This window comes from Carex rostrata, chromosome 11, assembly GCF_964058835.1.
Source record: "Carex rostrata chromosome 11, lpCarRost1.2, whole genome shotgun sequence".
NCBI classification, from domain to species: Eukaryota; Viridiplantae; Streptophyta; class Magnoliopsida; order Poales; family Cyperaceae; genus Carex; species Carex rostrata.
Window position 1 is genome coordinate 9,347,072 of NC_135928.1, and position 288,358 is coordinate 9,635,429.

At 33.1% G+C, this 288,358-nt stretch overlaps 11 protein-coding genes, 1 long non-coding RNA gene and 2 pseudogenes across 15 annotated transcripts; 12 read left to right on the plus strand and 2 right to left on the minus strand.

Annotated features, from left to right (window-relative positions):
• The first annotated feature begins 29,901 nt into the window (after positions 1–29,901).
• Positions 29,902–33,057, plus strand: LOC144561710 (wall-associated receptor kinase 3-like). Its single transcript, XM_078310776.1, has 3 exons — positions 29,902–30,858; positions 31,437–31,583; positions 31,771–33,057. The coding sequence occupies exons 1-3, from the start codon at positions 29,937–29,939 to the stop codon at positions 32,937–32,939; spliced, it is 2,238 nt and encodes a 745-aa protein (XP_078166902.1). The 5' UTR covers positions 29,902–29,936; the 3' UTR covers positions 32,940–33,057.
• Positions 33,058–49,224: 16,167 nt separating this feature from the next.
• On the plus strand, positions 49,225–50,565 carry LOC144561406 (uncharacterized). The gene has a single exon (XM_078310369.1). It carries the CDS (start codon positions 49,225–49,227, stop codon positions 50,563–50,565), a length of 1,341 nt encoding a protein of 446 aa, XP_078166495.1.
• Positions 50,566–84,953: 34,388 nt separating this feature from the next.
• On the plus strand, positions 84,954–88,892 carry LOC144561712 (wall-associated receptor kinase 2-like). The gene is made up of 3 exons (XM_078310779.1): positions 84,954–85,848; positions 87,001–87,144; positions 87,502–88,892. The coding sequence occupies exons 1-3, from the start codon at positions 84,972–84,974 to the stop codon at positions 88,668–88,670; spliced, it is 2,190 nt and encodes a 729-aa protein (XP_078166905.1). The 5' UTR covers positions 84,954–84,971; the 3' UTR covers positions 88,671–88,892.
• Positions 88,893–92,676: 3,784 nt separating this feature from the next.
• Positions 92,677–178,339, plus strand: LOC144561713 (wall-associated receptor kinase 2-like; annotated as a pseudogene). The gene is made up of 4 exons (XR_013513913.1): positions 92,677–92,693; positions 174,237–175,122; positions 176,209–176,352; positions 176,710–178,339. The product of XR_013513913.1 is annotated as a wall-associated receptor kinase 2-like (transcript).
• Positions 112,717–115,974, plus strand: LOC144561709 (wall-associated receptor kinase 5-like). The gene is made up of 3 exons (XM_078310774.1): positions 112,717–113,676; positions 114,258–114,404; positions 114,588–115,974. Exons 1-3 carry the CDS (start codon positions 112,752–112,754, stop codon positions 115,754–115,756), a joined length of 2,241 nt encoding a protein of 746 aa, XP_078166900.1. The 5' UTR covers positions 112,717–112,751; the 3' UTR covers positions 115,757–115,974.
• LOC144561711 (wall-associated receptor kinase 3-like) lies at positions 125,308–129,341 on the plus strand. Of its 2 annotated transcripts, XM_078310778.1 has the most exons (4): positions 125,940–126,071; positions 126,362–126,633; positions 127,536–127,679; positions 127,935–129,341. In XM_078310778.1, exons 2-4 carry the CDS (start codon positions 126,384–126,386, stop codon positions 129,101–129,103), a joined length of 1,563 nt encoding a protein of 520 aa, XP_078166904.1. In that variant the 5' UTR covers positions 125,940–126,071; positions 126,362–126,383; the 3' UTR covers positions 129,104–129,341. The 2 variants fall into 2 exon arrangements, with proteins under 2 accessions (XP_078166903.1, XP_078166904.1); XM_078310777.1 differs by having other exon boundaries at positions 125,308–126,633.
• LOC144561716 (putative wall-associated receptor kinase-like 16) lies at positions 155,463–159,258 on the plus strand. Its single transcript, XM_078310784.1, has 3 exons — positions 155,463–156,400; positions 157,640–157,804; positions 157,914–159,258. The coding sequence occupies exons 1-3, from the start codon at positions 155,476–155,478 to the stop codon at positions 159,077–159,079; spliced, it is 2,256 nt and encodes a 751-aa protein (XP_078166910.1). The 5' UTR covers positions 155,463–155,475; the 3' UTR covers positions 159,080–159,258.
• LOC144561408 (putative wall-associated receptor kinase-like 16 pseudogene) lies at positions 160,010–162,061 on the plus strand (annotated as a pseudogene).
• A 17,764-nt stretch (positions 178,340–196,103) lies between the features above and the next one.
• On the plus strand, positions 196,104–197,265 carry LOC144561717 (uncharacterized). Its single transcript, XR_013513914.1, has 2 exons — positions 196,104–196,864; positions 196,901–197,265. It is a non-coding gene; the product is annotated as an uncharacterized LOC144561717 (long non-coding RNA).
• Positions 197,266–206,369: 9,104 nt separating this feature from the next.
• On the plus strand, positions 206,370–207,636 carry LOC144561715 (wall-associated receptor kinase 2-like). The gene has a single exon (XM_078310783.1). The coding sequence runs from the start codon at positions 206,450–206,452 to the stop codon at positions 207,455–207,457; it is 1,008 nt and encodes a 335-aa protein (XP_078166909.1). The 5' UTR covers positions 206,370–206,449; the 3' UTR covers positions 207,458–207,636.
• A 439-nt stretch (positions 207,637–208,075) lies between these two features.
• On the plus strand, positions 208,076–210,065 carry LOC144561714 (wall-associated receptor kinase 3-like). 2 transcript variants are annotated; one of them, XM_078310780.1, is made up of 2 exons: positions 208,076–208,470; positions 208,824–210,065. In XM_078310780.1, exons 1-2 carry the CDS (start codon positions 208,227–208,229, stop codon positions 209,990–209,992), a joined length of 1,413 nt encoding a protein of 470 aa, XP_078166906.1. In that variant the 5' UTR covers positions 208,076–208,226; the 3' UTR covers positions 209,993–210,065. The 2 variants fall into 2 exon arrangements, with proteins under 2 accessions (XP_078166906.1, XP_078166907.1); XM_078310781.1 differs by having other exon boundaries at positions 208,077–208,470; positions 208,808–210,064.
• A 10,135-nt stretch (positions 210,066–220,200) lies between these two features.
• On the plus strand, positions 220,201–223,871 carry LOC144561523 (low-specificity L-threonine aldolase 1-like). Its single transcript, XM_078310490.1, has 10 exons — positions 220,201–220,341; positions 221,438–221,906; positions 222,318–222,429; positions 222,568–222,618; positions 222,707–222,778; positions 222,876–223,008; positions 223,101–223,159; positions 223,239–223,336; positions 223,614–223,680; positions 223,772–223,871. The coding sequence occupies exons 2-10, from the start codon at positions 221,461–221,463 to the stop codon at positions 223,856–223,858; spliced, it is 1,125 nt and encodes a 374-aa protein (XP_078166616.1). The 5' UTR covers positions 220,201–220,341; positions 221,438–221,460; the 3' UTR covers positions 223,859–223,871.
• Positions 223,872–239,144: 15,273 nt separating this feature from the next.
• Positions 239,145–240,992, minus strand: LOC144561526 (protein G1-like4). The gene is made up of 3 exons (XM_078310492.1): positions 240,783–240,992; positions 240,187–240,437; positions 239,145–239,687 (listed from the first exon to the last, which is right to left on the minus strand). Exons 2-3 carry the CDS (start codon positions 240,418–240,420, stop codon positions 239,391–239,393), a joined length of 531 nt encoding a protein of 176 aa, XP_078166618.1. The 5' UTR covers positions 240,421–240,437; positions 240,783–240,992; the 3' UTR covers positions 239,145–239,390.
• A 31,884-nt stretch (positions 240,993–272,876) lies between these two features.
• On the minus strand, positions 272,877–275,435 carry LOC144562136 (NAC domain-containing protein 21/22-like). The gene is made up of 3 exons (XM_078311294.1): positions 275,203–275,435; positions 273,943–274,208; positions 272,877–273,509 (listed from the first exon to the last, which is right to left on the minus strand). Exons 1-3 carry the CDS (start codon positions 275,369–275,371, stop codon positions 273,114–273,116), a joined length of 831 nt encoding a protein of 276 aa, XP_078167420.1. The 5' UTR covers positions 275,372–275,435; the 3' UTR covers positions 272,877–273,113.
• Between the last annotated feature and the right edge of the window lie 12,923 nt (positions 275,436–288,358).

Consider the following 288,358-nt stretch of genomic DNA (forward strand, 5'->3'; position numbering starts at 1 on the left):
AGAATCAGAAGACTCAAAAAGCATCCTTGGGAAAATACCAATTATGAAGAGACAGAAAATTTGCTTGGTGAATCATCCAGTCATATGGATTTGGAAAATACTGGTAATTTCAGTATAGAGAGGAATGTTGTAGAAAGCATTGAACTTGGCCGTTAGCTTGATGCAGCCCAAATGGTTTGTGTGGTTTTAACCTTTCTTTTCTCGTGTATTATGGATTTGCTTTTATTTTTCCTTTTTTTTCATGGTGCGGGAGGTTATTCAGCAGTATTAGTTAAGTAGCAATGTTCCAATTATTTTCCTAGATGAATTGTCTCATGTGTACTATAAAGGTTGAGAAGCTTCTCTACAAATACTAGCACTGTTAATAATGAATAGCCTTTGTTGCTTATGCTTCCTTTTGAGTAGTGTTATATAATTGCTTATTTAGATATCTCTTATCAGACAAAATAATTCAATTTTTAATATGCTGAAAACTAATCCATAAATACTCAAGGTGCCAGTGTACATTCATATCAGTATTTAAGTACTACAAGATTCTTCAGTTGGATTCTTCACATTGATATATACGCAACAACTATTTACTAACCAGAATGATACTAACAGAATGATGCTAACGCCTAACAGTATAGTAATTATCAAAAACGAAAAAAAAAACATTGGAGTACCAGAATGAGATCCTACGATCAGAGTGTAATGCAAAACCATGTACACTGGAAACCGACAGACTAAAAGAAGTCCCAAGTACCTGGGGTTAATCGCGCCAAGATATACGGTTTTCTGACTGAATTCGATCCCCTCAGGTTACCTGACTAAATAGAATTGAATCGGACGGTCCGAAAATAGATTGGCACGCATCTCAAAGCACAAATAATCCTGCCCCGTCTGTCATCCTGAATCCCGACCGTCTGAGAGTAAATCTGAGTCGTCTGTTTCAATTGTTTTGAGTCAGGTACCTGTGAGGATACGGATCCCTTCTGACTTTGGGTCGAGAAACATGGATGGGGAAGCGTAAAAGGGAAGGAAAGAATCAAATGGGCTGGACTTTGGGTCAGTAATTAACTTCTCGTAAATGGGCCGGGCCTGATATAAGAACACGGATATAAAATTTTGTAAGGTGAGAGATGAGTAGAGGACCTGAACTTGGCGTTGACATGGACGAAAGGCGCGAATTCACATCACACACTTCCCGCGCCAACATGAAGATTTTCATGAAACAATGATTGTTAGATATTTCATCGAATGCAGCCACAATTGGAGATTTTGTGAGCACATATGTAGACTGGCCGGAGGTAGCCACATATAATTGTAGTTAATTAGATGCGATTATGGATAGGAGATAAATAAATATAATGTAAAAACTAATTTTTAGAAAAAAAATGAAGCGGATTTCAGAATTTTGGTTGAAATTTAAATAAATTATGGCTCACACACATTTTATTTTTAGAAAAAAAAAATAGAAGTGGAGTTACTTATTTATTAAAATATTAAAATAAAGTCAAGTGGTTAAAAAAATATAAATTATCCGCTCGCAATTAAAAAATGATAAAAAATGAATACATAAAGTTGTAAAAAAATTATTTTTTTTCCCGCTTGACTTTATACTAAATGAATTTTAAAATTTTAAATGTACACGCATCACTCGTGAAGTAGATGAATTTCACTAGTTTAAATTTATCGTTTGAAGCCCAATTCGATAGATCTGATCGTCACTTTGTCCATTATAAATATGATTTTTTATTAATAGAATCATTAGTAGACATTTAAAACCACTAACTAAAAAAATAATTTATACATAGTTATATAATTTTTCCAAGTACTTCCTTCGTTTTATACATGGACAATATATAACTTAAATGTAGACTTTTCTGATAATTGCATTTACTCTGGTGACTAAATAATTATCATAAATGCGAGAGGCTACAAGTTTGAAATTAAGTGTCCATATTAAAAAAATGAGATAAACATACTTTACTTATCATTCCGTACTAAAAAAAATAAAAATGAGATAATTACATATTTTACATATCATTCCATACTAATAAATATTTTTTTTTTTTTAAAAACTAAATGGAGTAATGCCTACGATTAGATCATATTAAAATCAATTCAACATACAATATCTCACCGAAAGTTGTTCATGTGATTAATATTGACATTAGAACATGGGCATATTCAAAATGGAGCAAGGAATGGTGAAGTCACTTTCATGATTTTAGAGCTTGATCGTATGATTAAAATTTTGTTTTTTTTGCCATGTGCTAGCTCTCTATTTCATCATGTGTGATTTACAAAAAGAAAGAAATCAATATTATTGCATGTGGTCTAATGTTACTTCTTTAATTTAATTTGAACAATTTTAAAAACCATTAAAGAAAAGAAGAAAATAATAAGACTTTAGTCTAGCGATTAAAAGTAATGTTTTATGCATAGGTTGTTGTATGTTTAAAATTAAACTTCAATAAAATCTCTGTGAATATTATCATATAACTAAGGATTTAACTGTTAATCTTTTTTCATACAAAAGAAGAAGATGGAGGAGGAGGAGCTAGGTGAATAAAGGAGTCGAGAACTTGGCAAAAACCCAAGTAGGTGCATTTAGGGGTGGGTTCAGTAAAGGGGTGCTTCAGAGGGGCAGAAATTCCTTCATTAAAGGGAAGGAATGGGAACGAAGGAGAAGAGGAGAGGAATGCAGGCTGCCTATGCCATTCACTCGCTCCAGAAGAACAAAATCGGAGAGGAAAAAAAGGGAAGGCGCTACTATAGTGAGGGTAACGCGCTATACAAACTTCTCAAATTTGTACCTCCCAAATCAGAGTATAGGAATCACTGTAGCAAGTCATCAAATCCTAATTAAGTCTATAAGATGAAGAAAAACTCAATTAAATGCCTTCTATGAACCATTTTTTGAGTAGGTATTTTTTTTTTATTTACAACTGAATTGCAGACGCATAGGTCACACCAATTGAATATTTCATTCTTCCATCACCGGTCCATGTTATATGAGCTAATTATATAGAGAATGGATTCATTTACAATATTTGAAAGTTACAATATCTTACAACATGATATCTATATTAAAATGCGCTTGGAGATCATATTTTACATTATTTTTTATCTCCAAGCGCATTTTGTAGTAGCATTTAGGTATGGATCGACTGTTTAGACTTTGAAAATTGCAAAATCGAATTGTCGTAAGATGTTGTAAGTTTTAAATATTGTAAGTGGATCCCTCCTCAATTAGATATCCCCGTCCTCCTATCAGATAAAATAGACATAATAATAAAAATTTAATCATTAAATTTCGTTGGTCACATATTTTTGTTGACCGATTTAGTCTCTAAATCAGAAAATTCGAGTGGTGTACATAAATTAACGAAGAGAAGAGTTCAAATGTTTTTATTTATTATATATGTATTATGTCCCTATTTTTATAAAATATTAATAATTCAAAATTTAAAATTTAAAAGTAAATATAAAACCAGTTGGAAAAAGTTAGCAACTAAATTTCGAATTAGAATGCGTTGCACGTTTATATACACAATATTGTACTGTAGAAGAAACTGTTACTTTCATTTATTAATCTATTCTACACGATGAAGGAAAAAGCTATTATGCTTATCACAATATTTATAATCTGGAGGGATCACTATAGCTGAATTTTCAGATAGAATATATTACAGATAAATAAGTTATTAGAGCAAATAGAAGATCAATATATGGAGATAGCTCGATGAGCGCAGAAATTAAGGAAACATTCATTGGCGTTGGAGCACAATTTCAAGCTATATTATTCTTCTTTTAATTTAACTCTACTTTAATTTTCAATGTTATTTTTTCTTTAAAATAGCTCAATTGTTTTGATGGAGGACGACTCAATTGTCAAAGTCCATTGTCCAATGGGAAATTTCTCATTTCTTGTGTATTTAATCGAGGACGACTTAGTCAAAGTGTTAGAAGATTAAAATGATCATATGGCTGCAAAATGAATATATTTTCTGGTCCTAAGCAAATTAAAGAAATATTGGTTGATCAAAACTAGGGGTGGCAACGAATCAAATAGAATCCAACTTGTCCTAATTTGAGTTTGAGTTTTAATAAGATTCGAACCCGAACTATGTTTGATTTATTTCGAATCGAACTAATTTTGAATCGTATTAATTGCGAACTACACATTTTTCGAATGAAGTCAATTGAATTCCGAACTACAAATTTTTTTGAGAGCTCTAATTACACCAGTAGTTTATGCATTAATTTTCTTCTTGTGGAACAAAATTAACACAGTTTCTTTTTACCTTTTACGAATTCACACTAATGGATTATGGACTAGTTCAAGATTTTCCTACCTTTTATGCTGCTGGATTGATTAAAATTATGGCATAGCCCTAGTCAAATGAAACTTATTTCATTGTTAATTTGTTATGCTGCTGAAATATTTTTCGATTATAAGTTAACATTATATTAACAATTTTGAGCTGTTATATAAATTTGGTTCTTGCATTATGAAAATTAATGATTGAATCCATTAGCTGTTAACAATTCCGTACAATTGCTATTACTCCTTTCTCCTATAATTAATTTTTGAGTTGATTCATGAATCTACGTTAATTTTTCTGTGGTGTAGAAACTGAACAATGAGTGGAGCTATTATCAGATTCTTAGTATTGTATTATTAACACTTCTCATTTTGCTTTGAGCTTCAATGCTTGATAATGGGTATCAAAGGTGATAGGTATTGGATCTTTCAAAGAAGTAAAAATGAAAAAATGATCAGAAAGAGATCAACAGAAATCTAAAACCAGTCTAAATATGTCTAACTAATACTTTGTAACTATGAATCAGGTAATATGGATCCTTATGCCATCGTCAGATGCCGCTCTCACTAGCAAAAGAGCAGCGTAGCAATAGATGAACCTCTAGACTTAATCTTTACAAGATAAATTACCATTTAATATAGTAGATGTATAATACTTGGCATGCATCAAACAATGTACCAGACTGTACCAGAACTGAATTGCAATTCAATCGGTGTGTTCTCTCTTGTCCCTGGGAAGCGTGATATTGTTCGAAGAAACATAGATTAGATTATAATTGGTAGATTGGTGCTAATGAAGGGGTATGAATTAGGAAGAAAATAAAATAGAAATTGAGCATTAAATGGCGACTTCTGGTTGACATGGAGAGCCGAGCCGGCATTCAAGCTGGTACTTCATCCCATTCAGGTACTATCTGTTATATTTCGTCTTAATTTTATGCGTGTAAACTTAAAAGAGTTTTCTTGCTGGTTATGTATTTATGAGATATCTTGCTGGTTATGTATTTATCTGATTTCTATTTGTTCCCTTTATGTTAGTGGTTTTCACCATTATATGTTGGTTTTAAATGTCTTGCTTAAGAAACAGATGTGGGAGTAAAAGGCATGAGTGTGCAAGAGACATTCTTCAGGGGATGAAACTGCAAAAGTTAAATGGATTTGGTATGCTAAAGCTCGATGATTATAGTGGTAACCTTTGTGCTTTTCTTTTCTTAATTTCTCTTATGATCTGCACTATATGATAACTGTGTCATATACCTAGAATTACTATACCTATATATCTCTGTGCCAGTTTCAATAATTTTATGTGTACCTATAATAATTAATTGATCGCCTTCAATTTAAGTGAAGCTTGCGCTTATATTAGTACTTAGTGAGCATGATCACAACTGTTAGTCACTGTTTTTGAAATTTGACTAAATTGAGACATAATTGTAGACTTAGTGCTTAACTGAGTCATATTTGCACAATTTTTGATGTCTTACTTTTCCTTAAATTTTACCATCATTAAACCTGTTACCTTTCTTGAATTGTGCAAATACACTTGGGAAAGGAATAAATTGTGTACAGCTCTAACCTTTTATACAATACATTCATTTACAGGATTTGTTGATAAAGCCAAAGTACCTTGTAGCTTTTGCAGTTTTGTTGAAACAAAAAGTTGTTGTTAATGCTGCAGTGCAAAAGGTATTAATTAATAGAAAAAAATGCCAGTATTGAGCTTGTATCAGAACATTGCTTTACCAACTTCTTGTTTGAACAAAATACTGTGTATTTTTCATGTATATGTGGTTAATCAAATCAAGCAAAAATAGAACAGAAGACTCAGTATGCCCATTCTGAGACACATAACTCATGCTCAGGTGACTATTCTCTGGTACAACCAGAAATTTAGTGATTCTGGACATGACCAAGGCATGGTTATGATATCTTAAATTTGATGGTATTGGTACGTATCAACTAGGAACAGGAACAAAAAATAAATAAAAAAAGGGAAATAAAAAAAAATGCCACTGTACTGTTTCCTTACCAATATCATTATGCAAAGTTGCTGAAGTCTCTAACCTAAATTTTAGCTACTATTAATGACAAATTGCTCTTTGATGCAGTTCTCAGAGAACTTCACTATGTTGCTATTTCATTATGATGGCCACGCAAATGAATGGCATGAGCTTGAATGGTCAAAGAGGGCCTTTCATAGTTTCATATTGGCACAAGGAGACAAACTAAATGGTATGATTGAAGGGTACACTTCTGCAACAATTGTTTCATTGAGGCTTAATTAAGGTTTAGCTTAGTCTAAGTACATGATTAAACAGCACTCTTAGTTGATGCCTAATTGCACAACTAGAGACTGTCGAGGCCTAATTGAACAGCTTAAGGTTTATTTAAGATCGATTGCCTTAGTTTTTCTTACAAAATTTGGGAACAAAGGGTTCTGGTGCCTTTTATCTAATTTGTTTCTCTCTTTCTTGAGGTGGTATGCAAAGATATTTCTCCATCCAGATATAGTAGCTCCATATGAGTATATATATGGGATGAAGATCTAAGATTTGAGAATTTCGATGCAGAAGAGTAAGTTAAACATTTTATTTCATCAATTCTTGCAGCCTATTAAATGTCAACCAAAACTTTATGTTGCTATATATTTGTACCCATTTGCGAAAATGAGAAATCTTACAGCTAGCCTCTTGTGGAATGAGCTAGCAGTACCTTTTGATAGGAGCAAGAGCTACCCTGCAGCTCTGACGACATCAAAATATTGCATCAGCACGAAGGAGATATTGAAGGCTCAGATTGATAGGTAAATTTTTCTGATAAAAAGGAACTTCTTTGTCTACATCTATATGTTTACTCAAAAGTCATATGAAAATTCACTAAAAGATGATGCAATTTAGGCCAGAAATTGATCCACGTACAAATTGTAATCATGACTATTTAAGTATTTGTTTGCTAGATTTGTTCATTTATTTATGTGCATTTTTTCAGTTGACAATAATAGCATTCGTTGTAATGATAGTGTTCTTGCACACTAAGATGCATTGCGACGTCTCGACCGATGGAAACAAATTCCTTGGTGCACTTTTCTTCAGAGCAGTGATGATCATGTTCAATGGGTTTTCTGAGCTGGCCCTGACAGTCATAAAGATGCCGGGTTTTTTTAAGCAATGTGAGCTCCTCTCACTACAAGAAATATATCATTTTCGACGTATTGACTTGAGATGGTTTTAATTTCATATGAAGTGGTACATTTGTATTGTGCAGTGTACAAAGATGGTAGAAAGGAGGAGAAGAAGAAAAGCGGTACAAAATACATCTCTAGGTAAGTAAGTTAATTCTAATTTTTATGGCACTCTTGTATAAATTGTCTAGACTGGACTCACTGAAGAGTTATTTGTATTTGGCATCTTCATTTTCTCCAAAAATGAATTATGAAATAACATTATGTTCCCTTTACCATCTCATTTAATTTCTTTTTCTAATTTTCTTTAGGCTAGGAGCGATGGCATGAGTCTGCTAGTTCAAAAAGGCAAGATTTAATGTTTATGAACCTGTATACAATAATTCAATACTTCATTTGTAGAAGTGATCTTTGGATTTTCTGTATAAGTGAAATGTTATATATAATTATTGTTATGGATTTTCTGCGCAAATTTTTTTTTTTATATTTTTTTAGTTTTTACCGGCGTTTTCTAACGCCAGGAAATATTAAATTTGAAATTTTTTTATTTTTTTTGTGGTTTTTACTGGCGTTTTTTAAGCATCAGGAAAAGCCAAATAAGCGTCGGGAAAAGCCATATAAGCGCCGGAAAAATCAAAAAAAGTATGGCGGAACTTTGCAAATGCCGGGAAAAGCAAAACTTTGGGTGGTGCTTTGTAAGCGCTAGGAAAACCTAGGGAAGCGTCGGGAAAGACTTTTCCCGATGGTAGTATTGCCGGCACTTGTTTAAACGCCGGGATAGGTATTTGGTGGCATTTTTCAGCACATTTGGTGACATTTGTAAGTGCCGGGAAAGGATAGTTTTCTTGTAGTGATTACCACTTCTATTTGACGTTGACGTACCACTTCTATTTGATATTTATGTGAGCTTAATTAGCTTCAGTCCGGTAACTTAGCTAAATAGTGAAAAGTTGTATCCAGTGTTTTAATATTCGGTCTATTTGACTAAATATTCATATTCGGTTGGAAACCGAATAGGAAATGAGTATTCGGTCCAATATTCAGTTTCGAATATTCGGCCGAATACATTTTTCCGCATATTATTTATTCGGCTGAAAATTTTCGAATAGAGAATAAGAATCTGAATAAGAACCGAATATTTATGAATATGAACCAAATATTTCCGAATAGAGAATAAGAATCCGAATAAGAACCGAATATTTTCGAATATGAACCGAATATTTCTGAATAGAGAATAAGAATCTGAATAAGAACCAAATAAGTTATAATTTCATTTATTTAAGTTTGAACTTATGTTTTATTTATGCTTATTTGTAGTTTTGTAATTTGTACTGTGGGTTGTTAAATTATTCTAACTTGTGTTATGTTTTATTTATGTTTGTTTTGTAATGTTTATCTATGTTTATTAGAGTTAATGTCTATGATTTTTCATTTGAAAATCCGAATATATAAATCCGAATAAAAATCTGAATATTCGGCCGCATACTGTATATTCAGTATTTGATGGCTTTCCGAATACCGAATAAAAACCGAATATTAAAACACTGGTTGTATCTAAACCCCCAAGGCTCCAACATCTTTAAAAGAAAAAACTGAGATGAAAAACTTCCAATTATAGGTACTATCATGAAAAACGAAAAATTAATAAAAAAGTTAATAATACTTGTACATACTTTAAAAAGAAAGTTATCTCAAATCTTACTTATTTCATATCATGAAGATTAGTGTTATTTTGATAGCGGCAAATCTGCAATTAGATTAGTCAGTGCATACAGAAAATTTCTCTTCATATTCAATTTACTCATCTTTAGAATCTCTTAATAATTGTAGAAACTTAATAAATATTTTAATCAAATATAAGTTTATTGTATATAACTTGTGCGGGAGAAAGTCATATGTCAATAGTATCATTGTCTCTCATTTATAACGAGTGATGATATTTTATGGGCCCCTTAGTAAAGTAGAATTATAATGCATGCAATATAACTGAAGTACAGTTATATATTTATAATTTAATTAAGAAACCAATAAATGAATATAATACAAAGATGACACAATCCGACTTTGTATATTATTCATAATATCATGTGGTAAGAAATGAACACAAGTAATGTTATTTTTGACGTTACTTTAAAGGATCATGTATTATAAAAATAATACTTTACATCTATGTTATTTGGATAACTACAATGTATAGATAGAATACTGTTTATAGTTTATGATAATAAAATATTTTATGTCATTGCCAACATAATACAAATCCTCCATATAAGTCACACCAACTGAACGAGAAATAAGAAGAATATTTTATTTATAATGTATATTGTTTCATATGATATGAAATAAAATACATGTGATAAAATGTTAAATATCATGACTGCTTAGAACGAAAATAAATTTATGAGAAGTGTGCATATATATTATTTGATATAATGTGGTGCATATTATATAGTATAATATACATGACACATAAATATAATAATGTGCAGGACATTGTTATAGCATAAGTTTATTAAAATCCAAAATTAATATGAGTTGAAGTTGGTACTGTAACGTAAGTTTTTTTTCATTATTTTTTTTACGGTTTCATTTTGTACTAAATGAATTCAGAATTTTCAAAATTTTACTTCTCATATCACTCATGGAGTGGATTGGTTTCAACTATTTGAATTTATTATTTGAAATTAATCATATAGATTTTGAAGTTATCCTCAGCAGAGCTCTTTTGGTAAGCATAGTATACAGTAGCTTTGCTCATATAAGTTTTGGTAAGTATATTATACAGTAGCTTTGCTCAAACTTATATGCATCTTGATATATTTTTTATTTTTTTATTGATTAATTCACACTCTTTTCCATTAGAGAACCATAGATAAAATTTTGAATTTCATGATAATAAACTGAACATGTTAGACAAAAAAAAAAACAGTTGATAATACCTGTACATACTTTAAAAAGAAAGTTATCTTGTTTTGAAAATTTTCTTATAAGCTGCAAAATTGAACTTTCAACCTTTGGATAACAATCTTAGGACTTTTCTCTAACCAACTGTACTATCTCTCCTTTCTCAAAAAAGAAAAGAAAAAAAAAAGTAATCTCAAAGCTTACTTATTATATATCGTGAAGATTAATATACAGGGCAATGTTATTTTGATAGTTGCAATTAGATTAGTGAGGAATCCGGCTAGTATAACATCGGTGTCATATGACACTAACTTCAAAATTGATTAAATAGACTTCAAATGACTAATTCAAACCGTTCAAACCAATTTACTTTATGAGTGATGCATTTACATACAAACTTTTTATATTTTCGAGTTATTTTAGTATCAAATCAAGTGGTTTTAAAATTGAAAAATGAATATATTAAAATTAACTTAAAAACTCACACATTTGACTGCTTGACTTGATATCAAATAAATTCAAAAAGTTATAAATTTTACTTGTATACGCACAACTAATGAAGTAGATCGATTTGAATGGTTTGGATTCATCGTTTGAAGTCGATTCGATAGGTTTTGGAGTTTATATTATAGTAGCCATACACATTAGTGAGTGCGGAGAGAATTTTCTCTTCATATCCAATTTACTCAGTGTTATCAGAACCGGACCGGACCGGCCGGTTCGGCCGGAAAAAAATGGAACCGGTCACCTGTCCGGTTCGGTTCCTTTCAATTATCGCCTATGTTGTTCTATCGGTTAAAAACGGTTTAAGCGGCCGGTTCATATCAAAAATTCGCTGGAGAAAACCGGGTTAAACCACGGTTCAAATCAAAATTTGATATATCTCAATGGCTCTCTTGCAGAAGCGATAATTTTGCGTATCTTCCGATTTCGCTATTCCTGCCTTTTCTCCACACGATGAGATGGAAAGAAATGAGAACTTTGCTCTCCTTTCTCCTTTAATCTCCTTGGATATATTGTGGTATATTGCACATAGGCTCAAGGATGTTCTAATTTCTGAAGGCATAAACTTGAAACGAAATCACCAAAGAACTTGGATTAGATACTGTAAGTATTCTCATCTTATCATTTAATTCGGATTTGTAGTCCATGCACTTGAAAAGCTTGAATTTGTTGAGATGATTGTATTGAATAGATGACTGCCTTTAAGGTGTTTGATGAAATGCTTCAACCAAAATAAGATTTAGATGAGAGTAATAGAGTTGCCAATAATTATGTCTAATTGTCTAGTAATAAGCCTATACATGTTTCTCTCTCAATTGAATACTTATGAGAATATTTTTGTACTGAGTACTGAAAATAGTTACTGGCCTGAGTCGTAACATGAAAAAAGAAAATTAAAAGAGAAGAAAAGAAAAACATCATTCAGTATAGGCCTTGATGGTTTTCAAAGGCCCGGAAGGTTTATAAAACTTCTCTCTCAATGGAACAAAAGTGAAAATTCTCCAATAAATTATATGACATAATCAAACCTTCAGAAATACAAGCAGTGATTCAGTCACTGTTGTTATTGGTTCTTTAAAAGTTCCCAAATAAAAATATGTATGTTCTAGAAGTTCAGAATTAGAAGCTCAAAATGTAGTTCTTTATTAAACTACAATTAGCATTCCTTTTTTTGGGTACATAATATCCTATGTAAGAAATAGTGAAATTTTGGGACTGTTTCATAAAATTTGCATTGTTGAACCATACATATCTACTGGTAAAAGAGGTCTCTTGAACCTAGAATGCCAATTTCTTCTCCTATTGAACTCATGTGATGGCATTGAATTAAAAATATATTTTGTTGTCGATTCTGGTATTTGGACTATACTATAGGTACTTAAGGTTATATCTCTTGTTGGGTTATCAAGAATTCTGGTAAATAAGACTTATTTTTAGGTATAGATATAATATGTAAATAATAACATTAATTTGTCAGATAACACTCTACATAATTAGCAAATACGAATAAGGTATGAGACATCTTATTATATATTCAACTAGATTAACATCAACGAATGTTAAAAAAAAAGGTTTATATTTGTTTATGAGTCCAATATATTTGTACATGCGTAGAATATTTACAAGAGCATATTTTTTTCAGGTGTCTCCGAACAACCTTTACTTGCAGGCTTACAGCTGCAAAGTGCAAACAGCAAATACCAGAAAGTTTTGTAGTTAATTAAAAGTTAATTTCTGAAATATCAGAAACAACAAATGCCCTTATATGAAAAATTATAATATAGTTTGTGTTTTTTCAATAGGGTTGAAACCATAATATATTCTCATTTTCTATTGAACCAGATACATATTCTTATTGTATATAATCAGTTTGGGTTTTAAATAATAAATTATATGTAATTTAAAAAAACCAGCAATTGAACCGGTTGAACCACCGATCCAACCAGTAAACCATTGAACCGAAGCTTTAGCGGTTCGATGTCCGGTCCGGTTCTGATAACATTGAATTTACTCATCTTTAAAATCTCTTAATAATTATAGAAACTTAATAAAAGTTTTTATCAAATATTTAAAAGGAAACTATTAAATACTATTGAAAGAGAATTTGAAATTTCAAAAACACAGTTAATTCATTACTCTCTTTGTTGATAATTTACTTCATTTTTGGCGACATTAATTTCTTATTTGCTTGTGTTTACCAGAGATAATTTTAATTCATTACTCAATCACAGTAACTCTTGATAATTTTAATTTAAGATATGAAGTCCTGCAATCATGGGGGCGTGTTGAAGGGACTTGTTTGCTTGCGTTTACCCGAGAGTGATACGGAGTCTTCCGTAATCAATTATTGATAGATTTTCTTCTGAGTAAGGTCAAGGTTGATAGGATCATTCAACCAATTATTAATTGATCCTTATTTTTCCTAAAGAAAAAAGGTTGACAGGATAGCATCACAACTTGACAAATTAATTGCAGTAACAAGGATGTCTGCTTTTATTTTCATCACATACATTGTACCAAATTTTTTATAAATATCCAAAACAATAATTAAATTTAAAAAACTAACCAAAGTTGCGCACGATTTCGAAATCTACCCAAACCGCAAAAAAAATTGCGGTAATTCAGTCTAAAAATTTGCGGTTTTAGAATTCCAAAACCACGTTTTTTTTTAAAAAAAAAATTGCGGTTTCAATTTTTTTTTCATTTTTCAGATTTTTTTTATTTAAATAGAAATATTTATAATTTATTTATTTTTTGTATTGAAATATTAGAAATATTTAATATATTTCTTTGAAAATAGATGGAATACTATATAATTTGATTTATTAGAAAGGCTACTACAAATAAACCGGATCAACATTTTTCATGTCCGATTTTTTGCAGTTGTAAGAAAAATTAATATATTTATTTATGTGTTATTAGAATAAAATAAAAATGCTTGGATTCTCAGTTATTGATTCCGGTTCAAAAGTCAATTCTAAGTAAATACATAAAATATTGTCATCCTTCTAGTGCATTTAATTTCCAAAAGTTGTATTTATTTTTGAATTTTTTTTAAAGTTATGTAATGGTTGTTATTAAAAATAATTCTAAAAATATATACAATTTTTTATAAATTAAATGTACTAGAAAGATCACAATATTTTATGTATTACCTAGAAGTGACTTTTAAACCGGGATCAATAACTTAGAATCCAAGCATTATTTTTTTTTTCCAATAACTCATAAATAAATATATTAATTTTTCTTACAACCGTAAAAAATCCGGCAAGAAAAATGTTAATCCGGGTTATTTGTAACAGTATTTCTAATAAATTAAATTATATAGTATTCCATCTATTTAAAAAGAAATATATTAAATATTTCTATTATTTCAATACAAAAATAAATAAATTATAAATATTTCTAATTAAATAAAAAATATCTGAAAAATGGAAAAAAAATGAAACTGCAATTTTTTTTGCGGTTTTAAAAAAAAACCGTGGTTATGGAATTGTAAAACTGCAAAAAAAAATTACAGTTTTTTTAAAATTGTGATTTTGGAATTGTAAACCTGCAAAAAAAATGCGGCTTTAGACTGAATTACCGCAAAAAAATTTTGTGGTTTGGATAGATTTCGAAATCCTGCGCAACTTTGGTTAGTTTTTGAAATTTAATTTCTTTTTTGGATATTTATAAAAAAATTCGGGCCAAAATTAGCATGCCACTGGTTCAACACAAACCTGGTTCCAACTCTTTCATGTTCAGAATAATGGAGTCTGGCAGGTACTGTACAACCAGACCATGAGTTTTTATGCGGGTGGGTATAAGATAATTGAACTATATGTGGAGGTTTCCCGAGTCCTGGCAAGTTTGTATGTCACTACTGTCACATCCAAACACTGATCAACACATGGAGTAAATGACATGTGTATGACAATTAGTTAGAATGACCAGAAAACGAGGGCCCTGTCCTTGTTCCACATTCAAATAATGTTACTTTGGGTCGAAGGTAACATAATAGGATTCCGATGTAGCTGGATTTACTAAATAAGAGGAGAATAGGACACTAAGCCGGTCGAGATGCACAAGAAAGACAAAACAGAGCTGCTCGAGATGCACGAGATAGTTAATTTTTTTTAATTCAATTCCAACTTTCAAAAAAAATATTGAGACTTAATAATAACAGTTACTATTTGTTTGTAAATTTGCAGATTGAGAGGCAAGCAATGGATATTTATCTAGGAGATAAATTTATGTTTTCATTGTATTGGATATTTTTAGTTGTATTTTCAAGAATATTGTTTATTTCATGTTTGTTAGATATACTTTTATTGTAATCATGATAACATTAGCATGATTTTATTCTATTTATTGCTTCTTTATTTTTTTACTATTTATTAAGTTTTTGAAGATTAAAATGATCATGTGTCTATAAAATGATTATATTTTATGGTCCTATGCAAATTAAAGAAATATTGGTTGACCAAAACTACACAAGTTGTAATTTCGGATTAACTTTTCCCTCAATAAGGTGTATAAAAGATAGGTGTCATTAATTAATTTCTTATTTGCTCATTCTACGGAGATTTCTTTGATCGGTATCAAGATCCGTGGAGATCTGAGTTCCAAATCACCAAAAGACTTGATGAACTGAAGACTAATTAATAATGCTACTCTAAAAATAATACATCTAGGTCCCACGACTCCACGAGTCATTATCATCCTCTGTTAATGATTTTTCCAATTTATTTTGCACTTCGTAGCGCAATCCGTTCCTGGCCAAGTTGACGTTGACGTTGACTTACCACTTCTGTTTGACGTTGACGTACAACTTCTATTTGATATTTATGTGAGTTTAATTAGCTTCAGTCCGGTAACTTAGCTGAATAGTGAAAAGTTGTATCTAAACACCCAAGGCTCCAACATCTTTAAAAGGAAAAACTGAGATGAAAAACTTCCAGTTAGGTACTATCATGAAAAACAAAAAATAAAACAGTTAATAATACTGTAACATAAGTTTAGCACAAAGATAAATTTATGAGAACTGTGCATATATATTATTTGGTATAATGTGGTATATATTATAAAGTATAATATAGATGACACATAAATATAATAATGTGCAGAACATTGTTATAACATAAGTTTATTAAAATTCAAAACTAATATGAGTTGAAGCTGGTATTGTAACATAAGTTTTTTTCATTATTTTTTTACGGTTTCATTTTGTACTAAATGAATTGAAAATTTTCAAAATTTTACATCTCATATCACTCATGAAGAAGTAGATTGGTTTCAACTATTTAAATTTATTATTTAAAATTATTCAGATAGATCTTGAAGTTATCCTCCGTGGAGCTCTTTTGGTAAGCATAGTATACATTAGCTTTGCTCATATAAGTTTTGATAAGCATATTATACAGTAGCTCTGCTCAAACTTATATGCATCTTGATATATTTTTATTTTTTCTATTGATTAATTCACATTCTTTTTCATTAGAGAACCATAGATAAAATTTTGAATTTGATGATAATAAACTGAACATGTTAGACAAAAAAAAAACAGTTAATAATACCTGTACATACTTGATAATTTTAATTTAAGATATGAAGTCCTGCAATCATGGGGGCCTGTTGAAGGGACTTATTTGCTTGTGTTTATCCGAGAGAGATACGGAGTCTTCCGTAATCAATTATTGATTGATTTTCTTCCGAGTAGGTCAAGGATGATAGGATCATTCAACCAATTATTAATTGTTTCTTATTTTTTCTAAAGAAAAAAGGTTGACAGGATGGCATCACAACTTGACAAATGGCAGTAACAAGGATCTCTACTTTTATTTTCATCACATACATTGTATCGAATTTTTTATAAATATTCACAAAAATAATTAAATTTCAAAAACTAACCACAGTTGCGCGCATGATTTCGAAATCTACCCAAATCGCAAAAAAATTTGCAGTAGTTTAGTGTAAAATGGCAAAAAAATTTGTAATTTTAGAATTCCAAAACCAAGGTTTTAAAAAATAAAATTGGGGTTTCATTTTTTTTTTCATTTTTCTGAATTTTTTTATTTAAATAGAAATATTTATAAATTTTTTATTAAAATATTAAAAATATTTAATATATTTCTTTGAAAATAGATGGAATACTATATAATTTGATTTATTAGAAAGACTGCTACAAATAACCCGGATCAACATTTTTCATGTTGGATTTTTTGCAGTTGTAAGAAAAGTTAATATATTTCTTTATGTGTTATTAGAAAAATATAAAAATACTTGGATTCTTAGTTATTGATCTCGGTTCAAAAGTCACTTCTAAGTAAATACAAAAATATTGTCATCCTTCTAGTGCATTTAATTTCTAAAAAGTTCTACTTCGAAAATCAATTAAGTTGCAATTATAGTAACTTGGAAAATTATTTAAATTTTAACATGTTTACATTATAGTAATTTAAATTAATCATATCGATTTAAATTTTAACGGAGCCTCTTAATTAGGGTTTAGGGTTTAGCCCAAATTTTCCTCCAGCGCCAAACTTTTGGATTTAAACTTCATCATATCTCTAAAGTAACGCTAATTATATAATTAAATTTGATCAACAGATTTGAAGTAGCACGAATATTGACATGCACCATTTCAAATCGGACGGTCCAACCCTAAACTGAAAGTTTGCCATATTATAGGCCCAATCCGTAGTGAAGCCTTTTCACGCAGAAGGCGAGTCTTCCAAGATTTTCAAATAACACCATTGTATTGCACCGATAGAATTTAGTATATATGCCAACGGTTAGGATTAAGAGCCGATGGTATTAAGTATATATGCAAATTGTTAGGATACGGAGCCGATGGCAAATGATTTTTTTTTTTTTAAATTTAAAAATTGATCAGTACCCTAGATGTCGTTTCAACTTTCCGAGATTGATCGATATATCACTCAAAATTAACAAATTAATGTCTCTCTTCTCCCGCAGCAAGAACTCCAAAGGTCTCCAAATCTAGGTTTTTCATCTCGCTCACACTAGGCGGCCACCCTTCACTGACTTTGTCACCGAAGTTAAGGTGATCGCTCCCTCTCACTCTCTGTATATATATCTTTGTAGTATTTTGTTGGTTTTTGTATGTTTTCATGTGAGATTTTTACGGATTCTCCATCTCATTTACTGTTTTTGTAATGTAATTTGTAGGTTATTGAAGGTTTTTGTGATGGTTCTGTTGGTTTTTGTACATTTTAGGGATTTTTCCTCTCATTTACTATTTCCTAGGTTTTTGATGTGAGGTTACAACAGATTGTAGTGTTTTTCTAGACTAAGAAGAACTTATTTTGATATTTGAACTTTTTGGTATGCAGCAATGTCGTCACCACCTCACTCTCTAGCGCCGAGGATGGCATGAAAGGGGAAAGTGAAACACAGACTGACAAGAGATTGGCAAAAATTCGATATTACTACATACAACAAGGCTCGCAAGTCGCATGTCATAAAGGTACAATTAACTACACCAGAAGCTTTAATTTTATTCACTAATGCACTATGATGTACATTGAAGTTATTGCATTACACATTTGAGACATTGAGGATACTCAGCTTGTACCAATCACAAGCTAGAATCTATATTTAGCTTATTTAGATTTCAGTATTTTGATATGATATTGGTTGTTCGTGTTTTGTTTTGGTTGTGCTTTAGTGATGATGCTTCTCTAGGTTAGTTGATGCATAGCTAGCTTAATTATCTGACTGTTTGTGTTTTGTTTTGGCTGTGCTTAAGTGATGATGCACTTCTTTAGGTTAGTTGATGCATAGCTAGCTTATCTAGTTATTTGTGTTTTGTGTGGGAAAATAAATCTGCTACGATCCTAGGGGGATTGTAGGGCCCTGTTGTTCTAAATCCAACATTTCATTTTTTGGGTTGTACGAATCTCTATAGAAGTTATTTTTATGCACGAATCTCAAAACAAATGAAAGGTTGGATTTGGGATAGTAGGACCCTACAATCCCCTTAAGATAGTAGCAAATTTATTTCCTATGGGAAGTGATGATGTGTGCTCTGTTAGACAGGGTTTTGGGTATTTTTTCTAGGATTTAATTATTTTATAACATGAAATATATATGCAAGCAATACTTTGCCTTACTAGAAAATAACATAGAGTGCTTCACTGTTTCAAGATTGCAATAAATTCAAGCGGTAATGCAGCAACAGCTAAGACATCAAAAGCATCTAAGCCAAAAGCAGCAAGTCCACATCCCTTGGACTCGATCGAGGTAAGTCCACATCTCTTTACCGTACTTTGTTGGATTAATTCTTATTTGATTTAATGGACTTTTGATTTAATTAAATATCTTCTGCTTAATTAATCTGCATGCAAGAGGTGAGGAGATACACTATGAGCATCAACTATGGTCAGGGACTAGTTGTTGCAAATGAGCATATTTATCCTCTCACTGAGTTTCAATCATGTTACAGTGATGCCATCCTACCATGGCATGTGCTGGTGTTTGTCGGAAGCATAACTGAGACATATAGCCACTTACCTCTACCTGTACCCGTTTTAGGCAAGGTTTTCCTCCGGGATGCCGTCGGAGCAGGAATCCAATGGCCGAAGATGGATATTAGTCTTGCAGAGGTCAAATTAATAAATTATTTACTAAATATTCTCATTAACATGATCATACTTTTTATTTGTTTAACCATGTATGCAATTGGTTGTTGCAGGAAGTGTTGGTAGGTGACAATGGTCGACAGTTATCGCTTGTCAGTAAGGAGTTGTTACAACAGCTTGGAGAGTATGTTCAATAGCTCCATGCGGCATATCTTCAGACCCCATATCAAAAGGAGATAGCTGGGTGTGCGAAATCCTTCCGGACAAAACTAGGACTGATGGCTTCATAATCCAGGGATTTCATGACTTGGTGGCCATTGAACATTTCTATCATACAATTCTATTCCCTGTGAGACTTTATTTTTTTAAACATATTTATTCTCTTAACAGTTCCCTCCTTCCTCCTCTAGTCTGACAATCATTATTTCCCGGTATTGCAATACCATTATTCATTCCCTTGAGAAAAGCAACATGTTCATCGGACATATGGATGCAGGCATGATGTGCCCAACAATGATTCAACACTATAACCAAGCGTCGATGCAGTACTGCATCGAAAGCTTGTTGAGGTTAAAGGACATGACAATCATCTTTACACCGTACCACGAGAGGTAATATCATAAAGTTCACTCATGTTTATTTTCCTTGAATCACAAGTCCATATTGATTTATTACTATTACTTTAATTGTAAGGATCATTGGGTACTGCTTGTGTTACTTCGAGAATGCATATGGTGTACTGCATTGACTGCAAATTTGTAGATGGCCGGGTTTTCACAATCGAATCTCATTTTCGAGAGTAAGCAAAATTTTTATAATGTAAAATACAAAGTAATAATATGATTTACATGATAAATTCCTAGGATAAGTACCACACTGACCTTTATTAATTGTAGGGCTTATGCCAAATATCTACGGGAGACTGGACATCAATCGGAGCAGAGAAGAACTTGTGATTGGGCAATGTTTGAGGTATTATAAAATTTAATGGAGTATTTTATTTTAACTCATTTCAAGTTCAAACATAAAAGAAATATCAAGGAACTAGTACAGAGGACAGTTGAACAGTATTTGGCTGTCATTAAAGATGTTATACCCCTTCACCAGTATATGTCAATGGAAATTGTGATGTACTTTGTTTATATCATTAGCACCTTGTTGTGTGGTTTAGTTATTGCTAACTTAATATATGTACTTTTGGAGTTTAGACTCACAAAAACTTAGTTTATAAAATTGCACTAATAAAATTGAATTTTATTTTCAAACTCTATTTTCAGTCTCCACAGCAAGTATCCAACTTGGAGTGCAGATACTATGTGATAAAAAATATGAATTTCAACATCCTTCATTATGCAAAATGATTTCCATATCAGGTATGTAAATTTGTTTCTATCATGCACTGATTTTTAAGTTCTTAAATAATCATACATGCACTTTTATTAATATGTTTTCATTTAAATATGCAGTCTCCCCTACCACAGAATCCATATCCTCCCACAGAACTGGCACAGTTTCGTGACCAATGGTGCTGGTACTTGTTGGAATGGTATGTATCACTACCACCTTTTAAGGAGGGAATACCTTATGAGGAGGGAAATTAAAAACTTTAGGTAATTGTCATGTACATTGTCTAAGCTAACCATTAATGGTTGTATTTTGCTATTAACTGATTTAAGTACAATGCTGGTGGTTTTTTGGTGTAAGTACAACCAGTGGGGGTGTCATTTTTGAAAGATCCATTCTTGGCTTTAGTTTAGTCATACGGGTGGAGGGAACCGGTGTGTGATTCTGGTATGTCTTGGGGGTTGTTCTAATTTGTTGTAACATAACATATAGGTTAATTAATTAATTAATTAATATATATATAGGCTAATATGCTTTCGGTAGCATATGAGCCGAAATACACACGGTCCAAATTTAAAATTATAAAATTCAAAAAGTCGATCTGAACCGTTCATCTTGTTCTCCATATTAATATGTGCTTGGAGATCAAATTTTATATTTTTCTGAATTTTTTTACTATTTATTAAGCCACTTTGAAAATCGCTAATCCAACGGTTTTACTGTTTTGTTAAGCCACCGTTGGATCAGCAATTTTCAAAGTGGCTTAATAAATAATAAAAAATTTAGAAAAATATAAAATTTGGTCTCGAAGCACATATTAATATGGAGAACAAGATGAATGGTTCAGATCGACTTTTGAAATTTTGAAATTTCAAATTTGAACCGTGTGTATTTCGGCCCATATGCTACCGAAAGCACATTAGCCTATCTCTCTCTCTCTCTCTCTCTATAGGATTTGGCTACGGTGCTACGACTCAATATTCGAGTTTTCAAAATTCTAACGGTCGATCCGAACCGTTCATCTTGTTCTCCATATTAATATGTGTTTGGAGACCAAATTTTACATTTCTTGGAGATTTTTTTACTATTTTTTTAGATTTATTGAATATCGCTATTTTTCAGACAAATCTGGACCATAAAAAACAGCGATATTCAATAAATCTAAAAAAAATAGTAAAAAATTTCCAAAAAATGTAAAATTTGGTCTCCAAGCACATATTAATATGGAGAACAAGATGAACGGTTCGGATCGACCGTTAGAATTTTGAAAAGTCGAATATTGAGCCGTAGCACGGGAGGCCTCTTAGCTACCCATAGCACCGTAGCCAAGTCCTATATATATATATATATATATATATATAGAGAGAGAGAGAGAGAGAGAGAGTTGGGCTAAAATGAGCCATGGCTCATAGCATGTTGGTGAGCCACAGCTCATTTTAGCCATTTTGAAAGTCCAAACGACCGATTTGAACGTTAGATGTGATCTCCATATTGAAATGTACTTGGAGACCAAATTTTATATTTTTTTTGGAATTTTTTTACTATTTATTAAGAAATTTTGAAAATTGCTGATCCGATGATCCAGAAAATTTTACTGTTTTTTACTGTTCACAGCAAAACAACAATTTTCAAAAATGCTTAATTAATAGTAAAAAAATCCAAAAAAATATAAAATTTGGTCTCCAAGCACATTTCAATATGGAGATCATATCTAACATTTGGATCGGTCGTTTGGACTTTCAAAATGAAAATACGGTGTGGAGTACAAACGCTTGGTGAGCCATAGCTCACCCAAGTCAACCTCTATATATATGTAGAGGAGGGATTAAGTTACAACAAGCATTTTCTACATTTTCAAAGTCCAAATCATCGATCCAAACCGTTAGAAATGATCGCTACAATAAAATGTGCTTGGAGACCAAATTTTACATTTTTTGGAATTTTTTTACTATTTATTAAGATGGGTACAAAATTCAATGGTATGAATTTGACTAGTTTTTGTACCCACCTTAATAAATAGTAAAAAAATTCCAAAAAATGTAAAATTTGGCCTCCAAGCACATTTTATTGTAGATATCACATCTAACGGTTTGGATCGACGATTTGGACTTCGAAAATGTAAAAAATACTTGTTGTAACTCAAAAATTATTGTAACTTGATCCCTCCTCTATATACATATATATATATACGAGTTAGGCTGGGGTGCTATGGATAGCATAGAGGCCTCTATGCTACGGCTCAATATTCGAGTTTTCAAAATTCAAACGGTCGATCCGAACCGTTCATCTTATTCTCCATATTAATATCTGCTTGGAGACCAAATTTTATAATTTTCTGAATTTTTTTACTATTTATTAAGCCACTTTGAAAATCGCTAATCCAACGGTTTTACTGTTTTGTGCAGCCACCGTTGGATCAACAATTTTGTAAAATACTTAATAAATAGTAAAAAAATTCATAAAAATGTAAAATTTGGTCTCCAAGCAGATATTAATATGGAGAATAAGATGAACGGTTCGGATCGACCGTTTGGATTTTGAAAACTCGAATATTGAGCCGTAGCATAGAGGCCTCTATGCTATCCATAGCACCCCAGCCTAACTCTATATATACATATATATATATACATATATATAGGATTTGGCTAATATGCTATGGGTAGCTAAGAGGCCTCCCGTGCTACGGCTCAATATTCGACTTTTCAAAATCCTAACGGTCGATCCGAACAGTTCATTTTGTTCTCCATATTAATATGTGTTTGGAGACCAAATTTTACATTTTTTGGAAATTTTTTACTATTTTTTTAGATTTATTGAATATCGCTGTGTTTTATGGTCCAGATTTGTCTGAAAAACAGCGATTTTCAATAAATCTAAAAAAATAGTAAAAAATTTCCAAAATATGTAAAATTTGGTCTCCAAGCACATATTAATATGGAGAACAAGATGAACGGTTCGGATCGACCGTTAGAATTTTGAAAAGTCGAATATTGAGCCGTAGCATGGGAGGCCTCTTAGCTACCCATAGCACCGTAGCCAAGTCCTATATATATATATATATATATATATATATAGAGGTTGGCTAAGATCAAAGTGGTAGTTCCTGAGCTTTGGTGCTACCAATTCGTTTTTTAAATTTTCAAAGTTCAAAATGTCGATCCGAACCATTCAAGTTGTTCTCCATATTAAATTGTGCTTGGAGACCAAATTTTATATTTTTCTGAATTTTTTTACTATTTATTAAGCCACTTTGAAAATCGTTGATCCAACGGTGGCTTAACAAAACAGTAAAATCAGAAGCCACCGTTGGATCAGCTGTTTTCAAAGTGGCTTAATAAATAGTAAAAAAATTCAGAAAAATGTAAAATTTGGTCTCCAAGCACAATTTAATATGGAGAACAACTTGAACGGTTCGGATCGACGTTTTAAAATTTAAAAATTTAAAAACGAATTGGTAGCACCAAAGCTCAGGAACTACCACTTTGATCTTAGCCAACCTCTATATATATATATATATATATATATATATATAGAGTTAGGCTGGGGTGCTATGGATAGCATAGAGGCCTCTATGCTACGGCTCAATATTTGAGTTTTCAAAATCCAAACGGTCGATCCGAACCGTTCATCTTATTCTCCATATTAATATCTGCTTGGAGACCAAATTTTATATTTTTCTGAATTTTTTTACTATTTATTAAGTATTTTACAAAATTGTTGATCCAACGGTGGCTGCACAAAACAGTAAAACCGTTGGATTAGCGATTTTCAAAGTGGCTTAATAAATAGTAAAAAAATTCAGAAAATTATAAAATTTGGTCTCCAAGCAGATATTAATATGGAGAATAAGATGAACGGTTCGGATCGACCGTTTGGATTTTGAAAACTTGAATATTGAGCCGTAGCACGGGAGGCCACTATGATATCCAAAGCACCCCAGCCTAACTCTATATATATATATATATATATATAGTGACTAATGTGCATTCAAATGTATATGGGTCGAAATACATACGGTCCAAATTCGACTTTTCAAAATTCAAACGGTCGATCCGAACCGTTCAGCTTGTTCTCCATATTAATATGTGCTTGGAGACCAAATTTTAAATTTTTCTGAATTTTTTTACTATTTATTAAGTATTTTACTAAATTGTTGATCCAACGGTGGCTTAACAAAACAGTAAAATCAGCAGCCACCATTGGATCAACAATTTTGTAAAATACTTAATAAATAGTAAAAAAATTCAGAAAAATGTAAAATTTAGTCTCCAAGCACATATTAATATGGAGAACAAGATGAACGGTTCGGATCGACCGTTTGAATTTTGAAAAGTCAAATTTGGACCGTATGTATTTCGGCCCATGTACATTCGAATGCATATATATATATATAGGGTTCGGCTAATTTGCTGCTGGCAGCATTTCTGCCCAAGGTGCTGCTGCCCCTTTTTTTATTTTGTGATATCCAAACAACAAATCCAAACTGTTAGATGTTTAATCTATATTATAATTTACTTGGAGACCAAATTTTACATTTTTTCGAATTTTTTTACTATTTATTAAGCTAGTTTGAAAACCGCTGTTTACAGTAAATTTCTGCAGCATTGAAATCAGCAGTTTTCAAACCAGCTTAATAAATAGAAAAAAAAATTCAAAAAATGTAAAATTTGGTCTCCAAGTAGATTATAATATAGATTAAACATCTAACGGTTTGGATTTGTTGTTTGGACATCACAAAATAAAAAAAATGGGCGGCAGCACCTTGGACAGAAATGCTGCCGGCAGCAAATTAGCCGGACCCTATATATATATATATATATATATATTGTTGTATATAAATGGAGGCTAGCCCCTAATATAGGCGTATACAATTAAATATATAAAAAGAAATCACTAATGGTTCAAAGTAATAACAGGTGGCAAACTACGACATGCAAACGCCAAATCAAACACATCCGATGGTGTAATGAAATTTTGCTAACGGCTAATAACACCCAAAGACAATGGTGTTTCTATTTTAACGACAAATTTAACAGACGAAAAACTAATATTACCGTCGGTCCCTAATTTCTAACTGATCGCATTGGAATTTAACGCCATCGGCTCATACCGATGGCATATGGGTACACATTTTCTATTAGGGCAATAAGCATCAGTTCGGAACCAGATAGCGGAACGCAATTCCAACCGATACAAAAGTGTTTTTTTTTTTGTAGTAGTGGTTAATTTATTACTCTCTTTGTTGATAATTTACTTCATTCTTGGCGGCATTAATTTCTTATTTGCTTGTGTTTACCAGAGATAATTTTAATTCATTACTCAATTACAGTAATTCTTGATAATTTTAATTTAAGATATGAAGTTCTGCAATTATGGGGGCGTGTTGAAGGAACTTGTTTGCTTGCGTTTATCCGAGAGAGATACGGAGTCTTCCGTAATCAATTATTGATAGATTTTCTTCCGAGAAAAGTCAATGTTGATAGGATGCTGCATTGACGTTGCTATAGTAATACTGATACATATGTTTAGTTGTTTACTATTATGTCCAAGTTGACTAAGTCAGTGCATTGACGTTGACGTACCACATCTATTTGATATTTATGTGAGCTTCAGTCCGGTAACTTAGCTGAATAGTGAAAAGTTGTATCTAAATCCCCAAGGCTCCAACATCATTAAAAGGGAAAACTGAGATGAAAAACTTCCAGTTAGATACTATCATAAAAAACAAAAAATAAAACAGTTAATAATACTTGTACATACTTAAAAAGAAAGTAATCTTAAATCTTACTAATCTTCATATCATGAAGATTAGTGCTATTTTGATAGCTGCAAATCTGCAATTAGATTAGTGAGTGCATAGAGAGAATTTTCTCTTCATATCCAATTTACTCATCTTTAGAATATTTAAATGTTTTTTTATCAAATATTTAAAAGGAAACTATTAAAAAAAAAACAGTTAATTCATTACTCTCTTTGTTGATAATTTACTTCTTGGTGGCATCAATATTTGTTTATGTTTACCAGATATAATTTTAATTCATTACTCAATCAAAGTAACTCTTGTTAATTTTAATTTAAGATATGAAGTCCTGCAATTATGGGGGCGTGTTGAAGGGATTTGTTTGCTTGTGTTTACCAGAGATACGGAGTTACTCATATTTATCAAATACGATAAACAAAGATAAACGAATAAAAAATATTATTGACGCTAAGAATATATCTCATTGATTATCAATTTCGTGGGTCAATTTTTCCCTGACTCAAAAGGGATATGACAAGTTCTTACGTTGAAACATGTACAGAGCTCCAACCAACTGATGTGATATGGCAGCTAGAAACCTGTTCTTACGTACATTGTTGACCGTTATCTCAATGAAGTCTTGTGTTTTTTCATCAATGTTATATATATAATTTTAGAAAAAATAGTTATTCTTCGCCTACAGTAACTATTTTGTTTTCATCCATCCAATCTGTATCTAATTATATTATTTTAGCGTTCTCTCTTCCTTCCGTTTACACCTGTTCCTTTTTCCTTGTAAAATTTAATTTAACCAAATATTGAAACTTCAGAATTTGGACTATAGGCACCATATATGTAATATACTACTTGCATATGAAATCAAATTAATAAATTCTTATGCTTATGATTATGGTTATGATTATGATTATTATTATCGTTAGTATTACCAAAATAAATGCTTAAATATTAATTCTGAGATTTTCCGATATGTAGAATTAGAATTTAAGAAGCAAATAAAAAAATTTGATCATTTAACACAATCATCCAAATAAAAGACTATAGCATCGGTCACGTTTTTCAAGGAATAAAAATATATATATTTGTTAGCATCTACATACACTTTTGCAGGTAAATTTGGATACAAAAAATTGGTTGCGGATTAAGAACAATATATATGGGTTTCACAAGCTATTATCATAATCCAAGTCGACTAAGTCAGTGCATTGACTTTGACTTACCACTTCTTATTCCTATTTATGTGAGCTTAGCTTCGGTCCTTTAAGCAGAATAAAATTAACAAAAGTAAAACATAGCAGCGGTTTTCAAACCAGCTTAATAAATAGTAAAAAAATTCCAAAAAATGTAAAATTTGGTCTCCAAGTAGATTATAATATAGATTAAACATCTAATGATTTAGATTTGTCATTTGAACATCAAAAAATAGAAAAAACAGTGGCAGCACCTCCGGCTAAAATGCTGCCGGCAGCAAATTAGCCGGACCCTATATATATATATATATATATATTCATATAGAGTAGAACTAGGGTGTTCTTAAGTTCACCGAGTCCCTTGGTGAACTCAAGTCTAAAACCCATCGAATTAACTTCAAACTACAAATCTGACCATTTAAATCCGTCTACCTTACAAGTGATGCGTCTACATATGAAAATTTTGAACTTTCGAATTAATTTAGTGTAAAGTAAAGCGGTCAAAATTAGAAAGTTAATAAATTAATTTTAATGCATTCATTTTTTGATATTTTTTTACCGCTTGACTTTATACTAATTTAATTCGAAAGTTTAAAATTTTCACATGTCGACGCATCACTCATAAGGTAAACAGATTTTAACAGTTCGGATTCGTCGTTTGAACCTAATCCGATGGGTTTTAGACTTGAGTTCATCAAGAAACTGGGTGAACTTGTAAAGAACACCCTAGTTCTATTCTATATATAGTTAGGGTAAGTCTAAGGTGTTATGGGTTGCATAGAGGGCTACGGTGCTACGGCTCAATATTTGAGTTTTCAAAATTTAAACGGTCGATCTGAATCGTTCAACTTGTTCTCCATATTAATATGTATTTGGAGACCAAATTTTACATTTTTTGGAAATTTTTTACTACTTTTTTAGATAGGTAGAAAATCAGTTGATCTAAAAAATTCTGCACCATACAGATATTTGATTTTCTACCTATCTAAAAAAATAGTAAACAATTTCCAAAAAAATTAAAATTTGGTCTCCAAACACATATTAATATGGAGAATAAGATGAACGGTTTGAATCGACCATTTGAATTTTGAAAACTCGAATATTGAGCCGTAGCACCGTAGCCCACTATGCAACCCATAGCACCTTAGCCTTACCCATATAGTTATATATATATATATATATCCTTTTCAAGACTGATGGGCCTGAAATCCCTTGGATGTATTGCTTCAAGCTTATTGGGTAAATTCGATAAATGTCTCGATCATTCAATGGTGAATGTGACAAGTTTTATTCTTTTGTTAAAGTCAAATTAAGCCAGTTTCTGAAACTTGATATTGAGTCTTTGCTGTGAAAGATTATGCCCCTACACCAATATGTGATGAATTGCTTATTTCACAACGCCGTAGATGGCATAAAATGTCACGCAACAAGACGTCAGACATATCTAAAATATCTGTTAATTTTCTAACATTAATTCACATCGATACAAAAAATATTTCAACCCAAATGTTTATAAGAAAAAAAAAATGAGTCTATTGGTACTATGCATAGCACAAATGAGTCCATACTACATATATGAAGTGACAAAAAAAATGAGTCTATTGTCACGCAACATTAATTCACATAGATTTTTTTATTATATTGATTATAATTCTGATTTTCAAAATAATCAAAAAGCTTTTTGATAAGTGAGAAATATCTTTTTGAAATAAACTCTGATATGATAAATAATAATATTTCGAGTATTTTTATATTTCTAAAACTAATAAATAAAATTCATCTGTCTGGAAATTTTTTTTTTTTTTCTTTTAATGGATCTTCTCCTTTTCTTTCTTTGACACTTTCTTTATTGTCATTTTCATATGAAGTCATATACATATATGCTTGAAAATTTAATCTCTAGAATTAATGGATATTTATATATTAAATTTAATATGAAAAAAATATCAAAATTAAACGTTACTCTTTTTTATATTCTTTTGTTAAATCGAGCAGCTAGGATCAATTTTAATATTATTCTATTAAAAATAGTGCATTGGGACAAAAATCTTTTGCTTTATATACAGCAAAGCTGCCGCAGAGGCAGAGCATGCTTCATGCACTTGATCCTTGTTTCTAAAACCCCAAGGCTCCAACATCATCAAGAGAAAAAACTGAGATGAAACACTTCCAATTAAATACTATCATGAAAAACAAGAAATACTCACCGACCGTAAGCGTGATGGCAATGGTGATGCTCAACATCATGCTGATCATGCAGCTCCAAACAGCTGAATCAGTTCAACCCGCGATTGCCCTACCAGGATGCCAAGACGCCTGTGGTGACGTTCCAATACCTTACCCCTTTGGCATCAGTCCCAACTGCTTCCTGGGAGGATTTGAGCTATACTGCAACAGAACATATGACCCACCAACTCCAAGTTTACATGGTGTTGCAGTCCTCAACATCTCTCTCACCTTGGGACAAGCACGGGTGAACAATCCCATATCTTCCCAGTGCTACAATCCCAATTACAACAATGTAAGCTATATTGACTATCAATGGAATCTGTCTGGCACACCATTCCGATTTAATAATGACAAGAACAAGTTCACAGTCATTGGCTGTGATACACTAGCCTACATTCAATTTGGCAATGAAACTAATCTTAATTGGGGTGGGGGTGTCTCAGTCTGCTCTGGTCTAAGCAGCATAATTAATGGATCTTGTTCTGGAATTGGTTGTTGTCAAACAGCCATCCCCAAACAGACAAACTACTACTATGTCGAGTTTGCTACAACTTTTAATAACTCCGGGGTGTATAACTTTAGCCTCTGTGGTTATGCTGTCCTCATGGAGTATGATGGGTTTATGTTCAGCTCTGATTATATCACCACCAACAAGCTATACAACCAATCAATGCCTGTTGTTCTCGATTGGGCTATAGGAAATGAGACATGTGAGATCGCGAAAGGAAACAGGTCGTATGCATGTATCAGCGATAACAGTGTCTGCATGAACTCTTCCAACGGCCCAGGTTACTTCTGCAATTGCTCTACTGGTTATATAGGCAATCCTTACCTTGCAGGAGGTTGCCAAGGTCTTTCTCTCTCTCTCTTATCTCATTTATTGTGGTCCCATGTTGGTAAATTTTCCAATGCTATTCATCCCGATAGTTGTAATTGTAGGGATATTAACTTCAGTCCATCTTAATTTGATCCAGATTCGAATAGAAATTGTCCAGATTATACCCTCAAAAAAATATTCTTGTACTTTATTTTGTTTTAGTAAATGTTGGAGGTCAAACCACCCATGCAACTATTTAATTTCCAAAATAATTTCCTACCCAATTTCAAAAATGCAACCTCCACATGAAGAGCTTTGTCTTTGCCACTAAATCAAAGGCCGGTTCTCATACTCATACTTTGGAATCAGTTCTTCCGGTTTAAACTTGATACATAATTGACATAGTAAAGCTGTACTATCGAGGGCATCAATAATTGCTGACAGCCTAATGTACAAACCAACCCATGTGGAGTGTATGTTGTATTTTCAAGAGCATTTCTATCATGATTATTAAATTTTCTGAACATATGGAAATTCATCATTACAAAAAAAACTCTTTGCAAATATCTATTGTAACAATTATCTTATTTCTATTTTGTACCATATTTGTAGATATTGATGAATGTGCCAATAAGAACCAGTGTTCCAAGAAGTGCCACAATTTACCTGGCACATATAGGTGCTCGTGCCCTCCAATTATGCGTCTGAAAAAAAATACTGCAGCCGGAGATTGTGAATTATATGTGCCGTTTCTAATTGGTACTTAAAATCAACTTTTCTTTAATATTATATAGTTTTTATTCCCATCCATTCAATTTCTTATAAAAATTAATATAGATATAATAAAATTAAAATTATCTAAAATTACAACAAACATAAAATTATAGGAAGAATAATCAACAATTATATATACTTCAAACTAATACCCTGATCTACACTACTCTAGGAATTGGCGTCGGCATTTTGCTCCTAGTATTCGTTGGGTTTTGCTTTTATATGGCATTTGAAAGAAGAAAGCTTTCGAAAGTCAAAGAGAAGTACTTCCAACAACATGGTGGTTGGATTTTGTTAGAAGAGATTAAATCAAACCTGGGGTTCAGTTTTACAATTTTCTCCAAACAACAAGTAGAACAAGCAACAAACAATTTTGACAGCTCAAATATCATTGGTCAGGGAGGCCAGGGTACAGTATATAAAGGTACTATCAAAGATCAATTGGTTGCCATTAAAAAATGTCAGATCATCGATGAGAGCAAGAAGAAAGAGTTTGGCAAAGAAATGCTTATTCTCTGTCAAATAAGCCATAAAAACATTGTAAAGCTTCTTGGTTGCTGCTTAGAGGTTGAAGTTCCAATGTTAGTGTATGAATTCATCTCATGTGGGTCTTTATTTAACCATATCCATGATCAAAATCAACGATCTTCCGTTACTCTAGAAACCCGTCTAAGGATTGCCCATGAATCAGCAGAAGCACTTGCCTACTTGCACTACTCAGCATCTCCACCAATCTTCCACGGAGATGTAAAATCTTCGAATATTCTTTTAGATGAAAATTACATAGCGAAGATATCTGATTTTGGGGCTTCAATACTTGCTCCAACAGATGAATCCCAATTTGTCACACTTGTGCAAGGAACATGTGGCTACCTAGACCCAGAATACTTGCAGTCGTGCCAACTAACTGACAAGAGTGATGTGTACAGCTTTGGTGTGGTTCTTCTGGAACTTCTTACTAGTAAGCCAGTAATTGATTTTGATGCTTCAGAAGAAGAGAAATGTCTTTCATCGCGTTTCCTCTCTGCTATGAAAGAGAACACTATGCATGATCTTCTGGATGTTCAAATGAAAAGGGAAGATGATAGGGAGATCATCTGTAGGGTTGCTGAGCTGGCTAAGGACTGTCTACGTGTGAGTGGGGAAGATCGACCAACAATGAAAGAAGCAGCAGATGAGCTTGATAGAATCAGAAAACTCAGAAACCATCCTTGGGAAAATACCAATTATGAAGAGACAGAAAATTTGCTCGGTGAATCATCTATTCGTATGGAGATGGAAAATACTGGTAATTTCAGTATAGAGAGGAATGTTGTACAGAACATTGCACTTGGCCGTTAGCTTGATGAAGCCCAAATGGCTTGTGTGGTTTTTTTTACATTTCTTTTTGTGTGTTTTTTGGATTTCCTTTTATTTTTCCTTTTTTCGGTCTTTTTGTGTGGCGTGGGTGCATGGTCTGTTGAGCAGTATTTGTTAAGTAGTAGTGTTCCAATTATTTTCGAACTGAATTATCTCATGTAAGGTTGTGCTAAGATTTCTTATAAAGACTAGTACTGTAATTAATTAATGAAGAGGGTTTGTTGCTTATGCTTCCTTTTGAGTAGTGTTATAAATTTATGACAAAATTATAACATCACAGACAATTGATTCAAGCGAACACAGAGATTTTAACGTGGTATCGCCTATAGCGCACTCCACGGATCAAGACACACACACACTCTTTTTATTTCATAATTTCTTATTACAACTCACACAATTGAATGAATTATTTCATATTAGATAGCTGAACCTATATACACTCACACATGCATATAATCAGGAAAGAGATCACATGCATACAGGAAAGAAATCATATGCATATAATTAGGAAATAAATCTTCAGCTAGCTATATTTGGTAAATCCTTGTAAGGCAGCATAATATCTTGAATTATCTTCAAGAAATCCTTGGCTGGATCCACCTTCTTGATTTCGTCCTCTAGATTAAATGTGGCACCAACTACATGTGTCAACTTGTCATTCCAACATCCCCCCTCAAGTGGGCACGTAGATATCAACCATGCCTAGCTTGATAAGGGACTCATTAAACACCTTGCTTGATACAGCTTTCGTTAGCATGTCTGCCAACTGCTCACCTGATCTTACAAATGGAATTTTAATAATCTTTGAGTCTATTTTCTCTCGGATAAAGTGCCTATCTATTTCAATGTGCTTTGTTCTGTCATGCTGTACTGGGTTATGGGAAATGTCTATTGCAGCCTGGTTGTCACAAAACAATTGCATTTCACTGGTTGGTTCAAAACCGAGTTCAGTTAGAAGTCTTCGTAACCACAATAACTCACAAATACCTTTAACCATTCCCCTAAACTCTGCTTCGACACTAGACAAAGTTACCACATTTTGTTTCTTACTCCTCCAAGTAACTAGGTTTCCTCCCACGAATGTGAAGTAACCTGCCCAGTCAGTATCAGTATAGCCAGCTATGTCGAGATGTCCATGTCTCTCAAACATTATCCCTCTTCCTGGAGCGCCTTTTAGGTACCTAAGAATTCTCATTACTGCCTCCATGTGTTCTTCACTCGGAGGGTGCATGAATTGGCTAACAACACTCACTGCATATGCTATGTCAGGTCTGGTTTGAGATAAATAAATCAATTTTCCAACTAACATTTGATATCTTTCTCTGTTTGCTGGACTCTGATTCGGGTCCAACCCCAACTTGTGATTTTGGATCATGGGTGTGTCAGCTGGTTTGCATTCTAGCATCCCAACCTCAGCAAGTAAGTCAAGAATGTAATTCCTTTGAGAGAGAAAAATACCTTTGCTACTTCGAGCTACCTCAATTCCGAGGAAGTATTTCAAACCACCCAAATTTTTCATTTCAAATTCTTTAGACAATTTTGTTTCTAGTAGTTCAATCTCCTCATGATCATTACCTGTAATAATCATATCATCCACATATATAATTAGTACAGTTAGTTTACCTCGATTCCTTTTGAAGAACAAAGTGTGATCGGAGTTGCTTTGGTCGTACTCATACCCCTTCATCGCGTTACAAAACCTGCCAAACCAAGCTCTTGGAGATTGTTTCAGGCCATACAAAGATCTCTCTAATTTACACACCTTTCGCTTTGTTTCAGAACATTGGTACCCAGGTGGAAGATCCATGTAAATTTCTTCTTTTAGATCACCATGTAGAAAGGCGTTCTTCACATCAAATTGGTGTAGTGGCCAATCAAAATTCGCTGCAAGAGATAAGAGAACTCGCACAGTATTTAGTTTTGCAACAGGTGAGAAAGTTTCTTGGAAATCAATTTCATAAGTCTGGGTATACCCTTTGGCAACAAGTCGTGCTTTATATCTCTCAACTTTTCCTTCCACATTCTACTTTATAGAATAAACCCATTTACACCCCACAATCTTCTTCCCCTCGGGTAAATCCACTACCTTCCAAGTTTGGTTCTTCTCTAGTGCATCCATTTTAGTTTCCATTGCTTTTATCCATTTTGGATCTTTAATAGCTTCCTCTACCCTTTCTAGTACAACTTCGGATGAGACTTGATGTGCAAAACTTCTCAAGGGTTCAGCTAATTGATCAATTGTTGTATAATTTGCAATAGGGTAGTTTATTTCTTTGCTTGTTCCATCTTCAGGAATGTACCATTTTGGTGGTTTACCTTGATTGGTTCTTGTTGGTAATATAGTTTGTACGCTAGAAGTTGGGTTTTGTGAACTTACCTCATGCATACCCCCGGGAGACTCTGAGCCATGTGGTTGCGGTTCGGATTGTATTACTCCTCCATTACTCACATCCAATTCTATCCAGAAGTTGATCCCTGATTTTTTAGCATCTTCAGGCCCTTCTCTGATTGGACCCGATTCTAGGGTCGGGTTTATTGAGTTTGGATCGGTTGAGTTCGGATCAGCTATGGCAGTCGGGTTTGCTGAATTTGGATCAGCTGAGTTCGGGTTTTCAAAACACGGGTCAGGATTTTCTGTTGCAAAATTCGGGCTAGGGTTTTCAGTGTCAAAATTTGGTCCAACTGTTTCAAGATTTGGTGGTTTACCTTGATTCGGGCCAGGATTTTCTGTTTCAAAATTCGGGCTGGCTAGACTACTAAACAGCAGTTCGGGTTCACTCTCCATCTCCCCCTGAACAGGAACTTGGTGTTTATTAAAATAAGGTTCATTTTCAATAAAGGTTACATCCATTGTTGTGTAAAATTTCCGGGTTGACGGGTTGTAACACTTATACCCTTTCTGGTGTGACCCAAAACCCAAGAATACACATTTTTCTGCACAGGGTTCTACTTTGGAACGAAATTTTTTTTGAACATAAACATACACCACACACCCGAATATTTTTGGAGGCATGTTTAGAATGGAAGGAATGTTTACATGATCAGCTAGCCTTTGTAACGAAGTTTTGAATTCGTTGGTTTTTGTAGGGGCACGATTGATCAAATACACAGCAGTGGACACAGCATTATCCCAAAAAATTTGTGGTACATGGTTTTCAAACAGAAGTGATCTAGCGGTTTCAAGGATATGTCTATTTTTCCGTTCTGCAATTCCATTTTGTTGTGGTGTTCCTACACACGAGGTTTCATGCACTATTCCTTTTTCTTTAAAAAAATCTTGGAGATTTCGGTTAATGTATTCCCTACCATTATCACTTCTAACCACTTTTATTTCTTTCTCAAATTGTGTTTTTACCATCTTGTAAAAAATTTGGAAAACTTTGGGTACTTCATCTTTGGATTTAAGAAGGTAAAGCCATGTCATACGGGTACAATCATCAGTAAAAAGAATGAACCATCGATAACCAAATTTGGATACAACTGGAGAAGGACCCCAAACATTAGTATGAACTAAATCAAAAGGGAAAAGACTTTTATTCAAACTAGCATGATAAGTTGCACGATGGCTCTTGGCCGTAATACAATCCTTCCCGCTTAGTACCATGCCCAATAGTCCCCCTCGTCAGGATATCCTAAAAGATACAAAAATCAGGAAACATTAGGATTGCACAGTTCAATTCTTCTGTAATTTGACCAACCGATATCAGTCTAGTAGATAAAGATGGAACAAGGAGGGTATTTTTAAGAGTTAATGATGAAGAAATAGGTGCATCGCCCATTCCTTTCACCGGGTAAGATATACCATTTGCATTCAGAATTCCATTCTTCTTTGGTTCAGTAGTGTTTACAAGGTCTTTTTCTGAGAAGGTCATGTGATCGGTTGCTCCCTAGTCAATCAGCCAATTTTGTAACTTTTGGACATCACAATTATTTTCAGAAATTGAAATATTACCTTGAGCAACTTGTTTACCTGCTGTCCTAGAATTAGAACTCAAGACTAACCGGTCCGAAGGCACCGTACTTGTGGCATGTGCTGCTCCATTGATTTGACCCGAGTCATTGGCCAGACCCGAGCTGATTTGGGTCAGTTTGGTCAGCTGATCAAACCCGAGATTGCTCCCCTTCTGGTTCGGTTCTGCTGGTCCTATCATTATTATAGTTGCACGCCCCTTTCTACTATCATGTTTCCGATTTTTTTGGTTTTTCCACCAGTCAGGGTAACCAATCAGCTTAAAACAATTTTCTTTGGTATGTTTTGAACCCCCACAATGAGTACAACCATACTTTGTTTGAGTTCTTTCTTGGTTTGGTCCAGGTTTAGTAAAAGTTAAATTTACCTCAGACGGCTTATACCCACGAGACACTAAGGCCATTGGATTGTTTCCCACTTCATCTCCCTTCATCATCACTACTTGGCGCATTTCCTCCCTTCGAACCCGCGCAAAGGCTTGCTCAACAGTAGGGAATGGATTCATCTGAAGCACATCTACTCGCACGTTGTCGAGGCGATCATCAAGCCCGTCCAGAAAGATGTATACTTTATTTTCTTGGATATAAGAGTTAAACCTTTCTATGTCACTGGTGTGCTCCATTGGATTCGGGCATCGAAAGTCAATTTCTCGCCAAAGAGTTTGCAACTTGCTGTAATATTCTTCAACCGGCCTACCCTCTTGCTTGAGTCGTGCAACCCTCTTGTTTAAGTCATACACTAGAGATGCATCATTGCCGTCAAAAAATGTCGTGGCTATGGCGTCCCACACATCTTTTGCAGTCGGAAAGTGGATGAAGTTGCCTATTAGCCTCGAATCAAGTGAGTTAATTAGCCAGCCCTTCACAATTGAGTCATCGATACTCCATTTCCGGAACAGGGGATCTGCCGGCAATGGTTGACCAGGGGTCCCTGTGATGTGCCTCAATTTATCCCTTCCTTTGAGGTGCATTTCGACCACCTGGGACCACAATTCATAATTGGAACCATCTAGTTTCACGGAAATCGGTGGTGCAGATCCTTCAGTTGATGGTGTGGTGCTAGGAGATCACTACTAGAATCCGATTTTATTGCATGCATCAGAAAGTGGCTTGTTGCAAGCGCCTAGCCTTGCAACAAGCCCGAAAAGGCTTGTTGCATGCGCTTACCCTTGCAACAATAACCTTGCAACTACGTTCCTTACAACTACTAAGTATTTGCAAGGACACCCTTGCAACAACTATTTTCTGACTTGTTGCAAGCGCCTGGCCTTGCAATCACTACGCATGCTAATACTTTCACAGTTGACCCCGTTTCTAGTATTTGCAAGGCTAACACTCGTGGGTCCCACCTAACTATATGCAAGGCTAACACTCGTGGGTCCCACCTGACTATATGCAAGGCTAACACTCGTGGGTCCCACCTGACTATATGCAAGGCTAACTCATGTTGGTCCCACCTTACTATTTGCAAGGTTAACACATGTTGGTCCCACCTTACTATTTGCAAGGCAAGGGAACGTGGGTCCCACCTGACTGCATGGTAAGATGATCAGCTTATTACATGGGTAGTTATTTGCAAGGTTATGATTTACATTATTTTGCATGCACTGCAGTTCATACTATTTGCGTGGATGTACCAAAGTATATAATAGCTGGAAATGACAGCAAATCAGCATGCTCCAATTCAACAATCCTCCCCCCTATACCAATCCGGTACCAGTCCAGTGCTGTTTTACAATTCTCACTTTCCCATTCATCAATATTTACATAAAACACATTGTAAAATTAGTAAGCAACTAATAAGCATTGACCAACATAGTATCGTCATGTTACATTGTACCAAAACGTTCAAAGCAGTAAAACAACATCGCTAAATGAAAGAGATAACTTATATATAAACCCACTATGCCCACCCGTCAAGCATTAACAAAATAAACCCACCCCATTGAGTTAACAAAATATACCCAGACTATAAACAAAATTAGGTACACAAAATTAAAGTTCACAACCCCACTAGACCACCCTAGTTCATGTCGAAGGCTGATTTGCCCACCAATTGCCCATTGCTGCATCATTACCTGCAATTTCTTGTTCATTTTCAGAAGTCAGCAATGCTTGAAAAGTCATGTTAGACCCTTCCCGATTTGGTGGGGTTGAACCAACCACATCCTATGTATAACAAATTGTAATATGTTAGAACATGCATGTAAAAAACTGAAAATATTTATATAGCTTAGTTATGCTGAAAATTACTTATTATTGATAGTATAAATACTGTTACCCATTGATGTTGTTCACCTACAATTACGTCCGACCATGATGCTGGTTTTGGTACTTAAGTGTAATGATCATTTGCATGTTACATATTATCATTAACTTGATACTAAATGGTACTATTTCCAACTAATGTGGTACCCATTAGTGTGGATCATCTAATGCCTTCCATTGTACACTTAACTTAGAAGCCCATTTCGTAAGAATTCAGGAATTAAACAGAAATTGTAAAAGTACTTACCTGATTGAATTCCATTTGCAGAACTGAAGGTACTTCCAGAGATGGTTGAGAGGTTGGATCTTGAACCTAAGCATTATATTTCAAAAGTTAGCATATATTGGTTAACACAATCAATGATATTCAGCAATCTAACTATTAAAACATAAAATATTGGTCTTCAGAAAATCTGATTCAGCTGGTCAAATATGGTAGCATCGAATTTGCTCAAACTAACCTAAAATTTGCAAGAACTAACCTGTGAAGGAGGCTGTTGCATCCCTAACATTTTGAACAATTGGGAGAACAGTAACTGATTTTGTGCTCGATCTCTCATCCTCTCGGCGCGATCCTCGGTAATACGGCGATCACGTTCTTGCATGATGTTCTGTACTTCTGCTCTAGAGAAGGACTCTTGGTTCCCAGCATCTGTCAACCCAGACACAGCCGACGTGACATGGTTCTGCCTTTCTCGAGTGGTTGGTGTTTGCACCCTTTGTTCAAGCAAGCTTCCAAAGCCTAAGATGCGGCCATGGCTAGGGGGACCAAGGGCTGTCAGAAATAAGGTGCTGTCGTCCAGTTCAGCATTGGCCTCATCAGCCCTCATTTCCTTAACCTTCCTCTATTAGAATAAGTAAAGGTTGAGAAATGTATTATTTCCTAAATTGACCTGCTGCAATATTTTTAAGATGACATTATTTCATAAAGTTGACCTATAATACTAATTTATGTGAGCCGTATATTAAAGTTGAAATTAAGATGACATTATTTCATAAAGGGTACTGCAGTGACCTACTTTACTGAGTTAGGGTTACGGTTTGGTACATTTGTGTTGGAACTCATTGCCAACCACACAGCCTTTACAAAAAAAATTACACTAGTAAAATTGTACTTACATAAGCTTTCTCTTTCTTATGGTTTGTAAATTGCAAGGAGTTGACATCAAACTCGTGATGTGAGGCGGAAGTCTCCTCAGCTGCTGGATTCACTCCCCCGTGACTTTCACTGTTTTCAGTGATTTGAATTTCACTCTCCTCAGCAGCACTTAATTGGGCCACAACCGGTGATACGCCATTTTGTCTTGCACAGTGAATATGGATGTAAAGGTCCTCCATGGTTGGCTTTTTTCCCTTGAACAAAATTGTCTCCATGAAAAGCAAAAATGACATTTAAATGTTAGATTCTTTTTATTGTGGAAATAGTAGAATGGACACTATAAAACTGCAAGAGATGTATTTTGTAAAACTATACTATGAATACAAGAAAACATAAAAATGGAACTATAAAACAGAAGAGATGTATCCAGCCAAAGCATAAGACCAGTATATGGATTCTACATTTTTTTTCTTTCTCGAGGACAATAGGAATAAGTCAAGTAAGACAAGTATATGTCCTTGCAAGTTCTAATAATAAAAAATGATAAATTATTAGCTAAAACAACAACTAAAATACTAACAATAACAATACACAGAAGTGGTTTTAGTATCGGAGTTCACAGTTGCATTTGACTGCTTACCAGTACCTCACCCTACTGTTTTGGGTTCCAAGAAGTCAATCTAATTATATACAAATAAATCAAATTGGGTAAAAAAGAAGTTTTGAGGTAACCCGCCAACAACAAAATAGACCTCCCCTCTCCCTTGATGAGGATTAATTTGCTAGAAAATACAAAATTGTAACGTAATATTGGAATGTAATTTAGTATAAGGATGTCTACCAGTTTCTCAAAATGTTGGTGAGCACTAGCTGATCCAGCGTAGTGGGATATCACATTTCCGTCTTTTTTGCGGTTGTCCTGGTTTTGCTTACTGACCAGTTGCCACTCCTCCGAGAACCAGATATCGCAAAGACCTCGCCAAAATTGCGGGGTAGTACACCAATGCGGCACCAACGCCTTCCATGCGCCAATCTCCCAACCATATAACTTTATGCACTTCTTCCTTGCCTTACCCAACTCCTCACAGTACCTTTTGCCTGCTATGGCCTCGAGTACTTCACGACAACGATCAGGATCTTCGTCTTTTGCATATCTATACCTCTCCTACATCCAAGAAAATTAGGGAGTTCACATCCAATCAATTCAGGATATGCAGACAATGAATTTAGAGAGAATGAAGTGGTGTAGTAAATTGAGGATGTAAAGGTGAGACCTACCTCAAATTGAGGAAAAATGCAAGTTTTGGTCAATATTTATAATATTTATTTCAATGCTTATTCAATGACTAGTTTAGTCAAAAGTATGTATAGGTTGTTTATTACGAAACAAGGCACCAGTAATGGAAACATGCTCAACAATCCTACTTAATTAGTTGCAATTAGGAACCAAAGAATCGCAAAGGTATAAAAAAGCTGATGCAATGCACTGTTTCCTATATGAGCATCAGTTGCAATTAGGGACCCATGCACAGATCATACTTTATACACATAAATCGAGGGTTACAAAGTGTATTTCCTAATGGATAAATTACCAGAAAGTCCCTCTGCAGGGCCGACTTCGAATCTTTGTTGAATCCATGAAAGGATCTTAATGGTCCAGGCATGAGTTTAAGGGCAGTCCTAGTGATCGTCGCTGTTATCAACCTAGGGTTTTTTGCACAACTGAACTCGCGTTGCCCAACCACCCATATCTCCGGTCGTTCTTCAGGGTTGTCTTTCACCGGGCTTATAGCTGCAGGGCCTCGTCCCTTTTTCTTTGGAGGTTCTGTTGGTGTGATTTCACCCTCGGGTGCAACATTCAAAGTGTCATCAACAGGTAGTGTTTGATCTGCATTGCGTTTCCTCTTGTAGTATTTGGTAGCTTTTGCTCTTTTGACTCCAGTTTTTTTGATTGGAGGCATTTTCCTGTTGCTAACAAGGTAACAAGTGTGATGTTATTTATAGATGAAAAGAATGATGTAAAACTTAATTACAGTCTACTAGATTGGTAAATACGAAACAGAGAGGTAAATACGAGTTTTTTTCTCCTAGCTAACTTCTTCAAATTTCAATTCTAATCAGTTATAAAACCCCCGTCAGTTCTAATCAGATCTATCTAATCAGTTCTAATCAAGTCTGAATCTAGTGTTAACCAATCTATGATTTATTATTAAGGCCATATTGGAACTAATTATCAAAGTCATTGTGAGTTTTTTTCTCCTGGCTAACTTCTTCAAATTTCAATTCTAACCAGTTCTAATCAAGTCAGTTCTAATCAGATCTATGTAATCAGTTCTAATCAAGTCTAAATCAAGTGTTAACCAATCTAGTCTAAATCCTTGCGTAAGCAGATAAAAATGGTATTAAGACCATCTAATCAGTTCTAATCAAGTCTAAATTCTAAACCATAAACAATTGTTAACTGTAATCAAGTTTTTACTCTAATCAAGTCTAATCAAGTCCTGAATATGAGTCAAGTCAGAAACTTTACTCTACTCCAAGACCTTATATATTTTCTTATTTTCACAAGATGGAAATAGAGAAAATCATACATGAACACCTTAAAAATAACCTAATCCAAAACAGATTTTGCCTAAATTGCTACAAAAAAAAATATGATTTAATTTCCAGCAAGTATGACAAGAAAGGTCTTAATTTCAAGCCACTATATGCCCAATAGGTTAATTATTGTACCAATACTAAGAGTTTGAGAGATCTATAGTTTGAGAAAGGGGAAATGAGAGATCTAGAGCTTGGGATAAACCTTATGCCTTCGTGCTCACAGACCAGAGGCTAGAGAGAGAGATGAGTAACTTAGTGGTTTTTGGTGGAGTGAGAGGCTGGAGATAGAGAGGTCAATAACTAAGGTGCGGCTGTTTTGACAAAATAGGTTAAATGAGTCTCTCTGTGAAATCGATTTGGTAAAGTAGGGTATATATATGGTATTGGTAAACAATTTCCTCCGAGGTATCTCATATTTTGCTTGACCATCGTGGCCGGATTTTGAGAAATCTGTGAGAGTTGAGATTGTTGCAGATCGCATGAGGACGGTTGTGATTTTGATCGGATCTGAATTTTATCGTAGAGTACGGACTTGTCCTTGTATTTGATCGCACCGCCAAAACTAGGGCTCGGAGGAAATGGGGGGGAATGCAATTTTGGATCAGCGCCAATTTCTGGAGTTAGAAACAGAGCGGTAATGGCTTCATGCAAGTAAGTGACCCCATTTAATGACCCCTATATTAATATGTCGTGTGCTGCAATTAGTAGAAATAGCTCTTTGATAGTTCATCAAATATCAAAAAGCAGTATTGAATTATAATATATGATTATTAATTGTAATATATGATTATATAAAAAAAAATACATGCCAAATCGAAATAATTATTTTTATACAATAACATAGGATAATTTTATAGTTTATTGCATAATTAAATGAACTTCACACATTAAATTATGTTGACTTGCATGAGTGTTGCATGAATGGATTACATCCTCTATGCTTGTCTATGAAACATAAACTCTCGCAACGCGAGGTAATGAAGATGCGGTGAAATAAAATATGCGGTGGTTGATCGGAACCGTTGAAACTGAAGAGCACTATGTATATTGTCATGCGGGAAAGTTTCATCAAGTACAATTTACGCAAACTCCTCCATCCATTTGACCAAATATAGAAGCATCAAATGGCTACAAAAACTTTGCGTTGGATCGAAAGAAAAACATCTCATTTTTCACCATATTTTGTATTGCTTATGTTAATTATTATGTCTTGATCATTTCCAAATAAATTTCGGGTCATTTCATCAAAGATCGACCGTTCAATATTCACTTCAAAATGAACGGTCATAAAATAATTTACACATTACTAGGGGCAGAAAATGATGAAACTTGAAAAAATTGGTGTTATTAAGTGTGATTTGGCCATATATTATTTCAAAAATTATTAGGAATTTTTATGACATTTTTTCATACAAGTTTTTGTATAGATCAGTAAAAATGTATATCAGCAGCAGATTCCATGCCCTCCGATTGGGGATAGATGGTCTTGATCTATTAATTTCGAAATCTGCTGGGTAGAGAGTAGCAATACTCTGAAGTAATGAAATATTTCATTTCTGATCCGACCCTATATGTTGCTAAGGATGCTTCAATATTCGCGCAACGATTATATGATGCCGCTCCGATCATTCTAATGAATAATGTGTTACCTTAGGCCCAAAAATATCGGGTGGGTGCGGAAGTAAATAAACGTCTCTCCATTGTGTACAAATAATCTGTTATTATCAATGAATAACATGTACTTGTCATTACGATCCTCACCCGATCAATTAAGAACTCAATCTCAAGGGAATATAGCTTTCCATGCACAAATCTTAATAAACACAAACAGTTGGATCAGAATAACAGGTTCGAATTATTGTTTCGGAAAAACAGCGTAATTGAACTCCCTTCACACAAGGCCCCAAGATGGAGAACCCTGGACTTAGGAAATTTTTGAAATCCATTTCGAGAGAGCTCTCTCTTCTCTCTACCAAAACGAGCCGACGACGCTCACTCTTCTCTCTACCAAAACGAGCCGACGCTCACTCTTCCTTGCCACTCACGCTCTCTCTTCCTTCCCCACCCCCGCTCCGATCTGGTCCGTTAGAGACTCTACCCCACTAGCGCTCCGATCTAAGTCGCCGCCGATCTTCTCTCTACTAGGCTGATTAATCGGAAGTGGTAAGTTCTCTCTTCTCTTCCTTCTCTCTACTAGGGTTTCGTCAAACCAGAGCTGGTGATCCTAGGCTGATAAACGATTAATTCTCTTGTCTAGACACCCTACTAGAGCCTAGGGTTTCGTTGAAATTCTCTTGCTCCTAGGCTGATTAATTTGGTTAATTAGTTTCAGAACCTGTTAACTTAGGGTTTTGGTAATTTAGGGTTTTGGTAATGTAGGGTTGTTTAGGTAATTTAGGGTTTTGGTAATTTAGGGTTGTTTAGGTAATTTAGGGTTTTGGTAATTTAGGGTTTTTGATAATTTACTGGTAGAACAAAGGGTTTAATGTGCTCTTCTGATTTTTTTTTCTTTTTTAGTTGAGATACATCATGTCCGACAGTGATGATGTCTCGCATCATACGAGCGAAGAAGAAGAGGATTTAAATGCCGGGCCATCCTTAGCCCACAAAGCCATAATGAAGAAAATCAAAGCAAGGGGGTCACCAATATTATTCCGACACCCGTCACTTCAACGGTCGCCAAAAATCTCCCAGCCAAATAATACAGCAACTGAAACCACTGAGACCCCACCCGTTGTGCATAATGCAGAACCTGTTGCCCAATCCCCGCCATGTATGCCTATTCTGGAATCGGCGCAAAGGGTTCACAAGCCTGTCAGACGCCGTTGCCGCAGCAACAAGTCGAGCCCTTCGCTGCCTACACGCCGCTCATCAAGGCTGCAAGGTAATTTTAAAATCTATTTTTTAAATTAATTTGGTGCTTCGCTGAATTGATCTGGTGCTTTGATTCATGCAAATATAACTTAGACTGATGTTTATCTAATATTGAGATGTCGTGTTTAGGAACTGGACCAGATGAAACTGCCAACCAGACCCCTGACAACCAAGCTGGACCTGCCAACTCGACCCCTGACAATTCATCCCCACCATCAAGGCTGCAAGGTAATTTTAAAATCTATTTTTTAAATTAATTTGGTGCTTCACTGAATTGATCTGGTGCTTTGATTCATGCAAATATAACTTAGACTGAATTTGTATGAGAACTAACATAAGCCATGGTGCCTTATTTGAGTTTACTGAATTTGACCAAGTATAATCAGAAGGAAACAAATTGAAGGAATCGCCTTCGACTGATTTGATCTTTAGTTTGAGTTTACCATACTTGACCAATTATAGTCATGGTGCCATTATCTTTAGTTTGGAACATGTTTATCTAATATTGAGATGTCGTGTTTAGGAACTGGACCAGATGAAACTGCCAACCAGACCCCTGACAACCAAGCTGGACCTGCCAACTCGACCCCTGACAATTCATCCCCACCAATGTCTCCGCCTATGTCTCCCAGCAGCCCCCATGGGGCTGAGACAACTGCATCAGAATCACCGCCACATGAGTCAGATTCCGACTGGTCCGATTGGGTCCACAGACAAGCTGAACTACAGCTCAGCTCAACTGGTGATTCTGAAAGCCTTGTGGATTCAGAGGGGGAGGGAGTGCATCCAGCAATCAAGGATGATGATGGCAGTAAGAGAGGGATCATACGCCGCAGACTTCGTGATTGTGAACTAGCTCTGGAATTGAACCTTAGAGAACTAGATGAAGAGAACGCCGAAGGGGCTGAAGGCAAGAGGAAGAGGAAAAGGGGACAGAAATCTGATGTGAGGCGGGGTCGGGGTATGGCCAAGGCCCGTAAACCAGCAGCCCCGGAAGGCAGACCCGAGTTGATGGTGGTTGGTGATGCGGAGTTCACCTCCGTTCCTCTTTGCAAAAAGGTGGTCACCACCATTAGGATACTGACCTTAGAGAACTTGCCGGGACCATATCGGACGTACAATATGTTTCCTATAAAGGCAAGGTTGGATATTGTGAAAAAGTTCCTGCAGAGATATTCTTGGGCTGAGGGGGAAGATGTGAAACGCTGCTTGGATGTCTTTGAGAAAATTGCTTCAGCAGCATTTAGTGGCGAGATGAATGATGTGAGGAGCAAGTATGGGAAGAAATATACTGAAGACAAGGAACTGTGGATGGACTTCCCTCCTCAGTGGTGCAAGAATCCAGCTTATTGGAAGGGTTTGTGCCTTATTTGGTCGAAGGACAAATGGGATCGAATATCAGCAAAAAACAAATATAACAAAACAAAAGATGGACCGTTCATCTCTCATGTGGGTGGAAGAATGTCAATGTTTCGGCACAAACAATCAATGGTAATTCATAATTCTCCCCTTGAGGATTGAAAAAAGTAGAGAAATCTCATTTTTTTTAATTTACATAAACTAAACTCTCAATTATTTCAATTGTAGGCTTCCGAGAAGGGATCTGCCGTCTCTTTGAAGGAGGTCTTCGACCGAACCCATTTGATGAAAAAGGGCAAGGATAAGGTGTACGTAAACAAAAGGGCACAAGATTCAGCGGTAATTGATCTTATCCCCTTTTGATTGTTAATAATTTAGGGGGGGGGATTTCATATATACCCCTGAAAACCACTTGGAAATTACGTATTTCCCCCTCTGAAATTCATAATATCATATTTACCCTTCTAAACTTCAAAAACTCACATAGTTACCCATTTTGCCCCCTCTCTCTATATGTCTGTCTTTGAGTGAGGCATGGAACCTAGAAATGAAATGAATACCATAGTTAAGGTTTTAATTAAACTTAAAGAGCGACCAGTCTAATTCTTATGCCTTTATCATTTCCAAATGCAGGATGAATATGAGAACCTGAAGATGTTATACGGAGAGACCCTGACAGATGAAGAACTATGGGAGCTTGCTGTAGATGGGGAGGATACGCGTGGCCGGTTGTTTGGCTTTGGAAACCGGTCGAGGACCTCCAAAGTCAATAAAGCGTTGGCTGCAGAGGATGCAACCATGTCGGATCCTGCCAGGAGCACTGCCACCTCGGCTGAAGATGAGAGGGGAACATTCACAAAGGCACAGGTTAGGAATTTAGTGGCTGCTCAACGAAAGAAATTTGCTAGCGAAATAGCTGCCCAAGAAAAGCGATACAGAGAAGAGCTGGAAGAGTTTAAGAAGCAAGAGGAATACAACAAGAAGTGTATTGCAGCGATCGTGCAAGCAACTGGAGTGTCTATTCCACCCCCTAGTGTAAACTCTTTAACTCTACTAAATTAGGTTGACCATGAATTACAGCATATCATAATTGTTATTAAATTACTTTGTTATTTTCTCTTGTAGGAGGCTTCTCCATCCAAGGGAAATGATCGTGCACCAACGAACGGGGGTGGAAAGGACCCTCAGTAATGAAAAGTGGGATTTGGTCTACCTCCCTTTTTAGGCTAATTTGTAATATGTTTAATGAACAAAGTTAATTTGTAGCCTGTTCAACATGTTAATTTGTAGGATCTGAATCTGTTAATTTGTAGGATGTGAACAAGTTAATTTGTAGGATGTGAACTTGTGGTAATTTGTAGGCTGTTGAACATGTTAGGTTGTAGTTCTTATTTGCTGTGTTTCCTCTATTTTTTTCTCTGTATTTCATATGTATGTTCAATCAAAATGTTGCTGGGTTGTGTTTAATCAAAATGATGCGTACACTGGGTACGCCAAGAAAATTCATTTTTTATATACTGTAGAGTGCCATTATTTGCATTGGTATTCCAATGCAAATAAAGGAAGGCTCTCTGTCTTGAGGCGGATAACCCGTTTTTGTCACTCTACCCAGAAAAACAAACCCTACGATTAATTCTTCTCGTATCACTCTACCCAAAGCCCTCTCATCTCACTAATTTTGGCGGAGGATCCAACCTGCTCTATCTCGATAGCATCTCCACCCTCTCAACTCTCTGATTTGGGCGGAGGATTCCAACATCTCACTATAGATAGCATCTCCATTGATTTTGAGGTAATTTTCAAAGCTCCACCCTAGTGGAAAAAGCTCTACCCTATCATCTCGAAATTGAACTGTATATCAATTCTTGGTGATTGTAGTTGAACTCCACCCAAGTTAGTGGCCAACAAAGCTTGTTTATGAACTCTATGAACTCTACCCTAAATGTTTGTGCTTCTACATACTAAAATTGAACTATGACACCCTTAAAAAGAATTTTCATTTATGACAAGCTTTGTTCAATTTTCAAATAGAAAAATATGCATGTTAATTATGACACTAATTAACACACTACTCTTTTCCAATAATTAACTAGACAAATGGGAACGGATCGCTCATGGATGTACAACAGACTAAATTCCACCGGAAAGCTTCTACCCGAGTTCATAACGGGTGTGAAAGAATTTGTTGATGTGGCCATTTCTAACCCCTCGGTTTTGACTATCCTTAATGGCAAGCAATGTATCATCTGTCCATGTAAGAAGTGTGACAACCTCTACAACAAAGACTTGCAAACCGTGAGAATACATCTTTATAAATCAGGCTTTCGAGAAGGATATAGAAACTGGCACGCACACGGGGAGGAACATCCAAACTCATCTTTCGATGCTCCGCACCATCCACCATCTGAGACTATGAATGATAATTATCAAGTGGGTGAGGATATGGTTAGGGCAGCCGCTGGGCAAGATTTTGATTGGGAGGAGGATAAGCCAACCGGAATGGCCAAAAGGTTCTTTGACATGATAGCCGCATCGAATACGCCGCTTTGGGAAGAGAACATGACGGGTGAACTAAAATGCGAATCGCACACAATCTTATCGGCCGTGACACATGCACTCGCATTGAAGTCGGAACACCAATTGAGCCAAAAATGCTTTGATGGGATGATGGGTCTTATCAAAAGCATGCTTCCCCCTAGTGAAAAAATGCCAGAAAATTTCTATCAAGCCAAGCGATTGACCGAGCCGCTCGGCATGGAACATGAGAATATAGATGTATGCCCAAATTTTTGTATGCTTTATTACAAAGATAGGGCTGAGAAGACTAAATGTGATGAATGTGGTGAACCGAGATATAAGCCCTCGGGTCCTAATAAGAATGCAAAACCGGTTGCAAAAAAGACACTTCGTTTTCTTCCTATCACCCCAAGATTGCAAAAATTGTACATGACCCGATCAAATGCGGTCAAAATGAGATGGCACAAGGAAGGTTTTCGTGAGAAGCCCGGGATTATGCTGCATCCGTCTGATGGTGAGGCTTGGAAATATTTCGAACGGAAATATCCAGAATTTGCCAAAGAGGTGAGAAATGTTTGGATGGGGATCACGACGGATGGGTTCATGCCATTCAACTCAAGTGCGGCTCCATATTCTTGTTGGCCGGTACTAGTTTTTCCATATAATCTACCACCCGGGATGATAATGAAAGAAGACACCATGTTCCTTGCGCTTGTCATTCCCGGACCAAAGCATCCGGGTCGGGACATTGACATTCTTCTTGAACCTTTAATCGATGAATTGAACAAATTGTGGAAGGATGGAGCGAAGACATGGGATGTGTCTAGACAAGAGAATTTCAACATGCATGCAACACTTCTTTGGTCGATAAACGATTACCCCGCGTTCGAGATGCTAAGTGGGTGGGGTACTAAAGGCTGATTAGCATGTTTTCATTGCATGGGTAGAACAAAGGCATTCCGACTAAAGTATGGAGGTAAATTTACATGGTGGGGTTGTCATAGATGCTTCTTGCCTCTAGATCACCCATTTCGCCGCGATAAGAAAAATTTCAAGAAAGGTCAATGCGATTTTGATCGGCCACCAAGAAGAGTCATGGGAGAGGAGCGGCTCGCGATGGTGAATAATTTAGAGAAGATAAGATGGGGTAAAAATCATAAGCCGGACCAATTGGATGGTTATGGTGAAACCCACCATTGGACCAAGAAGAGTATTTTTTGGAGCTTGCCCTATTGGAAAGATAATTTGTTGCAACACAACATTGACATGATGCATTTGGAGAAGAATTTCGCGGAAAATTTGATTTACACGCTTTTAGGCATGGGGAAAAAAAATAAGGATAATGAAAAGGCACGAAAAGATTTGGCTCTCCTTTGCAATCGACCCACTCAGAACTTAGCCCCAGACCCGGACCATCCAGAAAAGTTGCGAAAACCAAAGGCTCCCTTCACACTCTCTCTACCACATAAGAGGAAGGTTTTAATATGGCTCAAGAATTTGGTGAAGTTCCCCGATGGCTACGCATCAAGTTGGTCAAGGTGTGTAAACCTCAAAACAAACAGCCTAACTGGGCTAAAAAGTCATGATTTCCATGTGTTCATGGAGCGACTACTTCCAGTCGCTTTTAGGGACTTTGTCCCTGATTACGTATGGGATGTTTTGTGCGAGATTTCAAGCTTCTTTAGAGAGATTTGTGCCAAGGAGCTTGATCCATCCCGTATCGACCAATTAGAAAAGGATATTGCGGTCACAATATGCAAAATGGAAAAGATATTCCCACCGTCATTTTTCGATTCCATGGAGCATCTTGTGGTCCATGTTTGTCATGAGGCTAGATTGGGTGGACCTGTAGGGGCTCGATGGATGTATGGATGTGAAAGGTGTGTGTTTTTTTATTTTTAATCTCTTTCTTATTCAATAACGAAAGACTTAGCTCACTTATTGCTTCCATATCTAACCCAATATTTTTATTACAGACGAAACAAAGAACAGAGAACGAAAGTCACAAACAAGGCACGTGTTGAGGGTTCAATTGTCGAGGCAACAATTGTTAAAGAAATTGGTTCCTTTTGCACGCGTTATTTTGCAGAGAATTCTAAAACTAACCCACAAAAGGTTGGAACAAGTAACCCGCTGCGGAGATGTCTATCGATATTTGATACCGCGGGCCGTTTCTTCACACGACCAAATCGAAGGACTCTCACCGACGAGGAACTTAAAGCTGCACACACATATGTCATCCTCAACTGTCCAGAGATAAAAGATAAATTTCTAGGGTACAATCTTATAAAATGTTTATTTTAATAATTTCAAAAGTCCCTATTCTAACCACTTTCAAAATCTAATATTTTGACATGTCGGATTGTGTAGAGAGTTTGATGCATGCATGTTAAACTCTGGACAAGCCAGATCTGCTCAACATTTGGACAAAGTTCGTGAAGATGGGTTTGCAGATTGGCTACGAAAGAAGGTACTAACTGATCATGATTGCGACCCATACATCCGAAGGGCAGGACAAATGCCACAAAAACAAGCTAACTGCTACCAAGGGTACGAAGTTAACGGCTTTCGATTTCACACAGAGCCATATGGGGTTAACAAGTCAACAAATAGTAGCGGTGTTTGCGTTAAAGGGGAGTGGGATGGAATTGACAAACCACAAGACTACTATGGACTTCTCCAAGAGGTAATTGAGCTAGACTATGATGGACTCAACAAGGTCGTTCTCTTTAGGTGTAATTGGTTTGACATAACAAACGGTGTTAGGGTGGACATCCAACATGGAATTGTTGAGGTTAAACATGCTTCTCGTCTTAAAACAAATGAACCATTTGTATTGGCACCTCAAGTAATCCAAGTTTTCTACCTCCCTTATGCATCGGATAGTAATGAAAGAAGCCAATGGTGGGTGGCAATGAAAACTAGTGCAAAGGGGAGGTTTCGTACCGAGCTCGAGGACGAGGTCGATGCAAACCTAGAATTTTTCCAAGACGAAATGCCGGATCATCCAATCGAGGTTTCAAATGGTCAAGATTTTTATTGGGATGGCATGCCACCTCAAGAAGGCGAGTTCGAGTTAGTAGTCGATACGATGTCGGAAGGTGAAGAAGAAGAAGATGACAACCCAATTGAGTTAAGTGACGAAGAGTTGGACACAGACCAAGGTGAGGATGAATTTGGTTTCTAGGCCCTCGATGCTTCCGATCAAGAGTTTTAATATTAGTGAATCAATAGTTGTATATGTCCGTTGTGCCACAAAGTTTGTAATATTTTCTTGTTTCTCAATTATTTTGGAGTGTTTGTTCTAAATGCAAAAATTGAAATCATCAAAGTATTGAACTCTTATATACTGCTATTATTCATGTTGTTGTGATTCATAGTATAAATCAGCATTAAAAAGGAGATATCAAATAAACAGAAGTGTACCTGTCTCCAGGAACTAAACAATTGCAAGGGTAAGCCCATGCTCAGTTGCAAGGCCGGTTAATAAAATATAATATCCACCATGTGTTTGAGTAGTTGCATGGCAAGGGGTTCAGTTGTTGCAAGGACCTCCAATTAATATATAATATCTGACCTCCAAAACGTAATTGCAAGGGTAGGTAAAAAACAGTTGCATGGTTGCACAACATACATTTGCATGCGATAGGTGTTGCAAGGAACTACCCTTGCAACAAGTTTGAGAAATCCAGAAACGCCATTTCTGTTGCAAGGGCCGTCCTTACCTTGCAACAAACTGGACCTACGCATGCAATAAACCTAGATTCTAGTAGTGGATGATTGTTGTTGGAGGAGGAGTTGGGTTATTTTTTCGAGGAGAAGAGCAGTATTAGAAGCCTCTCCTACTTCAGAGGTCTTGGAAGGTTTTCCAAAATTTTCAGGAGGTGTCTCTGCCATTATTCTCAATGACAAGGATGTAGTGTACTGCTAGAGGTTTTAGCAAAGGATGTAATATGCTGCTAGAGGTTTCGGCAAAGGGAGCAAAGGTAGATAACAGGTTTGGGCCTAGGATCGTTGCTCTGATACCATGACAAAATTATAACATCACAGACAATTGATTCAAGCGAACACAGAGATTTTAACGTGGTATCGCCTATAGCGCACTCCACGGATCAAGACACACACACACTCTTTTTATTTCATAATTTCTTATTACAACTCACACAATTGAATGAATTATTTCATATTAGATAGCTGAACCTATATACACTCACACATGCATATAATCAGGAAAGAGATCACATGCATACAGGAAAGAAATCATATGCATATAATTAGGAAATAAATCTTCAGCTAGCTATATTTGGTAAATCCTTGTAAGGCAGCATAATATCTTGAATTATCTTCAAGAAATCCTTGGCTGGATCCACCTTCTTGATTTCGTCCTCTAGATTAAATGTGGCACCAACTACATGTGTCAACTTGTCATTCCAACAATTTACAATTGCTACATAGATATCTATTACTTTGATCGTGGAACACAAGTTCTTTCCCTCTGTGAAATAATTTACATAGTATTTCACTTTGATATTCCTATCTAATTCATTCTTTTTTGTAAACATGCCATGTCCCTTTGATTCTTGCGTGAAAGTTAGAAGATCAATTATTTTAACTGCAGGATGATTTGTTTTCTGTTATTAAATAATCTTGCCAATCGGAGCAAGTCTAGAATTCCACCCGGAAGAAATTCCCCTTTGCTTGCCCATTTTTTTTTTTGTTTTACTTTATTTTTGAAGTCTTATCCAGTGAAGGTGTTGACAAACAATTTGAAGGTACGCAAAGGCCCTTTTGTCTGTCCAATTTGATGAATCAGGTTCAGCTCCAAAGTTGTAGATTTATATTACTTTGACCTCATCAAATTAAGAAATTCATGCAAAGATTTTGGACAACGCTATTTACTGTAGAGTCAAATCCTCTAAATTGCGCATCTTTCCAGATTAATCTACAGATACTAAGGATTTTTTTTTTGAAGGTTAATGGTTGATAGCCTACTAACGATTTGTATTAATAATAAAATATTTACAAGTTCCAGGGGGCACCCGGCTTACCCAAACTCAAAATGCTAAGGATTTTCTGCTGCTCAATATTCTGGAGGCAGTTGTGTACATAAGATGCTGAGAAAAATGGAAGTACCAGTGCTTATACAAAGTTTTGGTTTAGAGACGAGCACCTACTATTACTATGAAAATAGATGACTGCATTGTTGTACATTAAAATTATAGATGCATAGTTTATAAGGAAAAAAGACAAACATTTGCTCTGAGTGGCTACCTTAAGACCTAAAATTCTTTTAAAAACCATATGTGCTGGCCAACCGGATACATACCTTATCCAACATCTTTATCAATAGGCCAATACCATCACATCTTGTTCTTTTTCACTATTAAGGAAGCTGCTTCACTCAGTCATTAATAACAATCAAAACCTTCGCCATCACATTCTCATAATGAAAGACAGCCGCATCATTATCCAGGTATCTCATCCAGAACAAAAAAGAAAAGGTGGATATCAAATATCTCATATAATTGCAATCCATGTAAATATTCAGTTCTCAAAAAAATAAGAAGCTGCAGTGGCATCAATCTAGGTTGAACATTCTCAAACTCAGTAATAGCTGGGCAAGTGTTGCAGAAACCCAATTATATTAATAGTATTATATAGAAAGATAACTTCATAACTTGCTTTAAATCAAAGTATGGATTAGCAACATCTCCATCAAAAAGTTCTGAAACCCCAGATCGATTAATGATTTTGCAGCAAAAGCTCGGAATTGTTATTTTATTACAAGAAGAATGAAAACAGAAATAAAAATGACAAGGGCACTATTGAAGGGATACTTGGGACAAATCAGATTGCCAGCTCAGTTAGGTCATTTCTAATCGAATCAGGTCAGAAGGACAATAAACAAGCAGCAAAACACTCGTGTTTTTCATGTAGATATATAACAGCAACTGACTCGAGTCAATTTATTGATTAAGCCCAGACTAGAGTTTTGAGTCAATAGAGGTGAAAGGAAAGTTAGGCAACAGTGGAACGTTTCACACTGAATTAGAAATAACTACACATACCAGAGGATTTGGGCTAGCAGTTTTTGTTGGGCCGTTGGGTCCAGCCCAATAGGCAAAAGAAAGAAACAAAAAGAAAAAAGAAAGAAAAAGAAAGGTGGTGCTGTGTTTGTTTTCGCGTGAGACACAGAGAAAGAAAAAAGGGAAAAAAACACAGAGGAGACGGAAAGAAGAAAAGAGAGAGAAGAAGAAGAAGGAGAGAGAAAGAGGAGGTGGAGAAGAAGAAGAAAACAAAGAGCAAGCTAGTCTTTTCGATTTCACTACCTTTATCGACTTTCTCCTTGTTTGTAAGAAGGGAATTTCTCGTTTTCTCAAATTTAGGGTTTGCTCGGGTTTGAATGAAATTGGAAGTTTGAAAGGGATATTTCTTTCTAATATGTTATCTCTTGGTTTTTCTCTTTATTACTGTGTGTATACCTCAGTTTAGGGTTAAACTTGAGAAGAACAATTGTACCCGTTTCTTGTTGGTATAGTGAAATTTGCCGGTGTGCCCCGTGGTTTTTTACCCTCCAAGTTGAGAGGGTTTTTCACGTAAATCTGGTGTCTTTTGTGATTGTGCTTGATCTCATATTATCTTGATTTGACTTGTGCATTTTGGCATTTGAACTTTTCGGTACCAACTGGTACGGTGCTTATATTGCCCATCTCTCAAATTGGTTGATTATACAATAGACATTTCTCAATTGGTATTTTTTAAATTCCCAACAAGTGGTATCAGAGCCTCAGGTTTCTTTTCTTTTGAGAGTGCTTTTGTAGGTTGAGATGGAAGGCAGTAGCACCATGATCAGGTTGACAAATAACAACTGGCAGATCTGGAAATCCAAAATGGAGGATATCATTTATTGCAAGGACTTGTATGAGCCAGTTGAAGGAGATAGTGCAAAGCCGAAAGATATGGCTGATGCTGATTGGACTAAATTGAACCGAAAAGCGGTCGACACAATCAGACAGTGGCTTGATGACAGTGTGTACCACCATGTAGCGAGTGAGGAGAGTGCACATGAATTGTGGAAGAAGCTGGAGTCACTGTATGAGCAGAAAACAGCAGCTAACAAGGCATTTCTGATCCGAAAGTTAGTAAATCTGAAATTCAGAGAAGGCACAAGTGTTGCTGAGCATTTAAATGAGTTTCAGAGCTTGATTAATCAATTGTCAATGATGAAGATGACCTTAGAAGATGAGTTACAGGCCTTGTTGTTTTTGGGATCATTACCCGTAGTTGGGAGACCTTGGTTGTGACAATCAGTAATGCAGCTCCGAATGGTGTGGTTACTATGAGTATAGTTACTAGCAGCTTGTTCAATGAGGAGACAAGAAGGAAGTCAACTAATACAAATAGTGCACAGGCCCTAGTCACAGAGAACAGGGGAAGAGCTGAATACCGACAACAATTAAGAGGCCGTAGCAAGTCCAAAGGCAGATCAAAATCCAAGGGAAGACAGTGTTATCACTGTGGTAAAGAAGGTCACATGAAGAGAAATTATAGAGCTTGGAAAAGATTACAGAATGAGAGCAAAAATCAGAAGAAAGATGATGACAACAAAAATACCACAGCCACCGTAACTGTAGATGATGTAGTGATTCTCTCTTGTGAAAATGAACAATGTCTACATGTAGAAGGTCACCAAGGAGTTGAGTGGATAGTTGATACAAGTGCTTGCTATCATGCTACACGGAATAGTGAGTTCTTCACGACTTACAAGGCTGGAGACCTTGGTACAGTGAAGATCGGTAATACTAGCTACTCGAGCATTGTGGGTATTGGTGATATTTGTCTGCAGAAAGAATTGGGATATCAGTTAACACTGAAAGATGTGCGGCATATTCCTGATTTACGTCTAAATTTAATATCAGGTGATGCATTGGACAAGGATGGATTCAAGCATTACCTAGGTGGTGGAGAATGGAAGCTTAGCAAGGGATCAATGGTTGTAGCAAGAGGGAAGTCGTGGCACTCCCTATACAGAACCCATGTGAAGGTACTCAAGAATGGATTGAATGCAGTACAAGCTGAAAGCTCTCTGAATCTGTGGCATCAACGCCTTGGTCACATGAGTGAGAAAGGGCTGCGAATTCTGGTGAGGAAGTCACACATCCTCTCAACCAAAGATGAGGTTCTGGATCTATGCGATTACTGCCCTTTTGGTAAGCAACATTGAGTCTCTTTTAGTCAAACATCAGAAAGGAAACATAATGTGTTGGACTTGGTTTATTCTGATGTGTGTGGTCCTTTTGAGGTGGAGTCGTTAGGTGGCAATCGATACTTTCTAACATTTATTGATGATGCATCTAGAAAGGCGTGGGTTTATTTCCTGAGAACGAAAGACCAGGTATTTAATTACTTTCAAGAGTTCCATGTCATGGTAGAGAGAGAGACAGACAAGAAGTTGAAATGTCTTCGCTCTGACAACGGGGGAGAGTATACCTCCAAAGAGTTCAAAGCATATTGTGCAAAATATGGGATTCGACATGAGAAGACAGTACCTGGAACCCCACAGCACAATGGTGTAGCTAAGAGAATGAATCGCACCATTGTAGAAAAGGTGAGATGCATGCTGAAGATGGCAAAGTTGCCGAAACAGTTTTGGGGAGAAGCAGTTCGCACAGCTTGCTATCTCATAAAAAGGTCACCATCTGTTCCTTTGAAGTTTGAGATACCAGAAAGAGTATGGTCCAAGAAGAATGTTTCATACTCTCATCTAAGGATGTTTGGATGCAAAGCATATGCGCATATTCCAAAGGAGCACAGATCCAAGTTGGATGATAAAGCAACTCCATGTATTTTCCTTGGATATGAAAATGAGGAATTTGGGTACAGATTATGGGACCCAGAAAATAAGAGAATTGTTAGGTGTAGAGATGTTGAGTTCTACGAGGGTCAGACAGGGATAAATTTGGAAATCAACAAGAAGTCAGAGAGAGTTGATGAGTCCATAGAACTCATACCAGTTCCTTCATATGTACAGTCAATAGCAACAAATGAAGATGAACAAAAGGAAGAAGCCACTGAGGAAACCTCTGACATGAATGGTAGTAATGATGATGAGATCGTTTATGATGCTCCTGAGCAGGGGGAGCAACATCATCAAGAGGAGCCAGAAGAGCTCCAGGTAAGAAGGTCCGAAAGAGAGCACCAACCTTCTAAAAGATACCCTTCTTCAGAGTATATCTTATTGACCGAAGAAGGAGAGCCAGAAAGTTTTCAGGAGGCACAAATTCATAAAGACAAAGCTAAGTGGCAAGATGCAATGAAGGACGAGATGAAGTCATTGCAAGAAAATGGCACATATGAGCTGGTGGAGCTTCCTAAGGGCCGAAAGGCATTAAGAAACAAATGGGTGTTCAAGCTAAAGAGAGATAGAAATGGAGAACTTATGAAGTACAAAGCCCGACTGGTAGTGAAGGGTTTTGGACAGAAACAAGGCATTGACTTTGAGGAGATTTTCTCACCAGTGGTGAAGATGACCTCCATTCGTGCTGTGTTAGGTCTAGTAGCTGGCTTAGATCTTGAGCTTGAACAACTTGATGTAAAAACTGCATTCCTTCATGGTAACTTGGAAGAAGAGATCTATATGGTGCAACCAGAGGGATTTGAAGTAAAAGAGAAAGAGAACATGGTTTGCAAATTGAAGAAGAGTCTATATGGTTTGAAACAAGCTCCGAGACAGTGGTACAAGAAGTTTGACTCTTTTATGATGAGTCATGGGTACCAGAGAACCAAGGCAGATCAATGTGTTTACTTCAAAAGATTTTCTAATGAAAAATTTCTAATCCTTTTGCTTTATGTTGATGACATGTTGATTGCAGGACATGATGCTCAGATGATTGCCGTGTTGAAGAAGGAGATGTCCAAGTCATTTGACATGAAGGACATGGGCCAAGCACGTCAGATATTGGGCATGCAGATTAATCGTGACAGAAAGGCCAAGAGACTTTGGTTGTCACAGGAGAAGTACATTGAAAGGGTGCTTGAGAGATTCAACATGCAAGGAGCAAAGGAAGTAAGCTGTCCACTTCCTAGCCATTTGAAATTGAGCAAGAAGCTGTGTCCATCAACGGAGAAAGAAAAGGATGAAATGTCAAGTGTACCATACTCCTCAGTTGTAGGGAGTTTGATGTATGCGATGGTTTGCACCAGGCTAGATATAGCTCATGCAATCGGTGTGGTAAGCAGATTCCTCTCTAATCCAGGAAAACAACATTGGGAAGCAGTGAAGTGGATTCTTAGATATCTAAGAGGCACTTCCAATTTGTGTTTGAGTTTTGGAAATGGTGAACCTGTGTTAGAAGGCTACACAGATGCTGATATGGCTGGAGATCTAGATCACAGAAAATCCACTTCGGGTTATGTGTTTACTTTTGCAGGGGGAACCGTGTCATGGCAGTCCAAATTGCAGAAATGTGTGGCTTTGTGAACCACAGAAGCAGAATACATTGCAGCAACTGAAGCTGGTAAGGAGCTACTGTGGTTGGTTAGATTTCTCCTGGAGCTTGGTATGCAACAGGAAGATGCAATTGTTTTCTGTGATAGTCAGAGTGCTATAGATTTGAGCAAGAATGCTACATATCACTCCAGAACTAAGCATATTGATGTAAGATTTCATTGGTTAAGAGATGTAATAGAAAACCAGCAGATGAAGCTGAAGAAAATCCACACTGATAAGAACCCGTCAGACATGTTGACGAAGATAGTTTTGAAAGACAAGCTTGAGCTTTTTTGCCGGCTTGTCGACATGAATACCAAGTGATGACTTGAAGATCGGCGTGCCTCTCTCCGTGGGCTGGAGGGGGAGATTGTTGGGCCGTTGGGTCCAGCCCAATAGGCAAAAGAAAGAAACAAAAAGAAAAAAGAAAGAAAAAGAAAGGTGGTGCTGTGTTGTTTTCGCGTGAGACACAGAGAAAGAAAAAAGGGAAAAAAACACAGAGAGGAGACGGAAAGAAGAAAAGAGAGAGAAGAAGAAGAAGGAGAGAGAAAGAGGAGGTGGAGAAGAAGAAGAAAACGAAGAGCAAGCTAGTCTCTTCGATTTCACTACCTTTATCGACTTTCTCCTTGTTTGTAAGAAGGGAATTTCTCGTTTTCTCAAATCTAGGGTTTGCTCGGGTTTGAATGAAATTGGAAGTTTGAAAGGGATATTTCTTTCTAATATGTTATCTCTTGGTTTTTCTCTTTATTACTGTGTGTATACCTCAGTTTAGGGTTAAACTTGAGAAGAACAATTGTACCCGTTTCTTGTTGGTATAGTGAAATTTGCCGGTGTGCCCCGTGGTTTTTTACCCTCCAAGTTGAGAGGGTTTTCCACGTAAATCTGGTGTCTTTTGTGATTGTGCTTGATCTCATATTATCTTGATTTGACTTGTGCATTTTGGCATTTGAACTTTTCGGTACCAACTGGTACGGTGCTTATATTGCCCATCTCTCAAATTGGTTGATTATACAATAGACATTTCTCAATTGGTATTTTTTAAATTCCCAACAGTTTTTATTAAGGTCACTTTGTTGTTTCGTACAAATTCATTTTCAAAATATCACAGTAACTCCTAATTGGCTTTCATATAAAAGATGGAAATAGAAAAGGTAGGGAATCAAATGTTTCTTTGAATAATGCTTCCACTTTATTCATTACAGCTTCTATCAGATAGTTTTTCTTGCATATTGTAACTATTGAATAAGGTTTAGAAAATATAAAGGAGCCAAAGGAACCATAATTGATAACTTTTTTCATCTCCCAAACATGCTTTTAAGGATGAAAGCAGCTGCAAACACCATATCCAACTCTGAATTCTCTCATCTAGAAATAACCAAATTTTTCTGAAACATTGTCATGCAGGTACAACATTTAATTTTCAAAAGGATTTGAAGTTTCGAGTATCACAATATTTAAAGCATTCTGTTGACCAGAACTCATAGTCATAGACACTAGGACAAGTGTTTCCTGAAACCACCAATCAAATACTGAAATATCTAACAAGTTTTAAATCTCACCTCTCTTATCAGATGAAATAATTCAATTAACTTATCTTTCAATATCTTGAAAACTGATCCATATATACTCAGGTGCCAGTTAAGTACATTCATATCAGTGTTTAAGTACTGCAAGACCTCTCAGTTGGATTCTTAATACTGATATATCTAGAACTATTTATTAACCAGAATGATGCTAGCAGTATTATCAAAAGCAAAAAAATAAAACGGAATACCAGATTGAGATTGTGATTGTGATCGGAGTGTAATGCAACCACAAGTACACTGTAAATGAAGTGACTATATCATTTTTTGTTAAGGTTGGCTGGAAAATTTGCCACCAATAATATATTGATAAAAAATGTATATTTATCAAGGTTCTAAATAGCGATTATAGCGGCATAGCGGGGAGACAAAAAAAAAAGCTATTGCAAATAGCGTAGTGTAACGCCATGTAAATTAAAATACTAAATTAAGGTAGGATGTTAATAGTTATATATTTATTTAGCAGTAATTGAATAGTATATAATCATAATCCCAAAATATAAGACTCACAATTTATATAATTAGTCGGCAACACACAATACATATATATATATATTTGATTAATTGGTTGAATAAGAGTCATAACTCCTCAAAGTAACCGGCGCCAACCCAAATTAATATATTTATATATCAGATTAATTGGAATCATAACTCCTCAAAACAACCGGCGTCGATTCAAATTAGAAACTGTTTCTTTAAATATACATTAATTAACCGGCCGGTTTGCATCTCTGTGTTCTTTTCTCTGCCTCTTCACAGATCCTATATTTTCTTCAATTGTTTATTCATTTCCTCCGCCATCTTCACAGAGGTGATCAAATACTATATTGCTTTCCATTTGTTTTATTCCTTTTCTTTCATACATTCCATGAGATACCCAATCCGTGCAATCAACGTGTTCCAATTTTTTTAAAGTAATGTTTCTCAGATTGTGTTTTTCGTTTGGATTTTTCTGTTTGTACTCTTTTGGAATTTAATTATTTTATACTATATATATATATATATAAATTACTTTAAGTGAGACAGTTGATCAGATAGTCATTTGAAATCTGATTATTTTTATTAAATTCGTTTAGATAGTCAGATATTTAATAATTGTCAGATTTATATAGAAATTTTGGAATTCCAATTTTTATTAAATTATTTTATGCTTTTGGAATTTGATTATTTTTATTTAATTCGTTCATATAGTCAGATAGTCATTTTAATTAATTTGATTCATAAAGTTTGATTATAGATATTATTCTGATTTATATTATTGAGTGATTTTCAATTAGTTTGAATAATTCGGTCTGATTAAATGGTGTCCATGAAGTTCATATAAAATATATATGTATATTCTTTCGGTATTTGACTTTTCTCTGATTTGCACTAAGTATGATTTTCCATAAAATAAAAATTGATCAATTTGATTGTCTTGATATGATGACCTGTCTGAATAATTGTGACGATATTCAGATTTTAAAACATAACAAATTTTATTTTAAGTCAGATTAGATGGTAATAAATATATTTGACTTATATCTTGAACGACAGTCAAATGAAAATATATAAAAGTATTAATTTAGAAACCGTGTTACATGGTCTAGGTCTGAGTTCTGAAGTAAAGAGTGATGAAGAAGTGATAGCGAACTACACCACAATAGCAGGTACGGGTTTCCTGGACATTGTCAAATTGTTACTTATCGTATTGTTTGCATTTATTTATTTATGGAATTATGCATGTTGAATCGAACGATCCTTTTTGTTTTGTTTAGAATACTAGGATAAGATTATTCGATTGATCAACGGATTTTTAAGATGTGTAGTGTAGAGTATGATATTTGTGTGATTAAATGAAACAAACGTGGAAAGTAACGAATAAGTTAAAGGAAAGGGGCCAATATGCGTTGAACGCATGTTGGAATGTATACATTGGGTCTAGTGTCCGACTGGACCCCTCGTTAACGTGGCGTTAGTTGGACTTTCCGTCACGGGTCAATATCTTGCGGTGGTTCGAGTCCCCGTTGAGTGAGACAGTTGAACTAGTGGTGGTTCGAGTCCCCCTAGTGAGACGCCAATAGCTAGGGTGGTTCGAGTCCCCTTGGTGAGGCAAAGAAGATCTAGCGGTGGTTCGAGTCCCCGTCTAGTGGCATAGCCAAGATCTGGTGGGGTTTGAGTCCCCCTGGTGAGGCAGTTAAAAACATGAAAGATAACTAAAGAAGTGTATGTGTGCTTGTGTGTGTGTTTTAAATATGCATTAGTAAGATAACATGTGAGGATATAATTTTAATATCATGTTTGTGTTAATAAGTGAATTTGACAAACTCCGGGACTGGAACTGAATCCCGTACTGAGAGACTGTTCGATCTCTCACCCGTTCCACTTTTATGTGGGTTCCAGGAAATGATGAAGCCGACGAGGTGCACGAATAGAAGGGATGCGGATCAGGAAGTCAATGAGCAGACGACTCAAGTAGCTTTTCATTTTCTATTTAGTTAAACTTTAATTCTCTCTTTGAAAGTAGATACATTGGCTGACATGGCAATTATCGATTTGTTTGCCATATTTGTCTTGAACTCATGTTAAATGTATGTTATGTGCTTAATCTAATGGTGGTGTTATAAGACTTGTTTGACTTTTAAATGTTGCATGAGTATTTATTATTGATAATGTATGTGATGTGCACACGCCTTACGTGTAAACACGTGGCGGGTTGTCTCGGGGTGTGACACGTAGCTATAGCGGAAGCTATCACACGTAGCGATTTTCCCTTTTCAAACTTTATATTATATATTTATACTAATTATCAACATAATCAATATTAGAGAATTGATGTAACAACTAAATGACAACTAATCTAAGTTTATACTTTTTATCAATTACGCAAATAAGAAGGAAAAAAAATCTAAAACTAACATTATTTAATAGTTTATACTTCATGGTATTACATATTATAATAGACAAAAATCAATTAATTTTATAAGGTAAATGAAGTCAATATACACATTTAAACATTTTATAATTATAATAATAATCAAAATCAGTTTTCAATTGAAACGAACGATAATAATTTTACAAATGAATACTATAAAAAGAGTAATCAAAATGAAGAATTAGTATTTGAATATTTCTCGATATAGAATGATAGAATAAATCACAAATAAAAATAGAAGCATATAGTTTGCTTTAGTATACTTATCGTAGAAGACCATGTAGCATTAGAAATAAGAATAGAAGTACAGAAGTCCATATAAATTGCAAAAAAAAAACTATGTAGCATAGCGGTAGCTATAGCGGGTCTCATATAGCGGTAATAGCGGTCAGCTATTATAGCTATAGCGGTCGTAGCTGAGTTAGCGCAATTTTACCTCATAGCTTAGCGTTTATGGTCCGGAAAAGCTATAGCGCCGCTATAGCTAGCTATTTAGAACCCTGATATTTACATACAAACAAAGAAAAGGAAAATCTCAGCACCCCCATTTCAAGAACCTATTCCTAATTACTAGCGTCATTGCTGCTAGCAAAATACAAAACTCTATAACAAAAGAAGTGGATCTAAACATTGTTAGTCCACAAGAATATATATATCAGCAGTTGTATCATTTATTAACAAGATGACTGGTCTCCTCTTCCTCGAGAATAATCTCCAGTTCCGCTCTCTCCATAATGCCCAAACTCCAGCTACCTAGATCACTCACCATAGTGCTTTTTCATGCTGCTGCGGCTGCCATTTTCCTCTGACCAGATCCTCAGTAGGTTAGCCCCTCCAGTTGCCGCAATGTTATAGTGTGTACATATCCCTCTCCAAAATCTCACTGCGTAGCTAGGTGCAGTCGCACATGATGTGGTTTCTAGTTTCAACGGCTTGTGATGTACTACATAGGTGGCATCCTGTTTGAATGTTGTACCCACCATGCAATAAGACCTCGTGTTAAAATCTTATATGCCAACATTAGCCAAGTGAATATCTTGACTTTCATCGGGGCCTTCAATTTCCAAATCATCAGAATCCCCTCTGGTACTCCCCTATGGTACAATGCCCTATAAGCAGACACACAGGAGAATAGCCTGGAAGACGTCTATCTCCATTTGATACCATTATCATTTACAGTTGAAGCCGAAAAGAATGGCATTAGGAGAGCCAGATCCCTAAAATGTTGTAACCTTATTGTTACACATAAACAATTCAATTCTATATGCCACTATTGATCTACCTATGCCAAAATGGCCATCATGCAAAATTCATCAATTCTTAGGGAGCAGACGCAATACCTGACTCCATTAGCGTATTTATGCAAAGCTTCTCTCAAAAGTGGTTGATGAACTTGTAAGACAGCGGCAAGAAAAACTTCGTGCCGATGTAGAGGTTGAAGCGTCGGCAGCCTCCTTAGTGGTAGGATAAAGCCTTCCAAAGCTACAAGACTGCCCTTGTGAGATCGTGTTCACAATTTCTTAATGATCTCACATCTCTATTCTTTAATGGGGAGAAGTAGAGAAGGCTATAGAATTGACTAGATGACGGCTAGAAAATTCTGCAACTTTTCGTATATTCTTGTGCTTTGGGGACCAACCTATTTATAGAGAGGAGGAGTTGGCATATTGCCAAACCCTAACCCTAAACAGATTTTCTGGCCTTATGCCAACTTAAAAAAGGTATTTTGTGCTATTGCATCAAAAACCGTGCAGTTGCATCAAAATCCGTGCAGCTGCTGAAAAATCTGTTTCCTTAATTGTAAATCTCAGAATCAGTCCATCAATGATTTGATTTTTGCCTAAATTGTTCTACACATTTGTGGACCACATCCTAATGAATATATTGATTGTCTATTTCTTTATTTGATCACTTTAATTGACAATCATATATGACAGTAAACAATGCATAATTAGATTACATATATGCTCAATGTTGGCATTAAATCAAACGAGGTTGGCAATAAATCCAACAATCTCCCACTTGAGCAATATGTCATGACTTTTTAATTATGCATTGTGTTCCTTATGTGCGCACATTTCTTTACTGTCTTCCTTATATATTCTCAAACCAATTCGGTCCATCAACTATACCAGTAAAGGACTAAAGCGGCATTCGTCGCATTTATTCGCAACTAAACCCTCAATAATCACATCACTAATATAGCTAAATGACATGAATCATGATGTGGATGTGTAGCATAGAAATTACATGCATTTGTGATCTTCACATGCCTATTTCTAACTTGGTCTCCCACTTAAATCTTGAAACTGAATCTCATATATTAACTGAATATTCAAACATAAACGAGAAACAGAATGTCAAAACTTCATAATATATATAACACTTGTTACATGTTACAAGTTATATATCCAAAATTATAATGAAAAATAGAACATTAAATTTCAAATAACAGACTCCCACAAAAACTGAATATTCTTAATAGAGATTACACCCATATGAGCAACATGCTTTTCAAACTTAGCTGGTGTCAATCCTTTAGTAAGAGAATATTATAACATAGAGTCTGTTCCTACATGTTCTATTTTCAATTCACCATTCTGTACTCTTTCATTTACTTTACTTTACTTTACTTTAGCATTGTTCCATTAACTGAATAATACTTGGGGCACTTGTTGAGACTAGAATTGTCTCATTTTGCTAGGCTAAATGATGCATCACTAAAATCTTTCATCTTTGAATTCTTTATCAGAAAGTTCTTAGTTTATTACAACATATTTATATCGATATTGACAAGCAATATAATATCCACATATAAAACCAGAAATACAAACCCACTCGCACAGAACTTAAGGTATACAAATTCATTCAATAAATTTATCTCAAAACCAAACGAGATAATCTCACTATAATTTTGCAATACCATTGTTGAGACACTTTCTTTAGTTCATAGATGAATTTATTAAGTTTGCACACTATAGACTTTGCGTCTTTTGACACATAGGTTTCTAGTTGCACCATATAGATTGTTTCATTAATGTCACCATTTAGAAACGCTGTCTTAATATCCATCTACTAAAACTCCAAATTAAAATGCGTAATCAATGCCAATATGATATTTAAAGAGACTTTAAAAAATAGAGTATTGATGATTCAAATAACATATCAATCAATATGCCTTCCTTTGGACCGACAATATTGGTTATATGTAAACATAATAATCATCACTATACTTTATGTACACATAATTTTAACAATCATTAACCTTCATTTGGGCCGGTTAATGCTTACATTCATTAAATAAAATCAAATAGAAAATATCTTAAATCTTTGGCGACAAGACGAGCTTTATATTACTCCTCATTACTAATGAGTTTCACATCTTTAGGTAATGGGGTAATTTCCTAATGTCATTGTCAATTAATGATTATATTTTTTTATTGGCACTTCTAAATTTTCTTGAGGATTTCCAGCATTGTCTGAAACAATCTGGCGTACAACAACATCTTCCAAAACTTCATGCAACCTTGAGTGGCCTGCACCTGTCTTTGGATTTTTATTTTATGTTGTTTCATCTTGTTGAGTTTGAGTTTCAATAATGATTTCGCCTGTACAGGTGTTTTGAGTAAAACTCGGATCTATATCCACAAAACTCGCAATACCTAATGGAATATTTGCATATTCCTATTCGAAATCAATTATTTTCTCACCCCCCACAAACTCAACATCCTCCAAAATTTTTGCATTTTTTTTTCTCAAATACATTATGTTCTGTAGGATTATAAAATTTATAACCCCTTGAGTGCTCATTAATGCCTCTTCATGAACCTCTTCATTATCATAATACACATGCGATTAGACCTGTTTCACTTTTTCTTTTCCTTCTTTTGATCAGAAGTATTTGTATCCGTAATAGTGGGACAAGGTTCTCTAAACGCACGGTTCAGATCCATGACACTAAGAACTATTACTATGTTCTCATGTCAAAATTTGAAGTTGGTTCTATTCAACATAAAAATGTTGTTTAGGCCTTTAACAATGCTAACTGAAAAATCGCGAAGAACAACACGAATGAAAAATCTGAATTTATAAATTACATTCAAATAAAGGCCCAACTTGCTCAAAATATATGAGATGATTTTTCCTTTTGTTACTATACACACGAATTTCACAACCAGGTAAGTTCCCAGGTAAGTCAGGGATCCCTAAGGATACACTTCGAATTCCGACTTGCCTAGACAGAACTTTCCTCGACATTTTTACATTCATAGTATCGTAACTTATCTCAATAAATCACCAAATATTTTATGAGTCTTAATATCATCATAAAACCAAAGTATCGTTTTCCATTAAGCGGCTACCTTTGGGTAACGGGTCAATTTCTTATGATACTTTGGCGCAATAATAAAGTATTGATAACCTAGAACATACCGAACAACATGCCTTCCTTTGGGCCGACAATGTTGACATATGTGTAAAATTTTTGATCATCACTATACTTTATTATTACTTACTTGCACAAATAATTTTTATAACCATTACCTTCCTTTGGGCCGATAATGATTACATCCATTAATTGCACCTTAACTTCCTTCATAAAATGCATTTGAATTAACCTCATCAAAAGAGGTACCTTTGGGTACAATTAGGAATCAATTAATTCAAATCCAAATTACATATCCCTTTGCCTTTAAAAGAACAATAATTTATACCCTAATTATATAATCTAAATGTGCAATCAAACTAACGCAAAAGGAAAAAAATTTAATTTAATTGCTTTACAATAATTTACAGTTTCCAAAATTTAGTTTTACCAAAATAGCAGCAGAATACTTAAAAAAAAATGGCTTAACATAATAGCAGCGGAATACTTAGTTTGGTAATAAAATATTAACCATAATTCATTTTGGAAAAGTTTGATTTATTGGCCATAAAATATATAACCGGCTTAATCAAATAAATTATAATAAGCCGAAACAATAAATTCAAAATATATTGCAAATATAAGTTGGATTTATTCAGATTTATAATAAGCCTAATCAGTAAATCAAAACATGCCGAATCACATGGATCCAAAATATTGAATTAAATTGTTTGTTCGGCACAGGTCAAATATATATATATTTTGTTCGATTATTATAGTACTCCCCATAGTAGCAACAGAGAGGGCTGATTCCAAATTTGTATTTACTCATTTCAACCCAGAGAACAGCGCAGGAATACATAGCAAACAATTTCAAAGAAATTGAAAAATCAACAATTAATTACTTATTCTCTAGATCAATTCTAAACAAATAATCCAAATTGGCATAGGAGTGGCTCTGATACCACTTGTTGTAACCTTATTGTTACACATAAACAATTCAATTCTATATGCCACTATTGATCTACCTATGCCAAAATGGCCATCATGCAAAATTCATCAATTCTTAGGGAGCAGACGCAATACCTGACTCCATTAGCGTATTTATGCAAAGCTTCTCTCAAAAGCGGTTGATGAACTTGTAAAACAGCGGCAAGAAAAACTTCGTGCCGATGTAGAGGTTGAAGCGTCGGCAGCCTCCTTAGTGGTAGGATAAAGCCTTCCAAAGCTACAAGACTGCCCTTGTGAGATCGTGTTCACAATTTCTTAATGATCTCACCTCTCTATTCTTTAATGGGGAGAAGTAGAGAAGGCTACAAAATTGACTAGATGACGGCTAGAAAATTCTGCAACTTTTCGTATATTCTTGTGCTTTGGGGACCAACCTATTTATAGAGAGGAGGAGTTGGCATATTGCCAAACCCTAACCCTAAACAGATTTTCTGGCCTTATGCCAACTTAAAAAAGGTATTTTGTGCTATTGCATCAAAAACCGTGCAGTTGCATCAAAATCCGTGCAGCTGCTGAAAAATCTGTTTCCTTAATTGCAAATCTCAGAATCAGTCCATCAATGATTTGATTTTTGCCTAAATTGTTCTACACATTTGTGGACCACATCCTAATGAATATATTGATTGTCTATTTCTTTATTTGATCACTTTAATTGACAATCATATATGACAGTAAACAATGCATAATTAGATTACATATATGCTCAATGTTGGCATTAAATCAAACGAGGTTGGCAATAAATCCAACATAAAAGAGACTATATCATTAAGGAATGACTAATTGCTTAAAAGTTAAAAGAAGCCCCAGTATCTAGAATAAACCACGCCAATATATTCTGGTTGCCAGACCTTAGTTCACCTTGGTTTTCATTGCTCATTACTCATTACAATTAGACCAAGACGGCAAGGCTATTAAACACGCAGCGAGGATATGCGGGTTTTTTACCTCACCCTTATAGTTATAGATCAGAGGAAATGTCTTTCTCAACTCCATTAACGGTTTGCAAAATCATGGCCTGGGTACAGAATGTGAGAAAATACATGGATGATGAGGCACAAAAGTGAAGGGACTGGTACAGGAGGAAAGAATCAATTGGATCGGTATCTTTTCACAAGCGGGGGTAAGAACACGGCTATGAAAATATGGTAAATAAAGCTGCTCACCACATTGACGAATATAATTTTTAAATTTATCGAATTGGTTTTAAAGAATGAATTCAAACCGCTAAAATTAATCTACTTTACAAGTTACGTGTGTACATATAAAATTTTGAAAAATTTAAATTTATTTAATACAAAGTCAAGTGGTAAAAAAAATTAAAGTTTCATAAGTTATTTTAATGCATCTATTTTTTCATTATTTTTTTTTACGGATAATTTTAATTTAAGATATGAAGTCCTGCAATCATGGGGGCGTGTTGAAGGGACTTGTTTGCTTGTGTTTACCAGAGATACAGAGTCTTCCGTAATCAATTATTAATAGATTTTCTTCCGAGTAAGATCAAGGTTGATAGGATGGCATCACAACTTGACAAATTGCAGTAACAAGGATGTCTGCACATTTCTTTATGTGTAGAATTATAGTCAAAATCTGATACTCATATTTTCTTTGCATACATCGTAGGTTCCAAATTAAAAAAAAAGTTTTAGATATCAAATGGTTAAATGACTTTTTTTTTTACTTAACAAGATACTCTTCAGTGAGTTACATAATTGGAAGCCCCATCTGATAATTTGATAATTGAAAACTTTATATGTAGTGAGTTACATATTTAAGAATATAAGTCATTATTTCAAAAAAAAAGTGTATTGGTGATCACCCACTGCACGACAATAATATAGCACAACATAATAAATCCTGCACGACATAATATGGCACCATATAATAAAAAAAAAGATTATATGTTGCATCTCTCTTTTCGAGGATATGTGATAAACAAAAATGCGTGATAAACTCTCTTTCTGTATTATATAAGGAACCAAATCACCTATCTCATGTGGGTAGAAAATTTATGTTCCTAAAGTCACTAACAAGTAGATCTGAGATTGATTTTGAGACAAAAATAATGTTCAATATTTAAATGTCAAAATTCACTGCGAATTCACCTGTTAATGACATTAGGGACAATAATTTCCTACCCCTATCTGGTTCCACATTTTTTGTTCTTAATTAAATTTAAATTTAAAAAATATTAAGCTACTTATTTTATCTTTATTGTACTTTTTTATCAATTAAATTCATAATTTTAATTAATTTTTCAGAAAGAAGGAGAAATTGATAAGTAAATTTATATATGTGAAAGTGAGTTTTATAAGTGGAGTACTATAGAGTGAGTTAATTCGTCTAGAGATATAATTTAGTTTACTCTCTTTTAATTTCATCTTACTTTTTTATTTTATATTTTATTTTGCAACGTAAGTATGAAAATAAAAGTTTACTTCCACTCTTACTCTACACACAAAATAATTTTGTGTCCCTCCTATATTTTGAAATATACCCATTCTTTTCTTAACATATAATTCTGAATTTTGAAATTATTAGAAGAAAAAATTGGCCGTGGCAGTAGCGTCAGTTTATCTCATCTCCTTGGTCATGGAGAATATACAAGGGTGTAAACGGGTACGATATGGATCAAGTGAAAATATATTTATACATGTATCCGTTGAGTTAATAAAATAAAAATCATTTATACATGTACCTTACATGTTAATGGAAACAAATTTTTTTATTCATACCCATCTTATTGAATACGATAGGAGATAGGTGTCAATAAACGGATAAAAGTTGTCAATAAAACCTCTCTTCGTGCTTGAAGTAAAATATTTTTCAAATCAAAGGAAAAAATAAAAATAGCATGGAGTCATAGAATACCCAATAAGCTAACGAATAAAATCTTACTCACATTTGTTTTATCATGTTGGTCTTATCAAATACCATAAACAAAGAGAAACGAATAAAAAATATTATTGAATTCTATCTCATTGATTATCAATTTCGTGGGTCAGTTATTCCCCATCTCAAAAGGGATATGACAAGTTCTTACGTTGAAACATGTGCAAAGCTCCAATGACCAACTGATGTGATATGGCAGCCAGAAACCAGTTCTTACGTTTTGTTGACCGTTAGCTCAATGAAGTATTTTTTTTCAACAATGTTATATATTTAATTTTAGAAAGAGTAGTTATTGTTCGCCTACAGTAACTATTTTGTTTTCGTCCATCCAATCTGTATCTAAATGTTTTTTTAGCGTTCTCTCTTCCTTCCATATTTTAACGATACTGTCAGTATACCGTCACTAATAGAAAAAAAAAAACCACTTTTATGATGGTATGCCCTCGCAGATAGTCACTTTTATCATCGCGAATACTCTTTCATTCTTGTTGTATCTCACTTTTATTGGTGATCACCCACTGCACGACAATAATATAGCACGACATAATAAAAAAAAATTATATGTTGCATCTCTCTTTTCAAGGATATGTGATAAAAAAAATGCGTGATGAACTCTCTTACCGTATTATATAAGGAACCGAATCACCTATCCCATGTGAATAGAAAATTTATATTCCTAAAGTCACTGGTAAGTGGGTCTAAGATTGATTTTGACATAAAAATTATGTTCAATATTTAAATGTCAAAACTCACTCCGAATCCACCTGTCAGTGATATTAGGGGCAAGAATTTCCTGCCCACAAAAAGCAAGTGATCCGGTTCCACATTTTTTGAGTGAATTTCCTCCTCTATAGTCCACAGTTTTTTCTTCTTACTTAAATTTAAATTTAAAAAAGATTAAGCTACTTATTTTATCTTTTTTTTGTACCTTTTTATTTGACAATTAAATTTATAATTTTAATTAATTTTTCGGAAAGAAAGAGAAATTGATAAGTAAATTTATATATGTGAAAATGAGTTTTATAAGTGGAGAAATATAGAGTGAGTTAATTCGTCTAGACAAATAATTTAGTTTACTCCCTGCTTTCACTCTTACACTACACACAAAATAATTTTGTGTCCCTCCTATATTTTGAAATATACCCATTCTTTTCTTAGCTATAATTCTGAATTTTGAAATTATTAGAGGACAAAATCGGCACTCTCTTCGTGCTTGAAGTAAAATATTTTTCAAATCAAAGGAAAAAATAAAAATAACATGGAGTCATAGAATAATTGTTTTTTGTATGGTTTTAGAACTATATATGAATTAAAATACAACTAATTTATCTTATGATAATTTGAAAAACACTACTAGAATTTCCACTTTTTTCAAGGGTAGCATCTGTATTTTCAAGGGTAAGAAGGGCCCTTGGAAATAAAATTGAGTTTGCTGACACATTTAACTATTTTCAAGGGTAGTCCCTTGAAAATAATAGCGCATGAAAATCCCTGATGCCAACCCTTGAAAATGCTTATTATCCACCCTTGGAAATACTTTTGCACAACCCATAACCCACTAAACAGAACGAATACTATATTTTATTGAGAGCCCATATTATTTCCAAGGGACTACTCTTGAAAATGATTTGGTAAGTCTGTTTATACTATTTTATAGTGAGACCCTTGGAAATGCTGGAGCACAATACCCTTGGAAATATTTTATTGATTCAATTTATATTATTTTATAGTTAGACATATTATTTCAATGAGACTACCATTGAAAAAGTTTAGTTCCTATAGACAATAATATTCCTGTTTATTTGAGATGCCGCTTTAAATGTTCAACAAAAGTAAATCATAGCAACAAGCAATATTTAATTATTATATGATCAACAAACCGTTTTGTGAGTATTTAATTCGAGTACGTCTTAAAATATGGCATTATTTTGCATTAGAGATATTTGAACTAATTGGTATAACAAAGTTTTGATCAGCTTTTCAATCTTATACAATGCTCCTCATAATGTACTTATAATATATATTGCCTGGTAAAAATCTCAAATAAATGAAGGTATTATAAAGCAACAATAATTCACATGGTGCTCCTATGCATACAAAATTTGCCCAATTATAAAAGAGCTGAGCACTTAATTATTTTTTAGTATTTGACCAGAAGAGAAATTCTAATCAATTAAAGACATGATATATTTGCTAAACATTCTTTTGTTCTAAACCAAATAAAACACATGACATTATAGTTACTACCATTTATAATGAATTCTCAAAGTCTGACCTCATGAAATGCAAAAACTGGTACAATAGTACGTGTTGCTGGTGCAGTACTTTCCTGTACAAAACCCCAAATTCAACTCATTTAGAAAATCCATAAAAATGTGAAATAAATCATGGTAAAAGATCTTAATATCCTGAGAATTTTGGTACCAAGAACACTCAATTTGGAGTTGTAGTTTGTCCTGTGAAAATTATACAAAACTGGTTGTCAGAAAATAAAAAAACTGGTACAGAACCAAAACTGGAACAAAACTGATATTGAGAAAAACTTAAGTTTGGCATAGCTCTAGGCAATACAATGAGTTCAAATAAATTGTGGGTGCAGATTATGACTTCCTGAAATTTTAGACACAAAAAACATCCAATTTGGGTCTATGGTTTGTTCTACACAAAAATAACAAAACAACATGTCAGAATGATCCAAACTGCACCTCACAAACTAAAAAGTGATGAAATAAATTATTAAAATTATTAAAAATATTAAAAAATTAAGGAAAACATGCACATGTGTTGTATGAAGGTCTTTGGATAAGTTGTGCATACATTTTTGTGATAAAATCATCAAATTGAGGATCAAGGACACTACAAACTGACCCATAGTACATGTTGCTTTTGCACTGTGTATTGACACATGAACTTAGTACGCGTCTCACGCTCAATCCAGTAGCATAGATGCAAAGATATTAGTTACTTCTTCTTGCTAACTTTTTGAAATTGGACAATTCAACTCTATCTTGAGGTATTCAAATCCAAGATTATTATCACTGTATACACTTATCTTCAACTAAGATACTTTTTTCCGGTAAGAGAAGAACAAAAAAATTACCTGCATGCGGCCAGCTGTATCAACAAGAACAACATCTGATTTATTATGAGCAGCTTCTTGAATAGCTTCTTTAGCAACAATTGCCGGATCCTTTTCATACCCCTTCTCGAATATAGGTATCTGTCAACTGTGCTATGGGATTGCTTTGTTATATAACAGTCTTAGAATATCTAGCTACTATCTAACAAAGCAATCCCATAGTACTGTTGCCTGCTGTGATATGCAATCCCATAGTACAGGCACCACTATGCCATGATAGCACAAGAGCAGAATTTGCCACTGTAACTGAAATAACAGAATGAGCTCAGTGTCACTTATTATCTCTAACAAGAGCTCAAGTTTGGAACCAGACATGGAAATGACCAGATCATTTTTAAAGCACCGATATCCTTTGTTTATTTCTGATAAATTTCAAGTTTTCAACCATCCAAACAAAGGGACAAATCAAACAAAGACATGACTCTCTGACTTCTTCATACCAACAGAACCAAAGCTGCGGAAGAGTTTGTAAACACGAATCAAGATTTAGTTCTATTAAATCTAGCTAGTTCGGTTTGATCTTATAAGAGGGGAGGAAAAACCATTATTACTTGCAAAGTTTTCATTACTTGCAAAGTTTTCAATACTTGACTTAGTATACCTACAAAGCAAGTTTTTTTTATCCATTAGACATATTATTGAGAAAAAAAAGGGGCAGGTGTTACAAGATAAAAGATGGGCATGCATCATCTGACGGGTGCTTTTCTGCTCTTTGATGATTCTTCCTTTTAGCATGAAAATATAAAATTTAGCTTTAATTAAATAATAAAAAATGCAATTCAAATGAAAATCTATGTTCCTTTATTGAAAATGACATATAACCTTACTGAAGAGATGCAAAAATTTACTATACATCCTGAATACCAGTACATACCAGTAATAGACCTGATTTTAGTTTCTGACCATCACATTGCACCAAGACATATGAGCAACTTATTGCAACAATTTCACTTAAACCAAATAACTTAGGCGCAACAGTAACTGTTCTTGCAAGTGACATCTCCAAAAAATAAAAGCAAAACCAACTTTTTCAAACTTCTCAGTTTAGATTGTATTGTGGCTGAGTTTGGATTAGGCCATGGTAACTAAATTTCTATAGGACCAATGTTTGCTAGATTTATTTTCTTAAGTGCTTGTAGCTCATTAACCAGTCATAATTTGTACAGGAGCAAATCTTGTACCAGGCCTACTCTTCAACATTAACATACTCATTGAGTTACAAATTGATTTCTTACCAATTTCAGTCTTGCTACTTGCCGAACTGAACTAAAAAAAAAACACCCCCCCTGGTGGTCCTTCACTGGCATTAGTTGGAATCAAGACTTGTTTAGAAAGCAAAAGAATTTCAAATCCTGAGTTGCTTATCTAGCCTCAGTACACAGTGGATTGTTTTAGTTGAACGAATTTGTCCAAAACATTCGACCTTCTAAAACAAGAAAGACACTTTCAAGATGATAAAAGGGTGTTTGCACAATTTATTTTGCCATTATTGCAAATAATGCCTTATATTTATTATATTTGCACTAAGAGCACTGTAAGAAGCAAAGACATTGACTTCACCAACCACAGAGTACTGTAAGAAGCAAAGACAAGTGGATTAAGACCTTGGACTACAAATTTGAAAGGGGATTGGTTCAGTTCATATGAAAAAAGGGAGAGCAATTAGTTATTTTCTGCTACATAGGAGTTATGTTTTTAGAAATTATTTTAAATGATTAAGTTTGTGGGCAATTAATTTGCAAATAGGTCAGATCGATTAGCAAAGATTTCATCGTAAGACCTAAAAAAAGATTAATTATAATTAGTAAATCTGAACTGTTCGGATTAAGACTCTCTCAATTCTTTTTTTAATGGCAGCATATAAATCTTCAGGTTTGATTTCTCCTTTTCCAATTGTCAACCCATCAATCGGTAATTTGTTCCGGTTACTCACAGGAGCTGCATTAAAATTAATAAACATAGATGATTATATTAAAAGAGAACGAATTGTCCTGATATATTTGAGATACCATTATCATCTAAGTTTATTTAGACAAACACGTAATAGGAAGTATTGAGGATTTACAAAACGCAAAATACAAGAGAGGATGGAACTAATCGGTACCTTTTTGCGATGGGGAATTAACGCTGAGAGGTGGGAAGGCGGGTGTCTAGGGTTTGGATCGGAGGCGGAATTTTAGAATTGGCGGGCACCAAAATTGTCTGGCGCACAGTGATACTAACTTTTAGCGCCGGGAAATGCATATTTCGTTGTAGTACACGGTGCTGAACAATGGGACATGATTGTCAGAGAAGGAAGAAAAGGTACTGAAATGAATTCTTCGGATGGTGGGACATTATTGTCAGAGACAGTAGAAAGAGCGCTGGAATGAAAAGTGTGGAGGGAGAAATGAAAATAAACCTAAGTACGGCACAGAAAAAATTCGGAGTCTTGTTAAACTAAAAATTGGGACCCAACTGTCATTGAAGTGATCTACATAAAAAATAGTGACTAGGATTGTTAAATGGAAATGTCCATTAATAATCAGGATGGCACAATTTTAATCAAACGGTTCAGATTTACATATGTTTATAACCCTTTGATGTTTTGATATTCCGTCGACTTGATGGATAGGTAAATAAAAATAAATTTTCATCAAAATTTGCTGCAGGAATGTATATGCAGTGCTCTTTAATTTCAACGGTTCCGATCGACCAACGGACGACGCGTTTACGTGCGCCTTCATTAACCCACAAAGCAAGAGTATATGTTTCATAAAACATATACTCTTGCTTTGTGGGTTAATGAAGGCGCACGTAAACGCGTCGTCCGTTGGTCGATCGGAACCGTTGAAATTAAAGAGCACTGCATATACATTCCTGCAGCAAATTTTGATGAAAATTTATTTTTATTTACCGATCCATCAAGTCGACGGAATATCAAAACATCAAAGGGTTATGAACACTTCACATTAGATCGAAGCTCAAACATAATAAAACTTCAGAATTTTTATGTTGGTTACGTTCAATTTTTCCCCTTGATCATTTTAAAACAAATATGGAATAATTTAATTACAGATCAACCGTTGATTTCTCACGTGAAAATGAACGGTTCATATATATTTGTTAAATATGGAGGGGTAAATAATAATAAAAGTTTATAAGATGGACAATTATAACTATGATTTGGTTATATAAGATGTAAATAATTTAATTTAATTTTTTTGGAATTTTTTTCATATTATTTGTTGTACATGTATTATCTAATTAGTAAGATCAAGTTTTGAGCCGTCAGATAAGTAATGAAGGGCCATGATGTCTTAATTTTAGATGTTGTGGGTAGGGAGTGCCTATTCTCCGAGGTAACATAATATTTCTGTTTAGATCCGACCTTAAGTGATGTACAAGATCTTTTAATATTTGTGCATAATAATGATCAGATGGCGCCGATCTAAACACAAAAATCACGTTACCTCAAAGTTTGTGATTTCTCCCAGTATATGCAGTACAAACTACTACTGTATGAACACTTATACTCTCTGGACTTAACGCCTCCTCTCCACTACTCTCTTTACTCTCAGTGAAAAACCGAGCACGAGCGCCAAAACCCTAAATTTTTGGCTTCCCTCCTTGAATTCCCTCTCAAAATTATCTCCTACTTTTAGAAAATATCAGGTCCTCTACAGCAAAGAACCTAAAACCCTCACTCCCAAATCACCCCGCTCAGTCGTCTCGCTTCCTTTCTTCTCCTTTTAGACCCAATCCTTCCAAACCCGCTCAGATCTCCCTCATCTCATTCAATCCGAACCTTCTCCCAGATTGCACCGAGACACCGCCTCCTCTCCAGCACAATAATCTCGCTTATTTCCTTTATTCTTGGTGCGGTGTAAATCAGGTAAAGGGTTTCATCAAGCCAACAGTAGCCGTGAAGAAAGTACCAGGTAAATTTTGGTCTTATCATGCATCTATTAGCACTTGTAAAATGGTGAAACTGACTAAAGGGTAGTGCATGATTTTGTTTCATGATGTGATTTTGGGAGCTTACGAGCCATACTATAGGAAGGAAGGAATTACTTTTGAACTGTCAGCTATTAATGGTAAATAGATAGTCCAAATAAATTTTCTTCATTTGCCCCTTTTCCAGAAAATTGAAGGCTATAAAGAGATGGTCCAAGTAAATTGCTTTAGGATTATAGTACATGTTAATTTTTGACAAGATTGTGACGGAGTAAGTATTCTCAGTTGGTCAACCCCCCACACCCAGAATTTCATATTAAAGCCTCCATTGAATCCAAAATAACTAAAAAAAACTATACAAGCGATTCAGTGGACTATTTTCAGAGAATGTCTCTCAACTTAGTTTTTATTTTTTTTGTCTTTCTCATATTATTTCCCTATTTCTCACATTGTATCAATTCCACATTGGTTTTCATTATTAGGCACTAAAAACTGAATAAATGGTGAATTGCAGTGCTGAGGGGCTAATGGAGGCTCAATTGGTCATAATTGAATATTATTGTAGCCTTTGCCATATTTGCTAATATGCTACTATAACTGCTTGATTTTAGCTCTGGTCGAGTTGTTGTGTGCAATATTCATCTCCTACATGGGGTACGTATTTTGGATTTACTTTTTTGTTGGTATCCTTGTTTCATCATGTCAATTAGGGCTGCAGTTTGCTTGTGGAAGAGATGAATGCACACTTGGTTTTACATGCTGGCCTTATACTTGACTTCTATATAGGTGGCAATAGAATTAAGAGTGAGGCTATGGTACTATATATGCATAGTGCATATTGGTCCGTCCTACGGATCAATATTTTCATTTTTAAAGTCCAAATGTCAATCTGAGTTATTCAACATGATTTCTATATAAGAATGTACTAGCATGCAAAATTTATATTTTAATCCTTGGGGGATTATCTTTTGTATTCTTGGCATTTGTTTGATTAACTAATGTTGAATTGAAAACTAACTAATATTTTGGTTTTAGCTGAAAAGCTTTAGTTCGATGATGACAAAAAGCAGTCCAGATTCATAAGCAAGTTAATGAACTTAAGGTACTTTCATATATACTTGTAGTTATTTATTCTATGCTTTTGGTGCTTGTAGTATTTATTTTTTTTATTTTTTAACAGGATCTTACCGATCTATTAAATTTTTCCACCTTTTCATACAATGACTTGCTTTTTGAAAATATTTTGCTAAATGACTTGCAAGGTAACCTTCCTCTCTCTTAAGTATTTTTTTTTTCGAAATTTTTGGCAAAGGTTGTTCCTCCATCTAAAGTAACTTCTCATTTTTTAGAAGTTAAAGCCTTAGTGATGTTTCACTTGTGCTGTTAATTCTCAATTGAAAAAATGCAGGTTTTGCTTTCTGACAATCCATAATTGTAGTTGTCAATTAATAGTAACTTATGCTTTTTTCATATTTATTATTTGGATAGGTAAACTTTATTTCATAGATTTGAGTATGGCTCATACAGTTACAGAGGATACGACATTGAGAATCATTTCAATGAATATGCTGGTTTTGATTGCGACTATATACAACCAGTAAGTTCAAAAATAATGATGAACTTTCTAGTCTTTAGCCCAAAATTAAGAGGCTTTATTTGACAATTAATGATATTTGTAACTCTGCTTTAGATATCCATATAAGGAGGATAGTTTTGTCCTTTTTCAAAAGGTATCATAGATTATATATCTTTTCAAGCCTGCTATTTTTTTATGATACTGGTATCAATATTGCTTGCCTTCTCTTCTATTTTCTATTATTTAGACATTGGTACAGTACAGGTACACTGATACAAATCACTTGATTAAAATTGTGAAAATGACGAGACATTGGTACAGTACCAGTACAGTACAGGTATGCCAATTTCTGAAAATGTTTCCTACTTTGGTTGCTTAATCAAGTTTAAACTAGTATTTCATTATACCTATCCTTGCTTGTATGACCATAATTATATGCAAAGCATTTTTTATTAATTCAAATTGCACCTCATATCATTATTGTATTTGCATTGATGCCTACTAATTGTGTTTGTGATCATCATCGAACATTGGTTTATCTTAGCAATTCTAGTTTTAAAATTGCATATAAAGTGGTTAATTTGCCTCAAACATGTTGAATTAATTGAAAACTAGCCTCTCCACAAGCAGTTGATGTAAAGAACAAAAAACTATTATTTGGTTGACATCTAGTTACTTTTTTTATCAAATTTACACTAGCAAGATGGTCAAGTTAAAAACACAACATGGAGTGATAATAATGAGATTCATTCTACCATAATTAGATACTACTTTGACAATTGACACACTGATCATTATAACCAAAGATACCCAACAAATTAACCTTGTCAATCTATTGTCTGTTTATAATGGTATGGCCATGTTAGTCCTGGGTACCAACATGTACTTTACATCCAATATTTTATTTATTATTATTTAATTTCAATTATTGAAATTTTAGCAACTGAGATTTAACTTATACCTTCTACAGTGAGGATAAGTCAAACTATATGTCCAGGCAAAACTTGCCATCGTCCATGATAAACAGCAGCAAGGTAGAGTACAATTTTTAGTAACTTATCACATTTTTGCAAAATACATTTCCAAGCTAATAATAATAATATAATTCTCATAATTTATTTTCTTAATATTGTAGGTAACAGACTCGATAATTTCACATGGATGCTCACATGGATGTTTTCTTAATATTGTAGGTGGCAATCTATCTTCAACTTTAACCAGACCTTTTAGTGTCCGAAAGTGCACATTTTGGTGAATTTACAACCTCTAACATATCAAGAAACTAGGTGGTAACTTATTATGTGAATTTTTGTTAACTCATAGCATAGTGGGTATATTTTGGGTATATTAGTAGTGTGCAAGTACACAATACTGTGTTGTAAAGGGTTTTTCACTTTCTTTTGATACAATGTGTTGATTATGCTATGTTAATGATTTATGCTTATTAAATGTTTTGCAATCTCTTTTCTCAATGTGTTTTTTATCGATTTGTAAGATGTGTTATCAGTTTGAATGAGAATTGGGGATTGTAAAGCAATATTGGGTTGGTACCGGGAGAATAATCCAATGAAAGCATTCTGGTACAAAAAAAAGGAGGCTAGTATTTTCAGAGGTATTTCCATGGAAAAAATGCACGAACCCATTCAAATAATAGCACCAACATCTGACCAGGTGGGGCCCACTTTTGTTGGCCATGAATTTGCTGGGGTGGGTCCTCCATAAACTGCCCTTGAAAATACTCAAGTGGGTCCCAGGGGTGTCACCCTTGGAAATGTTCAAGTGGGACCCATGTTCTCTCCCCTTGAAAATAATCTGGTGGGCTCCACGATGCTTCCCTTGAAAATAATCTAGTGGGCTCCACGATGCTCCCCTTGAAAATAATGTAGACAGAAGTCAAATTTGAAAGTATTTCCAACGGCCTTTTTTTCAAGGGTAGTCTCTTGAAAAAAGCTAGAAAATAGTATTTCCAACGGTCTCCTTGGAAATACTGACTATTTCCAAGGAGGGTATTATCAACGGTAGTATTTTCAAGGGTAGCGCTTGAAAATGGCGATTTTTGGGCTTTTTTCAAGGGTAATCCCTTGGAAAAAGCCATTTTCGGGAGCATGAAAAAAGAGTGAATTCTAGTAGTGAAACTACAAAATCAATAAAATTCTAAGTTGTCTCATGAAAATTTAAATCAATGATTTCAAAACGGATAAAAAAAAAGATAAATATAAATTTATATTATATATATTTGGACCATTAATAAAATTATATCATATAATACATCGATTCCTGATATGAATTTACATTTATACATATAATTTATTTTTATAATTATCGTATAAGATAACAGGTGCAAAAAAAATTTAACCACACCTAGATTCATTAAGTTAATGAAAAAAGTTATATCCATATTCATACTCAACAAGCTAATTAACCAACTCATATTTGTTTTATCACGTTGGTCTTATCAAATACCATAAACAAAGAGAAACAAATAAAAAATATTATTGAATTCTATCTCATTGATTTATCAATTTCGTGGGTCAGTTTTTCCCTAACTCAAAAGGGATATGACAAGTACTTAAGTTGAAACATGTGCAAAGCTCCAACCAACTCAAAAGGGATGTGATATGGCAGCTAGAAACCAGTTCTTACGTTGTTGACCGTTAGCTCAATGAAGTATTGTGTTTTTTCATCAATGTTATATATTTAATTTTAGAAAAATTAGTTATTGTTCGCATACAGTAACCATTTTGTTTTTGTCCATCCAATCTGTATCTAATTATGTTTTTTTAGCGTTCTCTCTTCCTTCCATTTACACCTGTTTTTTTTCCCTCGTCGTCTTCGTCCCACATCCTTCTAAACCCCCCTCCTTTCTCTCCTTCCATTCTCGTCTTAGTCCCACACTTGTAAAATTTAATTTAAAACCAAATATTGAAACTTCAGAATTTGGTAATATAGGCACCATATGTAATATACTACTTGCATATGAAATCAAATTAATAAATGCTTAAACTTATGATTATGATTACGATTATGATTATTATTATTATTGTTAGTATTACCAAAAAAAATGCTTAACTATTAATTCTGAGATTTTCTGATATGTAGAATTAGGATTTAAAACGCAAATAAAAAATTTGATCATTTAACACAAGCATCCAAATAAAAAACTATAGCATCGGTCACGTTTTTCAAGGAATAAAAAATATATATTTGTTAGCATCTATAAACATTTTTGCAAATAAATTTGGATACGAAAAATTGGTTTGCGTATTAAGAATAATATATATGGGTTTCACAAGCTATTATCATAATCCAAGTCAACTAAGTCAGTGCATTTACTTTGACGTACCACTTCTTTTTCCTATTTATGTCAGCTTAGCTTCGGTCCTTTAGCAGAAAACAGAGCAAGCTTAGCTAAAAGCTACCAGTTATGGCTTGGCTTCTTTTATTCCACCTTCTAGTGCTGCTTTTTGTTCCCAATTCACTTGCACAAACACAAGAACCACTTGGTTGCCAAACAACCTGCGGGGATGTCAATATCCCGTACCCATTTGGAATAGGCCAGAGCTGTGCGCTATCCAAAAAATTCGAGCTCAATTGTACCAGAAACCAAAATGGAACCTACAAACCTTTTTTTTCCAACGTGGAGGTGGTCAATATCTCGCTGTTTCCGAGCCAAGCTCGAATGAGAAACCAGATTTCTTGGCAGTGTTACAACAGCACGGTCAAGAATGTTTCCCGTACAGATTGGTCTCTCAATTTGACCAGAACACCATTTAGGTTCTCAAATACCAAGAACAAGTTAACAGCAATTGGTGCCCAAACACTCGCTTATTTCTACCTTCGAAATGGTGATAACATTTGGTATAGAACAGGGTGTGTTTCTGTGTGCTTAAGTATGCAGGGCCTTGTTAATGGTTCTTGCTCAGGAATTGGTTGCTGCCAGACTGCGATTCCTTTGGGAATGAACTATTACACAGTCCGTTTTGATCATAACTTCAACAATTCTAATGTCTCAAGCTTCAGTCGTTGCAGCTATGCGGTGCTTATTGAAGAAGACAGCTTCAATTTTAGCACCGCATACATCACAACCACCAACTTCAGGCATGAAAACAATGGCACAGTTCCTATTGTGGTGGATTGGGCCATAGGCAATGAGACCTGCATAATGGCACAACGTAATAAGACCAGCTATGCATGTGTTAGCAGCAATAGCAGCTGTGTCGACTCCACGAATGGTCCAGGCTATTTCTGCAGCTGCAACAAGGGGTACGAAGGAAACCCCTATCTCCTTGGTGGTTGCAAAGGTACTATAATCTGTTGTTTTTTTCCTCCCTCTTTCTTTCTTTCTTTCTTTCTTTCTTTCGTTCTTTCTATCTTTTATTTTTTTTAAATCAGATACTGCAATCCGTTGCTATAGTAATACATATGTTTAGTATCATTTCCTCTACAATCTTGAGATTTATGAGTCCTCTTTTGATCTTCTGATTGTCATAGATATTGTTCAGCTGGTATGATATACAAAGGATAGAACATAATTTATTGCAAAGAATTGCCTAATACACGGGTAACGTTCAGTGAGATCTGATATACAGTATTGACACTTTGACCGGCAGGTTCTGACAAACCCATCTCATATTTTCTGTGCAAAGCTGGAAATATCAAACTGTATTCATGTTAGATAAATGTCAGGTTCAATGTCATTCATGGTCCAATTTTTTTTTTCAAAGTTCGGTTCCATTTGCATCTTTTCATTTTATGAAATTCTCGGTTCTTGCAATTCTAGGGTTCTGCTTAGGTTTTGAGTCAGCACGAGTTTTTCAAATGCTGATTGTTTTAAATTCATGATTCAGGTTTAATTTGAGTGGTTTGACATTTTAAATTCTCATATTGTACTGGGTTGGTTTAATTATTGATTCACATCAATTTATGTGTCAACAGTAAAGATTTTCATACCTCTTGGGTCAGGAAGGTTGATGTCAGGATTGGTCCTGCAGAGTGCAGATCATGTCAAATAATTTTTAATAAAAGATTGAATTTAGGGAACAGAACTGTAACTATCTTCTGCTGGAACTAAATATGACTTCTCACATAAGCCCATAAGCTTTCGTGGCCCAAACAACGTCATAATTTATGAACATATTTCGCATAATTCATGTGTAACTTCTGTTTATGGTCCAGATTAAGCCCTCCAAATATAGATCTGATTTGCATAGTAATGTTGTACAAGGTGTTAATAGTTGCTGACAGCCTGATACAGGCGAACCCATGTAGAGTGTATATAGTATTTTCAAGAGCATTTTTAACATGAGTTTACTTAAATTTTCTGAACATATGGCAATAGTGAGGAATTGATATAATGAACTTATTATTACCTAGGTCATCATTACTAAACAACTTTCTGCAAATATATACTGTAACAATTATTTTATATTAATTGTTTATTATATATTTTGTAGATATTGATGAATGTGCCAATAACCCGTGTTCCAAGAAGTGCCATAATTTACCTGGCAAATATAAGTGCTCCTGCCCTCCAATCATGCGTCTGAAAAAAAATTCTGCAGCCGGAGACTGTGAATTATACATGCCATTTCTAATTGGTACTTAAATCAACTTTCTTTAATATAATGTTTAAGTTTATTTATTTCCATCCATTCAATTTCTAATACAAACTAATTATAAAACCAAAAAAACGTCTAAAATGACAATAAAAGTAAGATTATAGGAAGAACAAAGCGTAGATATATTGCCATGAAGCCAAATTGTACAGTTTCCGAGATTGGCCCTTATTCATGTTATAGACTATTAAATGCAGTGAACCACTGATGAAATCATAATGTGCCTTTCTCCTTGTCTGAAGAAAATTTTGAAACGATAACTGCCTGATTTCATAGACCAAAATGAATAATTAGCAATTATGCTTCAAACTAATTATACACGGATCTACAATATTGTAGGAATTGGCGTCAGCATTTTGCTACTAGTATTCATTGGGTTTTGCATGTATATGGCATTGGAAAGAAGAAAACTTTCTAAAGTCAAGGAGAAGTACTTTCAACAACATGGTGGTTGGATTTTGTTAGAGGAGATTAAATCAAACCTGGGGTTCAGTTTTACAATTTTCTCCAAACAACAAGTAGAACAAGCAACAAACAATTTTGATAGTTCAAATATCATTGGTCAGGGAGGCCAGGGTACAGTATATAAAGGTACTTTCAAAGATCAATTAATTGCCATTAAAAAATGTAAGATCATCAATGAGAGCAAGAAGAAAGAGTTTGGCAAAGAAATGCTTATTCTGTCTCAAATAAGCCATAAAAACATTGTAAAACTTCTTGGTTGCTGCCTAGAGGTTGAAGTCCCAATATTAGTGTATGAATTCATCTCATGTGGGACTTTATTTCACCATATTCATGATCAAAAACATAGATCTTCCATTACCCTGGAAACCCGTTTAAGGATTGCCCATGAATCAGCAGAAGCAATTGCTTACTTGCACTACTCAGCATCTCCACCAATCTTCCACGGAGACATCAAGTCTTCGAATATACTTTTAGATGAAAATTACATTGCCAAGGTATCTGATTTTGGGGCATCAATACTAGCTCCAACCGATGAATCTCAATTCGTCACTGTTGTGCAAGGAACATGTGGCTACCTAGACCCAGAATACTTGCAGTCATGCCAACTAACTGACAAGAGTGATGTGTATAGCTTTGGTGTGGTTCTTCTGGAACTTCTTACCAGTAAGCCAGTAGTTGATTTTGAAGCTTCAGAGGAAGAAAAAAATCTTTCATCGCGTTTCCTCGCTGCTATGAAAGAGAAGAAAATGGATGACCTTCTAGATGCTCAAATAAAAAGGGAGGAAGATGAGGAGATCATCTATAGGGTTGCTGAGCTGGCTAAGGACTGTCTAAATGTGAAGGGGGGAGATCGACCAACAATGAAAGTAGTAGCAGAGGAGCTTGATAGAATCAGAAGACTCAAAAACCATCCTTGGGAAAATACCAATTATGAAGAGACAGAAAATTTGGTTGGTAAATCATCCAGTCATATGGAGATGGAAAATACTGGTAATTTCAGTATAGAGAGGAATGTTGTTGAAAGCATTGAACTTGGCCGTTAGCTTGATGCAGCCCAAATGGTTTGTGTGGTTTTAACCTTTCTCTTCTCTTGTGTATTATATATGGATTTGCTTTTATTTTTCCCTTTTTTTCGTGGTGCGGGAGGTTATTCAGCAGTATTAGTTAAGTAGCAATGTTCCAATTATTTTCCCAGATGAATTGTCTCATGTGTACTATAAAGGTTGAGAAGCTTCTCTACAAATACTAGTACTGTTAATAATGAATATTCTCTGTTGCTTATGCTTACTTTTGAGTAGTGTTATATAATTGCTATATAGATATCTCTTATCAGACAAAATAATTCAGTTCATTTATCTTTAAATATGCTGAAAACTAATCCATAAATACTCAAGGAGCCAGTTATGTACATTCATATCAGTGTTTATTTTTAAGTAGTACAAGATTCTTCAGTTGGATTCTTCATATTGATATATACGCAACAACTATTTTTTAACCAGAATGATACTAACAGAATGATGCTAACAGTATAGTAATTATCAAAAAAGGAAAAAAAAAAAAACATTGGAGTACCAGAATGAGATCCTACGATCAGAGTGTAATGCAAAACCATGTACACTGGAAACCGACAGACTAAAAGAAGCCCCAAGTACCTGGGGTTAATCGCGCCAAGATATGAGGTCTTCTGACTGAATTCGTATTCCCTCAGGTGACCAATCTGAGTAGAATTGAATCGGACAGTCCGAAAATAGATTGGCACAAATCTCAAAGCACAAATAATCCTGCCCCGTATCCCGACCGTCTGAGAGTAAATCTAAGTCGTCCGTTTCAATTGTATTGAGTCAGGTACCTGGGAGGATACGGATCCCTTCTGACTTTGGGTCGAGAAACATGGATGGGGAAGCGCAAAAGGGAAGGAAAGAATCAAATGGGCTGGACTTTGGGTAAGTAATTAACTTCTCGTAAATGGGCCGGGCCTGATATAAGAACACGGATATAAAATTTTGTAAGGTGAGAGATGAGTAGAGGACCTGAACTTGGAGTTGACATGGACGAAAGGCGCGAATTCACATCACACACTTCCCGCGCCAACATGAAGATTTTCATGAAACAATGATTGTTAGATATTTCATCGAATGCAGCCACAATTGGACATAATAATAAAAATTTAATCATTAAATTTCGTTGGTCACATATTTTTGTTGACCGATTTAGTCTCTAAATCAGAAAATTCGAGTGGTGTACATAAATTAACGAAGAGAAGAGTTCAAATGTTTTTATTTATTATATCTGTATTATGTCCCTATTTTTATAAAATATTAATAATTCAAAATTTAAAATTTAAAAGTAAATATAAAACCAGTTGGAAAAAGTTAGCAACTAAATTTCGAATTAGAATGCGTTGCACGTTTATATACACAATATTGTACTGTAGAAGAAACTGTTACTTTCATTTATTAATCTATTCTACACGATGAAGGAAAAAGCTATTATGCTTATCACAATATTTATAATCTGGAGGGAGCACTATAGCTGAATTTTCAGATAGAATATATTACAGATAAATGAGTTATTAGAGCAAAATAGAAGATCAATATATGGAGATAGCTCGATGAGCGCAGAAATTAAGGAAACATTCATTGGCGTTGGAGCACAATTTCAAGCTATATTATTCTTCTTTTAATTTAACTCTACTTTAATTTTCTTTAATTTTCATTGGCGTTGGAGCTCAATTGTTTTGATGGAGGACGACTCAATTGTCAAAGTCCATTGTCCAATGGGAAATTTCCCATTTCTTGTGTATTTAATCGAGGACGACTTAGTCAAAGTGTTAGAAGATTAAAATGATCATATGGCTGCAAAATGAATATATTTTCTGGTCCTAAGCAAATTAAAGAAATATTGGTTGATCAAAATAGAATTCAACTTGTCCTAATAGAATCATATATTTTCAGTGGCAACGAATCAAATAGAATTCAACTTGTCCTAATTTGAGTTTGAGTTTGAGTTTGAATAAGATTCGAACTGAATTATATTTGATTTGTTTCGAATCGAACTAATTTTGAATCATATTAATTGCGAACTACACATTTTTCGAACGAAGTCAATCGAATTCTGAACTACAAATTTTTTTGAGAGCTCTAATTACACCAGTAGTTTATGTATTTTTTTTTTTGAGAGCTCTAATTACAAAATTAACACAGTTTCATTTTACCTTTTACGAATTCATACTAATAGATTATGGACTAGTTCAAGATTTTCCTACCTTTTACGCTGTTGGATTGATTAAAATCATGGCATAGACCTAGTCAAATGAAACTTATTCCATTGTTAATTTGTTACGCTGCTGAAATATTTTTCGATTATAAGTTAACATTATATTAACAATTTTGAGCTGTTATATAAGTTTGGTTCTTGCATTATGAAAATTAATGATTGAATCCATTAGTTGTATTATTTGAGATTCGAACGTAAATAGTTCGCGAATCAATTTTGAACGAATTATGCCCAGTTTGAGTTTGATTTGAATAAGATTCAAACCGAATTGGGTTTGATTTATTTCAAAACAAACTAATTTCGAATCGAACTAAACTCAAATCAAACTCAAATCGAATCACGAACTATGAATCATTTTGCCAACCCTAACCAAAACTACACAAGTTGTAATTTCGGATTAACTTTCCCTCAATAAGGTCGGTGTATAGAATATAGGTGTCATTATTTAATTTCTTATTTGCTCATTTCTACGGAGATTTCTTTGATCGGTATCAAGATCCGTGCAAATCTGAGTTCCGAATCACCAAAAGAGACTTGATGAACTGAAGACTAATTAAATATTCAAAAAAATAATTAAATTTTAAAAAATATCCAAAGTTGCACCAGATTTCAATATTTACTCAAACGGCAATTTTTTTGGAATTTCAAAACCAACCGTTTCAATTTTAGCACCAAGAAATCAGTTGACAATAATAGCATTCGTTGTAATGATGGTGTTCTTGCACACTAAGATGCACTGCGACGTCTCGACCAATGGAAACAAATTCCTTGGTGCACTTTTCTTCGGAGCAGTGATGATCATGTTCAATGGGTTTTCTGAGCTGGCCCTGAGAGTCATAAAGCTGCCGGGTTTTTTTAAGCAATGTGAGCTCCTCTCACTACAAGAAATATATCATTTTCGACGTATTGACTTGAGATATTGTGCAGTGTACACAAATGGTAGAAAGGAGGAGGAGAAGAAAAGCGGTACAAAATAGATCTCTAAGTAAGTAAGTAGTTAATTCTAATTTTTATGGCACTCTTGTATAAATTGTCTAGACTGGACTCACTGAAGAGTTATTTGTATTTGACATCTTCATTTTCTCCAAAAATGAATTATGAAATAACATTATGTTCCCTTTACCATCTCATTTAATTTCTTTTTCTAATATTCTTTAGGCTAGGAGCGATGGCATAAGTCTGCTAGTTCAAAAAGACAAGATTTATAATGTTTATGAACCTGTATACAATAATTCAATACTTCATTTGTAGAAGTGATCTTTGGATTTTCTGTACAAGTGAAATGTTATATATAATTATTGTTATGGATTTTCTGCGCAAATATTTTTTTTATATTTTTATAGTTTTTACCTGCGTTTTCTAATGCCAATATTAAATTTGAATTTTTTTTATTTTTTTGTGGTTTTTATCGGCGTTTTTTAAGCATTGGAAAAAGCCAAATAAGCGTCGGGAAAAGCCATATAAGCGTCGGGAAAATCAAAACAAGTATGGCGGAACTTTGCAAATGCCGGGAAAAGCAAACTTTGGGCGGTGCTTTGTAAGCGCTAGGAAAACCTAGGGAAGCTCCGGGAAAGACCTTTCCCGACGGTAGTATTGCCGGCACTTGTTTAAACGCCGGGATAGGTATTTGGTGACATTTTTCAGCACATTTGGTGGCATTTGTAAGTGCCAGGAAAGGGTAGTTTTCTTGTAGTGATTACCACTTCTATTTGACGTTGACGTTGACGTACCACTTCTATTTGATATTTATGTGAGCTTAATTAGCTTCAGTCCGGTAACTTAGCTAAATAGTGAAAAGTTGTATCTAAACCCCCAAGGCTCCAACATCTTTAAAAGAAAAAACTGAGATGAAAAACTTCCAATTATAGGTACTATCATGAAAAACGAAAAATTAACAAAACAGTTAATAATACTTGTACATACTTTAAAAAGAAAGTTATCTCAAATCTTACTTATTTCATATCATGAAGATTAGTGCTATTTTGATAGCGGCAAATCTGCAATTAGATTAGTCAGTGCATAGAGAAAATTTCTCTTCATATTCAATTTACTCATCTTTAGAATCTCTTAATAATTGTAGAAACTTAATAAATGTTTTAATCAAATATAAGTTTTTTGTATATAACTTGTGCGGGAGAAAGTCATATGTCAATAGTATCATTGTCCCTCATTTATAATGAGTGATGATATTTTATGGGCCCCTTAGTAAAGTACAATTATAATGCATGCAATATAACTGAAGTACAGTTATATATTTATAATTTACTTAAGAAACCAAAAAATGAATATAATACAAAGATGACACAGTCCGACTTTGTATATTATTCATAATATCATGTGGTAAAGGAATTAACACAAGTAATGTTATTTTTAACGTTACTTCTTAGTGGTCCAGGCATGTAGTTGAGAGCTAGCCTAGTGATCGATTTGGTGATATCCCCTGGTTTAACATTTTTTGTTTCTTCACAGGTGAACTCCTTTTTCCCAACCACCCATATGATCGGACGTTCTTCGACCACCTCTGTCGCGTCTCGCACAATTGCAGGGCCTCTTCCTTTTCTCTTTGGTGGTGGTACTTCAACTTCTGTCGGAACCATTGAACTGCCCCCAATTTCCAAAGAGGCATCGGTTGCTTGCTTTCTCTTTTTGTATGTAGCTGCCTTTGACCTTTTCAGAGCCGATTTCCGAGGAGGCATATTGTTCTGTCTACCTATAGAAAGATAAATGTTATCAAAATTAAATTTAGTTTTGAGTGTAACCAAGTTAAGTGTAACCCTTCATCATTTTGAATGAATTATGATAATATTGTCAACAAGAACCAAGTTTAACTTTGTTGTCAATTTAAGTGTAACCCTTAAGAACCGTTTAAGTAAGAAGAAAATTCAGAAATTAATGATATATTAGTTAATTACTAGTAAAATATTAACAAATAAATATGAGTATGATTAAAAAAATTGGATTAATCTCCTAGAATTGGTAAAAGTGTTCTCCAATTTCTTATTTACCCTTCAAGTCTTAAATTGGACTTATTTGTCCCTTAACTCTTACAATGATGTCTTATTTAACGGACACTTAATCAATTCTAAATTATCTCTAGTTAAATTATAAAAAATATTGATTAAACTTTGATTAAAAAAACTAGAAGACAAACTTGCCCTTTTTCTGTAACAAGTGTGTTACCAAATGAAAAATAGCTAAATTAGTAAACAACTAAGAGTTTGGAGATGTATTGAAGGGTGATGGCCAAAATTAACCCAAAATAATATGGATAAATTGTGTTATTTGCCAAAATATACAAATCGTAACCCTTTCTTTCTAATTTCAGAGAAGTGTGTGAATATTGGTACATGTTAACAAAAACCCATTTCAGCTAAACTCTAGCACTTGCATGCAATGAAAACAAAACCACATTTTTAAAAGTTTTCGAGTTGGTTTGCAACATAGAGTACTTAAACGAGAAATAAACAACTTGAGGTAATACGTTCCAGGTACAAATTACTTACAACCAGAGGTGCTGTTGTTGCAGTGTTTTCGAAACTGATGAGACCTAAAAGTCCAGCAAGGTCATCAATGGTGCTGCTAGAGAGGCGAGACAACTACTTGGGTTTTCTTTGAAAAATTGGGGGTCGATACGAAATGAGGGTATGGATGAGAGAAGCGGGGGAAGGGGTTTTAGTCGGGGGAAGTCTTTTTCTCCTCTGAGATATCTAACCGAAGGCGACAGGTAAATTATCGAATCTTTGTCGTTACATTAAGTTGGGCACGAATCATGATGAGAACATTATCTAGACACGTGCGCCATTGCCAATCTCAACCGTTAATGTTTATATCGTAGGATGTGAGGTATATTAGGGGCTCCAATATGATGATGACTTTGGAGGGAGATGAAATTTCGGGGGGGAATTATGGGGGGAAAACCTAATTTCGCAGCTATACAGAGAGCTTCTTTCACTTCATGTAATACACTGGTAGTGTTATTCGGAGGTCTAAAAGAGTAAGACGTGCAATGCACAAAGCTATTATTGCTCTGTTAATGAAAAGTCATCATTTCTCAGAAATCATCTGTTGTGCCATTGCTTACTTGATTAGGGATTTAGGGGTATAGGGATTTAGTAAATTTATTTGCACAATTGAATTTGTAAAATTTATACAATTTTTAATTTATGTATTTTAATTTACTATTTTTAATAAATTATGATTTTTGTATCTGAATTCACTATTTTGTTCCTTCGAATTTGAATTTACTATTTTGTAGAAAGAAGAGTAAATAACATAATAATAAATTTGCACTTATTTATACTGTAAAGTAATAGTAAATAAGGTCATAGCCATATATATGTATTTTAATTTAACATTTTGTAAAAAGAATAAGGTTTTTGTTTGTGTGTAACAACTCGTAATTGAGTTGATAATTAGATAAATCAACAGTACTTATAAAATTATTCACATTATTTTGGAATAAAATTAGTTGAAAATGATATTGACGAAATTTAGGACATAATCGATGATTGACGGTGTAAATTATATTATCATTTTATTTTGACAAGTGATGTTGATATAATGAAATATATAGTCTTCTCTAAAACACTTACACCATATAGATGAACATGTAACAAGAACTATGGTTGCATGATAACCTAAAGGATTGTTAATATAATTGCTTCCTTGATCGATCGAAACCGTTCAAATAGAAATTTATCGTAATTAATTGATTCTTGGAAAGTTTGATTAAGTTTGATGTTAATTACCCTATCCATCGAACCAACGGAACAACGGAATATCGTACGGCTATAAACACTTATCGCTAGATCGAGGCCTATTCGGGTCGAAAATGTTTTTTTTTATTTTATTCACTATGTTAAATTCTTTACTTTGATCATCTTGAAACCAATTAAACGAGGTTCTAATGCAAATCGACCGTTGAGATTTAAAGCGAAAACCAACGGTTGGGAAGTTATTAGAAGGTTTAAACACGCAAATGATGATGATATATTGATATTCAATAAAAATAACTACTACATGTATTATTTGTGTAGAGAATATTTTAAAAAATATATAATTTATATTTTATGAATTATTGATAACCATTTCTGTACATGCACTATAAAAAATATGCTTGACAGTAATTCTGAGCAGTTCGATAGGCAATCAATGGCTCTGATTCGCAATGGATGCATCCATCCGTAGGAATAAGAGCAAGGGCTTACTCTCCTCTCAAGTAACTAGGATTGGCTCATTCAAATCCGCCACATGTGATGGGGTTTTCTTCAATCAAGATTCGTGCATAATGGCATCAGATGGCTAAGATTTTAAAATAAACTGTACTTTACCGCAGTGGTAGCAACGGGGAGGGAGCAGATGCATCTGAGTAAATGCGAGGCAGAGGGCATTCAAATCGTTTGGACTTAGCATTTTTTTCAAAACCCTCTCACCTTTCTCTATTTTTCAAAACCCTACCGCCTCTCTCAACTCGCCATTTCTCCCTGGCGCAAACTCTCTCAGCTGCTCCGATACCCACCCGATCGGATCCCTCTCTCAGCCGCTCCGACAGCCTCTCTCAGCCGCTCCGACAGCATTTCTTTACTCTCTCGCCTCTCTCATCTTGAATAGAGGACGGCGGCTACTCCGTCGATCGGAGATCGGATTAGTTTCGACAAACAACGTGCCGTTTTCTGATTAAGGAGGTCGCAATCATGTATTAGGTACTCTTTTTAAGTTTTCATCGATCTAGGGTTTTAATTTTTCACCAAAATATGTTGTCTTTACCAGCAAATTTTTAATGTGAAATTAGGGTTTTCCATTTCAACTGGGTGAAACAGGTCTGTCTACAAGTTATAATTATATTTCATAATTGAAATGTGAAATTAGGGTTTAGGGATAAGTACATAGATTTGTCGGTCTTGGTTATTTTTGAATAATCGAGAAAGCACTATTATGTTTTCAGTACCATAAATTAGTTGTATCAATTATTAATTTGAAATAACTTGAATTATTTACGCAAAAATGCAAGTATCTGTTGAAGATATAAATAAAAAATGCATTTGTTGTTTAGTTTGCTTAATTCCTAATTTCTTTTTCTCACTTCTCTTAAACCAGATCTAAGCAAGCCGCATTTTATTCAAGGAGTTAATTCTGGTCCAACTCATCAGTAGATCGGAACACTGATGTAAGTGAATTATACCCCAAGCAATTAGCTCTTCTCATTGATCTAATTCATAGCTACGATACCAGTAATTATATTATAATGTTTTGTACATAGTATAATTAGGTTAGGTTTGTATTTACCGATGAGTCATTTCTGTGCATAGCAGTACCAATATTTTATTCTTAATTTAGATGCATTTTGAAAATTCTACCATGTTTGATTCAAGGGTTTCTGTTAAGGCACTTGTTTTTTTTTTAAGGTACTGAGAAGGAGTTGTTCTGTTATAAAAATGCAAACTATATTTAAATTCTATTCACTTAGAATCTATAATGAATATACATCATCAATATTTCCAATATTTTTGTACTATAGACTAAAGATTGGAGATAGATATAAAAATGACGTAATACTTGTGAATTTTCTCAAAAGACAACGATATATTCAATAAGTGTTAAATTTATACAGTATTCAATTGTTCATTTAGTATTGCATTTATTTACACAACCCATTACATCATTTTGATGAATTCATGAGCTGTTCAGTAACTAAACAGATTTAACAGTCACAGATTATCATGGCCGACACAGACCAGCGCCGGAAATCCCCTAGGCTCAAGCCCAGTACCGGGCCTGCTGACACGGGGATGATTCGCTGTCCCTTGCCAAAGTCACCACCACCCCAAGTTAGACGAGAACCTGAGAGTCTCACTCGGACTGTTCCAGTTGTGACTAGATCTGGTTGGCGACCCAGTAATAATATTTGGTCGAGACCCCCGCAGCCGCCGAAAAGGAAAATGAGGGATGGTTTGGGTTCAACAACCCAAGCCGGGATGGTTGCTCCGTCAAAGCCATCTGATTTGAATGCAGCGACGGGTTCAACAACCCAAGCGGGGACGGTTGCTCCGTCAGAGCCGACCTAGGCAGTGACAGTTGCTCCGCTGGCGCAGACTCAGCCACCCTCGGATGCTTCGCCGCCACTGAACCAGGCTGGGACGGCTGCTCCGCCAGTGATGACCCAGTCAGTGACAGTTGCTCCGTCAGAGCTGACCCAGGCAGCATCGGGTGCTCCGCTGGCGCAGACTCAGCCACCCTCGGATGCTTCGCCACCACTGAGCCAGGCTGGGACGGCTGCTCCGCCAGTGGCGACCCAGTCAGTGACAGTTGCTCCGTCAGAGCTGACCCAGGCAGCATCGGGTGCTCCGCTGGCGCAGACTCAGCCACCCTCGGATGCTTCGCCACCACTGAACCAAGCTGGGACGGCTGCTCTACCAGTGGCTAACCAGGCAGCGACGGGTGCTGAAATGCAGCCGCTGAAAAAGCCCAAAAGAAAAACACCCCCTCAATACCGGCAGGTACCGCCTAGAAGATCGAAGAGGCTCAATTGTGAAAAACTTGCTCCAACCCCTCAGCAATGTCCCAAGTCAGCCCCTAAAGCTCCAATCTCTGCTCCCCTCTCCTCCCAGAATAGTCCTGAGTCGGTTTCCTCGGTGAAAACCTTCCGTGGACCCAACCCCACCAATCCTAATTTTAAACCGAAGAAATCACTGCTGAGGCCAGAGGGATCCACCCCCCTCTCCTCGGAGTCATCTGATCAGGGGTGCCCGGGGAATGGTGGTAATCCGGAAGTATCCGTTGAAATGGTTGGAGACCAAGTGGGAGTTGAGGATGATGGTTGTAGGAGGGTCCGTTTGCGTCTGCCCCTAAGCTACTGTATAGAAGCTCGTGGCCTTTCTGGGAAAGAACTTGATCCTTTGGAGCAGAAAGAACTCTTTGGCAAGAAAATGAAGAGTAAAGGAAAGGGGAAAGGGAAGGGGAAAGGGAAGAAAGATGAAAAGCCTCGTGGAAGGGGTCTTGCCAAGGCTCGTGAACCAGCTCGGCCAGAGGGTAGACCTGAACTCTATGTTGTGGGTGACGCTGAGTTCAGGTCGTCTCCCAAGTGCACTAAGGTGGTAAGTACCATAAGGCTGCTGACAGTGACCGAAATGCCGGGACCTTGTAGGACATACAGCCGGTTCCCATCGCGGTCCAGAATAGAAATCTTGCGACGGTTCCTGCAAAGGTACTCATGGGGTCCTGGTCAAGATGAGGAGCGCTGTATCGAGGTTTTTGAAAAGATTGCTGCTGAGGCATACTGGAAAGACAATCTCTTGCCACACAATATTGATATGATGCACACGGAGAAGAATTTCACGGAAGCTTTGGTTAACACACTTTTAAGCATGGGAAAGAAAACCAAGGATAACGAAAAAGCTCGCAAAGATTTGGCTCTCTTGTGCAATCGACCCAAACAACACCTAACCTCTAGTACCACAACCCCAGGAAAGATTAAAAAACCGAAGGCACCATTCGCACTTTCACAAGCGCACAAGAGGCTAGTTCTAACTTGGATCAAAGATAAAGTCAAGTTCCCCGATGGCCACGGATCGAACTGGTCAAGGTGTGTTAACTTAACAACAAACAGCCTGTTGGGGATGAAGAGTCATGATTGGCATGTGTTCATGGAGCGTCTACTACCCGTTGCATTTCGAGATTTTGTCCCTGAACCCTTGTGGGATGTTCTATGTGAGGTTTCAAGCTTTTTTAGAGAGATTTGTGCCAAGGAACTGGCTCCATCTCGTATCGACCAATTAGAAAGAGATATTGTTGTCACAATTTGCAAAATGGAGAAAATTTTCCCCCCGGGTTTCTTCAATTCTATGCAACATCTTGTGGTTCATTTGGCACATGAGGCTAGAATGGGTGGACCAGTAGGGTCGCGATGGATGTATCCATGTGAAAGGTAAGTTTAAGTCTAAATTGTCTTTTCTATTAAACTATTGTAATCATATAGTAGTATATTACTCAACTCAAATACACTTTTGCATTTTAAGGCGTAACAAAGAACAACGGCTGAGAGTGACCAACAAAGCACGTGTTGAGGGATCAATCGTTGAGGCTACCATAGTCAAAGAGATTTCCACTACTTCTAGGTGTTATTTTGAAGATTTAACAATTAAGGACCCAAAAGGAAATGAAAAATGTAACACTTCGAGGGGATTCCTTTCGATTTTTGACAAAACTGGTCATCACATTGGTAGAGAGAATTGAAGGACTCTCACTGACGATGAATATAAGGCAGCACACACTTATGTCCTACTCAACTGCCCGGAGATCTGTGACAAATACTTGGGGTACAATATTATTATTTATCACTTCCATTATCTCTTAATATACAAAAGGTGCTAATAGAAGTGCTGAATCGATATCTGATATCATGATATTCAATGATTTAACTATTATTTATGACTTAAATTATTATTTTAATAGAGCTCTTGGACAATGTAGGGAGTTTGATGCAGTTATGCTCAACAAGGGTACCACCCCGGAAAGACTTTGGAAAGCACGTCAAGATCTGTTCGCAGAGTGGTTAAGACAAAATATAATACAAGACCTTGAATGCGACCCATACATTCGAAGGGCAGCAATGAAACCACTCAAACGAGTGAGTTGTTATGAAGGGTACGAAATCAATGGTTACCGCTATCACACTGAATCTCATGGGCAAGACAAGTGTTCAAGAAATAGCGGGGTTTGCATCAAAGGAGAAACCGAATCAGGTGGCACCCCACAAGACTACTATGGAGTTCTCGAAGAGGTCATTCAGCTCACATATGAAGGAGGCAACAAGGTGGTACTCTTTAAGTGTTATTGGTTTGATATAACAAATGGTGTAAAGGTCGACCGCCAACATGGGATTGTCGAGGTTAAACACGAGTCTCGGCTGAAAACTTATGAACCATTTGTATTGGCATGTCAAGCAGTCCAAGTAAGCTACCTTCCTTATGCTTCAATGCTTCTTGAAAGAAAAAAATGGTGGGTTGCGTTCAAAACATCCCCGAAAGGCCAGTTTCGTCATGATGAAGACGACACAAACCTTGAATTTTACCAAGAGGAAATGGGGGCAATTCCCATCGAGGTTTCGAACGGACCAGGTTTTGATTGGGATAATGCCGTCATTCAAGAAGACGAGTACGACCTAGTGGACGACATCATGGAGGTCACACCCCCACGCGCGACGAATGATAGCAATCCGGTAGAGGATGGTGAGGAAGATAATGACATGGATGAAATGGATCAAGCTCAGCAAGAAGCTTATTGGGGTCAATTCTATGAATCGGAGGAAGATGGTTTTTAATTGGTAAGCACTCACCTTTTTTACCAATTACCACAGCCTTAGACAGATGCTGTTACTGGCGCATAGTATAGATGCTTCAATACTATGCATTTTGTTCTTGTGTTCTATTGTGGCTCAGTTAGTGGCACATAGTATAAATGCACATATTAATTTAACATGATCTAATTGCTCACAAATATTCAAATTTTTTCCACATTATCAGCAACTATGCCTATCTGATGCATGTGCGATTGCTTCTATGTGAGGTCAGTGCATTGCCGTATTATTCCTTTTGGTCCTTATTATGTTAATATTAACATTTAACATTCAATCTTATTTTGCTCATAACAGTATGCTTGTAGAAGGGAACAACTTAGAATTAAAACATCACAAGCATAAAAAAAACTCTATCAAAAAACTCTAAAAACCATCACATGACTGACAACCAAAAACATCATCTACAAATAAACAAATTACCCCATCCCTAGGGTTATATTTGTAAAAAACAGTAATGTCAAACCAAACTAGTCATCTTGACCCCCTCGTGGGCGTCTCTTCTTTTTAGCCGGGAAATATCTGACCCGTTGCCCATTATTGTGCCTTTCCACCCCTTTCCAAACTCTCTTGCTTCTCCTCAGTCCCAAACTCACAGGCTCTCCTACTGGGCCGTAAGGGTAACCGGGAGGGCTCTGTCCAAACAAATTCACTTCTTCATCCGAAGAGCCAATCTCATGCACTGGAGGATCCGGTACTCTCCATTCAGAACCATCTCCGGGTTGAGTCACCACTGGCCTGTTATAGATTATTAACCCGTCAGCCCCTTGCACAATAACGGGCACCGGGTTAGGATTGGGATGATTAGAATGAGAATTTCGATGATTAGGATTAGGATTTTCCATTCTTTAAATTGTTTTTTTCTAATCCTAATGAAAACTCTAATATGGTGTTTGTTGCATATTAGATTACTACTATGGGGGAGAAGACAGCAACAATTTCTAATTAAATAGTGTCAAGGCATAAACCCTTCATTGCCCAAGCAATGAATTCAACCCTTCACATGCCACCCTTTCATAAACCCTTCATAAACACTTGTGTTTTTTTCATTCCAGAATCTACTGGTGACACCCCTTCACATCCAATGCTAATTAATATGTTTTTTTTTATATTAATTTTTCGAATTATAAAATTGTATTATGTTGTGGATGTTAATTACAAGCAATGAATCCACCCCTTCAAATGGCACCCTTTCGTTTTTTTTCATTCCATAATCTTCACAAGCTAATTAATATGGTATTTTGGTTATTAGTATTTCAAAATATAACATTGTATTCTGTTGTGGTTATATTAATATTTCGAATTTATGTGATTGTTGTATTAATATTTATTGTGTCACAAATGGAGATATCAAATTTAGGTGTGTCTCTCTTTCTAAGGGTGTCAGAAACAATTGCAACGGTGGCCCTTGCTAATAAATTCCTCCTTTTATAATAAAATAATATAAACCGAAACTTAGAAAACATTAGCAACGGTGCCCCTTGCAAATAGTTAAGCCCTTCACAATAAACTGATATATCTGAAACCTAAACTCAATTGCAACGGTGTCCCTTGCAAATATTCTTGACTTTAATAATAGAATAATATTAAAAAATATGGTTAAACATTTGCAACGGTGGCCCTTGCAAATAGATATCGTATTACCAATAAAATATTATAAATAGCATCCTAAGAACTTATGCAACGGTGGCCCTTGCAAATAATAAGGTCTTTCAGAATATAATAATATAAAAACCCACTCTAAATACATTTGCAACGGCGACGCTTGCAAATAGTTTAGGCATTCACAATTAAATAATATAAACACAATTCTAAACATTATTTGCAACGGTTGCCCTTGCAACAAATGTGTGTCTGGGGTGTTTGGGGTGGGTCTTATTATTTGCAAGGGGGAATATGTGACATTAGCAAGGGCCAGTGGAAGACATTAGCAAGCGTGATTATTTGCAAGCGCCTCCCGTTGCAACAATATTAATTTAATCAGCGAAATTCAAAAGCTCTATTTCTATTGCAAGGGGGCTTCCTACGCTTGCTAATAACGCTTCCTACGCTTGCTAATATTGGGGATTCTAGTAGTGGGAGAAGAAGAATCCACTACCCATTTGTTTATATTATGTCCTCTTGCTAATGCTATATGGTCTTGGATTGCCCAACACAATGGCTTTCTATTTAATTGTGAGACTTTAGAAGATCTCTGGATATTAGATAGATGCATTCCGCTTAAAGATAAGTTATTAGTAGAAATGATTAGAGCAGCTGTCCTCTGGTCTATTTGGCTTGCTAGAAATAAAGTCTGCTTTCAAAATACATCTGTACCACCCCTTACCAGTATAGGCACTAATATAATCTCCTTAGTATCCTTTTGGTGCAAAGTTAGAAATGATGAATCTTATTTCAAGTTAACCTTAATAATGCCTATGGATGTTTATAATTTGAATCAGGGAGGAGGACTGACAATTTTGTCGGTTTCAGATACCCAAGTAGAGCAAACTTCTCAAGGTACAGAGGACACAGGACCTGGGTCAGGGGGACTGGGGCTTTCTGACTTCCTCGTAGCCAGAATGGAATCTGACTCTGAAACCAACCCTTCTAATCCAGTCCTTGCAACATCTGATGAGTCCTATATGGACTGTGCCTCTGCATCTTCAGACTCTGTTATTTTTTAGTTATTTTTTGTTCTTTAGCTTTAATTTCCTTGTTTCGCAATATGTCATTTGCTAAAACTTGCTTAGCATTTACTGTCTTTTATGCCGTTTCTATCTTTTGATTAGGTTCAGTGAGTGTTTACACTCATTGCTTTTTGTAATGAACTTTATGAATGTTTCTAATGAAACTGGTGGGGGCTACCCACTTTTATCAAAAAAAAAAAAAAAAAAATTGTGTGTGACTGGTCACATGCATGACGAGTATTTTATTATTTCTTCGATTAATTTTATATGCCTTCGATACTCCGAATCCAAGTTAGATCGTAAACTTTGAATCCCCAATAAATAGGAATTCGTATCCTCTGAGATATGTCAAACTTTGCGTGACTTTATAGAAAATTCCAACCATTTAAATACGTTATGCATGAATCTCAAAGCACACATAATACTGACCCCCTACATCGCCCCGAATAGGCACCGAACACGTCGGTCACACAAAAGTTGAGATATTTCAGAGGATACGCACTCAATCAAAAGGCGACCTTCATAAAAAATCGTTATGGTTGAATATTTGTGATCATTCGTGTGGAAAATAATATTATTTTCCCAACAAGAAAAAACCTAGATTAAAAAATTTCTTGTCGTATTAATAAATTTGTACTTTAAACGTGTATATATTACTAAATAATATTAAATAACACTAACTCCAAAACCTATCGAATAGATTTCAAATGGTGAATCCAAACCATTTAAACCAATCTACTTCATTAGTTGTGCGTTTATATGCAAAATTTATAATTTTTTGAATTTATTTAGTATCAAAACAAGGGGTTAAATGTGAGAGTTTTTAAGTTAATTTTAATGCAATTATTTTTTAACATTTGTTATCACTTGACTTGATACTAAAATAATTTGAAAAAAATAAAAAATTTGCATGTAAAAACATCACTCATAAAGTAAATTGGTTTGAATGATTTGTATTAGTAGTTTGCTGTCTATCCAATAAATTTTGGAGTTAGTGTCATACGACCAAAATTTTTATTTATAGCATACAAAAAAAAAAAATCAAAACACTCTCATTTATGGAGATTCCAGATTTACCGAGACCGCAAAGTTAATATGCGGACAGGGGCAGACGCAGGATTTTTGTCAGGGCGGGGCAATAATCGGATGCAAATAGTTTATCGGGTTCAAACCCAATAACTTATCGGGTTCAAACCCAATAGCTTATCTGGTACAATTCAACATAACAAAAAAAATACCAATCAATATAATAAAAATCCTAAATTACTTGAAAAAAATCAACAATTCAAAAAAAAATAAAAAATAAAAACATTTTGGTTCAACTAATTTTCGCTATTTGGGATCAGCGCCTATTTGGGCTCCGCTAATTTGTTTCGCTCAGAGTTTATATGAGCTCCGTTCTGTCTATTAGAATTCCAAAATGAATTATAGGGGAGCAATTTGAATTCCAGGGAGGGGCAGCTGACCCCCCCTGTGCTACAGTAGATCCGCCCCTGACAGCACCATCATATTTCGGCAATGATATCTACAAACTTCCTTCACACCATTTCATATATGAAATAATTGGGCTTCCTACCTTATAGAGTTCAATAAAATAAACAATTTCATCGGCCTATCTATTCTTCTTTTCAATATCAGGTACAGAACTTTAATTTATATTTTGTCAATCTAACAAATAAAGTCATGTATGTGTGTATTTTGTTTTTATCATCAAGCAATATGAAAAATATTTATCAGCACGAACTGCTGTGTTGGTTATATCCACTGGTATCTGCTATAAAGTGTAAAGTGTTAGATTGAGATATAATGATAGAAAATATCGTTTGATGGGCATACATTATGCAAAATAATCTTTAATAATAAATAATGATAAAAACAGAATAATCTATATTTGTTTGACAAAATAGGAAAGGCAAGATAGATCCTAAATGGAAGAGATCAAAACCTCCCTCAATCAAGAGTTTGGCTGAATTGCTGAAATCGAAACACAGGTAAAGACTAAGAAATATATAACCACAAAAATATTTTCTAAAAATTGTAAAACAAAATTAAAGAAATAAGATGGCCCCTTTATGAATTTATCCAATTTTATGAAGAAAAAAAATGATCGTCCAGCCGACATATTTATTAATATCCAACTTTAAATATAAATATTCAATTATATTAAGAATTCAAAGTTTTTTTAAAATTTATCCAAACCACGTAATAATCTTGCGGTTTGAAATAAAAATTTCAAACCGTTAGATTATTATGGTTTGGAAATTTTTCTTTTTTTCTTTTCTCTTTGGGCCAATTACATATCTCAATTTGATTTCAAGTTAATTTTTATTAAATTATTTTATCAAAGACCCTAGAAGTTTAATCGCCGATAGTTCTAAATTAATTTTTATTACAAAGAAGTCCAATTAGATATATTTTATTTTATTTTGTAGTTATTTTTCACCAAAGACTCTAAAAGTTTAATCGCTAATAGCTCTAAATTAAATTTTATCACAAAAAAGTCTAATTTGATTAGTTATATTTTATTTTATTTTGTAGTTATTTTTCACCGAAGATCTTGAAAATTTAATCGTCGATAGCCTTAAATACATTTTTATTACGAAAAAGTCTAATTTGGTTAGCTCAATCAAATTTTATTTTGCAATGGTATTAATTCAAACTTTTAGATACATATTATTTTATTTTATGGTTTTTTTTTATCAAAGGCCCTAGAAGTTTAATAGCCAATAGTCTTAAATTATTTTTTATCGCAAAGAAGTTTGCCATGAAAATAAAATAAACAACACACTTGTTTAGTTTAACGTAATTTAGCATAATTAGCATAATTTAGCGTAATTAGCGTAATTAGTGTAATTAGTGTAATTAGCATAATTTAGCGTAGTTAGCATATTTTAGCATAATCAAGTGTATTTTAGTATAATTAGCGTAATTTAGCTTAATTTAGTATAGTTAGCATAATTTAGTGTAGATCATTGTTCCGTTTGAATTTTGAAATTAAAGATATCCATTCAATGTACGGACCAGCACTATGCATAGTACGATAGCTCACTCTTAAGTCTTAACATATTTTATTTTTAATCATAATTCATTCTTCAATAAGAATTGCAACAAACCCAATTGGTGCTTCTTAGCAGCGCTATTAGTTTCAAGAGTCGGCACGATATATAGCGATATTGACAGCGGAGTCGCGAAGATGCAAAGAATCGCTTTTTGATCATTTAATTTTCGTCACGTTTATTTTGTCGAAAGAATCGTTAGGCATGAAATTACAGACAAGCGGGCAACTCGATCGGCACCGCAACTACGGAAGTAACGTTTATTTTGCTTAACCCAATATTTCATGAAAAGAAACGAACTTAGACGCTAAGACAGAGGTATATACCATATACGCACACCATTAGTTATCTGACCATGTGCACAGCTGCCGCCTCTATTTTAAAGAAACTGGTTGTAAGATTAAAAATAATAATAATAATAATAATAATAAATTAGCCAACCGAATTTGCAGCTAATATATAAAACGCGACATGTTTCTCACAGTAGAAATTCGAATTGCATTTTTTTATGATAATTTCAAAGAGGAGGGCTCAAATTATTGTCACATTGATTTAGCGTGTAAATCATACTTTATATTTTTATCTTTTATTTTATTATACAAATAGTCGACTCAAATTCGTTCAACATGATCTTCATATTAAAATGTATTTAGAATAAAATTTATATATTCTTCAAAAATTTCTTACTATTTTTTATTTTTTAAATAGTTATTACCAGCTAGCTGAAAAATCTGACCTCATTGGACGAATTCGTCATACCCGATATCGGTGTTGTAAATAACGGTAGCGGTCGTCAGAGGGACGGGGCACCGCCAAGCAATTAATCGGTTTGCTGTCGATTAATTAAAATTATGTGGACAATTTAAATCTTTATTAAATTTATGTATATATATCATAATTTATTTAACTCATTAAACTTATCAAATAAATTCAATTTAACTTAGTTTTATTATTATAAATGATACTAGGGTGTTTTTAAGTTCACGAAGCCTCTTGGTGAACTCAAGTCTAAAACTCATCAAATTGACTTTAAATTACAAATTCGAACTGTTGAAATCTGCTTACCTTACAAGTGATGTGTCTACATATGAAAATTTTAAACATTCAAATTAATTTAGTATAAAGTAAGCAGTCAAAATTTTAAACATTCAAATTCATTTTTTGAACGTTTTTTTTATCACTAGACTCTATGCAAAATTAATTTTCAAATTAAATATTTTTACATGTAGACGCATCACTCGTAAAGTATGAGGGTTTTAACGGTTCAAATTAGTCATTAGAAACTGATTCAATGGATTTTAAACTTGAGTTCACCAAAGAATTTGGTGAACTTAAGAACACCTTAGTTCTACTCCTCAATCTCTGCATATTTCTTTGTTGTTTGTTGAAGAACTTTTATGTTTTTCAACACAGTTGCTGCACAAGATCTAGCACAACACATTCTGGACAAGAATAGTGTGGAGTGGACACGTCTTGCGGATATTTTTATTATAGAAATTAATAAAATAAGAAATTCCGAAAATAGAAAAGAAGTATGATTTAGAATATCTATATAAATATTAGGACCAACGCTCGCAATTCAAACATTTAGATCAGATTCAATGATCCCGATCTAATATTAAATTTTTTTTTTTCATTTCGCATAATTTTCAAATTTGCTGTAAGATTCTAAGCCACAGACAATCAAGGAGTCCTATCCAAAAGGAATAATTTTAGGATAGTAGAAGAAGAAGAAATATTTTCACCAGAAAATGAAAAATTAAAACCGGCAAATTTAACTTAATTAGCATAAACATTGCAATCTTTAAGTACTTGATATATCTTTGACGAGGGACAAGAATTTATAGAAGTATGTCTTCAACAAATCTGAAAAATCTCATATATTGATGGAACCTATATATGGGAGCGTTAGAAACTGGATTCCGGTAAAGTCCACAATTATGCAATTGAGCCTCAACTTTGAATTCTAGTAACACGAAAACTTAAGTTTTCCATGTCTTGAAGAATACTTTGATTTTTCTTCAGTTTCTTTGTCATTAAACCACCAAGGAAAAATAAATTAATGGAAATCCCAAAAAACACACCAAGGAAAAGAAAGGTAAAAACCCCATAAGCCATTTGGGCTGCATCAAGCCATTTTGTTCTCTTTCATAGCAGAGAGAAATTGCCACGAAAGACCTATTTTTCCTCTGAAGCATCAAAATCAATTACTGGTTTACTGGTAAGAAGTTCTAGATGAACTGCACCAAAGCTATACACGTCACTGGTATGACTGCAAGTATTCTTTGTCTAGGTACCCACAGTTTCCTTGCACAAGCGTGGAAAATTGAGATTCATCGGTTGAAAACTTGATGTCTCTGTGGAAGATTGGTGGCGATGCCAAGTAGCACAAGTAGCATAGGAAAAGTGCTTCATCGGTTGGAAACTAGAAGAACACACTTACTTCAAATTTTACTTTTAAATTTCAAATTATTAAAGTTTATAAAAATGAAGACATAATAAAGATATAAAAAAATGAAGACATTTGAACTCTTCTCTTCTTTAATTTATATGCACCACTCGAACTTTCTGATTGAGAGAGCAAAGTCTGTCAACAAAAAATATTTGACCAGCGAAAATTTAACGATTGAGAGAGCAAAGTCTGTCAACAAAAAATATTTGACCAGCGAAAATTTAACGATTAAATTTTAATTATTATGTCTATTTTATGTGAATCATGGAAGAGAGAAATATTCAATTGATGTGTCGTATACGTCTCAACGTACTCTACAAGTTGACAATACTATAATATATTAATTGTAGAAATAACAAGTACACACAAGTTGTCATACGCTGCCACCAGTGCTGCCTCGAATCAATTCGATCTTAACAGTCTTTCGGAGAAGGCTTGAGCAGGATTTGATCTTCAAGTCAAAAAGGTATGAGATGTAACAAATAAAAACTACGGGTAAGCACAGAGGATCAAAGCTCACAATTTTTTTTGTTTTTATTACGATTTTTAAAATCATTAACAACAATATATTAATTTTAAAAAAATTTGACAATACTATAATATATTAATATCTACTTTCAAAACTAGGGTGGAAACAGAGCGGATAATGCTAATACCAAATTCGTATCCGCCCTTCAATAAGTGGATACGAATACGGATACGGATAGTAACGGATTTTAAAATTTAAAATCAAATCCGCTTTAAACGGATACGGATAATTTACGAATATGGATACGAAATGAATACGTGTCGGATGAATAAGTCATACAGACTTGGGAGCAAAAAAGTTTGAAATCAATTCGAAATAGAAGCCCAATTAAGGTAAGGTAAACAAAATCAAATGTAAGATAAATACATACACTAGCAATCATTAATAATGCCTATTGTTTGAAGAATTAACGCCTCTGATTTATCATTCTTTCGAAACAGTAAAAGAATAAAAAATTTGCTCTGGTCAAGAGAAGAAGTTAGTCCCACAACGAAAGTCAAATTCAATGTGAGGCATTTATATTCCAAACTTTACTGTTTTTTTCAACCCACGTGAAGAGATGCTGAGCTGATCATTTCAAGTTTCCATGCCACCGTATTTTTTGTCCGGATAGGACAGAAAATTGGATTTGAACCATTTTTTCGAAAGAAGATACGGTATTTTGATCTCGATGGCAGAAATTGGATTTGAACCATTTTTTCGAAAGAAGATACGGTATTTTGATCTCGATGGCAGAAATTGGATTTGAACCATTTTTTCGAAAGAAGATACGGTATTTTGATCTCGATGGCAGTGTTATTAGAACTGGACTGGACCGGTCGGTCGGACCGAAAAAAACCGGAACTAGTGACTTGTTCAGTTTGATTAATTTAAAGAATCGTTTGTGCATTTAAACCGGTCAAAACTGGTCTGACCGGCCAAGTTAAACTGAGAAATCGCTGAAATATTCGGAAAAAAAACCCGGTTCAAAACACATTCATTTTAATATTTTATTTAGAGCTAAATCACTATGGAAAAACGAAGGGGATCGAGCTTCATTGAAAATTATAAGGGGAAGAGGAGATTCTGACAGTGTGGACCCATTTATAAAAAATATATTTGATGTAGCTTTTATAAAAATATATGTTCTCCATATTAAAATGTGCTTGGAGAACAAATTTTATATTTTTTGGAATTTTTTTTACAATTTATTTAGAATTTTTGAAAATCACTACTTTTTAGAAATGTCTGAACGATAGAAAAACAATGATTTTCAAAAATTCTAAAATATAGCAAATAATTTAAAAAAAAAATGTAAAATTAGGTTTGCAAGCACATTTTAATGTGAATATCAAATTGAACAGTTTCAATCGGTTATTTAAAATTAAAACCAACAATTCATAATCCAATATATAAGAGGGTGTATACATTGTAATACACCATAGCCCAACTCTCTCCCTCTCTCTCTATATATATCCTTTTCAAGACTGATGGGCCTGAAATCCCTTGGATGTATTGCTTCAAGCTTATTGGGTAAATTTGATAAATATCTCGATCATTCAATGGTGAATGTGACAAGTTTTATTCTTTTATTAAAGTCAAATTAAGCCAGTTTCTGAAACTTGATATTGAGTCTTTGCTGTGAAAGATTTTGCCCCTACACCAATATGTGATGAATTGCTTGTATCACAACGCCCTAGATGGCATAAATGTCACGCAACAAGACGTCAGACATATCTAAAATATCTGTTAATTTTCTAACATTAATTAATTCACATCGATACAAAAAATATTTGAACCCAAATGTTTATAAGAAAAAATAAATGAGTGTATAGTACTATGCATATCACAGATGAGTCCGTATTACATATCAATATTTTCATTTTTGAAAATTCTAACAGTCGATTTGAACCATTCAACATGATTTCAATATGAATATATACTTGCGACCAAATTTTTCATTTTTTAGAATTTATTTACTAGTTTGTTAAGATAGATAGAAAATCACTGTTTTTGAATGATTCAGAATTTTTCAAATTAAGTGATTTTCTACCTATATCTCTTAAAAAATAGTAAAACAATTCTAAAAAAAATATAAAATTCGATCTGCAAGTACATATTCATATGGAAATCATGTTGAATGGTTTGGATCGACCGTTATAATTTTTGAAACGAAAATATTGATCCGTAGTACGGACCCATCCGTGCTATGCAAAGTACCATAGACTCACTCAAAAAAAAATATTTAGAAAGTTTATTGTCAAAGTCTTTTATCGTAGATTTTTTTATTATATTGATTATAATTCTGATTTTCAAGATAATCAAAAACCTTTTTGATAAGTGAGAAATATCTTTTTGAAATAAACTCTGATATGATAAATAATAATATTTCAAGTATTTTTATATTCCTAAAACTAATAAATAAGATTCATCTGTTTGGAAAAAAGAATGATTCTTTCTTTTAATGGGTCTTCTCCTTTTCTTTCTTTGACACTTTCTTTATTATCATTTTCATATGAAGTCATATACATATATGCTTGAAAAATTTAATCTCTAGAATTAATGGATATTTATATATTAAATTTAATATGAAAAAATATCAAAATCAAACGTTACTCTTTTTTATATTACTTTTGTTAAATCGGGCAGCTAGGATCAATTTTAATATTATTCTATTAAAAATAATGCATTGGGACAAAAATCTTTTGCTTTATATACAGCAAAGCTGCCGCAGAGGCAGAGCATGCTTCATGCACTTTATCCTTGTTTCTAAAAACCCAAGGCTCCAACATCATTAAGAGAAAAAACTGAGATGAAACACTTCCAATTAAATACTATCATGAAAAACAAGAAATACTCACCGACCATAAGCGTGATGGCAATGGTGATGCTCAACATCATGCTGATCATGCATCTCCAAACAGCTGAATCAGTTCAACCCGCGATTGCCCTACCAGGATGCCAAGACACCTGTGGTGACGTTCCAATACCTTACCCCTTCGGCATCAACCCCAACTGCTCCCTGGAAGGATTTGAGCTATACTGCAACAGAACATATGACCCACCAACTCCAACTTTATATGGTTCTGCAGTCCTCAACATCTCTCTCACCTTGGGACAAGCACGGGTGAACAATCACATATCTTCCCAGTGCTACAATCCCAATTACAACAATGTAAGCTATATTGACTATCAATGGAATCTGTCTGGCACGCCATTCCGATTTAATAATGACAAGAACAAGTTCACAGTCATTGGCTGTGATACACTAGCCTACATTCAATTTGGCAATGAAACTAATCTTAATTGGGGCGGGGGTGTCTTAGTCTGCTCAGATCAAGGCAGCATAATTAATGGGTCTTGTTCTGGAATTGGTTGTTGTCAAACAGCCATCCCCAAACAGACAAACTACTACCTGGTCCAGTTTGACACAAATTATAATAACTCTGGGGTGTATAACTTTAGCCGCTGTGGTTATGCTGTCCTCTTGGAGTATGATGGGTTTGTGTTCAGCTCTGATTATATCACCACCGACAAGCTATATAACCAATCAATGCCTGTTGTTTTCGATTGGGCTATAGGAAATGAGACATGTGAGATCGCAAATGGCAACAGGTCCTCGTATGCATGTATCAGCAATAACAGTGTCTGCATAGACTCTTCCAACGGCCCAGGTTACTTCTGCAATTGCTCTGCTGGTTATGATGGCAATCCTTACCTTAAAGGAGGTTGCCAAGGTCTCTCTCTCTCTCTTATCTCATTTATTGTGGTCCCATGTTGGTAAATTTACCAATGCTATTCATCCCAATAGTTGTAATTGTAGGGATATTTAACTTCGTCCATCTTAATTTGATCCAGATTCGAATAGAAATTGTCCAGATTATACCCTCAAAAAATATACTTGTACTTTATTTTGTTTTAGTAAATGTTGGAGGTCAATCCACCCAGGCAACTATTTAATTTCCAAAATAATTTCCTACCCAATTTCAAACATGCAACCTCTACATGGAGAGCACTGTCTTTGCCACTAAATCAAAGGCCTGTTCTTATACTCGTACTTTGGAATCAGTTCTTCCGGTTTAGACTTGATACATCTAATTGACATAGTAAAGCTGTACTATATATGAAGGGAATCAATAATTGCTGACAGCCTAATGTACAAACCAACCCATGTGGAGTGTATGTTGTATTTTCAAGAGCATTTCTATCATGATTATTAAATTTTCTGAACATATGGAAATTCATCATTACAAAAAAAACTCTTTGCAAATATCTATTGTAACAATTATCTTATTTCTATTTTGTACCATATTTGTAGATATTGATGAATGTGCCAATAAGAACCAGTGTTCCAAGAAGTGCCACAATTTACCTGGCACATATAGGTGCTCGTGCCCTCCAATTATGCGTCTGAAAAAAAATACTGCAGCCGGAGATTGTGAATTATATGTGCCGTTTCTAATTGGTACTTAAAATCAACTTTTCTTTAATATTATATAGTTTTTATTCCCATCCATACAATTTCTTATAAAAATTAATATAGATATAATAAAATTAAAATTATCTAAAATTACAACAAACATAAAATTATAGGAAGAATAATCAACACTTATACTTCAAACTAATACCCTGATCTACACTACTCTAGGAATTGGCGTTGGCATTTTGCTACTAGTATTCGTTGGGTTTTGCATTTATATGGCATTTGAAAGAAGAAAGCTTTCCAAAGTCAAAGAGAAGTACTTCCAACAACATGGTGGTTGGATTTTGTTAGAAGAGATTAAATCAAACCTAGGGTTCAGTTTTACAATTTTCTCCAAACAACAAGTAGAACAAGCAACAAACAATTTTGATAGTTCAAATATCATTGGTCAGGGAGGCCAGGGTACAGTATATAAAGGTACTCTCAAAGATCAATTGGTTGCCATTAAAAAATGTCAGATCATCGATGAGAGCAAGAAGAAAGAGTTTGGCAAAGAAATGCTTATTCTCTGTCAAATAAGCCATAAAAACATTGTAAAGCTTCTTGGTTGCTGCTTAGAGGTTGAAGTTCCGATGTTAGTGTATGAATTCATCTCATCTGGGACTTTATTTAACCATATCCACGATCAAAATCAACGATCTTCCGTTACTCTAGAAACCCGTCTAAGGATTGCCCATGAATCAGCAGAAGCACTTGCCTACTTGCACTACTCAGCATCTCCACCAATCTTCCACGGAGATGTAAAATCTTCGAATATTCTTTTAGATGAAAATTACATAGCAAAGATATCTGATTTTGGGGCTTCAATACTTGCTCCAACAGATGAATCCCAATTTGTCACACTTGTGCAAGGAACATGTGGCTACCTAGACCCAGAATACTTGCAGTCGTGCCAACTAACTGACAAGAGTGATGTGTACAGCTTTGGTGTGGTTCTTCTGGAACTTCTTACTAGTAAGCCAGTAATTGATTTTGATGCTTCAGAAGAAGAGAAATGTCTTTCATCGCGTTTCCTCTCTGCTATGAAAGAGAACACTATGCATGATCTTCTGGATGTTCAAATGAAAAGGGAAGATGATAGGGAGATCATCTGTAGGGTTGCTGAGCTGGCTAAGGACTGTCTACGTGTGAGTGGGGAAGATCGACCAACAATGAAAGAAGTAGCAGATGAGCTTGATAGAATCAGAAAACTCAGAAACCATCCTTGGGAAAATACCAATTATGAAGAGACAGAAAATTTGCTTGGTGAATCATCTATTCGTATGGAGATGGAAAATACTGGTAATTTCAGTATAGAGAGGAATGTTGTACAGAACATTGCACTTGGCCGTTAGCTTGATGAAGCCCAAATGGCTTGTGTGGTTTTTTTTACATTTCTTTTTGTGTGTTTTTTGGATTTCCTTTTATTTTTCCTTTTTTTCGGTCTTTTTGTGTGGCGTGGGTGCACGGTCTGTTGAGCAGTATTTGTTAAGTAGCAGTGTTCCAATTATTTTCGAACTGAATTATCTCATGTAAGGTTGTGCTAAGATTTCTTATAAAGACTAGTACTGTAATTAATTAATGAAGAGGGTTTGTTGCTTATGCTTCCTTTTGAGTAGTGTTATAAATTTACAATTGCTACATAGATATCTATTACTTTGATCGTGGAACGCAAGTTCTTTCCCTCTGTGAAATAATTTACATAGTATTTCACTTTGATATTCCTATCTAATTCAATCTTTTTTGTAAACATGCCATGTCCCTTTGATTCTTGCGTGAAAGTTAGAAGATCAATTATTTTAACTGCAGGATGATTTGTTTTCTGTTATTAAATAATCTTGCCAATCGGAGCAAGTCCAGAATTCCACCCGGAAGAAATTCCCCTTTGCTTGCCCATTTTTTTTTTTGTTTTACTTTATTTTTGAAGTCTTATCCAGTGAAGGTGTTGACGAACAATTTGAAGGTACACAAAGGCCCTTTTGTCTGTCCAATTTGATGAATCAGGTTCAGCTCCAAAGTTGTAGATTTATATTACTTTGACCTCATCAAATTAAGAAATTCATGCAAAGATTTTGGACAACGCTATTTACTGTAGAGTCAAATCCTCTAAATTGCGCATCTTTCCAGATTAATCTACAGATACTAAGGATTTTTTTTTTGAAGGTTAGTGGTTGATAGCCTACTAACGATTTGTATTAATAATAAAATATTTACAAGTTCCAGGGGGCACCCGGCTTACCCAAACTCAAAATGCTAAGGATTTTCTGCTGCTCAATATTCTGGAGGCAGTTGTGTACATAAGATGCAGAGAAAAATGGAAGTACCAGTGCTTATACAAAGTTTTGGTATAGAGACGAGCACCTACTATTACTATGAAAATAGATGACTGCATTGTTGTACATTAAAATTATAGATGCATAGTTTATAAGGAAAAAAGGCAAACATTTGCTCTGAGTGGCTACCTTAAGACCTAAAATTCTTTTAAAAACCATATGTGCTGGCCAACTAGATACATACCTTATCCAACATCTTTATCAATAGGCCAATACCATCACATCTTGTTCTTTTGCACTATTAAGGAAGCTGCTTCACTCAGTCATTAATAACAATCAAAACCTTCTCCATCACATTCTCATAATGAAAGACAGCCGCATCATCATCCAGGTATCTCATCCAGAACAAAAAAGAAAAGGTGGATATCAAATATCTCATATAATTGCAATCCATATAAATATTCAGTTCTCAAAAAAATAAGAAACTGCAGTGGCATCAATCTAGGTTGAACATTCTCAAACTCAGTAATACCTGGGCAAGTGTTGCAGAAATCCAATTATATTAATAGTATTATATAGAAAGATAACTTCATAACTTGCTTTAAATCAAAGTATGGATTATCAACATCTCCATCAAAAAGTTCTGAAACCCCATATTGATTAATGATTTTTCAGCAAAAACTCAGAATTGTTATTTTATTACAAGAAGAATGAAAAAAGAAATAAAAATGACAAGGGGCACTATTGAAGGGATACTTGCAACAAATCAGATTGCCAGCTCAGTTAGGTCATTTCTAATCGAATCAGGTCAGCAAGACAATAAACAAGCAGCAAATCACTCGTGTTTTTCATGTAGATATATAACAGAAACTGCCTTGAGTCAATTTATTCATTTTTTTTTTTGAAAAACTGATAGTGGCTATCAGCTAGAGTCAATTTATTCATTCAAGCCCAGACTAGAGTTTTGAGTCAATAGAGGGTGTTGGAAATTAGAGTCGGGTTGTGGATGGTATATAAGAGGAGTTTATATAACTTCTTTTATTTAATGGAGCAAAATTTACAAGGCCCTAATATATTTCTTACACTCACACCACTATTCTCTGATTCTCTAATTTACACATATACCACTAACCTATTTATACTTAGACCTATGTCGGTTATACAATTATTTAGATAATTCATTTTGTTTCTACCGACTTTGACTAATGTCGGTTTGGATCCTATATATATTCTAATATTTTATACAATTCTAGATATTTTTAGGGTGCCTATACAGTATACATCATAGTAGGAATTATCGGTCGATACCGATCCGTATCGCCGATACGGATCGGTATCGGCCTATCCCGATCCGATCCTGAACCGATCCTCATGTAGCAAATTATAAAGAAAAAATAAATTCTCCGATCTTGAGCCGATACCAATCCGATACCCCGATCCCATATTAGTATCGGCTGGGACCGATCCCAATCCCGATACCGATAATTCCTACTGTGGTATACACTACCGACATCAATTTATTTTCTTGAACAATCTAGAAATGTGTTTGGGCCTTGGGCCTTGGGTGTTGTTATCTTCAACAGAGGGGAAAGGAAAGTTAAGCAACAGTTGAAGGTTTCACACTGAATTAGAAATAAATAACTACACATACCAGAGGATTTGGGCTAGCAGTTTTTATTAAGGTCAATTTGTTGTTTCGTACAAATTCATTTTCAAAATATCACAGTAACTCCTAATTGGCTTTCATATAAAAGATGGAAATAAAAAAGGTAGGGAAATCAAATGTTTCTTTGAATAATGCTTCCACTTTATTCACTACAGCTTCAATCAGATAATTTTTCTTGCATATTGTAACTATTGAAGAATGTTCAGAAAATACGAAGGAACCAAAGGAGCCATTGTTGATAACTTTTTTCATCTCTCAAACATGCTTTCAAGGATGAAAGAGCTGCAAACACCATATCCAAGCCTGAATTCCCTCATCTAGAAATAACCAAATTTTTCGGAAATATTGTCATCCAGATACAGTATTTAATTTTCAAAAGGTTTTGAAGTTTCGAGTATCACAAATTATTTAAAGCATTATGTCGACGAGAACTCATAGTCATAGACACTAGGACAAGTGTTTCCTGAAACCACCAATCAAATACTGAAATATCTAACCAAGATTTAAATCTCACCTCTCTTATCAGACGAAATAATTCAATTCACTTATCTTTCAATATCTTGAAAAGTGAAAACTGATCCATATATACACAGGTGCCAGTTAAGTACATTCATATCAGTGTTTAAGTACTGCAAGACCTCTCAGTTGGATTCTTTATACTGATATATCTCGAACTATTTATCAACCAGAATGATGCTAGCAGTAGTTATCAAAAACAAAAACAAAAAAAAATGGAATACCATATTGAGATTGTGATCGGAGTGTAATGCAACCACAAGTACACTGGAAATGAAGAGATTATATCATTATGCAGACGCAAATTGCTTAAAAGTTAAAAGAAGCCCCAGTACCTAAAATTAACCACACCAATTCTGGTTGCCAGACTTTAGTTCGCCTTGATTTTCATTGCTCATTACTCATTACAAATAGACCAAGACGGCAAGGCTATTAAACACTCAACGAGGATATACGGGTTTTTTACCTCACTCTATAGATCAGAGGAAATGTCTTTCTTGACTCCATTAACGGTTTGCAAAATCATGGCCTAGGTATAGAATGTGAGAAAAGATATGGATGATGAGGTGCAAAAGTGAAGGGACTAGTACAGGAGGAAAGAAAGATGCTCACCATAAAAATTGGATCGGGCTTTGGGTAGGTAATTTTTCACAAGCGGGGGTAAGAACATGGCCATGAAAATATGGTAAATAAAGATGCTCACCATAAAAATTTGACGAATATAATTTTAAAATTTTTAGTTTTAAAGAATGAATTCAAACCGCTGAAATCAGTCGATCTACTTTACAAGTTACATGTGTACATAAATTTTTTTGAAAATTTCAAATTCATTTAGTACAAAATCAAGCGGTAAAAAAATTAAAGTTTCATAAGTTATTTTAATAAATTTATTTTTTCATCATTTTTTTCACAGCTTCACTTTGTACTAAATGAACTGGAAAATTATAAAATTTTACATCACATATCACTCATAAATTAGATTAGTTTCAACCATTTGAATTTATTATCTGAAGTCAATTTGATAGATTTTGAAGTTATCCTCAACAGCTCTTTTGATAAGCATAGTACGTGTACACTAGCTTTGCTCAAACATATGCATCTTGATATTTTTTTTAATTTTTTTTACTTGATCAATTCACACTCTTTTTCATTAGAGAATCATAGATAAAATTTTGAATTTCATGATAATAAAGTTAACATGTAGTCATGTAGACAAATAAAACAGTTAATAATACTTGTACATACTTTAAAAAGAAAGTAATCTCAAAGCTTACTTATTTCATATCGTGAAGATTAATATACAGGGCAATGCTATTTTGATAGCTGCAATTAGATTAGTGAGTGCAGAGAGAAAATTTACTCATCTATAGAATCTCTTAATAATTGTAGAAACTAAATAATAAAAAGTTATCAAATATTTAAAAGGAAACTATTAAATACTATTGTAAGAGAATTTAAAAATTAAAAAAAAAAGTTAATTCATTACTCTCTTTGTTTATAATTTACTTCTTGGCGGCATTAATTTCTTATTTGCTTTTGTTTACCAGAGATAATTTTAATCATTACTCAATCACAGTAACTTTTGATAATTTTTTTTTAATTAAGATATGAACTCCTTCAATCATGGGGGCGTGTTGAAGGGACTTGTTTGCTTGTGTTTACCAGATATACGGAGTCTTCCGTAATTAATTATTGATAGATTTTCTTCCGAGAAAGGTCAAGGTTGATAGGATGGCATCACAACTTGACAAATTGCAGTGAAAAGGATGTCTGCACATTTCTTATATGGTGTAGAATTATAGAAGAATAGTCACATATGTCAAAATCTGATACTCATAGTTTCTTCGCATACATTGAAGGTTCCAAATATTAATAATTATTTTAGAATATTAAATAGTTAAATGACTTAGTTTTCAATTTTTACTTAAAAAGATATATGCTCTTCAGTGAGTTATGTATTTAGAAGCCCCATCTGATTATTTGATAATTGAAAACTTTATAACTAGTGAGTTACATATTTAAGATTTAAAAAAGATTAAGTTACTTTTTTTATTTTTTTTATTTGACAATTAAATTTGTAGTTTTAGTTTATTTTTTGGGAAGAAAGAGAAATTGATAAATAAATTTATATATGTGAAAGTGAGTTTTATTGGTGGAGTAATTTATCTTGAAAAATAATTTAATTTACTCCTTATAATTTCATGTTATTCTTTTTATTTTACATTTTATTTTACAGCTTAAGTATGAAAATAAAAATTTACTCGACTCTTAGTCTACGCACAAAATAATTTTGCATCCCTCCTATATGTTTTAAAATAGGGTAACAAAAAAAAGAATCGGTATTTACACACATTAGGAACGAACCTAGAGGCGATACTGATCCAGGCGATACAAATAATTCAACTAATATGTATCGGTTAAGCAGCCGATACTAAAAATTTGAATCAAGATCGGTTCTTTAATAACCGATACAAATACTAACATCTGGATCGGTTTTTTACAATTAGCCGATACTAATGAGGACTATGTAGATCGGGTTATGAAAATAACCGATATTAATGAAAATGTCTAACACAATAATTTCTCAGTAGGCGTACCTCTTAGGAAGATTGGTAATTCAAAGATTCTAACTTTAACAGGATAGCTGGCCTGACCTCAAAGAGAATATGAGCTGAAAAGAAAAGTAAATCAACAAAAGAGGAACAACAATAATAAATACAAATACAAGTAACGATTAAAAAAAACAGAGAATTATATACAGCGCACGCGCACACACACACACATACAAAGCGCACGAAAATGTGCACTTTGGTGCCGAATTAATTGTTACTGACGCATATCAGAAAATTTTCTGCAGTATAGACAACAATTGCCTAACCGAACCAATAAACTATAATGATCTAGCTATGCCTTTTTTCTATGTAACATAATTTATCTTTTACATCAAGTTCAAGGGTCATAAACCTATTGAGATGATTATTTTCATTTTGTTATTTTTATGCATCCCCATATCATAACTCATTTGGTATTTAGATTACCTAATGTCTGATCGTCAACCTCTAACTGAACTTGTTTAACACACCAAAAAACCATCATGTTTGTTTAAGACCATGATTAAATCATACACCTATTCATTTTATTTTTCTATCTTTATTCTTCTCCATTTTGAACAAATAACAGCCGACTTTCTTGACTGTTGTATTATCAAGCAGTCCTTGGAGTATTCCCGGCACAAATGTAAGAAACACAATAAAATATATATATATATATATATATAGATATATATATATATATATATATATAGATAGAGTTAGGCTGGGGTGCTATGGATAGCATAGTGGCCTCCCGTGCTACAGCTCAATATTCTAGTTTTCAAAATCCAAACGGTCAATCCGAACCGTTCATCTTATTCTCCATATTAATATCTGCTTGGAGACCAAATTTTATAATTTCTGAATTATTTTACTATTTATTAAGCGACTTTGAAAATCGCTAATCCAACGGTTTTACTGTTTTGTGCAGCCACCGTTGGATCAACAATTTTGTAAAATACTTAATAAATAGTAAACAAATTCAGAAAAATGTAAAATTTGGTCTCCAAGCAGATATTAATATGGAGAATAAGATGAACGGTTCGGATTGACCGTTTGGATTTTGAAAACTCGAATATTGAGCCGTAGCATAGAGGCCTCTATGCAATCCATAGCACCCCAGCCTAACTCTATATAGATATATAGATATATAGATATATATATATATATATAGAGGTAGGCTAATATACAATCGATTGTTCCTGAGGTCCTGTACAACCAAGTCATTTTTCGATTTTTAAAGTTCAAATAATCGATCCAAACCGTTCATCTTGTTCTCCATATTAATATGTGCTTGGAGACCAAATTTTACATTTTTCTGAATTTTTTTACTATTTATTAAGCCACTTTGAAAATCGCTGATCCAATGGTGGCTTCTGATTTTACTATTTTGTTAAGCCACCGTTGGATCAGCAGTTTTCAAAGTGGCTTAATATATAGTAAAAAAATTCATAAAAATGTAAAATTTTGTCTCCAAGCACATATTAATATGGAGAACAAGATGAACGGTTTGGATCGATCATTTGGACTTTAAAAATCGTAAAATGACTTGGTTGTACGGGACCTCAGGAACAATCGATTGTATATTAGCCTACCTCTATATATATATAGATATATATATATATATATATATATATATATATATATATATATATATATATATATATATATATCTATATATCTATATATATATATACAGAGATAGACTAATGTGCTTTCGGTAGCATGTGGGTCGAAATATACACAGTTCAAATTCAAAAAGTCGATCTGAACCATTCATCTTGTTCTCCATATTAATATGTACTTGGAGTCCAAATTTTACATTTTTCTGAATTTTTTTACTATTTATTAAGCCACTTGGAAAATTGCTGATCCAACGGTGGCTTAACAAAACAGTAAAACCGTTGGATTAGTGATTTTCAAAGTGGCTTAATAAATAATAAAAAAATTTAGAAAAATGTAAAATTTGGTCTCCAAGCACATATTAATATGGAGAACAAGATGAACGGTTCAGATCGACTTTTTGAATTTTGAAATTTTAAATTTGGACCGTGTGTATTTCAGTCCATATGCTACCAAAAACATATTAGCCTATTTATATATATGTGTGTGTGTGTGTGTGTGTGTGTGTTCAGAAAAGAGTATATCTATACCTGCATGTCTTTGTCATTGTCTGAAAGCTCCTGTAACTGACAATTGGGCGTTGGATACCATCGGCCAAAACGTTTTTATTCCGGTCATACTATTGGCCATCTGCGTGATTCGAACCGAATACATCACGTTTGTCAACTAAGCAACATACCACTACACTAATCTATCTTTCGTGTTAAAATACATAACTTTATTTAAATATAAGTGTTGAAATATTTGTATTATATTTTATTAATCGATTAATTGATTGTAATCGTTTGTCTAAACATAAATTGTTGACAAATTATATTTTTATCATTTTTTTTTCTATTTTTTTAGTATAAAACAAGATTTTTCCAAAAAAAGTCCGAGTTTCCGATCCAATTCATCCGATTCCGACCAATTCACCCGATTCCGATTTTACATTCTATGTAATTTACTTCTTGGCGGCATTAATTTCTTATTTTCTTTTGTTTACCAGAGATAATTTTAATTCATTACTCAATCAAAGTAACTCTTGATAATTTATTTTTAAGATATGAACTCTTACAATCATGGGAGCGTGTTGAAGGGACTTGTTTGCTTGTGTTTACCAGAGATACAGAGTCTTCCGTAATCAATCATCACAACTTGACAAATTGCAGCAACAAGGATGTCGGCACATTTCCTATATGGTGTAGAAATTATAGAAGAATAGCCACCAAAGTCAAAATCTGATACTCATAGTTTCTTTGCATGCACTGTAGGTTCCAAAATCTTTATAATTATTTTTAAATATTAAATAGTTAAATGACTTAATTTTAAATTTTTACTTAAAATGATATATATTCTTCAGTGAGTTATGTATTTAGAAGTCCCGGCCATCTGATTATTTGATAATTAAAAACTTTATATCTAGTGAGTTACATATTTAAGATTTAAAAAAGATTAAGTTACTTATTTTATCTTCTTCTTTTTTATACTTTTTTATTTGACAATTAAATTTATAATTTTAATTAATTTTTCATGAAGAAAGAGAAATCATTAAATAAATTTATATATGTGAAAGTGAGTTTTATAATTGGAGTAATATAGAGTGAGTTAATTTGTCTAAAAAAATAATTTAATTTATTTATTCTCTTATAATTTCATCTTACTCTTTTTATTTTACAGTTTAAGTATGAAATGAAAGTTTACTCTACTTTTACAATCTATACACAAAATAATTATGCGTCTCTCCTATATTATGAAATATACCCATTATTTTCTTAACATATATATAATTCTCAATTTTGAAATTATTAAAGGAAAAAATCGACCGTGGCAGTAGAGTCAGTTTGTAACATATTTTACCTTGCAGCCTTTCAAATCTATCTCAACTTGCCCTTGCAAAATTTCATCTACAAAATTCCCTTCTTATGAATTTGATCAACTAAATTCATTGAAGGCAACACCTTATCTCTAAAGACCTTCTCATTCCTTTGCTTCCACACAAACCACATGGTTATGCTAAACCATACAATCCAACCTCTTTCATTTTGAATTCCAGCTGCCATAAATGAACGCTTAGACCATGACCAAGTCTGCTCAATAGAATCTTCTAACACCATTAGTCTATATCCCAAGCGACTAGACAATCGGTTCCAAACAGACCTTGCATAAGCACACTCAAAAAGTAAGTGGTTAGCAATTTCACAAGCTATCTTACGGTTTTCATTGATTAAAAAAGTTATTTACAAGACCCATAATTGGGCCATTTAGGTAATATTTACATTGTAGCTCTAAATACTAAAAGAAAAAGAAAAAATCTCTTCTATTTAGGCTCCATCAGCAACACTGAATCCACTGGTTTATTTCTCCCTCGGTTGTCTTTGTCAAGACTGCAATTGTTCTTGGTCTCTGTGTGAATATTCTCTTGTTTCGCTCACGCCAGATGGCCCACAGTGATGCTGCCCATGTTAATATATTAAATTTATTGTGCACTCTTTTGTATATTACTTTGCTTAATCGAGCAGCTAGGATCAATTTTAATATTTATATATTTTTATTAAGAATGGTGTATTGGGACAAAAATCTTTTGCTTTATATACAGCAGAGCATGCTTCATATATTCCATCCTTGTATCTAAACCCCCAAGGCTCCAACATCATTAAAAGAAAAAACTGAGATGAAAAACTTCCAGTTAGGTACTATCATGAAAAACAAAAAATACTCACCGACCGTAAGCGTGATGGCAATGGTGATGCTCAACATCATGCTGATCGTGCAGTTCCAAACAGCTGAATCAGTTCAACCCGCAGTTGCCCTAACAGGATGCCAAGACACCTGTGGTGATGTTCCAATACCTTACCCCTTTGGCATCGGCCCCAACTGCTCCCTGGGAGGATTTGAGGTATACTGCAACAGAACTCCAATTTTACATGGTGTTGCAGTCCACAACATCTCTCTCTCCTTGGGACAAGCACGGGTGAACAATCCCATATCTTCCCAGTGCTACAATCCCAATTACAACAATGTAAGCTATATTGACTATTATTGGAATCTGTCTGGCTCGCCATTCCGATTTAATAATGACAAGAACAAGATCACAGTCATTGGCTGTGATACACTAGCCTACGTTCTATTGGGCAATGAAACTAATCTTAATTGGGGCGGGGGTTTCTCAGTCTGCTCTGGTCTAAGCAGCATAATTAACGGATCTTGTTCTGGCATTGGTTGCTGTCAAACAGCCATTCCCAAACATACAAACTACTATAATGTCAGTTTTGTTAAAACTTTTAATAACTCCAAGGTGTATAACTATAGCCGCTGTGGTTATGCTGTCCTCATGGAGTATGATGGGTTTGTGTTCAGCTCTGATTATATCACCACCGACAAGCTATATAACCAATCAATGCCTGTTGTTTTCGATTGGGCTATAGGAAATGAGACATGTGAGATCGCAAAAGGCAACAGGTCCTCGTATGCATGTATCAGCGATAACAGTGTCTGCATAGACTCTTCCAACGGCCCAGGTTACTTCTGCAATTGCTCTACTGGTTATATAGGCAATCCTTACCTTGCAGGAGGTTGCCGAGGTCTCTCTCTCTCTCTCTCCATTTATTGGTTTTCCATGTTGGTAAATTTTCAATGATATTCATCGCATTAGTTGTAATTTTGTAGGGAGATTCAATTTCAGACCATTAAATTTGGTCCAGCTTCGGATTTAATTTCTAGGGATGCTCCAGATTAAATGCTAAAAAATTATACTCGTACTTTAGAATCTGTTCTCCCCAAATTAGATTTGATAGATCTAATTTACTATAATCAACTATTCTTACTTATCTGCACTCTTAATCTCTCTATTATCTCATTTCCTATCTCTTTCCACGACTGGATCCACTTTCATCAAATACCTGATGCACTCTAACGACTGGATGTGCTCACCGCCGCACTCCGATCGAGATGGAGGTAGAGAGTCTACACTACAAACTCCGATACTAAGCTTTCATCTCTGCTCGGTTCGACTGATCGATATGGGAAAGTATCCGCGAGGGGGGGGCGGGGGGCGGGGGGGGGGGGGGGGGGGGGGGGGGGGGGGGGGGCGGTGGGCAGGGAACGGCTGATCGATATGGGAAAGTATCCGCGAGGGTAAAAAGTGACAATCTGTGTGGGTATATTGACATAAAGCTACTTTTTTTATTAGCGACAGTAGTATCTGCGAGGGTATATCAACAGTATCGGTCGCGGATACTGTCCCATTCTTGTAGTCTGTAGAGGGTTTGGGGTTTTTTTTTTTTTCCTTCTGAAGACGTTGCTGCTAGCCTGATACAGACGAACACATGTAGAGTATATATAGTATTTTCAAGAGCATTTTAATCATGATTTGTTATATTTTTCTGAGCATTAATTATTACCTCGTCCATCATTAGAAAACAAACTCTGCATCTATATACTGTAACAATTATCTTATGTCTATTTCGTATCATATATTTTGTAGATATTGATGAATGTGCCAATAACCCGTGTTCCAAGAAGTGCCACAATTTGCCCGGCACATACAGATGCTCTTGCCCTCCGATCATGCGTCTGAAAAAAAATTCTGCAGCCGGAGATTGTGAATTATACATGCCATTTCTAATTGGTACTTAAATCAACTTTGTGTTTAATATAATATAATTTTATTATTGACATCCATTCCCTTTCTTAAAGAAATTAATAATAAAATTAAAATTGTCGAAAATTACAATAAAAGTAAGATTATAGGAATAATTAAAGTGTGGCTACTTGTCTGAAGAATCAGAAATTTTGAAACGATAACTACCTGATTTCATAGACCAAAATGAATAATTAGCAATTATGCTTCAAACTAATTAGACACGGATCTACAATATTGTAGGAATTGGTGCCGGCACATTGCTACTAGTAATTCTTGGGTTTTGCATGTATGTGGCATTTGAAAGAAGAAAACTTTCTAAAGTCAAGGAGAAGTATTTCCAACAACATGGTGGTTGGATTTTGTTAGAGGAGATTAAATCAAACCTGGGGTTCAGTTTTACAATTTTCTCCAAACAACAACTAGAACAAGCAACAAACAATTTTGAGAGTTCAAATATCATTGGTCAGGGAGGCCAAGGTACAGTATATAAAGGTACTGTCAAAGATCAATTGGTTGCCATTAAAAAATGTAAGATCATCAATGAAAGCAAGAAGAAAGAGTTTGGCAAAGAAATGCTTATTCTGTCTCAAATTAACCACAAGAATATTGTTAAACTTCTTGGATGCTGCCTAGAGGTTGAAGTTCCAATGTTAGTGTATGAATTCATCTCATGTGGGACTTTATTTCACCATATTCATGATCAAAAACATAGATCATCCGTCACCCTGGAAACCCGTTTAAGGATTGCCCATGAATCAGCAGAAGCAATTGCTTACTTGCACTACTCAGCATCTCCACCAATCTTCCACGGAGACATCAAGTCTTCGAATATACTTTTAGATGAAAATTACATTGCCAAGGTATCTGATTTTGGGGCATCAATACTAGCTCCAACCGATGAATCTCAATTCGTCACGCTTGTGCAAGGAACATGTGGCTACCTAGACCCAGAATACTTGCAGTCATGCCAACTAACTGACAAGAGTGATGTGTATAGCTTTGGTGTGGTTCTTCTGGAACTTCTTACCAGTAAGCCAGTAATTGATTTTGAAGCTTCAGAGGAAGGAAAAAATCTTTCATCGCGTTTCCTCTCTGCAATGAAAGAGAACAAAGTGGGTGACCTTCTAGATGTTCAAATAAAAAGGGAGGAAGATGAAGAGATCATCTATAGGGTTGCTGAGCTGGCTAAGGACTGTCTAAATGTGAAGGGGGGAGATCGACCAACAATGAAAGAAGTAGCAGAGGAGCTTGATAGAATCAGAAAACTCAAAAACCATCCTTGGGAAAATACCAATTATGAAGAGACAGAAAATTTGCTTGGTGAATCATCCATTCGTATGGAGATGGAAAATACTGGTAATTTCAGTATAGAGAGGAATGTAGTAGAAAGCATTGCACTTGGCCGTTAGCTTGATGCAGCCCAAATGGATTGTGAGGTTTTAACCTTTCTTTTCTCTTGTGTATTATATATGGATTTGCTTTTATTTTCCCCTTTTTTTCGTGGTGCGGGAGGTTATTCAGCAGTATTAGTTAAGTAGCAATGTTCCAATTATTTTCCCAGATGAATTGTCTCATGTGTACTATAAAGGTTGAGAAGCTTCTCTACAAATACTAGTACTGTTAATAATGAATATTCTCTGTTGCTTATGCTTACTTTTGAGTAGTGTTATATAATTGCTATATAGATATCTCTTATCAGACAAAATAATTCAGTTCATTTATCTTTTAATATGCTGAAAACTAATCCATAAATACTCAAGGAGCCAGTTATGTACATTCATATCAGTGTTTATTTTCAAGTACTACAAGATTCTTCAGTTGGATTCTTCATATTGATATATACACAACAACTATTTATTAACCAGAATGATACTAACAGAATGATGCTAACAGTATAGTAATTATCAAAAACGAAAAAAAAAACATTGGAATACCAGAATGAGATCCTACGATCAGAGTGTAATGCAAAACCATGTACACTGGAAACCGACAGACTAAAAGAAGTCCCAAGTACCTGGGGTTAATCGCGCCAAGATATACGGTCTTCTGACTGAATTCGATCCCCTCAGGTTACCTGACTAAATAGAATTGAATCGGACGGTCCGAAAATAGATTGGCACGCATCTCAAAGCAGAAATAATCCTGCCTCGTCTGTCATCCCGAATCCCGACCGTCTGAGAGTAAATCTGAGTCGTCCGTTTCAATTGTATTGAGTCAGGTACCTGGGAGGATACGGATCCCTTCTGACTTTGTGTCGAGAAACATGGATGGGGAACCGCAAAAGGGAAGGAAAGAATCAAATGGGCTGGACTTTGGGTTAGTAATTAACTTCTCGTAAATGGGCCGGGCCTGATATAAGAACACGGCTATAAAATTTTGTAAGGTGAGAGATGAGTAGAGGACCTGAACTTGGAGTTGACATGGACGAAAGGCGCGAATTCACATCACACACTTCCCGCGCCAACATGAAGATTTTGATGAAACAATGATTGTTAGATATTTCATCGAATGCAGCCACAATTGGAGATTTTGTGAGCACATATGTAGACTGGCCGGAGGTAGCCACATATAATTGTAGTTAATTAGATGCGATTATGGATAGGAGATAAATAAATATAATGTAAAAACTAATTTTTAGAAAAAATATGAAGCGGATTTCAGAATTTTGGTTGAAATTTAAATAAATTATGGCTCACACACATTTTATTTTTAGAAAAAAAAAATAGAAGTGGAGTTACTTATTTATTAAAATAAAGTCAAGTGGTTAAAAAAATATAAATATCCTCTCGCGGTTAAAAAATGATAAAAAATAAATGCATAAAGTTGTAAAAAAATTATTTTTATACCGCTTGACTTTATACTAAATGAATTTTAAAATTTTGCATGTACACGCATCACTCGTGAAGTAGATGAATTTCACTAGTTTAAATTCATCGTTTGAAGCCAAATTCAATAGATCTGATTGTCACTTTGTCCATTATAAATATGATTTTTTATTAATAGAATTGTTAGTAGACATTTAAAACCACTAACTAAAAAAACAATTTATACATAGTTAATTTTTCCAACTACTTCCATCATTTTATACATGGACAATATATCACTTAAATGTAGACTTTTCTGATAATTGCATTACTCTGGTGACTAAATAATTATCATAAATGCGAGAGGCTACAAGTTTAAAATTAAGTGTCCATATTAAAAAAATGAGATAAACATATTTTACTTATCATTCCGTACTAAAAAAATAAAAATGAGATAATTACATATTTTTACATATATATATATATATACTACAACAAAGTAGATACTTTTTGCGAGGGAAAAAACGCATTTATGACGGTCTTCCGTCGCAAAAAGTACCGTCGCTAAAAGAAAAAGCTGAACAATAAAAGTAGTCCGTTGCAAAAAATCACATTTTTATCCTCACAAAAAGTGTCTCATTCTTGTTTTGATATCATTCCATACTAATAAATGTTATTTTTTTTAAAACTAAATGGAGTAATGCCTACGATTAGATCATATTAAAATCAATTCAACATACAATATCTCACCGAAAGTTGTTCATGTGATTAATATTGACATTAGAACATGGGCATATTCAAAATGGAGCAAGGAATGGTGAAGTCACTTTCATGATTTTAGAGCTTGATCATATGATTAAAATTTTGTTTTTTTGCCATGTGCTAGTTCTCTATTTCATCATGTGTGATTTACAAAAAGAAAGAAATCGATATTATTGTGGTCTAATGTTACTTCTTTAATTTAATTTGAACAATTTAAAAAACCATTAAAGAAAAGAAGAAAATAATAAGACTTTAGTCTAGCGATTAAAAGTAATGTTTTATGCATAGGTTGTTGTATGTTTAAACTTTAAAACTTCAATAAAATCTCTTGTGAATAAGGATTTAACTGTTAATCTTTTTTTATACAAAAGAAGAAGATGAAGGAGGAGGAGGAGGTGAATAAAGGAGTCGAGAGCTTGGCAAAAACCCAAGTAGGTGCATTTAGGGGTGGGTTCAGTAAAGGGGTGCTTCAGAGAGGGGCATAAATTCCTTCATTAAAGGGAAGGAACGGGAACGAAGGAGAAGAGAGGAATGCAGGCTGTCCATGCCGTTCACTCGCTCCAGAACAAAATCGGAGAGGAAAAAAAGGGAAGTCGCTACTATAGCGAGGGTAACGCGCTATACAAACTTCTCAAATTTGTACCTCCCAAATCGAAGTATAGGAATCACTGTAGCAAGTCATCAAATCCTAATTAAGTCTATAAGATGAAGAAAAACTCAATTAAATGCCTTCTACTAACCATTTTTTTAGTAGGTATTTTTTTTTTATTTACAACTGAATTGCAGACGCATAGGTCACACCAATTGAATATTTCATTCTTCCATCACCGGTCCATATTATATGAGCTAATTATATAGAGAAAGGATTCATTTACAATATCTTACAACATGATATCTAAATTAAAATGCGCTTGGAGATCATATTTTACATTATTTTTTATCTCAAAGTGCATTTTGTAGTAGCATTTAGGTTTGGGTCGACTGTTTAGACTTTGAAAATTGCAAAATCGAATTGTCGTAAGATGTTGTAAGTTTTAAATATTGTAAGTGGATCCCTCCTCAATTAGATATCCCCGTCCTCCTATCAGATAAAATAGACGTAATAATAAAAATTTAATCATTAAATTTCGTTGGTCACATATTTTTGTTGACTGACTTAGTCTCTAAATCAGAAAATTCGAGTGGTGTACATAAATTAACGAAGAGAAGAGTTCAAATGTTTTTATTTATTATATCTGTATTATGTCCCTATTTTTATAAAATATTAATAATTCAAAATTTAAAACTTAAAAGTAAATATAAAACCAGTTGGAAAAAGTTAGCAACTAAATTTCGAATTAGAATGCCTTGCACGTTTATATACACAATATTGTACTGTAGAAGAAATTGTTGATAGTTGCAATTAGATTAGTGAGGAGTCCGGCTAGTATAACATCGGTGTCACATGACACTAACTTCAAAATTGATTGAATAGACTTCAAATGACTAATTCAAACCGTTCAAATCAATTTACTTTATGAGTGATGCATTTACATGCAAACTTTTTATATTTTCGAGTTATTTTAGTATCAAATCAAGTGGTTTTAAAATTGAAAAATAAATGTATTAAAATTAACTTAAAAACTCATACATTTGACCGCTTGACTTGATACCAAATAAATTCAAAAAGTTATAAATTTTACTTGTATACGCACAACTAATGAAGTAGATCGGTTTGAATGGTTTGGATTCATCGTTTGAAGTCGATTCGATAAGTTTTGGAGTTTATGTTATAGAGACTGAAATGACACTCATGTTATAGTAGCCATACTCATTAGTGAGTGCGGAGAGAAAATTTTCTCTTCATATCCAATTTACTCATTTTTAAAATCTCTTAATAATTATAGAAACTTAATAAAAGTTTTTATCAAATATTTAAAAGGAAACTATTAAATACTATTGAAAGAGAATTTGAAATTTCAAAAACACAGTTAATTCATTACTCTCTTTGTTGATAATTTACTTCATTTTTGGCGACATTAATTTCTTATTTGCTTGTGTTTATCAGAGATAATTTTAATTCATTACTCAATCACAGTAACTCTTGATAATTTTAATTTAAGATATGAAGTCCTGCAATCATGGGGGCGTGTTGAAGGGACTTGTTTGCTTGCGTTTACCCGAGAGAGATACGGAGTCTTCCGTAATCAATTATTGACAGATTTTCTTCTAAGTAAGGTCAAGGTTGATAGGATCATTCAACCAATTATTAATTGATCCTTATTTTTCCTAAAGAAAAAAGGTTGACAGGATAGCATCACAACTTGACAAATTAATTGCAGTAACAAGGATGTCTACTTTTATTTTCATCACATACATTGTACGAAATTTTTTATAAATATCCAAAAAAATAATTAAATTTCAAAAACTAACCAAAGTTGAGCATGATTTCAAAATCTACCCAAACCGTAAAAAAATTTGCAGTAATCCAGTCTAAAAATTTGCGGTTTTAGAATTCTAAAACCAAGGTTTTTTTTTTAAAAAAAATGCGGTTTCAATTTTTTTTCATTTTTCAGATTTCTTTATTTAAATAGAAATATTTATAATTTATTTATTTTTTGTATTGAAATATTAGAAATATTTAATATATTTCATTGAAAATAAATGAAATACTATATAATTTGATTTATTAGAAAGACTGCTAAATATAACCCGAATCAACATTTTACATGTCATATTTTTTGCAGCTGTAAGAAAAATTAATATATTTCTTTATGTGTTATTGGAAAAAAATAAAAATGCTTGGATTCTCAGTTATTGATCCCAGTTCAAAAGTCAATTCTAAGTAAATACATAAAATATTGTCATCCTTATAGTGCATTTAATTTCTAAAAGTTGTATTTATTTTTGAATTTTTTTAAAAAGTTATTTAATGATTGTTATTAAAAATAATTCTCAAAATAGATACAACTTTTTATAAATCAAATGTACTAGAAAGATCACAATATTTTATGTATTACCTAGAAGTGACTTTTAAACCGGGATCAATAACTTAGAATCCAAGCCTTATTATTTTTTTTCCAATAACTCATAAAGAAATATATTATTTTTTCTTACAACCGTAAAAAATCCAGCAAGAAAAATGTTAATCCAGGTTATTTGTAGCAGTATTTCTAATAAATCAAATTATATAGTATTCCATCTATTTTCAAAGAAATATATTAAATATTTCTATTATTTCAATACAAAAAATAAATAAATTATAAATATTTCTAATTAAATAAAAAATATCTGAAAAATGGAAAAAAAATGAAACTGCAAATTTTTTTTGCAGTTTTTTAAAAAAAACCGTGGTTTTGGAATTGTAAAACAACAAAAAAAATTACGGTTTTTTTTAATACTGTGGTTTTGGAATTGTAAACCTGCAAAAAAAAATGCTGTTTTAGACTGAATTACCGCAAAAAAAATTTGTGATTTGGGTAGATTTTAAAATCCTGCGCAACTTTAGTTAGTTTTTGAAATTTAATTATTTTTTTTAATATTTATAAAAAAATTCGGCACATTATAGGTTCCAAATCTAAATATTTTTTTATATTAAATAATTAAATAACTTAATTTTCAGTTTTTACTTAAAAAGATATATACTCTTCAGTAAGTTATGTATTTAGAAGCCCCATCTGATTATTTGATAATTGAAAACTTTATATCTAGTGAGTTACATATTTAAGACTTAACAAAGATTAAGTTACTTATTTTATCTTTTTTTTTGTACTTTTTTATTTGACAATTAAATTTATAATTTTAATTAATTTTTCGGGAAGCAAGAGAAATTGTTAAATAAATTTATATATATATATATATATATAGAGAGAGAGAGAGAGATGGGCTATGGTGCATTGCAATGCATGGAGGGATTTGTGCATTGGACCATAAATCTAAAATTCAAAATTCAAATGGCTGATCCAAGCCGTTCATCTTGTTCTCCATATTAATATGTGCTTGGAGACCAAATTTTACATTTTTATGATTTTTTTTACTATTTATTAAGTATTTTACAAAATTGTTGATCCAACGGTGGCTTAACAAAACAGTAAAATCAGCAGCTACCGTTGGATCAACAATTTTGTAAAATACTTAATAAATAGTAAAAAATTTCAGAAAAATGTAAAATTTAGTCTCCAAAAACATATTAATATGGAGAACAAGATGAATGGTTTGGATCGGCCATTTGGATTTTGAATTTTAGATTTATGATCCAATGCACAAACCCCTCCATGCATTGCAATACACCATAGCCCATCTCATATCTATACGAGGAGGGATCGAGTTACAACACTCTTGAGTTACAACAAAGTTACAACATCTATTTTTTTCATTTTCAAAGTCCAAATCATCGATCCAAACCGTTAGATATTCAATCTATATTAAAATGTGCTTGGAGACCAAATTTTATATTTTTTGGAATTTTTTTCCTATTTATTAAGATGGGTACAAAATTGCTGTTTTTATTAAAATTCTGCACCATTAAAAAACAGCAATTTTGTACCCATCTTAATATATAGTAAAAAAATTTCAAAAAATGTAAAATTTGCTCTCCAAGCACATTTTAATATAGATTGAATATCTAATGGTTTGGATCGATGATTTGTACTTTGAAAATGAAAAAAATAGATGTTGTAACTTTGTTGTAACTCAAGAGTGTTGTAACTCGATCCCTCCTCTCTATATATATATATATATATATATATGTATGTATGTATGCTTTTTATGTGTAAAGTAATATAGAGTGAGTTAATTCGTCTCAAAAAATTATTTAATATACTCTCTTATAATTTCATCTTACTATTTTTATTTTACATTTTATTTTACAACTTAAGTATGAAAATAAAAATTTATTCAACTCTTACTCCACACACAAGATAATTTTGCGTCCCTCCTATAATTTTAAATATACCCATTCTTTCTTAACATATAATTTTGAATTTTGAATTTTGCAGGTTGCGGGTACATTTGGAAGAATCATAACAGTATAATTCAAAATTTTTAAATGTACCATTTTCTCAAAAATATAAACAAAAAAAACTCTCTTTTATATACAATTCTAAATCTACCATGGCCGCACCTAAGGGATGTGGCCCTTTTTATTTTCCTATAACAGCCGTCCAGAGAGAGAATTTCATATCTCACACTGACCAATTCTCTCTCCTGGACCAAAGCTTCTGAATTGTAAGTTTTTTTTTCTTTTTTTTCAATTTTTTTTTATTTTTTTCAGTAATTTAGTAATTAATTTAGTTAATTTTCAAATTTAATTTTTTGTGTATATCTAGATCAAAATGGCTCTTTTGGTATCTGTTTACACTGGTGTTGAGGCTTTAACAGGTCCTAATGGAGTTTATTACAGTATCGGACATGTTTCTATGATTTCGATAATCTCGTGTACTGATTATTGGTCAGAACCTGAAATTGGATCAGGGTCGGTATGACCTTAATATTTAGGCCAAAATTAGCATGCCCACTGGTTTAGCACAAACCTGGTTCCAACTCTTTCATGTTCAGAATAATGGAGTCTGGCAAGTACTGTACAAACAGACCATGAGTTTTCATGCGGGTGGGTATAAGATAATTGAACTATATGTGGAGGTTACCCAAGTCCTGACAAGATTGTAAGTCACTACTGTCACATCCAGACACTGATCAACACAGGGAGTAAATGACATGTGTATGACAATTAGTTAGAATGACCAGAAAACGAGGGCCCTGTCCTTGTTCCACATTCAAATAATGTTACTTTGGGTCGAAGGCAACATAATAGGATTTCGATGTAGCTGGATTTACTAAATAAGAGGAGAATAGGACACTAAGCCGGTCGAGATGCACAAGAAAGACAAAACAGAGCTGCTCGAGATGCACGAGATAGTTAATTTTTTTTAATTCAATTCCAACTTTCAAAAAAAATATTGAGACTTAATAATAACAGTTACTATTTGTTTGTAAATTTGTAGGTTGAGAGGCAAGCAATGAATATTTATCTAGGAGATAAATTTATGTTTTTATTGTATTGGATGTTTTTAGTTGTATTTTGAAGAATATTGTTTATTTCATGTTTGTTAGATATACTTTTATTGTAATCATGATAACATTAGCATGATTTTGTTCTATTTATTGCTTCTTCATTTTTTTTACTATTTATTAAGTTTTTGAATATTAAAATGATCATGTGTCTACAAAATGATTATATTGCAAATTAAAGAAATATTGGTTGACTAAAACTACACGTTGTAATTTCGGATTAACTTTTCCCTCAATAAGGTCGGTGTATAAAAGATAGGTGTCATTAATTAATTTCTTATTTGCTCATTCTACGGAGATTTCTTTGATCGGTATCAAGATCCGTGGAGACGTTGTAATTAATTCCTTGACGTTGACGTTCCTAATTAATAATGGAGAAAATGTTTCTGTCCACTGGGTTTTGTCCACAGTTTGTCCACAGCGCTATCCACTCAGTGTTTAACTAATTTTAACGGACACCGGTCCCCACTTCTAACTAATCACTTACTCCGCATATTTAACCTTCCTTCCGTGCCTCTATTTCCTTTTTTGAATCTCATTTTCAAAACATTCATTCTCCGATCAACTTGTTTCCTTTCTGAGACGATTTCTTTCCGATACTATTTTCTCGCTTTACGGAGACGAAAATTTCTAAATCTAAAAATCGATCGATCTCTAAAAATTCGTTTTTCAGCGGTGAGACGCATTGATGAAGGAAGCAGCGCAATTAGTCCCAGACCAACATATTTTGTCCTTTTGCATCTCTGTGGATTCGTGAGACTCGCGTTGATCAAATTAAGAAAAACTCTTCGTCGGCTGCGTTGTATGCCTAACTATTTTGTTCTATGTACCATGCTCCGCTTTATCTCTCATCTAAATCGGAGATAGATTGTATTCAGCTCTATTGTTTTTCTTTTGATTTTTTTTTTTTTTGGAAATCGGATGAGAGAAGGTTTTCCCACATGATCAACCCTGATAATACTGACAGCTTTTACAATCCTTTAATCGTGGAGCGCGATCGAATAGAAGTTGTTTTTGTTGAAAAGTACGGCAAAATTCAAATCTAGTAAGTTATTTCTGTTGAATTTGTTGTTTTCGTTGTATGCAGCAACAGATCTAGCATTTCAAATGAAATATGGAGGAAAGAGATGATAGAGAGACGATATGGAGTATTGATCTGTTAATTTTACTGTATTGCCCCGTTAATTTTACAGTATTCATATTGTGCAAATCTGAAGGAAATAGATGATAGAGAGGCGATATGGAGTATTGATCTGTTAATTTTACAGTATTGCCCCGTTAATTTTACAGTATTCATCTTGTCATTTTTACAGTTTTTCTGTTGAATTTGTTTTTTTCATTGTATGCAGTAACAGATTTATCATTTTAACTGAATTTTTATCTGAATATTAGTCGTATGTTGTAATTTCGTATGATTTTGTATTCTCTATTTTTTACAGTACATATATATATGAATTACAATATATATGTCTCATTTTACAGGATATCGAACTGTTATGAAAGTTTCTAGATGTTTGAAAATGTGAAGTATATTTTTTGTAGGATTTGTTATTTAAGTTACAGCATTGAATGATGAATTTTACAATATTGGTGCATATTGAAATGTTTTCATTTTATAGGCACTCCTATGATTTTCAGTCAGGTAAATAACTTGTAATATTATTTTGTAATTCTTATTTGTTATAAATCGAATTTGTTTCATTGTTTATTTTATTATTATGCAGGATGACATCTCAAAAGAACGTGTTGTTCTTGTGATGAGGCTTCTTACTCATCCAAACAATGAACACAAGAGGTTTTTAATGTAAAAGTTATTTGTCCATAGTTTTTTTGTTGCTAATACGCTATTCTGAATGTTGCGGTGAATATTTTTCTCTTGTGTTGAACAAATGTTGTTTGTGGTGAACATATGTTATTTTGTGGTGAACAGACTTTTTGTGTGATGATGGATGTATGTATAGATTTAGCAATTTTAGAGTATACATGGTATTATTTTATGGTTTATATTTTGCAATTTTACAGTATAAATGATTCTTTGTAGGTTGTAGTTTAAACTGAAATGTAGCATTTGTTACATTTTATCTTACAGTATAGATGGTATTATTTTATGGTTTAGTTTTAAAATTTTTACAGTATACAAGAATCAATTGAAAATTTACAGTATTATGTGAAAATTTTACAGTATACAAGATTCAATTGAAAATTTATAGTATTATTTAAAAATTTTACAGTATACAAGATTCAATTTTACAGTATATATTTTACAATATACAAGATTTAATTGGAAATTATACTGTATACAAGATTCAATTTTATAGTATACAAGACTCAATTGAAAATTCTACTGTATACAATATTCAATTTTACAGTTCTGCTGTTTCAATTTTACAGTATACAAGATTCAATTGTAAATTTTACTATGTAGAAGATTCAATTTTACAGTATACAAGATTCAATTGAAAATTTTACTGTATACAAGATTCAATTTTACAGTATACAAGATTTAACCCACTGTAGAAGCTAATAATTAACTCTAACTGCTAATAACCGCTAATAACTAACTCTAACTGCCAATAACTTCCTATAACTGTAATTTCCGAAAGTACAATTTGAAAGTACATTTATTTTGTCCTGTTGTGCAAGTTGCAATCTTTTTCTAACTATCATGTGACCACTTCAAATAGTTGCTGGATGTTTTGTGATTAGCTGATATATTTTATGTGATATATTATATAATTATACAGCATGTAGAAGTAATTTTACAGTATTCGCGCAAGTCAAAGCTGTGGACAAATGGTGGACAAAAGGCTGTGGACAATTAGACGCTTCCTTTATTTTGCACTTCGTAGCGCAATCCGTTCCTTGCCAAGTTGACGTTGACGTTGACTTACCACTTCTATTTGACGTTGACGTTGACGTACCACTTCTATTTGATATTTATGTGTGTCACACCCCGGAACAGGGGGTCGCGCAGTTTTGTTTTAAAATACGGTTTTGTTCATGTAGATTTATATATATATATATAAATTGTTATGTTTATGTGTGTGGGCCCGATTCTATTAGTATGCGGGGGGTGGCAGGGGGGCGGCAGCCCCCTGCGAGCGTTGTCTGAGGTTACGAAGCACCGCTCAATAGAGCACGGAAAATTTTATTTTGAAGAAGTCAAATTGCATGAAAATCCTTTAACCGACGGTCCAGATTAGTCAAATTATCATATGATTTGATTTAAAACAAGTTTGGTTCAAAACCGATTTAATTTGGCTAAGTTATACCCAAAACAGTATTTTTGGGAACCCATTGCGGCCCGCAATAGGGCTGTTGCGGCCCGCAACCCTTCCCAAAATTTCCAGCCTCTGCAAACTACCTCTGACTCCGTTCATTGCGGCCCGCAATGAATTTATTGCGGCCCGCAACAAGTTCCAAAATTTCCCAGCCTCTGAAGGGAGCCTCTGCCTCCATTCATTGCGGCCCGCAATGAATTTATTGCGGCCCGCAATGACCTGGTTGGCTTGTTAAGCTGCGAATTTTTCTGTCTACTCTCATTGCGGCCCGCAATAGGGTTATTGCGGCCCGCAATAAGGGTACTGATTTTCATTCCTTTGCCCATTTTCGTGAAATTTCACCCCGTTTTCAAACCCGATCAAATCCCCGTATAACTAAACAATTATTCCCCATTCACTAGCAATTTTAATGACATTTAAAATGCAATTTCAACATTTAAATCATAACAACCATTTAAAACATACCGTTAGGGTTTTATAACATAATACGGTTCGATAACAACCTATACATCAAAATAACCGACTACGGGTTCAACTACACATTCAAAATGGGTACAAAAAGGGTTTGGCATAACCTATTAGCTCGGCCTATACTCACGAGTCGAGCCCGAGTCCCACTTCACTCGCGTTTACCTGCACATATCAGTTCAAAGGGAAAAATTCCCCGAGGGGAGGGGGTGAGAAAACCTGTCATCCGTTTTCTCAGTGCGGAATTTAAAGGGCTACTGGATTTGTGCGAAATCCATCACCAGAACTAAATACACTAGCAATAGGGCATCTATTTATTCATTTACCAGTAATAATAAATGCACATGTACCGGGAATAGATTCAAACGGATTTCAATTCACATCTCATCAACATCAATCAACGAATTTTCCAGAAAGATTTGGTTTCACAGATATAATATATATAAGTCTGGTTATGAGGTACAGATATCAACTATCGATCACCTCCGGCTTAACAGTTCTATTTTCTGGTTTCAAGTCATACAATCTCATCAATTCATCACTTAAAATAAACACGGGCATATTCCGCGAATATGCAACAGAATACCACTTTTCTCAAAAAGAAATCACTGACACTATCACTGAATCACTGAATTACTGAACCACAGTTCTACCTAAAATTACACTGCACTTCCCTTACCCAACCGGTACTGGGTTCACTAGGGCCATTCTCCAGATGCGCATAAGGGTCCTGGATGAAAGTCTAGTAGCTAGCTAGACTTTCCACTATGATACACTGTTCACTTCACACAATCAATCCAAGTCATACTGTGGTTCCACTCACTTATTCAAAATGACAGATCAACAATCGATAAACCGTACCAACATGAGAATCATAACAGTTATACAATTCAATTTCACTAATATCACAATTAATGCAATGCGGCAACAAATGCTTTCAATCAGAGATTCAACATGCTATGCACAGTTTATTTAAATCAAGCAATCAACATAAATATAATAATATGCACCGTTATTTAGTTCTACGAATAAACCCCAAAACAGATCCCGTGAACCCCCGCACCTGGTTATGTAGGGCACGTAGAGGGTCCGCGATCTCGCGACTCGGTAAGCTCGTCAATCCCGCTAGCCGTGCTCGTTAGGATCTATCCATAGGTCAATTTATTAAATTCCGGCACTTTTACAATTTAAACCCTCAAATCAATTTTTTTGGGAAAAATCCGTAAATTGGAATTTGGTTGCACTTTGGAACACGGAATCAGTCAATTTACACTATATAAACAACAAAGGCACGGAATAATCAATTTGGTACGATTCTACGGGTTTTCACCGAAACCCTAAAAACAAGGAATCACGAAATGAGAGAGAAATAGGAAGGGGAATTACCAATGGAACGGATGGATGTGCGAGATTTGAGCTCCTCTTCCTAAATCTCCGTTTTCGCGCAATACGGTCACCGGGGTGCCTCTCTCTCACTCTCTCTCTCTCTCGTTCTTTCTCTCTTGGCGGAAACGAAGGAAAAGAAGAAGAAAAGAGATGGGGCAGGAAAGGAAAGGAAGGAGGGGAAGAGGAGGGAATGACAAGGGGCCCCCACTTGTAAGTGGTATTTTTGCAAAATAAACCCTCCACTTGTTCGATATTGTTTAAATGATTTATATAACCCCAATTGCTCCTCTCTCTTAACACAATTAATCGTATAATTATTTTTCACCATCCACGTCACTAATTTCGTATATACGTATATATATATTATTTGATTTAACCACATATTATTTTCATTAATCTGAATTTTAAAAGTTCACAGTGTTACAATGTGAGTTTAATTAGATTCAGTCCGGTAACTTAGCTGAATAGTAAAAAGTTGTATCTAAACCCCCAAGGCTCCAATATCTTTAAAAGGAAAAACTGACAGTTAGGTACTATCATGAAAAACAAAAAATAAAACAGTTAATAATACTGTAACATAAGTTTAGCACAAAGATAAATTTATGAGAACTGTGCATATATATTATTTGATATAATGTAGTGCATATTATAAAGTATAATATACATGACACATAAATATAATAATTAATGTGCAGAACATTATTATAACATAAGTTTATTAAAATCTAAAACTAATATGAGTTGAAGCTGGTATTGTAACATAAGTTTTTTTCATCATTTTTTTTACGGTTTCATTTTGTACTAAATGAATTGAAAATTTTCAAAATTTTACATCTCATATCACTCATGAAATAGATTGGTTTCAACTATTTAAATTTATTATTTAAAATTATTCAGATAGATCTTGAAGTTATCCTCCGCAGAGCTCTTTTGATAAGCATAGTATACATTAGCTTTGCTCATATAAGTTTTGATAAGCATATTATACAGTAGCTCTGCTCAAACTTATATGCATCTTGATATATTTTTATTTTTTCTATTGATTAATTCACATTCTTTTTCATTAGAGAACCATAGGTAAAATTTTGAATTTGATGATAATACACTGAACATGTTAGACAAAAAAAACAGTTAATAATACCTGTACATGATAATTTTAATTTAAGATATGAAGTCCTGCAATCATGGGGGCGTGTTGAAGGGACTTGTTTGCTTGCGTTTATCCGAGAGAGATACGGAGTCTTCCGTAATCAATTATTGATTGATTTTCTTCCGAGTAGGTCAAGGTTAGAGTATTAATTATACCCGTTAAGGGTATACCCTATCCTACCCGCCCGTGCCCGCCGCCCTGGGTACCTGTGCCCGAGCCCGGGTATGGGTCGGGTACTCGGGTACGCGGGTACGGGCAAAAAACGGACCGGACCGATTTTTTTGGACAAATACCCGACCATACCCTACCCGACCATACCCGTACCCGATCTTGCCCGTACCCGACTTTACCCTACCCGGGTACCCGGGTACCCGTCTACCCTTACCCGTACCTGTACCCTTATACCCGACCCAATAATTCAAACCCCAAATTCAAATTTCCCCCCAAATTCAATTTAATTTCTGTTTTTTAAATTATGTTTTTTAATTTTTGTTTTTAAAATTCTGTTTTAATTTCTGTTTTTTAATTTCTGTTTTTAAAATTCTGTTTTTATTTCTGTTTTTTAATTTCTATTTTTTAATTTCTGTGTTTTAATTTCTGTTTTTTAATTTCTGTTTTAAAAATTCTGTTTTTAAAATTTTGTTTTTATTTCTGTTTTTAAAATTCTGTTTTTAATTTCTGTTTTGTAATTTATGTTTTGTAATTTATGTTTTTAAAATTCTGTTTTAATTTCTGTTTTTTATTTCTGTTTTTTTTATTTATATTGATATTTATATTTTATTGTTTTAAAGTAAAAAAAAAACATAACAAAAACAGAAAAAAAAAATAACAGGAAAAAAAAACGGAAAAAAAACAAAAACAAAAAAATCAGAAAAAAAACAGCAAAAAAAAAAAAAAAATACCCGTACCCGCCCTACCCGTACCCGGACCGTCCTACCCGTCAAGGGTACACAGGTACGGGTATAGGATGGGTAGGGTATGGTTTTTGAAAAAAAATACCCGATATATCCGTACCCGTATACTCTAGTACCCGTTATACCCGTACCCGAGACGTACCCGTACCCGTACCCGGGTATACCCAGGGTACCCGTACCCGCCCGACCATTAATACACTAGTCAAGGTTGATAGGATCATTCAACCAATTATTAATTGTTTCTTATTTTTTCTAAAGAAAAAGGTTGACAGGATGACATCACACCTTGACAAATGGCAGTAACAAGATGTCTACTTTTATTTTCATCACATACATTGTATCGAATTTTTTATAAATATCCAAAAAATAATTAAATTTCAAAAACTAACCAAAGTTGCGCGCACGATTTCGAAATCTAGCCAAACCGCAAAAAAAGTTTGTAGTAGTTTAGTGTAAAATCACAAAAAAATTTGCAATTTTAGAATTCCAAAACCAAGGTTTGAAAAAAAAAATTGGGGTTTCAATTTTTTTTTCATTTTTCTGATTTTTTTTATTTAAATAGAAATATTTATAATTTTTTTATTAAAATATTAAAAATATTTAATATATTTCTTTGGAAATAGATGAAATACTATATAATTTGATTTATTAGAAAGACTGCTACAAATAATCCGGATCAACATTTTTCATGTCGAATTTTTTGCAGCTATAAGAAAAATTAATATATTTCTTTATGTGATATTGGGAAAAAATAAAAATACTTGGAGTCTTAGTTATTTATCCCGGTTCAAAAGTCACTTCTAAGTAAATACAAAAAATATTGTCATCCTTCTAGTGCATTTAATTTCTAAAAAGTTGTACTTCAAAAATCAATTAAGTTGCAATTATAGTAACTTGGAAAATCATTTAAATTTTAACATGTTTACATTATAGTAATTTAAATTAATCATATCGATTTAAATTTTAACGGAGCCTCTTAATTAGGGTTTAGGGTTTAGCCCAAATTTTCCTCCAGCGCCAAACTTTTGGATTTAAACTTCATCATATCTCTAAAGTAACGCTAATTATATAATTAAATTTGACCAACAGATTTGAAGTAGCACGAATATTGACATGCACCATTTCAAATCAAACGGTCCAACCCTAAACTAAAAGTTGGCCATATTATAGGTCCAATCCGTAGTGAAGCCTTTTCACGCAGAAGGCGAGTCTCCCAAGATTTTCAAATAACACCATTGTATTGCACCGATGGAATTTAGTATATATGTCAACGGTTAGGATTAAGAGCCGATGGTATTAAGTATATATGCAAATTGTTAGGATACGGAGCCGATGGCAAATGATTTTTTTTTTTAAAAATTAAAAATTGATCAGTACCCTAGATGTCATTTCAACTTTCCGAGATTGATCGATATATCACTCCAAATTAACAAAATAATGTCTCTCTCCTCCCGCAGCAAGAACTCCAAAGGTCTCCAAATCTAGGTTTCTCATCTCACTCACACTAGGCGGCCACCTTTCACTGACTCTGTCACCGAAGTTAAGGTGATCGCTCTCTCTCACTCTCTATATATATATCTTTATAGTATTTTGTTGGTTTTTGTATGTTTTCATGTGGGATTTTTAGGGATTCTCCATCTCATTTACAGTTTTTGTAATGTAATTTGTAGGTTATTGAAGGTTTTTGTGATGGTTCTGTTGGTTTTTGTACATTTTAGGGATTTTTCCTCTCATTTATTGTTTCCTAGGTTTTTGATATGAGGTTACAACAGTTTGTAGTGTTTTTCTAGACTAAGAAGAACTTATTTTGATATTTGAACTTTTTGGCATGCAGCAATGTCGTCACCACCTCACTCTCTAGCACCGATGATGGCATGAAAGAGGAAAGTGAAACACAGACTGACAAGAGATTGGGAAAAATTCGAAATTACTACATACGACAAGGCTCGCAAGTCGCATGTCATAAAGGTACAATTCACTACACCAGAAGCTTTAATTTTATTCACTAATGCACTGTGATGTACATTGAAGTTATTGCACTGCACATTTGGGACGTTGAGGATACTCAGCTTGTACCAATCACAGGCTAGAATCTATATTTAGCCTATTTAGATTTCAGTATTTTGATATGATATTGGTTGTTCGTGTTTTGTTTTGGTTGTGCTTTAGTGATGATGCTTCTTTAGGTTAGTTGATGCATAGCTAGCTTAATTATCTGACTGTTTGTGTTTTGTTTTGGCTATGCTTAAGTGATGATGCACTTCTTTAGGTTAGTTGATGCATAGCTAGCTTATCTGGTTATTTGTGTTTTGTACGGGAAAATAAATCTGCTATGATCCTAGGGGATTGTAGGGCCCTGTTGTTCAAAATCCAACATTTCATTTTTTGGGTTGTATGAATCTCTATAGAAGTTATTTTTATGCATGAATCTAAAAAAAAATGAAAGGTTGGATTTGGGATAATAGGACCCTACAATCCCCTTAAGATAGTAGCAGATTTATTTCCTGTGGGAAGTGATGATGTGTGCTCTGTTAGGCAGGGTTTTGGGTATTTTTTCTGGGATTTAATTATTCTATAACATGAAATATATATGCAAGCAATACTTTGCCTTACTGGAAAATAACATAGAGTGCTTCATTGTTTCAAGATTGCAATAAATTCAAGCGGCAATGCAGCAACAGCTAAGACATCAAAAACATATAAGCCAAAAGCAGCAAGTCCACATCCCTTGAACTCGATCGAGGTAAGTCCACATCTCTTTACCGTACTTTGTTGGATTAATTCTTATTTGATTTAATGGACTTCTGATTTAATTAAATATCTTCTGCTTAATTAATCTGCATGCAAGAGGTGAGGAGATACACTGTGAGCATCAACTATGGTCAGGGACTAGTTGCAAATGAGCATGTTTATCCTCTCACTGAGTTTCAATCATGTTACAGTGATGCCATCCTACTATGGCATGTGCTGGTGTTTGTCGGAAGCATAACTGAGACATATAGCCACTTACCTCTACTTGTACCCGTTCTAGGCTTGGTTTTCCTCCGGGATGCCGTCGGAGCAGAAATCCAATGGCCGAAGATGGAGATTAGTCTTGCAAAGGTCAAATTAATAAATTATTTACTAAATATTCTCATTAACATGATCATACTTTTTATTTGTTTAACCATATATGCAATTGGTTGTTGCAGGAAGTGTTGGTAGATGACGATGGTCGACAGTTACCGCTTGTCAGTAAGGAGTTGTTACAACAGCTTAGATAGTATGTTCAACAGCTCCATGCGGCATATCTTCAGACCCCCTATCAAAAGGAGATATCTAGGTGTGCGAAATCCTTCCGGACAAAACTAGGACTGATGGCTTCATAATCCAGGGATTTCATGACTTGGTGGCCGCTGAACATTTCTATCATACAATTCTATTCCATGTGAGACTTTATTTTTTTAAACATATTTATTCTCTTCACAGTTCCCTCCTTCCTCCTCTAGTCTGACAATCATTATTTTCAGGTATTGCAACACCATTATTCCTTCCCTTGAGAAAAACAACCTGTTCATCGGACATATGGATGCAGGCATGATGTGCGCAACAATGATTCAACACTATAACCAAGTGTCAATGCAGTACTACATCGAAAGCTTGCTGAGGTTAAAGGACATGACAATTATCTTTACACTGTACCATGAGAGGTAATATCATAGAGTTCACTCATGTTTATTTTCCTTGAATCACAAGTCCATATTGATTTATTACTATTACTTTAATTGTATGCCATTGGGTACTGCTTGTGTTACTTCGAGGAATGCATATGGTGTACTGCATTGACTGCAAATTTGTAGATGGCCGGGTTTTCACAATCGAATCTCATTTGCGAGAGTAAGCAAAATTATTATAATGTAAAATACAAAGTAATAATTTGATTTACATGATAAATTTCTGGGATAAGTACCACACTGACCTTTATTAATTGTAGGGCTTATGCCAAATATCTACAGGAGACTGACATCAATCGGGGAAATGAAGAACTTGTGACTGGGCAATGTTTGAGGTATTATAAAATTTAATGGAGTATTTTATTTTAACTCATTTCAAGTTCAAACATAAAAGAAATATCAAGGAACTAGTACAAAGGATAGTTGAATAGTATTTGGCTGTCATTGAAGATGTTATACCCCTTCACCAGTATATGTCAATGGAAATTGTGATGTACTTTGTTTATATCATTAGCCCCTTGTTGTGTGGCTTAGTTATTGCTACCTTAGTATATGTAATTTTGGAGTTTAGACTCACAAAAACTTGGTTTATAAAATTGCACTAATAAAATTGAATTTTATTTTCAAACTCTATTTTCAGTCTCCACAGCAAGTATCCAACTTGGAGTGCAGATACTATGTGATGAAAAATATGGATTTCAACATCCATCATTACGCAAAACGATTTCCACATCAGGTATGCAAATTTGTTTCTATCATGCACTGATTTTTAAGTTCTTAAATAATCATACATGCACTTTTATTAATATGTTTTCATTTAAATATGCAATCTCCCCTACCACAGAATCCATATCCTCCCACAGAACTGGCCCAGATTCGTGACCAATGGTGCTGGTACTTGTTGGAATGGTATGTACCACTACCACCTTTTGAGGAGGGAATACCTTATGAGGAGGGAAATTAAAAACTTTAGGTAATTTTGATGTACATTGTCGAAGCTAATCATTAATGGTTGTGTTTTGCTATTAACTAATATAAGTACAATGCTGGTGGTTTTTTGGTGTAAGTACAACCAGTGGGGGTGTCATTTTTGAAAGATCCATTATTGGCTTTAGTTTAGTCATACGGGTGGAGAGAACCGGTGTGTGATTCTGGTATGTCTTAGGGGTTGTTCTAATTTTTTGCAACATAACATATAGGTTAATTAATATTAATATATATATATATATGATTTGGCTACGGTGATACGGCTCAATATTCGAGTTTTCAAAATCCTAACGGTCGATCCAAACTGTTCATCTTGTTCTCCATATTAATATGTGTTTGGAGACCAAATTTTACATTTTTTGGAGATTTTTTACTATTTTTTTAGATTTATTGAATATCGCTATTTTTCAGACAAATCTGAACCATAAAAAACAGCGATATTCAATAAATCTAAAAAAATAGTAAACAATTTCTAAAAAATGTAAAATTTGGTCTCCAAACACATATTAATATGGAGAACAAGATGAACGGTTCAAATCAACTGTTAGGACTTTAAAAACTCAAATATTGAACCGTAGTACCGTAGCCCTCTATGCAACCCATAGCACCGTAGCTAAATCCTATATATATATATAGAGAGAGAGAGTTGGGCTAAAATGAGCCATGGCTCATAGCATGTTGGTGAGCCACGGCTCATTTTAGCCATTTTGAAATTCAAACAACCGATCCAAACCGTTCATCTTGTTCTCTATATTGAAATGTACTTGGAGACCAAATTTTATATTTTTTTTAGAATTTTTTTACTATTTATTAAGCAATTTTGAAAATTGCTGATCCGATGATCTAGAAAATTTTATTGTTTTTTACTGTTCACAGCAAAACAACAATTTTCAAAAATTCTTAATTAATAGTAAAAAAATTCCAAAAAATATAAAATTTGGTCTCCAAGCACATTTCAATATGGAGAACAAATCTAACGTTCGGATCGGTCGTTTATACTTTCAAAATGAAAATACGGTGTGGAGTACAAACGCTTGGTGAGCCATAGCTCACCGGCAGCAAATTAGCCGGACCCATATAGTGACTAATGTGCATTCAAATGTATATGGGCCAAAATACATACGGTCCAAATTCGACTTTTCAAAATTCAAACGGTCAATCCGAACCGTTCAGCTTGTTCTCCATATTAATATGTGCTTGGAGACCAAATTTTACATTTTTCTGAATTTTTTTACTATTTATTAAGTATTTTACAAAATTATTGATCCAACGGTGGCTTAACAAAACAGTAAAATCAGCAGCCACCTTTGGATCAACAATTTTGTAAAATACTTAATAAATAGTAAAAAAATTTAGAAAAATGTAAAATTTGGTCTCCAAGCACATATTAATATGGAGAACAAGATGAACGGTTCGGATAGACCGTTTGGATTTTTAAAAATCAAATTTGGAACGTATGTATTTCGGTCCATATACATTCGAATGCATATATATATATATATATATATATAGGGTCCGGCTAATTTGCTACCGGCAGCATTTCTGCCCAAGGTGTTGCCGCCCCTTTTATATTTTGTGATGTCCAAATAACAAATCCAAACCGTCCGTTAGATGTTTAATCTATATTATAATCTACTTGGAGACCAAATTTTACATTTTTTGGAATTTTTTGACTATTTATTAAACTAGTTTGAAAACCGTTGTTTTCAGTAATATATAAAAAGAAATCACTAATGGTCCAAAGTAATAACAGATGGCAAACTACAACATGCAAACACCAAATCAAACACATCCGATGGTGTAATGAACTTTTGCTAACGGCTAATAATACCCAGAGACGATGATGTTTCTATTTTAACGGCAAATTTAACGGACGAAAAACTAATATTCCCGTCGGTCCCTAATTTCTAACTGATCGCGTTGGAATTTAACGCCATCGGCTCATACCGATGGCGTATGGGTACACATTTTCTATCGGGGCAATAAGTATCGGTTCAGAACCAGATAGCGGAATGCAATTCCAACCGATACAAAAGTGTTTTTTTTTTTTTGTAGTAGTGGTTAATTTATTACTCTCTTTGTTGATAATTTACTTCATTCTTGGCGGCATTAATTTCTTATTTGCTTGTGTTTACCAGAGATAATTTTAATTCATTACTCAATTACAGTAATTCTTGATAATTTTAATTTAAGATATGAAGTTCTGCAATTATGGGGGCGTGTTGAAGGAACTTGTTTGCTTGCGTTTAGCCGAGAGAGATACGGAGTCTTCCGTAATCAATTATTGATAGATTTTCTTCCGAGTAAAGTCAAGGTTGATAGGATGCAGGCATCACAACTGCATTGACGTTGCTATAGTAATACTGATACATATGTTTACTTGTTTACTATTATTTCCAAGTTGACCAAGTCAGCGCACTGACGTTGACGTACCACATCTATTTGATATTTATGTGAGCTTCAGTCCGGTAACTTAGCTGAATAATGAGAAGTTGAATCTAAATCCCCAAGGCTCCAACATCATTAAAAGGAAAAACTGAGATGAAAAACTTCCAGTTAGGTACTATCATGAAAAACAAAAAATAAAACAGTTAATAATACTTGTACATACTTAAAAAGAAAGTAATCTTAAATCTTACTAATCTTCATATCATGAAGATTAGTGCTATTTTGATAGCTGCAAATCTGCAATTAGATTAGTGAGTGCATAGAGAGTTTTCTCTTCATATCCAATTTACTCATCTTTAGAATATTTAAATGTTTTTTTTATCATTACTCTCTTTGTTGATAATTTACTTCTTGGTGGCACCAATATTTGTTTATGTTTACCGGATATAATTTTAATTCATTACTCAATCAAAGTAACTCTTGTTAATTTTAATTTAAGATATGAAGTCCTGCAATTATGGGGGCGTGTTGAAGGGACTTGTTTGCTTGTGTTTACCAGAGATACGGAGTTGCTCATATATATTTATCAAATACGATAAACAAAGATAAACGAATAAAAAATATTATTGACGCTAAGAATATATCTCATTGATTATCAATTTCGTGGGTCAATTTTTCCCTGACTCAAAAGGGATATGACAAGTTCTTACGTTGAAACATGTACAGAGCTCCAACCAACTGATGTGATATGGCAGCTAGAAACCTGTTCTTACGTACGTTGTTGACCGTTATCTCAATGAAGTCTTGTATTTTTTCATCAATGTTATATATATAATTTTAGAAAAAATAGTTATTCTTCGCCTACAGTAACTATTTTGTTTTCATCCATCCAATCTGTATCTAATTATATTCTTTTAGCGTTCTCTCTTCCTTCCATTTACACCTGTTCCTTTTTGGACTATAGGCACAATATATGTAATATACTACTTGCATATGAAATCAAATTAATAAATTATTATTGTAATTTTTTTAAAAAAATTACTATGTTGATGTTAATAGTTTTAAAAATCGTAAGAGACAAAAACAAAAAAATTGTGAGCTTTCATCCTCTATGCGTACCCCTAGTTTTATTTGTTACAACTAGGGGTGAAAACGGATCTGGATTATCTGATCCGAATCCGCTCCAGTTCCATATTTGTATTAAACGGAGCGGATAATTGCTAGATTCGGATCCGAATATTAGTGATGGAGAACAAAACAACTGGATTCGGATAATTTTTCCAAATTCCAAAAGGATCGGATATCCGATCGAATAGGACTGGCTCCAAAATTTGCAATCCGCATCCCAGATTACATCACTCATTTTCTCTTCTGAACTTTAATTTGATTGGATCGCAGTGCTATATATGGGCATTTAACTTCCTTTATATATTAGTTGTGGGACTAACTGATGACACAAGTCCGGTACTATTATTTTCTGCTCCATGTGACCATGTGTGCTGAGCCGCTGACTCAAATAGAGAGCTGACTAGCTGAGCCACGATCTTCCCACGTTTTTATTTGTTTAAAATTTGATTCACTTCTTCTCCATTTATATATCTACGGAGACATCCATTTTACTAGTTTATTTTTTTGTTTATATTAATTTTGTTAATTGATATTTGTATCTTAAATTTATATGATTCAATTATTCAACAATTATTTGAATCCGTATTAGTAGATTATCCGTTTCGTATCTGTATCTGTTTAAAGCGGATTTGGTTTTACATTTTGACATCCATTTACTATCTGTATTCGTATCCGCTCACTGAAAAACGAATACAGCTTTGGTATTAGCATTATCCACTCCGTTTTCGCCCCAGTTACATCTCACACCCTTTTTTTTTTTTTTCTTTTTTGAGGTGAAATGCCCTTGGGCTCATACCTTTTTTGACTTGAAACAAGGTGGTGGAGTTAGGATTTTTTTTTTTGGAAGGATATGTTGGAGTCGGATGTGTGTACTTGTGATTTGTACAATAATTAACCACACCACATGTGTACGTCGAGTTGAGCAAGTCAAATACTAATTAAGTCTATAAGATGCGGAAAAACTCAATTAAATGCCTTCTATTAACTATTTCTCGAGTAGGTAATTTTGTTATTTAGAACTGAATTGTAGACGTATAGGTCACATCAATTGAATATTTCATTCTTCCATCACCGGTCCATGTTATATGAGCTAATTATACAGAGAAGGGATCTGTTTACAATATTTGAAAGTTACAATATCTTACAACAATTCAGTGTTGCGATTTTCAAAGACCAAATAGTCGATCCAACCCGTTAAACATGATCTTTATATTAATGTGTTTTTAGATAAAATTTTATATTTTTTATATATTTTTTTACTATTTATTAAGTATTTCACAAAACTGTTATTTTTATACAATTCTAGATCACTAGAAAATAGCATTTTTGTAAAATACTTAATAAATAGTTAAAAAAATTCAAAAAAATATAAAATTTTATCTCCAAGTGCATTTTAATATAGATATCATGTTGAACGGGTTGGATCGACTTTTTAGATTTTGAAAATTGCAAAATCGAATTGTTGTAAGATGTTGTAACTTTTAAATATTGTAAGTGGATCCCTCCTCAATTAGATATCCCCTTCCTCCTATCAGATAAAAGAGATGTAATAATAAAAATTTAATTATTAAATTTTCGTTGGTCACTTATTTTTGTTGACAGACTTGGTCTCTAAATCAAAAAATTCGAGTGGTGTACATAAATTAACAAAGAGAAGAGTTCAAATGTCTTTATTTACTATATCTGTATTATGTCTCTATTTTTACAAAACATTAATAATTCAAAATTTAAAACTTAAAAATAAAAATAAAACCAGTTGGAAAAAGTTAGCAACTATAAATTTCAAATTAGAATACCTTGCACGTTCAAATATACAATGTAGAAGAAGTTGTTACTTTCATTATTAATTCATTCTACACGATATTGAAGGAAAAAGCTATTATGCTTATCCCAATCATGTTTATATTCTGGAGGGAGCATTGTAGTTAAATTTTCAGAAAGAAGATATTACAAGTAAATGAGTTATTAGAGCAAATAGAAGACCAATAGAGATACAGTTCGATGAGCGCAAAAAGATACAGAAGAAGGAAATATTGGCGTTGGAGAACAATTTCAAGCTATATTAATCTTCTTTTAATTTAACTCTACTTTAATTTTCAATGCTATTTTTTCTTTAAAATAGCTCAATTGTTTTGATCGAGGACGACTCAATTGTCAAAGTCCCTGTCCAATGGGAAATTTCCCATTTCTTGTGTATTTCATCGAGGACGACTTAGTCAAAGTCTTAGAAGATTAAAATGATCATGTGGCTGCAAAATGAATATATTTTATGGTCCTAAGCAAATTAAAGAAATATTGGTTGACCAAAACTACGACACAAGTTGTAATTTCGGATTAACTTTTTCCCTCAATAATGTCGGTGTATAGAAGATAGGTGTCATTAATTAATTTCTTATTTGCTCATTTCTACGGAGCTTTCTTTGATCGGTATATCAAGATCCGTGCGGATCTGAGTTCCAAATCACCAAGAGACTTGATGAAATGAAGACTGATTAATGCTACTATAAAAATAGTACATTTGGGTCCACACGTCATTATCATCCTCGGTTAATGATTTTTCCAATTTATTTTGCAATTGGTAGCGCAATCCGTTCCTTGCCAAGTTGACTAAGTCCGTGCATGCACGTTGACGTACCACCTCTATTTGATATTTATGTGAGCTTAATTAGCTTCAGTCCGGTAACTTAGCTGAATAGTGAAAAGTTGTATCTAAACCCCCAAGGCTCCAACAAGATAAAAAGAAAAAACTGAGATGAAAAACTTCCAGTTAGGTACTATCATGAAAAACAAAAAATACTCACCGACCGTAAGCATGATGGCAATGGTGATGCTCAACATCATGCTGATCATGCAGTTCCAAACAGCTGAATTAGTTCAACCCGCGATTGCCCTACCAGGATGCCAAGACACCTGTGGTGACGTTCCAATACCTTACCCCTTCGGCATCAGCCCCAACTGCTCCCTGGAAGGATTTGAGGTAGACTGCAACAGAACATATGATCCACCAACTCCAATTTTACATGGTGTTGCAGTCTACAACATCTCTCTCTCCTTGGGACAAGCACGGGTGAACAATCCCATATCTTCCCAGTGCTACAATCCCAATTACGACAATGTAAGCTATAATAGCTATCATTGGAATCTGTCTCACACGCCATTCCGATTTAATAATGACAAGAATAAGTTCACAGTCATTGGCTGTGATACACTTGCTTACATTAGTTACGGCAATGAGACTAATCTTAATCTGGGAGGGGGTGTCTTACGCTGCTCAGATCAAGGCAGCATAATTAACGAGTCTTGTTCTGGAATTGGTTGTTGTCAAACAGCCATCCCCAAACAGACAAACTACTACTATGTTGATTTTGATACAAATTATAATAATTCTGAGGTGTATAACTTTAGCCTCTGTGGTTATGCTGTCCTCATGGAGTATGATGGGTTTGTATTCAGCTCTGATTATATCACCACCAACAAGCTATATAACCAATCAATGCCTGTTGTTCTCGATTGGGCTATAGGAAATGAGACATGTGAGATCGCGAAAGGCAACAGGTCCTCATATGCATGTATCAGCGATAGCAGTGTCTGCATAGACTCTTCCAACGGCCCAGGTTACTTCTGCAATTGCTCTACTGGTTATACAGGCAATCCTTACCTTGCAGGAGGTTGCGAAGGTCTCTCTCTCTCTCTCTCTCTCTCTCCATTTATTGGTTTTCAATGTTGGGTAAATTTTCAATGATATTCATCGCTTTAGTTGTAATTTAGTAGGGAGATTAAATTTTAGACCATTAATTAAATTTGGTCCAGATTAAATGCTAAAAAATTATACTCGTACTTTAGAATCTGTTCTCCCCAGTTTAGATTTGATAAATCTGATTTGGCATAGTGAAGCACTAAAGCTGTACTATCGAAGGTTAGTGGCTTCTGAAGACGTTGCTGCTAGCCTGATACAGATGAACCCATGTAGAGTATATGTAGTATTTTCAAGAGCATTTTAATCATGATTTGTTATATTTTTCTGAACATTAATTATTACCTCGTCCATCATTAGAAAACAAACTCTGCAGCTATATACTGTAACAATTATCGTATGTCTATTTCATACCATATATTTTGCAGATATCAATGAATGTACCATCTATTTGGTACCATATATTTTATTAGTTTTTTTTAAAATTAGGCACTAAATTGGTTTCTATAGTAATACTGATACATATGTTTACTTGTTTACTATCATTTCCCATGCAATCTTGGGATTTTATGAATCCTCTAAATTTCCGTCTTCTGATTGTCTAAGATATTGGTTAGCTGGTATGATAGGCAAAGGCATAGTACATAATTCATTGCCAGAATCACGTAATACACGGGTAACATTCAGCAATATCTGATTTACAGAATTAACAGGTAGGTTCTGACAAATCCATCTCATTTTATCTGTCCAAAGTTGGAGATGCCAAACTGGTTGCTGCATGTTAGATTCACGTACGTCAGGTTGTAGGTCATTCGGGTCCAAATTATCTGTCCAAAGTAGAAAAAGTCAAACTAGTAGCTTCATGTTAGATAGGAATGCGGATAATCCCATAATCCTCCTTTGCCCAAACAACGTACACATCACAATTACTGGGCATTTTTCGTAGCAATTAATATGATCAGAGAAAAGGTTTAATAGTAATTACTATCATTCAGTTATCAGTGCGATTATTACTGGTACACGTCAAAATTCGGACTTGCCAGGCACAACAAAGTTCCCTGGTTTATTATTAAGACCAATTTCCCCTTTGTAATGATGCGGAGACTAACTTCCCCTTTGGAAATTGTTAAGACCAATTTCCCTGGTCCAAATTATCTCTCATCAGATGCGGAGACTAATTTCCCCTTTGTAATGATTCCTTTTTTTTTTTTTCATTTGGCAGATATAGATGAATGTCGACAAAATAAATCACCATGTCCTGGGATTTGTAAAAATACACAAGGATCATTCATATGTTCATGTCCTCGAGGTAAGCATGCGGTTGATAACAGCAGTCGAGAATGTATCCCGGACACGAGACTTCCACTGTGGGTCAAGCTGGTTATAGGTAATGTTCTCAAATATTACTATATATGTCATCTTGAATTTAATCTTTAAAAACTTTATTAATTGGTTCTATAGAACTAATGTCTTTAATTGATTGTTTACTTTTGCAGGCTGCCTCAGCTCCATCATGGTTATAGTAATTTTGAGCTCCTTTTTTTATTTGGTGCACGAAAGAAGAAAAATTGCTACAATTAAGGAGAAATACTTTGAAGAGTACGGAGGTCAGTTGTTGTTTCAAGAGATGAAGTCGAAGCAGGGGTTTGCTTTCACGATATTCAAGGAAACCGAACTGAAAGAGGTTACCGACAACTTTGATGAAAAAAATGTACTAGGACAAGGAGGAAATGGTACGGTATACAAAGGAACTCTCACTAATAATGAAGTTGTAGCAATCAAAAGGTGCAAAACAATTGATGATAGGCAAAAGAAAGAATTTGGGAAAGAGATTCTTATCCTTTCTCAAATCAACCACAAAAATATTGTTAGAATCATTGGTTGCTGTCTAGAAGTAGAAATACCTATCTTGGTTTACGAGTTTATTCCTAATGGAACCCTTTTTGACCTTATTCATGTTAAGCATGCAATATGCATTCCCTTAAGAACGCGCCTAAGAGTTGCTCAAGAGGCAGCCGAAGCACTCGCCTATTTGCACTCATGGGTGTCCCCTCCAATTGTTCACCGTGATGTAAAATCTTCTAACATACTTTTGGATGAGAATTTTATGGCCAAGGTGTCAGATTTTGGAGCTTCTGTTTTAGCACCAACAGACGAAGACCAATTCATGACACTTGTGCAAGGGACGCGTGGTTACCTAGATCCAGAATACATGCAGACTGGTCAATTGACGGTCAAAAGTGATGTGTACAGCTTTGGTGTCGTTCTTCTTGAGCTTCTAACTCGTAAAAAGGCATTCTACTTGGATGGACCTGAAGAGAGAAGTCTATCAGCAGCCTTTTTATCTGCTATGAAAGAGAACAAACTCAGGGAAATTTTGGATGTTCAAATTATGGATGAAGAGAGCATGGATCTGATCAAAGGCGTCGCTGAGCTAGCAAGAGAATGCTTAAATATGGAAGGAGAAAAGAGGCCTGAAATGAGAGATGTTGCTGAAGGTCTTGATAGGTTGAGGAAAACCATGAAGCATCCTTGGGTACAGGATAACCGGGATATTGAGATTGAGCACCTACTTGGTGAACCCTCTAACAATCATTTGGAAATGACTTCATACCATAGTTTGGAAGAAAAGGCAATGCTGGATATTGATTCTGGACGATGATATATATATATTGCATCATTCTGCCTTTTTTTTATTTACCATTTTATTTTATTTTCAATTATGTTCTATAGGGAGATTGGCAGAGCAACTTTGTGCGTTAAATTTATTGTTCCAGTTGCTTTTTTTATTCACTTTTTTTATGTACTTTGTGTGGGATGAAGAGAGAGAGCATCGTGTCTTATATTTGTACTACAATAATGTGTTTGACCGTTCTTGTTTATAAACACTCTGTTTAGATGTCAAAATTTAGCTTCACAAGATTGGTCTTAAAGTAATACAATTATTATTGAAAAAGTAAAATAGATCTCAGATTCTATTTTCATCATAGATCAAGTGTCTAGATCAAATGTAATAAGATAGGCAACGGTACAGTAAATAGGTATCTACATATACCATAATTACAGTAGGTACCAACAGTGGCTAGTCCAAAGTCATATAATATAAATATCAAGATTCACACTGTACAGTATAGGTGGCAACGAGATGGCTCGTGCTAGGTCCAGCTTGAACTCGTCACAAGCAAGCTGACTTTAGGGGTCCGAGCTGAAATCTCAGCATGAAATCATCATGAGTTGGACCGAACTAGCTCAAAAGCTAACGATCTTGCTCGTTGGGTCTGGCTAGATTTTGTTTTAAGAAGAAAATAAATTCTACAAACTTTTTGGACTAAGCTGAACCGAGCTAGATAGTATAAAATGCACACACATTGCTACAAACTTTTTTTCCCTTCTGAAGATGTTGCTGCTAGCCTGATACAGATGAACTCATGTAGAGTATATGTAGTATTTTCAAGAGCATTTTAATCATGATTTGTTATATTTTTCTGAACATTAATTATTACATAGTTCATCATTACAAAACAAACTCTGCACCTATATACTGTAACAATTATCTTATGTCTATTTCGTACCATATATTTTGCAGATATCAATGAATGTGCCAATAAGAACCAGTGTTCCAAGAAGTGCCACAATTTACCCAGCACATACAGATGCTCTTGCCCTCCAATCATGCGTCTGAAAAATTCTGCAGCCGGAGACTGTGAATTATACATGCCATTTGTAATTGGTACTTAAATCAACTGTGTTTAATAGAATATAATTTTATTATTGATATCCATTCACATTCTTAAAGAAATTAATAATAATAATAAAATTAAAATTGTCGAAAATTACAATAAAAGTAAGATTATAGGAATAATTAAAGTGTGGCTACTTTTCTGAAGAATCAGAAATTTTGAAACGATAACTGCCTGATTTCATAGACCGAAATGAATAATTAGCAATTATGCTTCAAACTAATTATACACGGATCTACAATATTGTAGGAATTGGTGCCGGCACTTTGCTACTAGTATTTCTTGGGTTTTGCATGTATGTGGCATTTGAAAGGAGAAACTTTCTAAAGTTAAGGAGTACTTTCAACAACATGGTGGTTGGATTTTGTTAGAGGAGATTAAATCAAACCTGGGGTTCAGTTTTACAATTTTCTCCAAACAACAAGTAGAACAAGCAACAAACAATTTTGATAGTTCAAATATCATTGGTCAGGGAGGCCAGGGTACATTATATAAAGGTACTGTCAAAGATCAATTGGTTGCCATTAAAAATGTAAGATCATCAATGAGAGCAAGAAGAAAGAGTTTGGCAAAGAAATGCTTATTCTCTCTCAAATAAGCCATAAAAACATTGTAAAACTTCTTGGTTGCTGCCTAGAGGTTGAAGTTCCAATGTTAGTGTATGAATTCGTCTCATGTGGGACTTTATTTAACCATATCCATGATCGAAAACAAAGATCTTGCATTACTCTGGAAACCTGTCTAAAGATTGCCCATGAATCAGCAGAAGCACTTGCCTACTTGCACTACTCAGCATCTCCACCAATCTTCCACGGAGACATCAAGTCTTCGAATATACGTTTAGATGAAAATTGCATTGCCAATGTATCTTATTTTGGGGGCATCAATACTAGCTCCAACCGATGAATCTCAATTCGTCACGCTTGTGCAAGGAACATGTGGCTACCTAGACCCAGAATACTTGCAGTCATGCCAACTAACTGACAAGAGTGATGCATATAGTTTTGGTGTGGTTCTTCTGTAACTTCTTACCAGTAAGCCAGTAATTGATTTTGAAGCTTCAGAGGAAGGAAAAAATCTTTTATCGCGTTTCCTCTCTGCAATGAAAAAGAACAAAATGGGTGACCTTCTAGGTGTTCAAATAAAAAGGGAGGAAGATGAGGAGATCATCTATAGGGTGTTGAAAATATTACTCGGATTGTGGTATTGGATATAGAAGAGAGGAGTTTATATAGTAATTCCTTTGATTTAATTGCCTATACAAGATTTACAAGGCTCTGATAACTCACGCCTCACTATTGTCTCTGATTCACATGACACATTTACATTGACCTCTAACCTATTTATAATAAGTCCCATGTCGGTTGCATGAACTTTCTAGATTATACATTTCATTTCTATAACTTTTCCAACCGACTTTGTTATTGTCGGTTTACATAGATTATAAAATTATTCAAAAGCATCTAGAGACATTCCTATTTTTACAACCGTAGAAGGTTCTTGAATTTTGTAGAGTGGGCTTAGTTCTTCCTCTATTTTGTTATTATATTTATTCTCCAAATTTAAGCTGCTCTTCAAAGAGAGTCGCAGTGGTGCACTGCTATTAATTCCATCATAGGATTGCTGAGCTGGCTAAGGACTGTGTAAATGTGAAGGGGGGAGATCGACCAACAATGAAAGAAGTAGCAGAGGAGCTTGATAGAATCAGAAAACTCAAAAACCATCCTTGGGAAAATACCAATTATGAAGAGACAGAAAATTTTCTTGGTGAATCATCTATTCATATGGAGATGGAAAATACTGGTAATTTCAGTATAGAGAGGAATGTAGTAGAAAGCATTGCACTTGCCCGTTAGCTTGATGCAGACCAAATGGTTTGGGTGTTTTTAACCTTTCTTTTCTCTTGTGTAGCTTCTCTACAAATACTAGTGCTGTTAATAATGAAGAGTCTTTGTTGCTTATGCTTCCTTTTGAGTAGTTATATAATTGCTACATAGATATATCTTATCAGACAAAATAATTCAGTTCACTTATCTTTTAATATGCTGAAAACTAATCCATAAATACTTAAGGTGAAAGTTAAGTACATTCATATCAATGTTTATTTTTAAGAAATACAAGATTCTTCAATTGGATTCTTCATATTGATATATACGCAACAACTATTTATAACCAGAATGATACTAACAGAATGATGCTAACAGTAGTAGTTATCAAAAATGAAAAAAAAAACATTGGAACACCAGATTGAGATCCTACGATCAGAGTGTAATGCAAAACCATGTACACTGGAAATCAACTGTAACGATCCAGTTAAGGTTTTCTTTTTGAAAAGGCTGTAAGGTGGGGTCCATAAAAACAGAATTGGAGGGCTCCGTGTTAGCAATAGGAGGAGTTATCCACCAGTTAAGGAAATAAAGAGGAGGGCTCCGTGTTAGCAATAAAAGGAGTTATCCAGTTAAGGAAATAAAGAGTTATTTAGGAGAGCAGGGAGATCTCCATTTACTTCTATTTTGAGTTTGTTACGATAAATAAAAAGTTTGTTAGTCTGACGTATTATCTCACGAGTCAATCGCATGATCCGATCAGGAAGACTTGTAATTTCTTTTCTTCTCAGCTTTGCCTATAAATAGGCATCAATTGTAACCGATTAGGATATCAAATTGAATAAGAATTTTCCGGTTTCTCTCTCGTTCTATTTTGCTGTTCTTGTGTATCCAAGATATGATTTCTTTGAAATTAGTTCAAATTGTTCGATTGTTTCTGAGATTTCCTCTTCTATGAGCTTTGTCTGATCAAGTTTGCTGCATTAACACACTAAAAGAAGCCCAAGTACCTGGGGTAATCGCGCCAATTCCGGTCGCAGACCATAGTTCACCTTGGTCTTCTTTGCTCTTTGCTCATTTCTCAATTAGATCAAGCCGTCGAGACTGTTAAATTAATAAGATAGAAATAAAGAACACAGCACTCCCATGAAAGCTCCCTTCCCTCCCAATTTTATTTAATGGAAAATCATAATTCGTTTGTACAATTTCAACAGGAGGAGATATATCAATATATAGAATAGCTATTCGTGAGAAGGCAACAATCTGCCTATTATATTTTCCAAACTTAGCTTGACTAATTCTATATTTACATGATATTATAATGCAACAAATAATCTCCAGCTCCTTGGATATTGCGCACCATCTCCAGCACCACCTTCCATCTTGGTGAGAATGATCTTCTGTGGCGCTTCAACACTCCCCCTCAAGTTGGTATGTACGGATCTGTCATGCCCAACTTGCTCAGTATGCCATAGAATGTCTTGCTTGAGGTTGCCTTAGTGAGAATGTCAGCAAGCTGTTCTTCCGATTTCACCTGTATTAGCCGGATTATCCTTGCTTCAATATTCTCACGAATATAATGTCTGTTAACCCCAACATGCTTGGTCCGATCATGTTGAACTGGGTTATGAGAGATATCTATTGCTGCTTTGTTGTCACAGCACAAGTCCATTTCTTTTGTAGGTGGGAAGCCGAGTTCTGTCATCAGTTTCTTGAGCCACATTAGCTCACAAATTCCGTTAACCACACCTTTTAATTCAGACTCAGCACTAGATAAGGCAACAGTCTTTTGCTTCTTGCTCCTCCATGTAACCAAGTTTCCTCCTACGAATGTAAAGTAGCCAGATGTTGATCTCCTGTCTGTAACATTCCCAGCCCAGTCAGCATCTGTATATCCCATAACATCTAAATGTCCATTCCTTAGGAATTGTATTCCTTTCCCTGGTGCTCCCTTTAAATACCTTATTATTCTCATGACAGCCTCCATGTGTTCTTCGCTCGGGTTATGCATAAACTGACTTACCAGGCTTACTGCATAAGCAATGTCCGGTCTAGTATGTGATAGATATATAAGTTTCCCCACCAACCTTTGATATCTTTCTTTGTTCGCAGGTGCTTGGTCTGGACTTTCTTCCAACTTGAGATTTTGGATCAATGGTGTGTCTGCTGGCTTACAGTCAAGCATACCAACTTCTGCTAGCAGATCAAGAATGTACTTCATTTGTGAGAGAGTAATGCCTTTCTTTGACCTCATCACTTCAATTTCAAGAAAGTACTTGAGACCTCCTAAGCTCTTCATTTCAAACTCCATTGAAAGTCTTTCTTCAAGTCTCTTTATTTCGTCCCTGTCATCTCCTGTAATGATCATGTCATCTACATATATAATCAAAACAGTTAGTTTCTCTTGTCTCTTTTTAAAGAATAGAGTATGATCAGAATCACTCTGTTCAAACTCATAATCTTTCATAGCATTACAAAATCGACCAAACCAGGCTCGAGGTGACTGTTTTAGGCCATACAATGCCTTATGTAGTCGGCAAACTACTGGTTTTGATCCTGTGTTTATGTATCCGGGAGGAGGATTCATGTAGATTTCTTCCTGTAAGTCGCCATGCAAAAAAGCATTTTTTACATCAAATTGATGTAATGGTCAATCTAGATTTGCTGCAAGAGATAATAAAACCCTAATAGTATTAAGTTTAGCAACTGGAGAGAAGGTTTCCTGAAAGTCAATACCATAGGTTTGTGTGTATCCTTTCGCAACTAATCTTGCTTTATACCTTTCAATTTCACCATTAGCACCAAACTTTATTGTATAAACCCACTTACACCCAACTGTTTTCTTTCCTTTTGGTAATTCTACCAGAGACCAGGTTCCATTTTTATCTAAGGCTTCCATTTCTACATCCATGGCATGCACCCATTTTTTATCCCTTTTTTGCTTCCTCAACATTTTTTTTACGGATAATTTTAATTTAAGATATGAAGTCCTGCAATCATGGGGGCGTGTTGAAGGGACTTGTTTGCTTGTGTTTACCAGAGATACAGAGTCTTCCTTAATCAATTATTAATAGATTTTCTTTCGAGTAAGGTCAAGGTTGATAGGATGGCATCACAACTTGACAAATTGCAGTAACAAAGATGTCTGCAAATTTCTTTATGTGTGTAGAATTATAGTCAAAATCTGATACTCATATTTTGCTTCGCATACATCGTAGGTCCCAAATTTAAATAAAAAATTTTAGATATTAAATAGTTAAATGATTTTTTTATTTTATTTTACTTAACAAGATACTCTTCAGTGAGTTACATAATTGGAAGCCCCATCTGATAATTTGATAATTGAAAACTTTATATCTAGTGAGTTACATATTTAAGAATATAAGTCATTATTTCGAAAAAAAAAACCATCTGATAATTTGATAACTGAAAACTTTATATCTAGTGAGTTACATATTTAACAATGAGAAGGGTTCAAATGCCTCCATTTTTTGTGCCTCCACCATGCCTCCATTTTTAAAAAATTAAATAACTCAAAGTTTAAAACTTAAACGTCAAAATAAAACCATTAGATGTAATCTATGTTATTTTCTCTATGTACCCATAAAAAATTATCACATTTTTATTTTGCTTTTATATGAATCAATAAGTTGAAAAATCAACGTCTAGAAATTATCCATATTTGTATACATTTTTACAAGCTCAAGATGACAATCAAAACAAAGTTGAAATGCCATAATTTTTTACATGTGCATAGATAAAATGATATAGTTCATATCTCCAACGGTTTTATTTTGAATTTTAAGATTTAAATTTTGAGTTATTAAAGTTTTTAAAAATGGAGGCATTTGAACCCTCCTCTTTAAGAATATATCTAGTGAGTTACATCCGTGTTGAAAGGACTTGTTTGCTTGTGTTTACCAGAGATACGAACACTAGTGGAAAATATGGAATCAGGATCGGTTATATACACATATCAGTAACGGAATCCAACCGATCCTGATGAAGGCGACACTGATACTATCAGGATCGGTTTTATATTTTTTAAAGAACCGTTCCAAATAGAAACTAATAGGATCGGTTTTTTCATAAAACCGATCTTAATAGTAGTTATCTAGATCAGTTTTTGAATAAAAACCGATCCAGATAGGAACTATTAAGATCAGTTTTTATATAAAAACCGTTCTTGATAATATTTTCGAATATTTTTTTTTATTAAAAATTTCATATCTATATCAGTTTTTGAATAAAAACCGATCCAGAAAGGAACTATTAAGATCAGTTTTTATATAAAAACCGTTCTTGATAATATTTTCGAATATTTTTTTTTATTAAAAATTTCATATCTAGATCAGTTTTTGAATAAAAACCGATCCAGATAGGAACTATTAAGATCAGTTTTTATATAAAAACCGTTCTTGATAATATTTTCGAATATTTTTTTTTATTAAAAATTTCATATCTAGATCAGTTTTTAAATAAAAACCGATCCAGATACGAACTATCAAGATCAGTTTTTATATAAAACCGATCCTGATACTTTTTTTTTTGTTGGAATGAGGATCTGAAATCTGGATCGGTTTTTAAAAAAATAACCGATCATAATAGTAGTAATCTGGATCGGTTGTTTAAAATAACCGATCCTGATGTTTTATTGAAGCTAAAAAAAATATTTTTATTTATTTGACCAGCTTCCATATATATTTTGCTAGCCAGCATCCTAAATATATTTTTTTTTGCACAGTAAGAAACAATAATCAAATATCATATACACATCATAAATTAAATATCATACACATCTTAAATTATTACAAAAAATTCATGTTCATACAAAGTTTTGTGAAGCATTACATATTATAACAAGAAATTTAAATCCAAAAAAAATTAATTAACAAACATACAAGTGACTAATTGAGCTATTTCTTCAATTAACACACATTTATGCAATTAATGTAAAGCATAACAATAAAAAAAATCAATAATTACCTCTTTTGCAATCACATCACTTGAGATTAAAAAAGATCCTAAAAATAAAAACAAATGTAACAATTAGATGGAAAAACATTTTACAATAAAAAATACAAAAAAATGTGTTTTTAAAGCATAATAATGAGAAAATTATATAAAGTTAATACCGTAATAGTTGATCGGCCGAGCCGGAGGTGCGAGAGGCTCGGCTTTGAGAGGAAGAGACGGAGAGAAAGAGAGAGAGAGACACGGAGGAGAGGGAGAGACGGAGACAGAGAGAGAGACACAAAGAGTACAGAGGGAGAGACGGAGACAGTGAGAGAGACGCTAAGTTGAAAATGAGAGGCGCGGAATGAAAATAAGAAGAACCCTAAGCAGGTTATATAGGGAGTTATCATTAGGATCGGTTGTTTATAAAAAACCGATCCTAATAGTATCAGGATCGGTTTTTTATAAAAAACCGATCCTAATACTAATTTTTTTTGGCGGGACTAACTTTGAAAAAAATAGTATCAGGATCGGTTTTTTATATAAAAACCGATCTTGATAAAATTTTTTTTCAAAATGGGTTCTGCAAAAAAAAAAAAAAAAATCAGGATCGGTTTTTTATAAAAAACCGATCCAGATACTATCAGGAACGGTTTTATTGCTAAAAACCGTTCTTGATAATTTTTTTTTTTTTTTTTTTTTTTTTTTTTTGCTGCAGAACCAACTTTGAAAAAAAATAGTATCAAGATCGGTTTTTTATAAAAAACCGATCCTGATACTATATATAAGAAAGATCACTGCGGTAAACCCCACTCATATTGATGGTCTATCAACCATCAAACGGCTACCATTTATTTTCTTTTCTGTTGATAATGCATGTACACAGATAAATATTAAGAAAAATGTGAAAAATATCAAATTTATTTATTTGTGTTTGTATGGCCAAATCAACTCTACTATGATCAATTTTGTACAATTTTATTATTATTAATGGCATCAAATTGTTAAATGGAATGCAGACCGTTCATTTCTGCATGATCATCCAACGGTGGGTCTGTAATTAAATGACATGTAATAATTTTTAAAATGATCAAGATATAACATGGAACATTAATAACGTAAAAGTGCCGAAGGCCCGACAACTGTAAGTTTTGATCCAACGTAAATTATTTACGGCCGTGCGATGTTGCTATATTGTTTTGCTTTGATGAACTAGTACACGAATCCCGAATTGTATCAAATTTTATAATGGTGAAATTAATATGACATTCTTTCATTTTAACGGTTCCGATCGACCAAATGCTAATATTCGTATTCGTTCCTTCACAACCCCACACAACAAGGGTTCAAGTCCTATGTATATTATTATATGGCACAAGTCATTGATGCATCATGCATGATTGTATAAAAAAATTCAATAGTCAAAATGACTTCAAAATGAAATATCAATGTCAAATAACTAATTATATTATCACATAAATTTTAATAATGTAAATTACATTAATTTTCATCAAAAAATATTTATAATTGAACCATATGCCATATACAACAACCATATATATATTCTATTAATCACCACACTAATTACATATACAACAACCATATAATTGAACCATATGCCATATACAAAAAAATAGTATTAGAATTGGTTATTTGAAATAACTGATTCTAATACTATTTTATTTTCAAAGTTGTTCTTAAAAAAAAAAAAAAAAAAAAAAATTATCAAGAACGGTTTTTAGCAATAAAACCGTTCCTGATAGTATCTGGATCGGTTTTATTGCTAAAAACCGATCCTGATGCTATTTTCTGATATATATTTCATTTGTTAGATGTATTTAAGTTATCTGAGAAATATATATATAACCAGAGATTATTTAAAAAAAATAAACAACTTGTTTGTGTTTGTATAATTGTTTGTTTAATTATTTATTTGTTATTTATAAATTAATACCATAAAATTAATTGCTTAATTGATGTCATGAACAAATGGAAACGAATTCATATTACCTGAGATAACAAAATATATATGGTTAGACCAAGACCATATTGATTCGAATTTGATCAGACGGTTCATATATAGGATGTACATAGGGAATGAAATATCTTTAATTTGACCTCTTTAAAGAAATTAATTCAATTATAAACCTCTTTTAAAAAAAAAAAACATACTTGAAAGCTGGCCAGGTTTTACAATGCTACCTTTAAAAAAAAAAAAAAAAAAAAAAAAAAAAAAAAAAAAAAAAATTTATCAAGAACGGTTTTTAGCAATAAAACCGTTCCTGATAGTATTTGGATCGGTTTTATTGCTAAAAACCGATCCAGATGCTATTTTCTGATATATATTTCATTTGTTATATGTATTTAAGTTATCTGAGATATATATATATAACCAGAGATTATTTAAAAAAAAATAAACAACTTGTTTGTGTTTGTATAATTGTTTGTTTAATTATTTATTTGTTATTTATAAATTAATACCATAAAATTAATTGCTTAATTGATGTCATGAACAAATGGAAACGAATTCATATTACCTGAGATAACAAAATATATATGGTTAGACCAAGACCATATTGATTCGAATTTTATCAGACGGTTCATATATAGGATGTACATAGGGAATTAAATATCTTTAATTTGACATCTTTAAAGAAATTAATTCAATTATAAACCTCTTTTTAAAAAAAAAATATACTTGAAAGCTGGCCAGGTTTTACAATGCTACCTTTAAAAAAAAAAAAAAAAAAAAAAAAAAAAAAATTTATCAAGAACGGTTTTTAGCAATAAAACCGTTCCTGATAGTATTTGGATCGGTTTTATTGCTAAAAACCGATCCAGATGCTATTTTCTGATATATATTTCATTTGTTATATGTATTTAAGTTATCTGAGATATATATATATAACCAGAGATTATTTAAAAAAAAATAAACAACTTGTTTGTGTTTGTATAATTGTTTGTTTAATTATTTATTTGTTATTTATAAATTAATACCATAAAATTAATTTCTTAATTGATGTCATGAACAAATGGAAACGAATTCATATTACCTGAGATAACAAAATATATATGGTTAGACCAAGACCATATTGATTCGAATTTTATCAGACGGTTCATATATAGGATGTACATAGGGAATGAAATATCTTTAATTTGACCTCTTTAAAGAAATTAATTTAATTATAAACCTCTTTAAAAAAAAAAAAAACGTACTTGAAAGCTGGCCAGGTTTTACCATGCTACCTTAAAAAAAAAAAAAAAAAAAAAAAAAAAAAAAAAAAAAAAAAATTTATCAAGAACGGTTTTTAGCAATAAAACCGTTCCTGATAGTATCTGGATCGGTTTTATTGCTAAAAACCGATCCAGATGCTATTTTCTGATATATTTTAATTTGTTATATGTATTTAAGTTATCTGGATCGGTTATTATGTATAGACCCGATCCAGATGCTATTTTATGATATATTTCAATTAATAAGATTTATTTGAGATATTTTAATTATCAGGATCGGTTTTTGTTGGAAACGGATCCTGATACTATCAGGATCGGTTTTTACTAAAAACTGATCCAAATGATTGAACTATTAGGATCGGTTCTAAAATAAAACCGATCCTGATAGTATCAGGATCCGTTTCCACAAAAAACCGATCCTAATAGTAATAAACTAGGATCGGTTGTTACTAAAAACCGATCTGAATAGTTTTTAGGATCGGTTTTTTTAAATAAACCGATCCAGATACTTATTAGGATCGGGTGTCCATATAACCGATCCAGATAGGCCGATCCTGATTTCTGTTTTTCCACTAGTGGAAGTCTTCCTTAATTAATTATTGATAGATTTTCTTCCGAGTAAGGTCAAGGTTGATAGACTGGCATCACAACTTGACAAATTGCAGTAACAAGGATGTCTACATATTTCTTTATGTGTGTAGAATTATAGTCAAAATCTGATACTCATATTTTCTTCGCATATATCGTAGGTTCCAAATTTAAATAAAAAATTTTAGATATTAAATAGCTAGTTAAATGACTTTTTTTTTTATTTTACTTAACAAGATACTCTTCAGTGAATTACATAATTGGAAGCCCCATCTGATAATTTGATAATTGAAACTTTATATCTAGTGAGTTACATATTTAAGAATATAAGTCATTATTTCAAAAAAAAACATATGATAATTTGATAATTGAAAACTTTATATCTAGTGAGTTACATATTTAAGAATATAAGTCATTATTCGAAAAAAAAAAGTGTATTGGTGATCACCCACTGCACGACAATAATATAGCACAACATAATAAATCCTTCACGACATAATAAAAAAAATGATTATATGTTGCCTCTCTCTTTTCGAGGATATGTGATAAAAAAAAATGCATGATGAACTCTCTTACTGTATTATATAAGGAACCGAATCATCTATCCCATGTGGGTAGGAAATTTATGTTCCTAAAGTCACTAACAAATGGGTCTGAGATTAATTTTGACACAAAAATTATGTTCAATATTTAAATATCAAAACTCACTCTGAACCCACCTGTCAATGACATTAGGGATAAGAATTTCTTACCCACAGGGAACAGGTAATCCGATTCCACATTTTTTTGAGTGAATTTCCTTCTTTATAGTCAACATTTTTTGTTCTTACTTAAATTTAAATTTAAGAAAGATTAAGGTACTTATTTTATTTTATTTTTTGTACATTTTTACTTGACAATTAAATTTATAATTTTAATTAATTTTTCGGAAAGAAAGAGAAATCGATAAGTAAAATTATATATGTGAAAGTGAGTTTTATAAGTGGAGTAACATAGAGTGAGTTAATTCATCTAGAGAAATAATTTAGTTTACTCTCTTTTAATTTTATCTTACTCTTTTTTATTTACAATGTAAGTATGAAAATAAAAGTTTACTTCCACTCTTACTCTACACACAAAATAATTTTGTGTCCCTCCTATATTTTGAAATATACCCATTCTTTTCTTAACATATAATTCTGAATTTTAAAATTATTAGAAGAAAAAATTGGCCGTGGCAGTAGCGTCAGTTTATCTCATCTCCTTGGTCATGGAGAATATACAAGGGTGTAAACGGGTACGATATGGATCAAGTGAAAATATATTTATACATGTATCCGTTGAGTTAATAAAATAAAAATCATTCATACATGTACCTTATATGTTAATGGAAATAAATTTTTTTATTCATACCCATCTTATTGAATACGATAGGAGATAGTGTCAATAAACGGATAAAAGTTGTCAATAAAACCTCTGTTCGTGCTTGAAGTAAAATATTTTTCAAATCAAAGGAAAAAATAAAAATAGCATGGAGTCATAGAATAATTATTTTTGTATGGCTTTAGAACTATGAATTAAAATACAACTAATTTGTCTTATGATAATTTGAAAAACTACAAAATCAATAAAATTCTAAGTTAATTGTCTCATGAAAATTTAAATCAATGATTTCCAACGGATAAAAAAAAGATAAAAATAAATTTATATTATATATATTTGGACCATTAATAAAATTATATCATATAATACATCATCCTCATATGAGTTTACATTTATACATGTAATTTATTTTTATAATTATCGTTAATGGGTGCAAAAAAAATTTAACCACACCTCTCATTAAGTTAATGAAAGAAAGTGTATCCATATTTGTATCCAATAAGCTAACGAAATAAAATCTTACTCATATTTGTTTTATCATGTTAGTCTTATCAAATACCATAAACAAAGAGAAACGAATAAAAAATATTATTGAATTCTATCTCATTGATTATCAATTTCGTGGGTCAGTCATTCCCTATCTCAAAAGGGATATGACAAGTTCTTATGTTGAAACATTTGCAAAGCTCCAACCAACTGATGTGATATGGCAGCCAGAAACCAGTTCTTACGTTTTGTTGACCGTTAGCTCAATGAAGTATTGTGTTTTTTCATCAATGTTATATATATATAATTTTAGAAAATTAATTATTGTCTGCCTACAGTAATTATTTTGTTTTCGTCCATCCAATCTGACACGGTCCAGAATTCAACAGAAAATCAGAACAGTTCCAACAGCAGTACAAACGTCTACAACAGCCACATGTGACATGCTGCACTGTTTTATTCATATCTAAGTCATACGAATTCGGATTAATGTGATTCAAAGTCCTACGGAAATATTACAACATATTCTACAACTTTTATGTTTTGAGATTGTCCAGAATAATAACATATTATAGTCAAAAGAGCGTGTCAAGATAAGTAGTCTGTTTTGGGCTGTATTAATTAATTAAGTGTGAGTTTTGAGTGTGTTTTAATTAGGGTCAAAGAGTATTTATTTCCAGCTGTATTTTGGGGTTTTTAGGAAGATAATTAAGTATATTTTGGAGGATAACAAGTAGTTGAAGTTGTATTAATGATTAGGTGACTTTTGGAAGTCTTTGTAAGGCTATAAGAGAAGCCGAATTTGTAAAACAACTAATGAAATATTACGAATTTTAAATTCTGAGTTGAGTTTATCTCCTCTTTGCCTCTTTGAGTTGAGCTTACTCCTCTTTGAGTGATCTCTGTTGAGATAGAGTGTGTCCTTGTGAATCTCATTGGCCGAGCCGGTGTCACAATTTGTATCTAAATGTTTTTTTAGTGTTCTCCCTTCCTTCCACTTACACCTGTTTTTTTCCCTTGTCGTCTTCGTCCCACATCCTTCTAATTAAACACTCCTCCTTTCTCTCCTTCCATTCTCGTCTTAGTCCCACACTTGTAAAATTTAATTTTAACCAAATATTGAAACTTCAGAATTTGGTAATATAGGCACCATATGTAATATACTACTTACATATGAAATCAAATTAATAAATGCTTAAACTTATGATTATGATTATGATTATTATTATTATTGTTAGTATTACCAAAAAAAATGCTTAACTATTAATTCTGAGATTTTCTGATATGTAGAAATAGGATTTAAGACGCAAATAAAAAATTTGATCATTTAACACAAGCATCCAAATAAAAAACTATAGCATCGGTCACGTTTTTCAAGGAATAAAAAATATATATTTGTTAGCATCTACAAACATTTTTGCAGATAAATTTGGATACGAAAAATTGTTTTGCGTATTAAGAATAATATATATGGGTTTCACAAGCTATATTATCATAATCCAAGTCAACTAAGTCAGTGCATTGACTTTGACTTACCACTTCTTATTCCTATTTATGTGAGCTTAGCTTCGGTCCTTTTAGCAGAATAAAATTAACAAAACTAAAACAGAGCAAGCTTAGCTAAAAGCTACCAGTTATGGCTTGGCTTCTTTTATTCCACCTTCTAGCGCTGCTTTTTGTTCCCAATTCACTTACACAAGCACAACAACCGCTTGGTTGCCAAACAACCTGCGGGGATGTCAATATCCCGTACCCATTTGGAATAGGCAAGAGCTGTGCGCTATCCAAAAAATTCGAGGTCAATTGTACCAGAAACCAAAATGGAACCTACAAGCCTTTTTTTTTCCAAGTGGAGGTGATCAATATCTCGCTGTTTCCGAGCCAAGCTAGAATAAAACACCACATGGCTTGGCAGTGTTACAACAGCACGGCCAAGAATGTTTCCTATGCAGATTGGGGTCTCGATTTGACCAGAAGATCATTTAGGTTCTCAAGTACCAAGAATAAGTTTACATTAATTGGTGCCGATACACTTGCTTATTTCTACCTCAGTCAAGGTGATAACATTTGGTATAAAACAGGGTGTGTCTCTGCGTTCTCAAGTTTGCAGGGCCTATTTAATGGTTCTTGCACAGGAATTGGTTGCTGCCAGATTGCTATTCCTCTGGGAATGAACTATTACACAGTTCGCTTTGATGCTAACTTCAACAATTCTGCTGCCTCCAGCTTCAGTCCTTGCAGCTATGCGGTGCTTATTGAAGCAGACAGCTTCAATTTTAGCACTGCATACATCACAACCACTAACTTCTTGCATGAAAACAATGGCACAGTTCCTGCTGTGTTGGATTGGGTCATAGGCAATGAGACCTGCATGATTGCACAACGTAAAAAGACCAGCTATGCATGTGTTAGCAGCAATAGCAGCTGTGTGAACTCCACGAATGGTCCAGGCTATTTCTGCAGCTGCAACCAGGGGTACGAAGGAAACCCCTATCTCCTTGGTGGTTGCAAAGGTACTATAATCTGGTTTTTTCTTTTTTTTCCTCTTTCTTTCTATCTTTTATTTTTTTAAATCAGATACTGCAATCTGTTGCTATAGTAATACATATGTTTAGTATCATTTCCTCTGCAATCTTGAGTTTTATGAGTTCTCTTTCAATCTTCTGAGTTCTGATTGTCAGAGATATTGTTCAGCTGGTATGATATACAAAGGATAGAGCTGGTATGATATACAAAGGATAGAACATAATTTATTGCAAATAATTGCCTAATCCACGGGTAACATTCAGTGAAATCTGATATAGAGTATTGACACTTGGACCGGCAGGTTCTGACAAACCCATCTCATATTTTCTGTGCAAAGCTGGAAATATCAAACTGTATTCATGTTAGATAAATGTCAGGTTCAATGTCATTCATGGTCCAATTTTTTTTTTTTCAAATTCGGTTCCATTTGCATCTTTTCAGTTCATGAAATTCTCAGTTCTTGCAATTCTAGGGTTCTGCTTAGGTTTTGAGTCAGCACGAGTTTTTCAAATGCTGATTGTTTTAAATTCTGGATTCAGGTTTAATTTGAGTAGTTTGACATTTTAAATTCTCATATTGTACTGGGTTGGTTAATTCTTGATTCACATCAATTTATTTGTCAACAGTAAAGATTTTCATACCTCTTGGGTCAGGATGGTTGATGTCAGGATTGGTCCTGCAGAGTGCAGATCATGTCAAATAATTGTTAATAAAAGATTGAATTTAGGGAACAGAACTGTAACTATCTTCTGCTGGAACTAAATTAATATGAGTTCTCACATATGCCCATAAGCTTTTGTGGCCCAAACAACATCATAATTTATGAACATATTTCGTATAATTCATATGTAACTTCTGTTTATGGTCCAGATTAAGCCCTCCAAATATAGATCTGATTTGCATAGTAATGCTGTACAAGGTGTTAATAGTTGCTGATAGCCTGATACAGGCGAACCCATGTAGAGTGTATATAGTATTTTCAAGAGCATTTTTAACATGAGTTTACTTAAATTTTCTGCAAATATAAACTGTAACAATTATCTTATATTAATTGTGTATCATATATTTTGTAGATATTGATGAATGTGCCAATAACCCGTGTTCCAAGAAGTGCCATAATTTACCTGGCAAATATAGGTGCTCTTGCCCTCTGATCATGCGTCTGAAAAACAATAATGCGGCCAGAGATTGTGAATTATACATGCCATTTGTAATCGGTAATTAAATCAACTTTCTTTAATATAATGTTTAAGTTTATTTATTTCTATCCATTCAATTTCTAATACAAACTAATTATAAAATAAAAAAAACGTCTAAAATGACAATAAAAGTAAGATTATAGGAAGAACAAAGCGTAGATATATTGCCATGAAGCCAAATTGTACAGTTTCCGAGATTGGCCCTTTTTCGTGTTCTAGACTATTAAATGCAGTGAACCACTGATGAAATCATAATGTGCCTTTCTCCTTGTCTGAAGAAAATTTTGAAACGATAACTGCCTGATTTCATACACCAAAATGAATAATTAGCAATTATGCTTCAAACTAATTATACACGGAACTACAATATTGTAGGAATTGGTGCCGGCACTTTGCTACTAGTATTTCTTGGGTTTTGCCTGTATGTGGCATTGGAAAGAAGAGAACTTTCTAAAGTCAAGGAGAAGTACTTTCAACAACATGGTGGTTGGATTTTGTTAAAGGAGATTAAATCAAACCTGGGGTTCACTTTTACAATTTTCTCCAAACAACAAGTAGAACAAGCAACAAACAATTTTGATAGTTCAAATATCATTGGTCAGGGAGGCCAGGGTACAGTATATAAAGGTACTGTCAAAGATCAATTGGTTGCCATTAAAAAATGTAAGATCATCAATGGGAGCAAGAAGAAAGAGTTTGGCAAAGAAATGCTTATTCTCTCTCAAATAAGCCATAAAAACATTGTAAAACTTCTTGGTTGCTGCCTAGAGGTTGAAGTCCCAATGTTAGTGTATGAATTCATCTCATGTGGTACTTTATTTAAACATATCCATGATAAAAAACAAAGATCTTCCATCACTCTGGAAACCCGTCTAAGGATTGCCCATGAATCAGCCGAAGCACTTGCCTACTTGCACTACTTAGCATCTCCACCAATCTTCCACGGAGACGTCAAGTCTTCGAATATACTTTTAGATGAAAATTACATTGCCAAGGTATCTGATTTTGGGGCATCAATACTAGCTCCAACCGATGAATCTCAATTCGTCACGGTTGTGCAAGGAACATGTGGCTACCTAGACCCAGAATACTTGCAGTCATGCCAACTAACTGACAAGAGTGATGTGTATAGCTTTGGTGTGGTTCTTCTGGAACTTCTTACCAGTAAGCCAGTAGTTGATTTTGAAGCTTCAGAGGAAGAAAAAAATCTTTCATCGCGTTTCCTCTCTGCTATGAAAGAGAAGAAAATGGATGACCTTCTAGATGTTCAAATAAAAAGGGAGGAAGATAAGGAGATCATCTATAGAGTTGCTGAGCTGGCTAAGGACTGTCTACATGTGAGTAGGGAAGATCGACCAACAATGAAAGACGTAGCAGAGGAGCTTGATAGAATCAGAAACTCAAAAACCATCCTTGCGAAAATACCAATTATGAAGAGAGAGAAAATTTGGTTGGTGAATCATCCATTCGTATGGAGATGGAAAATACTGGTAATTTCAGTATAGAGAGGAATGTTGTAGAGAGCATTACACTTGGCCGTTAGCTTGATACAGCCCAAATGGATTGTGAGGTTTTAACCTTCCTTTTCTCTTGTGTATTGTGGATTTGCTTTTATTTTTCCTTTTTTTTCTTGGTGCGTAAGGTTATTCAGCAGTATTTGTTAAGTAGCAATGTTCTAGAGTTGAGCTCGCTGGAGATACTAATATGCTGCCCTCTGATTCAGACCCTACCTCCCCTGCATCCTCCTCTTCTTATTATCCTAGTACTTCATCATATGCTAGCTTTACGAGAGCTTCCTACTCTACTTGCTCTAGTGACACTTAGTTCTTTGTGATGTACTGCTTAGCTACTGTTATGCCCTTTACCTAGCTGTCTTAGGTCTTTTATATTTGCTGTTATCTAGTTGCTTATGTTTTGTTGTAAAAACTCTACTCCTATGCTTTTTGTACAATGGAATTGCCGTTCCATTGATTATTGTAAAGAACTATCCTTGTTTCAATATGAAACAGGTTACCCACTTTTATCAAAAAAAAAAAAAAGTAGCAATGTTCCAATTATTTTCCCAGATGAATTGTCATGTGTACTATAAAGGTTGAGAAGCTTCTCTACAAATACTAGTACTGTTAATAATGAATAGTCTTTGTTGCTTATGCTTACTTTTGAGTAGTGTTATATAATTGCTATATAGATATCTCTTATCAGACAAAATAATTCAATTCACTTATCTTTTAATATGCTGAAACCTAATCCATAAATACTCAAGGTGCCAGTTAAGTACATTCATATCAGTGTTTATTTTTTAAGTACTACAATTTAGATTCTTCAATTGGATTCTTCATATTGATATATATGCAACAACTATTTATTAACCAGAATGATACTAACAGAATGATGCTAACAGTATAGTAATTATCAAAAACGAAAAAAAAAACATTGGAGTACCAGAATGAGATCCTACGATCAGAGTGTAATGCAAAACCATGTACACTGGAAACCGACAGACTAAAAGAAGCCCCAAGTACCTGGGGTTAATCGCGCCAAGATATACGGTCTTCTGACTGAATTCGTATTCCCTCAGGTGACTAATCTGAGTAGAATTGAATCGGACAGTCCGAAAATAGATTGGCACGAATCTCAAAGCACAAATAATCCTGCCCCGTATCCCGACCGTCTGAGAGTAAATCTAAGTCGTCCGTTTCAATTGTATTGTTTCAGGTACCTGGGAGGATACGGATCCCTTCTGACTTTGGGTCGAGAAACATGGATGGGGAAGCGCAAAAGGGAAGGAAAGAATCAAATGGGCTGGACTTTGGGTAAGTAATTAACTTCTCGTAAATGGGCCGGGCCTGATATGAGCAAAGGACCTGAACTTGGAGTTGACATGGACGAAAGGCGCGAATTCACATCACACACTTCCCGCGCCAACATGAAGATTTTGATGAAACAATGATTGTTAGATATTTCATCGAATGCAGCCACAATTGGAGATTTTGTGAGCACATATGTAGACTGGCCGGAGGTAGCCACATATAATTGTAGTTAATTAGATGCGATTATGGATAGGAGATAAATAAATATAATGTAAAAACTAATTTTTAGAAAAAATATGAAGCGGATTTCAGAATTTTGGTTGAAATTTAAATAAATTATGGCTCACACACATTTTATTTTTAGAAAAAAAAAATAGAAGTGGAGTTACTTATTTATTAAAATATTAAAATAAAGTCAAGTGGTTAAAAAAATATAAATTATCCGCTCGCAATTAAAAAATGATAAAAAATGAATACATAAAGTTGTAAAAAAATTATTTTTTTACCCCTTGACTTTATACTAAATGAATTTTAAAATTTTAAATGTACACGCATCACTCGTGAAGTAGATGAATTTCACTAGTTTAAATTTATCGTTTGAAGCCCAATTCGATAGATCTAATCGTCATTTTGTCCATTATAAATATGATTTTTTATTAATAGAATCATTAGTAGACATTTAAAACCACTAACTAAAAAAATAATTTATACATAGGTATATAATTTTTCCAACTACTTCCTTCGTTTTATACATGGACAATATATAACTTAAATGTAGACTTTTCTGATAATTGCATTTACTCTGGTGACTAAATAATTATCATAAATGCGAGAGGCTACAAGTTTGAAATTAAGTGTCCATATTAAAAATATGAGATAAACATACTTTACTTATCATTCCGTACTAAAAAAAATAAAAATGAGATAATTACATATTTTACATATCATTCCATACTAATAAATATTTTTTTTTTTTTTAAAACTAAATGGAGTAATGCCTACGATTAGATCATATTAAAATCAATTCAACATACAATATCTCACCGAAAGTTGTTCATGTGATTAATATTGACATTCGAACATGGGCATATTCAAAATGGAGCAAGGAATGGTGAAGTCACTTTCATGATTTTAGAGCTTGATCGTATGATTAAAATTTTGTTTTTTTTGCCATGTGCTAGCTCTCTATTTCATCATGTGTGATTTACAAAAAGAAAGAAATAAATATTATTGCATGTGGTCTAATGTTACTTCTTTAATTTAATTTGAACAATTTTAAAAACCATTAAAGAAAAGAAGAAAATAATAAGACTTTAGTCTAGCGATTAAAAGTAATGTTTTATGCATAGGTTGTTGTATGTTTAAAACTTCAATAAAATCTCTGTGAATATTATCATATAACTAAGGATTTAACTGTTAATCTTTTTTCATACAAAAGAAGAAGATGGAGGAGGAGGAGCTAGGTGAATAAAGGAGTCGAGAACTTGGCAAAAACCCAAGTAGGTGCATTTAGGGGTGGGTTCAGTAAAGGGGTGCTTCAGAGGGGCAGAAATTCCTTCATTAAAGGGAAGGAATGGGAACGAAGGAGAAGAGGAGAGAAATGCAGGCTGCCTATGCCGTTCACTCGCTCCAGAAGAACAAAATCAGAGAGGAAAAAAAGGGAAGGCGCTACTATAGTGAGGGTAACGCGCTATACAAACTTCTCAAATTTGTACCTCCCAAATCAGAGTATAGGAATCACTGTAGCAAGTCATCAAATCCTAATTAAGTCTATAAGATGAAGAAAAACTCAATTAAATGCCTTCTATGAACCATTTTTTGAGTAGGTATTTTTTTTTATTTACAACTGAATTGCAGACGCATAGGTCACACCAATTGAATATTTCATTCTTCCATCATCGGTCCATGTTATATGAGCTAATTATATAGAGAAGGGATTCATTTACAATATTTGAAAGTTACAATATCTTACAATATGATATCTAAATTAAAATGCGCTTGGAGATCATATTTTACATTATTTTTTATCTCCAAGCGCATTTTGTAGTAGCATTTAGGTTTGGATCGACTGTTTAGACTTTGAAAATTGTAAAATCGAATTGTCGTAAGATGTTGTAAATGGATCCCTCCTCAATTAGATATCTCCGTCCTCCTATCAGATAAAATAGACGTAATAATAAAAATTTAATCATTAAATTTCGTTGGTCACATATTTTTGTTGACCGACTTAGTTTCTAAATCATAAAATTCGAGTGGTGTACATAAATTAACGAAGAGAAGAGTTCAAATGTTTTTATTTATTATATCTATATTATGTCTCTATTTTTACAAAATATTAATAATTCAAAATTTAAAACTTAAAAGTAAATATAAAACCAGTTGGAAAAAGTTAGCAACTAAATTTCGAATTAGAATGCCTTGCACGTTTATATACACAATATTGTACTGTAGAAGAAACTGCTACTTTCATTTATTAATTCATTCTATACGATGAAGGAAAAAGCTATTAATCCTATTATGCTTATCACAATATTTATAATCTGGAGGGAGCACTATAGCTGAATTTTCAGATAGAATATATTACAGATAAATGAGTTATTAGAGCAAGTAGAAGATCAATATACGGAGATAGCTCGATGAGCGCAGAAATTAAGGAAACATTCATTGGCGTTGGAGCACAATTTCAAGCTATATTATTATTCTTTTAATTTAACTCTACTTTAATTTTCTTTAATTTTCATTGGCGTTGGAGCTCAATTGTTTTGATGGAGGACGACTCAATTGTCAAAGTCCATTGTCCAATGGGAAATTTCCCATTTCTTGTGTATTTAATCGAGGACGACTTAGTCAAAGTGTTAGAAGATTAAAATGATCATATGGCTGCAAAATGAATATATTTTCTGGTCCTAAGCAAATTAAAGAAATATTGGTTGATCAAAACTAGGGGTGGCAACGAATCAAATAGAATCCAACTTGTCCTAATTTGAGTTTGAGTTTGAATAAGATTCGAACCCGAACTATGTTTGATTTATTTCGAATCGAACTAATTTTAAATCATATTAATTGCGAACTACACATTTTTCGAACGAAGTCAATCAAATTCCGAACTACAAATTTTTTTTGAGAGCTCTAATTACACCAGTAGTTTATGCATTAATTTTCTTCTCGTGGAACAAAATTAACACAGTTTCCTTTTATGTTTTACAAATTCACACTAATGGATTATGGAGTAGTTCAAGATTTTCCTACCTTTTACGCTACTGGATTGATTAAAATCATGGCATAGCTCTAGTCAAATGAAACTTATTCCATTGTTAATTTGCTACCCTGCTGAAATATTTTTCGATTATAAGTTAACATTATATTAACAATTTTGAGCTGTTATATAAGTTTGGTTCTTGCATTATGAAAATTAATGATTGAATCCATTAGTTGTATTATTTGAGATTCGAACCTACATAGTTCGCGAATCAATTTTGAACGAATTATGCCCAGTTTGAGTTTGATTTGAATAAGATTCGAACCGAATTGGGTTTGATTTGTTTCCAAACAAACTAATTTCGAATCGAACTAAACTCAAATCAAACTCAAATCGAATCACGAACTATGAATCATTTTGCCAACCCTAACCAAAACTACACAAGTTGTAATTTCGGATTAACTTTCCCTCAATAAGGTCGGTGTATAGAAGATAGGTGTCATTATTTAATTTCTTATTTGCTCATTTCTACGGAGCTTTCTTTGATGGGTATCAAGATCCGTGCAAATCTGAGTTCCGAATCACCAAAAGAGACTTGATGAACTAAAGACTAATTAATGCTACCCATACCGATTTTTTTTATAAATATTCAAAAAAAGAATTAAATTTTAAAAAATATCCAAAGTTACACCAGATTTCGATATTTACTCAAACGGCAAATTTTTTTTCGCGATAATTTAATCTAAAACTGCAAAAAATAATTGTGATTTTGGAATTTCAAAACCAACAGTTTCAATTTTAGCACCAAGAAATCAGTTGACAATAATAGCATTCGTTGTAATGATGGTGTTCTTGCACACTAAGATGCACTGCGACGTCTCGACCAATGGAAACAAATTTGGTGATCTGAGCTGGCCCTGACAGTCATAAAGCTGCCGGGTTTTTTTAAGCAATGTGAGCTCCTCTCACTACAAGAAATATATCATTTTCGACGTATTGACTTGAGATGGTTTTAATTTCATATGAACCGGTACATTTGTATTGTGCAGTGTACAAAGATGGTAGAAAGGAGGAGAAGAAGAAAAGCGATACAAAATACATCTCTAGGTAAGTAGTTAATTCTAATTTTTATGGCACTCTTGTATAAATTGTCTAGACTGGACTCACTGAAGAGTTATTTGTATTTGACATCTTCATTTTCTCCAAAAATGAATTATGAAATAACATTATGTTCCCTTTACCATCTCATTTAATTTCTTTTTCTAATATTCTTTAGGCTAGGAGCGATGGCATAAGTCTGCTAGTTCAAAAAGACAAGATTTATAATGTTTATGATCCTGTATACAATAATTCAATACTTCATTTGTAGAAGTGATCTTTGGATTTTCTATACAAGTGAAATGTTATATATAATTATTGTTATGGATTTTCTGCGCAAATATTTTTTTTTATATTTTTATAGTTTTTACCTGCGTTTTCTAACGCCAATATTAAATTTGAATTTTTTTTTTTTTTTTGTGATTTTTATTAGCGTTTTTTAAGCATCGGAAAAAGCCAAATAAGCGTCGGGAAAAGCCATATAAGCGTCGGGAAAATCAAAACAAGTATGGCGGAACTTTGCAAATGCCGGGAAAAGCAAATTTTGGGCGGTGCTTTGTAAGCGCTAGGAAAACCTAGGGAAGCTCCGGGAAAGACCTTTCCCGACGGTAGTATTGCCGGCACTTGTTTAAACGCCGGGATAGGTATTTGGTGACATTTTTCAGCACATTTGGTGGCATTTGTAAGTGCCAGGAAAGGGTAGTTTTCTTGTAGTGATTACCATTTCTATTTGACGTTGACGTTGACGTACCACTTCTATTTGATATTTATGTGAGCTTAATTAGCTTCAGTCCGGTAACTTAGCTAAATAGTGAAAAGTTGTATCTAAACCCCCAAGGCTCCAACATCTTTAAAAGAAAATACTGAGATGAAAAACTTCCAATTATAGGTACTATCATGAAAAACGAAAAATTAATAAAACAGTTAATTGGAAGTTTAGTGGAAGATTAGTGCTATTTTATATCATGAAAACTTCCAATTATAGGTGCTATTTAATAAAACAGTTAATTAGGTACTATCATAAAAACTTCCAATTATAGGTACTATCTCAAATCTTACTTATTTCATATCATGAAGATTAGTGCTATTTTGATAGCGGCAAATCTGCAATTAGATTAGTCAGTGCATAGAGAAAATTTCTCTTCATATTCAATTTACTCATCTTTAGAATCTCTTAATAATTGTAGAAACTTAATAAATGTTTTAATCAAATATAAGTTTCTTATATATAACTTGTGCGGGAGAAAGTCATATGTCAATAGTATCATTGTCCCTCATTTATAATGAGTGATGATATTTTATGGGCCCCTTAGTAAAGTACAATTATAATGCATGCAATATAACTGAAGTACAGTTATATATTTATAATTTACTTAAGAAACCAAAAAATGAATATAATACAAAGATGACACAGTCCGACTTTATATATTATCCATAATATCATGTGGTAAGGAATGAACACAAATAATGTTATTTTTAACATTACTTTAAAGGATCATGTATTATAAAAATGATACTTTACATCTATGTTATTTGGGAAACTATAATATATAGATAGAATACTGTTTATAGTTTATGGTAATAAAATATTTTATGTCATTGCCGATATAATACAAATCCTCCATATAAGTCACACCAACTGAACGAGAAACAAGAAGGATAATTTATTTATAATATATATTATTTCATATGATATGAAATAAAATACATGTGATAAAATGTTAAATATCATGACTACTTAGAACGAAGATAAATTTATGAGAAGTGTGCATATATATTATTTGGTATAATGCGGTGCATATTATATAGTATAATATACATGACACATAAATATAATAATATGCAGAACATTGTTATAACATAAGTTTATTAAAATCCAAAATTAATATGAGTTGAAGCTGATACTGTAACGTAAGTTTTTTTTCATTATTTTTTTACGGTTTCATTTTGTACTAAATGAATTGAAAATTTTCAAAATTTTACATCTCATATCACTCATGGAGTGGATTGGTTTCAATTATTTGAATTTATTATTGAAATTAATTAGATAGATTTTGAAGTTATCCTCAGCAGAGCTTTTTTGGTAAGCATAGTATACAGTAGTTTTGCTCATATAAGTTTTGGTAAGCATATTATACAGTAGCTTTGCTCAAACTTATATGCATCTTGATATATTTTTTATTTTTTATTGATTATTAATTCACACTCTTTTCCATTAGAGAACCATAGATAAAATTTTGAATTTCATGATAATAAACTAAACATGTTAGACAAAAAAAAAACAGTTGATAATACCTGTACATAATTTAAAAAGAAAGTTATATTGTTTTGAAAATTTTCTTATAAGCTGCAAAAATGAACTCTCAATTTTTGAATAACAGTGTTAGAACTTTTCTCTAACCAACTGTACTATCTCTCCTTTTTTAAAAAAGAAAAGAAAAAAAAAGTAATCTCAAAGCTTACTTATTATATATCGTGAAGATTAATATACAAGGCAATGTTATTTTGATAGTTGCAATTAGATTAGTGAGGAGTCTGGCTAGTATAACATCGGTGTCACATGACACTAACTTCAAAATTGATTGAATAGACTTCAAATGACTAATTCAAACCGTTCAAACCAATTTACTTTATGAGTGATGCATTTACATGCAAACTTTTTATATTTTCGAGTTATTTTAGTATCAAATCAAGTGGTTTTAAAATTGAAAAATAAATGTATTAAAATTAACTTAAAAACTCATACATTTGACCGCTTGACTTGATACCAAATAAATTCAAAAAGTTATAAATTTTACTTGTATACGCACAACTAATGAAGTAGATCGGTTTGAATGGTTTGGATTTATTGTTTGAAGTTGATTCGATAAGTTTTGGAGTTGATGTTATATAGACTGAAATGACACTCATGTTATAGTAGCCATACTCATTAGTGAATGCGGAGAGAAAATTTTCTCTTCATATCCAATTTACTCATCTTTAATATCTCTTAATAATTATAGAAACTTAATAAAAGTTTTTATCAAATATTTAAAAGGAAACTATTAAATACTATTGAAAGAGAATTTAAAATTTCAAAAACACAGTTAATTCATTACTCTCTTTGTTGATAATTTACTTCATTTTTGGCGACATTAATTTCTTATTTGTTTGTGTTTATCAGAGATAATTTTAATTCATTACTCAATCACATTAACTCTTGATAATTTTAATTTAAGATATGAAGTCCTGCAATCATGGGGGCGTGTTGAAGGGACTTGTTTGCTTGCGTTTACCCAAGAGAGATACGGAGTCTTCCGTAATCAATTATTGATAGATTTTCTTCTGAGTAAGGTATACTCAAGGTTGATAGGATCATTCAACCAATTATTAATTGATCCTTATTTTTCCTAAAGAAAAAGGTTGACAGGATGGCATCACAACTTGACAAATTAATTGCAGTAACAAGGATGTCTACTTTTATTTTCATCACATACATTGTACCAAATTTTTTAAAAATATCCAAAAAAATAATTAAATTTCAAAAACTAATCAAAGTTGCACACAATTTTGAAATCTACCCAATCCGCAAAAAAATTTGCGGTAATTCAGTCTCAAAATTTGCGGTTTTAGAATTCCAAAACCACGGTTTTTTTTTAAAAACAAATTGCGGTTTCAATTTTTTTTCATTTTTCAGATTTTTTTTATTTAAATAGAAATATTTATTATTTATTTATTTTTTGTATTGAAATATTAGAAATATTTAATATATTTCTTTGAAAATAGATGGAATACTATATAATTTGATTTATTAGAAAGGCTGCTACCAATAACCCGGATCAACATTTTTCATGTCATATTTTTTGCAGCTGTAAAAAAAATTAATATATTTTTTTATGTGTTATTGAAAAAAAATAAAAATGCTTGAATTCTCAGTTATTGATCCCGGTTCAAAGGTCAATTCTAAGTAAATACATAAAGTATTGTCATCCTTCTAGTGCATTTAATTTCTAAAAGTTGTATTTATTTTTGAAATTTTTTTAAAAATTTATTTAATGATTGTTATTAAAAATAATTCTCAAAATAGATACAACTTTTTATAAATTAAATGAACTAGAAAGATCACAATATTTTATGTATTACCTAGAAGTGACTTTTAAACCGGGATCAATAACTTAGAATCCAAGCATTATTATTTTTTTTCCAATAACAAATAAAAAAATATATTAATTTTTCTTACAACCATAAAAAATCCGGCAAAAAAAATGTTAATTCGGGTTATTTGTAGCAGTATTTCTAATAAATCAAATTATATAGTATTCCATCTATTTTCAAAGAAATATATTAAATATTTCTATTATTTCAATACAAAAAATAAATAAATTATAAATATTTATAATTAAATAAAAAATATCTGAAAAATGGAAAAAAAATGAAACCGCAAAATTTTTTGCGGTTTTAAAAAAAAAACCGTGGTTTTGGAATTGTAAAACTACAAAAAAAATTACGGTTTTTTTTTAAACTGTGGTTTTGGAATTGTAAACCTACAAAAAAAATGCGGTTTTAGACTGAATTACCTCAAAAAAATTTTATAGTTTGGGTAGATTTCGAAATCCTACACAACTTTGGCTAGTTTTTGAAATTTAATTATTTTTTTTTATATTTATAAAAAAATTCGGCACATTGTAGGTTCCAAATCTAAATATTTTTTTATATTAAATAATTAAATGACTTAATTTTCAGTTTTTACTTAAAAAGATATATACTCTTCAATAAGTTATGTATTTAGAAGCCCCATCTGATTATTTGATAATTGAAAACTTTATATCTAGTGAGTTACATATGTAAGATTTAGGGTAAATTTCCTGGGAGGTCACTAAACTTTGCTATTTGTTACAAGTTGGTCACTCAACTTTCATTTGTCCCTCACTAGGCACTAAACTTTATATTTGTTTCACTCAAGTCACTCCGTTACATTTTCCATCCAAATAACTAACGGAGTATGACTTGGATTCCAACTCATCATATTTGACAACTTGGGTACATTTTTTGGAGACATTAACTATTCCAACAGATAAGGAAATCCACGCAGAATGAAGAATGTAAACTGCTGGTATGGCTTATCACGAACAGCCGGACGTACTGGCTTATCAAACAGATCCTCTGGGAATGAAGAAGTGAGTCACTGGTACAACAACCGGTACGCAAATCTGTACTGGTACAGAGCGAAGGAGATAGGAGATTCTGACAAGCAGCCCCTGACAGATTTAAATTCCCAGAGTCTACAATGCAATTTTGTTTAGTTTTATTTTCATTTTTTAGCTTTACTTCAAATCAGTGATAAAAACACAAATCAATCAAATTAAAACAAACAAATATCAACCAAATTTTTTTACGAGGAGGAGAGAAATGTACCACAAGTGGTTTCATGGTGAGATGAAGATTTAAAAGGGGTTCAGAGAGGGCAAAATTAAAATCGAAGGAAATTGAGGAAAATAAATCAAAGATATGAAACTGATATTTACAAATTACATATATTGGTATTGTAGATCACTACGGAAGATCAGAGAGGCGGTGCACTTGGAAGTGAGAGATGGAACCAAACAGAAGTTAAAGAGACAGTGAGGGAGAGCGATCCAATTGGGACAAATTTTCAGAGGTCTGTCGGAGGAGGAAGAAGAAATAATTGGAATAGTTAATGTCCCCAAAAAACGTATCCAAGTTGTCAAATATGATGAGTTGGAATCCATGTCATACTCCGTTAGTTATTTGGATGAAAAATGTAACGGAGTGACTTGATGAAAACAAATACAAAGTTTAGTGGCTAATGAGGGACAAATAAAAATTGAGTGACCAATTCGTAACAAATAGCAAAGTTTAGTGACCTCCCATGAAATTTACCCTAAGATTTAAAAAAGATTAAGTTACTTATTTTATCTTTTTTTGTATTTTTTTATTTGACAATTAAATTTATAATTTTAATTAATTTTTCGGGAAGCAAGAGAAATTGTTAAATAAATTTATATATATATATATATATATATATATATATATGTGGAATATGCTAGCATGATATGCATAGCATAGAGCCCCTCCATGCAACGCCTTGGATTTTGACTTTTCAAAATCCTAACGGTCAATCCGAACTGTTCATCTTGTTCTCCATATTAATATGTGTTTGGGGATCAAATTTTACATTTTTTGGAATTTTTTTACTATTTCTTTAGATTTATTGAAAATCGCTGTTTTCAGCAAATCTGGACCATAAAAAAACAGCGATTTTCAATAAATCTAAAGAAATAGTAGAAAATTTTCAAAAAATGTAAAATTTGGTCCCCAAAAACATATTAATATGGAGAACAAGATGAACAGTTCGGATCTACCGTTAGGGTTTTGAAAAGTCAAAATCCAAGGCGTTGCATGGAGGGGCTCTATGCTATGCATAGCATGCTAGCATATTCCTATATATATATATATATATATATATATATATATATATATAATATAAATGTTTTTTATGTGTAAAGTAATGTAGAGTGAGTTAATTCGTCTCAAAAAATAATTTAATTTACTCTCTTATAATTTCATCTTACTATTTTTATTTTACATTTTATTTTACAACTTAAGTATGAAAATAAAAATTTATTCCGCTCTTACTCCACACACAAGATAATTTTGCGTCCCTCCTATAATTTTAAATATACCCATTCTTTCTTAACATATAATTTTGAATTTTGAATTTTGCAAGTTGCTGGTACATTTGGAAGAATCATAATAGTATAATTCAAAAAATTTAAATGTACCATTTTCTCAAAAATATAAACCAAAAAAACTCTCTTTTATATACAATTCTAAATCTACCATGGTCGCAACTAAGGGATGCGGCCCTTTTATTGGAGTTCGCACCTAAGGGATGCGGCACATAAGGTATTTTTCTATAACAGCTGTCCAGAGAGAGAATTTCATATCTCACACTGACCAATTCTCTCTCCTGGACCAAAGCTTCTGAATTGTAAGTTTTTTTCTTTTTTTTTTCAATTTTTTTTATTTTTTTCAGTAATTTAGTAATTAATTTAGTTAATTTTCAAATTTAATTTTTTTGTGTATATCTAGACCAAAATGGCTCTTTTGGTATCTATTTACACTGGCGTTGAGGCTTTAACAGGTCCTAATGGAGTTTATTACAGTATCGGACATGTTTCTATGATTCCAATAATCTTGTATACTGATTATTGGTCAGAACCTGAAATTGGATCAGGGTCAGTATGACCTTAATATTCAGGCCAAAATGAGCATGCCCATTGGTTCAGCACAAACCTGGTTCCAACTCTTTCGATCATGTTCAGAATAATGGAGTCTAGCAGGTATTGTACAACCAGACCATGAGTTTTCCTGCGGGTGGGTATAAGATAATTGAACTATATGTGGAGGTTACCCGAGTCTTGGCAAGTTTGTAAGTCACTACTGTCACATCCAGACACTGATCAACCCATGGAGCAAATGACATGTGTATGACAATTAGTTAGAATGACCAGAAAACGAGGGCCCTGTCCTTGTTCCACATTCAAATAATGTTACTTTGGGTCGAAGGCAACATATATAATAGGATTCCAATGTAGCTGGATTTACTAAATAAGAGGAGAAGATGACACTAAGCCGGTCGAGATGCACAAGAAAGACAAAACAGAGCTGCTCGAGATGCACGAGATAGTTAATTTTTTTTAATTCAATTCCAACTTTCAAAAAAAATGTTGAGACTTAATAATAACAGTTACTATTTGTTTGTAAATTTGTAGGTTGAGAGGCAAGCAATGGATATTTATCTAGGAGATAAATTTATGTTTTCATTGTATTGGATGTTTTTAGTTGTATTTTCAAGAATATTGTTTATTTCATGTTTGTTAGATATACTTTTATTGTAATCATGATAACATTAATATGATTTTGTTCTATTTATTGCTTCTTCATTTTTTTACTATTTATTAAGTTTTTGAAGATTAAAATGATCATGCGTCAACAAAATGATTATATTTTATGGTCCTATGCAAATTAAAGAAATATTGGTTGACCAAAACTACACGTTGTAATTTCGGATTAACTTTTACCTCAATAAGGTCGGTGTATAAAAGATAGGTGTCATTAATTAATTTCTTATTTGCTCATTCTACGGAGATTTCTTTGATCGGTATCAAGATCCATGCAGATCTGAGTTCCAAATCACCAAGAGACTTAATGAACTGAAGACTAATTAATGCTACTCTAAAAATAATACATCTGGGTCCCACGAGTCATTATCATCCTCTGTTAATGATTTTTCCAATTTATTTTGCACTTCGTAGCGCAATCCGTTCCTTGCCAAGTTGACGTTGGCGTTGACTTACCACTTCTATTTGACGTAGACGTACCACTTCTATTTGATATTTATGTGAGTTTAATTAGCTTCAGTCCGGTAACTTAGCTGAATAGTGAAAAGTTGTATCTAAACCCCAAGGCTCCAACATCTTTAAAAGGAAAAACTGAGATGAAAAGCTTCCCGTTAGGTACTATCATGAAAAACAAAAAATAAAACAGTTAATAATACTGTAACATAAGTTTAGCACAAAGATAAATTTATGAGAACTGTGCATATATATTATTTGGTATAATGTGGTATATATTATAAAGTATAATATAGATGACACATAAATATAATAATGTGCAGAACATTGTTATAACATAAGTTTATTAAAATTCAAAACTAATATGAGTTGAAGCTGGTATTGTAACATAAGTTTTTTTCATTATTTTTTTACGGTTTCATTTTGTACTAAATGAATTGAAAATTTTCAAAATTTTACATCTCATATCACTCATGAAGAAGTAGATTGGTTTCAACTATTTAAATTTATTATTTAAAATTATTCAGATAGATCAGTTATCCTCCGTGGAGCTCTTTTGGTAAGCATAGTATACATTAGCTTTGCTCATATAAGTTTTGATAAGCATATTATACAGTAGCTCTGCTCAAACTTATATGCATCTTGATATATTTTTATTTTTTCTATTGATTAATTCACATTCTTTTTCATTAGAGAACCATAGATAAAATTTTGAATTTGATGATAATAAACTGAACATGTTAGACAAAAAAAAAAACAGTTAATAATACCTGTACATACTTGATAATTTTAATTTAAGATATGAAGTCCTGCAATCATGGGGGCCTGTTGAAGGGACTTATTTGCTTGTGTTTATCCGAGAGAGATACGGAGTCTTCCGTAATCAATTATTGATTGATTTTCTTCCGAGTAGGTCAAGGATGATAGGATCATTCAACCAATTATTAATTGTTTCTTATTTTTTCTAAAGAAAAAAGGTTGGCAGGATGGCATCACAACTTGACAAATGGCAGTAACAAGGATCTCTACTTTTATTTTCATCACATACATTGTATCGAATTTTTTATAAATATTCACAAAAATAATTAAATTTCAAAAACTAACCACAGTTGCGCGCATGATTTCGAAATCTACCCAAATCGCAAAAAAATTTGCAGTAGTTTAGTGTAAAATGGCAAAAAAATTTGTAATTTTAGAATTCCAAAACCAAGGTTTTAAAAAATAAAATTGGGGTTTCATTTTTTTTTTCATTTTTCTGAATTTTTTTATTTAAATAGAAATATTTATAAATTTTTTATTAAAATATTAAAAATATTTAATATATTTCTTTGAAAATAGATGGAATACTATATAATTTGATTTATTAGAAAGACTGCTACAAATAACCCGGATCAACATTTTTCATGTTGGATTTTTTGCAGTTGTAAGAAAAGTTAATATATTTCTTTATGTGTTATTAGAAAAATATAAAAATACTTGGATTCTTAGTTATTGATCTCGGTTCAAAAGTCACTTCTAAGTAAATACAAAAATATTGTCATCCTTCTAGTGCATTTAATTTCTAAAAAGTTCTACTTCGAAAATCAATTAAGTTGCAATTATAGTAACTTGGAAAATTATTTAAATTTTAACATGTTTACATTATAGTAATTTAAATTAATCATATCGATTTAAATTTTAACGGAGCCTCTTAATTAGGGTTTAGGGTTTAGCCCAAATTTTCCTCCAGCGCCAAACTTTTGGATTTAAACTTCATCATATCTCTAAAGTAACGCTAATTATATAATTAAATTTGATCAACAGATTTGAAGTAGCACGAATATTGACATGCACCATTTCAAATCGGACGGTCCAACCCTAAACTGAAAGTTTGCCATATTATAGGCCCAATCCGTAGTGAAGCCTTTTCACGCAGAAGGCGAGTCTTCCAAGATTTTCAAATAACACCATTGTATTGCACCAATAGAATTTAGTATATATGCCAACGGTTAGGATTAAGAGCCGATGGTATTAAGTATATATGCAAATTGTTAGGATACGGAGCCGATGGCAAATGATTTTTTTTTTTTAAATTTAAAAATTGATCAGTACCCTAGATGTCGTTTCAACTTTCCGAGATTGATCGATATATCACTCAAAATTAACAAATTAATGTCTCTCTTCTCCCGCAGCAAGAACTCCAAAGGTCTCCAAATCTAGGTTTTTCATCTCGCTCACACTAGGCGGCCACCCTTCACTGACTTTGTCACCGAAGTTAAGGTGATCGCTCCCTCTCACTCTCTGTATATATATCTTTGTAGTATTTTGTTGGTTTTTGTATGTTTTCATGTGAGATTTTTACGGATTCTCCATCTCATTTACTGTTTTTGTAATGTAATTTGTAGGTTATTGAAGGTTTTTGTGATGGTTCTGTTGGTTTTTGTACATTTTAGGGATTTTTCCTCTCATTTACTGTTTCCTAGGTTTTTGATGTGAGGTTACAACAGATTGTAGTGTTTTTCTAGACTAAGAATAACTTATTTTGATATTTGAACTTTTTGGTATGCAGCAATGTCGTCACCACCTCACTCTCTAGCGCCGAGGATGGCATGAAAGGGGAAAGTGAAACACAGACTGACAAGAGATTGGCAAAAATTCGATATTACTACATACAACAAGGCTCGCAAGTCGCATGTCATAAAGGTACAATTAACTACACCAGAAGCTTTAATTTTATTCACTAATGCACTATGATGTACATTGAAGTTATTGCATTGCACATTTGAGACATTGAGGATACTCAGCTTGTACCAATCACAAGCTAGAATCTATATTTAGCTTATTTAGATTTCAGTATTTTGATATGATATTGGTTGTTCGTGTTTTGTTTTGGTTGTGCTTTAGTGATGATGCTTCTCTAGGTTAGTTGATGCATAGCTAGCTTAATTATCTGACTGTTTGTGTTTTGTTTTGGCTGTGCTTAAGTGATGATGCACTTCTTTAGGTTAGTTGATGCATAGCTAGCTTATCTAGTTATTTGTGTTTTGTGTGGGAAAATAAATCTGCTACGATCCTAGGGGGATTGTAGGGCCCTGTTGTTCTAAATCCAACATTTCATTTTTTGGGTTGTACGAATCTCTATAGAAGTTATTTTTATGCACGAATCTCAAAACAAATGAAAGGTTGGATTTGGGATAGTAGGACCCTACAATCCCCTTAAGATAGTAGCAAATTTATTTCCTATGGGAAGTGATGATGTGTGCTCTGTTAGACAGGGTTTTGGGTATTTTTTCTAGGATTTAATTATTTTATAACATGAAATATATATGCAAGCAATACTTTGCCTTACTGGAAAATAACATAGAGTGCTTCACTGTTTCAAGATTGCAATAAATTCAAGCGGTAATGCAGCAACAGCTAAGACATCAAAAGCATCTAAGCCAAAAGCAGCAAGTCCACATCCCTTGGACTCGATCGAGGTAAGTCCACATCTCTTTACCGTACTTTGTTGGATTAATTCTTATTTGATTTAATGGACTTTTGATTTAATTAAATATCTTCTGCTTAATTAATCTGCATGCAAGAGGTGAGGAGATACACTATGAGCATCAACTATGGTCAGGGACTAGTTGTTGCAAATGAGCATGTTTATCCTCTCACTGAGTTTCAATCATGTTACAGTGATGCCATCCTACCATGGCATGTGCTGGTGTTTGTTGGAAGCATAACTGAGACATATAGCCACTTACCTCTACCTGTACCCGTTTTAGGCAAGGTTTTTGTAACATTATAAACTTGATTATAATAAAAATATATATACAATGGTGTAATTGGAAAATATGCATTAAAATTTATATAAATGAGTTTATGTAAATAAAATATATGTATATATATTTTTTTTATAAATATATATATATTACAAATATTTGTATATATATGTTAATATTGAATTTAGAAGGATTAGGGTGCATTAAAATTTTATATAAGGTTATATGGGTATAAGTCACATCCTTATGTAATATTAGAAATGTGGAGGGACCTATTTGCAAAAATACCAAAACCCTTGTCATAATCTTCTCTTGGTACCGATTGGTACCATTGTGGTACCGTGGAAAAAAGAGAGGAAAGGGAGAGTGCGCAAGAGAAAGGAAGAGAGGAAGGGAGAGAGGAAGGGAGAGAGTGAGAATCGCGCAATCGATCGAACCGTTCGTAATTTCGAGATCAGAACGAAGCCCTCTACGCAAGTAAACAATCGAATTGGTATATATATCTCTCAATCTCTTAGAATTTCTATTGAAACCCTAGTTTTCGATTTGATTTGTAATTCTTTCGTTTAAAGCTCGAATTTGAGTCTCGATTCACTATCTCATGCATTTAATCTCAATTCTTGAATAATTAAGTTGAATTTCTTGAATTTAGGGTTTTGGAAATAGGGTTTAGGGTTTGGAAATGTTATTAGGGTTGTAAAATTCTGAAAATGGTGGAATTTGTTTATCTATTTCGATCGAAAACCGAATTGTTGCTTAATCGAGTTATTAAACTTGTATCGACCAAATTATGAATTAAATAGACCAAAATTAAGAAAGTTAAAGCTTGCTTTGGCTGTGAAATAAACAAAAAGGTTTATTGGATTGAACTATATTTGTAGAAGATATAGAAAATCCATATGTAATCTTATTCTTATATACTTGTACCTATACCAATTATGACGTGGATGTGGGTTTGAAACCAAACCCGGTACCAACCTCCAACTAGCACTATATTAATGTTTTATTGTTATGGTGATATTGAGGATGTGGTTCTGACCATGGTACCGATCAGTACCAGTAGGTTTTATCCATTATTCCGGTTCCAGCTATCGAATTGTTAAAATAGAAGAATAGGAGGAATTGACTTATTAAATTACCATAAGCTACTAATACAAAAACTTGTCAGAAGTACCAAGTATATAATATTGAAGATTGAGAATGAAATCTTTGTTATTTCTTGATCGAGTTCAATTACACTGTACATGGGTCTTATATAGATCACATCTCTAATGTAACTAGCAATGACAAAGAGTCTATTACAAGCAATTTATTTAAGTTGTACAAGGTCAGATATCTAAACTATCCTCTATTTAGAAAAAAAAAACAAAGTTATGTAATTAAACCCTAATTGTGTATATATTCTAAATAGAATCTATAAGGCAACCGAGTACGGGATCTCAAGAGACGTCTGAGACGTAAGGTTGGTATACGAGCAGCATATTCAGGTGCGGGGTTTCTGGACTTGTCTGATATTTTATTTTCAGAATTAAATTGTTGTTTCGTTTGACATGTTGAATATTTATTGATTGCATTATATGAATTGTGCATTGCATAAGCATAGCCCAAATATGATTGAATCTGAATTCTGTAATTTGAATGACTTGCATACTGGTATGGTTTATAATTGTGTCGATCTATTATGATCTGATCTTAGATGAAAAGTCACCGGAATTGGAAAAAGGAAAGGAATGGAATATGTCACCAAAGAGTGACGAAATTGCAAAACCTGGCGCGCAGGTTTTGGTAGGACTCTAAAGCTTTAGTTTACCTAGGCTGCCGTAAGCCCTCAACCGGTTGAGGCAGGGGCAATGTGATGATTTGTGGATTGTATGAATATGGGTGACTAGTGTGAACGTCTAAAGCATTATCCGGCGTGATATGAATTTGAATGATCGATTGAGATTACGTTCTAAAGGAATTGAGTGAATTTTCTGAATATGACTTGTAACCAGAAACTTAGGAAACGGTTAAGCCAAGCACTACAGATGGGTGTCAACATTAGGGTGGTAATTGGTGGTCCATCTGTAGGTGTCTGGAACCCTACAGGTGTCGACGGGAACGAAGGGTCCAGTTGGATGGTACATCTGTAGTTGCTACCAGACGTAATTAAAAGAATTAAGCCCTATATGTTCTTTAACTTGAGATTCGATTTAGTAATTCCTCTGTTGTGATTTCATTTGATTAACTGCTGTCAGGTATATGCATTTAGCTTTATATACTGTATATATATATGCACTGTGTTGAATGTGATTTCTTTTTGAAAATAAAACTTGATTCCAAGTCCAGGGATCCGTTGTGGCAAATTATCGCACTGAGAATTTATTCTCACGCCCGTTGGGTTATTCTTTTTCAGGATCTGGCGCAGCTGGTAGCGGAGAGGCACGGCAGTCTTAGGCCTTGGTATTTGTCCTTTTCACCAGTGACTTGTATGATATCTATGATACTTGTCAGGTTTTGGGTTTATGGTTATATGGTGCTACTTTTATATATGTATGATATATATGTGTATGTGAGGTGATATGTATATATATGTATATATACTTAGATTTTTGTATGCTGTGACACTTGTGTATGTTTGGAACTGAATTGGTATATGTGGTTATATCTATTTCGTAGTACTGTGTTGATATATATGTATAACTGTATGTTTGAATGGGGTTTAATTTGGGGAATTTGGGAATTGAATCGTAATTGCCTTGTAGGCATACGGGAAACTGTATGTTTACGGCAGGGACCCTGTCGCATTTTGTACAGGATGGCTACGGGGTGTGACAGTTTTCCTCCGGGATGCCGTCGGAGCAGGAATCCAATGGCCGAAGATGGATATTAGTCTTGCAGAGGTCAAATTAATAAATTATTTACTAAATATTCTCATTAACATGATCATACTTTTTATTTGTTTAACCATGTATGCAATTGGTTGTTGCAGGAAGTGTTGGTAGGTGACAATGGTCGACAGTTACCGCTTGTCAGTAAGGAGTTGTTACAACAGCTTGGAGAGTATGTTCAATAGCTCCATGCGGCATATCTTCAGACCCCCTATCAAAAGGAGATAGCTGGGTGTGCGAAATCCTTCCGGACAAAACTAGGACTGATGGCTTCATAATCCAGGGATTTCATGACTTGGTGGCCATTGAACATTTCTATCATACAATTCTATTCCCTGTGAGACTTTATTTTTTTAAACATATTTATTCTCTTCACAGTTCCCTCCTTCCTCCTCTAGTCTGACAATCATTATTTCCCGGTATTGCAATACCATTATTCATTCCCTTGAGAAAAGCAACATGTTCATCGGACATATGGATGCAGGCATGATGTGCCCAACAATGATTCAACACTATAACCAAGCGTCGATGCAGTACTGCATCGAAAGCTTGTTGAGGTTAAAGGACATGACAATCATCTTTACACCGTACCACGAGAGGTAATATCATAAAGTTCACTCATGTTTATTTTCCTTGAATCACAAGTCCATATTGATTTATTACTATTACTTTAATTGTAAGGATCATTGGGTACTGCTTGTGTTACTTCGAGAATGCATATGGTGTACTGCATTGACTGCAAATTTGTAGATGGCCGGGTTTTCACAATCGAATCTCATTTTCGAGAGTAAGCAAAATTTTTATAATGTAAAATACAAAGTAATAATATGATTTACATGATAAATTCCTAGGATAAGTACCACACTGACCTTTATTAATTGTAGGGCTTATGCCAAATATCTACGGGAGACTGGACATCAATCGGAGCAGAGAAGAACTTGTGATTGGGCAATGTTTGAGGTATTATAAAATTTAATGGAGTATTTTATTTTAACTCATTTCAAGTTCAAACATAAAAGAAATATCAAGGAACTAGTACAGAGGACAGTTGAACAGTATTTGGCTGTCATTAAAGATGTTATACCCCTTCACCAGTATATGTCAATGGAAATTGTGATGTACTTTGTTTATATCATTAGCACCTTGTTGTGTGGTTTAGTTATTGCTAACTTAATATATGTACTTTTGGAGTTTAGACTCACAAAAACTTAGTTTATAAAATTGCACTAATAAAATTGAATTTTATTTTCAAACTCTATTTTCAGTCTCCACAGCAAGTATCCAACTTGGAGTGCAGATACTATGTGATAAAAAATATGAATTTCAACATCCTTCATTATGCAAAATGATTTCCATATCAGGTATGTAAATTTGTTTCTATCATGCACTGATTTTTAAGTTCTTAAATAATCATACATGCACTTTTATTAATATGTTTTCATTTAAATATGCAGTCTCCCCTACCACAGAATCCATATCCTCCCACGGAACTGGCGCAGTTTCGTGACCAATGGTGCTGGTACTTGTTGGAATGGTATGTATCACTACCACCTTTTAAGGAGGGAATACCTTATGAGGAGGGAAATTAAAAACTTTAGGTAATTGTCATGTACATTGTCTAAGCTAACCATTAATGGTTGTATTTTGCTATTAACTGATTTAAGTACAATGCTGGTGGTTTTTTGGTGTAAGTACAACTAGTGGGGGTGTCATTTTTGAAAGATCCATTCTTGGCTTTAGTTTAGTCATACGGGTGGAGGGAACCGGTGTGTGATTCTGGTATGTCTTGGGGGTTGTTCTAATTTGTTGTAACATAACATATAGGTTAATTAATTAATTAATTAATATATATATAGGCTAATATGCTTTCGGTAGCATATGAGCCGAAATACACACGGTCCAAATTTAAAATTATAAAATTCAAAAAGTCGATCTGAACCGTTCATCTTGTTCTCCATATTAATATGTGCTTAGAGATCAAATTTTATATTTTTCTGAATTTTTTTACTATTTATTAAGCCACTTTGAAAATCGCTAATCCAACGGTTTTACTGTTTTGTTAAGCCACCGTTGGATCAGCAATTTTCAAAGTGGCTTAATAAATAATAAAAAATTTAGAAAAATATAAAATTTGGTCTCGAAGCACATATTAATATGGAGAACAAGATGAACGGTTCAGATCGACTTTTGAAATTTTGAAATTTCAAATTTGAACCGTGTGTATTTCGGCCCATATGCTACCGAAAGCACATTAGCCTATCTCTCTCTCTCTCTCTCTATAGGATTTGGCTACGGTGCTACGACTCAATATTCGAGTTTTCAAAATTCTAACGGTCGATCCGAACCGTTCATCTTGTTCTCCATATTAATATGTGTTTGGAGACCAAATTTTACATTTCTTGGAGATTTTTTTACTATTTTTTTAGATTTATTGAATATCGCTATTTTTCAGACAAATCTGGACCATAAAAAATAGCGATATTCAATAAATCTAAAAAAAATAGTAAAAAATTTCCAAAAAATGTAAAATTTGGTCTCCAAGCACATATTAATATGGAGAACAAGATGAACGGTTCGGATCGACCGTTAGAATTTTGAAAAGTCGAATATTGAGCCGTAGCACGGGAGGCCTCTTAGCTACCCATAGCACCGTAGCCAAGTCCTATATATATATATATATATATATATATATAGAGAGAGAGAGAGAGAGAGAGAGAGAGAGAGAGAGAGAGTTGGGCTAAAATGAGCCATGGCTCATAGCATGTTGGTGAGCCACAGCTCATTTTAGCCATTTTGAAAGTCCAAACGACCGATTTGAACGTTAGATGTGATCTCCATATTGAAATGTACTTGGAGACCAAATTTTATATTTTTTTTGGAATTTTTTTACTATTTATTAAGAAATTTTGAAAATTGCTGATCCGATGATCCAGAAAATTTTACTGTTTTTTACTGTTCACAGCAAAACAACAATTTTCAAAAATGCTTAATTAATAGTAAAAAAATCCAAAAAAATATAAAATTTGGTCTCCAAGCACATTTCAATATGGAGATCACATCTAACATTTGGATCGGTCGTTTGGACTTTCAAAATGAAAATACGGTGTGGAGTACAAACGCTTGGTGAGCCATAGCTCACCCAAGTCAACCTCTATATATATGTAGAGGAGGGATTAAGTTACAACAAGCATTTTCTACATTTTCAAAGTCCAAATCATCGATCCAAACCGTTAGAAATGATCGCTACAATAAAATGTGCTTGGAAACCAAATTTTACATTTTTTGGAATTTTTTTACTATTTATTAAGATGGGTACAAAATTCAATGGTATGAATTTGACTAGTTTTTGTACCCACCTTAATAAATAGTAAAAAAATTCCAAAAAATGTAAAATTTGGCCTCCAAGCACATTTTATTGTAGAGATCACATCTAACGGTTTGGATCGACGATTTGGACTTCGAAAATGTAAAAAATACTTGTTGTAACTCAAAAATTATTGTAACTTGATCCCTCCTCTATATACATATATATATATACATATATATATATACATATATATAGGATTTGGCTAATATGCTATGGGTAGCTAAGAGGCCTCCCGTGCTACGGCTCAATATTCGACTTTTCAAAATCCTAACGGTCGATCCGAACAGTTCATCTTGTTCTCCATATTAATATGTGTTTGGAAACCAAATTTTACATTTTTTGGAAATTTTTTACTATTTTTTTAGATTTATTGAATATCGCTGTGTTTTATGGTCCAGATTTGTCTGAAAAACAGCGATTTTCAATAAATCTAAAAAAATAGTAAAAAATTTCCAAAATATGTAAAATTTGGTCTCCAAGCACATATTAATATGGAGAACAAGATGAACGGTTTGGATCGACCGTTAGAATTTTGAAAAGTCGAATATTGAGCCGTAGCATGGGAGGCCTCTTAGCTACCCATAGCACCGTAGCCAAGTCCTATATATATATATATATATATATATATAGAGGTTGGCTAAGATCAAAGTGGTAGTTCCTGAGCTTTGGTGCTACCAATTCGTTTTTTAAATTTTCAAAGTTCAAAATGTCGATCCGAACCATTCAAGTTGTTCTCCATATTAAATTGTGCTTGGAGACCAAATTTTATATTTTTCTGAATTTTTTTACTATTTATTAAGCCACTTTGAAAATCGTTGATCCAACGGTGGCTTAACAAAACAGTAAAATCAGAAGCCACCGTTGGATCAGCTGTTTTCAAAGTGGCTTAATAAATAGTAAAAAAATTCAGAAAAATATAAAATTTGGTCTCCAAGCACAATTTAATATGGAGAACAACTTGAACGGTTCGGATCGACGTTTTAAAATTTAAAAATTTAAAAACGAATTGGTAGCACCAAAGCTCAGGAACTACCACTTTGATCTTAGCCAACCTCTATATATATATATATATATATATATATATATATATATATATATAGAGTTAGGCTGGGGTGCTATGGATAGCATAGAGGCCTCTATGCTACGGCTCAATATTTGAGTTTTCAAAATCCAAACGGTCGATCCGAACCGTTCATCTTATTCTCCATATTAATATCTGCTTGGAGACCAAATTTTACATTTTTCTGAATTTTTTTACTATTTATTAAGTATTTTACAAAATTGTTGATCCAACGGTGGCTGCACAAAACAGTAAAACCGTTGGATTAGCGATTTTCAAAGTGGCTTAATAAATAGTAAAAAAATTCAGAAAATTATAAAATTTGGTCTCCAAGCAGATATTAATATGGAGAATAAGATGAACGGTTCGGATCGACCGTTTGGATTTTGAAAACTTGAATATTGAGCCGTAGCACGGGAGGCCACTATGATATCCAAAGCACCCCAGCCTAACTCTATATATATATATATATATATATATATATATATATATATAGTGACTAATGTGCATTCAAATGTATATGGGTCGAAATACATACGGTCCAAATTCGACTTTTCAAAATTCAAACGGTCGATCCGAACCGTTCAGCTTGTTCTCCATATTAATATGTGCTTGGAGACCAAATTTTAAATTTTTCTGAATTTTTTTACTATTTATTAAGTATTTTACTAAATTGTTGATCCAACGGTGGCTTAACAAAACAGTAAAATCAGCAGCCACCATTGGATCAACAATTTTGTAAAATACTTAATAAATAGTAAAAAAATTCAGAAAAATGTAAAATTTGGTCTCCAAGCACATATTAATATGGAGAACAAGATGAACGGTTCGGATCGACCGTTTGAATTTTGAAAAGTCAAATTTGGACCGTATGTATTTCGGCCCATATACATTCGAATGCATATATATATATATAGGGTTCGGCTAATTTGCTGCTGGCAGCATTTCTGCCCAAGGTGCTGCTGCCCCTTTTTTTATTTTGTGATATCCAAACAACAAATCCAAACTGTTAGATGTTTAATCTATATTATAATTTACTTGGAGACCAAATTTTATATTTTTTCGAATTTTTTTACTATTTATTAAGCTAGTTTGAAAACCGCTGTTTACAGTAAATTTCTGCAGCATTGAAATCAGCAGTTTTCAAACCAGCTTAATAAATAGCAAAAAAAATTCAAAAAATGTAAAATTTGGTCTCCAAGTAGATTATAATATAGATTAAACATCTAACGGTTTGGATTTGTTGTTTGGACATCACAAAATAAAAAAAATGGGCGGCAGCACCTTGGACAGAAATGCTGCCGGCAGCAAATTAGCCGGACCCTATATATATATATATATATATATATATATATTGTTGTATATAAATGGAGGCTAGCCCCTAATATAGGCGTATACAATTAAATATATAAAAAGAAATCACTAATGGTTCAAAGTAATAACAGGTGGCAAACTACGACATGCAAACGCCAAATCAAACACATCCGATGGTGTAATGAAATTTTGCTAACGGCTAATAACACCCAAAGACAATGGTGTTTCTATTTTAACGACAAATTTAACAGACGAAAAACTAATATTACCGTCGGTCCCTAATTTCTAACTGATCGCATTGGAATTTAACGCCATCGGCTCATACCGATGGCATATGGGTACACATTTTCTATCAGGGCAATAAGCATCAGTTCGGAACCAGATAGCGGAACGCAATTCCAACCGATACAAAAGTGTTTTTTTTTGTAGTAGTAGTGGTTAATTTATTACTCTCTTTGTTGATAATTTACTTCATTCTTGGCGGCATTAATTTCTTATTTGCTTGTGTTTACCAGAGATAATTTTAATTCATTACTCAATTACAGTAATTCTTGATAATTTTAATTTAAGATATGAAGTTCTGCAATTATGGGGGCGTGTTGAAGGAACTTGTTTGCTTGCGTTTATCCGAGAGAGATACGGAGTCTTCCGTAATCAATTATTGATAGATTTTCTTCCGAGAAAAGTCAATGTTGATAGGATGCTGCATTGACGTTGCTATAGTAATACTGATACATATGTTTAGTTGTTTACTATTATGTCCAAGTTGACTAAGTCAGTGCATTGACGTTGACGTACCACATCTATTTGATATTTATGTGAGCTTCAGTCCGGTAACTTAGCTGAATAGTGAAAAGTTGTATCTAAATCCCCAAGGCTCCAACATCATTAAAAGGGAAAACTGAGATGAAAAACTTCCAGTTAGATACTATCATAAAAAACAAAAAATAAAACAGTTAATAATACTTGTACATACTTAAAAAGAAAGTAATCTTAAATCTTACTAATCTTCATATCATGAAGATTAGTGCTATTTTGATAGCTGCAAATCTGCAATTAGATTAGTGAGTGCATAGAGAGAATTTTCTCTTCATATCCAATTTACTCATCTTTAGAATATTTAAATGTTTTTTTATCAAATATTTAAAAGGAAACTATTAAAAAAAAAAACAGTTAATTCATTACTCTCTTTGTTGATAATTTACTTCTTGGTGGCATCAATATTTGTTTATGTTTACCAGATATAATTTTAATTCATTACTCAATCAAAGTAACTCTTGTTAATTTTAATTTAAGATATGAAGTCCTGCAATTATGGGGGCGTGTTGAAGGGATTTGTTTGCTTGTGTTTACCAGAGATACGGAGTTACTCATATTTATCAAATACGATAAACAAAGATAAACGAATAAAAAATATTATTGACGCTAAGAATATATCTCATTGATTATCAATTTCGTGGGTCAATTTTTCCCTGACTCAAAAGGGATATGACAAGTTCTTACGTTGAAACATGTACAGAGCTCCAACCAACTGATGTGATATGGCAGCTAGAAACCTGTTCTTACGTACATTGTTGACCGTTATCTCAATGAAGTCTTGTGTTTTTTCATCAATGTTATATATATAATTTTAGAAAAAATAGTTATTCTTCGCCTACAGTAACTATTTTGTTTTCATCCATCCAATCTGTATCTAATTATATTATTTTAGCGTTCTCTCTTCCTTCCGTTTACACCTGTTCCTTTTTCCTTGTAAAATTTAATTTAACCAAATATTGAAACTTCAGAATTTGGACTATAGGCACCATATATGTAATATACTACTTGCATATGAAATCAAATTAATAAATTCTTATGCTTATGATTATGGTTATGATTATTATTATTATTATCGTTAGTATTACCAAAATAAATGCTTAAATATTAATTCTGAGATTTTCTGATATGTAGAATTAGAATTTAAGAAGCAAATAAAAAATTTGATCATTTAACACAATCATCCAAATAAAAGACTATAGCATCGGTCACGTTTTTCAAGGAATAAAAAAATATATATTTGTTAGCATCTACATACACTTTTGCAGGTAAATTTGGATACAAAAAATTGGTTGCGGATTAAGAATAATATATATGGGTTTCACAAGCTATTATCATAATCCAAGTCGACTAAGTCAGTGCATTGACTTTGACTTACCGCTTCTTATTCCTATTTATGTGAGCTTAGCTTCGGTCCTATTAGCAGAATAAAATTAACAAAAGTAAAACAGAGCAAGCTTAGCTAAAAGCTACCAGTTATGGCTTGGCTTCTTTTATTCCACCTTCTAGCGCTGCTTTTTGTTCCCAATTCACTTACACAAGCACAACAACCGCCTGGTTGCCAAACAACCTGCGGGGATGTCAATATCCCGTACCCATTTGGAATAGGCCAGAGCTGTGCGCTATCCAAAACATTCGAGCTCGATTGTACCAGAAACCAAAATGGAACCTACAAGCCATTTGTTTTCAACGTGGAAGTGGTCAATATCTCGCTGTTTCCGAACCAAGCTCGGATAAAAAACCATATTTCTTGGCAGTGTTACAACAGCACGGCCAAGAATGTTTCCTATAATGATTGGTATCTCAATTTGACCAGAAGCCCATTTAGGTTCTCAAGTGCCAAGAATAAGTTCACAGCAATTGGTGCCGATACACTTGCTTATTTCTACCTCAGTCAAGGTGATAACATTTGGTATAGAACAGGGTGTGTCTCTGTGTTCTCAAGTTTGCAGGGCCTATTTAATGGTTCTTGCACAGGAATTGGTTGCTGCCAGATTGCTATTCCTCTGGGAATGAACTATTACACAGTTCGCTTTGATGCTAACTTCAACAATTCTGCTACCTCCAGCTTCAGTCCTTGCAGCTATGCGGTGCTTATTGAAGCAGACAGCTTCAATTTTAGCACCGCATACATCACAACAACTAACTTCTTGCATGAAAACAATGGCACAGTTCCTGCTGTGTTGGATTGGGCCATAGGCAATGAGACCTGCATGGTGGCACAACGTAATAGAACCAGCTATGCATGTGTTAGCAGCAATAGCAGATGTAACGACTCCACCAATGGTCCAGGCTATTTCTGCAGCTGTGAGGAGGGGTACGAAGGAAACCCCTATCTGCATGGTGGTTGCACAGGTACTATAATTTATTTTTATTTATTTTTTTCCTCTTTCTTTCTATATTTTATTTTTTTAAATCAGATACTGCAATCTGTTGCTATAGTAATACAATTGCCTAATACAGGGGTAACATTCAGTAAGATCTGATATACAGTATTGACACTTTGACTGGCAGGTTTGGACAAATCCATCTCATATTTTCTGTGCAAAGCTGGAAATGTCAAACTGTATTCATGTTAGATAAATGTCAGGTTGAATGTCATTCATGGTCCAATTTTTTTTTCAAAGTTCGGTCCCATTTGCATCTTTTCAGTTTATGAAATTCTCGGTTCTTGTAATTCTAGGGTTCTGCTTAGGTTTTGAGTCAGCACAAGTTTTTCAAATGCTGATTATATTGCATTCTGAATTCAGGATTAATTTGAGTAGTTTGATATTTTAAATTTTCATATTGTACTGGGTTGGTTAATTATTGATTGACATCAATTTATGTGTCAACTGTAAAGATTTTCATACCTCTTGGGTCAGGAAGGTTGATGTCAGGGTTGGTCCTGCAGAGTGCAGATCATGTCAAATAATTGTTAATAAAAGATTGAATTTAGGGAACAGAACTGTAACTATCTTCTGCTGGAACTAAATATGAGTTCTCACATAAGCCCATAAGTTTTCGTGGCCCAAACAACGTCATAATTTATGAACATATTTTGTATAATTCATGTGTAACTTCTGTATATGGTCCAGATAAACCCCTCCAAATATAGATCTGATTTGCATAGTAATGCTGTACAAGGTGTTAATAGTTGCTGATAGCCTGATACAGGCAAACCCATGTGGAGTGTATATAGTATTTTCAAGAGCATTTTTAACATGAGTTTACTTAAATTTTCTGAACATATGGCAATAGTGAGGAATTGATATAATGAACTTATTATTGCCTAGGCCATCATTACTAAACAACTTTCTGCAAATATATACTGCAACAATTATCTTATATCAATTGTGTATCATTTATTTTGTAGATATTGATGAATGTGCCAATAACCCGTGTTCCAAGAAGTGCCATAATTTACCTGGAAAATATAGGTGCTCCTGCCCTCCGATCATGCGTCTGAAAAACAATAATGCAACCGGAGATTGTGAATTATACGTGCCATTTGTAATCGGTAATTAAATCAACTTTCTTTAATATACTGTTTAAGTTTATTTATTTCCATCCATTCATTTCTGCTACAAACCAATAGTAAAAAAAATATCTAAAATTACAATAAGAGTGAGATTATAGGAAGAACAAAGAGTAGATATATTGCCATGAAGCCATATTGTACGGTTTCCGAGATTGGCCCTTTTTCGTGTTATAGACTGCATTAAATGCAGTGAACCACTGATGAAATCATAATGTTCCTTTCTCCTTGTCTGAAGAAAATTTTGAAACGATAACTACCTGATTTCATAGACCAAAATGAGTAATTAGCAATTATCCTTCAAATTAATTATATACAGATCTACAATATTGTAGGAATTGGTGCCGGCACTTTGCTACCAGTATTTCTTGGGTTTTGCATGTATGTGGCACTTGAAAGAAGAAAACTTTCTAAAGTCAAGGAGCAGTACTTTCAACAACATGGTGGTTGGATTTTGTTAGAGGAGATTAAATCAAACCTGGGGTTCAGTTTTACAATTTTCTCCAAACAACAAGTAGAACAAGCAACAAACAATTTTGATAGTTCAAATATCATTGGTCAGGGAGGCCAGGGTACAGTATATAAAGGTACTGTCAAAGATCAATTGGTTGCCATTAAAAAATGTAAGATCATCAATGAGAGCAAGAAGAAAGAGTTTGGCAAGGAAATGCTTATTCTGTCTCAAATAAGCCATAAAAACATTGTAAAACTTCTTGGTTGCTGTTTAGAGGTTGAAGTTCCAATGTTAGTGTATGAATTCATCTCATGTGGGACTTTATTTAACCATATCCATGATCAAAAACATAGATCTTGCATTACTCTGGGAACCCGTCTAAAGATTGCCCATGAATCAGCAGAAGCACTTGCCTATTTACACTACTCAGCATCTCCACCAATCTTCCACGGAGACATCAAGTCTTCGAATATACTTTTAGATGAAAATTACATTGCCAAGGTATCTGATTTTGGGGCATCAATACTAGCTCCAACCGATGAATCTCAATTCGTCACGCTTGTGCAAGGAACATGTGGCTACCTAGACCCAGAATACTTGCAGTCATGCCAACTAACTGACAAGAGTGATGTGTATAGCTTTGGTGTGGTTCTTCTGGAACTTCTTACCAGTAAGCCAGTAATTGATTTTGAAGCTTCAGAAGAAGGAAAAAATCTTTCATCGCGTTTCCTCTCTGCAATGAAAGAGAACAAAGTGGGTGACCTTCTAGATGTTCAAATAAAAAGGGAGGAAGATGAAGAGATCATCTATAGGGTTGCTGAGCTGGCTAAGGACTGTCTAAATGTGAAGGGGGGAGATCGACCAACAATGAAAGAAGTAGCAGAGGAGCTTGATAGAATCAGAAAACTCAAAAACCATCCTTGGGAAAATACCAATTATGAAGAGACAGAAAATTTGCTTGGTGAATCATCCATTCGTATGGAGATGGAAAATACTGGTAATTTCAGTATAGAGAGGAATGTAGTAGAAAGCATTGCACTTGGCCGTTAGCTTGATGCAGCCCAAATGGATTGTGAGGTTTTAACCTTTCTTTTCTCTTGTGTAATATATATGGATTTGCTTTTATTTTTCCATTTTTTTCATGGTGCGGGAGGTTATTCAGCAGTATTAGTTAAGTAGCAATGTTCCAATTTGTCTCATGTGTACTATAAAGGTTGAAAAGCTTCTCTACAAATACTAGTACTGTTAATAATGAATATTCTCTGTTGCTTATGCTTACTTTTGAGTAGTGTTATATAATTGCTATATAGATATCTCTTATCAGACAAAATAATTCAGTTCATTTATCTTTTAATATGCTGAAAACTAATCCATAAATACTCAAGGAGCCAGTTATGTACATTCATATCAGTGTTTATTTTTAAGTACTACAAGATTCTTCAGTTGGATTCTTCATATTGATATATACACAACAACTATTTATTAACCAGAATGATACTAACAGAATGATGCTAACAGTATAGTAATTATCAAAAACGAAAAAAAAAAACATTGGAGTACCAGAATGAGATCCTACGATCAGAGTGTAATGCAAAACCATGTACACTGGAAACCGACAGACTAAAAGAAGCCCCAAGTACCCGTCTATCATCCCGTATCCCGACCGTCTGAGAGTAAATCTGAGTCGTCTGTTTCAATTGTCTTGAGTCAGGTACCTGGGAGGATACGGATCCCTTCTGACTTTGGGTCGAGAAACATGGATGGGGAAGCGCAAAAGGGAAGGAAAGAATCAAATGGGCTGGACTTTGGGTCAGTAATTAACTTCTCGTAAATGGGCCGGGCCTGATATAAGAACACGGCTATAAAATTTTGTAAGGTGAGAGATGAGTAGAGGACCTGAACTTGGACAACATGAAGATTTTCATGAAACAATGATTGTTAAATATTTCATCGAATGCAGCCACAATTGGAGATTTTGTGAGCACATATGTAGACTGGCCAGAGGTAATCACATATAATTCTAGTTAATTAGTTGCTATTATGGACAGGAGATAAATCAATATAAAGTAAAAATTAATTTTTAGGAAAATATGAAGCGGATTTCAGAATTTTTGTTGAAATTTAAATATAAAATTAGAAAGAAATTATGTCTCACACACATTTTACTTTTGGAAAAAAAAATAGAAGTAGAGTAACTTATAAAATAAAGCTAAGTGGTTAAAAAATAAAAATTATCTGCTCGTTGTACAAAGTCAAGCGGTTAAAAAAAATGATAAAAAATAAATGCATATAATAACTTGTAAATAATAAAAACTATTGCTTAACTTTGTACTAAATAAATTTTAAAATTTTGCAGGTATATATGCATCACTTGTGAAGTAGATGGATCTAAAACGGTTTGAATTTATCATTTGAAGCCAACCTGATAGATTTCAGAGTTGTGCCCACCAAACCTCTTTATGAACACACCACACCTTAGTTTAATTTGCTCATTACTACTGAAAGAAAAATTATTAATTAACTACTCAATATGTTGACCGGTCAAATGAATTATGATATTTATTGATATATTGAAATAAAGTCTACGTAAAACATATATAAATTTGATCAGTGGAACAGCTTCTTTTGTATTAGTAATCCAAATACCCCGTGAAAATACGAATTAGAAGTCAATTAGTAGTCAATTAAGGACCTTTGATTATAAGAGGTCTGAGTAGGTGAGATAAGTTTAAAAAGACCTTGATTCAGAAATGTGTTTTAAATTTCGAACAAGACAAATTCAAAAATAGAATAAAAAGTGGTTTTAATTAAGCTTCATTTAAAAAAACAAAGTTGGTTGTTTAAAAGAGGTTTAAGAAAAGACTTCCGATTACCGAACACACACGAGACCTCGTTACTGACTACGAAGAACTCATATTTCTCGTGTTCAATCAAAAAAAAAAAAAAAAAAAAATATATATATATATATATATATATAGAGTTAGGCTGGGGTGCTATGGATAGCATAGAGGCCTCTATGCTACGGCTCAATATTCGAGTTTTCAAAATCCAAACGGTCGATCCGAACCGTTCATCTTATTCTCCATATTAATATCTGCTTGGAGACCAAATTTTACATTTTTCTGAATTTTTTTACTATTTATTAAGTATTTTACAAAATTGTTGATCCAACGGTGGCTGCACAAAACAGTAAAACCGTTGGATTAGCGATTTTCAAAGTGGCTTAATAAATAGTAAAAAAATTCAGAAAAATGTAAAATTTGGTCTCCAAGCAGATATTAATATGGAGAATAAGATGAACGGTTCGGATCGACCGTTTGGATTTTGAAAACTCGAATATTGAGCCGTAGCATAGAGACCACTATGCTATCCATAGCACCCAAGCCTAACTCTATATATATATATATATATATATAGAGTACGGCTAACGCGCTTCCTCTAGCATATGGGCTGAAATGCTTCCGGTGGAAATTTGAAATTTCAAAATCCAAAAAGTCGATCTGAACCGTTCATCTTCTTCTCCATATTAATATCTGCTTGGAGACCAAATTTTACATTTTTCTGAAATTTTTTACTATTTATTAAGCCATTTTGAAAATCGCTGATCCAACGGTAGCTTCTGATTTTTACTGTTTGGTAAGCCACCGTTGGATCAGCAATTTTCAAAGTGGCTTAATAAATAGTAAAAAATTTCAGAAAAATGTAAAATTTGGTCTCCAAGCAGATATTAATATGGAGAAGAAGATGAACGGTTCAGATCGACTTTTTGGATTTTGAAATTTCAAATTTCCACCGGAAGCATTTCAGCCCATATGCTAGAGGAAGCGCGTTAGCCGTACTCTATATATATATATATATATATATATATATATATATATATCGTGTTTATCCAAATGACTGAAAAGCTGCTCTGGGGCCTTCGCTGTGTTACTCTTTTTATCCCAAAAAAGGCTGCTGTAGGAATGCTTTACAACCAATTTATACCAGTGCTTTTTTTCAGATTGGATGTAAATTTATATAGATTCAAATCTGCTTTTATTTTTCAGAATAGGAGGACATCATTTTTCTCTCTCTTTTCAAAAGCAGTAGAGAATGGAGTCTGCTATACTAAACAAGTAGAGTCCATTGGAATCATTGAAGAGCAGAAACCTAAGTCTTTTATATAAATATCTGATTAATCTATATAAACACCTATTTATTTATCTAAGTATCTAAAGAAAAAAAAGTGTGCTTCTTTCTCAAGAAAATAAACAGATTTGAATTCCAATTATATAATTATTTAAATGACAGAGTTCTCTTTCTCTTATAATTAATAATGAGATTCATGAATAATTTAACATTTGTAGATCATTCATTTTCAGTATTTTTCTGATGAAACGGACTTTCAAAAAAAATTAAGAAGTTTATTAATACTTCTTAATTATGCGGAATTATCTTGAATTATTCGTAGAATTTATTTTTCTTTCTTTAACATTAAACATAGAACAGGCTATTTTTTCATTAGAGGGCTGATCACTTAATAATTTTTTTATGTTAACAATTTTGATAATCTTTAAAAATCAAAATTTTTAATTTTGGATGTATTCATATATCACGTCTATAACATATGAAGAGATGATTTGATGTATCTTTTATATATAAGACACGAGGTGATTTAAAAATTCAATAATCTTAAAGGTCATGTTTGATTGTGGAGTAAAGTTAATTACTCTGAATTAAATAGTTTACTTCAAGTTAAAGTAGATTAAAATAATTATGTTTGATTGGAGCTTGATGAAGTAAGCTCGTGAAGAGAGAAAATTATAGCATAATGTTACTCTAATCAGAGGCGGGTGTAGTATTGATCCCATTTTTTTTTTTTTTTTGGAGTTATGCATAATTTTCTATATAATTTATAGTAAAATGTCATAGATAGTGTAAATTGATCTCCATTCTTAATATGAAAATTTTATATGATTGAGTCATATTATGTGTATGATCCTCATATATATATGAGGGATCAAGTTACAACATTTTTTTAGTTACAACAAGTTATAACAAGCATTATTTACATTTTCAAAGTTCAAATCGTCTATCCAAACCATTAGATGTGATCTCTACAATAAAATGTGCTTGGAGACCAAATTTTATATTTTTTGGAATTTTTTTACTATTTATTAAGATGGGTACAAAATTCAATGGTATGAATTTGACTAGTTTTTGTACCCACCTTAATAAATAGTAAAAAAATTCCAAAAAATGTAAAATTTGGTCTCCAAGCACATTTTATTGTAGAGATCACATCTAACGGTTTGGATCGACGATTTGAACTTTGAAAACTTTAAAAATGCATGATGTTATCCGATGTCACCAAAAAAGGGTGTCATCCGATCCCTCCTCATATATATATATATAGTTCAGAAATCTAACTTCGTCATTGATTCTAACTACAGGACCCACACGTGAAGTAAGCTACTCCGTCTAAAAAAGTGGAATAACTTACTCCATAATAGTTCAAATGTTACTTCATTTTACTTCTTGTTTGACTCCTTAAAAATAGAGCAGAGGGTTCACTCACCGTACTTATTACTTCACAACCAAACATGACCTAATATATATATCATGAAACGATGCTTAAATTGCACGAACTTAATTGTTAAACTATCCGTCTCATAATATATCTATAAAGTTATTTTTTTATAACTCAAATAAACTATTTTTTAAATTTATTATCTAATATCAAAATAATTCCTCTTTCAAAATATATTTATATTTATACATTAATTGCGCAGAACAAAGTGGACCGCCATGCGTCATCCACATTGGAAATTTTATGCTGGTGAGTCATAATGTATATCCTTCACAACTATTGGTTAAATTTATTATCTAAATTGTCAAAATAATTATTGTTTCAAAATATATTTATATATATTTTATGCCAGCCATATGGTGAGTCATCGTGTATATCCTTGGAATAAAAAAGTAGAGCAGTCTTTAATTAGTAGGTCCATTCTATTGAGAGATCACATCAACTCTTTCGCACTATTTAATTAATTAGAAAGAAGGATGAACTTCCAACATTATGCATGCATGGGTTAATTAATTAACCTATGAAGACACCGCTCCATCCAAGTCGGAACTTTCGGATTGCCAAAATCAAATTCTCCTTCTACTTGAAATTATGCACCAATAGATCCGAATTTTTTTTTTATTAATATCACTGTTAAAAAAATCACAAATTATAGAGAATTCGAAAAAATATAATTCAATCTGCAACTTCATTCTCGAGAGACCGCAGATTAAATTGGAAGCCCCAAAAACAAAAACAAAAATGAATTGGAAGGTGTCTACATTCATAAAAATGGAATTTGTCCTCGATCGACTTTGTCCTCCCCTGAATTTTTTTTTGCACCCTCTGGATGTTTGATTTGTAATTCAAATTAAATTTAGTGTTAAAATTAAAATAAATTTCTTGAATTATAATTGGTAATTATAATTATATTATAAATTAGAGTATTAGAAATTACAAGTCATAGTATTGGAAAGTATAAGTCAATGCATTTTTTTTATCGAGTATCCAATTAATTAATGGATTCAAATTTAATTAGCTATTTAAATCCAATTCTATATTTTTTTGCCCCCGACATAAAGCCTGGATCCACCCCTGCAAACATATCCATAATAAATTATACCAGACGCACATATCGATACTCATAATTAAGAACACAACACATTAGACGTGCCATGTAGTTAGAAGTGTTGTCCTAAGTTTTCTAAAATAAGCATGTTTGGCTACGCCACGTGTAAACACGTATAGACGCAATTCGGGGTAAATTTCGCTAGTGGTCATTAAACTTTGTCATTTATCACGAATTGGTCACTCAAGTTTGATTTGTCCATTTCTAGTCACTCAACTTTGTTATTTGTTTCAATCAAATCACTCTATATTTTTTTGTTCAAAATCTTAATAAAGTATTCACATTCTATCCGAAATATTAACATAATATACTCATTATGTCCAAAATATCAACGGAATGAGCATATTCTGTTCAAAATACTAATTGAATGAGCATATTTTGTTAGCATTTTAAATTAAAAAAAGTATAGAGTGATTTACACCCGGTTTGGATGGAGAGTAGAGGAAGAAGTGGGAGGTAAAGAATAGAAGGGAATGAAATGGAATAAAAAGAAAGATTAACATATTTAACCTCTTCGTGTTTAGATGATTAATGAGATAAAATAAATTTAACTTTCCTTTCCGTCTTATTTCTTGTTTGGTTGATTAAAATTTAAAAGATTAATGAGAAATTCGGTGACTGTTGTAGGTTTGAGGAAAAAATATTATATGAGAATTATATATATAAGATATATAGTGGAGCATTTGTATTATTTTTTCTAAAAATATTTGTAACAAAATTTATTTTCATCTGTTACACTCCAATTTGAGAGGGAAACAAATTCTATTAATTATAATAATAGAAGGTTAAACATTTCACCTCATGTACCCTTCACCTCCAATATAATTTTATCAACCAAACACAATTCAACACGAATGTTAAAGAAAATATATAAAATTCCCGGCTATTTTTATTAATATCCCTAAAACAAATCAAAATTTTAAAAATGTCCCTGCTCCCAATTTTTTTTTAAAAATGCCCTGACCGCCTGGGCTTCGGGCGGCCCAAAAAAGCCTGTGAGGCGCCGGCCCAAATGGCGGCCCACAACACCAGTGAGGCGCCCCCCCATCTGGCGCCCCATAAGCCAAGTGAGGCGCCCCCCCATCTGGCGCCCCATAAGCCAAGTGAGGCGCCCCCCCATCTGAACTGGTTTGTATAATTGATATTTGAACTGGTTGTTGCTGTATGAATTTTATGTTACCTTATTCTATGGACTCGACGGTACTGTATTATTTAGTAATGTATTTGAATTTTAAATTCCTGGATTTATTATGAATTTTAATCCGTTTTTCTTCACAAAATTATTCAAATCAAAATACTAACATTTCTCTATAAAAAAAAAAAAAAAAAAAAAAAAAACACACACACCCATGAGGCGCCCTGCTGTGTGGCGCCTCACTTGTGCTTTGGGCCGCCCCAGGGGGTGGCGCCTCACAGGCTTTTTTGGGCCGCTCGAAGCCCAAGCGGTCAGGGCATTTTTAAAAAAAAATTGGGAGCAGGGGCATTTTTAAAATTTTGATTTGTTTTAGGGATATTAATAAAAATCGCCGTAAAATTCCCAAAGGCTCACTGCCATTTGAACAATCTCCCGTGAGAGAGTTCCACGTAGCACTCTTTTAATGGACCAAATTTGGGCAGTGCCAGTGGGTAATAATTATTATCGTATCCTTCTATTGTATCTTATTAGACTGTGAGAATTAGATAATAAGATAACTCACATTGGTAAGATAATATCTGGGTAAGAATAATATCTGTATAAGATACAACACGTGTTTCAAGTACTCTAAGCACAACACATGCATCAAAACACAACACGACATGGTGTTTAACAAAATATCTTAATTTGTGTGTTTGTGTCGTATTTTTATATCTTTTTCTTATATTCGGCGAGGTCCAAAATTTATGAATCAGATATAATTTTTTTTTTTTTTGAAAAAGTGGGTTTTTTTCACTGATTTCATTAGAAATCAAATTGTCTTACTATAACCAGTTTCAAAAAACTGGAACTAGCACAGCTACAAAAACGAAAACAAACCAGGACACATACTGAAAGCAGTACCACAAAGTCTCAGTTGAACCAAACCATAACGTACTGGTACACATAACAAACCAGCCAAAAATCAATCACTAAAAGACCAAACAGATACTAAGCATGCAAAATCAAAACTCCAACAGATAATAAGCAAGCTAAACAACCATCAGCTACTATTAGCTCAATCGCCTAATTGGGATCTCTGACCCAAGCATAGGGGTTATAATTTATGAATCAGATATAATTTAAATTAGATAATAGATAATATCTAATTTAATAAGATACAAAATTTATGAATTGGTAAGAATTATTCTCGTATCCTTCTATTGTATCTTATTAGACTGTGAGATAAAATTTACAGATGAAAAGATAATCCTTATCATTATTATCATCACTTGTGATAGGACTATAGGAGTTATTTCCTTATCTCTTTACTTTATTTTACATTCAACATAACCAAATTCTATATCAAATTGATATGAACTTTTGTATTTAGGTCAAATATAGATGGAAATTAATTTATTAAATTATATAGAGTAGCGGACTAAATTGATTTTAAAAAAGATATGAGTACAAATTAGAGACAGAAACTCTTATTGCAATTTGCACCAGGAGAAAATGTTGAATACTGTCATGTTTTTCTAGAGAAATTTTATATTTCAATATTATTTCAAAATAGAAGAATTCAAATCCCTTTATTAATTTATTTTCCTTCCGCTGTCTCTACCAGTGTTATAAATAACTGTATGTGCTCGTTGGACGGACATGTACCGTTAAGTAATTATTCGAGAATAACCGGAAATAATCAGCTAATTATTCGAGAAAATCCGTAATGGTTTGATCACCGCCATCGACTAATTAGACCATTAATCGGTCTAAACAGACGTTTTTTACAACACTGGTCTCTACTTCTTACAATTTAGTAATTCAAACCTTAAATACAAATCTAAAATTATTGTACTGTTAGATATCATGATTACACTATTTTGATGCACACTGAAAGTTGTCTGCATTTTGACTTGTTTATAGCATAAAGATTTTGTAAAAATATAATAATTGACAATTCAAAATAATGATTTTGATGTTATTGTTTCTTTCAAAATAATATTGAGATGCGGTTTTTATTATGCAAGAAGATAAAATAATATATATCTTATCTAATGATTTTATTTTATTATTTGATTTTTTTTTCAAAGACTTAAAAAGTAAAGTCTTGACAAAAATATGAGGAAAAATGTGAATATTTATGAATATTTATTTTCCAAATTATTGCTTTTACAAATAAAAATGCGGTCGAAAATGTTTATTTGATATTGGAATTTTTTTTTATTATTTACATTAAAATAATCTATAAAACTTTAATTTTTTGGCTACTTGAGTTTATACAAATATATTTGAAAGTTTCAAAAATTTACATTCACACGCATCATTTATAAAGTAGATTAGTTTTAACAGTTTGGATTTCCCACTTGAAGCTAATTTGAAATATATTGAAGTTATGCTCAACAAACTCTCTTAGTGAGCATAGTACACGCTAACTTTAGTCATGAAAATATATCCAGATATCAAACTTATATATTTTACAATTTTCTTATTGATTTTTTTATAATAAGTAGAAAATCACTTGATCTAAAAACTCTGGATCATCCGAAAATCTATGAACTTTTTTTATAAAAAGTATAAAATTTGATTTCTAAATATATTTTTAGGCAGAGATTATATTTAACTGTTTGATTTTTAAATATAGACGTAAATTTATAGTACGGGTCGATCAATGCATATTATGAGTCCGCATTCTTTGCATTAATGCACCGTTTAATTTTAGTTCTGAGCCGTCTGATCAAAATTCAGACCAATCCAATCCACGTCTATAATACACAAGCACTTTAATATTTGTGCAAATTTAAATCACACGTTCGAGATCTAAACTCAAAATTGAGTTAACTCAGAGAATACGAATTCTGCATATTAAGCCATCTTATTTAGGAATCCGTATCCTCTCAGGTACCTGACCCAAGCAAATTACAAACGGACGGGTCAGATTAATCTCAGTCAGGTTAAAGTCAATCCGGTGCCTATGAAAACTACAGGGTCTGTTTTACAATTCGTGCTAAATTAAGAAAACTAATCTGAACCGTCCATTTATAATTTGCTTGAATCAGGTACCTGGGGTTATCCGAATTCTCGTATACAGCTCCAGGTAAATATTTTAACAGAGTAGTTTTGGCTTCATGCAGCACACAGATTATAGAATCAACAAAGAGCTGCATATGGTTCTTGCTCTGCACGAAGCCAAAACTACTGTGTTAAAATCTTTACCCCACAACTCCGCGCCAAAAGAAGGTCACACTATTTTACAGAGGTATCGTTGCGCTTGGCGTGACCCTCTCGTCGTTTTCAGAAGCCGATGAGCCCGTTTAGGTGGGAAAAAAAGGATGGAAACCAAAAAAAATAAAGGGGGAAAGTGTAAAGATAAAAAGCAAATGAAAAGAGCTATAAATGTGTGATCGGGCAAAGAGGTTTTGAGTGAACAACCGAGACGCACGCTGCTATCTTGAGCCAGTGCCAGTGGGGATAGGGTTTTTACCAGAATACAAGCCGCACTGGTTCTGTCTCTTTGCCCGAAGCAACTCCTTTTCTATTTCTCATCTCTTTCAACTTTGGTTTCTCCAAAGTTGAGAACTTGGTCTTGCGAGGAACAGAGCCATCAGGTTTGAATTTCTTCTTCTTCATTTTGTTTCGTGCCTTTTGTTATTGTAACTTGGATTTTTATCGACTTTGTAATGTGTGAAATATTCGTTTTGTTTAGTGAATAGCACGATTTTTGGTGTTTAGGGAATGAATAGGGTTTTGTAGATGTTCTGAATTTCATAGTTTTGGGTTCAAATTGCTCTAATGTGAGGATTTCGTGCCATGAATTTGAGAGCCTACTAAGTTGGTAGAGTTTTTGTCCCAGAAAGTAATACTTAATTTCATAATTTGACGTGATTATACCATTTTTCTAACTTTTCTTCAGTTTATTTTAGTTTTGGGCGTTATTAAATGAAAAATTAATATTACTATGATTTTTTATAGCCACTGAATTGAAAAATTTTAGAACCGAAACACTAGAACACACATAATAAAATAAAAATAAATAAATAATGGGACTAAGACAAGCTTGAAGGTTATTTCCTGAATTTGTGATTGTATTCGGCTATTCGGCTCTTGTAAGAGAATTCAGATAGCCATGCGCATAAAAAAAAAAAAAAAAAACTTGAGAATTTAGATAGACATGGTCTATTTTGAATCAGTGTATGGGCTTGGGTTTATTCCTAGGAATGAAAAGGTAACCAAAAGCTAGCCCAAATTAAGAGCCCAATAATACCAATTGTGGTTGAAGTTGGCTAACAATTTTTGGTTATCTTTTCTATTTACCCAAATACTACTCAAATTTACAAATGATTCCAAACACTTTGGCAATAGCTGTCGAAATTATATGTGTTTTGAAATATTCTGCTTTCCAGGAAACATATGGTTTCAAGGTAAGGTCTGTTGTTATGTGGGTTTGAAGATTTCTGAATTTTTTTATATTCGGGCACTATGTATTAGTACCCATACTCATGTATAGTTATTTGTTGGTGATAATAATAATGACCCTTTGATTAAATTTTTGTTACTTTTGTGTTGGTAGACCTACCAAATTAATCAACTGTTTGGTACAGTTAAATTAACTGAAGCTTATTTTATGTAAAATTGATTATAAGAGTTATGTTGTTTGTATTGTCTTTTTTATTTAACCCCGTGAAATTTACTCTATAATTTCAGGAGAAGACAAACAGAAGTTAAAAATGGTGACGACAAGAGTAGTTGACCTCCGATCTGATACTGTCACAAAACCCAATGAGGCCATGCGATGTGCTATGGCAGCTGCTGAGGTAGATGATGATGTGCTGGGATTCGATCCAACTGCTAAGAAGCTCGAGATGGAAGTTGCCAAAATAATGCACAAGGAGGCTGCTCTTTTTGTACCATCTGGTACCATGGCTAATTTAATTTCAGTCATGGTGCATTGTGAGGTCAGGGGAAGTGAGGTTATTCTAGGGGATAACTCGCATATACATGTTTATGAAAACGGTGGTATAAGCACAATTGGTGGTGTGCATGGAAAAACGGTGCCAAATAATATAAATGGCACAATGGATATTGAGAAAATTGTGAAAGCTATTAGGAGTATAGAAGAGGAGATGTATTATCCAACTACTCGGCTGATCTGTTTGGAGAATACACATGGCAAGTGAGTCAATTTTTTAATGCTGATGCAAACCAATTGTACCATTCTTTGTTTCAGTTTTATATGCATGTCATCCTTGTACGTGTCATTTTGGGTGTTTCTAACTGACCTTAGGCCGTATGAGTTGTAGTAAAGCTCAAGACTTGTCATATGGTTGCAAATAAAAGTGCTAACAATTCATAACCCTTTGAACTAGGGAAGAGGCATTGCCAATAGCTTAGTACAGAACCCATGCTTTCCCGTGACACGTGTACACACTGTCCACAATTAGTTGATATCTTATATCATGCTGGTCCAATTATGGGGCACACATAAAGAAGAAACCATAAACGATAAGAGAACACAAGTTAAAATAATTTAATAGCAGTGAAAAGTGGATTTATAACTTTTTCAACTTTGTAATACTATTTGTAGCACTGGTGGAAGATGTTTATCTGTTGAATACACAGATAAGGTGGGTGAAGTTGCTAAGAAATATGGCATTAAATTGCATATTGATGGTGCACGCATTTTTAATGCTTCTGTTGTAAGTACCTATTCTTTCTTTTTCTTTTTCTCTGTCTTTTTTTTTTTTTTGAGAAAATTGGTAGTGGCTTTCTTTTTCCGTCTTGGGATTAAATTTAGAATAAAAATCTCTGTTTTTTTTTTCTCTCTTATATGTTAGGCATTAGGTGTTCCCGTCCATAGGCTGGTACAAGCTGCTGATTCTGTTACGGTACATTTAATATTTCTTAATTTAATTAAAAATTAATTCCTTTGCTTTTCATTTAAATTACAAAATTTCTACTTTAATAAAATTTCAGGTGTGCTTATCGAAAGGGCTAGGTGCCCCTGTTGGGTCGGTTATAGTTGGCTCAACTGAATTTATAACCAAGGTAATTAAGTAACATCAATTGTCAAAAACTCAAAAGTGTTCTGTAACTTCTGTTTCCTAACATTTTTCAATTTCAATAAACTTTGTTTCCTTACTAGGCAAAAAGGCTTAGAAAAACTTTAGGTGGTGGGATGAGACAGGTGGGGGTTCTCTGTGCAGCAGCTTATGTGGCCTTGAGAGACAATGTGCACAAGCTTGCTGACGATCACAGAAGGGCTAAAATTTTAGCTGGTAATTTTATTTCTCAAGCACATTTGCTGATTGTCAGTTGGTGAAGTATTTGAACCTGTTTTCTTTTCTTTTTCTTTTTATTTTTCTTGTAGATGGGCTTCAGCAAATGGAGTATTTCAGTGTGGATTTGAACTCTGTTGAATCCAATATGGTCAGTTCAATTTTTAAATGCAAGTTGATATTTGCAAATATTCCCTTTTTCTTGCATTAAAATGGATCCTCTTTTTCAGGTTTATTTTGATATAAAGAACTCCAAAATATCAGCTGACAGACTTTGTGAAGTTTTAGAAGAACGCGGTGTGATTACCATGCCATATAGCTCAACTAGGTTTTGGTTTACTATTTTAATTTTTCATTTATATAACTTTTTTTTCAAGACTTAAATTTTGCTATAAAAGTTATTGGTCTTCAGTATTACTTTGATGACTTGACGCTGGTTACGGACTGAGATATGACCTGATTTTGCCACTTCTGTACAGAACTGTTGTACTGTTAGTAACTGGTGCGGTAACAGTACCAAGTAGTGGTAGTCCTTTTGAACTCTGCAGTCTGCATAATAAATTTGCATATTAATTTACTAAGTACACTACATTAAATTATTTCAGAATTCGACTTGTTCTGCATCACCAAATTTCAGATGGTGATGTTCAGTTTGCTTTGACATGTATCAAGGTAACAACTATCTGAATTGTGTTTAACTTTTTTTTTTTCGCAAAAATACTGTTTTTTCATTGTATAACAATTAGCTCGCCTATGTTTTCAGGAAGGTGTTGACCAGATTCTGACAGGTGGCAAAAATGGTAAAATTGTGCAAAATTTGATCAATATTGTCCCAGTGCCAACTGTATGAAGCAAACCCAAAAGAGATGGAGCTCTCTTCCTTTGAATTGCAGTGTTTAGTTCTAAGTGTGAGGAATCATGCTAAGATGTCTTGTTCATGTTAGTCTTAAATAACATTATTCCCAATTTGCTTTCCTTTATTCAAATAATGTACCAACTTAAAGACTAAATTTGCAAAAAATTGTTCTTTGTGTACAATATCATGTGCCTGTACTGAAAAAAAGAAAAGAAGTTGAATAATTTGTGGACCAGAGGCGAAAGCGAAGATATAGGAAGTAGGTAAGAATCTAGGGAGAATCTAGGACCCAATTTTATTGGAATTATTGGTGATTAGAATTGCTAGAACCTGAAATGGACATACAACAAATTGGCCCGGGCAAGTCGTTTGGCCACGATCCAAGGTTTGATGAATGGATGAATTAATGCTTGGTACTAGATGGACTTTAAATATCTAAACAAGACAACAAAATGGAATCTACAAACAGGGACCAATACAAATTCCGAGATGGTGGTGGCCTGGTGGGGCTGTTATGTACGAATTCGCATCTCTCCAATACCTGATAAGGGAATCTTTTACAATTATTAGATAACTTGGCACGAATCTCAAAGACCAATAATACTGCCACATATGGTGACCTGAATCCCATTCCAAACCAGTTGAGATTTAATCTCAAATTATAAGGTGAGGGTAATCTGAAAGGATACAAACTCATTATGTACCGTCTCTAGGCTTTGAATCCATATCCCATGAGGTAACATAATTCAGACTAGGTTCAAGATGGAATGGACGGGTCTCTTTTAGAGAGACTGAATTTAATCTATGAGGTCAACATACACAAAGATTTCTAGTAAATATAAATACAACAATTTTTAATGATCAAATTATTGGGACTCCCAGTTTGCTTTTACTTTTAAATAAAAAACATAGATAATTTATGCCATAATTTTTATATTATTTTAAATAGAAAAAAGATAGATAGTTTATACTATAATGTTTCGGTTATTTTAAATAGAAAGAGATAGATAATTTATGATATTATTAGAGATATGTTGAATAGCAATTTGGACTTTGTATACTAGTTCAATATAAATATTATAATTCCTTAATTAATTTCATATTACTTATTACTTATAGTTACGTCATTCGTAATATATATATATATATATATATATATATATATATATATATATATATATATATATATATATATATATATATATAGAGATGGGCTATGGTGCATTGCAATGCATAGGCCATGGTGTGCATTGGACCATAAATCACCTATTCAAAGTCCAAATGAACGATCCAAACCGTTCATCTTGTTCTCCATATTAATATGTGCTTGGAGACCAAATTTTACATTTTTTGGAATTTTTTTACTATTTATTAAGCCACTTTGAAAATCGCTGATCCAACGGTGACTGTTTGGAACAGTAAAATCAGAAGCTACCGTTGGATCAGCGATTTTCAAAGTGGCTTAATAAATAGTAAAAAAATTCCAAAAAATGTAAAATTTGGTCTCCAAGCACATATTAATATGGAGAACAAGATGAACGGTTTGGATCGGTCATTTGGACTTTGAATCGGTGATTTATGGTCCAATGCACACCATGGCCTATGCATTGCAATGCACCATAGCCCATCTCTATATATATATATATATATATATATATATATATATATATATATATATATATATATATATATATATATATATATATATATATATATATATATATATATATATATATATATATATATATATATATATATATATATATATATATATATATATATATATAGAGTTAGGCTGGGGTGCTATGGATAGCATAGTGGCCTCCCGTGCTACGGCTCAATATTTGAGTTTTCAAAATCCAAACGGTCGATCCGAACCGTTCATCTTATTCTCCATATTAATATCTGCTTGGAGACCAAATTTTACATTTTTCTGATTTTTTTTACTATTTATTAAGTATTTTACAAAATTGTTGATCCAACGGTGGCTGCACAAAACAGTAAAACTGTTGGATTAGCGATTTTCAAAGTGGCTTAATAAATAGTAAAAAAATTCAGAAAATTATAAAATTTGGTCTCCAAGCAGATATTAATATGGAGAATAAGATGAACGGTTCGGATCGACCGTTTGGATTTTGAAAACTCAAATATTGAGCCGTAGCATAGAGGCCACTATGCTATCCATAGCACCCCAGCCTAACTCTATATATATATATATTATTTGTATTTTATCTTATTCTAGTTGTCTTACGATACGTATTGGTTGTCATTCAGATTCTTCTAGTGATCTTTCATCTTCTTTTAGTTATCTTTCACGTTCTTCTAATTGTCTTTCGTCTTCAACAAGTCGTTTTTCATCTTTTACCGGCTGCCTTTCATGTTCAATTGGTTGTTTTTCATAAACTACAAATAGTATTTTATCTTCTTCTAGTTGTCTTTTGTCATGTATTGGTTGTATTTCATATTTTATCTAGTTGTTTTTCATTTTTTTTTTCTGGTTGTCTTTCATGTTCTTCATGTTGTCTTTTTTCTTTTAAAAGTTATTTTTCATATTCTTCTAATCGTTTTTCATATTGTTCTTGTCGTCTTTCATGTTCAATTGGTTATTTTTCATCTACTACAGATTGTATTTCATATACTACTGGTTGTTTTTCATATTCTTCTAGTTATATTTCATCTTCTTATAGTTGTCTTTCATCTTGTACTGATTGTCTTTCAAATTCTTCTAGTTGTATTTTATCTTCAACGTACTAGTTATCACTCATCTTGTACTGGTTGTCTTTCATATTTCTTCTAGTTATTTTTCACCTTGTACTAGTTTTCTTTTATGTTTTTTAATTGTCTTTCATTTTCTGCTAGTTGTCTTTAATCTTCTTATAGTTGTCTTTTGTCTTCTACATGTCATTTCTCATATTCTTCTAATTTATCTTTCATGTTGTATTGATTATATTTTATTTACTACTGATTGTATTTTATTTTCTTTTAGTTGTATTTCATCTTCTTATAGTTGTATTTCATCTTGTATTGGTTGTATTTCAAGTTCTTCTAGTTGTATTTCATCTTCTAATAGTTGTCATTCATCTTGTACTAGTTGTCTTTATGTTGGGTAATATATGCTCTAGGCTAGCAAGTATAATTTTAAAATTTTGTAGCATTTAGAGACAATCTTATGATAAAAAATACAATTAAACCCATGCAGTTTATGCATCGTGCCACACACACGATCTAATAGTGTTAGATGTCACGCATCTCCAACATTTGGAGCAAGATAAGGTTGCATGCAGTTTCGTCTCCATTGATTGAGTTTCCAAAATGGAACCTCAAGTTTCGCATACCAAGGTGTTGATCGAGAATGAGAGGAGATCAATGCTAGTTCAAATCCTGTCACCCTTATGATTTTACTTGCTTTCTCACTACTTCAACTCCATTTCAATAGATATCGCAAATCTCATTGCCAATCTCACAACTTCAACTTGTACTTATTGTCTTTCATATTTTTCTAGTTATCTTTTATCTTCTTTTGATTGTTTTCCTAGTTTTTTATCTTCTTCTATTTGTCTTTCATCTTATACTGGTTGTCATTCATGTTATTCTCGTTATATTTCATATTCTTTTAGTTATCTTTCATCTTGTCCTGGTTGTCTTTTAATGTTCTTTTATGTGGTTTTCTTTATTTTTTACCTTCTACTGGTTATTTTTTATTTTTTTCTAATTGTTTTTCATATTGCATTTGTTGTCTTTCAGATTTTTCTAGTTGCTTTCCATCTTTTTCGAGTTGTTTTTTGTTTTCTATTGATTGTTTTTCATCTTTTACTAATTATTTTTAATCTTGTACATGTTGTCTTTATGTTATTTTAGTTCTCTTTCGTCTTCTACAAGTTTTTTATTTTATTTTAGTTGTCTTTCGTCTTGTACTGATTGTTTTTCATCTACTAATTATTGTATTACATCTTCTTCTAATTATATTTCATCTTTTTATAGTTGGGAAAAAAAAAGACTTGAAGGGCTAAAAAACACAAGAGAAGGGACACGTGAGTTGGTGAAACTATTTAATCCCAATAGACTCGTAAAAAAGTTGTCTTTGTGATAGAGTGTAAGTGCTGTATCAAGCATTGTGGTTTCTATTTATTCACATTATTTTCTGAAAAAAATGATACAATACGACAATAATACTTGAACCGATTTGATCACAATACGAAACACCTCACGGAACCAAATTTGAATAATATAACAATATAATGTAAAATTTATGTTATTATTTATTTCAAAACAAGAATTTAAATTCGGACAATAAAATAAATATTTTTCGAACATTTTTTTATTTAACAATTTATTTATAATTATTTATTAGTTTTGAAATTTGTTCTAATTTATTCTTCCATAAACAAATTTAAAATTCGATAAATAAATTAAAACGTAACTATACAATGTGTAGACATGTCTGTCATGACTAGTTATATACAGTGGCGGAGCTAGTATGATGCCTACTCCTGGATTTTGAAAATTACCTATACATTCGTATAAATTTATGTCATTGCCTACTCCTATTTCGGTCTATTGACTACCTTTGCCACGATTATTTTTTAGTTGTGGCCTGATTCGGTTATTTTTGTGTCAATTTTGAATTTAATAAAACTGAGTTTTGTTGATTTTTTTGAAAGAAAGTGAATGAAGACTCTTTGGAGATGAAAAATAATTTAGTGCATTGGCCCGTTACATATAAAAATACAATAATTATTTTGTTAAAAATTAAAACTGAGTTTTGTTGATTTTTTTAAATAGATTTAGTGTGGCCATTTTTATTAATAACCCAAAAAAAAAAGTTTTTTACAAAAATAACCTCAAAATCTAATTTTTTTCAAATATAACCAAACCGCCAGGGTTGCTGGCGGTCCACTTCTATAGCGGACCGCCACTATTCCTGGCGGTCCACTTTTTTTATTTTTTTTTATTTTTTTTTATTTTAGAGATCTGATTTTTTTTCTTAATATTTTCATTTGTGAAGTTTTAGTTTTTTTTTGTTTAGGGTATTTGTCAAAAAATTAAAGACTTGGCCTTTATTAAAATTTTAAATTTCAAGTTCTGACAGCTTGTTGGTCTTTTTTTTTCGGTTTTTATAATATATGTATAATATATACATATATACAAACATACATACATACATACATACATATATACATACATACATATACACATACACATACACATACATATATACATATACAGTTTTTTTATGATGTATTTATTATGATTGCAGTTTTTTTATGATGTATTTTGGACTGTAGCTCTTTATTATGATTGAAGTTTTATTTTATATTTCATGTTGGTTTTTATGTTTTTTCTGCTTTACATCGAAATGGTCTTCTGAAATTACAACGTATCTTTCACGACGTCGGAATAATAAGTTCACAAATACAATTAAAGTTCAACGATACAACTGAAGTTCACAAATATTCATAACTTAGTTCACCTAAGCAAAATAATAAGTTCATCTTTCACGACGTCGGAATAGACCCAATAGACGAGAAGATTTTCTGGTGTCAGCTGCAGGAGCAGCAGTACTTGTAGACCCTTGGCTACTAGATGATTGGGTCGCAAGAGGTGGTTGTGTTCTACCAGTTGCTTCAGCAACAACTCTCGCATTTTCTCTTTCATTGTGTTCGTTTATGGCATCTGAACATAACAACAGAATTCAGTTATTAATATAATAAAATCATAAATTAATGTCAGCCTCTTCAAAAGCTCTGGGGCAAGTTCATCTATGTTGGTATAGACTTGCCCTGGGGCAAGTTCACGATTGTATACAACACGAGGACCAAAGAAACTAATGTCAGCCTCTTCAAAAGCTGTGGTATCGTTGAATGTGGCGACAGGATGCCTATTCCCCCGACCCCTGATTGGGAATTTTTCTTCCCTGGACAAACCTGGTACATTTGCATCACCATCTGATAAGTCATCAGATTCCCAAATTCCTTGGTATTCATCTCCAGTTTCCATTTCTCTTTCCGGTATGGCATCAATAGCATCAACATCAATATTAGTATCATTTCGATTAACGGATAACTGTATCGGTACTGACTCTGGTATAGCTGGAAATGTAGGGATTATGGGTGCCTGTCTGGGTGGTGGTGGTGGTGGTACAACTTCAGTAAACTCACAGGAGTTTTGGTACCCCGGGTTGTCATAACAGGGACTGTGGTACCCCTGGTTGTCATTAGGGGAGTGGTGGTACCCCTGGCTGTCATGAGGGGAGTGGTGGTACCCCTGGCTGTCATAAGCCGAATTGTCATAACCTGAAGGTCCAACAGGGGGAGCCCTAGAAGGTCCAGCCCCAGCCGCACTAAAAGGTCTAGCCCCGGCCTGGGGAACCCTCCTGGAATATAAGTCTATCATCGCGACCCCCCTAGACTCAAATTGTTGGTACACAGCCTTCCACAACTCCTCATCTGTTATAGGAAAACTCACAAAGTAAGGTTTACCCGCCCCAGCCCGTTGTGTGTCAATTCGGGTAGCCAATTCTAAGTCATACCGGTTGGGGTTTACACCAGTCTTTTCGTATACTAGTTGCTTAAGTTCAATAAATGTGGTTCTTTCATTAACCTGCAAGCCGAATGAGACATCTTTCGAGTAATACACGCCCTCTACACCCTTAGTTAGCTTACCGCCCACGTACAGTGCAACCAGCATTTTTTCCTTAACAAACTACATTTAAAAAAAAAATTCATAAGAATTACAGTATAATAGATTCATTATTTTTTGCAATTTAAAAGTTAATTATAATATTAATTAAAGACTAATTTATAGTATTTACATACTGCGGGTATAATAATTATTAATTAAAAATTAAACAGAAAATAATTAAATAAAAAATAAAATACCTGTAGCAATCGCCTCTAAATCGCCTAAAATCGCTTCAAAATCGCCAAAATCGCTCTCTCTTTCTTCTCTGTGGTTTAACAAATGAGACTGTGTGCTGGAGAGAGAGAGAAAGCGTGCTTATAAGACAGCTAGCGGACCGCCAGGGATACTGGCGGTCTGGTCCCTAGTGGACCGCCCAAGCTGTCAGAACTTGAAATTTAAAATTTTAATAAATGCCAAGTCCTTAATTTTTTGACAAATACCCTAAACAAAAAAAAACTAAAACTTCACAAATGAAAATATTAAGAAAAAAAATCAGATCTCTAAAAAAAAAAAAAAAAAAAAAAAAAAAAAAAAGTGGACCGCCAGGAATAGTGGCGGTCCGCTATAGAAGTGGACCGCCAGCAACCCTGGCGGTTTGGTTATATTTGAAAAAAATTAGATTTTGAGGTTATTTTTGTAAAAAACTTTTTTTTGTGGGTTATTAATAAAAATGGCCGGATTTAGTGCATTGGCCATTACATATAAAAATACAATAATTATTGGTTCACAGAAAACCAAGAGCATATCTATAAATTATTCAATTTTAGAATTTTAGACTATTGTGCCTTGCATATAAAAATACAATAACGATTTTAACATATAATGAATCAATTTATTTTTAAACTATCACAAAAATTATCTTAATCACAAACTATAGTAAAAAAAAATAATTTTTAACCTTATTTTTTTTTATCAAACTATTTAGAAAACAAATTATTTTTAAGAAAGAGTTCATTGACAATTTAAAATTTTTATTAAAAAATAATAACTATTTTTTAATAATTTATTTTTTTGCTTACTCCTCATAAAAATCCTATACGTAACTATTTGTATACCATAGCCATTATCTATTATTTTGGTTACGATACGACGTGACACTTTAAAACTTAACTTTTATCACGCCAAACCACGCCATATATATATATATATATATATATATAGAGTTAGGCTGGGTGCTATGGATAGCATAGTGGCCTCTATGCTACGGCTCAATATTCGAGTTTTCAAAATCCAAATTGTCGATCCGAACCGTTCATCTTATTCTCCATATTAATATCTGCTTGGAGACCAAATTTTATAATTTTATGAATTTTTTTACTATTTATTAAGCCACTTTGAAAATCGCTAATCCAACGGTTTTACTGTTTTGTGCAGCCACCGTTGGATCAACAATTTTGTAAAATACTTAATAAATAGTAAAAAAATTCAGAAAAATGTAAAATTTGGTCTCCAAGCAGATATTAATATGGAGAATAAGATGAACGGTTCGGATCGACCGTTTGGATTTTGAAAACTCAAATATTGAGCCGTAGCATAGAGGCCACTATGCTATCCATAGCACCCCAGCCTAACTCTATATATATATATATATATATATATATATATATATATATATATATATATATATATTACATCATATGACCCGAATCACGACCTAACTTGTTATAACACATCATTGGGTTGAAATAAACCGAAAAAGAGTGGTGCTGAACTGCTGGTTCATGCTGAAAAAAGCATAACGACTGGTAAAAGGAAATATATATAATTGGGCTTTGGGTTTGGTCTTAGGCCGAAATTAATTAATTATAATGTTCGAAAATTTAGTTGGGCTTATAAGGGCTCGGACCAGGTAAAGAAAATGAATTTAAGGAACTAAATAATTATTTATGTGTGGGTTAATTAAATTTCAATGTGGTTAAGGAATTAAATAATTAATCCGTTAAAACTAATGAGCCCGTTGACAAGGGTCTTTAGCTTAAATTATAAAAGTCATTACTACAATAACCTGTTTTATCTGCATTTTAGTAATAGTGATATTTTCTCGAAAATAATAATTTATGTCGGTTTACTTTCAACAATAGTCATTTTTTTATTCTCATGTATAAAATAGATTATTGTTACAAAAATTTTGGAGACTAATTTTTTTTAAGAAGACTTTTAAGAACATGAATTAAAAATTTGAGCAAGCTTAAAAAATATGGACAAAAGAACTAAAAGATGAAGTAATATTAATTAGGCTTTCTAAAGAAAGAACCCAAGTTTATTAGAACTCCTTAAAGTACTAAGAAACTGAAAGGTGGCTTAATCATTTCTCCCCAAACAACACCAATGGATATTTCTATAACGCTGGATTTGGAAAATGTTATTGTCGTTCTTGGAGCCCCCATGCATGCACCTCATGCCATGGCCATGGTGTTCTCATCTCCTTTTTTTTTTTTTTTTGTGTGTGTGTGAAAACTCTAATGGAGGAATCACATACAGGGGTGAAACATAGGTATACCTGGAGGGTGGTAAGTCACCTCAACTTTGAAACTTTTTATTACTAGGTATATAGAAACTGAATTATATTGTTTGTTTCACATGTATAAGGCCCCTCATAACAATATTCAAAGTTAGAGGGCTTCATTGTAAATTAAAAAATATAAAACTAAATTCATTTCTATTTGGACCAGTGGGCCTTCCATCTTTGCATAGTGGAAGAGAATAAAATTAAAACCCTTTCCAAATTAGAAATGCAATAAACCAAATGTTATTTATTATAGCACCGACTAAGTTCTTGAAAACGACAATTTTCAAATTGAAAACAACAATTCAAAATTACAAATTATAGCACCGATGCGGCGATGCAATAAAATTGAAGCGTCTCTGTTTTCCATGACTCCACCAACCACTCAGTGTCTCCGTCTCCATCAAATTTCACTTTTTTTAATTCTTAGAGATAGTACAACACCTCTTTGAATTGTAAGAATATATACATTACTTTTATTCTCTTAGTCTCTCTATATTCTATTTCAGATCATTGTTTCTCAATAAGTTATTCGTACCTAATGTTCAAAGAATAGTCAAATAAGACATGTTCCCCTGTTTAGGATAGAAAGGAATATTCAATTTTCATGACTCAATTTATAAGTCAAGAAATAGCTTAGTTACAATGTCAATTATGACATTATGAGTTTGACATGAGAGGTAATTCAGTTCTTAAAAACTCCTCCTCGTTAGCCGACTTATGTCACCGACTAGTGAAAAGTGGCAAATCCACTACGTATCCTTTGGTTGATAGGTTGCTTCGACTTACTGCTACTCTTTTCGTTTCAACTGTTACTACAGAATGAGCTTTTTCAGCCATGAAGCTCGTTAAAACTAGGCTTCGAAATAAGATGGGTGACAAGTTTCTTAGAGACTATATGCCTGTTTATATTGAGAAGGAACTAGCTAATACGATTACTTCAATACTGCGTTTGATCTTTTAGAAAATCGATCATAGGACAAAATTTAAATAAAAATATATGAATATTATGTTTTTAATTTAATTTTGATAGACATGATGACACTTTGTTTGTGTAGTTATTTATTATATCATTTTGTTTAATCAAATAGTGAAGGAGTGTTATATTGTGTTATGTATTTTTTATTAAAAAAGTAATAATGATATTATTTAGCACTCCTATACTTAAATTCTGATTTCGCCCTGATCACATATATACTTCCTATCTCACTAAACTTAGGCTGTGATACAACTTATATGTGTTGGCTTATACATAATATATTTTAGTTTCATTTAGTAGTTGATGATTTGCATTCTTCATGATAGATAAAAATGATATGTGAAGGAAGCAACTAGTAGAAATTAAGATCTAGATTGATCTCTCTGTCTGCATTATTATATATCTAATACATAGTTTTAGTTACTAATTACCAAATGCGTACAAGACGTAACATAGGTCATTTCTAATATCAATATTATATCTTTAATTCACCTAAACAAACTAAATTACTCAAATAGTTATATAAACCAAAATTCCATTACCTCTTAAGCTTTTACTAATACATCCCGGATAATTAATGAAACGTTTCATTATAATTAATGTTAATTCAGCACTCTTGTCTCCGTGTGGATCAAGAAAAATAAAATTATAATTTTAGAAACATAATTATAGAATAGACATAATTATTTTAAACATAATTATAATTTTATAATTATTTCGAAATATATGACAAAAAAACATATTTTAGAAACTTTTTAGATCAGTGCCTTCTCCTGATCTACAACAATTCCGTTGTATAATAGTAAATTGTTGGATATTCTAAATAATGTGATGGTGTTGGGCTAAAGTCGTCAGGTATTATATTTTATTAAAACCCGTTGCAATTGTCCGTTCTCATGAGCTTGCAAATAAGTCTGAATGGGTGAAACACATTAGTTGCAAATTAAGGTCACCGTTGCAATAGTTTCTATGATTTTGTTTGTATTATTTTAAGCCGATAGTATTTGCAATCGACGTCACAGTTGCAAATATTTTTTGGTTTCTTTTTTATATTATTATATTCTATAAAAACCTAATTATTTGCAGGAGACACCGTTACAAATGTTTTTATGATTATGTTTATATTATTTTATTGTGAAGACTCTAACTATTTGCATGAGGTACTGTTACAAATGTTTTTAAGTTTCATTTTATATTATTTTATTATAAAAGTCCTAACTATTTGTCAGAGTTGCAATTGGTTTTAAGTTTTAGTTGTATTATTTTATTGTAAAATTCCTAACTATTTGCAAGAGTCACCGGCACCCGTAGATAGAGAGACCAAACCTTATATTTGAGCTCTACCTATGTCACATAAATAGTTTGTTATATTATGAGACAATATATTTAAAACCGCACAAGGGGTCCATATCTCAGCGATAGAGCAGTTGATTGTAGATGAAGAGGTCACCGGTTCAAACCCGCCCTTTTTGGTTATGGTCTTTTAGACTTGCTGAAAAATTATTGTGCTAACCTATTATTCATTTGTATTCAATTTTAATTTATATCTATAGTTAATTACCATGTACTATAGGAAGATTTGAGCCTTGTACCCTATAAACTAGGAACCATGTATCGCATGAACCTTTTCAATTAATAGAATTTTTATCTCCTCAGATATTATATTTGATCTCTCCTTGTGAATGGAAAATATTAATATAAATCACAACAGTAAGGGGTTTTAATATTGTTTTTTTTAAGAAGGGAAATGATATATATTATGCAAATGAATCAAAATAAGCAAATAGTAGATTAGTCCATAAATTTAATGTGTTTTCAATGACTGCATAATCCACCATTAATTTTAGTGTTTGTGAACACTGGTTGCTTAACACAAAAGAAAAAGAAAAAGAAAAGAAAAGAAGAAGAAGAAAGTTTTGGAAGGAGAAAAACAGGAATTGAAGGGTTCTGTTTTTAAACAATTATACATCACTGAAAAACAATATTTTTGTAAAATACTTAATAAATAGTAAAAAAAAAAATGTAAAATTTGATCTCTAAGGATTTAATATAGAAATCAACTTGAACAATGTGGATCAACTGTTTGAACTTTAAAAATTATAAAACTAAATTATTGTAAGATATTGTAACTTACAAATGTTGTAAGTGGATCCCTCCTCTCTCTCTCTCTATATATATATATGACTTTGTGATTTTGCAATCCTTATTTGTGAACAAAAATCATGTACTGCAAACTACAAAATAATTGTTTATAAAATTTATATCCGCTATGAATATATTGTGTCCGCTAAATATTCGTTACAAGTACTAATTGTTATGGTTCGTTACAACTCATTCAACATGTGACATGCAGTATAGCCAAACATTAGAAACCCTAATAAATCATAAGTAACTGTATTTCAATGCATAACACATTATTACTAAAGAAAATTTCAATGAAATAAACATATATATCAAGTATGTACTGCAAGTCTGCAACTGTATTTGGACTCTAAAAGCGTGTAGCTAGGTTGTCTTCATTTTAGTATCAGCAAGAAAAAAACAAAATTAAACTTGGCCAACTCCAATTATGCATGCTCTTAGATAATTGAAAGTTGCAGTCCTACTGAATAACAAAACTGTTTCGGATTACATTTAATTAACTTAATTGGTCTTTGCAGATAAGGTTTACATATGTAAATATGGCCATGTGGTGCTTATAAAAATATAGTAGAGTAACGACCTAGTAGAGCTTAAGGACGTGCCTGGTTTCTCATGGAATCTTATTTCACTAGGATCAGGGTGACTTAACTAGAATCTATACAATATTTTATAATATTATTTTATTAGAATAGATAAGCTATTTAATATATGTATATAAGGTATGTGTATATGGATCAGCATCCGCTGCTTTTCTCGAAGAAAAAGCAGGACCCTGCTATCATTTTTACTCTCTATTTCTCACTTCAAAGAGGAGGAGAGAGATGGAGAGAAGAGCAGAGAATAATTGAAATTTGAAGAGCAGTTGATCCCATTTCATGTATATACATATAGAGAGTAGAACTAGGGTGTTCCTAAGTTCACCAAGCATTTTGGTGAATTTAAGTCTAAAACCCATCGAATCGGCCTCAAACGATGAATCTGAACCGTTGAAACCCGCTTACCTTATGAGTAATGCGTCTACATGTAAAAAAATTTAATTTTGAAACTAATTTTGCATAGAGTCAAGTTTTAATTCCAAAAAAAATATAAAATTTCATCTCCATGCATATTTTAGTATAAATATTATGTTGTACGGTTTAGATTAACAATTTGGATTTTGAAAACAAAGATATAAAATATGAGGTATAAAAAAATAAGGCATTGGAACTCTCCTCTCTCTCTCTCTCTCTCTCTCTCTCTCTCTATATATATATATAGGGATGGGCTACGCTACTCCATGGAGTAAAATGAGTTGGTGCTCCACGCCGCCATATTTTTATTTTGAAAATCCAAATGATCGATCCGAACGGTTAGATGTGATCTCCATATATATTGAAATGTGCTTGGAGACCAAATTTTACATTTTTTGGAATGTTTTTACTATTTATTAAGCATTTTTGAAAATTACTGATCCGATGGTCTAGAAAATTTTACTGTTCACATCAAAACAGAAATTTTGAAAAATGCTTAATAAATAGTAAATTTTTTTCAAAAAATGTTAAATTTGGTCTCCAAGCACATTTCAATATGGAGATCACATCTAACAGTTCGGATCGGTCGTTTGAATTTTTAAAACAAAAATACGACGTGGAGTACAACTCACCGTAGCCCAACTCTATATATATATATATATATATATATAGAGTTAGGCTGGGGTGCTATGGATAGCATAGTGGCCTCTATGCTACGGCTCAATATTCGAGTTTTCAAAATCCAAACGGTCGATCCGAACCGTTCATCTTATTCTCCATATTAATATCTGCTTGGAGACCAAATTTTACATTTTTCTGAATTTTTTTACTATTTATTAAGTATTTTACAAAATTGTTGATCCAACGGTGGCTGCACAAAACAGTAAAACCGTTGGATTAGCGATTTTCAAAGTGGCTTAATAAATAGTAAAAAAATTCAGAAAATTATAAAATTTGGTCTCCAAGCAGATATTAATATGGAGAATAAGATGAACGGTTCGGATCGACCATTTGGATTTTGAAAACTCGAATATTGAGCCGTAGCATAGAGGCCACTATGCTATCCATAGCACCCCAGCCTAACTCTATATATATATATAGAGAGAGAGAGTTGGGCTACGGTGAGTTGTGAAGTAAAGCGACTATTTTACTTCACGCTCATATTTTGCGATTTTAAAGTTCGAAATGTCGATCCGAACCGCTCAACATGATCTCCATATTGAAATGTGCTTGGAGACCAAATTTTACATTTTGTGGAATTTTTTTACTATTTATTAAGCCACTTTGAAAATCGCCGATCCAGCGGTCAAGAAATTTTTACTGTTCACCCGAATTTTCAGATTTTCAAAGTGGCTTAATAAATAGTAAAACAATTCCAAAAAATATAAAATTTAATTTCCAAGCATATTTTAATATAGATTAAACATCTAACTGTTTGAATCAGCTATTTGAACTTTAAAAATAAAGATATTGCGTGAAGTAAAAACGTATTTTACTTCACAACTCATCGTAGCCTTTCTCTCTATATATATATATATATAGCTGACAAAATTAGGCGTGGACGGTATATCGATCAAGGAGACATTTGGTACCATAAAAAGTAACAAAAGAGAATCCGGAAAAGCCTGCCATTGACTCAAACTGATCAAATCACAGATCTACAGTCTTAGTTCGAGCTCAAAAAAATCTCATACAAGGACTAAAGAGATCTCCTTCTCAGTTTCAAAGTACAGTGCACTCGTAGTTATTATTCTCTCTCTCTCCCTCTGATTCTCTCCCTCTCTCCTCTCTCATGGTCGGCGGTGTCTGCCATAAAACACAGACACAGTATATAAACCTCATAGAACATGGTAAACCTCACCTCAAAAAAAAAAAAAAATGGTAAACCATTATGTCTAATGGTTAGACAGGGAAGACCCACTAAGCGAAAAGATAGAAAAGATAGAAACCGGACAAAAATGATTCCTGGATTAAATCTGCACTCAATAAGAGAAAAATGAACAATACATGAAATATGAATTCAGAACAGCAGAAAGAAAGAAATATCTCACAGAAAATATACCTCTCAAATAATATAAATTTAAATAAGCCTACCTAGCTAACAGCAGACAAACGAAACATTAAATGAGAGTAATATAGAAAGGCCCAGCAATAAACTTCATCTTCTCACATTTATTAGTCAAACTCAAACTTGCATGATTTCTCATCTTAAGATGAACCTGGAGGGGGCGACATCTGATCCGGTTGGTTTTGTGCCTTCTTGCGCTTCTTCTTCTCATAGCTGACACCACGGGCTCGCGCCTGGTGCTCTCTGACCTCACGAAGATATAGCCGGACTGATCGATCGCCAAATGGGTTCGACTCTGGCCGTCCACCATTCTCCTCATATGCAGCCCGTAGCCGGCCAACGAGTGCATCAAGGCTGCCCCATGCTTGCCTTAATGGACAAGGGCAAGGCGCTGGTGGATTCGGGTGACCAAAAAATGGACATCCCTGTGTGTGCACCTACAGTACAAGTAGAAAACTGAATCAAAATTTTTAATCCATTTCCCTCTTTCTTCAATTAAACATTTTCGTTTCTCTTATTTTAAAAATAGCAGGATAAATATATACCTACTTCTTGTGTTAATTCAAATTACCTCAACGATAGTGCAGTGCAGTGAGTAGGGAAATGAGCCACTAGAAAGATTTGACTAATTCAAAAAATTGAGAAAAAAATGAACGACAAGAGACTATGAGACGGTCAATCGGATTTATTTTCTTTCCTGATCTATAGAATATTCTATATAAAGATAATTTTATCTGAATAAGAACTGTATTCAAGATTGTTTTTCTAATTGTCGATCATTGTGAATATAAAAGCACAATGGAGATCTCATTTCACCGCTTTGTTTCGTGAATATAGAAAGCGTTATGGTTGATTCTTTTGTTGTCTACTTGCCGGAAATAAAAGATTATGAATATATATGCATAAACTTAGATTCATCACAATGTAAATCTACACCTTAGTTTTACCAAACTGATCGAGATACCGCAAGAACTCGAGCACATGAGCCCCACCACACTGAGCCAAGCTGAGGGGAGGCCTCCTGTTCCTCAAATATTGGCCAAAGGTGTTCCAGTCTCGCCGTTTCTGAGACTCATACCGACTCGGCGAAGACACTGACGAGGAAGAACCAGATCCTGAGGCTCCTGAACCAGCTCCCGATGGTGATCCGGGGCCACCAGGGCTATCCATTTCTAGGGTCAATTAACCTACATAAATTGATATAAATTTATTTATTAGTGGTGTTCATTTATGTGCATGGTGAATGATCAATGAATGATAAATGATTAATTTATGCTCTAATATTGATAGAAATATAATATTTTCATAGTTGGTGTTGAATATATTGATATGCCAATCGATTCTTACTCATCTTACTAAGTTAATTAATTAAGAAAGTAAATATGAATTTATCCTGAATTTTTTTATACATGCACGCATCCTGGACTTTGGCAAAACAAAAGATGCGATCTGTGCAATTTAATTATGCGCACATTAAAAAAAGAAAAAAAAAACAAAGGAAAAAATAGAGAGAGAGAGAGGAAGAAGCTTACTGTAGGGACAAGGGATCTGGTTAGTATGAGAATGGAACGATTACATGCTTCTACTTTAGCGCAATTCTTGCATGTAGGTCGAGGGATTGTTTAGCCTAAAAAGGGGAAAGATAATACTATTGGTTCCAACAGAGCTGCGAGAGAGTGAGAGAGAGAGAGAAAGGGGGAGGCGGTACAACAGAGAAAGGGGTTACTATTAAGAGTCTAGGGTGAATAGAGAAAGTTGAGACAACGACTTGAAAATTGATTGGACAGGAGGAAAAGTTAAATTAACGTGAGTGGGGAAGCGAGGTCGGAGAATGAATTATGGCATGGTAAAATTTAATTAACCTTGGGAATTTACTAACAGGTATATGTCCATTGAACAAGGAAGGACAGTACTAGTATTTATGAACTCACTTAATATTTTGAAACATTTCTATAATTAAGTCTTTGAGAAGATTGGTTCTTTGGAATAGGTCAGAAAAATAAAGAATCAAAGGTTGTCTGCGGGCACTTCTTTGATATCATTTGTAAATTGTGATGAACATTTAGCTAGAGGGATAATTGCAAGGTGTGACATATATAAAAAGCCTCACAATTTATACTCTATTTGTTTATAAAGATACACTTGCCTCTGATATGATGCTCTCACTTGAACAATCAATGTTGTAAAAATTAGTAGTATGTGCTTGGCAGAGACAGGGGACCGTCAAGCATTTAATCGCTCTATCACCGGGTAATAGAAAATTTGAGGAAAATTTGTGGAAATTTTGATCTTCATGAGAGAAATTATCTAGCAAGTTACACCACCTTCAATCCTCTTTATAGTCCCGCAAGCCCACTTTTGTTTTTTTAAACTTTTTTTTTTATACCCGCTTTTGTTTTTTGAACTTTCATTGCTCTCTCTCTCCCGTAAAAAAAAATTCCATATATATATATATTTTTTTTTCATCACTCATCTATCTTAAAACATTAAATATAAATACATGATGTGCATGTTATATATAATTAAACACTTGCATACATAGCTATAACTTCTTAAATTACAAAGAATTTATTTTTCTTTCTCTCATTACCGGCCATTCATCTTTTACATATTTTCAGAGGGAAAAAAAAATTTCCCCTTTATTCAATGTCTTTCATATTTTCAATGATACGTTTGTATATGATTTTATTTTTCAAATGAGATATATATTAAAGTACTTTTGATTCTATATGTATATATAATTAATATGTTTGATATAAATAATTGCAAGCACTTTAGTATTTAGAGCTAAAAGCTTAAGTATAAGACTTTGTATATGTATAAATATTTGATATTTTAGATATAAATGTTTGATATGATATGTACATACCAGTATTGTACGTAAAAAATGTCTGTTTAGGTCAATTAATCAGCCGATTAGTCGATGGCAGTAACCAAACTGTCATTGATTTTTTCAATTATTCGGACGATTACTTCCGATTATAGCCTATTATTTCCGATTAATCGCTTGGCGGTATCCTGTTCGTTTGATAACCACATACCATTATTTACAACACTGATAAATACTTGATATTTCTCATGGCATAATAAATACTTTAAGATCAATAATTTTTTTAACATTTTACATTAGCTTGTCTTACTAATACTACTTGCCATTTATAGAATATTCCAATTTAAATTAAAGTCCAACTAATGCTAACGTACCGATCAATTTTCATAAAGAGTTGATATATATTCAATCTTATAAATACTTGTGTTTTAAGTATAAATACTTGATAAGTTATAAATAAATACTTGCATCCATAGATATAAATACTTGCACGCGCCAACTTAAATGTGCTAAAAAATAATCTCGATCAAAAGTCGGAAGTTGGAAAATTTAACCGGGAATTTCTCTCGGGAACTATTATTATGTCCATATTTTAATCTATTATGAAAATATTCATAATAGAATATGCATTATTATTTTTCAGTAAGAAAGAATGGAACATAAATTTAAACGTTAGGTAAAACTTTTTAAAAGTCGATCGTTAGGTAAAACTTTTTAAAAGTCCATCATCCGATTACAGTCAACTAAAAATAAGAGCACGGTGTTCTTCACACACATATGTAGAGGTTGGTTACTCTATTTTTATAAACATACCATGACATATGCTTATAAGTTATTTTTGTATTTTTAATGTTCAAATTGTTTTTCTAAAATGCTTAACATGTTTTCTATATTAGAATGTGCTAGGAGACCAAATTTTATATTTTTGAAACTTTTTAATATTTTTTAGAATTTTTCAAAACTGTGTTTTAATATGGTAAAAATCCTAAAAAATAGTAATTTTTTTAAACATTGTTTGGAAATTAAAAAAAAAATTGTAAATTTTTTCAAGAATATGTAAAATTTGGTCTCCAAGCACATTCTAATATGGAAAACATGTTAAACACTTTAGATCTACAATTTGAACATTAAAAATGCAAAAATAACTTATAAGTATATGTCTTCATATACTTCATATACTTATAAGTAGAGTAGCCAATCCTTCTTCTCTCTCTGATCACTCTCTCTATATATATATACAGAGAGAGATGAGCTTACTTGTTTTGGAAATTAAAGATGGTGTTTTATTTTCCGCTCATATCTTCATTTTTAAAGTTCAAATAGTCTATTCGAACCTTCAATCATGATCTTCATACTAGAATGTGTTTGGAGACAAAATTTTACATTTTTTTTGAAATTTTTTTAATATTTTTTAAGAATTTTTGAAAATCACAACTTTTCATTAAATAAAAAAATAATAAAAAATTCAGTAAAGCAACGATTTTCAAAAATTGTAAATCAAAATTCAAAATAAGTAAACTGATACTTGAATAAATTAAAATAAAACAAGTTCAAGACAATTTTAAAAAATTTAGTGCGTCGGACAATCGATTTGATTTTATCTTGGGATCGATTTGTGTTCCTTTCTATAGTTTTAATCGTTTATCGACCTCGTGCAAATGTCTCGAGTCCTCACAAACGAAGAAATATAGATGATAGAATACTGAACAGATTTTAAATATCTTAATTTGTATCTGTTCATAGGATATATCATTTTTAATTTCTCTTCAAATTGCAAAAAGTAATATAGAAAAATTAATATATATATATATATATATATATAGAGTACGGCTAACGCGCTTCCTCTAGCATATGGGCCGAAATGCTTCCGGTGGAAATTTGAAATTTCAAAATCCAAAAAGTCGATCTGAACCGTTCATCTTCTTCTCCATATTAATATCTGCTTGGAGACCAAATTTTACATTTTTCTGAAATTTTTTACTATTTATTAAGCCATTTTGAAAATCGCTGATCCAACGGTAGCTTCTGATTTTTACTGTTTGGTAAGCCACCGTTGGATCAGCGATTTTCAAAATGGCTTAATAAATAGTAAAAAATTTCAGAAAAATGTAAAATTTGGTCTCCAAGCAGATATTAATATGGAGAAGGAGATGAACGGTTCAGATCGACTTTTTGGATTTTGAAATTTCAAATTTCCACCGGAAGCATTTCGGCCCATATGCTAGAGGAAGCGCGTTAGCCGTACTCTATATATATATATATATATATATATATATATATATATATAGAGTACGGCTAATGCGCTTCCTCTAGCATATGGGCCGAAATGCTTCCGGTGGAAATTTGAAATTTCAAAATCCAAAAAGTCGATCTGAACCGTTCATCTCCTTCTCCATATTAATATCTGCTTGGAGACCAAATTTTATATTTTTTCTGAATTTTTTTACTATTTATTAAGCCACTTTGAAAATCGCTGATCCAACGGTGGCTTAACAAAACAGTAAAACCATTGGATCAGCGATTTTCAAAGCGGCTTAATAAATAGTAAAAAAATTCAGAAAAAATATAAAATTTGGTCTCCAAGCAGATATTAATATGGAGAAGGAGATGAACGGTTCAGATCGACTTTTTGGATTTTGAAATTTCAAATTTTCACCGGAAGCATTTCGTCCCATATGCTAGAGGAAGCGCGTTAGCCGTACTCTATATATATATATATATATTTTAATGATAGGTTCCAAGCCAATATCTTTCCATTATAATTCTTAACTATAAAATAGAAATTTTTTGTTCTCTAAACTCAAATCTATAATACACCCAATACAAATTCCGTTTCTTCGAACCCAAGCAGAGACATGTTCATGGAGAACATTCATCTCATACGATTGAGATAAATAAATTAATTCATTCATAAAAAAGAATAGTAAGATAATTAATTGCTTGAAAGACAATGCATTGATTATTTTTTGTGTGCATATATTATGATAAAATAGACAAAAAGTACGTACTCTTCACCTCATTAATTATGACAAAGTGTACCGTACAATATTATCTTTGTATTTGCATGTAGAAACATAGAAAACCACGTCTGATTAAGAGCAATATAATTTTTTTTTTATCATTAGACCCCGTAGGCCAAGAGCAATATATAAACTACAAAAATAAGATAATATCTGTGATATTATTGCCGAGGGTACACCAATAGAAACGTGTTATTTCTAAGCGTATCGGTATTACTGACAAGAGTATCCGCGGCAATACCGTAGATAAAAAAAACACTTTTATTCTCACAAATATCGTCTCATTGTGAATATATAATTACATTACGGAAGATAATACATATGACAATGTCTGTACTGTTGGTGATCAGATACAGGATTTGACCTAACTCATGTTAATTGTAATTATACTTAATTGGCTAAAATTTATAGGTTGTGATCAGATACATGCATGTAATCCATATGAGAAGTCAAAATATAAAGTTAAGTTCCAATAATATAATTGAGTGATTTAGAAACTTTACAAAAATATCAATTAAAATTCGAAAAGTGATATATAATTGCACCCCCTATATATATCATGTTATTCTTTTTAAAATAAGAGCTCCTATATATATATACTTCGGCATCAATTTCTTTTGTGAATAAGAGCTCCTAAGTTGATTGGGATTATGCAAAATCCATATATATGTATCAATATTTCACTAATTAAGCTAAAATAGGTACGAAAAGAATGTTAAACATCTCTGACAGCATCCGTAAGAATTCTCAAAATTTCCAAAAACTTGTGAAACAGTAAATTATCATCTTTTTACAATGTTGGTCCACTACATGACGGTACTGCGCTGGATAAACAGGAGCACATATAGCTATAGCGCGTTCTGGATCAGGTGCTGGTGGGCTCTCGATCTCTAATTGGTTTTCGGTTTTCACAGATGAATAATTAATCTAGAAAGAACTCAATGTAGAGCAGGTTATCTATAGTGGACAAAACTTGCCGTGCCATGCCGTGACTAACACACTGTGACTTTGGTCTCGTGCTGTACATCAAATGAACAGTAACCCCGTGCTGTGCCATGACCAAAATGTCAAGGGGTGGTCACGGCATGTGAATGGTCACAGCACGCGAGTCTCATATCATGACTATTTGCGTGCCGTGTCCAAACGTAACTGGTCACGTTTCTCACGTTTAACTATTTTTCATAATTTAAGTTAATTTATTTAAGATTCACCATTTAATTAAGACCTAACGAACCTAATTACACGTGACTCGTGTGATTATGTGCCGTGCTGCAACCAGATATTTCGCGTGCCGTGACCAAAATGTCAAAGGGTGGTCACGGCATGCGACACGCGAATTATAGCACGAAACAGTAACACGTGCCGTACCGTTCCATACCGACCATATATATATATATATATATAGATGGGCTATGGTGCATTGCAATGCATGGAGGGGTTTGTGCATTAGACCATAAATCTAAAATTCAAAATCCAAATGACCCATCCAAACTGTTCATCTTGTTCTCCATATTAATATGTGGTTGGAGACCAAATTTTATATTTTTCTGATTTTTTTTACTAATTATTAAGTATTTTACAAAATTGTTGATCCAACGGTGGCTGCTGATTTTACTGTTTTGTTAAGCCACCGTTGAATCAACAATTTTATAAAATACTTAATAAATAGTAAAAAAATTCATAAAAATGTAAAATTTGGTCTCCAAACACATATTAATATGGAGAACAAGATGAACGGTGTGGATCGGTCATTTGAATTTTGAATTTTAGATTTATGGTCCAATGCACAAATTCCTCCATGCATTGCAATGCACCATAGCCCATCTATATATATATATATGTAGATTCTACTTTTAGATCAGAGGCTATAGCTAGCTTGTTCTACTTTATCCTGTACATGCAGCGTAGGTTAAATGGAGATCAATGGTCATACATATCATTGAATCCATGCACGTATTTATTTACTTCTCCGCCGACACAGTTAGTGCGGCGAATCATCAACGCAGAGGTACTGACTGATAAGATATTAAATTTCTATTACTCTACCCCTATTCACTAGTGGTGTCAATGATACCCTTTAAACCATTTATTCCATTGGTACTGTATTTGATAAAATGAATATGCATGGCAGTGTAGGCCAATCTACTTTTAATGAATGAGATAAATTAATCCCATTCATTTCCAAACTTTTTGTATTTATTATTTATTTTTAATATAGTTTAAAGTAAAATATTATGTATAGTGTGAAATTAATTCTATTCATAAGAAAAAATTATATGTTTTTATTTTTACTAGAGTATTAATTATACCCTTAACGGGTATACCTGACCATACCCGCCCGTGCCCGAGCCCGGGTATGGGTCGGGTACTCGGGTACGCGGGTACGGACAAATACCCGACTATACCCATACCCGACTTTACCCTACCCGGGTACCCGTCTACCCTTACCCGTACCCGTACCCTTATACCCGACCCAAATTCAAATTCCCCCCCCCAAACCCTTAATTTCTATTTTTAAAAATCTGTTTTTTAATTTCTGTTTTTAAAATTCTGTTTTTATTTCTGTTTTTTAATTTCTGTTTTAAAATTTCTGTTTTTAAAATTCTGTTTTTATTTCTGTTTTTTAATTTCTGTTTTTTTAATTTCTGTTTTTTCATTTCTGTTTTTAAATTTCTGTTATTAAATTTCTGTTTTTATTTCTGTTTTTTAATTTCTGTTTTTAAAATTCTGTTTTTATTTCTGTTTTTTAATTTTTGTTTTTTAATTTTTGTTTTTAAAATTCTTTTTTTATTTCTGTTTTTTAATTTCTGTTTTTTAATTTCTGTGTTTTAATTTCTGTTTTTAAAATTCAGTTTTTAATTTCTGTTTATTAATTTCTGTTTTTAAAATTCTGTTTTAAATTTTGTTTTTTTATTTATATTTTATTGTTTTAAAGTAAAAAAAAACACATAACAAAAACAGAAAAAAAAATATCAGGAAAGAAAACGGAAAAAAATGAAAAAAAAAACGAAAAAAAAAACCAGAAAAAAAACAGCAAAAAAAAAAAAAATACCCGTACCCGCCCTACCCGTCAAGGGTACACGGGTACGGGTATAGGACGGGTAGGGTATGGTTTTTGAAAAAAATACCCGACATACCCGTACCCATATACCCTAGTACCCGTCATACCCGTATCCGAGACGTACCCGTGCCCGGGTATACCCGAGGTACCCGTACCCGCCCGACCATTAATACACTAATTTTTACTATGAATAGAATCAATTTCACACTAAATATATATATATATATATATATATATATATATATATATATATATATATATATATATGCATTGCAATGCACCATAGCCCATCTATATATGAGATGGGCTATGGTGCATTGCAATGCATAGGTCATGGTGTGCATTGGACCATAAATCACCGATTCAAAGTCCAAATGACCGATTCAAACCGTTCCTCTTGTTCTCCATATTAATATGTGCTTGGAGACCAAATTTTATATTTTTTGGAATTTTTTTACTATTTATTAAGCCACTTTGAAAATCGCTGATCCAACGGTGGCTTCTGATTTTACTGTTCCAAACAGTCACCGTTGGATCATTAAGTTTCAAAGTGGCTTAATAAATAGTAAAAAAATTCCAAAAAATGTAAAATTTGGTCTCCAAGCACATATTAATATGGAGAACAAGATGAACGGTTTGGATCGGTCATTTGGACTTTGAATCGGTGATTTATGGTCCAATGCACACCATGGCCTATGCATTGCAATGGACCATAGCCCATCTATATATATATATATATATATGTGTGTGAGAACTAGTTTTTGATCTTGTGGCTAGGGGTGTTCAAACGGTTGGTTCGGTTTAAACCGAACTAAAATAATCAAACCGAACTTAAAACCGAAGTTTGAAAATCCAACCGAACCGACCGAACTAAAATAGCAAACCGAATTAAAACCGAACCATTTAAACCGATTTAAACTTCGGTTTGTTCGGTTGAACCGAACTTTCTCAAAAATCAAAACTCAATACATCTATAATACTCAATTTAAACTTTGGTTTTGATTAATGAACCAATTTAAACTTCGGTTTTGATTAATGAACCAAAATAATACTAGAAGTCTTGACCCTATCAATAAAATCGGTCGGTTCAGTTTAATCGGTTTTGAGAAATCAAAACCGAACCGAACCATTTAAACCGAACTAAGTCACAAAATCAACCGAACCAAACCAATTCAACCGAACAACCGAACCATTTAAACCGAATCTTACCGGTTCGGTTCAAAACCAAATAAAATGAACCATTTGAACACCCCTACTTGTGGCAAAGGCACATGATCTCTATGTGAGAGATAATGGGTTCGAAACTCGGATGGGGGAAATCCTTTATTATAATAACAAGGGTATTAAATAGTTTGGTGTCTTGACCTCCAACCTTTACTAAAAAAAAAATGTTTAATCTTCACTTATGTTTGATTTCTATAGTCTGAAAATCTTGCATTGACCCTGCGGATATGGATAAGAATTTTTTTTGTTAGCTTATTGGTAATGGATATGAGTAAGAATTATTTTCGTTAGCTAAACGGGTAAGGATACGTTTAAATGTCATTTTGTGCCTGTTACTCTATATAGGATACTTACATAAAATAAATTTATATAATAATGTTTGAGCAATATTAATTAGCGATCGATGATTAAATTTATTTGCATGATTATTTTATATGATAATGTTTGAGCAATAATTAGTGATGTACTTTTGGTATTTAGTGTATGTTTTTTGCTATAAAAATTGTTAAACATTTTACTTTTAGTTGCATGTTTTCTTTTTTTGTTGGTGAAAATGCAGGTTGGCAATTTATTGGTATGTTCTGCTATTTAGTTATATAATTGAATTTGTCTGAAAAGATATTCGTGTTTTTAAATTTGTTTGCTTTATAAAAAAAATAAAAAAAAACAATTTAGTTAGAATTGATTGTACATTTGTTTTTTCTATTTTTTTATTACTAATGTGATTGTATATGTGTGATGTGATATGAATGTGATATGAATGTGAAATGAATGTGATATGAATGTGAAATTAATTATTATATCAGCATTATATATACTTTATTTACACACTATCATTTTATTATCCAATAATTTTAACGAGCAAAAATAAAATAAAGTAATCAAGATTAAATTTTTAATGAATATGAATAAAGTATGAATAAAGTAAATTCTTATAAAATATTTTCATCTTATCTGTACGTATTCTACCGGAGAAGAAGTGAAAAATGTCTACGGTCTACGGACAGCGTTCTTGTGGGGCCACGCATATATAGTCAGTGCTTTCCAATCAAAATCTAACAAATTCTCCCTTACGACTTAAATTACGAGGTCCTTTGCGGATTGATCGGTGTAGAATTCCGTTAATTTGATATATATATATATATATATTGGTGTTTGACCTAAAAATTATATTACACAATTTTTATGCCAGTGTGTCCCCGTGAGTTCGGAGTGTATTAGACGCAAATTTTGCATGGATTTTTGTCTGTTTGTTTCTGTTTTTGTTGTATTTTAACGTGCCGTGCTAAAACTTCCTACTATCCGACACAATATAATATGTGTAAGGGTACGTTTAGAGTTCTCAAAGAGCACACAAGACACAGAAATGGAAGCCAAAGCTGAGTTCGTATCCTCTCATGTATTGTAGAGGATTATTCTCACTTTACGGTTTCAGATTAAAATAGAGATTCGAGTCACCATAGGGAGGCAGTATTATTGGGCTTTGAGATTCGTGTCAAGTTAAAAAGAACGGTTTAGATCTAGCAATTGTAAAAGATTCTCTTATCAGGTATTGGAGAGGATTTGAATTCGTAAAAGCTAATATTCTGTTTCTCTCTCTTGACAAAATTAGGTTATAGAGACCTTAAATAATAAATAGTCTAGACAAAATTACAATGAGGTTCAAACAAAACGCCTTAATTACAAAATAACATAATTGGTGAACATTTAAATGAGATCTAGATCTATCAGTATGGTCACTGGTCATGTTTAGACATGTCACGTACAAATTTCACTGTTGTGTTAGTCAGACTGATAATCATGCGCGCGTGTCGCGCCGAAGATGTTCAATTAATTATTCAGTAATAACTTAATTATATTTATTCGAATATATACAAACTGGGAAAATAGGAGATTTCTTTCTTTCATTACTTTTGCAATGTACAATAGTGGAGAAAATAGCGAAAACCAATAAACAACATATGACACTATTTCTTTGGAATCTTGATAGCATCACAGGACATCCTTATAGTCAATAAAAATATTATGTATTTGGTCACGTCAATTAAATCATTACTTTATGTTGCAAACCATTTGAGCAAAAACAAAAAGCTTCACTGCTACCCATAAAAAGATACTGTCATGAGATTTTGGATTTTTTATTTTAAGAAAATACAAAATTAATTTGTCAAGATATTTTTTTTTTCTTTCAAAAATAATGGGGTATCAAAAATTTAATCCGGTACAACTTTGCCACAACACCACACCAACGGCTGCACTATTTATACCAATCTAATTAACAAACAAAAAGATAAAAAAAAAAAGAAGGATGTCCCCAATCTAATTTCCGATCTAACAAGGACTTCCCGGATCAATATTCTCATTTTAATTTTCTATCTGTTGTGCAATAGATGGTGTTAATTTTTCTGTGACAAGTGGTGCACCGAATCAAATTTCCGATATATCTGAGATATATCAAACCTGGAGCAGAGCCAGACTTTCTAACTATATATGAATCGTGAATAAAGGTCAATGATATAAAATTTTTATGCTGCAGTTGAGAATCAATTTACAGTACCCATAGCATTTTAATCTAGATTATATAAAAAACCGTGCATAAGTTCTTACTCCCTCCGCCTAGGGGTGTCAATGGTACCTCTTTAGCCGTTTACCCGACCCGTATCGTATTCGATAAGGCGGGTATGGGTAAGATTTTTTTTTTCGTTAGCTTATTGGGTATGGGTATGGGTAAGAATTTTTTTTCGTTAAATAAATGGGTAAGGGTATGGGTAATGACTATTTCGTACCCGTTACCCTATAGGGTAATTATAAAATCTAAATATATATTCAATTCAATTTTCAACCCACTTAAATGTATATTCGTGTTTTTGAATTTTTATTCTTTATAAAAAATAATTTAGTTAAAATTGATTGCACAATTTTTTTATTTTTTTTATTAGAAATGCAATTATGTATATGTGAAATGAATGAGTTTTTGATGTTTAATTTGTAAAATATAATAAAACTAATTATTATACTAGTATTATCCGTTATTCACCCGCTACCGTTTCGTTACCCGATAATATTAACGGGTATGGGTAGGGTAGGGTAAGATCAATTTTTAATGGATATGGGTAGAGTATGAGTAAAGTCAATTTTAATGGGTATGGGTATGAAAATGTCTCCACCCGACCTGTACCGTACCCATTGACACCCCTACCTCCGCCTCTATATTAAAGCAAATATCCGGTACTTACTATTTTTGGAGGAAAAAAAGTAATTAGTCAATCTATTTTTTGACAATTTAATTTTACATGTTCTAAATCTAAAAAAAATCGAGAATTTATCAACTTGTGGAGCTGTGTAGGACCTGATATATAGGTATCTCATGACGACTCTTGTACTCCTGCTTCCACTTCATGTCAGATTGCTTTTCATGAACAGCATGCAATGTCTCTGTTTCTATTTTTGAAATAGTAGCCAGAAATAATTTCTCTCTTAAGTGTAATTTAGCATTTATTACTGAATATATTTTGTTTTAATTTTATAATAGATATGTTGCACCGTAAATATTTATATAATTATTTTAATATTCAATTATGAAGAATATGACCATCTGTTATTCTGTTAAAATATTTTTAATATTATTAAATGAGTTACTTTTAATAATGATATTACTTTCCCAAATAATTAGTTTAATTTTTACCTTTTTTTTCTGATTCTTTTAGCGCATATAATTATAATTTTAAGCGTTTCAGATTAGACGAAACTCACATGAATAGTCATTACTGTACTGACGTACAATCACCAATAATGTTTTATTTTTATTTTATAAATAAGTTTTAAATTGAACTAGAAAATATTAAAATTAAAAAATATCAAGTGTTTACACAAAAATATATTTTTAATGAAAATTATCTAGTTTTAATAAAATATCATTGATATATATTTATATCCGTGTTTTCCTTTCCTTTTTACATTATATATTAACCAATGCTTATCTAATACAAAATCTCTCATGGCCTAAATTATTATCCATCTTTAATATCTAGCAAGTCATCCATTATATATGTTTCTTTTATGGTACCTTCTAGCTAGCTCTCGATCGGTATTATAACATGCCCCCTGACAACAAGTATAAAACTCAAAATTATCGTTATAATAGAATAATAGATGCATGTAATCAAGGACAAACACCATCGTGTTAATAGTCACTTCCAAGCCTTCCTTTTTAACTAATTTGTTAGAGATAATTTTTTTTTAAATTTGAAAGGTGGTCTACGTACCCTGCTAGTTTTCTTTAATTGTCTATAAAGGACCTTTCATTAGAGTTTTGAATTCACGACTTCTCACACAGAGAGTGCTGTATTTTGCCACTAGATTAAAAAATATATAGTGTTTTGGACAATAATTGAGTCTTAACCAAAAATGACAGATCAATTAGTAGTTGTAACAATAAAGTCAAGTTGCTTTGTGGAAACTAGGACAAGTCATCCTGTCCAAATGAACAATTAAAGATTCTTTGGAACACAACTCGAGCAGTTGGTGTTTGGGCACTATAGAGGGAGAGGAACCTCTAGTTATTCTCTAACTAACGAAGATTAGTACATCGAATAAATGATACGACAACTGATATCATGTCCTAGACATGAAATATCTAGGAGAAGAGTCACGGATGACTGGGCAGGTCATTCCTGCGACCTACTTGAGGCGATTCTCTCTAGATAGACCTTTTTATTTCTCCTCAGCCACTAATATTTATTTAGAGACGGGAATTAATTTGAGTTCATTTAAGTTATTTGTAAATAATTTTTTTATCAATATATTTGTTAGCAGCATTTACCGCGCGGATACTCTCTCATTTATCCTTGCGGATACTCTCTCATTCTTGTAGCGCACTAACCTTAAAATAAATAATCAGGTTGATTTTTTAAAATTAACAAATCGCAGGTCGAGTTGGGTCAGATTTTTTATTGTTTAGTTTTGGATATTGTTCGATTCCTAGGTGACTCATGTAAAATCAGATCAGGTTCGGTTTAGTCGGGTCAGATCGGATGGATTCCATATGTTGAATGAGTTTCTTTATTTCTAATTTATCATCAGTTCATCACATGAGTCATGAGCTGAGTCTTGGATCAGGTTGGGTCGGGTAAAATGAGATACGAATCGTCAGTTTTAATCTGGAATGAATCTAAAAACAAAATCCTCTATAGAAATAGATACCGAATTCCAATCGTTCGATAAGAAGCTGATTAAAGCTTATTGTATCATATTTTTTTTACGTTCTATTTTTTATCTTTATATGTTTTTAGAACAAGAAATATCTCTTATGCGTTATTCTGCCGTTTAATTAGTTTCTGCAATTCTCTCAAAGTCATTGCTCTGCCTCTCTCCTCCGCAACCTTGGTCAGCCACTAGGAAGGCGACAACTCTCTTACCGGGTTTGTCTTTGGAGAATTGTCAGATCACGGATCAGAATCAGGTGAGATTTCAAGGTGTTTTATTTTTAGATATTTGGATTTGGAGGGGCCGGTATCGAGGTAAATATTATTATTATTATTATTATTAAGATCTTTAAATAATAAAATTAACTATATCAATGAATAAAATTTTAATAATTGCCACCGTTCTTTTTATTCAGCCTTCATCAAACATCTCTGCGGATTGGAGTGTCCACGACACAGCTCCAACATACACACATGATCAATTAAAAAAGAATATGTGTATGAAAAGTACATATACACATTTAATTAAGAACTAACATTTAATCTAGTAACAAAAGGTAACACATTCTATGTGGGAGGATGCAGATTTGAAACTCGGAAAAAGAAAGAATCATTTATAGATATTAAATGAAAGTTGATAGACTAGACTAGATATCCATCTTTCTATATCAAAACAAAACATAATATTTGTACAAAGTTACTTAAGATGGCATCCGTTCGAACGCAGTTTAAGTGAAATGAAACATGTATGATAGTTTTAAACATTCAAACATGTGTATTAAATGCCATTTAGTATCGTAATATTTTTCGAATATAAAGTCTCAAATTCTAAATTTGACTGAAATATCGTATAAATATTAATAGTTTGATAGCTTGACTTTTATAACCTCATTCCTTGCGAAAATATCTAATCTTTCCCCGGAGTCTTAAGACTGTATATATACCAGTGTTCTAAATAGTTAGCTATAGCTTTTTCGGATCATAAACGCTAAGCTATAAGATAAAAGTGCGCTAATTCAGCTATGACCGCTATAGCTGTAATAGTTGGCCGCTATTACCGCTACGCGTTATGCGCTATTACTACCGCTATGCTACATGGTTTTTTTTTTACGATTTACATGAGCTTCTGTGCTTTTGTTTTTATTTCTAATGCTATATGATTTGTTATGATAAGTATGCTAAATCCAATTATGTGCTTCTATTCCTATTTGTGATTTTGTCTCTCATTTTAGAATCGAAAAATATTCAAATATTAATTATTTCTTTTGCTTGCTCTTTGTCTAGTATTCACTTGTAAAATTATTGTTGTTCGTTTCATTGAAAGTTGATTTTGATTATTATAATATATAAAATGTTAAAATAAGTATACTGACTTCATTTCACTTGTAAAATCAATTGTTCTTCGTCTATTACAATATGTAATACTATGAAATATGAACTATTAAATAATGTTACTTTGTAGATATTTTTTTTCTTTCTTCTTATTTGGATGATAGAAAAAAAAAATATAGACTTAGATTAGTTGTCATTTAATTATTATTTCAATTCTCCAATATTGATCATTTTATAATTAATAAAAATATAGAATATAAATTTTGAAAAGAAAAAAACCGCTATGTGTGATAACTTTTACTATAGCTACGCTATTGCCAATAGCTTTTTTTTTTTTTTTTAATCTCCACCCTACGCCGCTATAATCGCTATTAAAAACTTTGATATATACCTATAACTTGTCTCAAATATATTAGACATAATAAGGTACAATACTACAATATTACTGTTACTGTTATGATAATGGACATGCATGTTATCGATCAAAAGCTTCCTGCAAAGATCGAGACAGAAAAATATAGATAGTCGTGGCTATTGTCTAATGAATCATTTGGCGCACTATTATTCTCCCTCTGTTCCTTGACACATAATGGACTCATATATAAAATTTTATTTATATATATATATATGTCAAGAGTACTGAAGTAAAAGTTATAGTTTAAATGTCAATATGCACACTACACTAATATATAATTCTAAGCATGGTACGAAAATCACTCGATTACTCTTTCTAAAAAGAATTTCTTAGTTATTATATATTAAGCCTTACTTATTTCTAACATGTACAAATCCAGAATTCCGCTGACATCTTCCCCCACCATTGTACACTACAAAACAATGTTTACATATATGCACAGTTCATTATAATTACTTTGTGAATGCCCTAATTGCCTACCAAGAAGCTCAAGAGAAAAAAAAAAAAAAAAAAACTACATGTCATTACTCCAATGTCCGTATTGATTTAATTAATTTGATATTCACAAAATTGTTATGTTGTTAATTTTAGCGAAGACAGACAACGGGCGTCCTTTATATTATTCATTAGTTTTCAAAAAATTTGTGTTCATAGATTATTTCAAATTTTTCACACTATATATAGTAATTTAATTACGAATTTAATTCTTTCTAATTCATATGCCAGTTTTATATGAGGTTGTAAAAATATATTCCGCTTTACAAGTTGGGAAAGTCACAATTAATGGCTGCATGCATGCTTGCCTTGTATCCTTGTAAATGGGGTCTAACCTATGTAAACACATTCGATCCGTTGTTTTTGAAATGTGCATTCCATTTGTCATCCTTGATAGCATGTTAGAATATTATTATGTATATTTACTGTGATCTCAAAAGACATAACAAGCGCAATTCCATTGACACCTGGTACAATTCTCTCAAAACTTCTTTTCGATATTCTTGGCTTGATCTAGTCATTGAGAAAAATGAAGAAAGTTTAGCTTGTATTTTTGTTGTTGTTGTCATGTTTGCTGCTGTTAAGTATATATATGTGGGACCTGAAATTGTTGTTGGCTCTTCTTTTTCTTCTTTCTGTAAAATCTTCTGTATTATGCTCCAGTTCCACAGGCTTAATTTCTTCACTATCCTGCACATCACTGCTAAAATGTACAGATTTACATCTTAGTAATCGATTCATAGAGCTTTTAGGCAACCTGCGTGCTCACATCAATTTGATACCTCGGTTATTAGGCAACCTGGCAATGGTATCTCGATTCGATTTTGTTATTCATGACTAAGTGTTTGGTCTGCTCAAGTACAAATATATATCCGACATGGCTACATTGGCACAGGTTATACAGACCGACCCCTTCATCTTGGTTTTTAATGGCAATTTCTCTGATAGAGCGAGTGATGAGTTCATATCGCTTCAGAGTGAAATCATAGCTACGTACAGTGCGTTTGGCGCAAGATCACCAAAATGAAGCGATATGGAAATTGGATGCAATGGGTAATTTTTCTGTCAAAAATGCATATTATGCGATGATGAATCCATGGGTGAGGAATAATAACAAGAGAATATTGAAACTGATGGCATCACCGCGAATGAAAGTTTTTGTATGGCTGTTGTTGCCTTGTAAATTGGTGAATTATGTGTAAGAACAATTCTGAATCAGCACATCAATTATTCAATGAATGCCCTGTGACGAAAAGCTTGTATAGAAGAGTGGCACTCCTTTTAGATGTCAGTGTGCCTGGAGCTTCAATTCTTCAGTGTAGATGCAATTTCGGCCATAATTGACAAATGACAAAGGGTATACAAAGAAGGAAAGGTCGGTTTTGATAATTTCATAATTTGTTTTGTGGAGGGAAAGGTGTGGTAGGATACTCAGAGATTCTACAAAGGATATATCTGAATTGGTGACACGAGTCCAGGAGCAGTGGAGATACTGTTCAATGAGTTCAGAAGGATATATCACATGATGAAAATGGATACATTGGCGCTGGAGCAGAAAATAGACAAATTTCAAGTTTTACTTTATTATTTTTAATCTTTTTTTTATTATGTCTCAAATGTTTTGAGCTTTTTCTTTTCACCAGTGTAGTTACAAACCCTTTGTAACTCTATTTCAATCTATATATAAATGGTCCATGAGCATCGGATCTATTTCAATCTAGGACCGTCCGATCTATTTTAAGATCCATGCGTGCTCACATCAATTTTTATGTGTACGAATCTTGAAGTGAATCTGACGGTCTTGCACCCCATCTAACCTGACAAAATGTGATGTGATTGAGAAGTAAACTTTTTTTAGTAATAGTAAGAAGTACATAAATCAACCAACCTCAACAAGGAGAAATTAAAATGGCACGCACGCACAGGCATGCATAGATGTCTTGAATGAATTAGCCTTAGGCATGCATGACCACTAGCCCCACCGCCCCCACCCTGGTTGGTTGCTCTTCTACCGAGGGGAGAAGAAATGTCTCGTACGAACAATTCCCCACCTTGCTCTTGCTGCCTCAAAGCACCCAACTTCTCTCACATTTGATTGGCAGTTTGCCACGCGCCTGTGTCTCTGCATGCTTAAATATTATTCCACCGTCTGGGTATTTATTTAATCTACAGTTGAAAGCCTGAAACAGTGGTTTTCCTGTCAGCATGAATTTTGAATGCTCACACCGTCCACAGATCTTCTTTTTTTTTGAAGGTTGTCCACAGATCTTTGGTCAGCATATTTTAAGCTCACGTACCGTACGTAGCTTTATAATCGGGGAATGCATGCGATAATTAACAAGTTATCCAAGTTAACAAAGCATTTTCCACCTTCATCAATATATACTTTGCATGTCAACAAATTGGTTGTCATATTTTGATCGATTGTTTAGACTTTGAAAATGTAAAAACCGAAGTGTTTCTTTCAAGGCCTAGGAATAAATATTTTGATATATATTAGCCAACTCCTCTCTCTATATATATGTATATGTGTGTGTATATATATCATAGCATTTGCATTTGAAAATTTAAATTAGTAAGTTAATACATTGTGGAGAGATATTTTAAAAATAGGGTTAATTTTCTACATACCCTTTAAGTCTTCCTCAATTTCCTATTTACCCCTACACTCTTTGTTATCTTTAATATATCCCTTAACTCTTTCTATTTTTTCCTATTTACCCACAGAGTTATTAACTCACATTTAAAATATTATTAAGATCTATCTTTTCCCATTATACCCTTACTCTTATTTATAAAATTTTGTATGTTATTACCAGTAGCTTGAATAAATTTGATAATACTATTTAGTTAGCAATTATTAGTTGCTTGAATATTTGTAGGTGTTTTATCATTGAATAAATTTGTTGGTGCCAGTACCTTATTAGAATTTGGCCGATGGCGCATCCTTGTATCAGCCAAATTCAATCTCCCTTGGAGCTTAGCAATGGAGGACGCGGATACATCATATTTGGTCGACTGTTGCATCTCACCCAAGTCAGAAATTAGAATCATTCCTCGAGGTGGACGATGGGTTATTTTTAATAAATTGTTCTTCTTCAAAAGCCTTTTGCCAAACCAAAATAGAATATATATCAAGCGAGGGTATTTTATTGCATTGAAAAATGAGATTTTAACTGAGATATGGAGCACAGTTTAGAGAAGATTCATTCGCCTAAATCAAGATTCCATAATTTAGCAGGAACTACTGGGCAAAAGTTGTCAAGATTTATTATGCTAAAACAAGGAGTAATAAAATAGAAGAAAAGATAGGGATGCTTCACTGCGACACTGACAAAGGGGATTCTCTATGCATCTGTACCGGCCAAATTTACTCAGATATTGGTACCAGAAAATTAATTCAACGATAATGTGCCTGCAAGTTTATTCAAACTACTAATTCAATTAAACGACATTATCAAATTTATCACGTACAACAAATTTATTCAAGCTACTGGTAATAAGATACTTATTACCAAAATTTTGTAAGTAAGAGTAAGGGTATAATGGGAAAAGATAGATCTTAATAATATTTTAAATGTGAGTTAATAACTCTATGGGTAAAAAGGAAAAAATAGAAAGAGTTAAGGGATATATTAAAGATAACAAAGAGTGTAGGGGTAAATAGGAAATTGAGGAAGTCTTGAAGGGTAAATAGAAAATTAACCCTTAAAAATAAAAAAAAATACGAAAGTCTGTTCTTTTAGAAAAGTACCAGGACTACATGCATACATGCGAGCTTGAGTTTAATTTTAACATTTTTTATTTTTACAAACAAAAAAGTGGTCTTCAAATTTTGCATAATTCTATAGAAAGATGAAGAATTAGATCTGTACGTAGAATATTAGAGTTCCATATATATATATATATATATATTTTTGTGTGGTGATGTCAAATTTCATGTTGAACATATTAGTTTCAAAACAATTTCTTTCCAACAAAATAGAAAATTTCATTCTGTGCACTTCCATTGAAAAAAAAAACCAATTTTTTAATTTAACAAAGATATGATTCTAAATCGAACTATAAAAAAAAAATATGTTGAACATAAATCTTCAACAAGCCCGATTTAAATTATAATTCCAATTTTTTGGCATCCAACATTACATTTGTTGCACATAAATCTTGTCTAGTCCAAAATATATAACTCGATATATATATATATATATATATAGAGAGAGAGAGAGGGGGGCTAATATCAAAACGTTTGCAACACGCCTCCTGTGCAACTAAGTCATTTTCCAATTTTTAAAGTCCAAATGATTGATCCAAACCGTTAGATGTGATCTCCATATAAAAATGTGCTTGGAGACCAAATTTTACATTTTTTAGAATTTTTTTACTATTTATTAAGCCACTTTGAAAATCGCTGATCCAACGGTGGTTTAATCAGAAGCTACCGTTGGATCAACGATTTTCAAAGTGGCTTAATAAATAGTAAACAAATTCCAAAAAATGTAAAATTTGGTCTCCAAGCACATTTTAATATGAATATCACATCTAACTGTTCGGATCGATCATTTGGACTTTAAAAATAAGAAAATGACTGTACGGGAGGCATGATGCAAACGTTTTGATATTAGCCACACTCTCTCTCTCTCTATATACTCTATATATATATATCACTAAGGGAGATGATGCCAAAAAAGAGATTAACAAAAGAAAATACAACCGGGTGCCAATGATTATAATAATATAATTTACAGGTCGTTTATGTTTGTGCCCTAACTTGTGCAGGAAACAAATCTGCTGTGATTCTTGAGAATCACAGGACCCTGCTTTTCCAAATCTACCCATTCATTTGTTTTGAGATTTGTGCATATAAAACAACAGATTTTGAGATTTGTGCATTTAAAAAAATAGAGGGGTAGATTTGGAAAAGCAGGGCATGTGATTCTCTTGAGAATCGCAGCAGATTTATTTCCAACTGGGCAATGTGGCCTACGCGCGCGCTTTAATGATAAAACGCACACATGCACACACACATGCAACTTAATTTGTGCAGTGGTTCGCACAGAGCCAACCACGGGTTGTCATGTCGTACATACAAGAGTTTTTGAATTTAGTAGATTATTTGTCAATCATTTGCTGCCCTAAATATTTAATTATTTTTCAATCAACTGTGTGATGTGTTAATATATATATAGGTAATTTGACTAGCAAGTTAAATAAGTTGCCTTAATAAATTTACATAATTGTGAAAAGTAGATCGGTTTTAAAAGTTTGGATTCGTTGTTTTAATGTTATCTGGATAGGTTTCAAGTTAATTAGTGCACCAAAGAAATTGGTGAGAGTAAGAGGACCCTGGTTCTACTAATTAAATCGATATAACAAAATTAAACAAGTTGATGCAATTCATTTTGTTGCTTTGTTAGGAAAGGAGTACGTACTAGATGACCGCTAGGCATCCATTTCATGCAAAGTTAATCCAACTAGGAGTGCACAAAAATCTCCTAGTTCGTGATTTGATTAAGTTCAATTCGAAAAATAATTTGGTTCGAAACGAATCAAACCAGTTTGGTTTTGAAACAAATAAAACTTAGTTCGGTCTGAAACTGCTTCGAATCGAACTTGAACAGTTGAACTAAGTATGGCTCAGTTCGAAACTCTTCTTGTTAGTTCTAAATCTTGCTTCAATTTCGAATCAGTGCAGTTCAAAACTGGTTCAAATTACACTAAATTAAACTTGAACTCTTCTTTTGTGTTCAAAACCCTGCTTCAATTTCAAACCAGTTCGGTTTAAGATTAGTTTGAACTCGAACTCGAACTGGTTAAGTTCGATTCGTTTACAGCCCTCATCCAAACAAGTTTTGAGTATAAATTAATAACGCAGTTTGATAAATATTTTTAAATGATATTCGTACTCCTGGGTAACTATTCTTGAATAATTAAGAAGACACCAACATGCATACCCTGGTAGTTTGATCAGAATGTAAAACCGTATTTCAACAAATGCATATGTATCCATTTTCCTTTCCAAATAAAAGGATTGTGTCTTTAATTTGATTATATTGATAAAATTTGAAACAATTAATCGACCGGCTCCAAACAAGCAAGTGGCATCCATATTAGACATATAACACATGCAGCATGTGTTTTTTAAACTGCTGCCACAGTTTGTTGTACTAATTGAACTGTTATATGCGCAATTTATGGCAATCACGTACAAAAATAATTTTAGAAAGAAGTAAATATATTTTAATCATTGATGACCAATAATTATTGTGGTGGTTCCAAGCTAACTGAGCAACAATTGTTATGATTTGGATGTGAATGTTTAACCAAGAATATATAGAGGAGGTATCCACTTACACCGTTTTTGGTAACATCTAATTACACTTTATATTTTTAAAAGTTTCAAAGTTGAAACAGTCGATCCAAATATAATTTAATATTCAATCTATATTAAAATTGTTTGGAGATCAAATTTTACATTTTTTAGAACTTGTTTAGTATTTATTAAGTCAGTTTTAAAATAGTTGTTTTCAATTATTTAAATTATTTAAATTATTTATTAAAATCACCAATTTTAAAATTGACTTAATAAATAGTAAACAAATTCTAAAAAATATAAAATTTGATCTCCAATTAATAAATAGTTGTTTTCAATTATTTAAATTATTTATTAATCATGGTTTTCTTCCAATGATTAAAGTTTTTGGTTGTATTACCGAAAATTACAGGTTCTCTCACACATCTATAGGATGTCATTTGTCAAGTTGATCTAACTCGAATTAAGTGAGTCTTAATTTGAGTAACTTGCTTTGATACCACTTTGTTATTCTAAATGCACTGCTAATCGCTTAAAATTAAAAAATAATTCCGATTAAAAGTGAAAATATGAGTTTAGAGAAATTTGACATGCGGGGTGATAACGGAGTTCGGTAAAACAAATGCCTACATCTCTGGGGCACCACAATCTCTTCTAGGTGCGCCTTTCTATATCCAACGAGAAAGGTTTACAACTTGTGAACTGATGAGCCCTTACAACCAAGGGAAGTCACACGACTAACTAGAGATGAGAGCCTGCGAGCCCTTACAACCAAGGAAAGTCACACGGACAACTCAAGAAGAAAACGAAGTCTCTAAATCAATGTTTGCAAGAGAAACACTCAAAAGCTCACTCTAACCTAATCTAACTCAAGATTAGTGAAGTAGATTTAAGGTTGTTTGAGGGATATTGAAGTTCTAAGCTCTCACAACAATGGAGAAGCTCAAGCTCACAGAAAATAGGTTTTTGCAATGTTAGGGGAGTCTAGGTTAAGTGAGGAAGAGACCCCACTGCTCTATTTATAGAGACAGCTCCAGAAAGAGTAATTTGACTTAAAATGTTACCAACGTTTTAATTTAATTTTGAATTCTTGGTTTTCTTTTTCTGTGAGATTGATCAAAACGTTACCAACGATTGTAAAACGTTTTTCCCTGTAAAAAACTTGATGAAAAATAAGAATTTCTGAAGTTTGAAAATTTAATTAAAACGTTACCAACTTTTCAAAACATTACACAACTTTTCAAAAAAGTTATGTAACTTTTTAAAACGTTATGTAACTTTTCAAAACGTTATGGCAACGTTTTTGATTATTTTGACTTTAATCAAGCTGTTTCACAGCGTTTTCTTAAGGTATAATCGTTATAACGTTTTACAAATATTACCAATGTTTGTATGCTGTTGAAACAACATCAAACAGACTTTACCAAATTTAAAATATTACAAATTAAATTCTCGATAAATGTCTTCATGATATCTTCAGTTCAAGCAATCTACATTGCAATTCTAATTGGCTTGAACCTGCATAATTCTAAAATAGAAGAAATCGTAAAATTCAATAATTGTATGTTTTGGAAATTAGTCAAATAGACGAAAAATATTATTGCAAGATACAACATACAACATACACATCTTGACACCATAAGTTTATAAGTTATTTTTGCGATTTTTAAGTCTAAATAGTCGATCTGAACCATTCAACATGATCTCCATATTAAAATGTGTTTGGAGACCAAATTTTATATATTGTTTTAGATTTTTGTGTAGTATTTATTAAGATGTGTACAAAATTGTTATTTTCAGACAATTCTGGACCATTGAAAAACAATTATTTTCAAAAATTCTAAAAGAATAGTAAATAAATTCCAAAAAAAAATGTAAAATTTGGTCTTCAAGCACATTTTAATATGGAGATCATGTTAGACGGTTAGAATCAACTTTTTAGATTTTAAAATCGCAAAAATAGCTTATAAATATATGGTGTCAAGATATATCACCATAAAATATTGTAATTGGATCCCTCTTATCTCTCATCCTTATTAAGGAGCTTAATGTCTAGATCCTGCAAGGGTCCTGATTTACTGGTTTTTTTTCGGAAGGATGCTCAGCTGTTGAATTTCTAGATCACACATAGACGAATTTTTCAAATTATGCCCTTCAACACTTAAGCATGCACTGGTCGAGACGCATATGATCCCAGCGCCCGTAGACCGCGCGTCGCACTCGTGGACCGCGCCTCTGAACCACGCACAGTGCTTGCAGATCGAGACTGTGCACCGCGCACCCTTTTTTTCTATTGAAGGCGGAATTCGAACCTAATTGGATTCTGTTGATGCCAAAATTCTTACCACTACACTAGAGTTCACATGTGTTATTTTGTAGATAAATATAGTATTTAACTATTTTTCTCTACAAATTTAATTTAAATTATAATTATATAAATATCATATATAAAATAATAAATATATATATATACATTAATAGCCATATCGTATCCTTCATTTTTTAAAATTGTCGTCTCGCCGTATCCGTATCGTATCAGTATTATTATTGCTTTGAGATTTGTGCAGCATATATTTGAACGGTTGATTTTGAAAAAGGTCATGCAAATAATGAAATAATGAAATGCTTGATCTTCTTCATTTTATAATATTTTATAATGAAATAATATGTTTCCGTTGCAACACACGGGTACGATGCTAGTATATATATAAAGAGGAGGGTTCCAATGCCTCCATTTTTAAAAAGTTGAATAGTTCAAAATCTACAACTTAAAAGTCAAAATAAAACCATTGGATGTGATCTATAATATTTTATCTATATGCTCATAAAAAATTATCACATTTTAATTTTGCTTTTATGTGAATCAATAAGTTAAAAATCAACGTCTTTAAATTATACACATTAGTACATTTTTTATAAGTTTTTGTTGACAATCAAAATAAAGTTGGAATGTCATAATTTTTTACACATGCATAGATAAAATGATGTAGATTATATCCAACGATTTTATTTTGACTCTTATGTTTTAGATTTTGAATTATTAAAACTTTTAAAATGAATATATAATGGAGGCACAAAAATTCCCAATGGCAATGTTACTTCCTCAACACGCTACTGTATCATCTGAAGTAATTAACTAAAATATTGAGGTTACAATCAGATCCGAACTATCTGATCAGAATATGAACTAATTCGATCTGAGATGGAATACATTAGAATTATTTAATATTTTTGCCAAAACATACATGACATCTGGATCTAAACTCAAAATTTTGAAATACTTAATTAACGTGATATGAATTCCCCCACTAGGGGGTCAATCCCTAATCCGTATCGTATTCTAAAATATGCATAAGTTTAAGATTTATTTTTGTAAGCTTATCGAATATGAATAAGCTTAAGAGTACGTAAAAAATCATATGTTATCATAACAGGTAAGAATATAGATAGACTATTTCTTACACATAAGATAATTTTATTTCTTACACATTATCCTATAAGATAATTTTTAGAAACAAAGTGTTATACTTTATTAATTTTTTATAATACAAATGATTCATTATTATTTTTTCATTTTTTTCTTTTTTGACAAATATTTTTATCGAAAGTACATTCACACTTTTTTATCTGTTTGTCGTGATACTGTATTCAAAAATATGGATACGGATAAAAAAAATTTTGTTAACTTATTTAGTATGGTTAAAGATAAAGATTTGTCTCGTTATCCTATTAATTGAATATGGATATGAAAATACTTCCACTCAATCCGTACGTATCGTATCCATTAACACCCCTAAAAAATCATTATCCTATTGAATACGGGTATGAAAATATTTCCACTCAATCCGTACGTATCGTACTCATTAACACCCCTAAAAAAATTGTTATTCTATTAAATACAAGTATGAATATACTTCCACTCAATCTGTACGCATCGTACCCATTGACACCCCTAATTCCTACTTCACCTTCCAAAAAAAATATTAAAATAAAATCACTAGAGATGGGTACGATTTTTCTTTGTTTTGAGTTCCCAAAAATTAATGGAAAACTGGCGAACGAAATTTTACTTCTAGCAAAAAATAAATGGAAAAAGCAAAAAGCATGTAATTCACCCTACAAATTTAATAGCAAATAAAATAGTGACCAAGGAATTGAAATTTGTACGAATAAATAAAATAGAATAAAATATTCTATAAAATTCTACTAGTGAAACTGGCCTTTTTTCATTCTTTGGAAAATACATAATTATTTGACGATTTCCCTTGGCCCCACCCACCTCCTTACAATAATTGTTTGCTTTTGTCAGATTGTAATAAAAAGGGTCCTACAATCAAAAGCGAGAGTTTTCATAAAATGCGGTCTATACGGTCGCATATGTGTATTCGGTTGTAATATGTATAGGAATTTGTATGCGGTCATATTCGGCCATATATTACTACTGTATATTCAGCTGCATATTATTACCACATATTATTAGTGCATATTTAGCCGCATATTACTGCATACTTGTTTAAATGATACCGCATATTATCGTATATTACCGCATATTTGTTTATATGTATATGAATTCTCATTTTAAAATTCGCATATATAAGACCGCATAAATTTTCACATATGCGGCCACATACTGCATATGCGGTATGCGGTGGTCTTCTGCATACCGCATAGAAACCGCATTTAATAACATTAGTTTTGACGGAAAATTTTTGCTCCAATTTTAAATTTTCAACATTTCAATCTCATCAACATTTATTCCAGTTTGTTGTTACTTTGCTGCTCTTTCAAAGGAGAATTTTTTTTCTATAGAAAATATTAAAAAAAAAGAGAGAAATAGAAATAATACCTATATATTTTCATGAGTAGAAAGATCAGTAGAAATTCTATCGATTCAAATTAGTAGAAATATATTTTTTTAGAAAAAAAATGTTGTCTTTCTAAGACATTTAAATTCTAAGATATTCTATCTATTTTTCAAACACTTCTAATATTTTAATAGAGAAATTAAAAAAAAAAAACTGATTTTGATCGGTAGGAAAAGTACCAAACTAAATTTTTAACTCAATAAAATTTCTACCAATCTTTCTGACCTTGAAATTTATAAATTTTTCAAATGGCTCTTCAAAAATAAACACATACAACACACCAACAAGCAAATACTGGTAAAGCACCAAGCTCTCATTATAGCCCCTCTTTTTAGGAAGTAAATAAGAGAACAAAGACAGACTACCCACAAAAGAGCTCAATTATTAGCACACCAACACAGAAACATCACAAAAGAACTCTTGCTTATGTCAGAAAGGATACCTTCTCACAACAAAGACTATAATTCAAAATCCATTAAACCACAAACGTAAAGACTACAATTTGATTTCTGTTACTGACATGGACACAATTAATGACTACCTTCAAAGTAATTTCATTAAAACCCCTGTCATTTTCTGTATCACCTTTCATTAATTATCAAGTGCAGTAAAATTTTCAAAATAGAACATCATTGTATAATTATTTTAAACACAAGTACAATTTTTATATTTTTTTTCTTTCTTGACAAGAAAAAAGCATAATAAAGGAAGTATATTTTGGGGGAAAAAAAAAATAATAAGAGTCAAGGGTAGCTGGCCAGGTGTCTTTTGTGGACCCTTCTGGCTCCGCCCCCTACACCTCATTTGTAATGGAATTGAGTCACATGAGCCATCTATGTTTCCACTTCCTCTTACATGTGTTGACCCTAGATTCCTTTATAGAGCAAGAAAATTGTCTTGCAATCTCGAACTTTTTTTAAAAAACATCACCAAATCATCAACATCAAAATCATCGGGTACATTTGGATGTACTAGATAATAACTAGAATAACTACTGTTGAGAATAGTAGGTTAAAAATAATTAGAATAACTACTATTTAAGAATAGCGCTAATTTAAAACTATTCGGAATGTTGTTTGGATTGAATATTTAAAATAGGGAGAACAGCGATTGAATATTTAAAATAGGGAGAACAACGATTGAACATTTGAGATAGTAGTTTGCTATTCCATGTTTTTGTAGGAATAGCGAGAACAGCGCTATTCTCGCTATTCCTGAGTATGTTTGGATGGATCGGAATAGCACTGTTCTCGTTGTTCCCGCTATTCTCGCTACATTGAATCGTCAAAAGTTTTGAAACCAATTTGTTTAGAATTTTCTTTACAAAAACCATCACGAACGGAAATGATTATCGGTATGAAAATTTGAAAACCGAATATCATACTCGGTATTTAAAAATCATACAACGGTTACACAGAGAACAACCCTTTCCAATTTAAAAATCATACCGAAGATGATAACTGGTTTTCAATTTGTCAATCCAAACATGATTGCCAGTTTTCCATTTTTTTTGGCTTTTTTTTTTTCCAATTTGTCAAACATGGCCGGTTTCTTACTTTCATTTGGTTTTATTATTTTTATTTAATATCCAAACTTTACAAACTGGATATGAAACTCAGTTTCTTTCTCTTCAAACTGGAGATGAAAACCAGTTTCATAGTATCTGGATCTTTTATGGCATTATATGAACAGAGGAAGCAAAATTTGATGCAAATTCAATACCGACTATGATATCTGTTTTTCAAATTTTCATACCGAGGATCATATTCGGTAGTGATGGTTTTTGTAAAAAAAAAATTAGGAAGCAGCTAACAGTTCCCGGTTCTCAGTCCTTCAAAAATTTCCGGACTTTTTACACTAATTTTATAAACAAGTTTATTAGATCCTGTAATACTATGAAAATAATCCTATAAATAAGTTCAATGGATGTTATGCAAATGAAACCGCGTGGTCCCAGATGAAAACGCATGAAAGCTGTTAAAAATGCGTGACAGCTGTTGAAAACGCGTGACAGCTGTTGGGGACCACCTTCTGTGAACATACACATAGTATCCTATGAACATACACATGTTATCCTGTGAACATACATATTGTACTTCAAATTATGGCAATTGAAAGCGCGTCGGAACTAAGCTAAAAAGAGAAGGCTTATATACGTGGGAATTTTCAGGAACTGTAGTCCGGATAACGTTATCTTTCCTCAAAAAATTATAATCAAGCTGGTTTCGAAAATTTTAATGATTATGTGATGAATTTTGGAAACATGTTCCGCAATCTCGCCTCAGCATTTAAGAAAACAATAGTGTCATCAACAACTAGTACATGTACATGTAGTATTTCCTTACTGTTAACCGATTTTAAAGGGGTAGCATATATATGCATACATTATATACCTCTGCTAATAATTCAATTTGGCCTTCTACCACTAGGAAAAGAGACAGGGAAGAGACGGGTTCATGACCTGACCCTATGGTAAACCTCCCCTACAAGTGAAGTACGAACTAAAGGTACCATAATTACTATTTAATTATTTTCATACAGGCACACAGTCTGTCCATTAATTGAAGTCAGAAACGATTCTATCTATCTATTTATTGCTAAGACTTCTGAGACTTATACTATTAATTAATTCACCGCTCAAGATTTCTTGAAATTAACTTGCAATAGCACAATTGATTAGAAAAAAAATTCTAAAGTTGTTGTACTCATAGGTCGAGAATTTGATTTCATCTCACAATTGTTTAGTTTCTGCAAAGGTTTTCAAAAAAAAAAAAAAAAATTGTTATTAGCTGTGGTATGTGCATGCTAGCTGTGATATGTGGTTTTTGTAGCTGGTATTGCTTCATTTATTGGGAGTCTTGCTTCATTTATTTGGAGTCTTTATCAGTGTAACATCTTTGATTTCTAATGAAATCCGTGAGTTTTCACTTTATCAAAACAAAAAAAAAAACAAAAAAAAATTCTATTCACAGTAAATTTTTTATTTGATTTTCAAACATGTGACATTAGACAAGAATGTCCTATTTCACGAGCACTTGTCATGTATTATTTAAAATATAATTTTCATTTATAAAAGTTTGTGTCTGGGGCCCGTTAATCTAGGATCCGTATCCTTCTAGGTATCTGGCTCAGCACAATTGAAACGGACGGCTCAGATCTACTCTCAGCCGGTCGGGATTCAGGATGACAGAGGAAGCAAGATCATTTGTGCTTTGAGATGCATGCCAGTTCATTTTGGACCGTCCGATTCAATTCTATTCAGTCAGGTAACCTAAGGGGATACGAATTCGTTAATCTAGCCATCATGGCAGCTAATAGATGGACCAAGGCCTCAATAAATTTTCATAGTTATAATTACAGATTTACGAGTCTAAATCTTCTAATGTCAAATTGGAATTTTTCCTTTAGGAACTTTGATCGAAGTGAGAAATATTAATATAATAAATTTAGTAGTACTAATATAGTAGGTAGACCAATAAAATCATAAGATGCCTTTTTTTTTCATAGATAATTAATTCATTCAAAAAAATATTTATTTTGACAAATCAGTTCCTAGTCTTTATTCGTTAATCATATATTATTAATTTTGACAAATCAGCTCCTAGTCTTTATTCATTAATCATATATTATTACCGAGTCCGGTTAGTATAACATCGGTGTCATATGACATAATTTTCAAAATTTATTAGATAGACTTCAAACCACTAATCCAAACCATTCAAACCGATTTATTGTATGAGTGATGTACGTGTTTACATGCACATTTTTTATTTTTTTTCGAGTTATTTTAGTTTCAAGTCAAGCGGTAAAAAAAAATTGAAAATCAATGCAATAAAATTAACTTAAAAACTCTCACATTTGACCGCTTGACTTGATATTAAATAAATTCAAAAAATTATAAATTTTGCATATAAACGCACAACTAATGAAGTACCTCGGTTTGAATGGTTTAGATTCATCATTTGAAATCTATCAAATAAATTTTTAAAATTAATATCATATAGTACCGATGTTATACTAGCTGAACTCATTATTAACGAGTTTGGCTAATATAACATTAGTGTCATTTTAGCCTATATAACACCAACTCTAAAACCTATCAAATCGACTTCGAACGACTAATCCAAACCGTTCAAACCGATTTACATTATGAGTGATGCGTTTACATACAATTTTTTTTTTTATATTTTTGAGTTATTTTAGTATCAAATCAAGCGGTAAAAATATTGAAAAATGAATGTATTAAAATTAACTTAAAAACTCACATATTTGACCGCTTGACTTAATACTAAATAAATTCGAAAAGTTATAAATTTTGCATGTAAATGCACAACTAATAAAGTAGATCGGTTTGAACGGTTTGGATTCACCGTTTAAAGTCGATTTGATAGATTTTAGAGTTGGTGTTATATAGGTTGAAATGACACTGATGTTATACTAGCCAAACTCATTATTAACCTTGTTGTAATTAGAATATATGAGTACAACAAGGCTGACCCAAAGAAAGGTCCATTATACTGTTTTTTGTTTTGTTTTTTTATTAAAGCGACAGGTCCATTATACTATTACTACCAGCAACTGGTGCAGCGCATCATTTATTTGGGTTAAAATTCTTGGGCCCAAATCCTGCTAACAGACTTATTCATCGATTGAGGCCCATATTCTGCATAGCCCATCAGGCCCAGCACTTCTTCATATGACTTTCTATGAACCCCCCTCATCATTCATCTTTTCCCGCTCAAAGAAAAAGAGAAAACCATCTTACTATAAAATGAGACTGGATGCAAAGATCATTTTGTCTGTCAAATATTACAAAAATAATTAAGCTTTTGAAAATGATCATAATACTTATTTAAATTTTGAACAAATCTTTACATTCAATATATATATATATATATATTTATTCCCCTTGTCATATTTACAATTTAACAACACCTGCACCAACCAGGATCTCTATTCACTACTGATTATTTACAACCTTAAAACCTCACAAAGGCCAAACTTGGCTACCACACCTACCCTAAACAACTTCACTACCTTTGAAAGAAAAAATATATATATATATAATACACTTTTACTTCTATCATAACCTGTGAATTAATGTTTCCTAACCCTGCCACATTGGGTACCATGTGCTATCTAGGTTAGTGTTCATATCATAATAAAACCCATGATCATTTGTTCCAGTACTACTGCCACAGCCAGACTTGGAATTCAGACCCATCATTGGTGCACTGTTGAACTCATGTGCTGTGTCAAAAATGTTACAGTCATGTTGAAACATAGGCATATTTAGAAAAGTGTTAGATGCACCTCCTCCAACCTGATGTAATTCTTCTGTTGGAAAGCCTAAACTTATCTGGTCACAGAAATCATTGATCATTAGAGTGCTTTGGTCTACCATTGGATTGTATGAGCTGGGTGTATGAGAGGTGGGGCTAGCAGTGTCGTGCTCACTCTCTCCTTTCTTCTTTTGGAAAACTCTACAAAGAACCCAATCCTCCTGCATTTGTACCAGTTGAAACAAATAAGTGGTGTGTGTGCACAATTATGTGAATTGTTTATGCTAGATATTTTAGGTTAAAACACAGTGTTACTAAATAGTTGCAAGATCTGGTTCTTAATTAATAGCTTGAACCTCATCTTTCAAAAAAAAAAAGTTTTTACCACAATTAAATTCCGTCAAGGGAAGTGTGGTATCAATTCAAAATAGGAATTCTTTTTTCTACATTTACTTGCTCAAGGCATTAGTTCTATAAACTAAAATAAATATTATTCCAGTATAGTGGCAATAGATTCTTTACAGGAAACTAGTCATATATATTTATTATCTTATAATATTATTGTAGAAATTTTAGTTATTATAAAATTGAACTTTTGATGAGAAATTAGTTCTCATGCATATGGAATGTTTGTATGATAAGTGGAATATATACCTTTGGAGGCAAATGAGGTGTTTCAAGGCGAAATTCATGCATGACCCAACCCGTCTTAACACCGTTGGGGGCCCTTCCTTGGTAGAACACAAGCGTCTTTCTCATACCAACTGGTTCACTCGTTGCGGGGTTATTGATCATTCGATCTTTTCCAGTTGCCTTCCAATACCCAGACTTGGTTGCACGGTTTGTGCGGGAACCCGTTGCGTACTTGCGGTCTCTAAAGCTAAAGAAGTACCAATCATTTGCTGTCAGCTTGGCCACCTCTGAAATTATATTTGTCAAATATGTCAGGTAATGCTAATTTATATTTCTTGCAATCCTCAAAAATGCTAATATTAATATAATTTGGGCAATATTTTTATTTGATATTTTTTTTTCTGAAATTGTTATATCAAACCTAGCAACACGCTTGTACCATGAAATGATTGTTATATCAAACCTAGCAACACGCTTGTACCATGAAATGATTGTTATATCAAACCTAGCAACACGCTTTCATATCCTTCTTTTTACCATGAAATAAGAATCAAAAGGTAAGTTATCAAGTTATCTAACTATCAAGCAACACGCTTGTACATTTATTTTTCTATTTAACATCTCTTCATTTTAATCTAAGAAGTGCTGTCATGGCTAGCTGTTATTTAGGAAGCTTATCCTATATATGTTTATTATTATGTCTTATATGTATATAATTTTGTAATTTTGTGTGTGATCGATGTAACATCATACATGAGACAAGAATGTGGTAACTAGAAGACAATGAGTGCTACTATTGCTCCCGTGAAATTTTGGAGGTTGACAGCATTGGAATCAAATATGTGTTGTACTTCAATATTATATTATATTATATATATATATATACCATGCATATGATTATGTACATAATATACTGTTTTCCAACCGAAATATATATATTTGTCATACAATCTAGAATTGAAGACTAATTAGAAAAGCTGATTATCATGGTAAACAAAGATTGTGACTAAGTGCATACAAACTAAAGATCCCCTAAACAATCATTTTTATTCATGACGTTGGAACAATTAAATTTGTTTTGCTATATATATAGCTTCTTGCAAATTATTTTGAGTTTTCTTTGTACACATACGCCAACTTTTATATTTGAAGTTACCTTGTAAAGAACAAATTTTAATTTCATGCTTAATTATATTGTAATTTTGAAGATATGCATGCATTGATGGTACCGATAATTGAAACCGAAAGAAAACCATGAAAATCAACTGATAGTGTGCCTACCTGGAAGCTCCCATGGTTCTCTGGTATGGAGATCAACTTCAACCATGGTTCCTTGAGAGTTCCTCTCATTAGCTATTTTCTTGTACAAATAATGGCACACCAATTCTTCATCACTAGGATAAAACCGAAAACCCGGGGGTAGAGTAGACTCTAGGTCTCTCAATCCCATTATAATTATTTGAGATTTATTTTTCTCAATCACGCAACAATTACTATATATGAAAGGGGCAAAAGAACTTGAAATTTTTAGAACTTGGATATATTATGGGTGCTTATATAGAGAATGGTGTTCTACATACCTTTTGACAGTTAAGTGCACGGAGGGGAGTGTGGTCCCTACGTAGGTACAAATTATATATATATATTTCTAATCCATATCTCTTGGATAAAAATATTATTGGTGGGGTTCATCTTCTTTGATAATTAATTATATATAACAAAGGTTTATAAACAATGGACAGTGAATTTTCACACAGTGCTCCTTTCTCTCAAAAAAAAAAAAAAATCACATAGTGGTCGAGTAATTTTATTTTGTGGATACGAATACTCACACGCTACCATACGCGATTGTTTTTATTAGTACTTTTGTAGTAGATCCATACATATATATATATATTCAACAATTGGTTTAAAAAAGTGGAAAATAGTTTTATATATAACCAAATTATCAAATATTGAAAATAACATCATAGTGCGCAGTCGCTGTAGTGTTCGGGATTATATTTTTTTTTAAGAATAGTGGATTTTTCCAACGATTTCATATATGAAACCATAAGAGCACCTGCAAAAGTATCCAAAGAGGAGATCTGAAGCAAACACTTGTGTTTTACATCTGTTCTTACATCATATAATACACAAAAACTTTCAGATAAACCAAAAGCATAAGATAGACTGAATTACATCTAAAAACAAAAACCAAATCTAAAAACACAGAAACTAGCTATCTAGATCACTCCAGTTCACAGATTGGCCATCTTTACTGCTTGAGGCGCTTTCAGACATTGGATCTGTATTGTCATCCACCCAACAAGCACCTGAGTGGCAGCAGCATCCTCTGGTCCCTCCTCTTCCATTGTTGCCATGGCCAGGAGGAAGGACACAGCTTCCTCTTTCTCTTCCAGAATCAGATCAGGGAGACCCTTGACATCAGAGGGAAGAATAAGTGACAGTAGTGTTCGGGATTATAAATGCTATAGTGAAAGATTCTTAGCAATTAATTAAGTATTATGTACTACCTTCTGCTGGGGCATCAGGTGGTATTATTTTAGGTTATAATGATTCCTTGTTTGTAGTTCTTGGAACTTATATTAAGGATTATTCTATTTCTATTCATCTGCGAATAAATTAAATAACTTTGAATGGTATCTGACAACAGTGTATGGCCCTTTATCAGCACCAACTAGAAGATCTTTTCTTTCTAAATTAATTGACATTGGCAATTTAGGGATAGATGCATGGTTAATTATTGGTGATTTTAACATGATTAGAAGAAGATCTGATAGATCTGGCTTGTCGTATAATCATGTTATCAGTAGTCATTTTAATAATTTTATTAGAGGTCATGAGCTATTAGAACTTAGTTTATCTGATAGAAAATACACTTGGGCCAGATCTTTGAACTCTCCTTCTCAAGCTTTATTAGATGGAGCTTTGTGTTCTGTCTCTTGGAAGAACTCTCATTTCAACTTAGCTAAATTAACCTCTTTGCCTAGAGCCTATTCTGACCATACCCCCCTTATTTTAGATACTCAATCTGTTAGGATCCAACCTTCTAAATCTATACAATTTGATAAGACTTGGCTTGCAATTGATGGTTTTTATGATTTGATAGTTAAATGGTGGTTGGAAAGTCCTCTTACTGAGGATTTAGGTCTTAGTTGGAAATACCAAATGCAAAATTTAAGACAAAAGCTTAAGGTTAGAGCTCTAATATTAGAGGGGAAAAGAAAAGGGTCAAATCCAATTTGTTGAGTCAAATATGATATTTTGAACAACAAATGGAGGAGGATATCCTTACTGAATCTGAGTTGTCCACTTGGAGATCTTGTCAGAATGAACTGCATCAATTATATGTTGAAGAGGGAAAAATATTGGCAACAAAGATCAAAACTTAAATGGCTTTTAGAAGGTGATTTAAATACCAAATTTTTTCATATAGTTGCCTCTCCTAGAAAGAAAAAGAATACAATTACTAGTTTAGAAATTGATGGTGTGTTATGTACTGATCAGGCAGTCATTCAGAGACATATTACATATTTTTATAAGGGTCTAATGGGCTCTTCAACCCCTAGACTCTTGCACATTCAATCCAATTTGTGGCATGATTCAAAGAATCTGAACTCTGACCAATCTGAAATTGATGGGATGTCTTTTCAATTTTATCAATAATTCTGGGAAATCCTAAAAGTTGATCTCCTTAAACAATTTAAAGTCTTTTATGATCATAACTTAGATGTTTCTAAGTTCAATTTGGCCAGTATTTGTTTAATTCCTAAAAAAGAAAATGCAGTAACAGCTAGAAACTTTAGGCCAATAAGCTTAATTAACTGTAGTTTTAAATTAGTTACTAAGCTCTTGGCTGATAGACTTGCTTGTGTAATGGATACTTTGATCGATTCTTCTCAAACAGCTTATGTTAAGGGCAGATTAATTTTAGACAATGTGGTTTGTGCTCATGAGGTGCTTCATCAGGTTAAAGTTAAAAAAACAAAAGAGAGTTCTCTTTAAATTAGACTTTGAGAAAACTTTTGATCATGCTAATTGGGATTTTCTTTTGAAAATTTTAGAAACTAGGGATTTTAGTCAAAGATTCATTACTTGATCAAGTTAACTTTAGAGGGCAGTAGAACTTGTGTGAATATGAATGACACTTTAGGTCCTTACTTTTCTTGTAAAAGGGGAGTGAGACAGGGGGATCCCCTGTCCCATTTCCTTTTTATTTTGATTACTGATACCTTAAATAAGATTCTCACAAGAGTCATGGCTGAAGGTCTTGTTGTAGGCTTAGGTAATTTTATCCTTAACTTACATTTTGCATATGATACTTTATTATTTTTGAAAGCTGACCCTCAAGTCTTACTACATATCAAGTGGCTGCTTGTAGTCTTTGAAAATCTCTCGGGCCCCAAAATTAATTTTGAGAAAAGTGAAATATATCCTTTAAACATATATGATGAAAGTAATACCTTAGCTTCTTTACCCATCACTTACTTAGGGTACCAATTAATAATTCTAAATTATTTGTACTTGATTGGCAAATCCTCATTGATAAATAGAAAAGAGATTGCAAAGTTGGAAGGGTTCCTTACTCTCTTTGGGAGGAAGAGTAACTCTTCTAAACTCTGTGCTCTCTACAATCCCACTATATTGGGTTTCCATTTATAGGATGCCAGCCAAGATTAGACATAAGATAGATAAAATTAGAAGAAAATTCCTTTGGCATGGTGGTAATTCCACTAGAAGGAAATACTCCTTAGTGGCTTGGAAAATAGTGTGTAAAAGTAAGGAACATGGAGGTTTGGGTATTCTTGATATGAAGTTGATGAACCAATCTCTTCTAGCTAAATGGTGGATTAGATTTAATGATAACTTAGTTAAAGGTAGATGGAAGGATATTCTTTTTAAGTAAATATGGAAGAAGAACTTCTCCTTCCATATGTTCACCTTTTTGTAAATCAATTCTAAAAGATTATATGGTTATTAATATGGGTCTGAATAAAGAAATAGGCAATGGCCTTACCACTATCTTTTGGGTAGACAGATGGCATTCAGAGCATGCCTTACAGCACCTCTTCCCAAATATGTTTTTTATTGCTTCTGACAGATTCATATCTGTTTCAAAGGCTTTTGCCTTTTCTCATTTGTCTTTGTCTTTCAGGAGACAACTGACTGGTATTTATTTGGAAGAATGGATAGCTTTGCAACATGTGTTTCAACACTTTACCCTTTCTTCTAACATAGAAGATAGGTTAATTTGGAGATAGTCTCAAAATGATTTGTTTACAGTTAATTCTTTTTAGAAATGGTTAGAATTTGGAGGATTTCCAAATTCTGAATATAAACATATATGGAAATCACATATACCACAGAAAATAAAGGTATTTTAATGGCTGCTAAAAAGAGACAAACTTCTTACCAAAACCAATTGGATGGAAAATGGATGGCCTGGGGAGGTAACTTGTGAATTATGTTCTGCACCTGAGAGTGAAGACCATCTATTTGTAGGTTGTTTATATGTTCAATGCATATGGAATTAGATTGCATCTCATAATAATTTTGTTTTTCATAGTGCTAGTTTAGAAGATCTTTGGTTAATTGAGGCTTGTATACCTTTGAAAGACAGGAATACTATGGTTCTAATGCTAGCCTCTATCCTTTGGACAATCTGGTTAGAGAGAAATAGAGTTTGTTTTAATAATTCTACCCCCTGCCTATTAAATCAATTGGTGCTAAGATTATTTGCTTAGCTCATTTATGGTGCAATTGTATACCTAAAAACCCTTTAATTAAATTAAGTCTAATGATGCCGTCTGATATTAAGGACCTCCCAGATCAAGTTCAAGAGGAAGGCACAAGCAGCCTGGACCTGCTGCTGTCCCTGACAAGAGAGAGCCCCAACAATTCACCTCCAGTTGGTGGCAATGGCAACCATCAAAGTCCAATGTCTGGAGAAGAACAGAGTGAAGATGATTTTTTAGATTGAGATTAGTTTTTTAAGTTTAGATAGATACATGTTTTTGAGTTGTATGTATGTTTTTGTTCTGCTTCATTTGTATTTGTTTATCTATATTCTGACAGCTGTATGACTTTTATAATTCTGGTTTTGGTATCCAGTTTGGATACCATGATAAGAAGTATTTTTGGTTTCAATATGACATCGGTGGAAATCCACTACTTTTAAAAAAATGTATTATGTACAAAAAAGACTACGATAATGATCTCCAACTTTGGAAGAGAGATGTAAGGATTAATGCTTAACATCAATTATATATATAATATCATGTAAAAAATTAATTGTATTAGTTTATGAGAACTCATAATTCATTGAGATAACATATTTTATTCAAAAAACAGAGAAATGAAGAATTTATTATATCTACATGAAAATAATTATACATGGAATTTTGGTGTAAGTTTCTTTTGAAACATAATATATCAAAATTAACTTTATTTGACAACTATCATATTCAACTCAATGGTTATAAAAATTAAAGATTATATATATGTTGTCCATGATTTAGATAACCGTATATTAGTTTCGTTGTAATTAGGAAATATTTTGCTTGTCTATATGTGTTTTCTTAATCACTTGATGGATGATTAATGGTTTTCAAATTAAATTAAATTATTGTACACAATCCATCTAAATTATAAAGAACATAGCCAGTATTTCAATTTTCCATTTTAAGAAATTAATTATTCGGTTGTCATGATTTTCAAATAATTGAATTATCAATATAATTTTTTTTTCTAATTTTTTGTTATTTTTATTGAATATTTTGACTTCATTAGTTACAATATATTATATATGTTTAGAACAATCACATATAAACCGATAATGTTAATAATAACATCGCTATTTTCATATATTATAAATAATATTATTACATTAAATTAAAATCAGAGTTCTAAATAACGCGCTATAGCACTATTATAGTATTTTCAGATCATAAAAACTATGATAATATTGCCGCTATAGCCACTATATATAGGATATAGCGACACAATATAGCAATTAATAGTGTCGTTTTTTCGACTATTCCACTATAACGCGATAAACAATATTTAAACTTTTAACTAAAACAAATATTTTTTCATTTGTATCTGTCTGCCTTGAAAAATCCTACAAATGAAACTTAATTAAATCGTAAGATTTTGGAGAAGCATTTATGATAAACGCAAAAGGAGGTGAGACAAGAGAAGGGATCGACGTGTCATGTAAAATTGTTGGGTGACAAACAGTACTGCAAATTAAATTGGAAGGCAACAAGAAGCTAGGGTTGTTACGTCCGAGAAATTATGTGGACTAGCTAGGAATAGGAATAATTGATATACGACGATGACGACAACTCAGCATAAGGTATAATTATTGGTTAGTTTTGTCTCCATGTATATAATGACTACAAAATGGTTCCCTTCCACCTTCCACATGATGTACCACCAAAATAAGAAAGAAGAATTATTAATTATATATGAATTATCTGTTATTTTATTCAAACGAGCGCTAGGCTTGGCTAGAGCTGTATAAAATTGCTCAAATTTTGTAATTTGTTCATAACTCGCTTGTTAATTATCCGCTTTAATTCGTTCATCTACAATTTGAATCAGTTCTAATTTAAGTTGGCAGACTCGTTTAATAAATAAGCTGAATTTGAACATATCTCAACTTGCTCATTAACAATTCGAGTTATACAAAATTCGTCACTATAAATTTCATATCCTTCTAAATGACTCCTAAATGACTGTTTGAATTGTTTGTTTTATTAGTTGTCTTGTTAATTATGTTTGAATTGTTTATATATATATAAACTCTTACTAAGCCATTTGAATTGTTTGTTTCTGCGATGATACGATAATCGCTATTTAGAACCTTGGTCAAGATAATGACGTAATGCAAAGAAAAAAAATTTGAAATATGTAAAACATGTATGCGCAATTTTGATAATCACATATTAGAAAGAGGAGGGTTCAAATGCCTCCATTTTTTGTGCCTTCATCATGTCTTTATTTTTTATTTTTAATAATTCAAAATTTAAAACTTAAAAGTCAAAATAAAATCGTTTGATATGATCTACATCATTTTATCTATGCATGTGTAAACAATTATGATATTTTAATTTTATTTTGATTGTCATCAAGAACTTGTAAAAAATGCACTAATGTAGATGATTTCTAGACGTTGATTTTTAAACTTATTGATTCACATAAAAACAAAATTGAAATGTGATAATTTTTTATGAGCACACAGTGAAAATAACATAGATCACATCTAACGATTTTATTTTGATTTTAAAATTTTAAAATTTTGAGTTATTAAAATTAAAAAAAATAGAAAAAGGCAAAAAAAAATAAAGGCATTTGAACCCAAATCTGTTAGAAAATACAGTTAGGATGTTCAGTCGGTTGCTTCCTCTTTTTTTATCTGAACCAGTCGGCTGCTATAAAAACATTTTTCATGGGGCTAAAGTGACGCGTTTTGGTGGGGATCATGACACCATATTACATAAATGATAAGTAGTTTAATTGATTTTGTGGGCCTAGTATTTGGCTTGCACGGATAAATGTTTCATTTCACGAGAGTATAGTTTTTTTTCGTGTACATACAGCGTATAAATGTGACTATTGCAGAGTTCAGCGGCTCTCCAATTGATTTCCTTAATTGGATGATGCAATTCAACCTGGACCCTCCGTTGCTGATCACATGGCTCAGATCTGCTTAGGATAATAATTAAGCAATACGCAATGTGGTGTGGACCGGATCCGTACCTGATTCAACACAATTTGAAACGGACAGCCCAGATTTACTCTCAGCCGTTCTTTCTCGGATGGCGCAGGAGCAGTATAATTTGTGCTTTGAGATTCGTGCCAAGTTAAAAAGAACAATTTTGGACCGTCCAATTCAATTGTATTCAGTCTGGTAATCTGAGAGGATGTGAATGAATTCGTGTGGACCATGCATTGTATTTGTACTTTTCTTACAAATATATACGAAAACGCGTGCATGTATTAAGAATAATGCTCTTTAAAAAAAATTCCCTTGTTGATATTATTCTCGTAATAAAACAAATCAACTATTGTGGATCCGTTGGCAGCTTCCGGCTTGAAAGATGCAAAAATAATTGAAGTTGTACCATGAACATCAAATCAAATTCGATCTGATGACCAGTCGCAAAAGATAAAAAAGAAGGGAAATGTTCTTTGTCCACTTACGTTTGTTCACGAATTGTCCACCACCTTATCCACTCTAACTGATTTTAATGACTTTACTTTCCTTTTATAAATCAGATCTCTCTCTCAATCCTCCGCCTGTCTATTTTTTTCATCTCTCTTTTGAAAATCCTGGCGAGGCTCTCTCTCTCTCACTCTAGCAGCTTTTCTCTCTCTCTCTTTTGAAAATCCTGGCGAGGCTCTCTCTCTCTCTTCTCTTCTACTCCGGCAGCGACGGTAGTGACGGCAGCAACGGCCGCGACCTAGTGGAGAGAGACGATCTAAGAGAGGCGATCTGGAGGAGCGATCTAGTGGATAGATCTAAGAGAGACGATCTGGTGGAGATAGATGAGAGTGAGGCGATCTGGAGAAGAGAGATAACAGCGAGGCGATCTGGAGCATAATCAGGTTATTTTACAGTATTCACTTTGTAGTTTTACAATATGCATCTTGTGATTTTACAGTATTTTGCTACTGTCAATTCATTTTTTGTTGTATTTTGTTTCTGGATGTTTGAAAATTTGAATGACGTTTTTTTATAAGATTTGTTATTTAAGTTATATCATTGAATGATGAATTTTACAGGATTGGTGCAAATAAAATGACACTTTTTATTTATGTTTGAAAATTGTTATTAGATTGTTTTACATAAGTTACAGCTTTGAATTATGAATTTTACAGGATTGGCGCAAATCAGTTTTACATGATATATATTGTTATTTTTTAAATGTTATGTATATCATTTTATGTTATAAATGAGTTTGGTTTACGGTATAGGTGACAAATTTTACAGTATATAAGTAATGTTTCCATATTCATTTTGTATTAGTTATTATGATATGTGCATGTTACATTTTATATTAAGTAATTTACAGTATATAAGATATACAAATACAGTGTTATGAAGACATTTTGATGTACATCATTATATATATATTTTTTGTGTCTAACATTATTTAGTATTGATTTTTACAGTTTTGCCCCAATGGCTTTTGATTTGAATGAAGATTTGGCAATTGAAAATTCTAGCGTGAATAGTGTTGCAGAAATTAGGGTTGTAGAAATCGATTTAAATGCCGAACCCGATATTGTGAGAGATGTAGGAATTGAAGAATCAGCAGAGTCAAACATTGGGGTGAATAGATTTTGTGTGTGGTGAATAGATTTTTGTTGAACATATGATGGATGTATGTATAGATTTAGAAATTTTACAGTATATATGGTATTAATTTATGGTTTATATTTTGAAATTTACAGTATACATGATTCTTTGCAGGTTGTAGTTTAAGCTGAAATGTAGCATTTTTTACATTTTATCTTACAGTATACATGGTATTACTTTATGGTTTAGATTTAGAAATTTTACAGTATACAAGATTCAATTTTACTGTGTAGAAGATTCAATTTTACAGTATACAAGATTCAACCCAGTGCGGAAGCTAATAATTAACTCTAACTGCCAGTAACCACTAATAACCGCTAATAACTAACTCTAACTGCCAATAACTGTAATTTCCGAAAGTACAATTTGAAAGTACATTTATTTTGTCATGTTGTGCAAGTTGCAATCTTTTTCTAACTATCATGGGACCACTTCAAATAGTTGCTGGATGTTTTGTGATTAACTGATATATTTTATGTGATATATTGTATAATTATACAGCATGTAGAAGTAATTTTACAGTATTCGCGCAAGTCAAAGCTGTGGATAAATGGTGGACAAAAGACTGTGGACAATTAGACGCTTCCAAAAAAGAATTAGAGAATGCATGACAAATAGTCAAATAGACCTATCTATCAAAACTGTAAAATTAATAGCCCGTAAATTTTTAAACAAATAGAAAATAAAATCTTTCTATATATACCACAACTATATCAATCAGATGCATGCGAGTTTCCTGCGACAGATTTAACAAACAATATTGGATAATTTAATAAAGAATACCGACAATTACATTAATTCTGACTCGCTAATAAGAAGAATATATATAAAATATTGCTACAACAATATGTACATCACCTTGTTACAATTTTCTATATTAAAGAACGTTTTTCTAAAAAAAAAATTATATTCATCAGTAAAATAAACATAAATGAATACTTACTGTCAATCTTTTAAAACTTTAGATGTTTATTAATAATTTTATTGATAATAAAAATATATTTATAATTCTGGATATACTATATTATTTTTACTTTAATTTCTAATTCTACTTATATACATTTTTAATCTCTCTAATATTTTAATATTCATCGTGCTCTACGACCGGATTCATTTTTTCGATCACTGTCGTGCTCCAATGACAACCAAATCTACTCACCGTTGTGCTCCGATCGAGATGGAGACTCTATGCTCCGAGCTCTAACAATACCGCACTTTCGGCTCCAATCGGTTTCGTTTGGCTCCGATCTCTCCCCTCTCGCTCCATGACCGGATATGTTTCTTTGACCGCCACCACGCACCGACGACGACAGAATCTACTCACCGTCGCAATTCGATCGAGATAGGAACTCTACACTCCAACCTCCGATGATACCGTTCTCGGTTCCAATCAGCTCGGCTCCAGTCTCTCCCCTCTCTCTTCTCTCCACTCAAAGAGGTAGTACCGAGAAAGAGAAAAAATATTGTATTAAAATGAGATCTACGAGGAGTGAAAAAAAAAGAGTTGGATAAAGAGGGAAGGTGGCGATTACCCAACCCTACTTACTGTCAGTGGCGATGGTTAATTAATGGGTAACGTGCAATTTAACCAGCTAAAATATATAGATTTCAAGTAAATGGTAATTAAATACCTACTTATCATTCTCCAAAAATGCAGGACTTAATTACAATTACTGATAACATTATGGAGGAATTATATTAATTTGCTTGTAAATGTATCTCATGACGTAGTTTTTCTTTGTTTTATTGCAAATTTCTCTAAGAGAGATAAAATAGCATGTACAAATATCTCATGTGACAGATAATGGAGAATATTTCTTTCCATAAACGCCAACAGAGTATATTATGATTTCCAGTGCATGGCAGCGTGTGGAATGTTAATCTATCACACGGTATGAATTGACGCCTAATAGTATAAAATGAAATGTGCGGGCCCTCATTGTCAGTCACTGATGATATATTAATGTCTTTAGCTCCTTAATTAGTACGAATTCAGCTCAGGTAAATAAGTATTTGATATAGTCAAATAAAATTTAGTTTGTACGAATTTTAAATGAATTCCTTTGTATTATAAATAAGCCCGAAATTGTAATGATTCGGCTAAAAATAATGTACTGTATATGATTTGGACATTTTTTCTTATTTCTTCGATTACAAGAATTTTTTTTTTTTTTTTTGCTCACTGAAATGCCCGTAGGCTTACCATTAATATGAAAAGCAGATTACATTGTAAGATCAAATTACATTCCTCTTCTTCAAAATTGTAAGGAAAAAAAAAACAGTTCTTATACATTCTACCAAAAACAAGATAAGTAAAATACATTATTATTTCTGAAGATATTGTTATTACTGACAAACATATCTATAAATATCTACAAAGATATAAACATTAATTGTTAAGCAATTTTACTATTGCATATAAAACAAAAATATCTATAAATATCTACAAAGATATAAATATTGTTAAGCAATTTTATTATTGCATATAAAACAAATCCGTATTATTAATTAAAAAAATATATTTCTGGGTTGCCAATGTAGACTTCTAATATGAGCTGGTACATGGAGATCCAGTGATGAATCATTCCCATATTTGAAAAGGATAGGTGAAGAGTATGGTGCAATTATTAAGCTCCATGATTGATATAATGTTGCCATTGGGCTTTGCACAAAGTGTGACGGCTCCATCCTCCTTTTGATTAGAGGAGGATGTTTCTTCTGGCATTTCTTTTTCCAATTAATCTCTGTGAGCAAAATAATTAGTATATATATATCGTTATTGATTATAGCCAATTGGCGTATATTTGGATTATATATATATAGTAATATATATATGTACTAGAACTTATCCATCAATATATTGGGGACATATATGTATGCATATATATAGGATTTGGCTAATATGCTATGGGTAGCTAAGAGACCTCCAGTGCTACGGCTCAATATTCGACTTTTCAAAATTATAACGGTCAATCCGAACCGTTCATCTTGTTCTCCATATTAATATGTGTTTGGAGACCAAATTTTACATTTTTTGGAAATTTTTTACTATTTTTTTAGATTTATTGAATATCACTGTTTTTTATGGTCCAGATTTGTCTGAAAAACAGAGATTTTCAATAAATCTAAAAAAATAGTAAAAAATTTCCAAAAAATGTAAAATTTGGTCTCCAAGCACATATTAATATGGAGAACAAGATGAACGGTTCAGATCGACCGTTAGAATTTTGAAAAGTCGAATATTGAGCCGTAGCACGGGAGGCCTCTTAGCTACCCATAGCACCGTAGCCAAGTCCCATATATATATATATATATATATATATATGGTCATTTTATATATTTTTAATTTTTATGAAGTGGCCGGGAATTGAAGCTATGAGAACAGAAAGTACTGTGACTTAAATTTTTATATATATAAATATTACTTGTCAATATTTCAAACAAGTATATGTCAATTTTTATATACATAAATATATATATATATATACATAAATATATATATATATATATATACATAAATATATATATATATATATATACATAAATATATATATATATATATATATATATAGGACTTGGCTACGGTGCTATGGGTAGCTAAGAGGCCTCCCGTGCTATGGCTCAATATTCGACTTTTCAAAATTCTAATGGTCGATCCGAACTGTTCATCTTGTTCTCCATATTAATATGTGCTTGGAGAGGAAATTTTTTACTATTTTTTTAGATTTATTGAAAATCGCTGTTTTTCAGACAAATCTGGACCATAAAAAACAGCGATATTCAATAAATCTAAAAAAATAGTAAAAAATTTCCAAAAAATGTAAAATTTGATCTCCAAACACATATTAATATGGAGAACAAGATGAACGGTTCGGATCGACCGTTAGGATTTTGAAAAGTTGACTATTGAGACGTAGCACGGGAGGCCTCTTAGCTACCCATAGCATATTAGCCAAATCCTATATATATATATATATATATATATATATATATATATATATAGAGAGAGAGAGAGAGAGAGAGAGTATATATATATATATATATATAGAGAGAGAGAGAGAGAGCCGA

What these genes read in the sequence shown, in the direction of transcription:
- LOC144561710 (XM_078310776.1), top strand. Translation starts at nt 29,937, where the DNA reads ATGAAACACTTCCAATTAAATACTATCATGAAAAACAAGAAATACTCA. An exon ending in CCTTGCAGGAGGTTGCCAAG is followed by an intron (nt 30,859 to 31,436) that starts GTCTTTCTCTCT and finishes CCATATTTGTAG; the next exon opens with ATATTGATGAATGTGCCAAT. An exon ending in ATATGTGCCGTTTCTAATTG is followed by an intron (nt 31,584 to 31,770) that starts GTACTTAAAATC and finishes ACACTACTCTAG; the next exon opens with GAATTGGCGTCGGCATTTTG.
- LOC144561711 (XM_078310777.1), top strand. Translation starts at nt 125,724, where the DNA reads ATGAAAAACTTCCAGTTAGGTACTATCATGAAAAACAAAAAATACTCA. An exon ending in CCTTGCAGGAGGTTGCCGAG is followed by an intron (nt 126,634 to 127,535) that starts GTCTCTCTCTCT and finishes TATATTTTGTAG; the next exon opens with ATATTGATGAATGTGCCAAT. An exon ending in ATACATGCCATTTCTAATTG is followed by an intron (nt 127,680 to 127,934) that starts GTACTTAAATCA and finishes ACAATATTGTAG; the next exon opens with GAATTGGTGCCGGCACATTG.
- LOC144562136 (XM_078311294.1), bottom strand. Translation starts at nt 275,371, where the DNA reads ATGGGATTGAGAGACCTAGAGTCTACTCTACCCCCGGGTTTTCGGTTT. An exon ending in AGAACCATGGGAGCTTCCAG is followed by an intron (nt 274,209 to 275,202) that starts GTAGGCACACTA and finishes ATATAATTTCAG; the next exon opens with AGGTGGCCAAGCTGACAGCA. An exon ending in CACCTCATTTGCCTCCAAAG is followed by an intron (nt 273,510 to 273,942) that starts GTATATATTCCA and finishes GTACAAATGCAG; the next exon opens with GAGGATTGGGTTCTTTGTAG.
- LOC144561406 (XM_078310369.1), top strand. Translation starts at nt 49,225, where the DNA reads ATGGGAACGGATCGCTCATGGATGTACAACAGACTAAATTCCACCGGA.
- LOC144561526 (XM_078310492.1), bottom strand. Translation starts at nt 240,420, where the DNA reads ATGGATAGCCCTGGTGGCCCCGGATCACCATCGGGAGCTGGTTCAGGA. An exon ending in ATCAGTTTGGTAAAACTAAG is followed by an intron (nt 239,688 to 240,186) that starts GTGTAGATTTAC and finishes CTTGTACTGTAG; the next exon opens with GTGCACACACAGGGATGTCC.
- LOC144561523 (XM_078310490.1), top strand. Translation starts at nt 221,461, where the DNA reads ATGGTGACGACAAGAGTAGTTGACCTCCGATCTGATACTGTCACAAAA. An exon ending in CAACTGAATTTATAACCAAG is followed by an intron (nt 222,779 to 222,875) that starts GTAATTAAGTAA and finishes TTTCCTTACTAG; the next exon opens with GCAAAAAGGCTTAGAAAAAC. An exon ending in ATGCCATATAGCTCAACTAG is followed by an intron (nt 223,337 to 223,613) that starts GTTTTGGTTTAC and finishes AAATTATTTCAG; the next exon opens with AATTCGACTTGTTCTGCATC.
- LOC144561709 (XM_078310774.1), top strand. Translation starts at nt 112,752, where the DNA reads ATGAAACACTTCCAATTAAATACTATCATGAAAAACAAGAAATACTCA. An exon ending in CCTTAAAGGAGGTTGCCAAG is followed by an intron (nt 113,677 to 114,257) that starts GTCTCTCTCTCT and finishes CCATATTTGTAG; the next exon opens with ATATTGATGAATGTGCCAAT. An exon ending in ATATGTGCCGTTTCTAATTG is followed by an intron (nt 114,405 to 114,587) that starts GTACTTAAAATC and finishes ACACTACTCTAG; the next exon opens with GAATTGGCGTTGGCATTTTG.
- LOC144561714 (XM_078310780.1), top strand. Translation starts at nt 208,227, where the DNA reads ATGAACTTATTATTGCCTAGGCCATCATTACTAAACAACTTTCTGCAA. An exon ending in ATACGTGCCATTTGTAATCG is followed by an intron (nt 208,471 to 208,823) that starts GTAATTAAATCA and finishes ACAATATTGTAG; the next exon opens with GAATTGGTGCCGGCACTTTG.
- LOC144561715 (XM_078310783.1), top strand. Translation starts at nt 206,450, where the DNA reads ATGGCTTGGCTTCTTTTATTCCACCTTCTAGCGCTGCTTTTTGTTCCC.
- LOC144561712 (XM_078310779.1), top strand. Translation starts at nt 84,972, where the DNA reads ATGGCTTGGCTTCTTTTATTCCACCTTCTAGTGCTGCTTTTTGTTCCC. An exon ending in TCTCCTTGGTGGTTGCAAAG is followed by an intron (nt 85,849 to 87,000) that starts GTACTATAATCT and finishes TATATTTTGTAG; the next exon opens with ATATTGATGAATGTGCCAAT. An exon ending in ATACATGCCATTTCTAATTG is followed by an intron (nt 87,145 to 87,501) that starts GTACTTAAATCA and finishes ACAATATTGTAG; the next exon opens with GAATTGGCGTCAGCATTTTG.
- LOC144561716 (XM_078310784.1), top strand. Translation starts at nt 155,476, where the DNA reads ATGAAAAACTTCCAGTTAGGTACTATCATGAAAAACAAAAAATACTCA. An exon ending in CCTTGCAGGAGGTTGCGAAG is followed by an intron (nt 156,401 to 157,639) that starts GTCTCTCTCTCT and finishes TTCATTTGGCAG; the next exon opens with ATATAGATGAATGTCGACAA. An exon ending in GTGGGTCAAGCTGGTTATAG is followed by an intron (nt 157,805 to 157,913) that starts GTAATGTTCTCA and finishes TTACTTTTGCAG; the next exon opens with GCTGCCTCAGCTCCATCATG.